A 245,023-nucleotide genomic window follows, 5' to 3' on the forward strand; every position below is an offset into this window, starting at 1 on the left:
TACACACATACAATGACACACACACTGACAAAGCCTACACACTGACAAAACATACACACATACAATGACACACATACTGGCAAAGCCTACACACATACAATGACACACACACACTGACAAAGCATACACACTGACAAAACATACACATACAATGACACACACACTGACAAAGCATACACACTGACAAAACATACACACATACAATGACACACATATTGACAAAACATACACACATACAATGACACACACACACTGACAAAGCCTACACACATACAATGACACACACACACTGACAAAACGTACACATATACAATGACACAGACTCACACACTGACAAAGCCTACACACACAGATACACACCGAATGCAGCCAGTTAAATAAAGTGCTGGCATCAGTTATTAAAGATCCCCCTCACCGACAAACCCCGCCCCCCGCCGGCACTCCCCACATGTGAACATTACACAGACCTGTGCGGTGCGGCTCTGGGAGAGAGTGCCGGGATTATGGGCACTTTCTTTCACTCAGCAGCAGCACTCAGCCTCCCTACAATGCTGGTGCCCCCAGGGGAACTGCCAGGGAGGAGCTGCGCGCTACCGCTGCAGCTCCCCCTACAGGCAGCCCAGCCAGGAACAGCCTGAGCTCCGGCTCATTTCTCTACAAAAAATATATATATGTTGTTTAGGCACACTGCGCGGCAATGGAGCGGCGGGCAGGGGGGGTTTCTAGGTACTCGGAACCCCCCCCCTGCGTGCGCGTATGGTGGGGGTCCTGATCATTTTATAAAAGACTGTTCTCTGTGCAAATCAAGGAAGGGTGACAAGTTTCAGTGTCACAGCATGAATGCCAATGAACTATCTAGATTATCACCTTCAGTTCCAGTTTCCACTACTAGGAGTGCTAAGGAAGTTGCCCTAAAAGGAACTCCAGTGCAAGTTTGGGGTCCTGTGACAAGAGCACCCTATTCCAGGATTGGAAATCAAAAGAGTGTTCATATCTCCCAAAATCAGTGAGAAGTCTGTTCTTGCAGTCTCAGGAGGAGTATCCGATATTCAAACTCCAGGAGGGGTGTCCGATGTTCAGTCCTCAGCAGGGGTATCTGATGTTTCAGTCCAAACAGTGATATTCGATGTTCCAGCGCCAGCAGGGGTATCCAATACTTCAACTCAAACAAGGATATCCGATGCTCAGACTCTGGAAGGAGTATCCGATGTTCAAACACCAGCAGGGGTGTCCGATGTTCTACCTGTAAGCAAGGTGTCCAATATTCCAACCCCAATGGGGGTATTCAATGTTCCAGCTACATGAGAGGGATTTGATGTTCCAGCCCCAGTAGGGGTATCCGATGTTTCACCTCCAACAAGGGTATCCGATGTTCAAGTACAAGCAGGGGTATCCAATGGTTCAGTTCCAGCAGGGGAATCCTTTGTTTCAGCCTCAAGAGACATATCCAATGTTTCACTCTCAAGAGAGGTGCTTGACTGTTCAACCCCAGGAGCGGTATCCAATGTTCTAGTCTCAGCAGTGGTATCTGATGTGTTAGCCCCAGCAGGGGCAGCCGATGTTTCAGCCTCAAGAGCAGTGACAAAGTGCCAGCCTCAGAAGGGGTATCTGACTTCCCAGCCCCAGTGGGGACATCAGACTTTCCAGCCCCAGAGGGGGCATCCAATTCTCTAGCCCCACAGGGGGCATCTGACTTTGTAACCCCAGAGGGGGCATCTGATTCTACAGCCCTAGTAAGAACATCTGACTTCATAGCCCCAGATAGGGCATCTGATTCTGTAGCCCGAGGAAGGGCATCTGACTTTGTAACCCCAGGAGGGTTGTGTAATTTTACAGCTCCAGGAAGGGCATGTGAGCCTCCAGCTCCAGGAAAAATGTCTGGGTTGCCAACCACAGAGAAGATGTCTGAGTTGCCAACCCCAGAGGAGGTGCCTGAGTTGCCAGCCCCAGAGAGGTCTCCAGTGCCTCAGCCCCAGGAGGGGTGTCCAGTGCCTCAGCCCCAGGAGGGGTGTCCAGTGCTTCAGCCCCAGGAGGGGTCTCCAGTGCCTCAGCCCCAGAAGGGGTCTCCAGTGCCTCAGCCCCAGAAGGGGTCTCCAGTGCCTCAGCCCCAGGGGAGATTTCCAGTGCCAAGATCCCAGGAGGGATTCACAGTGCCATGAATACAGACATGGATCCCTGTTTGCCACTTCACAAGAGCATCACCATGTGGACATCTAGTATGGTCCAGACCCAGAAAGGGTCATCTAAACTTCCTGTTCCATCCAGTTCCAGTGTGTCTGGTCTTAATCCAGTTTTGACCTGTACAATTCCTGCCAGTTTAAGTGTCTCCAATCCCAATCCGGTTCTACCTATTCAGCCAAGTGAGAGCCCTCCCTCTCCTAGTTCTAAAAGGGGCTTAGAGTTCACACAGATCAATTTATTTCCTGCTGCAATGGGTCCTTCAACTGATTCTCTGCTAAGAAGTTCAGTGGGTGATTGACCATCCGTTTACTTTGATGGAGATTTAGATCAGTTTTATGCTTTGGCACGTCAATATCTTTCCGATGTGGATTCCAGATTGTTGCCTTCACTTACTCCTGCCAATGTGGTAAAATATTTCCTTTTGGCCTTTAGGGGTAAATCTTTAGACTGGGTTAATCCACTCATAGAGACCAAGGATCCCATTTTAGAAGATCTTTCAGCTTTCAACGAAGCTGTACTGCAAAGGTTTGCTCCAAAAGCATTAAGATCAGCACAAGGTCCACAGCCTGCGGTACTGCAAAATTTGCTCCAAAAGCCTCAAGATCAGCACAAGGTCCACAGCCTGTGGTATTGAGATTTGGGGACACTTCCTTGGCTCCTCTCTATGAAGACTCCTCTGGGTATCCTGGTCCTTTGGAGTCATCATCCACTTATGGTGCTATTCCAAGGGAAAAAAAATTGATTCTGACTCTAGACTTGGATTCTGATTCTGATCCTATAGCGGACGAAGCACCTTTCCCTGGTGGTCCTATGTTTAGAAAGGAAGTTTTCCTTGAACCAGAGATTCCGTCTCTTCCAGGTGGATCAAGACGTTCCCGAAAGGGCAAGAAGAACCGTGGAAAGCATTAATGGTTACATGTTTTCTGCTTCTCCAATGAAGAGTTGTGTTGGTCTTCAGAGATCTATTCAAGATTTTTTTTCTCAAGTCATAGGGGTGTCCGGAGGCCACCTGTTAGGAGGGGGGTAATGTCACACTCTGCTCAAATTGTGTGACTTACATTACCATTTGCTGCAGGTCAGGATTTCTGCCTGACCTTGTTCAAGAACGATGCACTGACATCACCATCATGCACTATGTTAGCTGCTAGCATTCTTCCAGTGGGAGTGCTCCTCTCTCAGCTGACCTAAGCAGCTTCTCAGGGACTGGCAGCAAAGTCATATCCCCTGTGAGAACTCCCACTGGTGCCAGAGGAAAGAGTTACTTGCTAGTGTTAAGTTCAATCCTGTGGCTCCTTTTTGCAGAAAACCATCACTGCTATCTGGCTCCATATCTATAGTTTCTGTGTCCTGATTTGTGTGCTGCTGTATTGCAGTTTAGGAATCACAAGCTGTTCCAGTGAACTTACTCAGCAAACATCAGTTGCAGTCTAGTATCCAGCTCAGTGGAATCACCAGCTGCACTGATTAGAGAATACCTGCAATCAGCATCTGCAAGTCTGTTCCTGACCCTGGCTTTGTTTCTGAGTTGCTTCTATCTAATCCCTGGTACTGCATTTGGTAATCCGGTTTGACCTTGGCTATCCTCTGCGACCTGTACACATCTGCTCCCTGGTACCTTGTTGTACACTGAAAGTCTTCTCCACTCCATCCTGAATTCACCAGCACCTGTATAGGGGAACCTATTCTGAGGGCCACGACCTGTGTGTCGGACGCAGCCAAGCCCATACCCTCTTGCGAGGGCCCTGGTAAACACTGCCGGCACATTAGACTCCGTGCCTCAGAAATAGGTCACGCCAATCCCCAAATATGGGTTGCGTCCATTGCCATCCGAGAGTTGTGACATATTTGCTGATTGTTTCCCTGTATCTCTGAGTATAGGAAGACACATGATGAAGGAAAATCCTACTGAACCTTGCTTCAATTTACATTCTCATGTCCTTTGTAAACCTATGTTCACTCTAGTTGGATGCTTGTCAGCATCTATATATTGTATCACATCCTTTTATGTGTTTTTCCTTTTTCTTTCCCCTGCATTATCTCAATCAGATGTATAGACTCCATAGTAACCTTAAATATATTATTTACCTCATGCTGTACTGTATGTCTTATACCTTTGAAAGTTCCACATAAAAAGATAAAAAAAAAAAATGCTTACCAGTACTTGTTGTCCAATACAGCCTGTAGTACAATAGAATGTCATCCTTTGCGGTTGCAGTAATCCGCTGGGTTGTCAGGGGGAGCAATGATAGGGATGTGAGTCCTGTCGATGGCACCCGTAGACTGGGGATAACCACGCCTCAGGAAGCCTTAGATAGTGTCTTCTAGACGTTCACCTTCAGGCAAGCAGATAAAGCAGTGGTAGAGGTTATCCAGTATTGCCTGCGTGACCTATTACACAATCTTGCACAAACTCCAAACAAGCAGGAGATTGTGCGGTACTCATGGGGGGGGGGGGGGAAGCATTCCACCAGAGAGCCATCACTAGTCTCCTTCTTGGCTCGATGGGCTTTCTGAAATTGGTTGTCTACATGGTGAGTGCTGGGGTGAGTAGGCCCAGTATATACTAAAATGTAGCATGCAACATCCGGAAGTGTGCCATTCACTGCTCATCCTGAAAGCCACATTCTGGGTTATTTCACTGTGCTTATTCTCAGTATGGTTGCCATGATTGATGAAATCAGGGCTCTCCTCCTGCGCAAATACTGATGTTGAGAATTAGCCCTCTCAGTCAGAAATTGTGCTCGTCTCCTCCTTAAATGACACTGCATCAGGCAGCATAGTGTCACAAGCTGAATCATGCTCTCAGTAGCTGTGTAAAACAGCAGAAAGCTGCAAACATAAAGGAAATTTGGGCTACACACGGGTAACTCGTCCATCATTGCTGCAATGAGCAGTCCCCACCCCTCCCGTTAGTTCCCTTTCTGTGACCTCATCTTTGTGAGCCTGAATAAAGGCCAGTTTTAAATTACATCCACAGGTTTTGTGGGGCTTACCCGGGTTCACAGGAAACGGAGATGACCCGGGAGAAACCCAGGACAAGGGTGCAGTGGAAACGGGGTAAAAGTTGAGTATGACCCTGCAAAATTCCGGGTAAAATATCCCGGGACAGACTCAGGATTTTGGAGGAAAAGGGGTATTATTGTTTGATAAAAGTTTTTTATTCTTTAGTGCACCATTTACAGACACTCTTTTTTGCATTTTTTAAATTATTAATTCCTTGTCTTTGGTAGCAGCCCCTACTATGGAATTAATAATTTGATTATGTAACACCCCGCTAGATGATGTCAGAGTGTGTTAGGGTGTTCTTGAACCTTACTGAGTAAGGATGGATTGTTACACTCTTGGTAGGTTCTCTTTATCCTCCTTAATTACCAGGGAGGTACTGTAAGGAGAATTGCTTCAGACACAAATAACTATTTCTGTTGTTACCAAATAACTTAAAATTTATTTGAAAATATGATTCCTAATGCTGGCCATACATGCTACAATTATCGGGGCGATCCGCCTGATATCCGTGGATCGCCCCGATAATTGTAGCATGTGGGGGAGCGACCGAGGGTTAAATATTGCTCGGTCGGGCATGCCGGATTGTCTAGCATGCACGTCCGATGCAATATTTACCGATAAACTGTCGGCTGCATCGGGCAGTGTATGCCAAGCCGCGGCCGACAGACAGACATTTCCTGTGTTCCATCCTACGGAAGGAACAGGGAAATGTCTCCTCCCCTGGGGGTGGAGCGCGGATGTCGGGTTGATACACTGTGAGAGACAGACATTTTATCTGGCCATGTATGCCCAGCATTAGTAAAGTTTGGGTAAAAACAGTTACAACAACTTCTCAAAAATACGTTAAGCAACAGATGTTTATATATTTATAAAACATTCCAACAATAAATAAACCTGTTAATTGGGTTGGAACTCCAGATCTGGAGCTATTTGAATTGGAAGGTTAGTGTTTTACAAATGCAGCAATCCGAATAAAATTCCTTTTCCTCTACTGCAACATATGACATAAATACATTGTTACATTATAATCTTATCTCTCATTACACTTTCTTGAAATAATTCAGTTTTCCGCGACCAATCTCAATGCACATAAATCAGTACGCTACACCACTTTACTTAAGTACCTTTTAGGCCCTCATTCAGAGCCGTTCGCTATTTGCGGTCGTTCGTTCAAAAACAATGGGTGGCTATTCAAATGATCCGTTCGCACATTGCAGTCTGTTCACACTTCTAAGTCTGAACGAGCGAGCAAAACATACGCTCGTTTATTTCAGAAAAACGCCCCCTGGCCGCTCGCACCATACGTCATGTCTGCTATTTATTAGATTAGTCGAGTACATCGTACAGCGTATGAACTGCTCGCTATTCTTGTGGTTGGTTTTTTCAACCGCTATTTTGCGAGCAGTTCTGAGTTTAAAAAAACCAAGTGACGTGGTCAATGACGCTGCTGGATTAATTATGCACTCCCTTAAAACGCCCGTTTTGACCTTTAAGCACGCCTGCGTTCGAATTCCACTCCCCCGTTTTCAAGCACCTTCCCCTGTTACCACCCACATACGCCTCATTCTGTCACTCAAAATAGCAGGCACTCGCTATATAGCGTACAAACGATTTTCGGCCGCACTGACTGGTTCGCGCATGCGTACTAAAAACCGTACGCATGCGCAGATGTGCGAACATCGCTCGGAACGAGCGTACTGCCGCTAACGAGCGGCTCTGAATGAGGGCCTTAGTCCGGACTAGGGGCTTGATTCAGACCCGCTTGCGAGCGCTATGGTTGATGGCCGAGCAGTGCGCACGCGCGTGAGCCCCGTAGCAAGTGAATTTTCACTCACTGCGGGACTCACTACAAGACGGGGCGTCTGTCAATTGTGATTGACAGCTCGCCCCGTTTTGTAGGCATGCACGGGGGTGTCCTGAACAAACCCGTTTGTGGGCGGCCCTACTGACATCACCCGTGATGTCAGTAGTGAGCCTCATGCTGGGGCTTGCGGTGGACGAAACCCTACCACAAGGGTCTCGTCGCAAGCGCGATGGTCACGTCCATCACCTGGCCGTCCGCTAAAGCTGTGGGTGGTCACCCACAGCTTAGCGAGTGGCCTGGAGGCCGGCCAAAAAAAAAAAAAAACAGGCTGCCCTGATTCAGAGCGAGCACTCACAAATAGCGTCCGGCTCTGAATCAAGGCCTAGGTTTAATCCTCCTAATTGGGTCTACCCTCATTGGCCAAGATGCTTTCGTCGGTGCACATATAATTCACTGACTCCTATCTCTCTTTAAAATAAAAGTAGATAAATAACTTACTATGGGTCAGTTATTAGAGAGATAATTCCGAGCCGGAGTCATTAATGATGATTGCTATACTACAGGCCAAATTCCTATTAGTAGTACGGGAACATTAATTTAAATAACGTGAAGTCAGGTACCCCCATTACTTCCTTTGGAGGGTATTTAGTGCACTGGCTGTAATGCCTTTCTGCGCAATTACCATCAATTTCAGTCTTTACTAGCTAACATTGGGTAGGGCTAACAGGTCTCTGATGATCAACAGTGAACGGATGCCCTCAGTAAAGCTGGGCATACACTATACAATTATCTGTCAGATATCTGTCCAATCTGGCTGGTTAGAATGGAAACCTGGTAATGTATGGGAGCAAATGACAGTCGATCATATGGTTTTAAACACTGAAAAAAGGACAAAAAAAATATTCAAACTGGTTCAATTTGTGTTTTAACCAATTTGTCTGCACAACCATTTTGGCTATTTTCCAGTGTTTGTGAGCAAATGGACGATTGTCATTTGCTCCCATACATTACCAGGTTTTCATTCCAACCAGCCAGATTGGACAGATATTTGACAGATAATTGTATAGTAGATGCCCAGCAGAGCCGGCCCTAGGCATAGGTATTCTAAGCAAATGCCTAGGGCATCTGGAATGCCTAGGGGCATTCCATGGCTCTGCAGCTCCCCCCTCCACTACTGCGATCGGAGTTCAGCTCCGATCGGGCAGCGCAGTAGTCAGCCTATCAGGTGACAGCCAGAGCCAAGTCATAATGAGCTTCTGCATAGAAGCTCATTCTGGCTTCACAACCATGTGACCGGCTGGGGCGGAGTCAATGTGCCAGACCAGTCCCGCTGCAGCGTGAGGAGCATGGAGCTGTGACACTGGCTGCACAGTGAATGCACTGACAGATCAGGTACACGACAGGTTTCCCCGGGGTAGGGTGACTGAGGTGATTAGTTGCTGTGTTGCTGTTGGTGGCGCCGGGTGTCAGTGACTGGAGAGAGTGAGGCGCGCGGTGTGTCAGTGTCTCTATACTATGCAGAGGTCACTCTCTGCCTGCAGTTCCCAGGTCCTTCATCCCTTATTGCTCTCTCTGCTGTTTTGCCAGGGTGTCTCAGTCCTCTCCCTTGCACGCTATCTCCCTGACCTATGGCTGCAGCTTCTTCCCTTAGGTGTCTCTGCCAACTCACTTGCACACTGTGTCCCTGCCTTAGTTTGATTTTTATCACCACTCAAAAGAAATATACCATACCTGTATATGCATTTATGAATATATGCTTGCTTGCATGCGTGTGTGTGTATATAGATATATATATATATATTAGGGGTGAGCGGGTTCGGATTTCTGAAATCCGAACCCCCCCGAGCTCCCCCGATCCGAGGCAGATCCGACACAGGCTCGACTTTTCCCGCCTGACTCGGCTCTGAAATCGAGGCAAAACGTCATCATCCCGCCTTCCGGGTCTCGCGGGTTTTGGATCCTATGTAAGGTACCCGCGTCGGTGCCATTTTCTCACTCGGCTGTGGACAGTGAAGAGGGAGGGTGGGAGTTAGGGCTGGCTGGGCTGTGTAGTGTAGTGTAGTGTAGTGCAGAGTAGTGTTGTGCTGCGCTGTGCTGCTGTTGTCCATAGGGACTGTGTCCACTACTTCAAGTCCATAGGGGCTGGCTGTGTTGTGCTGTGCTGCTGTTGTTAATAGGGGCTGTGTCCACTACTTCAAAGTCCATAGGGGCTGGCTGGACTGTGTTGTGCAGTCAGTTCTCCATAGGGGCTGTGTCCACTCCAAAGTCCTGTGCAGTGTCCCAGTCCTAAAGGGGTGCTGTAGTGTTGTCCAGGGGGTGCTCTGTCCATCAGGGGTGCTCCCCCCAAGTGCTAAAAAAATAATATTTTTTCTGTGTTTGTGAATTGTGTGCGCAGTAGCCGCACGTGCATCAACAAAGTAGTGCCAAGCGTGCGCCTGTGTCATAAGTAAAGGGCCGGCTGGCTTGACCGTTAAAGGGTGCTGTAACCCCCAAAGTACACTCCAAACCAAAAAAAAAAATATTTTCTGTGTTTGTGAATTGTGTGCGCAGTAGCCGCACGTGCATCAACAAAGTAGTGCCAAGCGTGCGCCTGTGTCATAAGTAAAGGGCTGGCTGGCTTGACCGTTAAAGGGTGCTGTAACCCCCAAAGTACACTCCAGTCCAAACCAAAAAAAATATTTTGTGTGTTTGTGAATTGTGTGCGCAGTAGCCGCACGTGCATCAACAAAGTAGTGCCAAGCGTGCGCCTGTGTCATAAGTAAAGGGCCGGCTGGCTTGACCGATAAAGGGTGCTGTAACCCCCAAAGTACATTCCAGTCCAAACCAAAACAAAAATATTTTCTGTTTGTATGAATTGTGTGCGCAGTAGCTGCACGTGCATCAACAAAGTAGTGCCAAGCGTGCGCCTGTGTCATAAGTAAAGGGCCGGCTGGCTTGACCGTTAAAGGGTGCTGTAACCCCCAAAGTACACTCCAGTCCAAACCAAAAAAAATAATATTTTCTGTGTTTGTGAATTGTGTGCGCAGTAGCCGCACGTGCATCAACAAAGTAGTGCCAAGCGTGCGCCTGTGTCATAAGTAAAGGGCCGGCTGGCTTGACCGTTAAAGGGTGCTGTAACCCCCAAAGTACACTCCAAACCAAATAACAAAATATTTTTTCTGTGTTTGTGAATTGTGTGCGCAGTAGCCGCACATGCATCAACAAAGTAGTGCCAAGTGTGCGCCTGTGTCATAAGTAAAGGGCCGGCTGGCTTGACCGTTAAAGGGTGCTGTAACCCCCAAAGTACACTCCAAACCAAATAACAAAATATTTTTTCTGTGTTTGTGAATTGTGTGCGCAGTAGCCGCACGTGCATCAACAAAGTAGTGCCAAGCGTGCGCCTGTGTCATAAGTAAAGGGCCGGCTGGCTTGACCGTTAAAGGGTGCTGTAACCCCCAAAGTACACTCCAAACCAAATAACAAAATATTTTCTGTGTTTGTGAAATGTGTGCGCAGTAGCCACACGTGCATCAACAAAGGAGCAGCGTCAAGCGTGCGCCTGTGTCCCATAAGTAAAGGGCCGGCTGGCTCATTTCTTAAAGGGTGGTGTAACCCACAAAGTGCACTACTCTCCAGCAAAAATAAAAAAATATTTTCTGTGTTTAGCCGCACGTATATATCAAATCGATATAACATAAATGGAGGACCAAACTTTCTCCGATAAAAATAAAATAGAGAAAGATCAAGAACCACTTCCTCCTAGTGCTGAAGCTGCTGCCACTAGTCATGGCATAGACGATAACATGCCATCAACGTCGTCTGCCAAGGCCGATGCCCAATGTCATAATAGAGGGCACATACAATCCCAAATGACAAAGTTCAGGAAAATGAACTTGAAAAAAACATTTAAATCAGCTGAAGAGAAACGTAAACTTGCCAATATGCCATTTACGACACGGAGTGGCAAGGAACGGCTAAGGTCGATCCCTAGTATGTTCATGACTTGTGGTTCAGCTTCACATGACGATGGAAGCCCTCCTCCCACTAAAAAAATCAAAAGAGTTAAGCTGGCAAAAGCACAGCGAAGAACTGTGCTTTCTAAGAAGATATCACAAATCCCCAAGGAGAGTCCAAGTGTGGTGGTGGTTGCGATGCCTGACCTTCCCAGCACTGGACGGGAAGAGGTGGCTCTTTCCACCATTTGCACGCCCCCTGCAAGTGCTGAAAGGAGCACCCACAGTCCACTTGCTGATATGCAAATTGAAGATGTCACTGTTGAAGTACAACAGGATGAGGATACTGGTGTAGCTGGCGCTGAGGAGGAAGTTGGCGAGGAGGATTCTGATGGTGATGTGGTTTGTTTAAATCAGGCTCCGGGGGAGACAGTTGTTGTCCATGGGATGAAAAAGCCCATCACGGTCATGCCTGGGCAGAAGACCAAACATTCCACCTCTTTGGTCTGGCAATATTTCTATCCAAATCCGGACAACAACTGTCTTGCCATATGTACCATATGTAAAGGTGAAATAAGTAGGGGTAGGGACGTCAACCACCTAGGAACATCCTCCCTTATACGGCACCTGCAGCGCGTTCATAAAAAGTTACTGTCAAGTTCAGAAACTTTGGCTAAGACCGTAAGCAGTCCAGGGACACCTAAATCCTGTTGTCCTGTTGTATCCAAGCACCTGCAAACCACACCGTCAACTCCCTCCTCATCAATTTCCTCCTTAGTCAGGATCGGAAGTAGTCCTGCAGGCCATGTCACTGGCATGACTGACTCTCCTATCCGGGATTCCTCCGGTGGATCCTGCATTGCTACGCCTCCTGCTGCCGCTGCTGCTGTTGCTGCTGCTGGGAGTCGTTCATCATCCCAGAGAGGAAGTAGGAACACCACTACTTTTACTAAACAATTGACCCTCCAACAGTCCTTAGCGAGGAGGATGAAGTACGACAGCAGTCATCCTGAAGCAAAACGTATAACTGAGGCCTTGACTGCTATGTTGGTGTTAGACGTGCGTCCGGTATCCGCCATTAGTGCAGTGGGATTTAGACAATTGATGGAGGTAGTGTGTCCCCGGTTCCAAATCCCGTCTAGATTCCACTTCACTAGGCAGGCGATACCGAGACTGTACAGAAACGTCAGAAAAAGTGTCCTCAGTGTCCTAAAAAATGCCGTTGTACCCAATGTCCACTTAACCACGGAGATGTGGACAAGTGGAACAGGGCAGACTAAGGACTATATGACTGTGACAGCCCACTGGGTAGATGTATCACCTTACGCAGCAACAGCAGCAGCGTCACCAGTAGCAGCATCTCAGAAACACCAGCTCGTTCCAAGGCAGGCTACGCTGTGTATCACCGGTTTCAGTAAGAGGCACACCGCCGACAACCTCTTAGAGAAACTGAGGGAAATCATCGCCCAGTGGCTTACCCCACTTAGACTCTCCTGGGGATTTGTGATATCTGACAACGCAACCAATATTGTGCGGGCATTACATCTGGGCAAATTCCAGCACGTCCCATGTTTTGCTCACACAATAAACTTGGTGGTGCAGAATTTTCTGAAAAGCGACAGGGGCGTGCAGGAGACGCTTTGGGTGGCCCGAAAAACTTCTGGCCACTTTCGCCATTCAGCGACTGCGTGCCGAAGACTGGAGCGCCAGCAAACACTCTTGAACCTGCCCCGCCATCACCTGAAGCAAGAGGTTGTGACGCGGTGGAACTCAACCCTCTATATGCTTCAGAGGATGGAGGAGCAGCAAAAGGCCATACAAGCCTATACATCCACCTATGACATAGGCAAAGGAGGGGGTATGCACCTGACTCAAGAGCAGTGGAGAATGATTTCCGTGTTGTGCAAGGTTCTCCAGCCCTTCGAACTTGCCACACGTGAAGTCAGTTCAGACACTGCCAGCTTGAGTCAGGTCATTCCCCTCATCAGGCTTTTGCAGAAGCAGCTGGAGAAAGTGAAGGAGGAGCTAAGACGGAGCGATTCCGCTCGGCATGTGGGACTTGTGGATGAAGCCCTTCATTCGCTTTGCCAGGATTCCAGGGTGGTCAATCTGTTGAAATCAGACCACTACGTTTTGGCCACCGTGCTCGATCCTAGGTTTAAAGCCTATGTGGTGTCTCTCTTTCCAGCCGACACAAGCCTGCAGAGGTGCAAAGACCTGCTGGTGAACACACTGTCAGCTGAAGCGGAGCGTGACACGTCAACAGCTCCTTCTTCATTTTCTCCCGCAACTGGGGCTGCCAGGAAAAAACTTAGGTATCCTAAGCAACCCGCTGGCGGTGATGCAGGGCAGGCAGGACCAAGTTTGGACATCTGGTCCGGACTGAAGGACGTGCCAACAATTTCTGACATGTCTACTGTCACTACATATGATACTGTCACCATTGACAGAATGGTGGAGGATTACATCGGTGACAGCATCCAAGTAGGCACGTCAGACAGTCCATACCTGTACTGGCAGGAAAAAGAGGCAATTTGGAGGCCCCTGTACAAACTGGCTCTATTTTACCTGAGTTGCCCCCCCTCCAGTGTGTACTCCGAAAGAGTGTTTAGTGCAGCTGGGAACCTTGTCAGCGAAAGGCGTAGGAGGTTGCTTCCACAAAATGTGGAGAAGATGATGTTCATCAAAATGAATTATCAACTCTTCCAGGGAGACCAGCCTCCAGAACGTACAGAGGGACCTGTGGTGGTGGATTCCAGTGGGGACGAGTTAATACTCTGTGAGGATGAGGATGTACACAACACTGAAGAGGGTGAGGAATCGGTGGATGAGGAGGATGAGGACATCTTGCCTCCGTAGAGCCAGTTTGTGCAGGGACAGATTAATTGCCAGCTTGCTTTGTGGGGGCCCAAATGAACCAATCATTTCAGCCACAGTCGTGTGGCAGACCCTGGCGCTGAAATGATTGCTTTGTTAAAGTGTTCATGTCCTGTTTATACAACATAAGGGTGGGTGGGAGGGCCCAAGGACAATTCCATCTTGCACCTCTTTTTTTTCTTTGCAGTATGTACAGTTTGGGGCCTAGTTTTTCAAACTGCCATCCTGTCTGCCACTGCAGTGTCACTCCTAGATGGGTCACGTGTTTGTGCCGCCCACTCGTGTCGCTTAGCATAGTCATCCAGCTACCTCGGTGCAGTCTTTTGGACATAAAAACACTATTGTGAGGTGTGAGGTGTTCAGAATAGACTGGAAATGAGTGGAAATTAAGGTTATTGAGGTTAATAATAGCAAAGGAGCAGAAAAACCAACACATTCTGTGATTTTAGCTGTTTTTATGCTTTTTTCAAAAAAATACAGATCCAAAACACAAAACACGAAAAGTGGCCGGTGCACACCCCTAATATATATATATATATATATATATATATATATAATATATATATGATATTACACAAAAATATCCAGCACTCTGTGACCAAATGATGTATAAGCAAGCAAGAAGCGCAAGCTCACACCCAAGCAGGTTATCAACATTTTGGTTCCAATAGTCTGGGCACCGGGCAAGTTGTTATTGGAGAATTGAGTGTCGTTACATTGCTACACAATATATATGTATATATATATATATATATATATATATATATGTTTGCATGTGTGTGTGTGTAATATATATATATATTATATATATATATATATATATATATATATATATATATATATATAAAATTACCCCAATCGGGCGGCACTCAGTAGACTTCCACAGGTTAAATTGTCAAAGCATTTATTCCAAGTTCGACATTTCGGGGTTACCCCCTTTGTCAAGAACAGCAGACATGCAATGTGCATAAAACATGACAAACATACATATATACACACATGAAAGATTGCAACTCACCTCACCTGGAGAACGCTGGCCCGCCAACCGCCGGAGTCGCACACCACTCCCACTGTGCGCGGCTCACATAACGTCAACAAGCTGCGTCTCCAAGTGAGAATGTATCTGCTGCTAGGCAACAAGCCCTGCAGCACGTCACTGTATACAGTGTCTCTAAACTAAATCATTTGCTGAGATACGTCTGAGATACATGATTTGTACCACTCCTGTCATTGACAGGATATTAATACCGCCAGCCATCACTATAGACCGATCGTACACAGAACATTTAACTATGTAATGTAAGATATAAATTAAAAAATATATATATCCCGACATATCACAATAATCGAATCATTTGTTTAACATATGACTAATACCACGTGAAACAACACTACCCACAATTTTTCTGCTTATCCACTAACAAACAGGTAAATACATAATCCCCATGACGATTATAAAAACAGTCAATGCAATCCCGCATTAAATTAATATTACCACAAACATAACGCTCTAAATATCCAGATGTTAATAATCTAATAATGGTCTAAAGAAAACATTGGAGCCCCAAAGTTTCATTTAATCCCCTTGGTACAATGGTGTTCAGAACATGTATCCACTTACTCTCTTTCTGCATCAGAATCTTATTTATGTTGCCACCCCTAACAAGGGGGGGTACATGATCTAGAAGGATAACTCTTAAAGCCACCACGCCATGTTGCTTTTGTGCCCAATGACGGGCCACGGGTTGTTCACTGGTGCCACTTGCTATGGCCTGTCGTATGGCCCTGCGATGTAACGCCATGCGTTCTTTAAATTGTTCTGGAGTTTTACCCACATACGACAGGCCACAGGGACATGTAATCATGTAAATCACATATGTACTGGAACATGTTAAGGCAAATTTAATAATATATTGTCTGCTCGTATGGGGATGACAGAAAGTATTGCCAACTGACAGTGATCTACACGTCACACATCCCAGACAGCGATGACACCCTGTCCTGATACTCAAAAAATTAGTTGGTTTAACTTGCTTGCTCAAACTAGTAATGTCTAATTTAACAACCAAATCCTTAATATTTTTATTTCTAGTAAAGCTAGGTAAAAGACTAAAAGTGTAATATCTCGTAGACCTGGTAAGTCACTATCCATGCTAACAATTGGCCACCATTGTTTAGCACGTTTAACTACTTGGGTACTATTGGTGTTAAAGCAGTTGACCCATGGTATCTGTTTCTTTTTATGATGGACCTTTTGATTATCAATAGGAGATAACAACTTAGATCTAGGAATAAATAATACCTTCTCTTTGATTTTTAATAACTCATGTAGTGGATAACCGCGAATTGCAAATTTATTTATCATTTCATCCAATGTACGGATGGTATGTGTGACATCAGATGTAATTCGTCTTACCCTCAGAAATTGGGAATAAGGTAACCCCTTTCTCAAGGGATATGGATGGAAGCTGTAATTTCTTAAAATCGTATTCCGATCCGTCTCCTTAGTAAATAAAGATGTATTGAATGTCTCACCATTATATTGTATGGCCACATCCAAAAAAATATTTTCTCCTTACTAAATTGGTATGTAAGTTTAGCTGCACTATCGGAAGAGTTATGTCCTTCAGGCAAGTTAACTAAATCATGTTCCAAACCTGCCCAAAATATGAGTAAATCGTCAATACATCTTAAATATAAGACGACCTCTTGGCGCAACACACTATGTGCATAAAACATAGATAACTCTACCGAATACATGAAAGCATTGGCATACGATGGGGCCACAGAGGACCCCATTGCACACTTGGAAATCTGGAGATAATATCTCCCATTGAAGAAAAACAAATTTTTAGTCAATACAAGCCATACCAACTTAATGACAAAGTCAATTGATGGACCTACATATTCAGGGTCCTTCTCTATCAGATGTCTAACAGCCTCCACACCCGCATCATGAGGGATGCAGGTGTAGAGGCTGGTGACAGCTGCCGTACACAATACCAATGAGTCACTAGACACATGTCAATCATGCAAAATTACCAATAAGGAATTTGTATCCTTTAAATAGGATGGTATACATTGGATGCAAGGATTTAAAATTGAATCCAGGTATACTGACACTGGATGAAAAAGGGATGACCTGGCAGAGAGTATAGGTCGTCCGGGGGGGGGGGGGGTGGCCGTAGCATTTTTGTGCAATTTTGGCAGTGTATAAAATAGTGGGGTAATTGGATACTCCACTGCTAATGCTTCCCTTAACTCTACAGACATGATGCCATCTTGTACTGCCTGACTTAAGATAGTATCTAATTCTAATTTATAAACAGGTGTCGGATCGTTAGACAGCAACAAATACGTATCAGAATTATTAAGCTGACGATAGCATTCTTCTCTATAGTCACTCAAATTTTGCACCACCACAGCACCCCCCCTTGTCCGCACTACGGATAACAATGTCCTTTCTTTCAGACAAACTTTTTAAAGCCTGATATTCCTCTTTATTTACATTGTATTGCTGATGAAAATTTGAACTAGAATTCAAACCCTCTTCCTTAAGCATTCGAATGAATGTTTTTATAGATGCATTATGTGACACAGGATCAAATCTAGACCGTGGAGTAATACTTCTTAAAGATGCTGGAATAGCTTCTTTATTCATAGTAGAAGTTCCAAACTCGCGTTTGCCAAAATAATCTCTCATCTGCAAAGAACGGTTGAGTTTGTACATATCTAGTTTCCATTGAAATGTATCCACTTTAGAACTCGGTACAAAGGATAGTCCTCTTGAAAGGACACTTAGTTCCAATTTATTAAACGGAGTATCAGATAAATTAAAGACAAGTTCCTCTACTTCCACGGCGGTCTTCTGTTTCCTCTGCCGCGCGCTTTGTTTGGATCTCCTTATCCTTCTGGTTTTAACCCCTGTCCCTTGGAGCAAGTTTGTGCACTTAAAAGGGAAGGAACCTGTGGAAGTACTGACAACTCCTACAGTTGATGGCTGGCGGTATAAATACCCTGTCAATGACAGGAGTTGTACAAATCATGTATCTCAGACCTATCTCAGCAAATGATTTAGTTTAGAGACACTGAATACAGTGACATGCTGCAGGGCTTGTTGCCTAGCAGCGGATACATTCTCACTTGGAGATGCAGCTTGTTGACGTTATGTGAGCCGCGCACAGTGGGAGTGGTGTGCGACTCCGGCGGCTGGCGGGCCAGCATTCTCCAGGAGAGGTGAGTTGCAATCTTTCATGTGTGTATATATGTATGTTTGTCATGTTTTATTTACATTGCACGTCTGCTGTTCTTGACAAAGGGGGTAACCCTGAAATGTCGAACTTGGAATAAATGCTTTGACAATTTAACCTGTGGAACTCTACCGAGTGCCGCCCGATTGGGGTACTTATATGGAGTGACTTGTTCACTTAGGGAAGGCACCTTAGCAAGTTACAAGGACTGTGTTTTCTGAGTGCCGAGAGGAGTGTGTTTGTATATATATATACATATATATATCTATCTATCTATATATATATAGTGGCTAGTATTAAAAACAAATACGCACATATATATATATCGTTTGGTGTCCACGTCTAAACACTAATGCTGGGTACACACTGGCTGACATATCAGCAATTTTATTAAGTGAACGGCCGATATATTGTGTGCCCGTTGGCCAGTGTGTACACACGGGTTGGGTATGGGATGCCGGCAGTTAGGATCCCAGTGGTCGGAATCCCGACAGGTGGCTAACCCTAACCTCCTCCCCTAGTGCGTGAACCTAACCTTCCCAGCACCCTAAACTTAACCTCTCCTCACAACCCCGCTACTTACCTTCAGTATCCTGGCAGGCAGGATTTCGGCGTCGGGATTCCGGCAGGTAATGTAAGTATCGGCATCCCGATCGCCGAGATACCGAATGTATCCCGTACACACAATATGTCCATGAACAACATCCTTCACAGACATATCGCTTCAGCTGTGCAGCACAGCCATTGGCAGATATATCTGCTCATCGTGCTGTGTGTACGGGCGACCAGCCGACCGCCCTTACACTTGCTGCAAAGGCCATCGGGGAGAGGGTTGCTATGTTATGGTTGTTCAGTGTGTTTGAACAACCATAATCTGCAGATATTCTGTATCTGTCAGGTTTGTATCCACTTTAAGATTGGTGGTGGGATTATCTGATAGGGGGCACCAGCCAGGGCCGGCCCTGATGTCCAGCTTAATGCTGGTGTGTTGAGGTAATGCTGCCAGGTGTAGGTATTACAGTCTAGCTTGCCCTCAGTAATGCTGGTGCAATGAGGTAATGCTCCCTGGTATAGGTATTACAGTCTTTCTTACGACTAGATTAGGCTGGAGTATTCACCGAGACTTGTGTTATTCTACACACAATATGCTAGTCTCTATTACTGTAGTTCACTTAATCAGTTTACTTGAAGTGTAGGCCAGGGTTACAGAGCTGTGCATAGATGCATTTACAGACCTCTCTGGCATAGGCAAAACTAGAGATCTGGTAATTACCAGTTTTAGCACCATGTCAGATATTGCAAAAAAAAACACCAGTGGCGTCCTTCCCCATGGTGTCACCCGGTGTAGGGAGGTATGCTCATCGCCAAAAAAGGGGTATGGCCTCGTGAACAGGGTGCGTGGTCATTTGAGAAGTGGGAATGGCCTCGCTCCCGAACCCCAGTGGTCTGGTGTGTGGCAGTATTAAGGGTGAGCACTGTGCAGTGCCGGCTCCCTCACGCTGTCAGGAGCCAAGTGCTGCATTTAATGCTAGAGTGCAGCACCTGGCTCCTGTCACCTTGGTGTCACCCCTAGGTGGGTTTTTGGGACCCCAGTCAGTTTGAAAGTCTTTTCTTACCTATATGGTGGTTTCTCTGCAACGGGGAACCTCTGAGGAATTTGAGTCTCACTGGGCAGCGTCTTCATCCGGTATTCACTATTCATGTAGGAGATCACATTGTCTGGAAGATGCCTGTTTACGTAGAAATATAACCCATGTCATCATCATAACCAGATAATATATACTGTAGTAACAGAAGCTTTTGTGCAGGGAAAATGGAAATTTGCCTGATCAAACTTCTGTGTCTCTCCAGGCTCCCCCCAATGTCTCCATCCCTAGGCTCCCCTGTGGTTCTCCAGGCTCTCTGTGTCTCTCTATCTCCAGGCCTCCATGTCTCTCCATCTCCAGTCCCCCTTGTCTCTCACCAGGACCCCCTGTACCTCGCCATTCCCAGGACCCCCTGTGTCTCTCAATCCTCAGGCCTACCTGTTGCTCTCCATCCTCATTCCCCAGCCCCAGTGTGCGTCTCTCAGCCCCATTGCCCCGGCCCCAGTGTGCGCCTCTCAGCCCCATTGCCCCGGCCCCAGTGTGCGCCTCTCAGCCCCATTGCCCCAGCCCCAGTGTGCGCCTCTCAGCCCCATTGCCACGGCCCCAGTGTGCGCCTCTCAGCCCCATTGCCCCGGCCCCAGTGTGCGCCTCTCAGCCCCATTGCCCCGGCCCCAGTGTGCGCCTCTCAGCCCCATTGCCCCAGTCACAGTGTGCGTCTCTCAGCCCCATTGCCCCGGCCCCAATGTGTGTCTCTCTGCCCCATTCCCCCGGCTCCAGTGTGCGTCTCTCTGCCACATTCCCCAGCCCCAGTGTGTCTCAGCGTCATTCCCCAACTCTAACTCTAACGCCCAACCAAACATGGATAGGTCTATTAATATTAAGGAGCTCAAATATATATATATATATATATATATATCTACACACACATACATATACATACACACACTTATTACATCAGCCAATAATTAAGGTGTACAAAAATAAGATGTTGCATTTAGTTTACATGAGAGGTAATTATTCAAAATAGAGCCCACCAAAACATGCATAGCACTGCACCCCCTCCCCTGCAAGCTGCTGCCAGTCAATAATAAATAAAAACTAGGGGTGAGCGGGTTCGGATTTCTGAAATCCGAACCCCCCCGAGCCCCCCCGATCCGAGTCCGATCCGAATCAGGCTCGACTTTTCCCGCCTGACTCGGATCTGAAATCGAGGCAAAACGTCATCATCCCGCCTTCCGAGTCTCGCGGGTTTTGGATCCTATATAAGGTACCCACGTCGGCGCCATTTTCTCACTCGGCTGTGGACAGTGAAGAGGGAGGGTGGGAGTTAGGGCTGTGTAGTGTAGTGTAGTGTAGTGCTGCTGTTGTCCACTACTTCAAAGTCCATAGGGGCTGGCTGTGTTGTGCTGTGCTGCTGTTGTTAATAGGGGCTGTGTCCACTACTTCAAAGTCCATAGGGGCTGGCTGGACTGTGTTGTGCAGTCAGTTCTCCATAGGGGCTGTGTCCACTCCAAAGTCCTGTGCAGTGTCCCAGTCCTAAAGAGGTGCTGTAGTGTTGTCCAGGGGGTGCTCTGTCCATCAGGGGTGCTCCCCCCAAGTGCTAAAAAAATAATATATTTTCTGTGTTTGTGAATTGTGTGCGCAGTAGCCGCACGTGCATCAACAAAGTAGTGCCAAGCGTGCGCCTGTGTCATAAGTAAAGGGCCGGCTGGCTTGACCGTTAAAGGGTGCTGTAACCCCCAAAAGTACACTCCAGTCCAAACCAAAAAAAAATTATTTTCTGTGTTTGTGAATTGTGTGCGCAGTAGCCGCACGTGCATCAACAAAGTAGTGCCAAGCGTGCGCCTGTGTCATAAGTAAAGGGCCGGCTGGCTTGACCGTTAAGGGTGCTGTAACCCCCGAAAGTACACTCCAGTCCAAACCAAAAAAAAAATTATTTTCTGTGTTTGTGAATTGTGTGCGCAGTAGCCGCACGTGCATCAACAAAGTAGTGCCAAGCGTGCGCCTGTGTCATAAGTAAAGGGCCGGCTGGCTTGACCGTTAAAGGTGCTGTAACCCCCGAAAGTACACTCCAGTCCAAACCAAAAAAAAAATTATTTTCTGTGTTTGTGAATTGTGTGCGCAGTAGCCGCACGTGCATCAACAAAGTAGTGCCAAGCGTGCGCCTGTGTCATAAGTAAAGGGCCGGCTGGCTTGACCGTTAAGGGTGCTGTAACCCCCGAAAGTACACTCCAGTCCAAACCAAAAAAAACATTATTTTCTGTGTTTGTGAATTGTGTGCGCAGTAGCCGCACGTGCATCAACAAAGTAGTGCCAAGCGTGCGCCTGTGTCATAAGTAAAGGGCCGGCTGGCTTGACCGTTAAAGGGTGCTGTAACCCCCAAAGTACACTCCAGTCCAAACCAAAAAAAAAAATATTTTCTGTGTTTGTGAATTGTGTGCGCAGTAGCCGCACGTGCATCAACAAAGTAGTGCCAAGCGTGCGCCTGTGTCATAAGTAAAGGGCCGGCTGGCTTGACCGTTAAATGGTGCTGTAACCCCCAAAGTACACTCCAGTCCAAACCAAAAAAAAATTTATTTTCTGTGTTTGTGAATTGTGTGCGCAGTAGCCGCACGTGCATCAACAAAGTAGTGCCAAGCGTGCGCCTGTGTCATAAGTAAAGGGCCGGCTGGCTTGACCGTTAAAGGGTGCTGTAACCCCCAAAAGTACACTCCAGTCCAAACCAAAAAAAAAATTATTTTCTGTGTTTGTGAATTGTGTGCGCAGTAGCCGCACGTGCATCAACAAAGTAGTGCCAAGCGTGCGCCTGTGTCATAAGTAAAGGGCCGGCTGGCTTGACCGTTAAGGGTGCTGTAACCCCCGAAAGTACACTCCAGTCCAAACAAAAAAAAAATTATTTTCTGTGTTTGTGAATTGTGTGCGCAGTAGCCGCACGTGCATCAACAAAGTAGTGCCAAGCGTGCGCCTGTGTCATAAGTAAAGGGCCGGCTGGCTTGACCGTTAAAGGGTGCTGTAACCCCCGAAAGTACACTCCAGTCCAAACCAAAAAAAAAATTATTTTCTGTGTTTGTGAATTGTGTGCGCAGTAGCCGCACGTGCATCAACAAAGTAGTGCCAAGCGTGCGCCTGTGTCATAAGTAAAGGGCCGGCTGGCTTGACCGTTAAGGGTGCTGTAACCCCCGAAAGTACACTCCAGTCCAAACCAAAAAAAAAATTATTTTCTGTGTTTGTGAATTGTGTGCGCAGTAGCCGCACGTGCATCAACAAAGTAGTGCCAAGCGTGCGCCTGTGTCATAAGTAAAGGGCCGGCTGGCTTGACCGTTAAGGGTGCTGTAACCCCCGAAAGTACACTCCAGTCCAAACCAAAAAAAAATTATTTTCTGTGTTTGTGAATTGTGTGCGCAGTAGCCGCACGTGCATCAACAAAGTAGTGCCAAGCGTGCGCCTGTGTCATAAGTAAAGGGCCGGCTGGCTTGACCGTTAAAGGGTGCTGTAACCCCCAAAGTACACTCCAGTCCAAACCAAAAAAAAAATTATTTTCTGTGTTTGTGAATTGTGTGCGCAGTAGCCGCATGTGCATCAACAAAGTAGTGCCAAGCGTGCGCCTGTGTCATAAGTAAAGGGCCAGCTGGCTTGACCGTTAAAGGGTGCTGTAACCCCCAAAGTACACTCCAGTCCAAACCAAAAAAAAATTTATTTTCTGTGTTTGTGAATTGTGTGCGCAGTAGCCGCACGTGCATCAACAAAGTAGTGCCAAGCGTGCGCCTGTGTCATAAGTAAAGGGCCGGCTGGCTTGACCGTTAAAGGGTGCTGTAACCCCCGAAAGTACAGTCCAGTCCAAATAAAAAAAAAAAATATTTTCTGTGTTTGTGAATTGTGTGCGCAGTAGCCACACGTGCATCAACAAAGTAGTGCCAAGCGTGCGCCTGTGTCATAAGTAAAGGGCCGGCTGGCTTGACCGTTAAGGGTGCTGTAACCCCCGAAAGTACACTCCAGTCCAAACCAAAAAAAAAATTATTTTCTGTGCTTGTGAATTGTGTGCGCAGTAGCCGCACGTGCATCAACAAAGTAGTGCCAAGCGTGCGCCTGTGTCATAAGTAAAGGGCCGGCTGGCTTGACCGTTAAAGGGTGCTGTAACCCCCAAAGTACACTCCAGTCCAAACCAAAAAAAAAATTATTTTCTGTGTTTGTGAATTGTGTGCGCAGTAGCCGCATGTGCATCAACAAAGTAGTGCCAAGCGTGCGCCTGTGTCATAAGTAAAGGGCCGGCTGGCTTGACCGTTAAAGGGTGATGTAACCCCCAAAGTACACTCCAGTCCAAACCAAAAAAATTTTTATTTTCTGTGTTTGTGAATTGTGTGCGCAGTAGCCGCACGTGCATCAACAAAGTAGTGCCAAGCGTGCGCCTGTGTCATAAGTAAAGGGCCGGCTGGCTTGACCGCTAAAGGGTGCTGTAACCCCCGAAAGTACACTCCAGTCCAAACCAAAAAAAAAATTATTTTCTGTGTTTGTGAATTGTGTGCGCAGTAGCCGCACGTGCATCAACAAAGTAGTGCCAAGCGTGCGCCTGTGTCATAAGTAAAGGGCCGGCTGGCTTGACCGTTAAGGGTGCTGTAACCCCCGAAAGTACACTCCAGTCCAAACCAAAAAAAAAATTATTTTCTGTGTTTGTGAATTGTGTGCGCAGTAGCCGCACGTGCATCAACAAAGTAGTGCCAAGCGTGCGCCTGTGTCATAAGTAAAGGGCCGGCTGGCTTGACCGTTAAAGGGTGCTGTAACCCCCGAAAGTACACTCCAGTCCAAACCAAAAAAAAAATTATTTTCTGTGTTTGTGAATTGTGTGCGCAGTAGCCGCACGTGCATCAACAAAGTAGTGCCAAGCGTGCGCCTGTGTCATAAGTAAAGGGCCGGCTGGCTTGACCGTTAAGGGTGCTGTAACCCCCGAAAGTACACTCCAGTCCAAACCAAAAAAAAAATTATTTTCTGTGTTTGTGAATTGTGTGCGCAGTAGCCGCACGTGCATCAACAAAGTAGTGCCAAGCGTGCGCCTGTGTCATAAGTAAAGGGCCGGCTGGCTTGACCGTTAAGGGTGCTGTAACCCCCGAAAGTACACTCCAGTCCAAACCAAAAAAAAAATTATTTTCTGTGTTTAGCCGCACGTATATATCAAATCGATATAACATAAATGGAGGACCAAACTTTCTCCGATAAAAATAAAATAGAGAAAGATCAAGAACCACTTCCTCCTAGTGCTGAAGCTGCTGCCACTAGTCATGACATAGACGATAACATGCCATCAACGTCGTCTGCCAAGGCCGATGCCCAATGTCATAGTAGAGGGCACATACAATCCCAAATGGCAAAGTTCAGGAAAATGACCTTGAAAAAGACATTTAAATCAGCTGAAGAGAAACGTAAACTTGCCAATATGCCATTTACGACACGGAGTGGCAAGGAACGGCTAAGGTCGATCCCTAGTATGTTCATGACTAGTGGTTCAGCTTCACATGACGATGGAAGCCCTCCTCCCACTAAAAAAATCAAAAGAGTTAAGCTGGCAAAAGCACAGCGAAGAACTGTGCTTTCTAAGAAGATATCACAAATCCCCAAGGAGAGTCCAAGTGTGGTGGTGGTTGCGATGCCTGACCTTCCCAGCACTGGACGGGAAGAGGTGGCTCTTTCCACCATTTGCACGCCCCCTGCAAGTGCTGAAAGGAGCACCCACAGTCCACTTGCTGATATGCAAATTGAAGATGTCACTGTTGAAGTACAACAGGATGAGGATACTGGTGTAGCTGGCGCTGAGGAGGAAGTTGGCGAGGAGGATTCTGATGGTGATGTGGTTTGTTTAAATCAGGCTCCGGGGGAGACAGTTGTTGTCCGTGGGATGAAAAAGCCCATCACGGTCATGCCTGGGCAGAAGACCAAACATTCCACCTCTTTGGTCTGGCAATATTTCTATCCAAATCCGGACAACAACTGTCTTGCCATATGTACCATATGTAAAGGTGAAATAAGTAGGGGTAGGGACGTCAACCACCTAGGAACATCCTCCCTTATACGGCACCTGCAGCGCGTTCATAAAAAGTTACTGTCAAGTTCAGAAACTTTGGCTAAGACCGTAAGCAGTCCAGGGACACCTAAATCCCGTTGTCCTGTTGTATCCAAGCGCCTGCAAACCACACTGTCAACTCCCTCCTCGTCAATTTCCTCCTTAGTCAGGATCGGAAGTAGTCCTGCAGGCCATGTCACTGGCATGACTGACTCTCCTATCCGGGATTCCTCTGGAGGATCCTGCATTGCTACGCCTACTGCTGCCGCTGCTGCTGTTGCTGCTGCTGGGAGTCGTTCATCATCCCAGAGAGGAAGTAGGAACACCACTACTTTTACTAAACAATTGACCCTCCAACAGTCCTTAGCGAGGAGGATGAAGTACGACAGCAGTCATCCTGAAGCAAAACGTATAACTGAGGCCTTGACTGCTATGTTGGTGTTAGACGTGCGTCCGGTATCCGCCATTAGTGCAGTGGGATTTAGACAATTGATGGAGGTAGTGTGTCCCCGGTTCCAAATCCCGTCTAGATTCCACTTCACTAGGCAGGCGATACCGAGACTGTACAGAAACGTCAGAAAAAGTGTCCTCAGTGTCCTGAAAAATGCCATTGTACACAATGTCCACTTAACCACGGACATGTGGACAAGTGGAACAGGGCAGACTAAGGACTATATGACTGTGACAGCCCACTGGGTAGATGTATCACCTTACGCAGCAACAGCAGCAGCGTCACCAGTAGCAGCATCTCAGAAACGCCAGCTCGTTACAAGGCAGGCTACGCTGTGTATCACCGGTTTCAGTAAGAGGCACACCGCCGACAACCTCTTAGAGAAACTGAGGGAAATCATCGCCCAGTGGCTTACCCCACTTAGACTCTCCTGGGGATTTGTGATATCTGACAACGCCACCAATATTGTGCGGGCATTACATCTGGGCAAATTCCAGCACGTCCCATGTTTTGCTCACACAATAAACTTGGTGGTGCAGAATTTTCTGAAAAGCGACAGGGGCGTGCAGGAGACGCTTTGGGTGGCCCGAAAAATTTCTGGCCACTTTCGCCATTCAGCGACTGCGTGCCGAAGACTGGAGCACCAGCAAACACTCTTGAACCTGCCCCGCCATCACCTGAAGCAAGAGGTTGTGACGCGGTGGAACTCAACCCTCTATATGCTTCAGAGGATGGAGGAGCAGCAAAAGGCCATACAAGCCTATACATCCACCTATGACATAGGCAAAGGAGGGGGTATGCACCTGACTCAAGCGCAGTGGAGAATGATTTCCGTGTTGTGCAAGGTTCTCCAGCCCTTCGAACTTGCCACACGTGAAGTCAGTTCAGACACAGCCAGCTTGAGTCAGGTCATTCCCCTCATCAGGCTTTTGCAGAAGCAGCTGGAGAAAGTGAAGGAGGAGCTAAGACGGAGCGATTCCGCTCGGCATGTGGGACTTGTGGATGAAGCCCTTCATTCGCTTTGCCAGGATTCCAGGGTGGTCAATCTGTTGAAATCAGACCACTACATTTTGGCCACCGTGCTTGATCCTAGGTTTAAAGCCTATGTGGTGTCTCTCTTTCCGGCCGACACAAGCCTGCAGAGGTGCAAAGACCTGCTGGTGAACACACTGTCAGCTGAAGCGGAACGTGACACGTCAACGGCTCCTTCTTCATTTTCTCCCGCAACTGGGGCTGCCAGGAAAAAACTTAGGTATCCTAAGCAACCCGCTGGCGGTGATGCAGGGCAGGCAGGACCAAGTTTGGACATCTGGTCCGGACTGAAGGACCTGGCAACAATTTCTGACATGTCTACTGTCACTGCATATGATACTGTCACCATTGACAGAATGGTGGAGGATTACATCGGTGACAGCATCCAAGTAGGCATGTCAGAAAGTCCATACCTGTACTGGCAGGAAAAAGAGGCAATTTGGAGGCCCCTGTACAAGCTGGCTCTATTTTACCTGAGTTGCCCCCCCTCCAGTATGTACTCCGAAAGAGTGTTTAGTGCAGCCGGGAACCTTGTCAGCGAAAGGCGTAGGAGGTTGCTTCCACAGAATGTGGAGAAGATGATGTTCATCAAAATGAATTATCAGCTCTTCCAGGGAGACCAGCCTCCAGAAGGTACAGAGGGACCTGTGGTGGTGGATTCAAGTGGGGACGAGTTAATACTTTGTGAGGATGAGGATGTACACACTGAAGAGGGTGAGGAATCGGGGAATGAGGAGGATGAGGATGACATCTTGCCTCCGTAGAGCCAGTTTGTGCAGGGACACATTAATTGCCAGCTTGTTTTGTGGGGGCCCAAACGAACCAATCATTTCAGCCACAGTTGTGTGGCAGACCCTGGCGCTGAAATGATTGATTTGTTAAAGTGTGCATGTCCTGTTTATACAACATAAGGGTGGGTGGGAGGGCCCAAGGACAATTAAATCTTGCACTTCTTTTTTTTCTTTGCATTATTAACAGTTTGGGGCCTAGTTTTTCTAACTGCCATCCTGTCTGCCACTGCAGTGTCACTCCTAGATGGGTCACGTGTTTGTGCCGCCCACTCGTGTCGCTTAGCATAGTCATCCAGCTACCTCGGTGCAACGTTTTGGAAATAAAAACACTATTGTGAGGTGTGAGGTGTTCAGAATAGACTGGAAATGAGTGGAAATTAAGGTTATCGAGGTTAATAATAGCATAGGAGCAGAGAAACCAACAAATTCTGTGATTTTAGCTGTTTTTATGCTTTTTTAAAAAAAAATACAGATCCAAAACACAAAACCCAGAACCCAAAACACGGAAGGGTGGTTTTGGCAAAACCAATCCAGATCCAAAACACGAAGAAAGATCCAGATCCAAAACCAAAACACAAAACACGAAAAGTGGCCGGTGCACACCCCTAATAAAAACATGCATAGCACTGCACTGCACCCTCCTCCGGCGTGTAGGCAGACACAGCTCCTCAGCTCCTCACTATAACATGAGCGTGCACGGCCTGACGTCACCGCGCGCTCGTGCACAATAACGTTGATTCCCATTGGTGTAAGCACAAAGGAGGTGGGGCTGCACACTTTGAAGGTCCTCCCGGTCAGGTGCGTGATGTACAGCGGCGGACTTAGCAGTGTTAACCCCTTCCTGACTCCCGGCTTTTAATTACAATTAAAAAAAATGGAAAATGGTGCCAGAGGCTAATGGGTGGTCGAGTGCACCCCTGGACCACCCCCCAGTTTCGCCTATGCTCTCTGGTAATTTTCACCAGAGTTCAGTTAGGGGAATCCACTCCCTCTCACTAGCTGCTGCCTCACAGAGCATCTCTTTCCGCCATCCACTGCCCCTTTACTGAGAGCTGCCAGTCTCCTCAGCTTAGGTGGGCTTTTCTGCTGCCTTTCATGCAGAGCTGCTCCTTCTGTCCCCGTCCTCACTTCCCACATGGCCACCACCAGCATGGGCACCGAGAGGGGGGGAGCGGGTACAGTTTACCCGGGCTTGCTAGAGGGGCCCGGCGGGGCCCGGGTCCGGCGTCGCCCCCACCTCCCTCACAGCAGCTCAGCACACAGCTTGTGCTGGGCTGCTGCGTGAGACTGCTCACGGCTGCTGCAGCAGCCGGAGCAGTCTCCTATGGCTGTGGGGGGGAGCGATCACACTGATTGCGCTCCCCCAGCTTAGCACCGGGCTGGGGGGCTCAGAGCGCCCCCCTCCCCGGTGCGCAGCACAGCGTTTCAAGGGGGCGTGGCTGCACCTCTCGCGATTAGGCCACACCCCTCCATTACCCGAGCCCGACCACCAGTAGCACTTCCCTAGTGCAGACCCCTAATCTCTCCTTTACCTCAGGAGAGACTCCTTGTAACAGACTTAACTGTCCCACTCAGCCACCTGCAGCAGGTTCCAGCCGGTTCTATGTCATGTGACGTCCTTCTGGCTAACCTCTCCATTGCTCACTCCTCTATTCTGTGAGGGGAAGGGGGTCAAATATACAGTATGTGAACTAGAAATACATTTAAGATTAACATGCAGACAGACCCAAAGACTATATAATAGACATGTACAGTACACAGTCACATACAGAGCTGGATTAAGGCTTTGGGGGGCCCGCGGCACTAAAGTGTAAAATTAAAATCATTCGTCATCAATCACTAGAGAGAGAATTACGGTACAATTCGGTGGTAAATATTAATATTATATTATTTATATATAGCATATAGGTATCCTGTAGAAAGGAAAAAGCTGCACTCCACAAACTTTTAAAATAGTTCAAATTTGTTTAAATAGTTACCGATATTTCAAGACCTTTGTGAATCTTTTCCTCGGGGTACATATTTACACTAATTTAAAAGTATGTGGAGTGATGCTTCTTTCTTTCTACAGGATACTGTACCTATTTGCGTCTACTAAAGTAGGAGCGCACTCCGTCATACTGTTTCTTTTCCAGAGTGCCAAACTTCACGTTTAAAAAAAACGTGACTTACCGATAACCTACATCTCCAACTCCTTTAGCCAACTGAAGCCATGTCACTTTTGTCGCATCATAGCCATTGTATAACACAACGCGGTTGCTGTGTGCTGAACAGCGATGCGTTCCACCCGCGGCACGCAAACCTCTGCGCATGTGACCAGTCTGTGTTAACCAATGGGCGCTTCAAAAGAGAGTTGCTATACAACATGATAAATATACAATCTCGGTAAAAAGAAGCAGGGATAAGCACTCAAAAAAACCTGTATAATCCAGGCAGATATCTTGTCCAGGGGGTAAAATAATATACGGACTTGGCCATAGGGACACACAACCCCATCTCCAATTATTGTGTTAAAGTACAAGCATATCACTTCTAGCTATACCAGATACATTATATATATATAAATATATATATATATATATATATATATATATATTAGGGGTGTGCACCAGCCACTTTTCGTGTTTTGTGTTTTGGTTTTGGATCTGGATCTTTCTTCGTGTTTTGGATCTGGATTGGTTTTGCCAAAACCACCCTTCCGTGTTTTGGGTTCTGGGTTTTGTGTTTTGGATCTGTATTTTTTTGAAAAAAAGCATAAAAACAGCTTAAATCACAGAATTTGTGGGTTTTTCTGCTCCTATGCAATTATTAACCTCAATAACCTTCATTTCCACTCATTTCCAGTCTATTCTGAACACCTCACACCTCACAATATTGTTTTTATGGCCAAAAGATTGCACCGAGGTAGCTGGATGACTATGCTAAGCGACACGAGTGGGCGGCACAAACACGTGACCCATCTAGGAGTGACACTGCAGTGGCAGACAGGATGGCAGTTTGAAAAACTAGGCCCCAAACAGTACATACTGCAAAGAAAAAAAAGAGGTGCAAGATGGAATTGTCCTTGGGCCCTCCCACCCACCCTTATGTTGTATAAATAGGACATGCACACTTTAACAAACCAATCATTTCAGCGCCAGGGTCTGCCACATGACTGTGGCTGAAATAATTGGTTCGTTTGGGCCCCCACAAAACAAGCTGGCAATTAATGTGTCCCTGCACAAACTGGCTCTACGGAGGCAAGATGTCGTCCTCATCCTCCTCATCCACCGATTCCTTGGATAAAACAGGAAAAAGGGATTTAGGTGTCCCTGGACTCCTTACAGTCTTAGCCAAAGTTTCTGAACTTGACAGTAACTTTTTATGAACGCGCTGCAGGTGCCGTATAAGGGAGGATGTTCCTAGGTGGTTAACGTCCCTACCCCTACTTATTTCACCTTTACATATGATACATATGGCAAGACAGTTGTTGTCCGGATTTGGATAGAAATATTGCCAGACCAAAGAGGTGGAATGTTTGGTCTTCTGCCCAGGCATGACCGTGATGGGCTTTTTCATCCCACGGACAACAACTGTCTCCCCCGGAGCCTGATTTAAACAAACCACATCACCATCAGAATCCTCCTCGCCAACTTCCTCCTCAGTGCCAGCTACACCAGTATCCTCATCCTGTTGTACTTCAACAGTGACATCTTCAATTTGCATATCAGCAAGTGGACTGTGGGTGCTCCTTTCAGCACTTGCAGGGGGCGTGCAAATGGTGGAAAGAGCCACCTCTTCTCGTCCAGTGCTGGGAAGGTCAGGCATCGCAACCGCCACCACACTTGGACTCTCCTTGGGGATTTGTGATCTTCTTAGAACGCACAGTTCTTCGCTGTGCTTTTGCCAGCTTAACTCGTTTGATTTTTTTAGCGGGAGGAGGGCTTCCATCGTCATGTGAAGCTGAACCACTAGTCATGAACATAGGGAAAGACCTTAGCCGTTCCTTGCCACTCCGTGCCGTAAATGGCATATTGGCAAGTTTACGTTTCTCTTCAGATGATTTAAATGTTTTTTTCAAGGTCATTTTCCTGAACTTTGTCATTTGGGATTGTATGTGCCCTCTACTATGACATTGGGCATCGGCCTTGGCAGACGACGTTGATGGCATGTTATCGTCTATGTCATGACTAGTGGCAGCAGCTTCAGCACTATTTATTATTTATTTTTATCGGAGAAAGTTTGGTCCTCCATTTATGTTATATTGATATATACGTGCGGCTAAGGCGCACACAAACACAGAAAATAATTTTTTATTTTTGTTGGAGACTAGTGCACTTTGTGGGTTACACCACCCTTTAAGAAATGAGCCAGCTGGCCCTTTACTTATGGGACACAGGCGCACGCTAGGTGCTGCTCCTTCGTTGATGCACGTGCAGCCACAGTGCACACAATTCACAAACACAGAAAATATTTTTTTATTTTGTTTGGAGTGCCCTTTGGGGGTTACAGCACCCTTTAGCGGTCAATCCAGCCGGCCCTTTATTTATGGGACACAGGCGCACGCTTGGCACTACTTTGTTGATGCACGTGCGGCTACTGCGCACACAATTCACAAACACAGAAAATATTTTTTTATTTTGTTTGGAGTGTACTTTGGGGGTTACAGCACCCTTTAACGGTCAAGCCAGCCGGCCCTTTACTTATGATACAGGCGCATGCTTGGCACTACTTTGTTGATGCACGTGCGGCTACTGCGCACACAATTCACAAACACAGAAAATATTTTTTAATTTGGTTTGGAGTGTACCTTGGGGGTTACAGCACCCTTTAACGGTCAAGCCAGCCGGCCCTTTACTTATGACACAGGCGCACGCTTGGCACTACTTTGTTGATGCACGTGCGGCTACTGCGCACACAATTCACAAACACAGAAAATATTTTTTAATTTGGTTTGGAGTGTACTTTGGGGGTTACAGCACCCTTTAACGGTCAAGCCAGCCGGCCCTTTACTTATGACACAGGCGCACGCTTGGCACTACTTTGTTGATGCACGTGCGACTATTGCGCACACAATTCACAAACACAGAAAATATTTTTTTATTTGGTTTGGAGTGTACTTTTGGGGTTACAGCACCCTTTAACAGTCAAGCCAGCCGGCCCTTTACTTATGACACAGGCGCACGCTTGGCACTACTTTGTTGATGCACGTGCTGCTACTGCGCACACAATTCACAAACACAGAAAAAATATATTTTTTTTAGCACTTGGGGGGAGCACCCCTGACAGAGAGCACCCCCTGGACAATACTACAGCACCCCTTTAGGACTGGGACACTGCACAGTACTTTGGAGTGGACACAGCCCCTCTGGACAACTGACTGCACAACACAGTCCAGCCAGCCCCTATGGACTTTGAAGTAGTGGACACAGCCCCTATGGACAACAGCAGCACAGCACAACACAGCCAGCCCCTATGGACTTTGAAGTAGTGGACACAGCCCCTATGGACAACAGCAGCACAGCGCAGCACAGCACAGCACAACACTACTCTGCACTACACTACACAGCCCAGCCAGCCCTAACTCCCACCCTCCCTCTTCACTGTCCACAGCCGAGTGAGAAAATGGCGCCGACGCGGGTACCTTATATAGGATCCAAAACCCGCGAGACCCGGAAGGCGGGATGATGACGTTTTGCCTCGATTTCAGATCCGAGTCAGGCGGGAAAAGTCGAGCCTGACTCGGATCGGCCTCGGATCGGGGGGGCTCGGGGGGGTTCGGATTTCAGAAATCCGAACCCGCTCACCCCTCATATATATATATATTATTTATTTATTTATTTATTAACAGTTTCTTATATAGCGCAGCATATTCCGTTGCGCTTTACAATTGGAAACATTGATAGAACAAAACAGGGTAATAACAGACAGACATAGAGGTAAGAGGGCCCTGCTTGCAAGCTTACAATCTATATATATTATATATATATATACACACACACACACACACGTACATATACTGTATATATATATATATTATATATATATATATATAAATATATATATACACACACACACAGATGTACATATACTGTGTATATATATATATATACACATACATACACACACACGTACATATACTGTATGTATATATATATATATTAGGGGTGAGCGGGTTCGGATTTCTGAAATCCGAACCCCCCTGAGCCCCCCCGATCCGAGGCAGATCCGAGTCAGGCTCGACTTTTCCCGCCTGACTCGGATCTGAAATCGAGGCAAAACGTCATCATCCCGCCTTCCGAGTCTCGCGGGTTTTGGATCTTATATAAGGTACCCGCGTCGGCGCCATTTTCTCACTCGGCTGTGGACAGTGAAGAGGGAGGGTGGGAGTTAGGGCTGGCTGGGCTGTGTAGTGTAGTGTAGTGTAGTGTAGTGCAGAGTAGTGTTGTGCTGTGCTGTGCTGTGCTGCGCTGTGCTGCTGTTGTCCACTACTTCAAAGTCCATAGGGGCTGGCTGTGTTGTGCTGTGCTGCTGTTGTTAATAGGGGCTGTGTCCACTACTTCAAAGTCCATAGGGACTGGCTGGACTGTGTTGTGCAGTCAGTTCTCCATAGGGGCTGTGTCCACTCCAAAGTCCTGTGCAGTGTCCCAGTCCTAAAGGGGTGCTGTAGTGTTGTCCAGGGGGTGTTCTGTCCATCAGGAGTGCTCCCCCCAAGTGCTAAAAAAATAATATTTTTTGTGTGTTTGTGAATTGAGTGCGCAGTAGCCGCACGTGCATCAACAAAGTAGTGCCAAGCGTGCGCCTGCCTCATAAGTAAAGGCTGGCTTGACTGTTAAAGGGTGCTGTAACCCCCAAAGTACACTCCAGTCCAAACCAAAAAAAAAATTATTTTCTGTGTTTGTGAATTGAGTGCGCAGTAGCCGCACGTGCATCAACAAAGTAGTGCCAAGCGTGCGCCTGTGTCATAAGTAAAGGGCCAGCTGGCTTGACCATTAAAGGGTGCTTTAACCCCCAAGGTACACTCTAAACCAAAAAAAAAATATTTTCTGTGTTTGTGCATTGTGTGCGCAGTAGCCGCACGTGCATCAACAAAGTAGTGCCAAGCGTGCGCCTGTGTCATAAGTAAAGGGCCGGCTGGCTTGACCGTTAAAGGGTGCTGTAACCCCCAAAGTACACTCCAGTCCAAACCAAAAAAAAAATTATTTTCTGTGTTTGTGAATTGTGTGCGCAGTAGCCGCACGTGCATCAACAAAGTAGTGCCAAGCGTGCGCCTGTGTCATAAGTAAAGGGCCGGCTGGCTTGACCGTTAAAGGGTGCTGTAACCCCCAAAGTACACTCCAGTCCAAACCAAAAAAAAAAATATTTTCTGTGTGTGTGAATTGTGTGCGCAGTAGCCGCACGTGCATCAACAAAGTAGTGCCAAGCGTGCGCCTGTGTCATAAGTAAAGGGCCGGCTGGCTTGACCGGTAAAGGGTGCTGTAATCTCCAAAGTACACTACAAACCAAAAAAAAAATATTTTCTGTGTTTGTGAATTGTGTGCGCAGTAGCCGCACGTGCATCAACAAAGTAGTGCCAGGCGTGCGCCTGTGTCATAAGTAAAGGGCCGGCTGGCTTCACCGTTAAAGGGTGCTGTAACCCCCAAAGTACACTCCAGTCCAAACCAAAAAAAAAATTATTTTCTGTGTTTGTGAATTGTGTGCGCAGTAGCAGCAGGTGCATCAACAAAGTAGTGCCAAGCGTGCGCCTGTGTCATAAGTAAAGGGCCGGCTGGCTTGACCGTTAAAGGGTGCTGTAACCCCCAAAGTACACTCTAAACCAAAAAAAAAATATTTTCTGTGTTTGTGAATTGTGTGCGCAGTAGCCGCACGTGCATCAACAAAGTAGTGCCAAGCGTGCGCCTGTGTCATAAGTAAAGGGCCGGCTGGCTTGACCGTTAAAGGGTGCTGTAACCCCCAAAGTACACTCCAAACCAAATAACAAAATATTTTCTGTGTTTGTAAAATGTGTGCGCAGTAGCCGCACGTGCATCAACAAAGGAGCAGCGCCAAGCGTGCGCCTGTGTCCCATAAGTAAAGAGCCGGCTGGCTCATTTCTTAAAGGCTGGTGTAACCCACAAAGTGCACTACTCTCCAGCAAAAATAAAAAAATATTTTCTGTGTTTAGCCGCGCGTATATATCAAATCGATATAACATAAATGGAGGACCAAACTTTCTCCGATAAAAATAAAATAGAGAAAGATCAAGAACCACTTCCTCCTAGTGCTGAAGCTGCTGCCACTAGTCATGACATAGACGATAACATGCCATCAACGTCGTCTGCCAAGGCCGATGCCCAATGTCATAATAGAGGGTACATACAATCCCAAATGACAAAGTTCAGGAAAATGACCTTGAAAAAAACATTTAAATCAGCTGAAGAGAAACGTAAACTTGCCAATATGCCATTTACGACACGGAGTGGCAAGGAACGGCTAAGGTCGATCCCTAGTATGTTCATGACTAGTGGTTCAGCTTCACATGACGATGGAAGCCCTCCTCCCACTAAAAAAATCAAAAGAGTTAAGCTGGCAAAAGCACAGCGAAGAACTGTGCTTTCTAAGAAGATATCACAAATCCCCAAGGAGAGTCCAAGTGTGGTGGTGGTTGCGATGCCTGACCTTCCCAGCACTGGACGGGAAGAGGTGGCTCTTTCCACCATTTGCACGCCCCCTGCAAGTGCTGAAAGGAGCACCCACAGTCCACTTGCTGATATGCAAATTGAAGATGTCACTGTTGAAGTACAACAGGATGAGGATACTGGTGTAGCTGGCGCTGAGGAGGAAGTTGGCGAGGAGGATTCTGATGGTGATGTGGTTTGTTTAAATCAGGCTCCGGGGGAGACAGTTGTTGTCCGTGGGATGAAAAAGCCCATCACGGTCATGCCTGGGCAGAAGACCAAACATTCCACCTCTTTGGTCTGGCAATATTTCTATCCAAATCCGGACAACAACTGTCTTGCCATATGTACCTTATGTTAAGGTGGAATAAGTAGGGGTAGGGACGTTAACCACCTAGCAACATCCTCCCTTATACGGCACCTGCAGCGCGTTCATAATAAGTTACTGTCAAGTTCAGAAACTTTGGCTAAGACCGTAAGCAGTCCAGGGACACCTAAATCCCGTTGTCCTGTTGTATCCAAGCGCCTGCAAACCACACCGTCAACTCCCTCCTCGTCAATTTCCTCCTTAGTCAGGATCGGAAGTAGTCCTGCAGGTCATGTCACTGGCATGACTGACTCTCCTATCTGGGATTCCTCCGGAGGATCCTGCATTGCTACGCCTCCTGCAGCCGCTGCTGCTGTTGCTGCTGCTGCTGGGAGTCGTTCATCATCCCAGAGAGGAAGTAGGAACACCACTACTTTTACTAAACAATTGACCCTCCAACAGTCCTTAGCGAGGAGGATGAAGTACGACAGCAGTCATCCTGAAGCAAAACGTATAACTGAGGCCTTGACTGCTATGTTGGTGTTAGACGTGCGTCCGGTATCCGCCATTAGTGCAGTGGGATTTAGACAATTGATGGAGGTAGTGTGTCCCCGGTTCCAAATCCCGTCTAGATTCCACTTCACTAGGCAGGCGATACCGAGACTGTACAGAAACGTCAGAAAAAGTGTCCTCAGTGTCCTGAAAAATGCCGTTGTACCCAATGTCCACTTAACCACGGACATGTGGACAAGTGGAACAGGGCAGACTAAGGACTATATGACTGTGACAGCCCACTGGGTAGATGTATCACCATATGCAGCAACAGCAGCAGCGTCACCAGTCGCAGCATCTCAGAAACGCCAGCTCGTTCCAAGGCAGGCTACGCTGTGTATCACCGGTTTCAGTAAGAGGCACACCGCCGACAACCTCTTAGAGAAACTGAGGGAAATCATCGCCCAGTGGCTTACCCCACTTAGACTCTCCTGGGGATTTGTGATATCTGACAACGCCACCAATATTGTGCGGGCATTACATCTGGGCAAATTCCAGCACGTCCCATGTTTTGCTCACACAATAAACTTGGTGGTGCAGAATTTTCTGAAAAGCGACAGGGGCGTGCAGGAGACGCTTTGTGTGGCCCGAAAAATTTCTGGCCACTTTCGCCATTCAGCGACTGCGTGCCAAAGACTGGAGCGCCAGCAAACACTCTTGAACCTGCCCCGCCATCACCTGAAGCAAGAGGTTGTGACGCGGTGGAACTCAACCCTCTATATGCTTCAGAGGATGGAGGAGCAGCAAAAGGCCATTCAAGCCTATACATCCACCTATGACATAGGCAAAGGAGGGGGTATGCACCTGACTCAAGCACAGTGGAGAATGATTTCCGTGTTGTGCAAGGTTCTCCAGCCCTTCGAACTTGCCACACGTGAAGTCAGTTCAGACACTGCCAGCTTGAGTCAGGTCATTCCCCTCATCAGGCTTTTGCAGAAGCAGCTGGAGAAAGTGAAGGAGGAGCTAAGATGGAGCGATTCCGCTCGGCATGTGGGACTTGTGGATGAAGCCCTTCATTCGCTTTGCCAGGATTCCAGGGTGGTCAATCTGTTGAAATCAGACCACTACATTTTGGCCACCGTGCTCGATCCTAGGTTTAAAGCCTATGTGGTGTCTCTCTTTCCGGCCAACACAAGCCTGCAGAGGTGCAAAGACCTGCTGGTGAACACACTGTCAGCTGAAGCGGAACGTGACAAGTCAACAGCTCCTTCTTCATTTTCTCCCGCAACTGGGGCTGCCAGGAAAAAACTTAGGTATCCTAAGCAACCCGCTGGCGGTGATGCAGGGCAGGCAGGACCAAGTTTGGACATCTGGTCCGGACTGAAGGACCTGGCAACAATTTCTGACATGTCTACTGTCACTACATATGATACTGTCACCATTGACAGAATGGTGGAGGATTACATCGGTGACAGCAGGCATGTCAGACAGTCCATACCTGTACTGGCAGGAAAAAGAGGCAATTTGGAGGCCCCTGTACAAACTGGCTCTATTTTACCTGAGTTGCCCCCCCTCCAGTGTGTACTCCGAAAGAGTGTTTAGTGCAGCCGGGAACCTTGTCAGCGAAAGGCGTAGGAGGTTGCTTCCACAGAATGTGGAGAAGATGATGTTCATCAAAATGAATTATCAGCTCTTCCAGGGAGACCAGCCTCCAGAACGTACAGAGGGACCTGTGGTGGTGGATTCAAATGGGGACGAGTTAATACTTTGTGAGGATGAGGATGTACACACTGAAGAGGGGTGAGGAATCGGTGGATGAGGAGGATGAGGATGACATCTTGCCTCCGTAGAGCCAGTTTGTGCAGGGACAGATTAATTGCCAGCTTGTTTTGTGGGGGCCCAAACGAACCAATCATTTCAGCCACAGTTGTGTGGCAGACCCTGGCGCTGAAATGATTGGTTTGTTAAAGTGTGCATGTCCTGTTTATACAACATAAGGGTGGGTGGGAGGGCCCAAGGACAATTCCATCTTGCACCTCTTTTTTTTCTTTGCATTGTGTACAGTTTGGAGCCTAGTTTTTCAAACTGCCATCCTGTCTGCCACTGCAGTGTCACTCCTAGATGGGTCACGTGTTTGTGCCGCCCACTCGTGTCGCTTAGCATAGTCATCCAGCTACCTTGGTGCAGCCTTTTGGACATAAAAACACTATTGTGAGGTGTGAGGTGTTCAGAATAGACTGGAAATGAGTGGAAATTAAGGTTATTGAGGTTAATAATAGCATAGGAGCAGAAAAACCTACAAATTCTGTGATTTTAGCTGTTTTTATGCTTTTTTTCAAAAAAATACAGATCCAAAACACAAAACCCAGAACCCAAAACACGGAAGGGTGGTTTTGGCAAAACCAATCCAGATCCAAAACACGAAGAAAGATCCAGATCCAAAACCAAAACACAAAACACGAAAAGTGGCCGGTGCACACCCCTAATATATATATATATATATATATATATATATATATATATATATATATATATATATATACACATACACACACACACACACACACATGTATATATATATAGGTCTATATTTATATATAGTTGTGTGTATATATATATATATATTTATTTATATATATATATATATATATACACACACACGCATCTATATATATATATATATATATATATATATATAGAGAGAGAGAGAGAGAGAGAGAGAGATCTATATATAGATTTATATGTATATGATATAGATCTATATATATATATATCATATACATATAAATCTATATATAGATCTCTCTCTCTCTATATATATATAGATCTATATATATAGATCTATACATATAAATATATATATATATATATATATACACATAGATATATATATATATATACATAGATATATATATATAAAACTATATAAGAAAAATTGAGCTGCCTTAACGAATAAGGTCTGTCACTGACTTACCCTAACACTGGGACAGACAGTGCACAGGCCAGGATGGTGCAGCCTAGACCAACAGGTGGAGGTTGCCGGGTGGTGGGTGGGCGGCGGCGGTGGGTGTCGTCGGTGACTAATTGGCTCCCTGCTGTCGTTGTTGAGCCCAGCGCCCGCTCCTCAGTGGTGAATAAGAAAGGAGGCCAGGGTGGAGGACCGGCGCAGGCAGTCGCGCAGCGTCATGAGATGGGAATGAGTTCATGACGCTGACGCGGCGCCGTGCATAACGAATGCGCAGTGCAAGCATCTGACCTCCGCCAGCGACGCCCACAGCCCGTTCAAGTAAGAAAGACGGGGGCCAGGGCCGGCGATGCAGAGTCTCCGCTTGGAGCCTGGCCTGGGGGGTGTTTACACAATCTGCGGAACCGCGGCAGAAAGGTGCTTGGTGCCCTGAGCACTCGGGACCCCTCTGAACTTCGGGGCCCGGCACAGGTGTGCCCCTAGTCCCCCCGTCGCCGGGGTGGTGGCAGGGGGCCCTCTCCGAGAGGGGGGCCCGGGGGTACATGCCCCCAGTGCCCCCCCTTAATCCGGCCCTGGTCACATATATTTTGCATAAGTACCAGCATGGGTAGGGACATCCAGGGTCTGGGGTACCACAATTGTATATATCTACAATGTTTAAGAGTTAACAAGTAAACATCTGTATGGAAATTTCGGGATGTAGTGAATATACCTATACCCGGCATCCCGGCTGATGAAATCCCAACAGCGGAATGCCACTACCCAGCCAGAAGACCAGCGCCGGAATCCTGACAGTAGTTGACATGCTGACACCGGAGTCCTGACAGCTGGGATGCCAAACGTAAGTATAGTGGGCTTGTTAGGTCTTAGTCACAGGGAGAAGGGGAGGGTTAGGTTTAGGCATCACAGAGTGGGGGAGGGGGTTAGGCTAGGGAAGGGGGAGGTTAGGGTTAGCTACTATCAGGGGTGGGTTAGGGTTAGGCACTACTGAGGGAGAGTTAAGCTGGCCACACACTAGACCAACTTACATCCAACCATCCAACTAGTTGATTGGTTGGAATGAAAACCTGGTAAGGTATGAAAGCAAATGACAATCAGCAATTTGCTCCCAAAAGCCGGAAAATGGACAAAAACTGTTGTTTGAACAAATTGTTTATATCAAACATTTAACAAACTTTTTTGATCGACCATTTTCATCTGTTTTCTGGCATTTAGGAGCAAATTGCTGATCATCAGTTACTCCCATACGATACCAGATTTTCATTCCAACCAATCAACTAGTTGGATGGTTGGATGAAAGTTGGTCTAGTGTGTGGCCAGCTTTAGGTTCAGGCATCAAGGGGGGAGGGTTAGAGTGTGTTAGGGTTAGTGTTAGGATGTAGGAACAGAGGGTTAGGGTTGCTTTGCTTACCGGACCCTTGTCGGGATCCTGAGTATCGAGATGCCACTGTCGGTATATCGACAGTACATATCCCGACTGCTGGGACTTCATACCCAATCCGGAAATTTCCTAGTGCGATAAGCGTCCCTCTCTTTTCCCTTACAAAATATTCATGTTTGTTATGCAATATGCTCTTGATTTATAATACTTTGTAATGTGTTTACATCTTTTGAGTCTCTCCACATTAAAATCATTTGTATTGTTTGCTAGGTCTGTGCAGAACCTAAGAACATTGAGTACACATACAGATTGCATTATCAAATCTGAAAAACAACACACTAGAACATTATTTCTTAAAATCAACCATAAAGTTTGAACAATAGGACATGTTTTTAGCCTCTCTGTCTGAAGAAAGAGATGTTATAATTATTGAAGCAGTAAAATACCTAAATTCACCTGTGCATATTTAGAAAGCACAAAACAACAACAGGTGGTTGTACTTGTAGATTGGATTAGTGATTCACTGCACTATAAAGCATGATTGAGGAGTTTTACATTTATTATTATACTGACAGAAAAATAGTTGTTAATGAGTGTACTGTACTCCTGTCTTCCCCCCTCTGTGCTGTGCAACAAGCCAGATGGCACCAAGAACCCTGCAGGCTCACTATCTACTATCACATCTAAGGGGGCAGGGTGTTGTAATGCCAGATTGTGAAGTAGACAGCAGCAAACCACAATAGTCAAGACCTTAAGATTGTTTTCTAAATTCTGGATTCTTGGAGGGTTAAAATCAGTTTGACCATTAGTAGATCTGTGGATCACATAAGAACTAGAAAACTAACAAAATCCCAAACTGATTATATAGAAAAGATTTATTTATAAATTATATATAAAATATATAGCTATATATCTATATTAATATATGTAGATACATATATAGATGCAGAGGTGCCACATTCTGGACTTTACAAATGACACTAAACAGCGTATTTGGGCATTATGTTTATGAGGTGCTACTGTGGGCGTTGTGTATATTGGGTACCACTATGTGTCGTAACATGAATAAGGGACACTACTATATGGAGTAATGTCAATGTGAATAAGATTGCGCTACTGTGTGGCAGAATTTGAATTGGGGGTACTATTGCATGACCATGCCCCTTTCTTGTGAGACTACGTACATTTTTGTGGTGTCCCTTTATAGAAAACTGTGAGGGAGGGCGCAAATTTATAATTTGCAGGGGGGCTCCAAACACCCTAGCAGCGGCCTTGCCCGCACCAACCAGGGTTTAAAGTGGGCCGGACGGGAGACGGAACCAGTTCCTCCTCCTCCGGCCCACCTAACCCTAGGACCGCAGGGAGGCTCCACTTGCATGGCCAGCAGCAGCCGGAGGCTGGAGCTCACACCTGAGCTCGGGCTTCGGCTCCTGCAGTGTGCAGTGAACTATGGAAGAGACGTCATGATGTCTTCCCATAGTTCCGAAGAGCGGCAGCTGGATGGACGTGGACGTGGTGTTTTATTTTCACTACAGGGGGCATTGCTACAGGGGGCACTACTACAGGGGGAATTACTACAGGGTGCACAGCTACAGGAGGCACTGCTACAAGGGGGCACTGCTACAGAGGGCATTACTACTGGGGACACTACTTCTGGGGGCATTACTACAGGGAGCATTGCTACAGGGGCATTACTACAGGGTGCACAGCTACAGGAGGCACTGCTACAAGGGGCATTGCTACAAGGGGGCACTGCTACAGAGGGCATTACTACTGGGGACACTACTTCTGGGGGCATTACTACTGGGGGCATTACTACAGGGAGCATTGCTACAGGGGCATTACTACAGGGTGCACAGCTACAGGAGGCACTGCTACAAGGGGTATTGCTAGAGAGGGCATTGCTACAGGGGACAGGGGCAGAACTATGGGAGACAATGGAGGCAACTGCCGCCGGGCTCCAGCTCTGAAGGGGCACCTCCTCCATTGTCCACAACATATTCACCGCACTTAGGGCTGTAACTATGAACCCTGAGTGTACTGTCACGGCCGACCAATACATGCACCGCTTCCTGGCACCTGAGAAGCCATCATACACTAGTGGAGAGCTCCATGTCAGACCATCAGCTGTCTGCAAGTGAATTGCTACATTACAGTGCCAGTGGCTGTGATGGGGGGGCACCAAATTATAAATTGCCTCCGGGCGTCTGGGATGAAGTTACGCCACTGACAGGGGACACTGCTACAGGGGACACTGTTACAGGGGCACTACTACAGGGGCACTGCTTCACTATAGGGGCCACTACTTCTGGGAACACTACTACTGGGGGCATTACTATATGGGGCACTACTACTGGAGGCACTAATACAGGGAGCATTACTATTGGGGGCGCTACTACAGGGGGCATGACTACTGGGGACACTGCATAAGGGGCATCACTACTGGGGGCATTGCATAAGGGGCACTGCTACTGTGGGCATTGTATTAGGGGCACTACTACTGTGGGCATCATGTGTATTAGGGGCACTACTACTGTGGGCATTGTGTATAAGGGGCACTACTGTGGCATTGTGTGAAAGGGGCACTGCTGTGTGTCATAACATGAATAAGGGACACTACTATGTGGTGTAATGTGAATCAGGGGCACTATGTGCAGTGTAATGCGGATAAGTTTGCGCAACTGGTGAGTAATATTTCATGTGGGTGCCTATATGTGTTTTTTTTCCTGTGGGTGTATATTGTGTGTTTTTTTTGTTTGTGTGCCTGTTTTTTTTTCATGTGGAGCCTATGGCTCCCATTTAACAATGAGACATAACCCCTTTAGCACTCACTAAAGGGGTTATGTGCTCCTTTCAGTATTTAACAAACAGTGCTAAACTTAGCTTATCGCTGTTTGTCAATGTACAGCTTATGAGCGATACGATCCCCATTGCGTATACTTCCTTAATCCAGCCCTGGTGGGAGGAATAGGATTAACTACAGTAGGTGCAGGGAGTGTGGCTGTTATGTGGGCTGGGCTTGCCTCCAGAGCCCGGCCCTCCCTCTGCACCCAGTAACGCTTCTCCTTTCTTAGCAGTGTGCTGTTGCAGGCACTTCTGCTGTCCTGGCCAGTTTCATCTCTAATAACTGATGCTGGGAGGAGGCGTGGCCGTGCTGAGCCTACTTGGACATCCCCAGACCATGTCCACACCACCTCCTCCCTCCTCTTCAGTGAGGAAAAATGGAGAAGCTGCCCACAGGGTGCCCATCCCACAATGAGTAGTACATGGCAGGGGAAGCATGTAAAAATGTTGTTTTGGAGCCCTCATAATAAAATTTACCATACTACTTCAGTCTCACTGTGTGTAAATTTGCCATACTACTTCAGTCTCACTGTGTGTAAATTTGCCATAATACTTCAGACCCACTCTGTGTAAATTTGCCGTACTACTTCAGTCTCACTGTGTCTAAATTTGCCATACTACTTCAGTCTCACTGTGTGTAAATTTGCCATAATACTTCAGACTAACTGTGTGTAAATTTGCCATACTACTTCAGACTCACTCTGTGTAAATTACCATACTACTTCAGTCTCACTGTGTGTAAATTTGCCATACTACTTCAGTCTCACTGTGTAAATTTGCCATACTACTTCAGTCTCACTGTGTGTAAATTTGCCATACTACTTCAGATTCACTCTGTGTAAATTTGCCAAACTACTTCAGCCTCACGCTGTGTAAATTTGCCATACTACTTCAGTCTCACTGTGTGTAAATTTGCCATACTACTTCAGTCTCGCTGTGTGTAAATTTGCCATCCTACTTCAGTCTCACTCTGTATAAATTTGCCATACTACTTCAGTCTCACTCTGTATACATTTGCCATACTACTTCAGTCTCACTGTGTGTAAATTTGCCGTACTACTTCATTCTCACAGTATGTAAATTTGCCATCCTACTTCAGTCTCGCTCTGTATAAATTTGCCATACTACTTCAGTCTCACTCTGTATACATTTGCCATACTACTTCAGTCTCACTCTGTGTAAATTTGCCATACTACCTCAGTCTCACTGTGTGTAAATTTGCCATACTACTTCAGTCTCACTGTGTGTAAATTTGCCATACTACTTCAGTCTCACTGTGTGTAAATTTACCATACTACTTCAGACTCACTCTGTGTAAATTTGCCATACTACTTCAATCTCGCTGTGTGTAAATTTGCCATGCTACTTTAGTCTAACTCTGTGTAAATGTGCCATACTACTTCAATCTCGCTGTGTGTAAATTTGCCATACTACTTCAGTCTCGCTGTGTGTAAATTTGCCATCCTACTTCAGTCTCACTCTGTATAAATTTGCCATACTACTTCAGTCTCACTCTGTATACATTTGCCATACTACTTCAGTCTCACTCTGTGTAAATTTGCCATACTACTTCAGTCTCACTGTGTGTAAATTTGCCATACTACCTCAGTCTCACTGTGTGTAAATTTGCCATACTACTTCAGTCTCACTGTGTGTAAATTTGCCATACTACTTCAGTCTCACTGTGTGTAAATTTGCCATACTACTTCAGACTCACTCTGTGTAAATTTGCCATACTACTTCAATCTCGCTGTGTGTAAATTTGCCATACTACTTTTGTCTAGCTCTGTGTAAATTTGCCATACTACTTCAATCTCGCTGTGTGCAAATTTGCCACACTACTTCAGTCTCGCTGTGTGTAAATTTGCCATCCTACTTCAGTCTCGCTGTGTATAAATTTGCCATACTACTTCAGTCTCACTCTGTAAAAATTTGCCATACTACTTCAGTCTCACTCTGAGTAAATTTGACATACTACTTCAGACTCATTCTGTGTAAATTTGACATACTACTTCAGTCTCACTCTGTATAAATTTGCCACACTACTTCAGTCTCACTCTGTATAAATTTGCCATACTACTTCAGTCTCACTGTGTAAATTTGCCATACTACTTCAGACTCACTGTGTGTAAATTTGCCATACTACTTCAGTCTCACTGTGTGTAAATTTGCCATACTACTTCAGTCTCACTGTGTGTAAATTTGCCATACTACTTCAGTCTCACTGTGTATAAATTTGCCATACTACTTCAGTCTCACTCTGTATAAATTTGCCATACTACTTCAGTCTCACTCTGTGTAAATTTGCCATACTACCTCAGTCTCACTGTGTGTAAATTTGCCATACTACTTCAGTCTCACTGTGTGTAAATTTGCCATACTACTTCAGTCTCACTGTGTGTAAATTTACCATACTACTTCAGACTCACTCTGTGTAAATTTGCCATACTACTTCAATCTCGCTGTGTGTAAATTTGCCATACTACTTTAGTCTAACTCTGTGTAAATTTGCCATACTACTTCAATCTCGCTGTGTGTAAATTTGCCATACTACTTCAGTCTCGCTGTGTGTAAATTTGCCATCCTACTTCAGTCTCACTCTGTATAAATTTGCCATACTACTTCAGTCTCACTCTGTATACATTTGCCATACTACTTCAGTCTCACTCTGTGTAAATTTGCCATACTACTTCAGTCTCACTCTGTGTAAATTTGCCATACTACCTCAGTCTCACTGTGTGTAAATTTGCCATACTACTTCAGTCTCACTGTGTGTAAATTTGCCATACTACTTCAGACTCACTCTGTGTAAATTTGCCATACTACTTCAATCTCGCTGTGTGTAAATTTGCCATACTACTTTAGTCTAACTCTGTGTAAATGTGCCATACTACTTCAATCTCGCTGTGTGTAAATTTGCCATCCTACTTCAGTCTCGCTGTGTGTAAATTTGCCATCCTACTTCAGTCTCACTCTGTATAAATTTGCCATACTACTTCAGTCTCACTCTGTATACATTTGCCATACTACTTCAGTCTCACTCTGTGTAAATTTGCCATACTACTTCAGTCTCACTGTGTGTAAATTTGCCATACTACCTCAGTCTCACTGTGTGTAAATTTGCCATACTACTTCAGTCTCACTGTGTGTAAATTTGCCATACTACTTCAGTCTCACTGTGTGTAAATTTGCCATACTACTTCAGACTCACTCTGTGTAAATTTGCCATACTACTTCAATCTCGCTGTGTGTAAATTTGCCATACTACTTTAGTCTAGCTCTGTGTAAATTTGCCATACTACTTCAATCTCGCTGTGTGCAAATTTGCCATACTACTTCAGTCTCGCTGTGTGTAAATTTGCCATCCTACTTTAGTCTCGCTGTGTATAAATTTGCCATACTACTTCAGTCTCACTCTGTAAAAATTTGCCATACTACTTCAGTCTCACTCTGAGTACATTTGACATACTACTTCAGACTCATTCTGTGTAAATTTGACATACTACTTCAGTCTCACTCTGTATAAATTTGCCACACTACTTCAGTCTCACTCTGTATAAATTTGCCATACTACTTCAGTCTCACTGTGTGTAAATTTGCCATACTACTTCAGACTCACTGTGTGTAAATTTGCCATACTACTTCAGTCTCACTGTGTGTAAATTTGCCATACTACTTCAGTCTCACTGTGTGTAAATTTGCCATACTACTTCAGTCTCGCTGTGTGTAAATTTGCCATACTACTTCAGACTCACGCTGTGTAAATTTGCCATACTACTTCAGTCTCGCTGTGTGTAAATTTGCCATACTACTTCAATCTCGCTGTGTGTAATTTTGCCATACTACTTCAGTCTCGCTGTGTGTAAATTTGCCATACTACTTCATTCTCGCTGTGTGTAAATTTGCCATCCTACTTCAGTCTCACTGTGTGTAAATTTGCCATACTACTTCAGTGTCACTGTGTGTAAATTTGCCATACCACTTCATTCTCACTGTATGTAAATTTGCCATACTACTTTAGTCTCACTGTGTGTAAATTTGCCATACTACTTAAGATTCACTCTATGTAAATTTGCCATACTACGTCAGACTCACGCTGTGTAAATTTGCCATACAACTTCAGTCTCACTGTGTGTAAATTTGCCATAATACTTCATTCTCACTGTGTGTAAATTTTCCATACTACTTCAGTCTCACTGTGTGTAAATTTGCCATACTACTTCAGTCTCGCTGTGTGTAAATTTGCCATACTACTTCATTCTCGCTGTGTGTAAATTTGCCATCCTACTTCAGTCTCACTGTGTGTAAATTTGCCATACTACTTCAGTCTCACTGTGTGTAAATTTGCCATAATACTTCAGTCTCACTGTGTGTAAATTTGCCATACTACTTCATTCTCACTGTGTGTAAATATGCCATACTACTTAAGTCTCACTCTGTGTAAATTTGCCATACTACTTCAGTCTCACTGTGTGTAAATTTGCCATACTACTTCAGTCTCACTGTGTGTAAATTTGTCATACTACTTCAGACTCACTGTGTGTAAATTTGCCGTAATACTTAATTCTCACTGTATGTAAATTTACCATACTACTTCAGTCTCACTCTGTGTAAATTTGCCATACTACTTTAGTCTCACTGTGTGTAAATTTGCCATACTACTTCAGATTCTCTCTGTGTAAATTTTCCATACTACGTCAGACTCACGCTGTGTAAATTTGCCATACTACTTCAGTCTCACTGTGTGTAAATTTGCCATACTACTTCATTCTCACTCTGTGTAAATTTGCCATACTACTTCAGTCTCACTGTGTGTAAATTTACCATACTACTTCAGTCTCACTGTGTGTACATTTGCCATAATACTTGATTCTCACTGTATTTAAATTTACCATACTACTTCAGTCTCATTGTGTGTAAATTTGCCATACTACTTCAGTCTCACTGTGTGTAAATTTGTCATACTACTTCAGACTCACGCTGTGTAACTTTGCCATACTACTTCAATCTCACTGTGTGTAAATTTGCCATACTACTTTAGTCTAACTCTGTATAAATTTGCCATACTACTTCAGTCTCACTCTGTGTAAATTTGCCATACTACTTCAGACTCACGCTGTGTAAATTTGCCATACTACTTCAGTCTCACTGTGTGTAAATTTGCCATACTACTTCATTCTCACTGTGTGTAAATTTGTCATACTACTTCAGTCTCACTCTGTATAAATTTGACATACTACTTCAGTCTCACTCTGTAAAAATTTGACATACTACTTCAGTCTCACTGTGTGTACATTTTCCATACTACTTCAGTCTCAGTCGGTGTAAATTTGCCATACTACATCATTCTCACTGTGTGTAAATTTGCCATACTACTTCAGTCTCACTGTGTGTAAATTTGCCATACTACTTCAGACTCACTGTGTGTAATTTTGCCATACTACTTCAGTCTCGCTGTGTGTAAATTTGCCATACTACTTGACCCTCGCTGTCTGTAAATTTGCCATACTACTTCAGTCTCACTGTGTGTAAATTTGTCATACTACTTCAGTCTCACTGTGTGTAAATTTGTCATACTACTTCAGACTCACGCTGTGTAACTTTGCCATACTACTTCAATCTCACTGTGTATAAATTTGCCATACTACTTTAGTCTAACTCTGTATAAATTTGCCATACTACTTCAGTCTCACTCTGTGTAAATTTGCCATACTACTTCAGACTCACGCTGTGTAAATTTGCCATACTACTTCAGTCTCACTGTGTGTAAATTTGCCATACTACTTCATTCTCACTGTGTGTAAATTTGTCATACTACTTCAGTCTCACTCTGTATAAATTTGACATACTACTTCAGTCTCACTCTGTAAAAATTTGACATACTACTTCAGTCTCACTGTGTGTACATTTTCCATACTACTTCAGTCTCAGTCGGTGTAAATTTGCCATACTACATCATTCTCACTGTGTGTAAATTTGCCATACTACTTCAGTCTCACTGTGTGTAAATTTGCCATACTACTTCAGACTCACTGTGTGTAATTTTGCCATACTACTTCAGTCTCGCTGTGTGTAAATTTGCCATACTACTTGACCCTCGCTGTCTGTAAATTTGCCATACTACTTCAGTCTCACTGTGTGTACATTTTCCATACTGCTTCAGTCTCACTCTGTGTAAATTTGCCATACTACTTCAGTCTCACTGTGTGTACATTTTCCATACTACTTCAGTCTCACTCTGTATAAATTTGCCATACTACTTCAGTCTCACTCTGTATAAATTTGCCATACTACTTCAGTCTCACTCTGTATATATTTGCCATACTACTTCAGTCTCACTATGTGTAAATTTTCCATACTACTTCAGTCTCACTCTGTGTAAATTGTCCATACTACTTCAATCTCACTTTGTGTAAATGTACCATACTACTTTAGTCTCACTCTTTTACCATATTACTTACTATTTCAGTCTCACTGTGTGTAAATTTGCCATACTACTTCAGTCTCACTGTGTATAAATTTGCCATACTACTTCATTCTCACTGTATGTAAATTTGCCATACTACTTCAGTCTCACTGTGTGTAAATTTGCCATACTACTTCAGTCTCACTGTGTGTAAATCTGCCATACTACTTCAGACTCACTCTGTGTAAATTTGCCATACAACTTCAGACTCACTCTGTGCAAATTTTCTATACTACTTCAGTCTCACTGTGTGTACATTTTCCATACTACTTCAGTCTCACTCTGTATAAATTTGCCATACTACTTCAGTCTCACTCTGTATAAATTTGCCATACTACTTCAGTCTCACTCTGTATAAATTTGCCATACTACTTCAGTCTCACTGTGTACATTTTCCATACTACTTCAGTCTCACTCTGTATAAATTTGCCATACTACTTCAGTCTCACTCTGTATAAATTTGCCATACTACTTCAGTCTCACTCTGTATAAATTTGCCATACTACTTCAGTCTCACTCTGTATAAATTTGTCATACTACTTCAGTCTCACTGTGTAAATTTGCCATACTACTTCAGTCTCACTGCATGTGAATTTGCCAAATTTCTTCAGTCTCACTGTAAATTTGTCATACTACTTCAGACTCACTATGTGTAAATTTGCCATACTACTTTAGTCTCACTGTGTGTAAATTTGCTTTGCTACTTCAGTCTCACTGTGTGTAAATTTGCCTTGCTAATTTAGTCTCACCATGTGCAGACTGCTGCCTGTAAATTCGACCTGCTATTAGGATCTCCCTTAAACTGGAATTTACAGCTGGCCGCATGGCTGATGGTTCAAATCCCAACAGCAGAAGCCCGGCACAGGTGAAGATCCCAACTTCTAATTTAGGTAAGTATCGCTATCCTAAACCCCCTAACCCTATCCCTCCCTTAGGGGTGCCTAACCCTAACCTCCCCCCCAAGTGCCTAACCCTAACCCCCCTCTAAGTGCCTAAACCTAACCCCTCCTTCCCCGCAGCCTAAACCTAAGTCTCCTGAGGTAGTGCCTAACCCTAACCTCCCCCCGGGGGTGCCTAACCCTAACCCCCCTACCCCTAGCCTAACCCTCCCGGGGGACTGCCTAACCCTAAGTCCCCCCCGGGAGCCCTTAAACTAACCCTCCTCCCCACAGCTGTCCACGCCCAGCACCTGGCTTACCTTAGATCGGAATGCCAGGCGTAAGGCTCCCGGCATAGGTAAAATGACAGGTGTCTGGATTTCGATGCCTATCATTAGCCCCTTGCTGGGAATAGACAGTCGGGATGCCAATGGTTGGCATTTAGACTGTTGGCATCCCGACTGTACACCCTTAAACTATGCCTTGTTTACTTCAGTTTCACTGTTTGCTGACCTCAGTCTGTATATTTTTTGTCAGGTCTGGATTATTTGTTGAACCCAGTGTGGATACAGGATAAAAAACTGGAATGGGTTTGCAGTATTGAAATGCAGCAGGTTTAATAGGAGTATTATAATTCATGAAATGGTAATCTACTATATAAAAGCGACAATTTGTCCTTCTGCCTTTCTATACAAATCCAGTTTACAAGCCATGATTGTGAAATTTTACATACGAGTGTATTAAAACATGGCGGAGGCAACTAAAAAAATTTGAAATAGAAATTAATTATTGTTAATTTTTAATTACTGAAAAATCACAATTTTTCCATAGCATTCGCCCTCTACAGGTCACGTATGGAATTTCAAATGGATTTATTTTATCTACTATTTTTTCTTTTCTATCTTCTATACTAAATCAAAATTAATTACTGTTACTTTTTAATTAATGAAAAAACAAAATTTTTGCATAGCATTCACCCTCTACAGGTCAGGTATGGAATTACAAAAGGATTTAGCTTATCTACTATTTTTTCTTTTCTATCTTCTCTACTATATCATAGCAAAAATTTGTCCTGTACTTCTGTCTTTCTATATAATTCCACAGTTTACAATCTAAGATCATGACATTTTACATATGAGTGTATTAAAACACGGAGGAGGCAACTATAAAGATGTTAAATCAAAATTAATTACTGTTAATTTTTAATTAATTTAAAACCACAATTTTTGCTGGACGCTGAATCTGGGGTCTCACAGCATATGGGTAGGGCTTCGGAGCAAGCATTTTGTGTTGTCATGTTTTGTCATGATCTTAATGTTTATTATCGAAGAGAGCTTTAGTAGACTTTGCCAGCATTCTCAGCTCTCTGACTATACCAAATTATGCAACAACATTTACTTCTTTCTTCCCACTGTGTCAAAATGATGACTTTGCAAGGACCCTGCTATACTGTGAGCTGCCAAAATATTACGCAAACAGGGAGTCGCTGTAGACAGTCATCCTGGTATCAGAGCAATAGAGGCTCTTGGCCGTGTTTACACTGTACATCCTACAAATTTTGAATGCTTCTATTTCCGAAGTTTGCTTTACACCATTACAGGTCCAACTTCCTTCGAAGACCTTAGGACTGTTGATGGGGAAGTTTGTCACACTTTTCGTGAGGCCTGCTTAAGGAGAGGTTGGTTGGGGGATGATGTGTAAACAAACATTCTTAACATCCCGGGCAATGCCGGGTACTCCAGCTAGTAAGCATATAAACTGGCAGAAAATAAATAAATTCAAATGACTTGAGGCTGAAAACAAATGTCTGGCAGAAAAACAAAGACCAATTAATGAGGCTGGAAACAGGTGTCTGGCAGAGAAATAAAGTCCAAGTAATGAGGCTGGGAACAGGTGTGTCAGGCAGAGAAATAAAGTCCAATTGGAGGTGAGACTGAGGAACAGAGATCTGAAGTACTGGAGTGGGCTCTGAGTCCGGAGAGCTGGGGGAGTCACAACTGTGAGGTGAGTAACAGGGTATAGCAGGGTAGATACGGGTATCTGGGAAGAGCCTGAGGTGGAGACAGAGCAGGAAACGGAGCACTGAAAATAATCCCACTGAGCTAAGGAGCACAGAGAACTCTCACACAGCTTGTGCTGTGTACACGTTGCACTGGCAACTAGAGGGTGTGCTGAACACCTTTAAGTACCATGGGAAAGTGCATGATAGGCTGCTGAGAGTCACATGCCAGAAGCTCCAACCTGATTGGTCCATTCAGGTCACATGCCCAAAACCAAGATGGCGGCACCCAGCAGTTCCCGGTGTGGCAGCGCTACCAGTCTCACCTTTCACCAGATGGCCTGTACCCTTGGAACAACCACGTGCACCTCGCACCAACCTCCAGACACCAGAACCCCCACCGGTAGAACCGCGCCAAAGCACCCGCACAGGCAGAGACCGTGAACCGCCAGGTACAACAACTCTCGTCGTGACATATTTGACCCACTATTGGATTCTGCTTCTACAGTGCCTCACTACTATACAGCCTTATTGTGTTCTGGCTTGCCTGTTTTCAGAACAAATTCCAGAGTTTCCTTTGAACTGTATTCTGCTACTCTTCAGCATCCCTTGTGCTGCCTCTACACATATTGGTTTGAATACTGAGTCAGTTCATAATTTTCTGCTCCACAGTTCTTAAAGTGTCACCTACTGCCAGTCTTCAGAATATTTTCCAATATCAAAGGACGAAGGTACATTTAACTTTGCTTGTGACAGAATTGTGACACAAACAGACTTATTCGCCTGAATGACAGTCAGGGAAATTTGGTTAGAACACAGGGGACATGTGATGGTTTTACTGTTCTAAACTCCTTTTGTGGGAAGTAATTAATTGCAGAGAGGCTATATCAGTTTCTGGAGAAGATTCCTGGCCTAGGAAGTAGTCAGGGCAGCTTTGAATAACTTGCACAAGTTATAACAGTAGAAAAAGTCATGAGGGCAATAGACTTTTTGTCTGTGAAGTCTCCAGGCCCAGATGGGTTTACAAAACCTTTAGTTACCCCTTTGGACTTCCTTCTTGTTAAGGTTTTTGGGAGTTGAGAGTTTACTATTTTCTTTCATGAGATCATCTGCTTTTTTACATCTGTGAATGTACGTGCTTCTCCATTGGCAGGGTGCCCACTGACATTTTGTTACCAGTGAGCCCCGGAGCTCTGCCTTCCAGGTCTGGCAGTGGGTGTAGGGAGAGACCCCCACACTGCTGAGCACGAGGAGCTGTCAGACGGAGGCGGGTGCAGGAGCAGGGATTCAAATAAGTACAGTGTTGTGTGTTTGTGTGCCTTTACGTGTAAGGGCACTACTACTGTGGGCATTGTATAAGGGGCACTACTACTGTGGGCATTGTATAGGGACACTAATACTGTGGGCATTGTATAAGGGGTTCTACTACACTGGGCATTGTATAGGTGTCACTATTACTGTGGGCCACCTATACATAGACACCCAAGTATTTAAAAACTATAGAATGTGTATATATCAGTTGTGACACAGTCAGATTAGGGGTTCCCTCTCCTGGGTAGAAGGACTCCTTTCTTACACAAACCCACAGCAGCAGGGAAGCAGCACACCAGTCTGGATGCAAGTACAAGCTGGTCGGCACCAGTCTTTATTGTACAGTGTCAGAAACAACATAAAGAAAACATAAACATGAATCCTAGCCCTGTCGGGGCACTAACTTCACAGGTAGTTCCCTCACTACCAGAACCTGGCAGGGCCTAAGCCCTCACCAGCAACCAAGGCACAGCACAACACTTACAGATAGGTTTTCAAGTGTCTCTGAGCAAACTCCCTGCCTGCTCTCCCAGGTGAGACAATCAGCCCTCAACACACTAGGCTTATATTGGCCACCCTCAGGTGGGAACCCAATCAAGCCTGTTACCAGGCTGCGAGAACCAAAACCTGGAGTGGCCATGGGTGGAGCCCTCCCTCTCCTCTCACCCACAACCCCCAGGTCCCAAACCGGCTTTTCAAAAAGCCGAGACTCAAGCCTGCTACACTGCAGACTTTCTCCTGGGGATTTTAAACACATAGGACAGGAATCTGGGATAAATGTCCCTGCCACAGACCACTTTACCAGTGATCCTATCACATATCCCCCCCCTTTGTTTCGACCTATGGGGCGGAACAACTGAAGCCCCCAAACAATGAACGCGTGACAACGCGTCTGCTTTAAACAACAGGCCCCCTGGCCTGTGTTCCACCGAAAATTTAAAAGTTTGTAACGCCAAGAACCATCTCGTATTACTGTCCTTATTTTCGGACATCCACTTTATGGCCAACGCCTCCTTCTCACCTGTGGCATCGGGTAGGCATCGAATTTTGAAACACTGCTCAACTTTCGGAAGTCATTGCAGAAACGCACACTCCCGTCGGGCTTTGGAATCAACCCAATGGGACTTGACCATTCACTATGTGATTCTTCAATAACCCCTAACTCTAGCATATTTTTAATTTCTTTCGACACCGATTCTCTTTGTGCTACTGGTAACCTATAGGGCTTTAGATTTACTGGAGGGGCTCGGTCGGCCGACAGTACTGTTCTATCTTTCCAGGGCTTTAACAGATTTATATGGTATATCTGTTCCGGCTTTCTTTTCCCCGGCTGGTAAACTTTGTAATTGACCTGTCCCACTCTTTCTAAGATTTCAAAGGGCCCTTGCCATTTAGCCAAAAGTTTATTTTCCACAGTGGGAACCAACACTAACACTCTGTCCCCAGGAGCAAAGCTGCGTAACCGAGCATTGTGGTTGTATACCCTCTGCTGTGCCTGTTGAGCCTGTTCCAGTTGCTCTCTCACTATCGGCACCTCTATAATAGGCAATGGAACTAGTGGACCCTTAAAATGTGGTCTGGGAGCATGATACTGACACTCAGGGCAGGATGCACAGAAGTCAGATACCTCTTTATGAAGCCTGGGCCAGAAAAACCTCTGCATTATTCGCTCAGTGGTTTTCTCTACCCCTAGATGGCCTGCCGTTATATGACCATGGGCCAGATCCAACACTGTTCTTCTGTAGGCTTTGGGAACTATTAGTTGTTCCACAATATCTTCCCCCTTCTTAGTCACCTGATATAACAAATCCTGACACATTGCCATGTGGGGATAGGACAAAGGACTATCAGGATCTACGGGTTTACCATCAACTACTTTTACATTCTCCCTGGCTTTTACCAAAGTAGGGTCATTCAACTGCTCCACGGCAAAGACCTGTCTTCTGACCTCTAAATCAGGCAGACGATCCATTGGCCCAACAACACTTCCCACCTCAATGGGAGGCACATCAGTTGGCGGGCCACCGTCACGCCCCGCATTCTCTAGTTCGCCAACCATAGTAGGAAAAGGGAATAACTCTGACTCAGAAGAAACTCCCTCCTCCACTATATCGACAACCTTCTCAAGTGGACCGGGGTTGTTCACAAAACGGCTTTCCCACAATTTCCAGAAGTGAGCAAAGTCTCTCCCCAATATTGCATCGTACATCAGACCAGGCACCAAACCCACAGAAACTATAGCAGAGCCACATGGTGTCTCGATGTTCACCTCGGCAGTAACATAATATCGATTATCCCCATGTATGCAGGTCACACCAACAGTTTTCCCCTTATGCCTCAAGGGGTTCACCAGCTCAGCTTTTATAAGTGTCACCAAGCTACCAGAGTCTAACAGTGCCTCTACTCGGTTGCCATCTACAGTGAGTACACACATGTGCTTATCAGTCTCAGCCTGCCGGTCAGCCGTACAGGCTGTCTGTGCAAAGAAAGACCCCCTGCGGTAGACATGAGCAGTATCACATTGCATAGGTTCAGTTGTAAGTGAACAATTAGCGGAAATATGGCCGAAGTCACCACACCGGAAACACTGAATCATATTAATGTCTAGTCGTTTACGGGGCAAAAACCTTCCTGGACTGGCAGGCCTGTCTCCAGGTTCTACACCCTCAGTCTTAGGTACATCCCACCATCCAGCACCCTTCTCCCCTGGAACAGTCTTACCAGTGTCGGTGGGAGTTCGCCGGGGCGCCAACGGGGCTTGGTGGGGCATACTCCTCAGCCGCCACGCACCTCTCCACTAGCTCGACCAACTGGTCCGCGGTCTTAGGGTCTGCATGGCTCACCCACTTGCGCAGAGTCGCGGGTAATGATCGCAGGTACCGGTCCATCACGACCCTTTCCACGATCTGTGGTCCCATCAGCGTCTCGAGCTGTAGCCATTTTGAGGACAGATGGACGAGGTCATGCATCTGTGAACGTGGAGGCTTGTCCATATGGAACTCCCAGCGGTGGACCCGTTGGGCACGAACAAAGGTGGTGACTCCCAAGCGAGTTAGGATCTCCTGTTTTAGTTTTTTATAGTCCTTGGCATCAGCCAGGCATAAGTCGAAATATGCTTTTTGTGGCTCCCCAGACAAAAAAGGTGCCACCAGACTTGCCCACTGCTCCTGGGGCCAACTCTCCCTTTCAGCCGTTCTTTCAAATGCGGCGAGATAGGCCTCCACATCATCGCCCGAAGTCATCTTTTGGAGGAAGTGACTGGCTCGTACGGAGTGAGTGGTGGTGGGAGGACCAGTATTAACATCTCTGGGCCGGGCAACCAGGTGCTGTACCACCTCTCTTATGGCCTGGCTGTTTTCCGCTAAGGCCTGGCGGGTTTCCTCAATGGCGACCTGTTGAAGTCTGTTAGTCTCCTGCTGAAGTTTGTTTGTCTCCTGCTGAGCTGCTGTAGCTTGAAGCAAGGCCTTAATAATGTCCTCCATTTTGTCCTGGGGTGTAGGTTGGAAGCTGAACCTTGCCTCTCTGAGCATTGGCTGACGCCTCCTCTATGGGACTCCAAGGACACAGTGTTGTTTCCACACTCACAAATTGGGTGTCTGTCCCTTTAATTTTTAAACGCAAAGTTTTCCTCTCGCTGCAACTTTAGTGTGTGTGGGTGCCCGCATTCTCCACCATATTGTGACACAGTCAGATTAGGGGTTCCCTCTCCTGGGTAGAAGGACTCCTTTCTTACACAAACCCACAGCAGCAGGGAAGCAGCACACCAGTCTGGATGCAAGTACAAGCTGGTCGGCGCCAGTCTTTATTGTACAGTGTCAGAAACAACATAAAGAAAACATAAACATGAATCCTAGCCCTGTCGGGGCACTAACTTCACAGGTAGTTCCCTCACTACCAGAACCTGGCAGGGCCTAATGCCCTCACCAGCAACCAAGGCACAGCACAACACTTACAGATAGGTTTTCAAGTGTCTCTGAGCAAACTCCCTGCCTGCTCTCCCAGGTGAGACAATCAGCCCTCAACACACTAGGCTTATATTGGCCACCCTCAGGTGGGAACCCAATCAAGCCTGTTACCAGGCTGCGAGAACCAAAACCTGGAGTGGCCGTGGGTGGAGCCCTCCCTCTCCTCTCACCCACAACCCCCAGGTCCCAAACCGGCTTTTCAAAAAGCCGAGACTCAAGCCTGCTACACTGCAGACTTTCTCCTGGGGATTTTAAACACATAGGATAGGAATCTGGGATAAATGTCCCTGCCACAGACCACTTTACCAGTGATCCTATCACACAGTTTACCAGCTTTTTATATATTTTATACTTTTTGAATATGGCATGTTATTAGGTTAACCACTTTAATTGTTTATCACATTGTGACTGACATTTAATATTGTTTCACATTAAACTATATACCATATAATTTTGTAGATAGGGAATTTTATTTACGTCTGGTAAATTACACTTTTGCATTCACTTCTCCTGCCTACTCGAAACTTCTCTCACTGGTCACTTTGAGTTTCATCTTCAGCCATGAGTCATGACTCGGCTGGCAACACACACTGCGCTGCTCCTCAGCTCCTTTCAGACTGCATGCCAGGGAAACCAATTATATTTATGTTAACAAGGACTTTATAAAAACAGGGGTGTTTGAGAGAGAAGGGGGCCTGTGTGCCCCCTCCTCTTTGGAGTGCAGCACTCATTGTGCATGCACAGGTCTCAGTTAAAATGGCCACCGTAATATTTTACTAGTGATTTCTACTACAGCACCCACACTGGAATGCGGAGGGGCGAGTATAATTATATAGGTGCATGGTGTACAATGTAGACCCCCTGGACCCAGAGGCCCGTGTGTACTGCATAACGTGCACCCATTAGAGATATGCCAATTCTTGTCAGTTTGTTTCTCTCTGGGTCTCATTCAGACCCGCTCGCGAGCGCAGGACGCTCGTGAGCTCAGGACGCTCGCAAGTGGGTCGATGGTACCCAAATGCGCATGCGCATGACGGAGGGAGCTCCATCGTGCGCATGCGCGAGACCCGCATAGCGACAGCCAAGCTGTCGCTCCGGGTCTCGCACCAAAGGAGGCGTGCTGTCGATGGTGACAGCATGCCCCCTTTGGTGGGCGTGCTGGGGGCGTGGCTGCCAGACGGAGGCGTTTCCACTGATGCCACTCCCACTGATGTCAGTGGGAGTGATTTTGGCTCTGATAGAGCCCAAATCACTCCAGGGCTTGCGGCAGCAAGACCCTACCGCAGGGTCTTCATCGCAAGCCTGATGAATTGGGGAGTAGTGGGGCACAGAGTGCTAGTGAACCTGGGGCCGGCCCTAAAGGGGCACTATTGTGTGTCGCAATGTGAATAAGGGACACTATGTGGTGTAATGTGAATAAGATTGTGCTACTGTGTGGCATAATTTGCATCGGGAGTACTATTGTGAGACCACAACCCTTTTTTTTGGCGTGTGCCGTCCCTTTATAAAAAAACTGGAGGGAGGGCACACATTTACTGCTTGAAGGAGGGGGCGCTGAATACCCTAGCCGACCCTGTACGTGCTTTATAGTTAATATAAAATTGTATTAAAAGTGACCTAAATGTATTGCACTATGGTTGACATTTTATTTTGTATTATTCCTTAATTCATATCTGCATTTAAGACTATAAGTAAAGCAATAGGCAAAACTAGCATACAGTATATGACATTTATTATGTGCAACAAAAACATTAGCTATTAGCTTTAAAAAAAAAACCCTCTCTAATGCAGCAGGAACAACACCCAGGGCCTGATTCAGAGGTGGGCGCTAATACTGGTGTGACTGCGACTTTTTGTGTAGCGCTCCTACGGCTTTATGCAAATTCTGCAGCCAATGGAATTCATACAGGGACCCGCCTGCTGCGGCGCTAATCTGCCGCTTTGCATAAAAAGTCACAGTATCATTCACACCATCAGACATTGCACCAGCCCTATGGGGGCACTGAATCTCCATCTGAACATGGTTGCCGAAATCAGTGCGACTGTTGAAACAGTCACAGTCGCTAACCGCAACACACCCATGTCAGGCTAGCCATTCCCCTGTTACCTCCCAGGCAGGGGCATTGCTAGAGAGGAGGGGGCCCGTGTGCAGTCTCCGACACGGGCCCCCTCCTCTCCGTCCGGCGGCCGGCAGTGCACTGAGCGGTGCACAGCCAGCGCCGCACTTATAGAGTGTGCCCAGAGTCTATAGCGCATGCACAGGTCACCGGGAAAATGGCCCCCTGTACTGCACAAGTGCAAATTACCGGAAAATGGGCGTGGTTGTTTTTAAAGTGCAGCTCCCAGGAAAGCTCACTGAAAATGCCTCTCTCTGCCACTACATTTGTTCTGCATTCCCCGGCAGTAACCATCGGGACGCATGCGCAGTGCAACTCGGACTCATGCGCAGACTGAAAACATCCTATACCACAACAGTGTCCTCCTATGAATCAGGCCCCCAGTCTCACATACAAAAGCAGAATATATGCATGAGTAAAGAAGAAAGCACCAGTCAGTATCTGCTGGGTATTCACAAACAACCAATCACATGCAGTATGCTAGTGACAGCGAACGTCATGCAGCTTTTCATAGGTATATATATGTATGTGTCCCAAATTGCACGTATTTACAATTATGTAAACATGCCATTACTGAACTCGGCCTGCATTAGAACGGGATGCCGGCCTTCGGAATCCCGAACCGGGACTAAAGATGGGCGTCGAAATGCTAAAGCCTATCTTTAGCCCCATGCAGAAATCCCGACACCGGCATCCCGACCGAGGTAAGCCGGGGAGAGTTAGCTTGTAGCCGCGGAGGGGGGAGGGTTAGGTTTAGACACCCCCGGGGGAACTTAGGGTTAGGTACCGCCCATTGAGGGTTAGAAACCCCCGGGGTGGGGGGGGGTTAGGCACCCATTTGTCTGTCCAGCAACAGGTTCCATTGACCACAGCTATTCAGCCATACTCAGCCCTTGGTGGCTACCCTCCGGCAGGTGCTTCCATTCACCCTCACCAGCAACAGGACCTGCTGACGCCAGCCACTTAGCCGCACACAGCTCACTGAGAGGCTATCCCTGGTGGTCAGTGTTACCTAGCGAAACGTCGCTTGTCCAGGAGCGGCTCACACACCTCCCAGCCGCTCCACATTCAGAGCTTCACTGCCACTACTGCCACATACCGCTCTGCTTCTACTCCTCATCCCGGCCGGGATCCACGATCACTATTCACGGTCCATCTGCTACTGTGCACCCGTATCATATCTTCTTTCCAACGGGTAAGACATTGAAATCATTTTCCACAAACGATTCATGGCTTTCACTCACCTCTGCCAAGAGACATTGGAACTTTTTGAGAACATTCCCATTTTAAACAGCTTTCAGTCTCCTTACCTCTGAGGATGGAATGCCTCACCAAAGTATAAAACTCAATTCTCTGTGTCATTTCCCATATTTCACCAGGGGCAACTACAACTGAGACATTCCTATTATACCATTATCAGAGTAAATTTTACTTATATTTACAACTTAAATTCCATCATTGTCTACCATTGCATTTGTTATGTTTTCTAATGTTTATATTTTACTTGCTGATTCCTAACAGATTACCTCTCTGTTTCATACAATTGATTTTATGATTCTGTGATATTAAATGTGAGTTCATTTTATTATTTGTACGTTTGTTCGCTTAACAAATCATTAGCGCTCCCACATCTGTGTTTTTTTCGTTCTTTATATGCTGACTGTTGCTTCTGATGGGCCAGAGAAATGTGAAAGTGGATGGGTGTGTAACACAGGGCAGAATGTGATTGCTTCTGAATCTTAACAAAATAAGGCCTATTAGAACCAAGTAAATAGCCTCTTATGCAGCAGCAGCACCATTATAAACATATCCTGCTGTCTATTCTATATGTGTGATATTTAGACTATTAAAGGCTATTATGAGCAAGAACATATTCAGCTACCATTTTATTAATGGACACAAGTAACCGACATTGGATGGGGAAAACGTATTTTTGAGTAAGAACAGCTATTTTAACACTCAATTACAGGTAAAATATTCCAGCCTGAAATCCTCTAGAGCAGCATGTAAAACTGTTTTTTACAATTAGTTCCAGTTGAAAACTTGATCCCGCTGGCACGTCCCATCAACGCCCACTTAAGCTGCCCACACACTCCCTGCTGCACCAACCTGCAGCCTCCTCCCTAAGGGGGCTGCCAGAATGTCGGTAAGTATGTTCTACATTTTAAAAATGCTTTCTCCTAATTTACTATGTACCTGTACTCTATTAATTGATGTTTTGAAAATGAATTCTTAATATTATTTAATTTACTCTAATAAAGGTGAATTCACAAATAAATTAAGTGGTAAGTTTGAGAGCACAGTACATTGTACCAGGTGCGAGCTATCATATCTGAGGCTCTGATATTAGAATTGTTGACCTTTTATTTCTAAAGCACCAAGAACTGCAGCATTGTAATTTAGATAATGGTATGTTAAACACTGACTGCGTTTCACACCTACGAAGCCCCCCGCACCCCCGGAAGAGTATCTGGATCTCCTGCATCCCGCCCACAGCAGCTGTATATGCTCAGTATGCTGTCTGGTTTTATTGAGACGCCCACCAGCAGCTTCACAAATCTAATCGATTGCATGCAAAGATGTAGCATGGGTCACAGGAGCTCATTCAGACCCACTCGCTAAGATGCATACTCTGGCTGCTGGCGATGGTATGCAGTGTGTATGCATTGTGCGCATGCATCGCAGTGCACGTGCACATACCTTAGCGAAAGTCCACAATGTATTTGCTTGCTGCGCATAGACAGCCCAGCAGAGTGAGTGACAGGAGAAGCCATTTGTAGGTGGTAACAATGGCTGGCCAATAAAAACGGGGGAGGTGCAAACACAGGCGTGCCTGAGCATCTCAACAGCGTTTTAGAGGTGTGCATAATTAAAAGACAGCGTCATAGTACACGTCACCTGGCTTGTTTTTACACTGATGTGCTCGCAGTGCTTGCGGCAGGGTGTGGTCAGCCTCAAGCGCTGTGATAACATCCGATGTACCGATGGTTGATAAACACTTCCTGGGTGCACAAGTGGGCGTCTTAAAACAGGCTGGTGTGTGTCTGCATAACCTATGTGATCGCTGTCTAAGCAATACTGGGCGTGCTAATGCATTGCTGTGCGATAGCGCTGCCTGCGCAATTTGCATACACATCGTGCGAGCAATCGCATCTAGCGAGCGGCTCTGGATCAGGCCCACAGATCACTCAGTTATCAGACTTCTGAGTAACTCTATGTTTGAACAAAATGGCAGCGGAAAGTGATACCCTGTAGCTATTTTTTACTGTGAACAGGATCATAGACTGAGACACTCACCATAAACGTACTGACACACCTGTGTTTGAGTCACCACCTCCCTGTTGACCCCCACAAATGGTCCCTGTCTGTCAAACACTTTGCGAATAAATCCTCACTGCGAGCAACAATGAAAATGATACTTGAAGCATGTGCGGTGCGAGTCAGATGCATGCGCAGACCACCGATAATCACTCAACTGCGCAAACATTGTGTCCATCTCTGAATCAGGTCTATTGTCACCATTTACTTGTGTCCTTTAAAGGATTTCAGCTGGGTCATCTTTTGGTATTTGTCCATTTGTACCAAAGGACCTGATTCAGAGATGTGTAGAAACCTGATGGCTTCTGTACATCTCCGATGTTTGTTGAACTGTGTATGCGCAGGACCCATATTGCACATGTGCAGATCAGGTCCTGCATCGTTGGATGCTGTGCGGCTGTAGACGCAAGGTGAGTGACAGTCTGCAGCTGTTTGGGGTGGGGAGGGGACGGCAACAGCGAGCGTTTTACAAAATGGGAGTGTGTCCAACCCCTTTCTTTTAGGCGTGTTGAAGCCCCAGCAGCGTGAAAACACCAGATATCCTGAGTAACCTGTGGGTTATTTAGATGACCAATGATCACGTAGAGGATACGATGCTGCATCTTCGTATGGATCACAAGAGCCTGCGGTGGGAGTCTTTCTACTACAGACACCATCTGTAGCTTTTTCATATTATAGCACAGCTGCTGCATACAAAGATGCAGCGGCTATGCAGTACCGTCCATCTCTGAATCAGGCCCATAGTCTCTTATTCTGAGATTTATGCTAATGCAATCACAACTGCAATCTCATACGTATTGCAGTTGCTAGTATATGCTAATGATTTCCAAAGCTTACCCGAGCATAAGGATGCCCACCAGTAGCGGATCCAGGGGGGGGGGGGGGTGATCAGGGCGGTTGCCACCTATACACAAAGCCCCAATTCCCAATAGCCCCGCACACTTATTTACAGAGACACAGGCTCAGCCTGGCAGCAGCAGTGCAGGCGTGTAGGTTACCGTGGCGCAGCACCAGAGACTCTGGCAGACAGAGTCTGTCACCTGTAGATCGTGCTGGTGCTTGGTCATCTCCACCTTTCTCCCCCGTGACCATTACAGTCTTTGGTTAAGCAGGATATGCTGGGCTCTGCTCCACGTCAAGGCAGTCCAGTCGGGTGATGTGCAGTGTCCTACTGGTTGCTGCTGCAGATGATCACCAGGGGATGGGATGTCCTCAGTGTCCAGGATATTTTACATATGTGTGTATATATATATATATAGCTGTATATGTATGTGGGTCAGGTGCACATGTGGGGCTGGGGGGAGCCTGCTTGTGGACAGTGGAGCATACAGTTAATTGGGGGGGTCTGGTGTATATGTGCGTAGGCAAGTTATAATTTTGTGCCACCCCCCGTCACAGATGCTGACACTGTAATGTAGCATTTCACAGGCAGATACACCCGCAGTTGCACACAGAATATAGGCATGCCATGCAGGAGTAATACACAGAGTTATGGGTGAGGGGGGCCCTGGATGTGTCACACTGACAAAAGAAGCTGCTGAGGAGCTGCAACACTAATGAGTAGGGACAGGCTATTAACAGACGGAGGCGACAGCTGATGGTCTGACATGGAGCTCTCCAATAGTGTATAGTGGCTTCTCAGGTGCCAGGAAGAGGTGCCATGTATTGTGCGACTGTGACAGTACACTCCAGGTATATTGTTACAGCCCTAAGTGTGGTGAATATATTGTGGGCAATGGAGGAGGTGCCCCTTCAGTGCTGGAGCCCGGTGGCAGACACTTCCATTGTCTCTCATAGTTCTGCCCCTTGTGGTGCATATTACTAATGTGGGGGGTCTGGGGGGGGGGGTCTGACGCACATGTGGGGCTGGGGGGAGCCTTCTTGTGGACCATATTATTATTGTGGGGGATTCCGGGGGGGAGTTAGTATTATTCTTAAACCGCCCCCCCTAAAAGTAAAGTCTATGGCCCTGATTCAGAGGTGCTCGCTCTGAATCAGGGTGTCCCTATTTTTTTTTTTATCGACCTGCAGGCCGCTCGCACAGCTGTGGGTGACCACCCACAGCGTGTGCATGCGGCCTGGCGATGGTCATGATTATCGCGACTATCAGGCATGCGAGGAGACCCTGCAGGCATTCCTTCGGGAACGCCTCCGTTTGTGCAGCCACACCCCCTCCCCGCTGCAGCTCTCATGACACACAGGAGATATAGTGTTTAATGGTCATACATGCCTGCATTTTTCTAGCCACCCCCATTACCTCCCTCTTAGGCAGCCAACCTGTCACTCACATTACAAGTGGATCCTCTGTATGAGCATAATTGCAACGAAATTGCTGTGTGTGCACAGTGCGGTGTTCGCGCATGTGCAGCGGCAAACAATCGCTCAATCTGTGTAAATATCAGCATTGCGTAAATATCGGTATCTCTGACCAAAGGCTGCAACTTACTTATCAACCACTCTGGATAATGTGAATGGGGGTGGGGCTGCAGTAGCCCAAAAACACAGGGAGAAGTGTGCGGACGGGATTCGCAGGGACAGAGCTTTATCGCAAGCTCTGTCCCTGCAAGGGATGTTTGATGAACTCATGTGATATTTTCTAAATTCTCAATGCATATTTAGTCGAACATATCACACTACAACCGCATTTTAAATGAGGATTGTAGTATATAGGGCCTTTAAGTGTGTCAGAGAATACTATGTGTGAGCAAGTTGTTAGCTGAAACAGCACATGACAGAGTGACGTCTACTCCAGTTTCTCCAGCAACTGTGGCTGCCAGGAAAAAACTCAGCTTTCCTAAGAGACCCACTGATGATGCAGATGAGTCAACACAACATTTTGATATTTGGTCGGGTCTAAAAGAATCCATCTAATACGGTCACCATTCAAAGAATGGTTGAGGATTATTTTAATGACAGCATCCAAATAGATATATCAGAAAGTCTGTTTCAGTACTAGCAGGGAAAAAAAGGCAATTTGGAGGCCCTTGCACAAACTAGCTTTGCTTTACTTAAGCTGCCCACCCTTCAGCACAGCTGGGAACCTTGTCAGCTACTGCATCGGCGTACAAGGCTACTTCCTCAAAATAATGATGTTCATCAAAATGAACTACAAATTCCACCAGGACGACCTTTACTGGCAATTACTGTACGTCAAAGTCAGAGGCACCTGTAATGGTGGATTCCAGCGGGGACTCATTCATATTGTGTGAAGATGATGTACACACTGATGGGGGTGAGAATTATAATGGTGATAACATCTTACCTCTGTTGAGCCAGTCTGTAGAGCTCATTGCCAGCAATGTCAGCTTCACATTGGTAACTTGTTTTGTGGGGGCCCAAACAAACCAATCACTTTTTATTATGGGCTTTGCCAACATTGTGTGTGTTTGACAGGCAGTGTACTATATATTACTATACTTTACTGGGGCGTTCATGTTCTTGTATCTTGCAATGCCATCCTTCACCAGCTTCTCTACCAGGCATACAGGCCTGAATTCCTGCAGCTTCTCAGCAGATGCAGATCACATTCAAAACCTGTGAAATCCAACATCGGAATGATGACATTTTGTCCCAATTTGGAATTTGAGCCTGGCAGGAAAATCTCGAGCTGGCTTGGACCCCGTCAGATTCTCCTCCTCCCTCATAAATTTGATTCAGAATAAAAAAATAAAATTTACAAATGAATTAATCCTTCCTTCCTTTCCATGCCTTCAACTACATACATACTCCATCTCCCTCGGGTCTCTGATTTCGTTTTTGATTAATTAAAACATTCTTGGTTTCTAATATGGGGTCATACAGTTTATTAAACTGCCATCTTGTCTGTCACTGCAGTGCCACTCTATATCCTAGATATGCCATGTTGGAAGTTGAACTGCAATGTGTTTGCGCTTTTTCTACTAGTGTGCGATTTGCTTGTTCACTAACATCGTTTTATTCAGGACTATGGCCCTGATTCAGAGCCGGACGCTCGCTCTGAATCAGGGCTCACCTCCATTAATATGGAGCGTCCTCCTGGATGCTCGTATAGCTGTGGGTCACCACCCACAGCATATACGAGCGTGCAGGATGATGGTCGCGATGGTCTTGACCATCGTGACCATCGAAACTGCGAGCAAAAGCCTGCGGTTGGGTTTTTCAACCGCAAGGCCAGGACTGATTTTGGCTCTATCAGAGCCAAAATCACTCCCACTGACTAGTGATGTCAGTGGGGCCGGCTTCAGACGGTAGGTGTTCCCTTGGGAACGCCTACGTCTGGCAGGCATGCCCCCGGCACGCCCACCAAAGGGGGCGTGCTGTCAGTCACCATCAACAGCACGCCCCCTTTGATGAGACACTCCGAGCGAAGGAAAGTCCTTCGCACGTCGGGTCTCGCGCATGCGCACGACGGAGCTCCCTCCATCGTGCTCATGCGCAGTGGGGACCATCGACCCACTTGCGAGCGGACAGCCGCTCGCGAGTGGGTCTGAATGAGGGCCTATAAGCGATGGTCAACTGATGCTCTATTCCATATTTCCTCAAGAATTGTTCCACCTCCTTGTTAAGATATTCACTGCCATTATCAGATCTCAGAACTGAGTCTGCAACCTGTTTGGTTTTCTACAAGTCTTATGTAGTCTGCAATTTTCTTTGCAACTTCAGATTTTTTTTACTGAAATATACGTGTGTCATTCTCATGAAGTCATCTATAAATGTTACAAAGTATCTGTATTCACTGACAGACTTTACCTCCATTGGTCCATACACCTCTAAATGCACTACTTCAAGTGGTGCTGTAGCTCTAGTTGTTGATCTCGGAAATGGTTGATTACTTTTTTTCCAAATATGCAGGTCTCACAAATGGATTTCTTTATGTAAGCAACTGATATTCCTGCGACCATTCTGTTTTGTAGCTTTTGGTCACTATCATTTCCAAGATGAACAAATTGTCTATGCCAAAGTTCCAATGACTGTGACTCACTAGTCATCATTGCGCAGCAGTGCTGTGTGTCAAGACATACAATTTGTCTTGGGACTGTAGTGATAATTGTCCCATTTGTATTTCTCACAATGCACTTTCCTTTGGCAAATTGAACTCTGTGACCTCTCTGCTCTAGGACACTGATGGCAATAAATATTTGTTTCCATCTCTGGTACATAAAACACATATCGGATATATGTAAATTTTATTCTCGGTTCAATCTACAAGTGAGCTTTAATTGTCCCAACTTCTTTGGCTGTCAACATTTGATTGCCAATTCCCTTGATTGTGATAGGATCACAATCACTTAGTGAACCATTCCTTGTTGCAGCTTAAATGTCTTGTTGCACCTGAATTGATATACCAAGAGTCTCTTCTTTGGTTATTTGTAGCACTTAGTGCTGACTGATCTCTGTCATCACATTTCTGGTTCTGCACACATGTTACTCCACACACAAGCCTATGGTACCCATGGCTCTTTCACTTTCATCTGTGCTTGGACTGTCACCAGAATCTAGTGTTACTTTCTGCAGTCTTTCCTGCTTAAATTGCATTGCCATGGAAATTGTCCATGTAGTGTAATTCTCTGCACCTTTAAGTTTTGTGAACCCCATTATAGGTGAAATTGCTGTATGTGTGCTCCTCACAAAATATATTTGCTGTGACACTGTCATGCTTGAAACACACTCTATTTCACTGTGCACTGCTGCAGCCTGTGTCTATATGCACTCTTTGTGCTGTGAACACTGCTTGTACTGTATATACTTGTGTGACATTTAAAAACTGCTTGCATATAATTGTGTGACACTGGATGTCTTTTCTGCAGTAGTATTCTCTGGCTGTCTCTTATGTCGTTGCGTGCCCTAGGCCCATAACCTGTTGGAAATATGTATACAACTTGGTGTTATGGCAGAGTTGTGTACACACCAGTGATTTACACAAGGAAGCCAAGTAGCCAGTCCAGTGCAACTTAACCAGTATTGTGTGTTTATTGGTGTACAGCAATACTCACTGTTACACTGGTCACATCCTTACATAGAGCGCAGTCTGTAGCGGAGCAGGAGTTGGCAGTCCATCAGCCAGTAACCTGATTCATATATTGAGTAATGATGCAGGCACTAAAACAGTGGTAAATAGCGGTTACTGGTTACATGTCTAATGAGCTATGGGGAGAATAGCCTCTGCTTTGCCTCTGTATTGCACAAACACAGTAAAGCAACATGATGGCGTACAGGTAGGGCAGAGCCAGATTTAGACATCATGGGGCCCTAGGTAAAATAGCGGTTTGGGGCCCACCCTCCCTCAAACAATTCATGTACTTTGTTAGGCTCTGTGGAAACCTTGTGGAAATGAAGGATAAAATATAAATTTCACAATATGCCCAACGGTGGTGGGTGACAGGGGGAGGTAGAGGGTGATGGGGGAGGCATAGAGTGACAGGGAGAGGGTGATGGGGAGAGAGAAAGGGTAACAGAGAGGCAGAGGGTGACGGAGAGAGGGGGACAGGGAGAGGCAGAGGGTGACGTGGAAATGGTGACAAGCAGAGGGCGATAGGGAGAAGCAGTGGTTGACAGAGAGAGTAAGGGTGACTGATAGTAGGTGAAATAAAGAGGGTGATGGGCGAGGTTGACAAGGAAAAGCAGTGGGTAACAGGGAGAAGGTGACAGGTAGAGGCAGAGGTTGACAGGGAGAGGGTGATAGGGAGAAGCAGTTGGTGGCAGAGAGGGTAACGGACAATGGCATAACTAGGGCAGGGCAAGCGGGGCACGTGCCCTGGGCACCATGACAAGCCCTGCAGAGGGGGGCACCGCCGGCCAGGGCATTGTACACGCACACCCTCCCCCCCACCACCATTGTGTCTTGAGTCTGCTTTTTAAAGAGCAGGCAAGTATGCCTGCTAGCCTGCTGCTGGCTTGGCTGCCTGGAGGGGGATCTGCAGAGGAGGCTCGCAGCCCCTCCTAGGCAGACTTCATACCAAGCTCTATCCTCAACCTGACTAGAGCTGCCATCTGTGCTGGGTGAGGAATGATTCTTCCCTCCCCGGCGCTCTCCATCACCGCTGCCCTCTCACCACAGGTAAGTTCTTGGGGAGGGATATATTGGATGGCTAAACTGCAGCGGGGGGGTGGATGGCTAAACTCAGTTGCCACAGGGGGGGGATTGAATGGCTAGACTGCTGCAGGAAGGGGGTTCATTTTTTTATGTGGGGGGCTGTTGGCTGCATTTGTGTGTGTGTAAATGTGTGTCTCTCTATAGGCTTTCAGTGTGTGTATAAGGGTGTCTGTATAGGCTTTGTGTGTGTGTAAGTGTCTGTATAGGCTTTCAGTGTGTGTATAAATTTGTGTCTGTATAGACTGTGTGTGTGTCTGTATAGGCTTTCAGCGTGTGTATAAGTGTGTGTCTGTATAGGCTTTGTGTGTGTGTCTGTATAGACTTTCAGTGTGTGTCTGTATAGGCTTTGTGTGTGTGTAAGTGTCTGTCTGTATAGGCTTTGTGTGTGTAAGTGTGTATCTCTCTATAGGCTTTCAGTGTGTGTAAGGCTGTCTGTATAAGCTTTGTGTGTGTAATTGTCTGTCTGTATAGGCTTTTAGTGTGTGTGTATGAGTGTGTGTCTGTATAGGCTTTGTGTGTGTGTGTCTGTATAGGCTTTCAGTGTGTGAATAAGTGTGTATCTGTATAAGCTTTGTGTCTGTGTCTGTATAGGCTTTGTGTGTGTGCAAGTGTCTGTCTGTATAGGCTTTGTGTGTAAGTGTTTGTATAGGCTTTGTTTGTGTGTGTCTGTATAGGCTTTGTGTGTTTGTATGTATGTATAGGCTTTCAGTGTGTACCTGTATAGGCTTTGTGTGTGTGTAAGTGTATCTGTATAGCCTTTCAGTGTGTGTGTGTGTGTGTCTGTATAGGCTTTCTGTGTGTGTCTATCTGTATAGGCTTTGTGTGTCTGTATAGGCTTTCAGTGTGTGTGTAAGTGTGTGTCTGTATAGGCTTTCAGTGTGTGTGTATAAGTGTGTGTCTGTATAGGCTTTGTGTGTGTGTGTGTCTGTATAGGCTTTCAGTGTTCCTAAAAGTGTGTCTGTATAGACTTTGTGTGTGTGTCTGTATAGGCTTTGTGTGTGTGTAAGTGTCTGTCTGTATAGGCTCTGCGTGTGTGCTAGTGTCTGTCAGTATAGGCTTTGTTTGTGAGTAAGCGCATCTGTATAGGCTTTCAGTGTGTGTGTAAGTGTGTGTCTGTATAGGCTTTGTGTGTGTGCAAGTGTCTGTATAGGCTTTGTGTGTTTGTAAGTGTGTATGTATAGGCTTTCAGTGTGTGTGTGTGTCTGTATAGGCTTTTTGTGTATGTCTATCTGTAAACAATTTGTGTGTCTGTATAGGCTTTGTGTGTGTGTCTGTATAGACTTTCAGTGTGTGTGTAAGTGTGTGTCTGTATAGGCTTTGTGTGTGTGTAAGTGTGTGTCTGTATAGGCTTTGTGTGTGTAAGTGTCTGTCTGTATAGGTTTTCAGTGTGTGTATAAGTGTGTATCTGTATAGGCTTTGTGTGTGTGTCTGTATAGGCTTTCAGTGTGTATAAATGTGTGTCTGTATAAGCTTTGTGTGTGTGTGTGTCTGTACAGGCTTTGTGTGTGTGTAAGTGTCTGTCTGTATAGTCTTTGTGTGTGTGCAAGTGTCTGTCTGTATAGGCTTTGTGTGTGTGTGTAAGCGCATCTGTATACACTTTCAGTGTGTGTGTGTAAGTGTGTGTCTGTATAGGCTTTGTGTGTAAGTGTATGTTAAGGCTTTGTGTGTGTCTGTATAGGCTTTGTGTGTGTGTCTGTATAGGCTTTGTGTGTGTGTCTATCTGTATAGGCTTTGTGTGTCTGTATAGGCTTTCAGTGTGTATATAAGTGTGTGTCTGTATAGGCTTTCAGTGTGTGTGTGTAAGTGTGTGTCTGTATAGGCTTTCAGTGTGTGTGTGTCTGTATAGGCTTTGTGTGTGTGTCTATCTGTATAGGCTTTGTGTGTCTGTATAGGCTTTCAGTGTGTGTATAAGTGTGTGTCTGTATAGGCTTTCAGTGTGTGTATAAGTGTGTGTCTGTATAGGCTTTGTGTGTGCGTCTGTACAGGCTTTGTATGTGTGTAAGTGTCTGTCTGTATAGGCTCTGTGTGTGTAAGCGCGTCTGTATAGGCTTTCAGTGTGTGTGTGTCTGTATAGGCTTTGTGTGTGTAAGTGCATCTGTATAGGCTTTCAGTATGTGTAAGTCTGTATAGGCTTTGTGTGTGTGTGCAAGTGTCTGTATAGGCTTTGTGTGTTTGTAAGTGTGTCTGTATAGGCTTTCAGTGTGTGTGTGTGTGTCTGTATAGGCTTTGTGTGTGTAAGTGTATCTGTATAGGCTTTCAGTGTGTGTGTGTCTGTATTGGCTTTGTGTGTGTGTCTATCTGTATAGGCTTTCAGTGTGTGTAAGTGTGTGTCTGTATAGGCTTTGCGTGTCTGTATCGGCTTTATGTGTGTGTAAGTGTATGTCTGTATAGGTTTTCAGTGTGTGTATAAGTGTCTGTATAAGCTTTATGTGTTTGTGTGTCTGTATAGGCTTTATGTGTGTGTGTCTGTATAGGCTTTTTGTGTCTGTCTGTATAGGCTTTGTGTGTGTGTAAGTGTGTGTCTGTATAGGCTTTCAGTGTGGTACATAAGTGTGTGTCTGTATAGGCTTTGGTGTGTGTAAGTGTGTGTCTGTATAGGCTTTCAGTGTGTGTGTGTAAGTGTGTGTCTGTATAGGCTTTCAGTGTGTGTGTGTAAGTGTGTGTCTGTATAGGCTTTCAGTGTGTCTGTATAAGTGTGTGTCTGTATAGGCTTTGTGTGTATGTGTGTCTGTATAGGCTTTCAGTGTGTGTATAAGTGTGTGTCTGTATAGGTTTTGTGTGTGTCTGTATAAGCTCTGTGTGTGTGCAAGTGTCTGTCTGTATAGGCTTTGTGTGTGTAAGCGCGTCTGTATAGGCTCTCAGTGTGTGTGTGCCAGTGTGTGTCTGTATAGGCTTTGTGTGTGTAAGTGTCTGTATAGGCTTTGTGTGTGTGCAAGTGTCTGTATAGGCTTTGTGTGTTTGTAAGTGTTTCTGTATAGGCTTTCAGTGTGTGTAAGTGTGTGTCTGTATAGGCTTTGTGTGTGTAAGTGTATCTGTATAGGCTTTCAGTGTGTGTGTAAGTGTGTGTCTGTATAGGCTTTCAGTGTGTGTGTTTGTATAGGCTTTGTGTATGTGTAAGTGTGTGTCTGTATAGGCTTTGTGTGTATATAAGTGTGTGTCTGTATAGGCTTTATGTGTGTGTGTGTGTTTCTGTATAGGCTTTGTGTGTGTAAGTATAAGCTTTATGTGTGTTTGTGTTTGTATAGGCTTTTTATGTCTATCTGTATAGGCTTTGTGTGTGTGTAAGTGTGTGTCTGTATAGGCTTTGTGTGTGTCTGTCTGTATAGGCTTTATGTGTGTAAGTGTGTCTGTATAGGCTTTGTGTGTGTCTGTATAGGCTTTATATGTGTGTGTGTGTGTGTGTCTGTATAGGCTTTATATGTGTGTGTGTCTGTATAGCTTTCAGTGTGTGTGTAAGTATGTCTGTATAGACTTTCAGTGTGTGTGTGTGTGTGTCTGTATAGGTGTTGTATGTGTGTAAGTGTGTCTGTATAAGCTTTCAGTGTGTGTATAAGTAGTGATCACTCTAGGTCCGGCAGCAGGCAGGGCACCGGACCTAGAGCTAGGGCATGTCTGCGCGTGCCCGAATAGGGGACATGGCCAAAGAAAAGGGGACGTGTGTCTATGACGTGTCCCCTGTTCATCACTCCTGGGGGCATGCCCAGCACTTACGGACATGCTGGGCAGCCCCCAAGCACAGTGGTCACAGTGATGATGGAGAAGATGATCCAGTGAGATGATGGTGTGGCTGAGAGACACAGGGGGAAGGAGTTTGGTTGAACCGCTATCGTATGATGATGACCTTGTTAGTATTCCTACACAAACAGGCATCTTCCGGACAATGTGACCTACATGAATATTGAACACCGACTGAAGACGCCGTCATCCCAGGGAGGATGTATTTCTTCAGAGGTTCCACATTGTGAAAAACCACCGTATAGGTAAGGTGTATATGGAATAGAAAGGAATGTTCCCAGACTGACAAGAAATTGGTGGCGTGTCATGTTGGCCCGCCCCATTTTCAGTAGCCATGACTCTTTCATTGTTTGACCACACCCATTTTTTGCCTATGTGGGGGGGGTCTCCAATCTTAAATTTGCTCTGGGCTCCGAAGACCCTAGTTACGCCACTGGTAATGGAGACAAAGAGAGTAACAGACAGTGGGTGAAAGGGAGAGGGTAACGGAGACAAAGAGAGTGACGGACAGTGGGTGAAAGGGAGAGGGTGACAGGAAGAGGGTTACAAGGAGAAGCAGTGAGTGATAGGCAAAGGGCAAGAGCAAATGGTACAGTATGTTAGGTTTCTGAAGGAAGGAGTAAATTGAGCTGAAAGGGTTCGCGGGAATATGAAGGAAAAGTATCTGTGAGGAAGGTGAGAGAGAAAGAGAGAGAGCTGTGAGTGAAGAAATTACCTTTCATGCAGTCTGACTGTAGTGTATTTGATGTAGCGCTCCTCTCCTCTGGTTTTGCTGGTGGGACCGGTCACTAGATTGTGACGTCAGACCCTTGGGTGGAATGGGCGGCGGCGGAGAAGGAATGGGCACCGGAAACGAAGCTCACCGCTCAGGAGCTGCCTAAGCCCACTCAGACACTGGCCTCTAAAGCCCCCACCCCTCAGACACCGGTCACCTCACCGCACAGAGAAGATGGGGTAAGAGGAGGGGAGGAGAGGAGCCGATAGGGGAGGAGAAGAGGTGTGCCGGGCCGCCTCCTCCTATGTTTTGGCCAGCCGCAGTGTAATGAGTCAATGTGACTCATTATTATCACTACTGTCATTGCAGCGGGCATGTCCACAACTGAGCTTCCCAGATGATCATATGTCTGCAACTGAGCTTCCCAGATGATCAGGGCCGGATTTCAGGGGGCCCCTCCATGGGCCTCATGGAACCAGCCGGGCCCTAGGCGGGCGCCTAGGTTGCCTGGTGGTAAATCCGGCCCTGAGGTAGGGTAACGGCAGCCAACATGGTTAGTGAACAAAAGTGTCCCTTGAGCAGCCATGCTGCTGGAGACTGTGCAGTAGCGCACTCCACTGCTAGCAAAAGACAGTCATGGCTGCATTAGTGGACACCTTTGAATTAGTCCCTATATGCAAACTAAGGGCCGGATTCAATTACAGGCGATTTTTCGTCGATATCGCACTTGCGATAATTTATCGCCAATTTTTCATTGAAAAATGGAGAAAAATGTTCTCCATTTTGAGAAATGGGGGAAAGATATGCAAAATCCCTATTTTTGGGTAAAAGTGTGGGGATTTATTTCAGAACCCTTTGGACAGCCCCCCTTATGATACGAAAAACGACCGCTGAAATTTCTGTCAATACTGTTTTATTTTTCATGACAAATGCTTTTAATGTATTGGGTCTGGTATTTCGGAGGGCCATAAGGATAAGTCAAATGTTTTAAACATCGCTCCTGACTGGCGCAGGTGATTTTTAAAAAAACTACCTGCGCCAGCCACGTGTGATGAATAAAACACAAAATACCAGACCCAATACGTTAAATGCATTTTTCACAAAAAAAATAAAAATTCTGACCGAAATTTCAGGCGTCATTTTACGCAAGTACGCAACTTACGGAAAAATGTTTGCTAAAGTATCATTAGGGGGGCTGTCCAAAGGGTTCTGAAAGAAATCCCCACATTTTTACCCCAAAATAGGGGTTTTTATATTTTTTTTAGCCTGCTCTAAACAGGAGAAAAGTTTTCTCCACATTTTAGGCGAAAATAGGCCGTTTTTTCGCTGTCGTTGGCAAAATCGTGTGTGGTCTATGTAAAAAGGCAAAATACATGTCTAATATGAGTGACCTGGGCCACGTATCATTATGCTTTATCTTTATGCTTTTGCATAAAAAAAAACCGAATCCTAAGTAATCGCAGCTGTCATGTCTCACGAATCGCAATTGCGAAACTATGCCAGTGACTCACTTGTTGTCCAGGGCTTAAAGATGCCTACAGCAAGCATCTCACATCCGCCACTCACACACAAAACCAGAAACATTGAATGCAGATCCGGCGATCATCAGCCTTCTCAGTAAATCTAAGGTGCCGTGGACACAGTCTCCAGACACATATAGGGTCTTCCTGCTGCAAGCAAGAACAGTGGCGTAACTAGGGGGATCGGGCAGGGTGCGTGTCCTGGGCGCCGTGGGACCGGCGGCGCGGGGGGGCGCCACCGGCCACGGTCCGGCCCGCCCTAGTTAGCCACAAGTGTAGCGCCGACCGCAGTGATTGCGGTCGGCGCTACACATTTACACAGGACCGGCACTAGGCTTCCAGCGCCGGTCCTGTGCTGCACACCTGAGCCCGTTCCCTCCCCCTGAGCGCTTGCCCAATAGCGCCAGGAGGCGGGCTCAGGCTGTGCATAACACACACATCGCCGCCAGCGCTGGCGGCGATGCATGTGTTAAACAGCAGCCAATGAGAGTCAGATAGACTCTCATTGACTGCAGCAGCACCCACTGCAAGAGCCGGACTTCCGTCCGGCTCCTGCAGTGGGTAATGGGACTGACGTCATGACGTCTGTCCCATAATGCTGAGCGCGCCAGCCCGGGAGGACTGGCGGGCGGCGGCGGGAGCGGCGGCGCGGACCGGAGCAGCAGGTAAGTATGTTTTTATATATATATATACATATATATATTTTTTTTACCTATCTGCAGAACGGGGGAGGGGGGGTGGCTACTACTGGGAGGACCTCTACTGGGGGTGGGGGCACCATTATTGGGAGGACCTCTACTGGGGGGGGGGCTACTACGGGGGCACTTAATCGGGAGGGGGAACCTCTACTGGGGACTACTACTTGGAGGGGTACTACCACTGGGGGCATTATAAAAGGGGCCTACTAGTAGAGGCACTGCACTCGGGGGACCACTACTGGGGCAATAATAGGAAGGGCCACTACAGGGGGCACTGGATAGGGGAGATCACTACTGGGTGCCTGCATAAGGGGACCACTACCGGGAAAACTGCATGGGGGGACTACTGCTGGGGGCACTATATAAAGGGCACTGCATGGGGGGGGACTACTACTGGGGGCACCATACAAAGGGCATTGCATAAGGGGGGACTGCTACTGGGGGCACTGCATAAGGGGGAACACTACATGGGGCACTGCATTTGGGGGGACCACTACTGGGGATACTGTATAAGGGGCACTACTATGGGCCTGCATAAGAGGGACCACAACTCCATACTGGGGGTACTGTATAACGGGTACTACTGGGGTTAAGGTGCATATGGATAGGAATGTTCAGTGTGAAAATAAAGGGGTGTGTCATGTTGACACGCCCCATTTTTAAGTGACCACGCCCATTTTTTCGCCACGCGCGCACATGGGGGGGGGGGGGCTCCCTTTTCAAATTTGCCCTGGGCTCCAAATACCCTAGTTACGCCACTGAGCAAGAATGCAGAGTCTAATTTATGTACGCCCAGAAAATAGTGTTTAAATGGTCCAACATGTACATTTTTCAAACCACTCCGTTACTTTTCCCAAATGCTGACTACATGTCACAAAGCTTGCAAGTAAATACTCTGTCTGAGCGTAGTATACTGTAGCTTCAAAAATTACTGGAGTTTCAGAAATCACTGCAGAACAGAGGGGGGTGATTCAGCTGTGGACGGATATGCTATTGCAGCTGCAATAGCATATACTACCAGACGCAGTATAGCGATGGATGACAGCTTTGAGTGAACCAGACGCTGTATAACGATGTGAATCACAGAGGTTACAACTTGATAGAGAACACCAGGAAATAGTGTTGAGCCTAGGACACAGAGAAGCGAAGTTGCACAGGCAACTTCCTGTTCCAAGAGTCAGACTAAAATACCCCTAGGTAGCTGGTCATCGGTCGAAATGATTCAGCTGACCGACCACAGGCTACCATTGGAGGATACAAGTCCACGCCAGTGGTAACGAAGACATGCACATGAGGATTCTAGCGGAAACTGGGGAGAATACTCAGCCACTACCGGTTCCTAGGCCTGATAGCCTCGGAGCATGCAGACGCCGATGTAGGGGTGAGTAGCGGCCGAACCCAGGCCACATCCTGATGTGCCCAGACCTGCATAAGTTGTAATTTGACATCTTGTGAGTCAGTTTGAACACCGGCTTGTCTGCTCATGGCAAGGAGACGTGAATTATCAGAGTTCATTCATGATGTTGTGTGCCCAATGGACATGACATTCCATTTCTGAAGTTGTGGGAACAATAAATTTTCCTCAATCTATGGTGTCACATGTGTACCAGAAATACCGCATGGAAGGCATTACCACCCACCATGGACAGTGCAGTGGCTGACTACGGGTGCTTAATGATCAAGACCAGTGGCGTCTGGCCAGAATTGTCCGTGTTAACAGACAAGCAACACTGGATCAAATCACATCCACATTCAATGCAGGAGGTACCTGACACATATCCAGCAGGCAGGGCCGCAACTAGGGGGGGGCTGGAGGTGCACGTGCCCCTGCATCTGACAGTGCCACTGCAACCGGCGCTGCAGGTAGGCTCCATTTACTGGACGCCCGCTGAGATTTTATTGTCAGCGGGTGCCCCGGAGGCTGGAGTTCTCTCCTGAACAGGGCCGGATTAAGGGGGGGCGACAGGGGCAGAGGGGCCCCCACACAGGGTCAGTGTGACCCTGCTGAGAACAGGTGTCTAGTGACACCTGTTCCCGGATTGAGGCTCATTGCCGCGATTCGCTATTTATGTATGCAGCGGCACAGTCAGTGCCGCTGCATACAGCGCAGAGCGGCTCCTGAGTCTTCTCACCGGCGCCACGTGACACATTACGCCCGCGACGCCGATGAGAGGACTAGGGAGCAGCTCTGCCGGGAGGAGGTCACGCCGGCTCTAAGATAAGTCAGCGGCGGAGGCTTTGGGTGTGGGAGGGCAGAAGCCTTAGGGGGAGGGGGGGAGCTCCATGTGGCTGGAAGGGGCCCCCGCAATTTAGTTGCCCTGGGGCCCCACAAGACTTAATCCGGCCCTGCTCCTGAACTACAGCTTCTGGCTTCCCCCACGGGCACTATGGGAGAGATGTCATGACGTCTCTCCCATAGTTCAGAGGAGCAGCCGGGTGGACCAGATGGTGGCGGACGCAGGAGCGGTGTTTGACTTAAGTATTGTTTTTCTTTTCCTGTGTAAGCGGCACTACAGGGACCATTACTATGGGAGCATTACTATAGGGGCACTGCTGAAGGGGGCATTACTATAGGGGCATTGCTGCAGGGGGTATTACTATGGGAGCATTACTATAGGGGCACTGCTGAAGGGGGCATTACTATAGGGGCACTGCTGCAGGGGGCATTACTGTGGGGGCATTACCTCAGTGGGCATTACTATAGTGGCACTGCTGAAGGGGGCATTACTATAGGGGTACTGCTGAAGGGGGCATTACTATAGAGGTACTGCTGCAGGGGGCATTACTACAGGGGACACTGCTGCAGGGGGGGCATTATGTGTAAATGGCATTATTTGTAAAAGGCAATACAACACGTGGCATTATGTGTAAAGGGCATTTTGAATATGTGCCATTATGTGTAATATATTTGTTCTGTCGATATTTGTAATTTTTCTAAAATAATATGGACATTTGATGGTTTTATTTAAGAAACCTTAACTAATATTTTTAAGGGATGAATATTACATTTATGGGCCTGATTCAGACCCACTCGCGAGCGGCTGTCCGCTCGCAAGTGGGTCGATGTTATGCACTGAGCATGCGCACGACGGAGGGAGCTCCGTCGTGCGCATGCGCCAGACGCGACGAGCGAAGGAAAGTCCTTCGCTCGTTGTGTCCGATCAAAGGGGGCGTGCTGTCAATGTTGATTGACAGCACGCCCCCTTTGGTGGGCGTGCCGGGGGCGTGCCTCCCTGACGGGGGCGTTCCCACGGGAACGCCTCCCGTCAGAAGCCGGCCCACTGACATCACTAGTGATGTCAGTGGGAGTGATTTTGGCTCTGATAGAGCCAAAATCACTCCGGAGCTTGCGGTTGAAAACCTCAACCGCAGGCTCCGGCTCGCAATTTCGATGGTCGCGATGGTCTCGACCATCGCGGCCATCACAAAGCACGCTCGTATAGCCTGTGGGTGGTGACCCACAGCTATACAAGCGTCCAGGAGGACGCTCCATGAAAATGGAGCCCGGCCCTCATTCAGAGCGTGCGCTCTGCTCAGAGCGTACGGCTCTGAATGAGGGCCTATGTCAGAAAAGGGCATCTAATAATGGACGGGGGGCGCCAAATTACTGTGTTGCCCCGGGTGACAAAAATCCTACTTTCGGCCCTGCAGCAGGTCAGTGCAGCGTTCTTTAGCTTTCATGGGATATATGAACAGAAGACCCACCAGAATGCCCCTATTAACACTACGACACTGGAAACAGCACCTCACCTGGGCTTGTGACATTGCTAATTGGACCCTGGAAGACTGGCAACAAATCGAGTGGTCCGATGAGTTATGGTTCCAGTTGTTTTGTCATACAGTATGTATGACAAAACAGAAATAAAGTCATAAAACACTACCATTATACTGTAAATCAATTTTAATACCATATAAAAATCTGTAAAAATATATAGTAAACATTTTTCAATGTTTCTAATATGTAACCGATGTCAAATAACAATTAGAGATGCTCTTCCTTTTGCAATAAAAATGATCAAGCCCTTTTAATAAGCATTGAGTATTATTTACTATATTTTGCATGTCAAAGGAAAAAATCAGGCTGAAAAATAGCGCTCCCTATGTGACTTTTGAGTGTAGGAGCGCTGCAGCCAATATAGAAGAATGTGCAAATACTTCAAAAATGTTTAAAACAATATTTGACTGTGCGTTCAACAATACTTACAGTTCCACAGAATAATATAAAAAAAATAATTTTAATATAAAGTATACATTCATGGCTTGTCCGTTAAAGGGTGCTGTAACCCCCAAAGTGCACTCCAAAAAAAATAAAAAACATTTTTTTTGTGTTTGTAAATTATGTGCGCAGTAGCCGCACATGCATCAACAAAGTAGCGCCAAGCGTGCGCCTGTGTCATAAGTAAAGGGCCGGCTGGCTTGTCCATTAAAGGGTGCTGTAACCCCCAAAGTGCGCTCCACAAAAAATAAAAAAATAAAAATTTTCTGTCTTTGTGAATTGTGTGGGCTGTAGCCGCACCTGCATCCTCAAAGCAGCAGCGCCAAGCGTGCGTCTGTCTGTTAAAGGGTGGTGTAACCCCCAAAGTGCACTCCAACAAAAATAAAACATTTTCTTCTGTGTTTGTGAATTGTGTGCACTGTATGCATCAACAAAGGAGCAGCGCCAAGCGTGCGCCTGTGTCCCATAAGTCTGTTAAAGGGTGGTGTAACCCGCAAAATGCGCTCCACAAAAAATAAACAATTCTTTTTTTTCTGTGTTTGTGTGCAAAATGTATGCGCAGTAGCCGCACGTGCATCAACACAGCAGCAGCGCCAAGCGTGCGCCTGTGTCATAAGTCAAGGGCCGGTTTGGACATCTGGTCCGCACTGAAGGACGTGCCAACAATTTCTGACATGTCTACTGTCACTGCATATGATACTGTCACCACTGACAGAATGGTGGAGGATTACATTGGTGACAGCATCAAAGTAGGGATGTCAGACAGTCCGTACCTGTACTGGCAGGAAAAAGAGGCAATTTGGAGGCCCCTGTACAAACTGGCTCTATTTTACCTGAGTTGCCCCCCCTCCAGTGTGTACTCCAAAAGAGTGTTTAGTGCAGCTGGGAACCTTGTCAGCGAAAGGCGTAGGAGGTTGCTTCCACAAAATGTGGAGAAGATGACGTTCATAAAAATTAATTATCAACTCTTCCAGAACGTACAGAGGGACCTGTGGTGGTGGATTCCAGTGGGGACGAATTAATACTCTGTGAGGATGAGGATGTACACAACACTGAAGAGGGTGAAGAATCGGTGGATGAGGAGGATGAGGACGACATTTTGCCTCCGTAGAGCCAGTTTGTGCAGGGACAAATTAATTGCCAGCTTGTTTTGTGGGGGCCCAAATGAACCAATCATTTCAGCCACAGTCGTGTGGCCGACCCTGGCGCTGAAATGATTGGTTTGTTAAAGTGTGCATGTCCTGTTTATACAACATAAGGGTGGGTGGGAGGGCCCAAGGATAATTCCATCTTGCACCTCTTTTTTTCTTTGCATTATGTAGTGTTTGGGGCCTAGTTTTTCAAACTGCCATCCTTTCTGCCACTGCAGTGTCACTCCTAGATGGGCCACGTGTTTGTGCCGCCCATTCGTATAGCTTAGCATAGTCATCCAGCTACCTCGGTGCCACCTTTTGGACATAAAAACACTATTGTGAGGTGTGAGGTGTTCAGAATAGACTGGAAATTAGTGGAAATTAATGTTATTGAGGTTAATAATAGCATAGGAACAGAAAAACCCACAAATTCTGTGATTTTAGCTGTTTTTATGCTTTTTTTCAAAAAAATACAGATCCAAAACACAAAACCCAGAACCCAAAACACGGAAGGGTGGTTTTGGCAAAACCAGTCCAGATCCAAAACACGAAGAAAGATCCAGATCCAAAACACGAAAAAGTGGCCGGTGCACACCCCTAATGTATATATATATATATATATATATATATATATAATGTGTGTGTATGTATTATGTATATGTACGTTTTCCACTGCCGTTTGTGGGTGGTGATGGAGGAGGGGAGGATGGTCATCGAAACGCAGACGTGCAAGTGCATTTCAACGCCATTGCAGGGGCATGCATAAATTATCCACTGCAATGCCCTACGCAGTCTGAGTCTGAGGCCTCATAGCGTGCGCTGAAGTTAGCAATTCCTGAGTAAGGTCAGAGCTTGTGCAAGTGTGTGTGAGGCTGTGACTGTACCGATGGTTTCATAGTCTTGCTAAACGTTACGAATGTGTGCAAGGTATGGTGGGCGTCCTTATATAGTGCTGCGACGGCATAGCGATTGCAATGGATTAGTATACTAATGCAGTTGAACTGTGTGTAATCGCAGCTGCGATCGCAATAGCGTTCTGTAATGAGTCAGGCCCTTAGTGTGAACAAAAGTCTCTACACCTAATTGAAGATCTTATTCTGATGAAAAGGTACACTTTTATGCAATTCCAATGTAAAGGAGTTGGCTAGAATGTGTTTAAAAAATATACTGGACTAGCTTGCAACATCTGTAGTGTCTCTATAAGCTTGAAAAAATAGCAATACAATGGCTTTAAAAAGTGTTGAATTCTGTATTCATATTTAAATTAAACAATGTCTCTATTTTTTCTACTCCAGAGTAGTTTATGTAACAGATATACATATATTTTGAATAGATTATATATATATATATATATATATATATATAGTGCTTATATAGGGATAGGTACTAGTTTAATTCAGATAAAGGGGATATTGATAAGTATGTAAATGCTTTTCTATGTACACTTTTATAACTGGACTCAGCAATGGTGATCTTGATGGTCAGGGTTGGAGGAGAGGTGAAAAAAGGGGAGAGTGAGAAGACAGTTGGAGGACCGCTAAACTCCCTTTACAGGAGATGGGAAGCAGAGCAGCGAGGCTGAGGAGTGCTGGGGATTGTTGGCTGAGATGTGCAATTGTGAGTGGCTCTGGAAGGAGAGACAGCGGGGGTGATGGCGTCCCGGACAGCAGCCTTGGAAAGGAAATTGGCTGCTGTCAGTACAGGGGGTGAATATGGAGTGGCAGCTCTGCGGTTATGTGGAGTGGAGAGAGAGGAAAAGCTGTCAGGGATGTAAGTGACCTACCAAGCCTTTCCCAGGAGGCGGGATGGACTAGGCAGAGCATCAGGGTAAGCCAGCCCTGACAGGCGTCTGACAGTACCCTAATCCCATTACAGCTGAAAGGAGAAGGAAAAATAGTAAGAGGCAGAGACAGAAAGACCCCCTGCCCAGGTACTAAATTACAGGCAGCCAGAGAATTTTCATAGGACAAACATAACTGAACATTACTTCATATTCTGTGTTACAGTTTCTAAAAGAAGAGAGGGAGGCCAAGCTACAGTTTCCCGTTTTTCTGAATGTGGTTATAAATAAGTATTAAAAAGAATCTCCCTGAGAGTGACTATCAATGTGAAAAGTGAAAAAATTATCAAGTGCTCTAAACATTATTTGCTTTAATATAGTAAGAATATCTAAGCCCCCCATGAGAATATTATACACATGAAATTGGACTGATACGTTCACACTGCCTTAAGGGGCCTATCCATTAGGCAACCTGAAAAATTGAACGTCTAGCATTCAGTCCTTCAGGTCGCCGGGTACGGTTCCCGAACTGAACGGCATTCACTGAACGTCATTCAGTGCAGGAGACTGATCTCCTATCTGTGAACATGTGGAACCTGACGCTCGTCGTCAGGTTGACCAGCATGTTCGGCAGATAGTCGAGGTCGGCAAGGACCCAGCATGCACGTGCATTACTGGTCCTTACCAGCTATCCACCAGACGACTTTATGAACGTTCGGACCAAAATCTCCTGGTCTAATGGATAGGCCCCTTTAGCAGTCTACAACTGCATTGTGATAACCTACTGGATCACACACAATTGTGTTGAAGTGTGTACCAGATGTTTAACTGGATCCTATAACAGATTGTTGAAAAGTATGAGCGAATTACACAGGGTTTACTGGTTATTGTAGAATGATACTGCAGGCAGACATACAATATTTGTACCTATACAGAGAGAGGGCTGAATAAGTCAACTGATTTGACCTTTTGTGTATAACAGATGATTCACTGCTGAGAACAGCAGAATTAATGGAATTGGAGATTGATCCCAGTTGCACAAAGATCAGCATCTTTGTAACAGAAAAAATAATTACTATGTGTAGTTACATGACATTTTCATTCTAGTAACCAGCAGGATTCAGAAAATGTAAGAGCCACTAGCGGATAGTAGTGAATGTTCAGGTATAGAGGGTTTGGAGAGTTATCCACCAATTAATTGAGGTTGATAATTGACCTGGATAATAATACACCTCCAATACCAAAAGCTGCATTCTAGCTCAAGGCCCACATTCCAAGGACTGGGGTGAATACCATATATTTGAGGTGTCCATTTTTTAACTGACAATATAAACTACATACATGTTACAAGTACATATCACTTCATATTTTGTTTTTATAATTCGCTTTTAATTTATGTAATAAAGGTAAAATTTTAGGAAATACTGCTTTTTGAGTGCCCCACTTTAGAATACAGTTGCAGTTTCCAGCATATCTATAAAATGATACAGTCATCCACACAGTAATAAGTGACTGTAAGCAGCAGAGACCAAATGAACATTGAGTTTCTATAGGACGCAGTCTGTTAAGATCTGTGTTTGTTGTGGACCCGGGGTGGTAACAGGAGCAGACACCGGAACAGGTTTAAACTGAAAAGTTGTTTTTTTAATGGGTGAACTTGAAGACATGTACACAGATAATATGAAGTCCAGAATATAGATGGGGAGGTGATGACTTGAAAACTGAAGTGAAGCAAGAGTGGGTAATGTCCAGGTAGTGACAGAAATAATAAAAAGTATTTGTAATCCAAATGGTTACTACGAGGCTGCTGGCAGGATATCAGGTTACAATTAGATACTGGTGTTATGAAATCCAGAGAGCTTATGGAGTAGTGGGTTAACTGATGAGTAGCACTGAGATGGCTCAGTGTAGAAACTGGATAGCTGCAGAAAGCTAGGTAAATGGAGGCAGTGTAGGAACAGGGTTAACTGCACACTCAGGTTTTAAGGCAGGGAGAGGGTTAATGGAAGGTGCAGGATGGTCCCAGCAGGAGACTGGGAGGCAGGCAGAGCGATGCAGGCTACTTGGAAGCAGTGGTGTCACAAGGTGGGTGCGGGGGGTGCGGCCCGCCCCCGGGTGTCACCCGCCGAGGGGTGACACCAAGGTGCATGCTCCCCCATAGTGACAGGAGCCGGGTGCTGCACTATAGCATTAAGTGCAGACCTCGGCTCCTGTCAGTGAGGGAGCCGGCACTGCCCATGTCCGCACCTCCTGCACCCCCTACCGGCACCACCCAATTGATACATAATGTATCATACATTTTGCTTACCACGGCCACGGGCCAGGTTCGTGCCGCGAGGCCACGCCCCTCCCGAAGGTCCGACCTGTGAGGCCACGCCCCGACACACCCCCTCCTGAAGGCCACCGCGGGGAGGGACGCCACTGCTTGGAAGCTGGGATCCAGCAAGAGCACAGAAAAGACAGATCTCAGAAGCACAGGAACACTCTCACACAGCATGTGCTGTGAAACACGTTGCACTAGCAACTATGGGGAGCTCTGAACTCCCTTAAGTACTCAGTGCAGGATCGTGAATGGTCGGAGAGAGCATGTGACACACCAGGATTATAGCAACTAAGTCACTTGACCAGAAGCAAGATGGCAGCGCCCATACCAGAGTGGAATGGAAACACCACCAGGCCTACCCCGGCCAGAATGACACAGTGCCCGCGGAACACCTCGCACAACCAATGCCCGTCGCCAGACACCAGCCCCTCCACCGGAAGTACCACGCCACAGCACCCATACAGGTAATACCTGTCGTCCCCTATGCCGGAAATCCCTGGTCGTGACACAGTCATCACAGTTGGGCTAATTAAACTGCTTTTTTCCAGTTTTTGCTCAAAGACTATTACATTGTATAAAGGCTGGGAAGGTAGCTGTAACACTGGAACAGTAACTTTATATCAATTTAGCCGCTGTCAAAACTGAGTTGAACTACGCTTCAATCTTAGTACTGAGCTCTTTGGCAACCAGAACCCTATTAAATATTATGGACTATTAATTTTGAAAAATGTAACATTATACAGAGCCGCTCTCTTCCACACTGTCACCTGTTCTTTACTCTAAGACTATGGCAAAGCTTATTATTGGAATACAAAAAACAAAAGACATCTGTCAGCCCAGGCCTGAGTAACTAACTAGAGTCCACTCTTATACCAAATTTAATGTTTTAGGCAATAGTAGCACTTTTGTCAAGCAGTAAAGGACTTAAATGTTTATTTATAGTATTAGGCATATGATAGTGTTAAGTATATTATAGTAGGTGTTGGAGTATTCACATATATATTATTTTAAACTATATATGTTGTATATTATATAGAGTTTGTACTGATAATTTATTGGAATATATTCTTATGTGATTATTACACCTAATAAAGCGTATATTGTAGACAGTAAATCATTTCTTGCTTCTTGGACATAGGAATCTGAATTGTTCCAGATCAATAAAATTGAAATTTGCTGTCAATATTATTTTATTTATTGTGTGTATTTTGAGTTTAAATTGGACCTATCACATCACTTATACTAAGAAGGGGTTTCCAGAGTCAACCCCCTCTACTCACTGGCATAGTGGAGTTTATCGACTCCAGTGGAGGTACACCAAGGTGAGATAGTAACCCAACTATTGCTTGACAAGCTGTACTATATAGTAGTGAAGTAGCAGGGATTACAATTATAACTGGAGCAACTCCCAAAAATTAATGAATGATCCCAGGGTAGTTTATCCGCACAGTGCCTTCTTATTTGACCACAATATATATGCAGCAGCTTATGTTTGAAATACCGGTATCATTTTCACTGATATAGAAAAAATAGCCACAGAGGTTGGCTGTTTTGCTCACCCCGCTTAATCGCCGTAGGTGCCTCCGCGTCTGGGCTGTACTCAATTCTGAAGGGATCCCTTGATGGTGGGTGGATGAATTGGTATCCAGTCAGACTCCTGGCGCTGGAGCACAAAACCGCTCAATTGCTAATAGGTTGCTAGCCCGCTTAATCACCATAGTTGCCTCCGCGTCTGGGCTGTACTCGGTTCAGAAAGGGATCCTTTTATAGTGAGCGGGTGAATTAATAGTCAGTCACACTTCTGGTGCTTGGGTGCTTGCAAGCTCAATTGCTGGTGGGTGGATGAATTGGTATCCAGTCAGACTCCTGGCGCTGGAGCACAAAACCGCTCAATTGCTAATAGGTTGCTAGCCCGCTTAATCACCATAGTTGCCTCCGCGTCTGGGCTGTACTCGGTTCAGAAAGGGATCCTTTTATAGTGAGCGGGTGAATTAATAGTCAGTCACACTTCTGGTGCTTGGGTGCTTGCAAGCTCAATTGCTGGCGGGCTGTACGCTGCAGCAAAAAGGAAGGAAAGGTCCTGTGTCACTGACAGCTGGGCAGATGGATATAATGGCTCAATGCTGTAGTTAGATCATGTCCCCCTGGTTTGGGCGTTTCTGTGTATTCAAACACCTTCGTCAGGAGCAATTGAGTCAGTGTTGATTTCAAGACACTGTAATCTGTCCAAAAATTAATCTGCTCTCAGTGGCATTCCGACACAGATTTTTGTAAGCATTATAGCCCTTACCCAAACTCACCCCTAATCCACCCCTCCCGCAGTCTAATCCTAAACCTCCTGTCCCGCAGCTTAACCCTAACCCTCCCATCCTGCAGGCAAACCCTAACCCTCCCCTCCAGCAGACTAACCATAACTATCCCCCTTGCGCCTAATCCTAACCCTCCTCCTAACCCTAACTCTCCCCCTGACCCTAATACTTACCTCCACTCTCTGTTCGGATTCTGACAGTCAGGATTCTTCTGTCGGTACTGTGACCATCGGTATCCTGACTGTTGGGATGCTAACTACATCCCGTGTATTGAATAGGAATTTAAAAAAACAGTGTGTTTTACAGTGGCAGCTACTGTGTGTGGTGGTATTCCCCCATCAGCTGCACCCCAAAAATTATTAGTGGAAGAAATATAATTTGTTGCTGGTGTCAAAGAAAATCTCCAATCTTTTAATAAAACTGCATGATAAAGGTAACATTTCCTCCTTTCCCTATCTCATTGTACATTCACTTGGTGTGCTGGCAGTTAATTTGAACAACAGCTTTAATCCTGTCCTGGTATAAAAAAAATAAATTAAACATGGATCAATCAAAAGAAGAGCATGAGCAACCCAGTACTATTGCTCCTGCCAGTCATAGTACTCCAACTACAGGTGGTCAAGTGGAAAGAAGGTTTTAGAAAGGGCACATGAAAAGTAAACAGTATTTCACAGTCTTAAAGAAAACATCTCCTGTAACTATAAAGGGAAAATTTACTGCCAAAAATGTAAAATTGCCAACATGCCATAAACACACAAAGTGCCAAGAAAAGGTACAGACCATGGCTTTCTATGTGAGTGGTGGTCCTGCTATTGCTGTTTCATGCTCTAGAATGCCTACTATGGAAGCCGGGCCCAAACATAGTCAGGCATCTTCTATAACCTTGCATGCAACCACTTCTCGCTCTGAGTCTAGAGGTGGCACCTTTAAAACAGGCAAATCAGTGCACAAACAAGAACACTAAGGCTGAAGAATAAACTGTGTGTTCACAAACTTCACAGATCCCTGAGGAGAGGCTAGGGGTGGCCACGAGTGCCACAGCATGTGTGAGTCTCAAATTACTGACACTGTAATCCTAGAGAAGCCTCCTTTCAACATTTCTGCACACTCTGCAAATGAGGATGAGTATTATTAAAAGTAATAAATATAACATAGAAATTGAGGATGCTGCTGTGGAAGAGGGAGATATTTGTGTATCTGATGCTAATGAAGATGTTGATGTTGATGATGATGATGAATGTGTTGGCCAAGAACAAGTTGATAAATTCAGGGATGTTGTTTGTGCCAGTGGCAGCAGGCCTTACTAGTGATAATAAGAACATTGTCATGCCTGGGCCTAAAACCAAAAAAGCCACCTCTTTTGTGTGGAATAATTTTTTCCCAAATCCTGATAACATTTGTCAAGGCATCTGTACCACTTGTGAGATCAAAGTAAGCATAGGTAGGGATGTTAACAATCTAGATACCTTGTTCCTGTTATGTTATTGCAGTTAGCATTCAGCAAACACATGTAGAAGATTGTTGCCATTTGCCATGCCACTAACTGGAGATACAGGTAGTAACCTGGTGTTATTCCACCCTTTATATGCTTCAGTAACTGGAGGAACAGCAACAAGTCATCCAAATGTACACAACAAGCCATGTGATAGGGACTGGGAAAGGGGGGATTGTACCTTAGTCCACCACAGTGGAGAATACTCTCCATTTTATGCAAGATACTGAAACCATTTGAAATTATAACCAATGAAGTGAGTAGAGACACTGATAGCCTGAGCCATGTGATTCCCTTAATCACAACAAGGGAAGTTGAACTGCCACATGTTTGTGCCCCCCACTGCTGTCGCTTAGCTTAGTCAACCAGCTAGCTTGGTGCAACCTTTGGCCTAAACTGGATTAAAACAATATTGTTAGGTGGTCAAAATTTACTGAAAATAAGTGGAAATTAATGTTATTGAGGTTAATAATACTCTAGGAACAAAAAAGGCTCACATTATGTGTTTTTAGCTTTTTTTGAAAACTTTTGGAAAAAAATCCAAAACCAAAGCCAGTCATAGTGGTTTGGCAAAACCAAAACTAAAACCGGTCGAAGAATGAAATTCAAAACCAGCAAAAATAAATATATATATATGGCACCAAAGGGCCCTGCAGCGCCTTACAGAGTACGCAGACAGAAACAGTATGAACAAAACAGCAGAAGTGCAACCATGCCGGCTACAAGACGTGGTAAGTGCATCGGTGGCAACCCACACTCCGACGTGCCACAGAGCTGGCCAAATATAGACTAAACACCACATGAACAGTGAATCAAATATACCAACAGCAAAAGGAATGTGAATATTTACACGGAACCTCATTCTGTGAGGTGAAGAAATGTGAACCCATCTATACCCCCCTACCCATTTTTTCCCTACACACCATACAGCACTGTTGTGTCAGATGTACATCGCTTCCATTCACACACTCCCATCCTTTCGTGTTACTTATATGTTGTTCTGTGGTTGTCAATATTAATCCGGCTGACTAATAGACATGCTGTACTTCCTGTACTGTCACACCAAAATACAATTGTATCCATATGAGCGAGATATATAATCTTATTATACCAACATACCACTGTATCTATATGAATGGGAGATATATACTTTTAATTTAAAATAAAAACACTGGTAATTTTACAAATTTGCAGTTTTGTTGTACATCATTTACAAAGGTATAGCGCTGGGTAATCAAATTTAAAAGTTAATATTTACATTTGCGGGTGGTTACCTCTTATACCTGAAGCTGCTTCCGACACATGGGCGTTTTAAGCGCAAGGACGCATCCATACCTATCCACTACTTTATGACAGTTTGTAATTTAGAAGGATGGATCAGCTTCTAGGTTCTGCATAAAAAAAATTACATAAGCATGAACAGTTTACTTAATGCTTCATTGTTTTATTAGTTTATTGTGTTTGTTGTTATTATTATGCATTACATATATATAAATTGTACTTATCTAATTTGCTATTATTGCTGTAAGTGTGTGTTTTTTTTGCTTTATTCTGAAAACAAACATTTGGAAACACCTCTAGAAATCCTGAATTGCCCTGAGGATATCCTGCTTAGACCACTGGATACATCAGTGGACCTCCTGCATCGCCAGATGTATCAAGCACACATACTGTATGTAAAACTTTTATCTAAGGTTGTCTAATTCCATGCAAAGCTACACTTGTACACTCATAGGAGCAGAGCAGACAGCATTTAAAAAACCACAGCACTGTCACAACACTCCAAATTCAAGTAACATTGTAAGTGCACATGAGGTTACAGGGAAATTGTGTCTTCATTTTCAGCCTGTTTTGATTCCAGTTGGCAGGAGTCATGGTGTTTCCAAAGGCATGTATAAAGGTACATGGTAAGCTCCAATGCTCTGTGCAATATAATCCACAATAACCTTTATTTTTAAGTCTCTTTCTTTGTATCATTTAGAGAAATGCTGCGGGAAATTTTACGTACACTGAATTTCCCGTGGACCGGCAATTGTACAGAGGTGCGAAAATACAAATAACAAAGTCTGCTTTTCTTAGCCATGTCCCAAGTGTTTTCTAATGCTGGGCATACACGGCAAGACAAAATGTCTGTCAGACCGACAGACATTTTATCTGGCCAGCTGCCAGCCGCAGATGTCCGCGGCATACACTGTGAGAGAAATCTCACAGTGTATAGCCTGACATCTGCGAGAAATCTCACAGTGTATAGCCTGACATCTGCGCTCCGCCACCGGGGGAGGAGACATTTCCCTGTTCCTTCCGTAGGAAGGAACACAGGAAATGTCTGTCTGTCGGCCGAGCTGGGCATACACTGCCCGATGCGGCCGACAGTTACCGGGTAAATATCGCATCGGACGGGCATGCTGGACAATCCAGCATGCCCGACCGAGCAATACAGTATTTAACCCTCGGTCGCCCCCCCCCCCACGCTACAATTATCGCGTCGATCCGCCGATATCGGGCGGATCGTCCCGATAATTGCAGCGTGTATGGCCAGCATTAGAATGTCCCTTTGTATTAATTTGTTACATTCTATGGTCTAGAAATTCTGCTTCACAATATGTAATGAGCTACAGAAAATGTTACATAAAATAGGTTGGAAAATTGCACTCATCTCTACTGTAATAGTTTTTATTTTAATTGTACTTTAGATAAACAGCACTTTTGAATGTCTCAAACACACTGTTCATTCGAAATATTCCTGCTAAATGCATTCCTCGTAATTATCACTAAGAGCATTATTTACCTATTCTTTTGAACCTAATTTGACAGATGGATTCATTTTCTGTATCATTAACCCATTAGCTAACCTTTTATTTCTATATATTTATAAAACGGTCTGTTTGTTCGGGCTAAACTCTTGAACCACTATACAGATTTTGATGAGGTTTTCACTATTCTATACAGCATTGGTTGAGGAAGGATTAGGTTCACCTGTGACAAAAGGGAGCTGAACATTGATAATTTTAGTGAAGCAAGCCACGCAAACAAATCTTGCACCAAGCTGCTGTATAGGAGCTGGACAGGGTGCTGAAACAGCAAGAGATCATCTGAAACTGAGGCTTGGAATGAAGCAAGTCACATAAAAAACTTGATGCAGACACAGTAGCCAGATAGGAGTCAGGGGAGGCATAGCAATCAGGAATAAAAACCAAAAAAACAACCATTGGAACACCATCAAATGATTTCCATTAGATAGTGACAAACATCAGACCACCACCAGCAAATGGTAAAAACACTACTATAGGAACAAAAATACTATTATAGTGTATTAGAGAGATACAGCACTGTGTGACTGATGTACAGTACAGTATAAGGGTGGGCAGGGGGTTTTGCATGGCAGTATGGGGGATAACAGTACACAGATGCAATGACAGAGTCAAGAGGCTGGAGATCAGCACCCAGCACAGCAGCACCATCAACCAGCCACATTATGATCCATGTCCATGCGTCAAACCAGCATGTCATTCTCTTCCTGGGCTGCATCAGGCGCAGGACACAGCAGAGAGCACACCGACGCGAGAGGAAGCAGATGGACATTACACTCCCACTCACTTTGTCTCAGAATGGTGATTACCTCAGACACCGGATCCTTCTCATGGGGGCAGGGAAAGGCTGTGGTGCATAGGGGCTCCTCACTCAGTATCTGCTTGCACGCTGGTACATGGCAATGCAGCATGACTCTCAGTCACGCTGATGCTGCATGCAGCATCACGCATAGGCTGAAAGAGCTTGTCACTCTGCACTCAGAGGCGGAGCTCATAGTCACTGCTGGGTGCAGATGGCAGTGCCACTGACACTCCCAGTACAGACACACCCTTATCCATATATCACCACTAACACTCCATATCTAGTAAACTTATAGAGGTCTGTATTTAAAGATGAAGGAACCTATTTTAATTTGCAGGGATGAATGTTAGCAGACAGGAGAACTGGTAAAAATGCAGTGGTCTGTGGTTGTAGATGAGAGTAACTGTTTTCACTTGCAGAGATGAATGCTAGCTGACAGGAGATCCGGTAAACATACAGTGGTCTGTGGCTTTAGATGAGTGTAATGGTTTTAACTTGCAGAGATGAATGTTACCAGACAGGAGATCTGGTAAATATGCAGTGGTGTGTGAATAACTAAGGCCAATGTATTCCAAATGACAAACAAGAGTACAAGAGCAGACTGAAGATTAGGACAAGAAAAAGTCTGACAAGCAAAGTCAGACTATTACCAGCCCTGAGGAGTCAGTCAGACCAGGCTATAAAGGGGCTTGATTGACTCACCTGGCTCACTCCCATGACTCACGCAATCAGCTGCACAAAATTACATGCAATTTACAGGTCTGTGGGACGTAACATCGCTGCCCCATAGCCCTTGCTTCTGTCTAGCAGGGTGCCTGGAATAGCACCCTGCAGCCAGTATCACTGCTACAACACCGCTGGAGCATCCTTTGGATTTGTAGTCTACAAATAAAAGCCCTACATTAGAGTTTTTCTTATTCTCCAGGTGAGCGAGAATATTATGGAGTACTTCTAGAACAGCGTCTTCCGTGGACCTGCTTTATAAGCAAACTGATGGGATTGGGAATCAAAGTCCGGGATACTCAGCAATAGACATTTACAACAGAGTTAGGGTTTTCAAGCCATGATAAATACTCCTGAGTTAAATAACAAAGCAAAAGTACAGTGTTCTCTGAGCCCCAGAAAAGAGGACCATAGAGTATATGCTGCAGAGTGTGCAAGTACTGAGCTGAGAACAGGAATGTTATTAATTGCCACAAATCAATCAATACTTACAGCATGTTGTAGACAAACTATAACCAGAGCCAGTGCTCCAAAGAGGTATTTAATTAATTGTTTTCATACTTGCAGTTCATATTATTTTGCCAATGCACCTGAATAACTATTTTTAGGTTCCAGAACTAGGATGCCTTGGCATAGAGTCTGCATAGAGCACTTACACACTTCTGTTCTATAAGCCACATATTGTACTTTTACTTTCCAGCCATGCCATGGAACAGGCACTACTGTGCAACATTTTATGCATGGGGGTAATCAGGAAATCAACCTTGCTAATCAATGCTATTTATTGGTGTGTGCATTTTAGTTTATATAATGTACATATTGCAAAGAAAAATAAGAACATGACAATATAATTGTTATTAAATATATACAATGATCCTTTCCCTAAACAGTATACAATGTACATGGCAAAAATATCTATAGAGAAATTATGAATAAGGATAGGACAAGATAAGTAGGAATATAATATAGCTGTGAGTCTGCCATAAGTACAAAAGAGCTTCATTTTTAAGCAACAGTTACAATAACTGTTTATTGAGAGCACAGGAATCAATTCCTGTCATACCATCCTATCAGTCTGTACTACTGATAAGATGGCAGCCTTTAAATTAATTGGTGAAACTGTGTATGTCTTTATATTTTAAATATCAATTTCAAAGTTATTTCAGACAACACAATCTCCCTATTTAAGTCAACATCTGTACTGCAGATCTTCAGTTACTGTATATTTGTATATTGGAGCATATACAATGTTGGCAATAATAACTCTGTCTATGCAAGAAATTACATTTTGTATCGCATGTCACTAGTGCAGTTAAGCGATTATTGAAAATAAGTCTTTGTTATACAGTTACTTGTCAAAGCGCTCTTCTACAACAGCAAGTGTACAATTGCTTTTCTTTATTGTACCCGCAACAGGGTGAGCCTTGTAAAGAGCTTACAAAGACTACCCCCACAGTTCACTGTTACAGTATGTATATATACAGTCAGGTCCATAAATATTGGGACATTGACAGAATTTTCATATTTTGGCCTCTATTCACCACCACAATGGCTTTGAAATGAAACAAACAAGATGTGATTTAACTGCAGACTTTCAGATTTAATTTGAGGGTAATTACATCCAAATCAGGTGAACGGTGTAGGAATTACAACGGTTTCTATATGTGCATCCCACTTTTTAAGGAGCCAAAAGTAATGGGACAAACTAAACAATCCTAAATCTAACTTTCACTTTTTAATACTTTGTTGCAAATCCTTTGCAGGCAATTACAGCCTGAAGTCTGGAACGCATAGACATCACCAGACGCTGGGTTTCATTCCTGGTGATGCTCTGCCAGGCCTCTACTGCAAATGTCTTCAGTTCCTGCTTGTTCTTGGGGCATTTTCCCTTCAGTTTTGTCTTCATCAAGTGAAATGCATGCTCAATCGGATTCAGGTCAGGGGATTGACTTGGCCATTGCATAACATTCCACTTTTTAGCCTTAAAAGACTCTTTGGTTGCTTTTGCAGTATGCTTCGGGTCATTGTCCATCTGCACTGTGAAGCGCTGTCCAATGAGTTCTGAAGCATTTGACTGAATATGAGCATATAATATTGAACAAAACACTTCAGAATTCATTCTACTGCTTTGGTCAGCAGTCACATCATCAATAAATACAAGGGAACCAGTTCCATTGGCAGCCATACATGCCCACGCCACGACACTACCACCATCATGCTTCGCTGATGAGGTGGTATGTTTTGGATCATGAGCAGTTCCTTACCTTCTCTTCTCTTCCCATCACTCTGGTACAAGTTGATCTTTGTCTCATCTGTCAATAGGATGTTGTTCCAGAACTGTAATGGCTTTTTTAGATGTTGTTTTGCAAACTATAATCTGGTCTTCCTGTTTTTGTGGCTCACCAATGTTTTGCATCTTGTGATGAACCCTCTATATTCACTCTTGTGAAGTCTTCTCTTGATTGTTGACTTTGACACATATACATCTACCTCCTGGAGAGTGTTCTTGATTTGGCCAACTGTTGTGAAGGGGTTTTTCTTCACCAGGGAAATAATTCTTTTGTCATCCACCACAGTTGTTTTCCGTGGTCTTCCGGGTCTTTTGGTGTTGCTGAGCTCTCCGGTGCGTTCTTTCTTTTTAAGAATGTTCCAAACAGTTGATTTGGCCACACCTAATGTTTTTGCTATCTCTCTGATGGGTTTGTTTTGATTTTTCAGCCTAATGATGGCTTGCTTCACTGATAGTGACAGCTCTTTGGATCTCATATTGAGAGTTGACAGCAACTGATTCCAAATGCAAATGTCACACCTAGAATCAACTCCAGACCTTTTACCTGCTTAATTGATAATGAAATAACGAGGGAATAGCCCACACCTGTCCATGAAATAGCTTTTGAGTTGATAGTCCTATTACTTTTGGCCCCTTAAAAAGTGGGAGGCACATATAGAAACCGTTGTAATTCCTACACCGTTCACCTGATTTGGATGTAATTACCCTCAAATTAAATCTGAAAGTCTGCAGTTAAAGCACATCTTGTATGTTTCATTTCAAAGCCATTGTGGTGAATAGAGGCCAAAATATGAAAATTCTGTCAATGTCCCAATATTTATGCACCTGACTGTATATATAGATACATTGCTTAAAAATTTCATGACAGTACAATACGTCTTTAAAAATATTCCATATATGACATGTCTTCAAGCATGCATATAAATAGCACAATTAATAAAGCAAGTAAGGAGTCTTAAGGGCCCCATATACGGTGCGATGATAAATTGGTAAGATGTGCACAGGGACGTAGGGAGGGCGGTTCCAGTGGAGCGCGAGCTCCAGCCGCCAAAGGTGTATGGAGGCGCCGCGTGCTGTACCTGCTGGCTGGCCGAAGGCTCTATCCGGAAGCTGACAGCATTGCGCTGGTGCTGCGCCACAGCCACCTGCACGGCTGCACTTGACAGAATTAAGGAGGGACGCATGGGGCGAGTACCCCCAGGGCCCACTCTCTCACCTCCTCTGATGGTTGGGCGGGGTGACGAAACGAATCGGTGCTGCGTCTGCATACAGACACTTGGGGGTGAGACGTCATGACGTCTCATGCCTGAGGTGAGAACGAGGAGCGAGACTCTGGTACTGGCGGACAGCTACAGTAGGAGGCTAGGACTGAGCTGAACGCAGTCCACCCCAGGCAGCAAAAGTAAGGTAGGCTGTATTTCCCCTTCGTGCGAGGGACCTGGAAGTGACGTGAGTGAGGGCGGAAGTGCAGTTCCTGCCCATGACTGCCAGCTAAAGAAGTACTTTGTCCTCACTTACACAAGTTTGTTGTCCCCTCGCGGGCTCGCTGTGCTCGCCACACTTCGGGCACGGTGGCTCGCTACATGGTTATATTCCCCCTCTATGCCCCCTTGGATGGCAGGGAATGACGCTGGACACTGGTTGATGACTTCAGGGTCCTCTCCGTGAAGGGGATTTAGACATTACCGCAAAGGTAAATGAGAAAAAGGGCAACATATGGCTTGGGGTGAGGGAGGATAATTAAATATATAAGGGTTGGGGGTTAGGGGGGATAATTAATTATATAATGGCTGGGGGTGAGGGGGTTTCATTAAATATATAATGGCTGGGGGTGAGGGGGGATAATTGTATTATGGCTGTGGGGGGATTCAATAAATATATAATTACTGTGGGTGAGGGGTGATTCATTAAATATATAATGGCTGGGGGTGAGGGGGGATTCATTAAATATGTAATGGCTGGGGGGTGACGGGGGATTCATTAAATATATAATGGCTGGGGGTGAGGGGGGATAATTATATAATGGCTGGGGGTGAGGAGGGATCATTAATTATATAATGGCTGGGGGGTGAGGGGAATAATTAAATTATCTAATGGCTGGGGAGTGAGGGGGATCATTAATTATATAATGGCTGGGGGTGAGGGGGGATCATTAATTATATAATGGCTGGGGGATGAGGGGGACCATTAAATATATAAGGGTGAGAAGGAACCATAAATATATTATATAGGAGTGGGAGTGATGAGTTGTTGGGAAGTGGAAAGAGACAAAATCATACAATATATATATATATAGATATATATATAGATATATATATATATATATACAGGGACGAAGTAGTGGACGACGCCATTTACTACACAATAGAATGGTTTATGTGTGGGTTTATATATATATATATATATATATATATATAGGTATCTATATATATATATAATATATAATTAGTTAACAGCCTCATGGAGTTATGGGGGGAGGAGGTGTACACACAGTGGGCACAGACAGGAGAGGTGGTGCTGACAAGAGGGATAAGAACCCCTCTCTTAAGTGCCCCGGGCCCCCAAAGGCTTAGTCTGGCCCTGTTAGGTGGGCAGGGTTTTTAGGAATCAGGACTATGTGTACGGGAACCAGCTTCAGGGGCGCTTCCGTCTTTATGCGTTGTGCGTGTGACGTCATGACTTCACATGCACGGACAGAGGAGCCGGGACGTGCCCCCCCAAAAATGAAAAGAGCGAGGTGCATGGTGCCTGTTTGTTGCACAGTGCTGCCTTTTATATTTACAAATATAACTTTTAGGGCCCTGCGTGAGGGAGGTGAGGGAGGGGAAGTCAGTGGCTGAGGGGATTTATAGTGCATGAGCTGGCCTGCTACAATCAGTGTCGGGGGTGGGGGGAGTTGGTCAACACTGATATATAATGGGGGCTGACATATAAGGGGACTGGAGTGGCAGTTGGCTGATGGCGGGAGTGGCAAGGGGCTGATGGCTGGAGTGGCAGGGGGCTGACAGCTGGAGTGACTGGGAAAGAGGCTGGAGAGACGGGGAAGAAGGCTTTAGGGGACACTGGACATGAATCATGCATTAGCTCCTAAGGTCAAACTTGAGTATGTGACATTTACCTATTAAATCCTATGTCCAGCTAAAATATCTAGCATCTATTTTTTTAACACATACCAGTACTAAATCCAATGCTATTCAGCTCAGCACATGATCTCATATTAATCCCATATGTATCCTTAAACTACAAATGATTTCATTCAACAATTATATTTATTATTATGCCACAAATATACTTTATCACTTGATAAAAAGTATTTAAAGTGGATATTAACCGCTGGAATGAGGTGAAGACCTGTAGGTGCAGCTATGTATAGAGGAATGAGGTGTGAGCACATCTAGGATTTAATCGGTCCTAGAGTAATGGTGCGTACACACGTAGCGATCAGACAGCGATGCGATATTGCTGGCTGATTGTCCTGCCCCCTCCCTGGTGTGCTGGATGATCGATATCGATCATCCAGCACACCACCAACTCACCGACGACTATCGCTATAGTAACCTGCTCGATATCGAGCAAGATAGCCTGCATGCATGGCTGATGGACTATATCGCTATCATCCATGCGTGGCCGTGCATTGCTGGTCATCGGTGAGTTGGTAGGGACCTAAAAGTGAAACTATTTGAATGATAACGTTATCATTCAATCGTTCGTTTTTATCGCTATATGTGTACGCACCATTAGTTCCTGTGTGATTTGTAGTCCTCTCGGTGTGTGTGAGGGGGGCCAGCTCCCTCGACGAGAACATAAACGGTACTGGAGTGTTGATTAGGAAAACTACTTTTGTTATGGGAAAACAGTCCACAGACAGACGCAAATCTTATTTGAGTGATGTAAATTACCAGGTTCTGCCTGTACAGGGAAGATGGAGTCCCTAAAGTGGCAGCATTAGGTATTCTGGTAGCTGTCAGCAAGCTGGGTATACCGTTTACTACAAGTCCATACAATGGATGGTGGAAAACCATGTTCCAAAAATGAAGTTCAAGGGGTGGTAGACAGAATAGCCTAACTTGTTTTGTTGAAATTTTTTCAGCATCTTCTGAAGCACAATCTCATTTTCCTGTCCCATTAACCAGTCCAAGGACATGTTTCAGCTACACTAATACATGTGCTACAAAAGTTAGCTTATTGCAGTACATTTTCATGTTTGTTTTATTTATTTTTATGGGAAATATATGTTGTTTACAGTAAACATATTGTTTTTTATAATGTTCCTACCTTTACATAATCATACACGCACATCTGCACTGTCACCCGTTTATTTTACTTATTTAAGATCTGTGGGGCCCCAGGGCATCTAATTTGTGGGCGCTCGTTTCAATAAAATTGTCAATAAGATATTCTGGGGATGTAATTAAAAATTATACTGTGCAAATACTCCCAACACCACAAATGTGATATACACTCTGCACAGTGGCGTCCCTACCTGTCTTTGCACCCGGTGTAGTGAGCTTGTACTGTGCCGGCAACTACTAAGTGGGCGTGGCCTCACGGATGAGGGCATGGCCTCGTGGGTGGGGGCGTGGCCAAGCGGCCCAAACACCTATTTTTTATCACACCGTGAGTGCGAGAGGTGCAAGCTGTCCCCAGGGGCCAGGATGTGTGAAGTGCCAGCTCCCTCACTGTGCTAGGTGCCGAGTGCTGCATGTAATGCAGCACCCGGCTCCTGTCACTGAGGGGGAGCAAGTACTTTGGTGTCACCCCTCGGCTGGTGACACCCGGGTGCGGCCAGCACCCCCTTGTAACAAGGCCAGTGACAAGGCACTGTAGTGGGCCCAGGTCACATTATGCTACACACAAACCCTAGTTCACACTGGTGATGTAGCTATGTGTGGGGGTACTGGGGAAACTGATGTTTGTTAAGCTGGCTCTGCTTATTTATGCCCATATGCTGACTTGGAGGCATCTCCAAGATAGGTCCAGTAGCTTACGTACAAAGTTTATCAGCCCTATTTATCATTCCTCTTATTTACTAAAATACACATTCTTTTAGTTTCACTTAAATGTATTAAAGGTCTTTTGGAGCAGTTTTTGTAAAAAACTACTGCAAGACCTTCAATTTGTACATTTTTAGTAAGCAAATCACAGCAATCAAACCACATGCGCAGTCACACTGTCAGGGTATTTTTTGCAAAAAATACTCTGAAAAGTGTGCAGAGAGGATATGCAGGGATGGAACCAGGGGCATATTAAGAGAGGAGGGGGCCCGTGTTCACTCCCCGTCCGGGGCCCCCTCCTCTCTCCCCAGCTGCCGTCAGTGAACATTGATAGTATTGCATGGACTGTTGATAGTAGAGTGCACTACTGCCCAGACTCCATGCTTAAAGTGTCTCCAGGGAGGCCTCTTTCCACAGGTGTTTCTAGAGAGGAGGGGGCCGGTGTGCAGTCTCCATCACAGGCCCCCTCCTCTTCATCCGGCAGCGCACTGAGCGGTACGTGGCCAGCACGGCACTTATAGACTCTGGGCACTAGAGTGTGCCCAGAGTCTATAGCGCATGCGTAGGTCACCGGGAAAATGGCCACGGCGTCCAGTTTCCCTGTACTGCGCATGTGCAAACGATCGGAAAATGGCCCCCCGTGGCCATTTTCCAGCCGTTTTTTTTTCAGTGCAGACACCGTCCCCAGCGTGGGACTCCGTAGAGGTAAGTATAATATGGGTGCAGGGTGTGCGGTGCGGACCCACACCCTGCACCCATTATAAATATGCCCCTGCTTTATTCCCTGATCCAAGATGGCCGCTGAGGTCAGTACTGTGCATGCACAGTGCCATCTTGTTACTGTGTAAGAGTGACACAGTAGGAGACAGACGTCTCCCACTTAGCTCCATCAGAGTCCTGCAATACTGCCCAGTATTACCACTGTTCCAGCACCCTGCACCACTACCTGCATCCAATATATACTAACAAGCTTATTACGTTGATATGGGCCAGTACAGCATACCATTAAAAAATGAGTAGCCAGTACGACGTACCACCTTACCGCAACCATTAGTTGCACACCTGTGCCGCACAGAGCTCAGCAGCGACATGGACCCTGGTGCACAGGCTGGGCCGTGAGTGACCAGGTGACTCACGCCGATGGACGGCCGTGTGGCCAGGGGCAGAGCAGCAGCTCCCGGGGCACTGGGCATGCCTCCTAGTGCTGGAAATTGGGGGGGGTTTTGGTGTCGTGCATACAAGCCCCCATGCCACATGGCTACACCACCTCTTGATACGTTGTCGAGCAAACAGAGTACTGGTAAAGAATTTATATTACTTGCACCACTTTTTCTTGATAAAATGTGTATCGGGACTCTTTGTGGGGGATAATGGGTACATTTGGTCAAAGGGGTGTAATCAATGCCACTGAGGATAATGGGTACATTTGGACAAAGGGGTTTAATCAATGCCACTGGGGAATATATTGCCACTGGGGGGGTGGTAATATTACAATGGGGACTTATTGACATCTGGTGGGGGAGTGCACTCCAAGGAATATTTTTTCCACTAAAATATTTATATATATCTAAAAAAAAGTGTTTTTTTTTTTTTTAAATAAAACAAACAGTAAGAATAAATTCACCTCACAGGTGCTCATGCAAGCACACCAATACTGTGTCAGAAATACCTGTCATCGACTGCTGGAAGGTAATCTTTCGGCAGCCGCCACGCTCTGCACACTCAATCGGCCCCTCTGTTGGTGTGGAAACCTCCCCAATTCCCTTCCTCCTGGCCAGGACACAGAAGGGCAATCCTCCACCCGCAGCTGCAGGAAGATATCTCCCTGCTCCTGCAGCCCAATCTCAGGAAGCTCGGCCAGCCTGCACACTGCGATCGACAATAACAATAGAATAGTTTATATATGTACAGTAGAATTCTTTTTTAACTGTATAAAACTACTGTATTTTAAAAAAAAATACCCCAAAATTGTTGATTTAAAATGAACAAATAATGTAAACTATAACTATTTAATCTAGAGATGTGCGCGTTCGGTTTTACTCGGATTTGTTTGGATCTCAAAAACAGCAACTTATTGGCTATCGGTTATCACGTGTTTTGTATCGCCAATAAAATAAATCAGAACTAATCCGAATTTGGGATCATTTTGGCAAAAAGAACCAAATAAAACCGAACTCACTCATCTCTAATTTAAACCCGGTTCAGTATAATTTTAGTAACAAATCTGCATATACTGAATCATGTTTAAATAGTTAATATTTATGTAATGTCGGATCTGAGTTTGGACATACCCCTCCCAAATCTCTCTGCACATTTTAAATCTGCCACAACTGCAGTGCAACATTGTTTTACCAAGGAACAAATTTACCTGCTCTTTTTGCTTTGCACCCCACTCAGAATTAGCTCCTAAACATGAAATGGCGGAAACGCCTGTGATGTCAGAGGCAAAGGAGGAAAAATAATATTCTGCAACTAACTGCCAGAGAGCAGAGCCGTTACGGCCCTGACTGCTCTGAACTGGCCCCACCCCCTTTGCACATGATGTCATGATGCCACACACGGGAGAATGGCTGCAGGCACCTGAAACCATGGCCTTGGTGAGCTTTGACGGGCTGGGGTAAAATCAGAGGCCTGGCCTAATGTAAGTAGGTGTGGTCACTTATCGGTCAAATGTATTACAGAGCACTTGCAGGGACAGAGACTCTGAAAGAAGCCTGTCCCTGTGATGTGCTTGGAGACAAGTGACCGTATTAGAGGCCTCTTCACTCCTCTGCCAGACTCCAGCACATGCATGGTCTATCGATCACGCATGTTCTGTGGCCATTGCCTCCAGAACCCCTCTCCCAGTAATTGTTGCGATCTGTAGCCCATAGGCTACAGCAGCCCAAAGCTGTGGGGGCCAAACTCCAGAGTAAATCCCATAGAAGCGCATCCCCTATAGCAGGGCCGGATTGACTATCTGGCACTTCCGATGGTCTCAGGGTTTGTTTGAGGAGGACAGAAGTGCCCCCACTCCAGGCTGCCAGATACATGCTTTTAGCTCCAGGGGAGAGAAGGGGTGGCTGCAGTGGGCTTAGAAGGAGGGTGTTGCCGCCAGGCCAGGCCCCCATGACTCATGGCGCATCCCCCTTGAAATTAAACAATGTCCCCTTTGCAAGCGTGCCCTCCAGCACAGGGCGGACTGCCAGGGCTGATGCACAGCCCCAGTCCGTCCCTGCCCCATAGAAATGTATGGGGGGTTGTGGCAACTTTTGGAAATGGAGGGACTGCAGCAGATATTGGAGATATCTGCTGCCGTCCCTCCATAATAAATCTGGGGCATACTAATTATTTGCGGTTATCCCCCCCCATGGCTTAGTACATATTCCCTTGAGAACGATCTGGCTGCTGGGTGCCCTACACCCCTGTTGGATAGAGCCCATGTTACTCCACTGCACCTAAGGGGGTGTGTGGTGCATACATAACTCGGTAATGTCTAAATCCTCTTCTTGGAGAGGACCCTTACGTCATCAGCCAGTGTCCAGCGTCATTCTCTACCATCCAAGTGAGCATAGAGGGGGAATACAACCTTGTGGCGAGCCCTCTGCATGAGCATCAATGTACGTCATAACGGAACTATCCTCATATTGCAGATTCTTACAATTTTAATCACAGTAAAGAAAATGTCATTTTGACCCTATATTACCTCTGAATTACCTCTATTTGCAGCAATATTAATAAGTAAAGTTAGAGCACTGGCAGGTGCTCCCGAGCCTCATAAGCTTCATGTGGTAACATACTTGCTATATTTTTAATCGGCTTTATACTTCATATTCCTTGCTATAAAATTCGCAGATCTACAATAGTTAGCGCCCCCAACAGTTCAAGAGAGCAGCGGTCACGGCGTATTAGGATCTTGTAACTATTGGCAAGCTTGCTAGCCGCAACATGTAGCACTGCGCATGCGTGTTTCCCCCGGTACACAGTGCTGGTGCTATGAGACCCGTGTCTGCGAGTGAGACATGCAAGATCATCCTATTCCCAGCAGAGCTGCACCGGGCTGTGAGTACAGTGTTATACATTCCCTATCAGAATAGCAACCACATTTTTTTCTGCATTCTTCGTTTAACAAAGCAAGAGGGCATAATATTCCTAGGTGTCATTTTAACAGGTTACTACAGCCTCTTCCAGTACTTGATATAGAACTAACTATTCTTTTTTACTGATAATATCAGATACTACGATACTCTGAATGCAGCAGCAGAAAGTTCGGATTATTGTAGATTGCACATGTTTGCTTAGCAATAGTTTTAATGTCCTTTTATATAGAGTTAAGAGCATTCTTAACCTCATATTTGTGACATCTTCATTGGAAACGTGAATTGTGTGTGTGTGTGTTACAAATCATTAGATGATGGGACTTTGAGGTTTTGTGACATATATGTACAGGTAACAAGCGATGTTTTGCAGACCCTCCAACATGACCCGTTCCACCAGGTACATAATGCTCTGCTCCTGGACTTCCCACCTTATGTATGATTGCAGCCACCTGGGTTGAATCAACATTTTTATGAATTCCCTAATTCAACACATGTGACTGCAATCATAAATCAGGTGGGAAGTCCAGGAGCAGAGCATTGTGTACCTGGTGGAACGGTCATGTTGAAGGGTAGGTGTTTGTTCCAAGCTGATACAATCTTTATGCATACAGACCCTCCATGGAACATGACCCTTTCCATCAGGTAGAAAATGCTCTGGTCCTGGACTTCCCACTTAATTTATGATTACTCTCACCTGTGTTTAAACAGAATTCTCATCAATTAACTGGGTTAACATAGGTGACTGCAATCATATATTAAATGGGAAATCCAGGAGCAGCGCATTTTGTACCTGATGGAACAGGTCATGTTGGAGGGGCTGTGCATATACAATTATTACCAGAGGTAATCCAGCTGTGAAGCTCAGTACATACTCTGCCTGACCAGAGAGGGGTTTATGGAAATGGACAAACAACACTGAAGCTGCATACACACACAACAATTTTGTTACCAACGATTTTCTGTCAGATTTTTTAAAGTGTAATGAACTATTTTTTTTTTGAACTACTGGTGCATACACACGGTCAGATTTTTCCTTCAGATCTGAACAATAATGATTTAAAAATCGTTCAGTCGTTCATATCTGAAGGAAAATCTGACATATCTGACATGCCTGGACGATGAACGATGCGCGTTCCCGTTTGTCAGATAACGATATCTGACATCTGATGTGTTTGCAGACAGACTTGGACGATTCCATTCATTTTAATGCAGTCAAAAATCGTTCAAATCGTTCAAAACTTTGGTAAAATCATTCAAATCGTTCATCTGACAAATCTGACCGTGTGTTTGCTCCATACAAATGATTTTTGCATATTCCCTTAATGAAAGTCGTTGAGTTGACAAGTCTGACTGAACTACAAACGTGAACGCGCATGAACGATTATCGTTCATCGTTTGACTCAGAAAGTGAACGATTTTTTTCAAACGATTATTGTTAAATGATATTGTTTAACGATAATTGTTCAAAAAATCGTTGTGTGTGTAGGCAGCTTGAGACTTAACATGATTGTTTTTGGCTTCCTCGTGCCTGCCCACATCTTACCTAGTAAAGAAGAAGGGAGAGGAGACACATACCCATTTATTGTGCTTACTGATCACTCCTTTACCGTTCATCAGGGATTCAATGTCCTGAATTCTAAGCATATACTGTACTTTGACATCAGGCACAGCTCACTGTCATGTATATTTCACTAGAAATATTGTAGATGTGCAACTGGAGAACACAGCAATAAACAGTAAATGATTGATTAGCTATAGTTTGCTATGAATTTAAATTACATGATTAAAGTATGTTTTTTATATGACTATTTAAGTGGCAACATGTGGCCAAGTGTGTGAGGTATCCTAAAGATATCGCTAATGTTCTTGATTGAGAGAAATTAGATCTGTCAGTGGAAAGGAGTACGGTAAATATGTATAGAAAATCATGGCTATATTGTCAGTGCAGTCATGCCAGCTTTTTTTATGAATAAATCATGAACACTACTTGAATTGCAATATATTAATTTATTCATTAGCTATTTAGTGCAATGTATAAATATACTCCAACATTATACAAAGGGACAACTGTATGAAAATGTAATGTTGTGCAATATAATATGCGCAGTGTAAAGTAGTAACGGTTGTGATTGTATTGGTCACGTCAGGAGATGTGACATATAATGTACATTAAACTTGGACACCTGGGGGTAAATTTACTACGAATAGTGTCTGAACGAGTTTTGTTTTTTTCAAACTCTATTTGCATCGCAGGAGCTCGGGTGATTTAAGGGTTCTGAAACTTTACCAAGAAGCGTGTTTAGCTAAGATCTAGTTTTCCAATGGTCTATTAGATCGAGATTTCTCGAGTGTCTGACTGCAGCCAAACTCTCCCGAACAAGCAGTAATCAGTGTTGCCTTCTTTGTGAAAAGGTCCCACCTCCTAGATGATAGGATATATATTTTTTTTTTTACCTCAAAGCATAAAAAAGACACCCACTGTTTGGAAAATGATAAGCGCCAGGCACAGTAATGACACAGTAACAGTAATGACACAGTAACAGCAGGATTCCAATAACTAATGGAAGAAACACTTTAACACCAGTCCTACTATTCTTGGATATGTTCTGTTCTAATGGAAAACAAAAAGTTTTTATTTTGAGTGGTGAATAAATATATGGGGGGGGGGAGCAGGTACTAATTGCCGGGGCTTGATGGAGGGGCCCTGGTCCACCACCTGCCCCCTCCTCCCTTACCTGTCAGCGGCAGCAGCCTGTGTGCTTGGCTGCGGTGGGACCAGGGAGGTTGCTGTTGAGGGGGGTGGGGGTTAGGGTTAGGCACTAAGGAGGGAGGGTTAGGTTTAGACACCAAGGGGGAGGGTTAGGTTTAGGCACTAACTAGGAGGGTTAGGGATAGGTTGCGGGTGGAGGGAGAGTAAGGATGCAGGAAAGGAGGGTTAGGGGGAGAAGGGGGGAGGGTTAGGATACTTACCGAGCCCCTGTCAGGATTCTGAGTATCGGAATGTTGCTGATGGTCTTTTGACCACTGGCATCCCGGCTGCCGGTCTCCCGTATGTTTCCTAAATGGGTACTGATGGAGGGGGGGGGGGGGGGCTGAGCGAGAGAGGGAATCAGAGGAGTTTATTCCACACAATAGCTACTGTTAGATCTCTGTTTTAAATATAATTTATTGAAAGGTTAATAAAGTCAATAAAGCATAATCCTTTGAGCTATCAAGCTTTTTTTTTTTTTTGTTGCAAGTGTATCTTATTGGTTTTGTCAAAACATATAATAAAAATACATATAGCAAATCACAAAGAGTGTACAAAGAAACTACATATTCATGTAGAACAAAATACCATTAGTAGTAAAGGTTCAGTAAAGACCGGCAGTAGAACCCTTAAATCTGTCTTGAGTAGATCAGATTTGAATAACCAGCAAATATTGTCATAAGCTTGCCAAATTTAGGATGAACAACCAGAGAGATATAGGGCCTGATTCAGCACGGATAACAACTGCGATTGCAGCTGCGTAATTGCATGCAGTGCATCTGCAAAAATATGCTAATGCCTGCCACCTCTCAGCCAGCATAGAGAGCCCACTACTGCCTTCTCACATCCATAATACATCGCAGTCCTGCGTATACATCAGTATCATTGGAGAACATTGGCTCCACAATTACAGCAGGTCTGACCTGTCTAAGAATTTGCAAGTCTCGGCGCACACAGTGAGTACTCAAGCCGCATAGGCAATCACAATGGCTAATTTATGCATGACCCCAGCAATGGCGTTTCAATGGACAGACACTCCTGTGTTTCTGCAACCACTCCCCCGTCACCACCCCCAAACATGCTTGCGCGGGATTGCAACCACTCCCCCGTCACCACCCCCAAACATACTTGCGCAGGATTGCATTCCGCGGGAGCCTATCGAATTAAGATGGGAGCTCCCGCTACCCAGCAAAGTATATGCAATCCCCCGATTTCCCCACTGCCCTCGCGGAAAATCCTGACTGCGCATGCACAATGGGGGCGGGGCTTGGGCTTGAATACATGAACACACAGGGGCAGGGAGTCCGTTGCCATGGAGCCCGAAGATGCCTCCCAGGTCCACCTACTCCCTGCACAGAGTTGAAACACGGGCTGATAACAGACTGCTGGGAAAGACTGATGCTCCCAGCATTCCCTGGCCAGCCCAGCCATAACTGAGGACAGATGGAGGAGGAGCCAATGCCGAACTCACTGAGGAGCAGTGTGAGTGTTTCTGAGCTCACTGTGGCTTCAGACAGATCTATTGATGTCAGTGCCAGAGGAGAGGTGAGGGGATCTATTAATTAGATTGTGGGGCTGATGTATTATGGTCTGGGAAGTGATAAAGTGGAGAGTGATAAATGACCAGCCATTCAGCTCTTAACTGTCATGTTACACATACCTCCTAACATTTGTCCCAGCTGAATCGGGACTGCGTCCGAAATGGGGGCATGGCCTGTTAGTAAAGGGGGCATGCCCCGATGTCACGCCCCCATTTACATCACTAAGGTACGTGCCCAGCATATCCGAGATGCTGGGCTTGCCCCGGGCTTCCCCCCCCCGCACTGTGCATAGATGTTATACGCATGGCATCTATTCTTGCTCGGCATACCCGCTGCTCTGCTATGCTTCCACCAACTCTCGCCCCCCCACCGTGATTCACTGCGGCACGCTAGTGGGACCTCCCAACTGTCCCTGAATGCGGGACATTTGGGAGGTATGATGTTACAGGCTGTGTTTGAAAAATTACAGTTAGGTGCTGGTTGTTTATCACACTCCACTTTATCATTTCCCAGATCTTAATACAATTGTGTGTGTTGGGGGATCTATTAATGTAAATGTGTGTTGGGGGGTTCTATTAATGTGAATGGGGGGATATGTTAATGTGAATGTGGCAGGGGGAGATCTAGTATTAATGTCAGTGTGGCAGGGCAGATATAATAATGTCAGTGGGGGAGGCTAGGGTGTCAGTGTATAGTAAGATGTGTTGTTACTGTATATGATCATTTGTGCCAGTGATCACAACAAATGTAATCTGAAATGTTGTGTGGTCATCTATAAATTACAAGATCCCCTTATGCCCCTGTCTCCATGTAGAAATGTACTGACACCAATTTGCCTCCATGTCAGCAATACAGAATATTTTGCAGGCTATAGAGGTGTGAAATAAATCCCAGCTTGGAAAAGGCTATTGCAGACTAGAGAAAATTCTGTACATCTTATGGCAACATGGCATGAAAAGTCTTAAGAAAAAGAAGTCTTACTTATCAAAATGATAAACTCATTTTTTTTTTTTAAGACCAGGATGTTTGTGATAGGCCTCCATAATTTGTTATATTTTGTCGATATTCAGCATGTCAACACTGCACTGTCTAGATGATTAGAACCCTGACAAAACATCCCTAGTATGGCAGATCCTGTGGCTCCAGGCAGGATGACTTGCGGCAGATCCTGGGTGTCTTTCTGCATTAAATATGACTAATCCTGACTCTAACCCACCCCCTAGTGTCTAACAGAAACCTCCCCATATAGCCTAACCCTCCCCTGTGGCTTAACTCATACCCTCCACTGCTGGACCATGTAGAATGTCAACATTTTATATGTTGTCATTGTGAACATGTGGACTTTCTGCACATACTGACATGTTCAATGTGGACATTTCAACAATGTGGACATCATAACTCTCAACATTGTGATGTCAACATTCTGAATGTCGAAATTATGACTACATCCCCTGCATAATTTGGGATTTGCATAATAACAGGCCAAGGTATATGCTGCTTGGTTTGGCAATCCGTTCCCACCCGATTAACCTGCTTCATCACCAGAGGTTCCATGAAAGGGGAACAGCCGAGCTCCATGGGAAGCCAGTGGTAGACAAACAGTGTGATAGATGTAGTCAGTGCAGCCGGGTCAAAATCCCATGTGCATCATGCCCAAGATTTCCAGGAATCCAGATCAGCATTATTACCTTGTTAGTATGTTCTGCCCCTGCTCACTGGATGACATTTCTGAAGCCTTCATTTATACATTTGTGAAGTGGTGGTGGCTTTCTAAAAATCTGCTTTAGAAAGCCAATACCACTTCATTATATAGATATAGTTGACTGATTGTATGCAGTCATACAATGAGCAGGGGCAGAACTGACTGGGAAGTACTACATACACTAAACTCTATATCATCACCTCCAGGTTCATTAAATTTTTACCATTTGAAGTCTATTAATAAATACTATCATTACAGTTCTGTCATTCGATGAATTGCTAGCTCTGGTGGTGAGTGTTGCAGATTCCTCTAATCTCTTTCCCTCTCCATCTGACTTTTAACGTCTTTGGCTGTCCCATCACTCCTTTTACATGTCTCTCTCTCTCATTACCCATGTTCTCCCAGCCCTCTCTCCCCCTCTTGCCCTGATCTTTACTTTTCTCTCTTTCTCTTAAACTTCCCCATTCTCTCCCCCTCTTTTCTCTCTTCCCTATCCTTTTTTTCCTATTTAAATTAAATGCAATCATGCACATAAATTAGCAAGCCACCCAGTTTCTAGGGACTGCATCCGGCTGCCACACCTAGAAGTCAGCTGGAGCTGTCATGCTAGCAAGGGATTGGCTTCCCACGTTAAGCACTCTCTGCTATTGCGGACGTCTGTCAATCATGTGGTTAGCAGGGAGCATATCCAATGAGAAGTCACTGATAGGCAGTTCCTGCGGGTGGCGTATTTCACTGGGGAGGAAGGGAGGGGCACTGCAGATCTACAGCCCTTCTGTAAAATGCATATGTAGAGGTAAGTCTGGATTCACACTTCTATAGGCCTCCAGGGGCTCCTCTTAGGGACTAGCTCATAATTGCCAACATTTTAATGGTCTCATCTAGGAAATTCTGGAGGTCTAGGTGTAAGTTGTGGGACTACCTCCTAATTAGACTGTTCTCTCACATTACAATACACTACCCCTTCCACGCTTTATTTGATTAATGGTGAGTACACACTTATGTGAGCTGCAATCATGCCGTGGTCCAAGGACACCCTGGACATCGCATGATTGCCGGGACACACTACAGCAACTAATGAGGGATTGTACGAACACTTGTTTCATCCTTCAATAACATGAATGGGGCTGCATGCGAAAATGGCAGGTTTGATGTGCAGCACCCAGTGTGCACCCGGTATTAGTTTGGGGTCACTCTCCTCTCATATCTATTACTACCTGACCTTCTTGGGCTAGCTGAGAGAACACCCTCCTTAATAAAATTTAGTGTTGTCAGCGGGATAGTCCTGCTTTTTGGGCAAAGTCCCACCTGTGCGAGGTTGGGGGGAGCACTATGTCTCCATTGCCCTGCACAGCAAAGCAGTGGTGAATGGAAGACGTGAGCTGAATGTGTGACACCCCGCAAATCTAATAAGACCTGGTGTGGTGTAGTGATGTTCTGTCTTATCAGGGTCTTGGTCCTTCTGTATGTTTTTAGAGAGGTAAGGACGTAGATGCAGACAAAGGTTGTAAACAGAATTGCTTCAAATGTTAATTATGAATTTATTGGAAGTAACTTTCCATCAATGAAATAGGTTCTTCTATCAGTACATCAGAATATAATACATTTTCCAATTTAAAGCTAATGAAACACACTTTAACTGGACAAGATATTTTAATATTCAGGATCACTGGAACAGTTGTAGACCCTCGATAAGCTATGAATAAATTGGTTATATGAATGAACACAGTTGTCTAATTGTAAACTGTATTATGAAATTTAACTAATTTCACCCAGGCGTTGGAATTCAGCAAATGTAAGTACATCATCAATATTTTACAACTACATTAATCCATTTACCACACTGAGGTAAAACTGAATTTGCTTTTTATGAATTCCCCAAGTTTCTAGCTGCATGCATGTAAATGACCGTTTTACAACGTCCAGTTGTGCTCTCTAAAGGTGGTGCACTTGCGGTAGTTATATTCCTATTTCCAATCTGGAATTGCAGTTATTAACTGTTTCTAAATAATACTTCTCAATCCTTGCTCGGGATAATAGTGGAAATTGCAGCTTCAGGAACACTAGCTCCTTGTCCATTAAAGCTTGCTATGTCTGTTTAACAGGTTGTGTAACTCTTTTTCACTTGGTTACCTAAACGAGCACTGTAGTTGGCAACAAAATGACTCTTGAAACACTACTTAAGAGTTCTTTTGTTAGCCGCAGCTATGCTTTCTTTCCCTTGCAATTATTTAGATACAGATGCGCCTTAAGTACTGTGGAAAATTTCCCTTTTTCGGAGGAGATTGTGCTGCAGTTTTGATACACTGAGCGACTGTGCTTTGCTGTCTGCAGTGATGAGAGCCGTGCCTGATAGCCATTGTACACTTCAGATAGGCAGAGATTATTACCTGAAATAGGCTTTCCTGAGGGAACTACCGGTATAGTCTTTAGATGCTTAACTAATGAGGTGGCTTCTAGTCACTTATACAATATTTTTTTTAATATAATTATTCCATTAAGCTGAGGTGTGTGAGGGCAGAATGTGGGACTGTGCCCCAAGTGAACTATGAACATCTCCTGATGTTTGCACAGAGTAATCTCCTACAGGGGCTGGTTGTGTCACTAGCTCTCCCACCTTGTAACCACTTCCCTGACACAAACCTGCCTCTCTGGTCACCACCAGGGCCGCAACTAGGATTTTTGTCACCCGGGGCAAGGCAGTAATATGGCGCCCCCAAAGGGTGTGTCTGCCGTGTATCCGCGACCCCACATTTTGGGGGTGGGGCTGTGATATATATATTTATTACACTCACACACTTTGTGTGTATGTATGTGTGTGTGTGTGTGTGTGTGTGTGTATATATATATGTCAGAAACCCACTGCACTCGCCAGTCCCAGATTTGGGGTGCAGACCTGCACTCGCCACTCCCAGGACTGGGGTGCAAGTGGCCTGTGACCACATTGCCTAAATAAATAAAATCAGAAAACCCAGCACTCACCATGTCCAAACACTCACAATGATGTCTAAATAAATAAATAATGGGGATTTGGTTCATGGATTTATTTATTTATTTAGACATCATTGTGAGTGTTTGGACATGGTGAGTGCTGGGTTTTCTGTTATAAATAATATTCTAAGGAATATCTATGTAAAGATGGTGATTATGCTGTAATGCTGGAGTCTTGACAAAGGTAAGAATACAATTGTATCACCCGGTTCCCAGTCCTCAAACTGCGGTCTGTAAGACCTCTCGGGTGCCACTGCCTCTGGAACAAGCAGGAGACGTCACAACATCTCACATTAGATGGCCACGGGTGATACAATTGTATTCTAACCTCGATGCACGTGAGCTTTGTTTATAGTAAATTTACCTTGATATTATTCTCACGACTGCGCTCTCCATTTATTTTGTGTATATAATATATATATATATATATATATATATATATATATATATATATATATATATAACCTTGAAAAAAGGGGTGCACTCACCAGTCTTCTTAAAAAGTCTTTTATTCCAATTTATTGGAATAAAAGACTTTTTAAGAAGACTGGTGAGTGCACCCCTTTTTCCAAGGTTATACACAGGACCTGAAGGTCTTTTTTGGGCAGCTACCCCAGCGACTTTCTATCACAAAACGAGTGTGGACATATTTTGATAATATATATATATATATATATATATATATATATATGTGTGTGTATATATATATATTTAGACACAAAAATACTTAATTTACTATAAGCTGGAGCAGGCAGCGCTGGTTTGGGACGGGGCTTTGATCTGCAGGGCTGGGCTGGGAGCCAGGGAGGCTCTTCACCCCTGGCTACCATCCTTTTCATGCCGGGGACTTCAAACTCCCATCGGCACCATGGCAACAACAGGAAGTGAGGTCAGACCACCTCAGAAGAGGCGCGGGGGTGGGACCTCCTCTGACCGGACCGCCTTCTAGCTTGTCCTGTGGCATCCACCAGTGTGCTATAATGAGTCAGCCTGACTCATTAGAGTACATGGCTTGCCTGCTGTTACTGCCGCTGGCTGCGGGCCCCTTCATTGCAGTGGGCCAAAGTGCATTGTACAGCTGCTAATTCCACCTCTGGAGCTGGCACTGCCTTTATATAGGGGTAGGTGTTCTCTTTCTTGGTGCAGAGAATAAACATATGTTTCTTCACAATATTGGGGTAAACTATATACAAATGCTTACATAAGGGCACTCCCCACATGGTGCTAAATATCATACAGGAGAAACAAGTATGGCAAATATAACAGACAGGCAATGTTTCCATACATTGTGTGTGTGTGTGTGTTAAAAAGGTACATAAGCAAATTATACACACACACAAGTATGGAAACATTGCCTGTCGAAAAGGAAAAATTGAGAAGGAGTGGAAAAAACAGAAGAAGCAAATAGTTGCAGAAAAAAAGCTATATGCTGACATTAACTGAAGCAGAGACTTTAGAGTTCCCATCTTGGGACATTCTCGGTACGGAATAACAAAGATCTCTGCTGATACGCTTTCCAATAGCGTCATTACTGTACGCATAATTTATTCTGAGTGTGCTACGGTGATTGTTAAATTACTACACTATCAGGCGCTCGCTTTCTCTCTCATTAGATATATATATATATATATATATATATATATATATATATCTATATCCTGTGAGGGAGCACTTGAGAATACTATAAAAACATTCACATAAATAACCTAGTAGTTTTTGTGGACAAAAAGCTGTTGATACCCTTATAAAAACATAATACAATTTATTACAATAAAAAACATTTTGTACAGTACCAATACAATTTTAGACGGTGCTGATTAGGTTTACAGGGTTCCACATTTGAACATGGATGATTCACCCTTAGGTTTAAAACATGTATTCGTAGTGATGTAGTCACCAAATTGGGATCTAAAATAGTTACCCTACGCATTTTGTCTCCTTGGAGACTTATTCAGGGATTAATCTCTGTGCCTTCACATAAAATAATACATATTATATACATATTGTAAGTTCAGAATGGTCTCAGAAATACTGGAATTATGGATATTCATAGGAAACACTTGGTTCTCAGCAAAAGGTGGCAGATTTCGTACATAAGTTATTAAAAAAATTATGAAAATTCAGTAAAGCATCTGGAGACCATTCATGCGTGGGGTTGCTTCTCAGCCAAGGGAGTGGGATCACTCATAATTTTGCCTAAGAACACATCCATGAATAAAGAATGGTACCAAAATATCCTCTAAGAGCAACTTCTCCCAACCATCCAAGAACAGTTTTTGGTGATGAACGATGCCTTTTCCAGCATGATGGAGCAGCTTGCCATAAGGTAAAAGTGATAACTAAGTGGCTCGCGGAACAAAACATCAAAATTTTTAGTCCATGGCCAGAAAATTCCCCAGACCTTAAATCCCATTGAAAACTTGTGGTCAATTCTCAAGAGGCGGGTGGACAAAGAAAAACCCACAAATTCTGACAAACTCCAAGCATTGATTAGGCAAGAATGGGCGGCCATCAGTCAAAATGTGGCCCAGAAGTTGATTGACAGCATGCCAGGGCGAATTGCAGAGGTCTTGAAAAAGAAGGTTCAACACTGCAAATATTGACTCTTTACATAATGTAATTGTCAATAAAAACCTTTGACACTTATGAAATGTTTGTAATTTTACTTCAGTATACCATAGGGAATCTGTATGAAATCCCGCCGGCCGCATGGCCTGCGGTTCGATTTTTGGGCAGCGCCTGGCCGACAGATGAGCAGAGCCCGGTAGCGGAATTCCGACAGTGCTGGAAATCCCGATCGTCCCTAAGGTAAGTATAAACTAACCTTCCCCGCAAGTGCCTAACCCTAATCCCTCCTTAGAGGTGCCTAACCCTAACCTCCCCCGCAAGTGCCTAACCCTAATCCCCCCCCCCCCTTCCCCGCTGCCTAAACCTAAGTCCCCCGGGGAGGTGCCTAACCCTCCCTCCCCCTAGCCTAACCCTCCCGGGGGGGGTGCCTAACTCTAAGTCCCCCACGGGTGCCCTAAACCTACACCCCTGTGGCTGTCCGCTCGCGGCACCCGGCATCCCTTCGATCGGGATGCCAGGCGCCGGTCTCCCGGCGTCGGGGAAATGTCAGGCGTCTACATCTAGACGCCCAGCATTTCACCCTCGCCGGGATATGACAGTCGGGAAGCCTGGCTGCCGGTATTAAGGCAGCCGGTTTTCCAATTGTATACCTACCATAGTAACATCTGACAAAATGGTCTAAAAACACTGAAGCAGCAAACTTTGTACTGAAAATTAGCAGGGTGAAATCAACAATTTAGTAATTTAGCAGTAGAGTATCAAGGTACCATTAGAGTGAGAGAAGTCCATGACATTTCATACAAAGCGAGGTTCATGATTTTGGTTATAGTATTCGATTTCTGCTTTTACTTCTCAATTCCACACTGTATTTGAAAATGTAGTAGTATTATTTGTGGAATGTTTAGTGCTCAGATGACAGTAAATCCATTCTGTTGTGTGGTGTAGTTGGAGTGGGACTGGAAACACTTATGGCCTGATGCCGTGGGACAAAACATGCAAAATACCATGACTAAATGTGGGAAGAAGTGAATATTTTGTAGAGATGAGTGGTTCGGTTTTGGTCCAGAGCTTTCCAACAAATTTGGATCTCAGCACGAGGCAAAACATTTTCTTTTACGTATATAACGTCATCTTTTACAGACATCTGTGCCGAGGTGTCAAAAGATGATGTTTTGTCTTGTTCTGAGATCCGAACTTGGTGGAAGATCCTTGCCAAAAGCGAACCGCTCATCTCTAATATTTTTTGGAACTGTTTGGCAAACTGAATTCATACTAGTATCCATTCATTCATCAGCTGCAATTTAACAAAATGTGGCTTATGGAGCACAACTATGTGTAACATAATAAATAGGAGTTGGCACCATTTTAGCTATAAAATATGCCAGGTGGTAAGTACTTTTGCAAATAAAAGGGGAGATTTGATGAAACCTTGGAGAGAAATAAAGTGGAGAAAGAGATAAGGTACCAACCAATCAGCTCCTAACTGTCATTTTTCAAACACAGCCTGTAAAATGATAGGGGCTGATTGGTTGGTACTTTATCTCTCTCCAAGGTTTGATACATCTCCCCCTTGACAGCATAAGTAAGTTAAATGTTTTAACTCTGTTGGGAACTGAAATAAGAGGGACCTGATTCAAAGATGGATGGAATTGCAGAGCTGCACACAAGCAGCTGTGCGATTCCATCCATCTCTGATGCATATGGAGAAGAAGTTGACGGACACCTCCTTGCTGCATCTGCCTGATCCCAGCGCTGCTATCGAGGTCGCGGCCTGGAATCCCCATCCGAATTGTTGTCCCTTTGGCCAGGTGTGGGAGTTGAAGCTTACCGCAGCCTGACCGGGTCCTGGCGATTTGTGAGGCCAGTAAGTCTGCTTCCATTGACACACCCCTGTTTCCGGGAAAAATGGCCTGGGGGAAATCCGTGCGGTATCGCAAGGAATGACCCCAAGAACGAGCGCAGAACGGCTCCTGCAGAGTAGGAAGCATCGGAGATATGCGCTAGCCTTCGGGTTAGTGTACATCTCTGAATCAGTTCCTGATACAGTTAGTATGTGAATTTATCTGAAATTCTTAGCAAACAATTTAAATATTAAAATGTAATAATCTAATGTAAAATTCAACCTTTATAAAAAGCTCTACCTTTCATTGTGTATTTAAATGAAAGTAGTTTTTATTTATTATTATTATTATTATTATTAATATACAAACAAAATTAACTATTTTTTTTAAATGCTTTTTGGTATAATTGTTTAGAACTCCATTAGATAATCCATAACTCAGTAAAAAGTCTTCTATAAATACTTCCCCTCAACTAAAGTGGAATTAAATTAGTTTTCTGAAATGTTATATGTATAAATGTAAGAATGTCCTATGAGGTAAATTTACTAAAGGTCGATTCAATCGATCACATAACATTTACTAACCCTTATAAAAAAACAAATAAAAATAGTATGTTTAGTAAATGTGTGATTTAGCCCCAGAAACACACCATCGATTTCGATTGATTTGAATTTGCTTAAAATCTATTGAAATCTGCCTTTAGTAAATTTACCCCAGGAGTAAAATGAGAGCATTAAGATGGCCATACACTTTAAGATTATCTTGCAACTAGTTGGCTGATTGGAATGAAAATCGGCTAATGTCTGGGAGCAAATGACAATCAGCCTTTTGCTCCCAAATGCCAAAAAATGGTAATTCATACAAATTGGTTAAATCAAACGGATTTAACCAAGTTGTCTGAACGACCATTTTTGTCCCAGTGTTTCAATTCAAACAACTGATCGTAATTTGCCCCCATACATTGCTAGATTTCCATTCCAAATGGTTGGTTGGAGAGATAACCTTTAGGTGTGTTGACAGCATTTCTTATGTTGTTCAGAGTGAGTGACATGTTCACATGCTCCTGCTCTGTGAACAGATTAATTGAGTATTTCCCTTTCATACCCTTTGCCAGAGCTCCTTCTTATAACCTTTACGTGCGACACACATAATTATACTGCATTTATTTCATATGCTTGCAGGATAAAAAAAAAACCAGTCCAGTCCAGTAACCCCTGATATTTACATGGCCAGTCAATTAACCCTAGGGGGTAACTTTACTAAAGTGAGAGTTTTTAGAAGTGAGTTTTAAAAGTGATGTTGCCCATAGCAACCAATCAGATTCTACTTAACATTTAACTAGCACCTTCTAGAAGATAATAGCTAGAATCTGATTGGTTGCTATAGGCAACATCACTTTTAAAACTCACTTCTAAAAACTGTCACTTTAGTAAATTTACCCCTAGGACTGTTGGATTTTATTACTTTGATAATCCGTATCTCAGTAGTTGAGAAATAAAGTAGCAGATTTTCCTGTAATCCTACCTATAATCATAGTTGTGCCTGTACTAGCTAGGGACATTGCACAGTAATATTTATAAAATATTGTTTGTTTGTTTTTAACTGAATTTTGTTTTTCATTTTACATAAATTCTCAATTTTATGTTTATACTAATACCTGGTGTTAATATAGCACCTGTCTCATTCTTGAAGGCTTGTTCAAAAGAGCATATGAGATGAGCAAATATAGAAACTTTTTTATTTGTAGCTTGTATTTTATTAGATGTTTGTATATGCAAGGAAATATATTTAAACCAAGGAGGGGTATAAAGAGGCCTAAAGTGGGGGAAACGAGGAAGAGGGAGGGTCGCAGTAGTAAAAGGGGGGAGGGTGCACAGTCCCGTCCCCCAAGTTTAAACATAAGAGGTGCTACCATGCTGAGAATGCTTCGTCTGCAAGGCAGACACCTCCTCTCCTGGTCAGCTCCATCTCTCCTCACTGACTGATGCTGGCCACGCCACCTCCCAGTATCAGTCAATGAGAAGAGCCAGTGGTGGAGTCGACCAGGAGGGCAGATTTGCCTTGCGCAGCACTCTGCAGGCTGGCCTAGCACCATAGGTGCAGGGGGAGGGTCAGCCACACCCCCTGCACCTATGGTAGTTATGCCAGTGGGGAGTAGTATGGCCAGCAGGTCAGTTTCTCTTATTTATTTTAGTATATGATAGGAATTAGCAGCTCTGCAGTGCAACTATGAGGTTTCTTGGCTACTGATAATGTCATCTTTTATGGCCTTAAGTTTTTTAAAAATGTAATAGGGAGGGGTGTTACAGATTTGGTGGGGGGTAGTATGGCCATCAAGTCAGTCTCCTCTTTTTAGTATATGATAGACTGACGTGGAGTTAGGTGCTCTGCAGTGCAACTATTAAGATTCTTGGCTTCTCTTACAACTATTTTGAGGAATCCTTGGCTACTGACAATGTAATCCTTTATGGCCCTCTTGAGGTACTACAGGGGTGTGTTGCCTAATGGGGGTGGGGGGGGGGTGAGTATGGCCAGCAGGTCAGTCTCCTTTTTACGTTAGGCTGATTTGGAGGTAGCTGCTCTGCAGTGCAACTATTAAGATTCTTTGGTTTTTCTTCTTTTGAGGAATCCTTGGCTACTGACAATGTAATCTTTTATGACCTTTTAAATTAAATTTTCTTAATCAATTAACTTATCAATCAATTAATGCACCACTTTGCATTTTGGGTGCTAGTTATTTAATGGCATTTTCCACTTCTCTGCTTTGTTTTGTTTTTTATAGCAGATAATAATGATATTAATATAAGAAATAATGATAAATCAATCAATTATTCCTCCACTACATACTCCACTTCAATTTCCTTGTACTGCTCTCGGACCTCTGCTTAATGAAAATATTCTATAGCATCACATAGTTTATATTAAACTGCCATTCTAGCTGCCACTGCAGTGCCACTCTGTTTCCTAGATATGCCATGCTGTAAGTTGCATTGCCACGTGTTTGTGCCACCCACTGCTGTCGCTTAGCTTTGTCAGCCAGCTAGCTCGGTGCAACCTTTTGGCCTAGACTGGATGAAAACAATATTGTGAGCTATGAGGTGGTCAAAATTGACTGTAAATGACTAGATATTTGTTTTTGAGGTTAATAATACTGTAGGAACACAAACAGGCCCAAATTACGTGATTTTAGTAGTTTTTATAATTTTTTAAAAAAAATACAGACCCAAAACCAAAATCCGTGAGGTTGGTTTTGCCAAAACTAAAACACGAAGTTAAAACAGAACCAATACCAAAACACATGGGTTGGCGCACATCTCTAATTCTTAGCGTTCAGAGTGTGCACCTACATTTCCTGTGGGGTCATGTTAGTGCAAATACTGTTCATAGATACATTATATACTGTACAGTATAACATGTTTCTAAACAGTCAGCTATGATACAATAGGCATGGCAATCTTCAGTAGTGGCACATAGAATTTAGTCGTATAGGGCCGGATTTCTAAGTTGGATGCATATTTGGAGGCTTTTTAGTATGGCAATGGCAGCCTACTTATAGAATACTAATGTGGGTATCCGCCTGTGCAGAGTTGTAACTAGGGTGGTGTGACATGTGCCATAACACAGGGCACCGAAGGGAAGAGGGTGCTGTTCGGGCCTGTTAATTATCTTTTGTTTAATACACACATTTCAAAATACTGTCATGCATGGCAGTCAGAAACCTTACACCTTACACATGGAGCTATCTGCCCCACAATTTCTGATGGCAGTACTAAACTCAGCCGCTGATTCCTGACCCAAATGTTACGAGCACACCTCCAGTACCCTTGCCGGAGAGTTCAGCTGCCGGCGCATGGTACATATACAGATCTCCATGCTGCTGATATTTGCTGCATATACACTACAACTAGCCCTCTTTCCGCGGGTCACATGCACGTGGCTCAGTGACACGTTCACATGCTGGTTGTGTGTGTGCGCGCTTATAAGCTCAGTGGCCCTGCGACCCTGCCTAAGATTTTACCTCTGCGCTGACAGAGGTGGAGGACACTGGGCCTGATTCATACCCGCTCGCGAGGGCAGGACGCTCGCAAGTGGGTCCATGGTGCCCTACTGCGCATGACGGAGGGAGCTCCGTCGTGCACATGCGCGAGACCCGCCTAGTGACGGGGTAGCCGTCGCTCCGGGTCTCGCACCAAAGGGGGTGTGCTGTCGATGTTGATTGACAGCATGCCCCCTTGGTGGGCGTGCCAAGGGTGTGACTGCCAGACGGAGGCGTTCCCATGGGAACGCCTACCGTCTGAAGCCGGCCCCACTGACATCACTACTAGTGATGTCAGTGGGAGTGATTTTGGCTCTGATAGAGCCAAAATCACTCCAGGGCTTGCGGCATCGCGACCATCATCATGGTTACCCACAGCTATGCGAGCGTCCAAGAGGCCGCTCCATTTTCATGTAGGAGGGCCCTGATTCAGAGCGAGCGCTCTGGTCAGAGCGTCCAGCTCTGAATCAGGCCCACTGTGTCAGTGTCTGCTACAGACACATTGGCTGTGTCGCCCTCTCTCAGAAAGAGGAGTTACAGGCAGCTCTCTAAGCAGGGCTTGTCTGAAGCGATAAATAGCTCCTCCTCAGATGAGGAAATTCTGTTTAAAAGTTATTTAACCCTGTCAGGTCTGAAGACAGCAGGGAGAGCGTTCAGAGGAAGGCGAGCTCACTCAGGTTGCGTACTCCCCTTCCACACGAGCATATTCCCATAAAGTGGTGAGAAAACACACTGTAAAAAAAGAAACCTGTCACCAAAGTTCCTTCTAGAGATGCATGTTCAGGAAAAATATCTCTCAGGTATTGTCCATAGATGGAATACTTCAATGGTCCGCAGCAGAATTCTTCATGTCCGGCACCATATGCAACACCTATGAAACAAAGTATATACTGTATATTGTGTATAAAACTTCTACCTACTGTACATTATTTAATCAAAAACATACTAAACCAGTCTTTGCTATTGGTAACTTGTTTTAAGATTGTAAAGCAGCATGAATAACATTCTTTATATGCTACAGTAGCTACACAAGAACAAATCAACATAAAGAAAGTGTTATTATATACTTTATTTTACACTTTAGTAACGCAACAAATGCAATATGTGTTAGTTAGACCATCAGTGCTGCAAAACAAAAACACAAACATTTTGAAACTGTCCTGTCCTGCTAAAGGATTGTTTTGTTATTACGACACAATCACCGGAAACCATTTTTAATTATTAACCTAAAAAATTGGAATAACCAGTTTTTGAAAAATGATGTACATTACTATTGTATTATAACCTTTGCAGTACAATAATCGCCTAAATGTACATTTGACAAAAAATAAAATGAACTCTGCATGCAAATGCTGTTATAATGCTGCAAAATGTTAGACAAGTATACATTACCTAAGTAATATGAACCAAACAGGCAGCAGTTTACATTTGCTAAAACATTCCATGTTTTACATAGATAAAAATAGGTCACACACACAAAATAAAAAATTACCAGTCCGCCTGGGGGCATCCATGTCCCTGACATGCAGTCGCTTAATAACTTTGACTGGAATGAGGCCCTTCATCAGTATGGGGAGTCAGACCCAGTTTGCCTTGCCGCCTTGGCCTCATCTGCCATCTTTGCCTTGACGTGGCAAAGAAAAACATTTTTTTTTACAAATATCCACAGTCCTCCAAATAGGAGCCTCAGCATTGACTGCAGACAACACTGACTCCCAGATTTGGTTCTTTCTCCTAGCAGAAGTGCATGCAGCCTGAGGTCCAATTAGCTGTTGGTGATGCTTCATAACCTCTTGCACTAGGGACATATTTTCAGCAAAGGTAACTTTAACGTTACGGCCTATTTTAGTTTTGCACTTCTGTCTGGCCATGTTATCGCTAACACCATCACTGACATCAGGATTCGGCCCTGTCACCTCCTCCATCTCACTCTCCAACCCACCTGCTTTTGCAACCGACATGCTCCTCTCTACGTAACAAAACACAGAGGAAAAAAACACAAACAGAAAACTACTCCACACTCACACACAAATATACACTGACAAGACTAAACAAAAAAATGGCAGACCGATAACTTAGACACACAAATAAAAAACAAGACTACAAAGTACACAATACTACTTACAGTCAAGTATAAACACTCAGAAAATGTCAAATACAACCGAAAACAGCCACCAACACCTACACTGAACCTCTCTCCACTAACTATACCCACAAGGTGCAGACGGGGCTGTTTGGGGCGTATTTTTATGCCTTTAGGCATTTATGTCGCTGTTACATGTCACAGCTTCTACTAATGAAATCACGTCTGGAAATGGCTTCTGTAATTGCCATTATTTTGCAAACCCGGAGTGGTGCAAAAACCTATAGTTACAGGTGTGTTTGGCCACTGTCGGAGGAAACACGGGGGCAACATCACGATCTCATACACCATTGGATAACCCGATGTAGCAAAACACGATTCTTGGTATATGTTGAGTGTTTCAGCTGACAAGTCACCTGTGTTCCCGCGATGCTCTGCGTGTTTAAACTTGGGCAATCTTGGGCCAGACACAATTCTTAGTAAATTTACCCCCCCGGAGTCTGGGATTTCTAGTGAGCAAAAAAAACACTTTGTTTACATGTGGATTTTTGGAGCTTAATTTATCAATGCGTATGCAGTCAAATCAACATCGGCCCCAGTCTATAATGATTCCTACAAACTCTGCTGATGTACCTGTCTCATGATGGGCTTGTATTATAATCATAGGTGGGAACCCTGGACATGGCATGAGGGAGAGAATGAACTGTAAGCACCTCAATAACAGGTAGATCATTATTGTCACAAACCAAACTCCTTGTTCCCCAACTGCAGGGATTGCTGATGGGCGCCACTATCTTGCTTTCACTTCCATGTGCAACTGACCAAATCCCATTCCTGGATGTCCGGACAGCTGTGCGGTATCAACCAATCCTGGCCAGGCATCTTAAATGCGGCCTATTTAAATAGCTCCTGTACACACACTCATTGCCTGAACTTCATCTAGCCTGCATGGTCAGTAGAACTATGGCTATTAGATATCCTTTTGCTCCAGTATTTCTGCCTTATCATTGTGGAATCCTCCTGGAAACATTCACAGCAGTATTCTATCCCTTCACATGTGTTTCAAGATTCATTTGTATCTCCTCAACATCTCCTTGTGAATCTTCAAGTGTCTGCTCCAGCTAGGCTTCCTGTCACCCAGTGCAAAGACTATTTTTGAACACAGCGCTATAAGTCTGCTACATAAAGATTTGGCAATACATGTGTTCCTCCACATTAATGAAGATTCCATGTACCAACAAGATTATTATATCTTAATATAGAAGATTCTTGGAAACCCTAATGGAGCATACACACGGTCAGATTTGTCAGATGAACAATTTTACCAAAGATTTGAACGATTGAATGACTTTTGACTGCATTAAAATTAATGGAATCGTCCAAGTCTGACTGCAAACACATCAGATGTCAGATATCGTTATCTGACCATCGGGAATGCGCATCGTTCATCGTTCAGGCATGTCAGATATGTCAGATTTTCCTTCAGATATGAACGATTGAATGATTTTTTAAATCGTTATTGTTCAGATCTGAAGAAAAATCTGACCGTGTGTATGCACCATTACACTACACTACAGCAATAAATTTTATTTATTTATTAACAGTTTGTTATATAGCGCAGCATATTCCGTTGGGCATATTGGACATACATGTGGACATAATATCTAACACCTATATACAGCAAGAATATAAAAAAGCATAAATCAAATAAACATCTAATTTTGTGGAAGTAATTAATATGGGTATATAGTATTAAACACTTGATATAGCTATACACAGATAGAAGGGAACACAGCTTCTTAATGTGTATATGAATAGGTGACACGTGTGTGTATATGTATGTATAAATATATTTATAATATATGTACACATGAGGCAGCACTCAGAGTCTTAGTAGCAAGTGAAAGACGTGTAGATTTATTCAATCATACATATAGTACATCGACGTTTCGGGGCCTCTCGCCCCTTCATCAGGATAACAAGAATACATATCAAGTGTGAAAAACAAACTTAAATACCTTACCCCACCGGGCGTCTTCTCCCATCCTACGCGCCGGCCCGGAAGTCCAGTACTGACACGTACAGGCGAACACCATGTGACTGGCGCATCCGTGACACAGGCGCACAGGATGACAGAACAGGGACATGCCAGACAACGCGTTGTCATGGTAACCCTGTAACCAATAAGTGGAAACACAATGAAAAACATTACAACATTAATGACACAAACACTGGAGATAAAAATACTAGTGCAGCATATATTCCAACTATGTTGATACCCAAATGGATTTTCTTATTAAAATACAATTCTAAAAATATGCCGACCATATGTACTATAACAGTGATCTAAAGGTGTGAAGAAAATTTTTTTATATTACATCAATGTGATGTGTATGAAAGCATACTGTAAACAATTACAATATGTGCTAATTAGTGTGTGGCAACAAATATTTACCAATGTGGTGTAATGCCAACCCTTAACCACAAGATGGCATTTATATATATGGAAAATATATATAATATCAAAAAGTGTCAGTGTAAGTAAATAAGAGTGATAGGACAAAAAAAATGTGAAAAAAACAAAACAAATGAATCTGAATGAAAAGGTGAAAGTGAAAAACTAGAAATAAATATGGTGGACATCTATAATGTGAAAATATAATGAAAAAATAATATATGAAATCTATACTCTTAAAAAACCAACAAATTGTGGACATATGCTGCACATTGACTTACAAAAACAAAAATATTTATAACAATACGCAAACCATATAAAGCTGCCCAGCAAGATCTATTAACATGTACATCACTATTTATAAAAAATCAACTGTGCAGAATACCTGCCGATTAATATATTGTCATCAATGATATCAATTATATTAAGAGTAGATACATGCTTTCATCATTTAAGATATAGTAACATAATGTCAACTAATAATGTGATACTGTATCTACCTCATAGGCGCATGCCAAATGCTGCCTAATGGTATGATCATATTGAATATAAAAATGTCAAACAAGCTAATGTAAGTCCACTATTAAACCAATGTTACTACAAATGGCATTGAAGGCCCAACGACTCATTTAAGCCACGAGGGGCTAAGATATCTAATCTAAAGATCTATGATGTTTCTAGCTGTAATAATTGTGGCTAATATATATATATATATATATATATATATATATATATATAAATTAGCCACAGTATATATTTATTTATTCACACATTTTGTTAGAAAACAACATCAACAATATTGACAATACCAACCCATATTTTTCTGAAGATGAAGTTATGGCAGGTTAGCCTTTGGCTGGTGCCCTATCTTATAAGTGCCCGATTTAAAAGTGGCAATTAAATTTTAAATCGATTAGTGGCGTTATATCAGCGTTACTAATATATCTACAGCTGCTACTGCTTGTGAACTGCCGCATCCTTCTCTCTCACCTGCAGGTATTTGACTACTGCACCCAGCATATTCTTGCTGCAATCGTAATTGTATGTCCCTGCCTCAGCTGTACTAGGTATTTGACTACTGCTCTGAACAATTAACTTAGAAGTAATGTTAAATTAAGTAGTTTATCAATGCATAGTATCTGTAGATGATGGTTCGGAATATAGTTTTTTATGTTTTTGTGTCCTTTGTTAGCTTTTAGATATATAGACCCAGATGCTAGCTTAATGGTATGTGCTATTTGTTTGTTTAAGGTAATTTATTGCTGGCAATACTAGTGGGAGTGTTTTGGGGGTAGTTAGTAATCATTGGCCTCACATGCCAGATCTCCTATGTAAGGTTCATAGTAAGGCTGGTTAGCCTTTGGCTGGTGCCCTATCTTATAAGTGCCCGCCAATTAAATTTTAAATCGATTATTGGCGTTATATCAGCGTGAAACAGAGGGAAACCCACCGATCTACAATCAAACAGCAACCCAAACATTAATTGGACAAAGTGGAATGAACAATTGTGAATTTACATTCTCCATACTAACTCCTGTGGACTACATAAGCAGGACTTTCATTACTGAACTCCCTGTCTGGTGGCTGCATAAACCTGGTGCTTCCCTTGCTACTATTGCTGCTTGCTCTGTGCTTTACATATAATCCTAATGCACACTTATCTGTGTTAATGTCAGTTTACCTCTATGATAATGTACTTTTACCTTAGCTCTGTTTCTAAGTCTTATATAATCTAGCTCCAACCACTGTATATTTTATTATTTAAATTCTGCTCCCACCAAATCTCCACTTTTATTATACTCAATAATAAACTTTTGTTTTACATACACACTTTTCCCACACTGTACTCTTACTTGTATTTCTGGAAATCTGCACTCTTACATTCTTTCTTCATTCCTACTTTCAACTTTTTCTTCCCCTATTCACATCATCCTTACTATTACCATGTTTTCTTCAACTCCCACCTTCACTCAGTGTCTACCTAATCATTTGTTCTGCCCCTTGCTTCCACCTTTATGCTTTCCCCCTTGTCTCCTCCACTTCCTCTTCCCCTTATCTCCTCTCCTCTGTTTACCTTCCTCCACATCTTCTCCCATTACTCCACTTTCATTCTCTTATACTCCAGCGGGGTCCTTCTACCTCACTGCTAATCCCTCCTCCCACACCCCTCTCCATGTCCCTTCACCCCACATCCATCCATATATCATTAAGCTCCCTTCCTGCCCACCTTCGGCTGGCTCCCCTTCTAGCACTGGAGACCACACCATCGCTACACTCTATTCTTCTCGGTCCCCCAAACTAATCTCACCTCCACGCTACAGCAACCCTGATAATCTCATCCAAATCTCTACAGCAAACTCTGTCCCTCTATCCTGTGCCCTCTGGAATGCCAGGTCAGTCTGTAATAAACTGGTCCCAACCCATGACCTTTTCATCTCCAACTCCCTGAATCTCATAGCCATTACTGAAACCTGGATTTTACCCTCTGACACCACTTCTCCTGCAGCTCTCTCCTCTGGGGGCCTCACCTTTTCCCACACCCCACGACCTGGGGGTCGCCATGGTGGTGGTGTTGGGGTCCTCCTATCCCCTGGTTGCTCATATCAACCCATTCCCTCTGAACCATCCCTTACATTCTCTACATTTGAAGTCCATGCTTTACGCCTCTTCTACCCAGTACACCTCAGAGTAGCTGTCATTTACCGTCCCCCTGGCCCTCCCTCCAAGTTCCTTGACAACTTTGCTTCCTGGCTCCCTCGCTATCTCTCCTCAGACTTCCCTCCATTATCCTAGGTGACTTCAATATTCCAATTGATATCCCCACAGAATCCTCTGCCTCCAAACTCCTCACCCTCACATCTTCACTTGATCTCTCCCAATGGACCTACTCACCCTCCCATGTGAGTGGCCATTTGCTCGATCTGGTCTTCACTCACCGATGTGAAATTTCTGATCACTCCAATTCCCCTTTCCCACTTTCTGATCATCACCTTCTCTCTTTTAACCTGTCCCTCTCTCCTTCCACTTCTTTACCTCCAAAAGCCACCATCACTAAGCATAACATTGACCCTATCGACACAGTTTCCTTTTCTTCCCTGCTTGACTCGCTTCTCTCCCCTATTCTCTCTCTCTCTCCTGCCCTGACCAAGCCACTTCCCTATACAACGCCTCCCTTACTTCTGCTATGGACTGTTTCTCCGGCGATCACTACTCACACTCGCAGATCTACTCCTCAACCCTGGCATTCCAAATGCACCAGATACCTGCAAAAGTGTTCACGAACCGCCGAGCGACAGTGGAGAAGTTCACGCTCTAAGGCAGATTTTCTCCATTTCAAATTTATGCTCTCATCCTATAGTGCTGCTCTCTCCCTCTCCTAAACAGTCATATTTCAAGATCCTCATCTCCTCTCAGTCCTCTAATCCCCAGCGTCTCTTCACCACTTTCAACTCCCTCCTTCGCCCACCCCCTCCTCGTCTCCCCTCCTTGCTCTCTGCCCTTGACTTTGCTACCTACTTTACATCCAAAATTAATTGCATACGTCAGGACATCATATCCAACCAGTCCCCCAGCTCTCCACTTCCTCCTTTCCCAGATCACCCCTCCCAATCAACTTTACAAACTCTACCATCCTTCTCCCCTGTATCTGGAGAGGAAATCATGGCCCTCACCCGGTCCTCCCCCTCTTCCACCTCCCCCCTTGATCCTATCCGCTCCCGCCTCCTCCGCTTCCTCTTTCTTTCTGCCTGCTCCCATCTTGCCCATTTCATTAACCTCTCCCTCTCATCAGGCACTATTCCTTCTGCATTCAAACATGCCATTGTCTCCCCCATTCTTAAAAAACCTACCCTTGATCCTAACCTTCTTTCTAACTACCGACCCATCTCTCTCCTCCCTTTTGCCTCCAAACTCCTTGAGCAGATTGTCTACAAATGCCTTACCACTTTTCTTTCCTCCCTCTCCCTCCTTGACCCTTTTCAGTACGGCTTCCGTTCTCTCCACTCCACTGAAACCACTGAATCTGCCTTCACGAAAGTCAGTAACGACCTCCTTGCTGCCAAATCCAAGGGCCATTACTCTCTTCTCATTCTCCTTGATCTCTCTGCTGCTTTTGACACTGTGGACCACCCTCTCCTGCTGTATATCCTTCACTCTCTTGGTCTACGTGACACTGCCCTCTCCTGGCTGTCATCCTACCTCTCTGACCGATCTTTCTCAGTTTCCTCTCATGACTCCTCTTCCCCTCCACAGCCACAGTAGGTGTTCTGAAGGTTCTGTTCTTGGACCTCTTCTATTCTCCCTCTATACTTCCTCTCTAGGTGAACTCATCAGCTCTTATGACCTCCATTATCATCTCTATGCTGATGATACTCAAATCTACATTTCCTCCCCTGATGTCTCCCCCTCTCTTCTGACTCGTATCTCCAACTGTCTCTCTGCCATCTCTTCCTGGATGTCCCAGCGATTTCTTAAACTTAATATGTCTAAGACAGAGCTGATCATCTTCCCGCCCTCCCACATAACCTCACTTCTGACAATTTCTTTATCAATTGATGGTATAACTATCTCATCTAGCCCCAAAGTGCGCTGTCTTGGAGTATCCTGGACTCATCCCTCTCCTTCAAACCACATATCCAGAACCTTTCACAGTCCTGTCGTTTCCATCTCAAAAATATTTCTAAGATCAGACCCTATCTCACCCAGGATGCTACAAAAACCTTCATACTCTCACTGGTCATCTCCAGATTGGACTACTGTAACCTCCTCCTATCTGGCCTCCCCAAATCCCATCTCTCTCCTCTCCAGTCTATCCTTAATGCTGCTGTACGGCTTAGCTTCCTCTCCAAACGCTCTACATCTGCCTCCCCTCTCCACCAAGCCCTCCACTGGCTCCCCTTCCCTTTTAGAACCCAATTTAAGGTTCTCACGCTCACTTACAAAGCCCTCACCCAATCTTCCCCATATACATCTCTGATCTCATCTTCCTTCACTCTCCTCTCCGCTCTCTTCGTTCAACTAATGCATGCCGCCTCTCATGCCAGCTGATTACTTCCTCCCACTCCCGCCTCCAAGATTTTGCCCGCACTGCTCCCCACCTCTGGAACTCTCTCCCACTCCCCATCAGACTCTCCACCTCTTTGCAATCCTTCAAACGGGCTCTCAAGACTCATTATTTCATCAAAGCCTTTCAGCTGTCATTCTAACTCCTTGATACATACACCTTCCTCCCCATCTTTCACCCCTGTTTGTCTTCCCCTCCCCTTTTAGAATGTAAGCTCTTATGAGCAGGGCCCTCTAACCTCTTGTACTTCTCCCTACTTTAGTTTCATCTACTTCTTACTCACCACTAGGGCACCTAACACTTGGCTGCTTATGGTCTGTTGCTTATCTGGGTGTTATGGTCACTAATGTAGCAATATATATTATCCATGTCCTGGTCCTGTATTGTATTGTTCTGTAAGTTGCTTGTCTACAACTTGTTTATGTGCTTTGTAAGGCGCTGCGGAACATTTGTGGCGCCATATAAATAAATGATAATAATAAATGAAGAATAGACTCACTATATAGGTATACAGGATATGCCTGTTGTATTATATAGACAACGAGAGCAGCATATCTAAACGCAAATACAATACAGGCAATCCAGTATAGTGAGATCTACTATACTATTGTTGGATCCTTTACATATAATAAGAATAATAACCACACATAAAGAATATGATGTTCAATTAATTTTTGTCCTAAGCCACACCAATACCTAATGTGTATAGCTATCATTTGAGAACAAAGTGGATATCCCTTTTATATATTTATACAATTATGGGCCTGATTCAGAGCCGAACGCTCTGACCAGAGCGCTCGCTCTGAATCAGTGCCCTCCTCCATGAAAATGGAGCGGCCTCCTGGTCACCCACAGCATATGCGAGCGTCCATGATGATGGTCTTGACCATCGCGACCATCGGGCTTGCGACGGAGACCCTGCGGTAGGGTCTCGCTGCCGCAAGCCCAGGAGTGATTTTGGCTCTATCAGAGCCAAAATCACTCCCACTGACATCACTAGTGATGTCAGTGGGGCCGGCTTCAGACGGTAGGCGTTCCCATGGGAATGCCTCCGTCTGGCAGGCATGCCCACCAAAGGGGGCGTGCTGTCAATCAACATCGACAGCACGCCCACTTTGGTGCGAGACCCGGAGCGATGGAGAGCCCGTCGCTTGCCGGGTCTTGCGCATGCGCACGACGGAGCTACCTCCCCCACTGCGCATGCGCACGACGGAACATCGACCCGCTTGCGAGCGTCCTGCGCTCGCGAGCAGGTCTGAATGACCCCCTATATCTGTATGTATTAGCGCATCAATAAGAGACCTACTACTCCCTGTAAAAATCCACAGATTTATATAAATGAGGTTTAAGATCTGATACTATAAATAGAGGAGAAGATATATGTAACCTCTCAGCAAACTTATCTGAATGACTATAAACTCAGAGGGGGCGATTCAAATGTTTTATTGGTCTTGATAAGTAATGAGCGCCCAGCTTGCAATTCAATTGTTCTGGGCGCTCATTAATTATCGCCGTCTATGCCGACTAAGAGACGAGGTTTAGCCGTGTAAAACGGCTAAACTCGTCATAATTTGTGGTTAGGGCGCGCTATCTGCAGTTAGCGTGCCCTAACCAGGGTGTTTCCAACACATTTCTGTTCACGCACTCCTGAGTGCGTGCAGAAATGCTGGTGCCGGCGGCTATCACGCCCTGACAGAGCAACAATTGAATTGCTCTGTCCGGCATCTAAAAAAAAAAAAGCCGCCGGCAGAACATTTGAATCGCCCCCAGAGTGTGTTGTTTAACAATAATAACTCATCAGTAATTCTGATATAGTAACCGGTTATGGAATGTTACCTCTGAAATGTATAAACAGAGATTGTTACTATTCTGTTGAATCTTTATGGAGGAACGCCCTACAACCCACCCACAAACGACACCTGTCAATTACTCTGCCATGGGTCTGCGTAATCACTGCAATCACGGTCGCAGCACCTGGCTTGCGCACTGTGATGCATGTGCAGTGTGAATTAATTGTCCGATTGCCGATTAATAAGCAACTCGCAATGCCGATGGTCGCGATAATCACAACCATCGCCAGGCCGCTTGCACAAGCTGTGGGTGGTTACCCACAGCTGTGCGATTGGCCTGGAGGCCGGAATAAAAAAAAAAAAAAAAATAGGGACGCCCTGATTCAGAGCGAGCGCACGCAAATAGCGCGCGCCTCTGATTCAGGCCCTCAGTCATTTAGGGTACATTATAACAGCAGCCTAGTGAGGAGACTAAGGGCTCGATTCAAACCCGCTCGCTAGGCTGCGTTCGAGTTTTGCAATCTGTGCATGTGTACGCATCACAGTGCGCATGCACGAACTAGTCCATGCAATTGGGAAGCGCTCGCTGCACATAGCTTTGCTAGTTAGTGACAGGACAAGCCGTTTGTGGGTGATGACAGGGGATGGTCCATGAGAACGGGGGAGTGGTGGTGCGAACGCAGGCGTGCCTGAGCATCTCAACGCCCTTTCAGAGGCGTGCATAATTAAGATGCAGCGTCATAGTACACATTACTTGGCTGAATTTTACACTGAAGCACTCGCAGTGCTTGCGATAGGGTATAGTCTGCCACAACTGCTGCGATCGCTTCCAATGGTAACGATGGTTGCATACACTTCCTGGACATGACGTGGGAAAGTGTGCGTCTTAAGACAGGCTGGTGGGCATCTGCATACACAGAGCGATCGCACACTAAGACCTAGTGAGCGTGCTAATGCCTTGCCGTGCGATCGCCTGCCTTTGCCAGATTTGCATACGCTGGGTGCGTGCGAACGCATCTAGCGAGCAGGTCTGAATCGGGCCCTAAGTATTTTAAAAGGTACAAAGTGCAACTAGAAAATCTACAAATACTAATAGACAGTAGGGGGCAGTGTTGCCTCAGTGAAAAGCATAAAGAAGAATATAATTTACAATTATTTACATGGATTAGCACCCAGGGTTAGTCAATAACCCTGGATTATTTATAAAACAAGAGCGGTCCATAAGCGCTGCTAAAATTCAATATGGATGTCTTGATTAAGGCGTCCTATATATTCAAGAAATGAAGAACAACAAGGGGATTGTATTATCCAACAGTGTTTATTATTTCTTCACTGTTAAGGAAGAAAACTCTGGACACACCCCAACTCGGTGAGATGCGTTCACATAAAGCTTTCTTGTTCTTCTTTCCAGCGAGAAACAGTTCTCATACTCAATAAGAATCACACTCACCTGGAATATAAGCTCCTATATGCACAGAAAGTTTTCTTTATCCCTAGGTTGGAAGCTATACCTTTGAGAAACCTGGGGATAAATCAGACACATTTGAAGATAAAAAGTTTCATGAAAAGATACTCAGCGCTACCGAGTCACTAGGCTCTCATGCGTTATGTAGATGTATGTGAACACATTTGTAGCAACTCTACAACCATTTCCACCACCTAAACCCAAAATGAATTTACCTGACCGATTTAATGGTAATATACTCTCTTATAATAACTTTACACACAGTTGCAAATTATATTTCTGGTTCAGCAACACAGCGCGTCAGTTTTTTTCATCTCTCTGCTTCAAGGTGATACTCATTCCTAGGCGTTTTCTTTGTCTTTGACTGATTCTGCATTATAGTTAGTAGATGCTTTCTTTTCTGCATTGTCTATTTTGTACAATGAGCCAGACAAAAGAGAATACGACTGCTAAAGAAGAGCAGTTGACTTGTCAAGGAGTAGTCTTTTGAATTTCGGAATTAGGCACATGATTCCATTCCAGCTCTATCCAGTCCGTTTTGGATAAGATTAACTGACTATATCAAGGATGCCTTGTTACAATATCCACCAGCAGAGACTCTGGATTTCTTCATGAATCGCACAATTAAAATTGACTGACGCCATCGGGAGAGGTTTTTGGAGAAGGGCTTGTCTGTTCTCATACCTGTAGCAATTCATCCAGAGACCATGTATCCCAGAGCCGGCCCTAGACATAAGCAAATGCCTAGGGGCGACTCAGAATGCTAGGGGCATTCCAGGGCTCCGCCTGTCTGCCCCCCCCCCCCTCCACCGCTGCTTCCACCTACCGCTATGTCAGTCAAAACCACGGAGCCGGCACTGCTACCCACTCTCTCCCTCAGCGTGCTGTCGCAATCGGAGCTCTCTGACTGGGCAGCGCAGCGGATGGCCAGGTCGGTCATATGACCGGGATCCGCATCCGCCCGGTCCTTAGTCAGAATGAGCTTCTGCATAGAAGCTCATTCTGTCTACAGGAGGAGCCAAGATGGCTCATCTGCCACATCTCCAGGGCCAGACTGGCCATCTGGAGGTCCGCCCGGCAGCAGGGCCAGCCCATAGTGGCTGTGTGCGGTCGCCACTGTCTGGACTGGAACCATAGGCGGAGGAGGGGCACCTATTGCAGCTGCACGGCCGCACCAGGATGCGGCTGCTTGTGTCAGCCATCCCCAGGCCGTGCAGGTACTACAAGTGATTTGCGGTGTGCGCCCGCCGATGCATGCAATAAAGTTAATAAATAAAAAACCCGGCGCGCGTGACGTCGCACCGCGGCGCTTGATCGAGGAGCAGCTTCGTGTGAGCAGCAACAAGGTAAGTGTGGGGGCTGCAGCTGGGTACAATGAGTAGGGGGCTGCTGGATACATAGGAGTGGGGGCTACTGGGTACACAGGAGGGGGGCTGTTGGTACATAGGAGGGGAGGGCTAATGTGCACACAGAGAGGGGCTGCTGGGTACAAAGGGGGAGACTGCTGGATACATAGGAGGGGGGCAGCTGGGTACATGGGAGGGGGGCTGCTGGGCACACAGAGGGGGCTAATTGGCACACAGAGGGGATGCTGGGTACATGGGGGCAGTTGGGTACATTGGAGGGGGGCTGCTTGGTACATAGGAGGGCAGCTTCTGGACACACAGAGCGGGGCTGCTGGGTACATAGGAGAGGGGGGTTGCTGGGCACACCGGGGCTGCTTGGTACATAGGGGGGCTACTGGGTACATAGGAAGGGGTCTCCTGGGCACACAGAGGGGCTGCTGGGTACATAGGAGGGGGGCTGCTGGACACAGGGGCTGCTGGGTACACAGAGAGGGGCTGTTGGGCACACGGGATGAATACATAGAAGAGGGACTACTGGGGCTGAGTACATAAAAAAAGGGGGTCTGCTGAGGACACACGGGCTGGCGGGGCTGAGTACATAAAAGTGGGGCTGAGCACATAGAATGGGGGCTGCTGGGGCTGAGTACATAGAAGTAGGGCTGCTGGGGCTGAGCACATAGAAGTAGGGCTGCTGGGGCTGAGCACATACAATGGGGGCTGCTGGGGCTGAGTACATAGAATAGGAGGGACACAGAAGGGCTGCTAGGGCTGAATACTTAGAAGGGGGGCTGCTAGGGCTGAGTACATAGAAAACAGGGGCTGCTGGGGCTGAGGGCCTGATTCAGACCCGCTCACGAGCGCTGAGCGCTCGCAAGCGGGTCGATGGTGCCCTAGTGCGCATGCGCACGACGGAGGGAGCTCCGTCGTGCGCATGCGCGAGACCCGGGGAGTGACAGGGAAGCCGTCGCTCCAGGTCTCGCACCAAAGGGGGCGTGCTGTCAATGTTGATTGACAGCACGCCCCTTTTGGTGGGTGTTCCAGGGGCGTGGCTGCCAGACGGAGGCGTTCCCATGGGAACGCCTACCGCCTGGGTCCGGCCCCACTGACATCACTAGTGATGTCAGTGGGAGTGATTTTGGCTCTGATAGAGCCAAAATCACTCCAGGGCTTGCGGTCACCGAGCCCCAACCGCAGGGTCTCGTCGCAAGCCCGATGGTGAGACCATCGCGACCATCATCATGGGCGCTCGCATAAGCTGTGGGTGGTAACCCACAGCTATGCGAGCGTCCAAGAGGCCGCTCCAAGTTTAGGTAGGAGGGCCCTGATTCAGAGTGAGCGCTCTGGTCAGAGCGTCCGGCTCTGAATCAGGCCCTGAGTCCATAGAAGTAGGGCTGCTGGGGCTGAGTACATAGAATAGGAGGGACACAGAAGGGCTGCTAGGGCTGAATACTTAAAAGGGGGGCTGCTAGGGCTGAGTACATAGAAAACAGGGGCTGCTGGGGCTGAGTCCATAGAAGTAGGGCTGCTGGAGCTTAGTACATAGAAAAGAGGAGCTGCTGGGGCTGAGTACATAGAAAAGAGGAGCTGCTGAGGCTGGGTACATAGAAGGGGGGGGGGGGTTGATGCTAGATCCAAATTGGCAGAAGAACCTCTGTTGTCACAACCATGTTACCACTACTACAGGGCTGGTCAGCTACAAGGTAATATACACGTGGGAATAGAGGGGAAATAAAAACCTGTGAATATTGAAGGAAGGTGGGGGGCAGGGGCGGATTGGGAATTTAAAGTGTCCCCACATGCCCGAAAAAGTGGGCGTGGCCTTGCTGCAAGGGGTGTGGTCTAATGTGAAATGCCATGCCCGCAATCGACAACCCCATTTCGTCATGCTGGGGGCATGCCCACAGTCCCCCTCTCCAGTGAATAAGCACATAAAGCATGTGAATGAGTATTTTCTTACCTATATGATTTCTCTGCAACGAGGGAACCTCTGAAGAAATTGATCCTTCCTGGACAGGCAGTGTCTTGAGTCTGTATTCATTATTCATGTAGAAAATCACATGGCCTGGAAGCCGCCTGTTTGTGTAGCAGTAAAGCCAATGTCACTATCATGTAACAGAGGTTCAACCAGATAATACATAGTAACAGAAGTTTGGGGGAGGACAAAATGTGAGTTTCCCATATGAAACAATTTTATATTAATAAAATAAATTTGATCATATGGTACCATTTGCATCAGTAATATGGTTTCATTAGAATTGTTGTCTTACTGAAGATTACTGTCCTCCAGTCTTTTCTTCCAACAGAACCAGTGGTCCTACTGTCCTATTTGTGTGTCTCCAGTACTATCGCCTTGGTGTGTTTCCAGCCCTCCTGCGTCTCTCCAGGACCATCCTGCTGGCCTAGCACATAATATCCCCCTCCCCAGATAGATCATCTCCCCTTAGCACTAAATAACCTCCCTCCCCCTCAGACAGATCATCTCCCCCTAGAACAGAATAACTCCCCCTCAGGCAGATCATCTCACCATAGATCAGAATAACCCCCCCTCCCCCTCAGGTAGATCATCAGACCCAAGATCAGAATAACTCCCCCATCCCCTTCAGACAGATCATATTCCCCTAGATCAGAATAACCCCCCCTCTCCCCCTCAGGCAGATCATCTCCCCCTAGATCACAATAACCCCCCCTTCCCCTCAGGCAGATCATCTCCTAGATCAGAATAATCCCCCCTCCCCCTCAGACAGATCATCTCCCCCTAGATCAGAATAACCCCCCCTCCCCCTCAGGCAGATCATCTCCCCATAGCTCAGAATAACCCCCCCTCCCCCTCAGGCAGATCATCAGACCCAAGATCAGAATAACCCCCCCTCCCCTTCAGACAGATCATCTCCCCCTAGAACAAAATAACCCCCCCATCCCTCAAACAGATAACCCCCCTCCCCCTAAGACAGATCATCTCACAAAATAAACCCCCTCCCCCTCAGACAGATCATCTCTCCTTAGAACAGAATAACCCCCTCCCCTTCCCCTCAAACAGATCATCTCCCCCTAGAACAGAATACCCCTCTCCACACTGACAGATAGTTTTGTCCCCCTAGTACAACTCAGCCCCTCCAGACAGAAATCAATCTCCCATTAACAACCAGTGACTCAGCTCTGCGGGCAGCCTGTCAGTCTTTAAAAAAACTGTCCTGCAAGCTGCCAGAGTGGCTGCAGCAGGTGCCGATGCCAGTGCTGTCATGCAAATTTCAATCAGAGTCACTCAGTGACTCTTGTCCTGTCTCCCGGCCAGCCCCGACTTTCTCCAACCCTGTCCCTTCCATGTCTACAGTCTGGCTAGCGGGGGCAGCTGGCGGCCTGGGAAGTGTAGTGCCTTCCTCCCCCATGTGGATGTGCCCCCAGAATTAAGAAGATGTGACCTTACCTTTTGATGTCGGTCCCGGACGCTGACCCACTCTGCCTCCGAGTTACGCGACGTCATCGTCCGGCGTTTGTGGTGCGCGTAGCTCTGTGTTAGCTGGGCAGGACTTGGAGCCTCTTCTCTTCCCACGATACCAGCCGCGGACTGCTCTATTAGCTGTGACAGGCAGCCGGCGGGCACACACCAATCGGCCCACCAGGAATCTTCCCGCTGTAAGTAATGGCCAATCCGCCCCTGGGTGGGGGTGTTGTGATATGATGAAGGGGGGGGAGAGTGCAATGAAGTGGGGGAGTTCTGTGAGAGAAGGACATTGAAGGGAGGAAGGGGTGCTGTGCCTAGACCAGCCTACAGACTCTCATCCTGTCACATCTGCCTCACAGACACTCATCCTGTCAACTACCAACCCACTCCACGCATACTCTCCCTGTTGCCTACCATCATCCACCAGACCTGTACACAAAGACTTTCTGGTCCTGCCAATCACCAGACCTGTGCTGCCCACAGCTTCTGCTACTGACAGGTTAGTCTTCTGTGAGGGGGCTGGAGCATATTATCTTTTTTCCTGTGGGGTGTAATATTATGTGGTATATAGTGTGTGTGGTGTGTCTCGGTGTCTCAAACGCTGAGATGCCGAAAATATCCCATACACACAATATGACCGTGGACAACATTGTTCACAAACATATTGCGTCAGCTGTGCAGCACAGCCGTTTCTGTGTGTACGGGCGGTCAGATGATCGCCCTTACACTTGCTACAGTGGCTGGCAGGGAGGGGTTCGCTATGTGTTGCCTGGCTAGTGGGGCCGCAGATGATGGTTGCTCAATGTGTATGAACAACCATAATCTGCAGATATATCCGTCAACTGTGTACCCACTTTAAGATTCGTGGTGGATTACCTTATAGGGGCACCAACCAAAATCTTGCCTGGGGCACCAAATTGGCTAGGGCCGGTCCTGATATATCCTCACAAACCAATGCAATGTAAGTTCTCTTATTTAATGTCTAGAAAGAAGTCCTGTGTCATCTGTATTTGTTCATGGGACCCTTGGGTCTAGTTGAAGCATGAATGAAGCTAAAGCTAGGGCTTTGCTAAGACCTCTGCTCATTTAAGAAATACAGGAGCCTTAGTAGCCCTGGCAGGAGGGACAGAATCTAAGACCAGGAACTGTACCACACCACAGAACTGGAATCGTGGAGAACTCAACCCCAAAACTTGAACTCTGGAACACACTATTGGAAACTCAGAGGGATACAGCAAGCAGAGGCACAGAACCAAAAAGTTAAAACAGGAATCAACACCTCAGAACTTAAACCAGAAATGAGGAAGTCAGGCCTGCAAGCTGACTACAGGCACACAGACCTGGAACCTACACGCTGATACACAGAGCTGGAAATGGAACCTGAGACTCAGCGTTACAAAACATAGCAGAAAATGTACTATAAGTTTTATAAAAATTTCTGTATCAGCAGTCATAAAACCCAAATAAGCAATGCTGGACCCAAAGGTTTGGTGCCATTGTTGCCAGTGGGGATGAGATAATGGTATAAGTGAGGGAAGGTAGTGCCGGATTAAGGGCAACATGGGCCTGGTACTGCAACTGTTCAAGGGCCTACTGTCTACTAAGAAATGGAAGTATGAAAGATAGTCTGAGGAAGCAAATAGAAGTCTGGGAATTGCAGTGCTTTGAGCTGAGGAGTAATCCCTCCTCTCCAGAGGGAGGGGGAATTTCTCGTGTATATTGATCTCTAGATCAATGGGAGTACAAAAGATTATTATATACAGACTGACATGACAATGACCACTTTATATTTGCTATCACTGATGGACAAAGTGTGTATATCTCTATTACAAGGTGAGTAGATTTACCTGCAGAATAACAGTATCATTGCCATATTTTATACAGTGTATACTTTTTGTTTCTATTTTTGGTATCCAAACCAGATTTTACTCACTGAGGATATTGATAGAAATCATGAGACTGTAACTTTGACAATCTATATTGCCAGAAGTTCACCCCCTTTCTATGAAATATAATGACACATCCTCTTTACCACATATCTACATAATTTTACACTGTTCCTCATCTATTTATTACATCACACAATGCATGTTAAACACGTTTTATTTATTGTTTCCTTTTTTTACATTGAAATGAACTATAGTACTCAGAGTGTAGGATGTCACTGTGATGCCTCTTCCTGCTCTGTTTATCAGACTGGTTTGCTTTAATTTTTACATAAAAATCCTTGCTGGCATCAGGGCAGCTGAGAGCTCTGGAGGGCCCAGTTGATGGTGGGTTTTGCAGTTTGAAGGAGCTGTGCGTTGCACTGGTGCTCCCTTGGTATGGGGGCACGATTGCCCTATCATGTGGTGTGTGAATACACCTTCCCAGCAATCCAATGCCCTTAGAAGAGGCCAGGGCTCTGGTACTACATACCTGCATCAACCTCCTCTTCATGTGTCTGGATGGCATTACAGGGGTCTGTAAGACAATGCCTTTTTTTTCTGGTATCCCCTCTATGATGTGGCTGTAGTTTTCCGGGAAGTGTTTTTTAAGCATTACTTTTTGAATTGCAAGTTGTCTGGTTACGTATACAGATGTGCCCATCTCACGCCATACAGTAGCCTTGAGTCGTGCCACACAGAATGTTTCGTAACGTAGCGTAGCACTGGAAAAAAGTCATATAGTGTAATACAACTTTTTGTCCACCAGGTGTCACTTTTCCTAAACTACACAGCGCATGCATCAGATTTCCAATGCATTTTCTGTATGCGTCAGATTTCCAATGATTGACTGACAGAAGCTGTGATCCAGTACACTATAGTACAGCATTTTGGTCATGGGATCAGTGTTGTAGAAGAACGTGTAATAAAGTATTAAATAATAACAGTACAGTATGTGTGTAAGTCCTGTACTGTTAAAAATATATAATATATTTTTGTCTCATGGGCTCAGACAGGGGTCACAGGCACGCACAGCTTTCACTGAGACGTGATGAATGTGTTTACATGTACTGTACTAATAAATCATGACTCGGTACCACGAGCGTCTGTTATGCGACTTTTTACCTTCAAATGCGTCTGAATAACAGCGATGCAAATTAATAGCACATCGGCGACTATAACACTGCCCGCTATTGACATTGTACACATTTCCTGATTTAAGTCGTACACTTCACATCACATACACGACATGTGTAGCTCTCAACATGGCTAGTGTGTGTGGGCTAGTGGTTAAAGTCTGCACATTGCATCTTGGGTTTCCCGGGTTCGAATCATGGAAGGGGAGGTTTGTTTTTCTTTAGTTTTTAAATCTTCACTATTGGATTAAAAATAAATCACTTGGTGGTGTGTGAATTCTGTTATTTATACAAATACATATACAGATGGGTCCTCATACATCCAGCCTCCTTGCACGTTAAACAGGCCTTCTAGTCGTGCCATGCCATGGCGTGACTCATTAGCGCGATGTCTTTTATGCAACGTTTTACCTCCAAATACATCTGAATCATACAGCGAATCGAATTGATAGCACAAGCAGCTTCTGCTGATTAAAATGATATGCAGCATGGATTTGTGGTATCTTGCGCTCTCAATATTTGTGTGAGCAGCGGTCTATTAGTTAAATCAGAAAAACTTACTAAAATATTTGGTAAATGCAATTTGATAGACGCGCTAGTATTTAAATAAAATCTATATGGTGCTTAGCTGACCAATGCATCTAAGATGAAGATCATGTACAATAAATATCTATAGATATGGGTATGGAAATGTCAGAACTGAAATCAAAAGAAATAATAAATACACATAAATAAATACAATGAAAACAATTAAAAATTATTACTAAAAATGTGTCTACAACCGGCAATGTCTGAATATACAGTGGACTCAATATATAACATGAAATAAGGGTGTTTATAGCTCTTTTTGTGAAAAATATACGTGCTAGTCCAGGTCTCCCGTAACTGCCATGGGGCTGTGTCCGGAGCACCGGCTGATTAACTCACCCTACCTTTCCCTGCTGGTGGTATGTGCTGATGGTTGCTGGAGTCTTGCAGCAGTCGGAACGGGCTCAGTTTGCTGTGTAAATGGCCCGTCTGACTTCCGCTTTCACTCGTCCAGACTGTGTCCTCTCCCAGGCTCTAAGCAGAGAGCCGCTGTTTAAGGTCCTTTTTACACCATCCCTATGTTCTGTGAGCGAGTGCGGGTGTATCTGAACGCAAAACACTACGTTACAGTATCAGTGACTGTAGCACTGTAACATAGTGATTGCTTGCAGATACACCCGCACTCGCTCACAGAACATAGGCATGCTGCATATAATTTTAATCAGCAGAAGCTACGTGTGCTAATAAGACGCATTTTAGGGTAAAAAGACTCATAAAAGATGTTCGGCGCTACCGAGTCACACAGCACTCCTGTGACCTTGGATTCAAAACATTTCTCTCGACATCCCACCACTTGGCTCCTGTTATGTATACAATACAATGTCTACTGTATAGCGGAAATGCCAAGTTTTTCATAAAGAGAGATCATGTCCGGTTCAATACTTTTAAGTACTTTTAAAACTTTTAAGAAATCTACTGAACTCAAAGTATTTCTCTCAACATCCCACCGCAGTACAAATGTTATCAGTGGAGCACTCGCCATCCAGAGGTTAAGCAGTGTATTACATGCCATGGCTTTCGTTGTAGAATACCACGGCACGCCACAGTACAGCCATCGCTTAACATTCCATGGCGCGACACAGGAGGCCTGAATGGCGCGCTATGAGCAACAAAATAGCTGGTCCCATCTGTATGTCCATGGTGTGTGAACAGGTCCTCATGTTGTCCTCTACCTGTAACACTCTTCCCCCTAGCCTCTGCATCTCAGAAGTGCTTGCTGCAAAGTCCCTCTCCTTGACATGAAATAGAGTAATGTGCATCATGTAGTTTTGCTCTTCATATGCTTTCCTATAAAGCCAGTAGCCCTGCTCCGCAGTAAGTCCTTGATGCTCCTCTTTAACTGGTTGGCTGGAGACATTTACAGGTTTTTGAGTTTTTGGAGTATTCGGAGTTCTGGATATCTGCATCTGTTGTAGCACTAACTTCAGGCAATAAATGAGATGATTTCAGGCATCTAGTAATTGTGTCCTCACTCTGCTGAGGAACTATGGACAAAATAAATATTTTATTAGATACTGCAGCTATTGGTTATTTATAGTTTTAGATATTCTGTAATATTATTCAGATTCATATTTCTAGCAGTATTTAGGGGCGTATTCAATTAGCAGCAAAACCGGACGATTTTCACCCAAAAACAGGCGAGAAATTTTCTGCATCTCAGACCAGGAGAAAAAAAAATGCAAAATCCCTATTTTTGCCTAAAATTGTGGGGATATCTTTCAGAACCCTTTGGAAACCCCCCTAATGATAAATTACCGCAATTTTTTTTGTAATTTGCATACTTTGGTGAAAAATGACCGTGCAAATTTTGGGTGAAAAAAACCCCCCAAATTTTGAAAATAGTTTTATCGTATTGGGCCTGATTTTTCAGGGGGCGATATGGATGCGTCAAGTTTTTTAAACATCGCAGCAGGCGGTTTTTAATGTTGCATTTTTACGACCCGAACATATACTTGCACCCATTTTAACGCACCCCCAAATTACATGGAACAGTAATTTCCTGGAAAAATGCTTTCTATCATTTTTAACAATTTTTTTTTTTTCACCCAAAATTTGCGCGGTAATTTTTTGACAAAGTACGCAACTTACGAAAATTTTTGGCAGAGCTGTTAGTGAAAGCTGAGCCAGAAAACCAGCCGGCAGGGCTGCAGTGAAGGAGCCTGGCGCACTGCTGCTGATATATGAACCACCAGAGGGCAGCCCAGCAAATAGAAATTGCGGTGGGCGGCCGGTTCCGCACCAGGGCATATTGTGCTCTGTGCTGCGGCACCAGCCGGACCACCCTAGTTACGGCCCTGGTAGTTGCACACCAATTTCCAGATTTGCCTGCTAAGCAATTGTGTCCAACCTGTTGCCCAGCCTGAATGGGGTGATTGTTCTATTTTCAGTGAGAGTTGTGTGTAGTGGATGTTACAATGGTATGTTATATAATCTGAAATGTAATGTGGCATAATATTAACTAGGGACACTGTAATTCTGCATAATATGAAACTGGAGCACTGTAATGTGGCATCATTTGAAATGAATGAGACAGTAATGTGATATAATATGAACTGGGGACACTGTATGTCATGTCAAATTGGGGGTACTGTGTGGCATAATGTGTACTGAGAGCCCTACATTGTGGCATAATGTAAACTAGGACACTACCATGGTTCATAAATTGATAAAATAAACTAGGTACTAATATGGAGCATAACATTAACTAGGGCACAACTATGGTTCAGAAAATGAACCATAGTTGATCTTTATTTGGCTCAAAATTTACAACTGCTGTGGAGAAACAATAGGGCATAGGCCCCTTCAAAATTTTGCTATGGGGCCCACAAAGTTCTGGCTACAGTATGTTCCTGTCAAGGGCCTATACTGAGTTATACCACCAGTTAACTAAGTGAGAGAGAAACATAAATTATAATCCTAATGTTTCCAGGGTTCCTGTGGGGGCCACACTTTATGGGTGATAGTAAGTGCTCCTGTAACTGCTACTCGGCCTAAATAGTACAACTAAAACTAATACAAGTGCTTTTGTTGCCAGGCAACATATAATGTACTTCCCAAAATTTCTGTCTGCCCCCAGTGTGGTTGGCACAGCATGAGGTGTGTGGGGGGCATGGCTTGGCATAGTTGGACAAAATGGGTGTGTGATGGCGTCATCGTGGCCCTGCCCCTCCTATACAATACAGAGATTACCTGCATTGTACAGTGGCGGGCGTGGCTATGATGGTACGATTGAGTGAGTATTGCATCGTAGGGTGCCTGGACTGCCCACTTTATTCAGGGAGTACAGAAGCGGGAGACTTGAATACGCTTTCAGATGGCCGGGAGCAGCACCCGACTGTCTGAAGCCTCACGGCCGTTCCGGGAAAGTAGGTGAGTATGATACAGCATAGATCTCATAGATTGTGATTTTTTTTGTTGTGAGAGTATTAAGAATTCACTAATGATTGGATAACATATATTAAAGAGAAAATGATTATGTTCATGTTGGGTGATGCTTATAGTACTCATCAGTCAATCAAATAATTAGTGGCCGGCTCAATAATATTTTTTTTGGCCGATAAACATTCAGCCAGTGAATGTCTTGTATAAACTGTATTTATATGCTTTCAGGCATTATATTGTACATAATATGTTTTTCCTTGTCTTTATAGGTTAGATATGTCTGAACAAAGTGTAAATATTAGTAGAACATCACATAAACTATCCAAATCTGACTACACATGGGAATATGAGTACTATGAATATGCACCTGTTTCTTTTGAAGGATTAAAGGCTCACAAGTGTAAGTATATGCATTTATCTGTTAAGTATATATCACATAAAAGCAAACATTAAACCAAGACGGTGATGAAGCTATGACACAATTAGTGTCACTACAATCTTACAGTGAGTAACATGGCAACCACAGTCACATGGCACATGTTGTAGTAAGCACTGACCACTTTCTGCTCTTCGTACTTTAAGATCTTTACCCCCCTTTTCCCACCCCTCTGTATTCACATGACATGCTAAGAGACTGAATCTGTGTTTCTGCGATGTCACTCGCAGTGCTCCAAAAGCCGCAGCATGATTGCTGGCAATTGGGGGTGGTGATGTGCAGCGTTCCAGAAAACTGGGTGTCAGCCCCATATTTTGTGTGTGCCAAAGCCAATGGCTGCGTCATTGGGTGCAGCTTCACTGGCCCTGGTACCATAATTTCATCAGACATCCTGAGTAATCTGACGGTTACTCGTATGTCCAATGGTTGCAGTTGATCTAATGCTGCGTTCTTAGATGTAGCAGAGGATCACAGAAGCCTGTAGTGGGTGTCTTCTTTTACTAACAATGCCTCTGGATTTTTCATAATTTTGCACAGCTGCTGCTTAGAAAGACACAGTGGCTGTTCCTTTAACGTCCATCTCTGAATCAGCCCCATAGTATGAACTTGTAATTAGCAGTGTACACAATTGGTTATGTACAACTTTGGAGTTGGGAGGAATTTGAACATGGGGCTTGGCCACACCCCCAGGGTCTGCCTAGCACGTCTAAAGAATTAGGCTGCAGCTTACCCTTCTCCAATTCCCTTTTTAACAACCATTTACTGGCATGGGTACCATTGGAAGGTGCGTGCAGCACCCGGTCAACACTGCATTGCTATACAGAGCAGTGGAGAACAGGAGATACACATAACTTTCTGACCTGCAGGACAAAGCTCTTCAGATTGTGAGGGCTGGACAGCTCCCTCAAATCAGGACTGTCCCACCTAAATCAAGAAATTTGGGAAGTATCTGTACAGTAATTGACAATTTCAATGTTTAATGATTTAAAACGGACAATTGCATTGGTCAGGTAAACATTTTTTTCAGGTCACATTGATATTCAAAACGCCAATATTAAATTGTAGATCTCGTTTGTTTCATGATTATATTAATATTTGGTTGGGAGCCAAATTATATTTTTCTGATATCATTCATCTCTCTTTAATGTACTACATGACAATTTGATTTACAGAGATGAGCACAAGGGGTAAATTTACTAAAGTGAGAGTTTTTAGAAGTGAGTTTTAAAAGTGATGTTGCCCATAGCAACCAACCAGATTCTAGCTATTATCTTCTAGAAGCTGCTAGTTAAATGTTATGTGGAATCTGATTGGTTGCTATGCAGGCTTGCCTACCCTCCCGATTTGGCCGGGAGCCTCCCAATATTCGGGTGCCGCTCCCGGCCCCCCGGAAAGGCAGGCAAGCCTCCCGGAAGTCTCTGACCCTCCCTACCTCCCCCCTGAAACAACTAGAAACCCCCGCAGCGGGGGGGGGGCGGGGGCGCGATTTGCGCTGAATCGCGTCATCGTGGCCCCGCCCCCTGCTTCACAACACCGAAAATAACGGCATTGTGAAGAGGGGGCGGAGCCACGATGACGTGAAGGTGCGGTCCCGCCCCCGACTCCACCCCAATGAGAAACAACCTGACCGGCTCCGCCCCAATGGCCTGCCCCGCCCCCCGCTGCTAGCCGACAATCAGCTCCCTCCCGGAAGGCTGGAGCTGATTGTCGGCAAGTATGTTGCTATGGGCAACATCACTTTTAAAACTCACTTCTAAAAACTGTCACTTTAGTAAATTTACCCCCCAGTGTCATATTTTCCAATGTTTATTGATCAAAGAGAAGCAGCAAAGCTCCATTCTGTTTGTTTAATGACAGCAAAGGAAAGTACGAGTCTGTTTTGTGCATCATGTTGTGATTCATCAAATATTCACTTACATGTTCACATATCACCAATTGTTTTTACTCCTATGAAAGATCTATCCATCACACATATTTCCATTAGCACACACACTTCCACAAGGACACATAAATGAGACCAGGAGCAGAGGCGTCAGTATCATAACTTGTGCTTATAATAGGTAATCTTGATGCCGAGGTCTCAGAAAAGAAACCTATGTTTTGAAGGGTTTTATTGTTGATTGAGCAAGTATTATGCTGAAACAGGAATATAGACACATCTTCCAGGGTATATCTTTAATTCTGTGTGGGTATCGAGAAGTTTATGAACAGTTACATTACATTAAGGGGTATTCAATTTTGCATTCGATTTTATGTTCGATTTACCTCACATCAAATCGAATGTAGAAATTCCTGTCAAAATCACACATTTACTAAAATTCGATTTTAGAAGCCTTTTCTAAATCGAATTCGTCTGGTTCGATTTTGAACAGTGATTTCTGGTTCGATTTTGAATGCCCATGTATAAATCAAACACCACATCCTACTCAAAAATGAACTTCAAATCCCCAACTTAATAGATCTGTTTCATGCTTGCTATTTTAGCATGAGCAGCTATGAATGACACAGATGCATGCACAGATCAGTGAGATCTGTGCATGCATCTCTGTGTAAAAATCTTGTTCAGTGTTAAAATTTAAAAAATGACATGGTCTCCCCTAAAAGCTCAACCAGCCCTGGACTTTTCAGAGCCAGTCCTGGTTGTGCAAATATGGTGGAAAAAAGACGTAGGGGTTCCGTGTATTTTAGCACAACCAGCACAGGGCTCAGTGAGCCGGTCCTGGTTTTGTAAATACAGGGTACAAAATGAGTAGGGGTCCTTTTGTATTTTCATATCCAGCACTGGACTATTTCTAGCGGGGGTTTAATGCCACAGCCAAGGGAACCCCGGCCAAAGCATTACACCGGACCGCTAGTCGGCCCAGGCGGGGATCCCTGGGGGAGGTGGAGACCCCCCAAGAAAGGCGTCCCCCTCTCCAGGGCACCCCAGGCCTGAGCTTATCCCCAGCACCCCTGGGCCGGTGGGTCCCGGGTTGATTTGTGTATAGTGTAGTGTAAAAGATAGATGTACTAATATTGACTTTTACTGGAGAACGTGAGGTCCAAGCAAGCCTCCCCCACTGGTACTTGCAAAGCCACAAGTACCAGCATGCGGGGCATTAAGGGCCCGCTCGTACCTCCTAGTTCCCCTGTAAAGGAAATTATATATATATATATATATATATATATAATATATTTTACGGAGAGAGGTCTGTTTTACACCGTACTCATTGTGAAGCAGTTTTTCATCACACGTCTGCATAGGACTATAATAATATGAGAAGTTTTATCTCTTTAACATGTGAAAGCTGTAACTGAATAACTATTTTTGTATCTTCTGTAGTACCAGTTTACCAGTTTTTTTTTTTTTATAGTTTTTTTTATATTTATTTGGTACTTTTATGCGACCTTGGATATTTGAAGTAGTTCAAATAATTTTTTTGGACTGATGCTGCTATTAGAGATTGTTTGTACACTATATTGAGCTTGTAACATTGGAAAGACCCATTTCTGTGATAAACACGTTGCATTATATTTATGAATTTTGAACTATGTATCTCTGCTGCTATTGATATGCACATGCGCACATTTGAAAACATCAGATTTTGACTACTCATGTTTGCTACCAGCATTTTTGTTTTCGGGCCATCAGCGCCACCCCCTTTTTTCTTATCCTATAGTACAAAATGTTGATTCCACTGAGTGAGGAGGGAGATGGTCTTATTTCATTACCTATCGGTGAAATGCTAACTTTTTGTGATTCAGATGCTGAAGCAGTACTCTTTAAAAACACATTTATGGAAGAAGGTGCTGAAGAAATGTACCATCGTCTACTCAATCATAAATTAAAAGAGATCGATTTCTTTCTATATGGAACCATTCTTTCTGATTACTATCGGGACAAAAAGATCCCAAGGGGATTCGGGATTAACAACATCCCTACGATAGGATGCAATAACAGTGCTTTTTGTCGCCAATGGGTGGCTGTACTTAAGAAGTGCTCCATGAATTTAATCCTTTTAGTTATAGAGGAAGCCTCCCGGAAACTTTCCATTGTCCGTCAGAAAATTCTGGAACTGGAAGATCTGTCTAAACCGTTGCTCCTTAATGATTCCACTACAAATTGGCATGAAAAACTAAACACTAACATCGATGCCTATCGGAAGGTACTGATTAAGTATAAGAAAAATAAACTATCCACTGTTGAAAAGAATTATGCAGAGCATAATGTGTATCCTTGGGCAATGGGTAAAACATGACAGAGAAAAAGACAGGAGAATTTCTGCTGTAGGGCCCCCAGAAAGAACTTTTTGGACACTGAACCCTCATCTGGTGAGGCCTCCACCCAAAGCGAGGGAGAACTTACATCTGGAATTCCCAGTCAAAAACCTCCTTTAGGGGTAACTACCCGTGCCAGGGGTGCGGATGGATATGTACCAAAACCCGTCATGGTGGGCAAGGAGAGAGGCAGAAGAATATATAACAGGAGGACTTAATATGACCTCACTCCAGTTAAGACAATCCTTTGTTGAATAGAGATCTTTTATGTGCCCTCTGACAAATTTGAGCCTTTGATAGGTCCGTCGACCTTTGGAAGCATCAAAGTAAGTTGAAATTGAAAGAATACTTCAATAATAGACCAATAAAACCCCAACTGACCCTCACCAACCATCCTTTTAATAAAAAAATCTTGTTTTGAGGCTCAGTCTCACAATGCTTCGATTAGAAGCTATATACGCATGCTGGTTCAAGCTGCTACAGAGTCAGTGAGAACAAATAACAATACTCCAAAAAATCTTACAAGGGAGGAATTTGAAGCCCTTATAAAATTGGGAGACTGTAAGTCAATTGTAATTAGACCGGCCGACAAAGGCGTTGCTATCGTCCTGCAAGACCGTGCAGCCTATGTAGAGGAAATCAACAAACAGTTGAATGACACTTCTGTGTATAAGAAGTTGGATAATGTTCCTACAATTATTTTCAAAAGAGGGATTGATGACATTTTGGCACAAGCTTATGAAGATAACATTATTCATAAAACTACGCTTGAAGCCCTCACTTGTGATATCCCTAAGAGCCCGGTACTATACACCCTCCCTAAGGTGCATAAACACCCGACAGTCCCCCTGGCCACCCGATAATTGTGGCAAGGGGATCTCTGATGCAAAATATAGCCAAGTATTTAGACATTTTTATGCAACCTGTCATACAAAATCAAAAATCCTTTTTAAAGAACACTACGGATTTACTACTGAAAATACAGAGATTAGAGAATCTTCCTGATGTGTGTTGTAAACGTGGTTAGTCTGTATACTAACATACCACATGTACAAGGCTTGAATATATATTTGCTTAGTCCTTTGTCTGGAACGCTCTTTGAATTTGAATATCTGGAAGACTAAGATATTATTATGATTCTTTTGCAATGGATTTCAATCAGCAATAAATTACAAACTTTGGAATAAAACTGTATAAAATTTGATGAAAATAAAATTAACAAAAACCATAACAAATGCTTTGGTATAACTAACTTGACATTTGTCAAGAAAGCTACCAGAACACAGAGCTGGCACAGTGACCCAGGGGAAGCGGGATGGGGGTGACAGCCGCTGGCTGCTGTTCTCATGCACTACTGTTGGTCTGTGCTCTCACATGGACCCAGTGCCCTAGCCATGTGTGGACACTGTTTACGTTCTGCCCAGTTCAGCTCCTGATTGGCTACGTGACGTAGCTATTACATAATAAGGGAAGGCTTGCGGGCGTCACAACTCGTGAGGCTGCTACTTTCTCCAACACGTCGTTTCCAGGCTCGCAACTCCCAGCCAACCAGCCCTGGGTTTGCGCCTCGAAACCAATGCCTCTTTGCTTTCCACGACAGCTGCCGGCAGCCGCTGATTGGCGGAAGGCTGTGAGATGGTGAGGCGGAGTAACAGTGCATTGTCATTTGCATCTATACGGGCTCAGCTTGCAATACCTCCTGGAAACTGTCCATTTTGCTTCAGAGTCCATGGCCAAATATATTATCGCACTTACAAATTGGCAAAATGTTACAATAAAATAATCCCCCAAAAACATAAAAGGGCGTGGCTTAGCCAGTTATGTTTCACACACACCTTTTATTACCCGATTCAGTCGTATTAACACATGATCTAGCCATTATCTAGCAAAGCATTTTATGTACGTATGTTCTGGGTTTAAATTGGTGAAATGTTCACCACAGGCATACTAGTATTAAAATAAACACAAGACACACACCGTGAAAGTATAACTTTATTACACACACACACTCACCTACAATCCCTGGAAACATCCTCTTCTCCATGTAGGCATCCAAAGTCTTCTTAAAACAGAAAAACGATAGGTCCCGACCCACGAACATACGTACCATCCTCTAAGGATTGTACTTCCCGAATGACCGTTCAGCTGCGCCATTTCTCTTAGAAATGCCTGGGCTAAGTGTTCATTGGCTGTGAGAGGTAAGCCTCCACCTCTCTCAGCCAATGAACGGTTCACCATTGACTTCAATGGTGAAAACCGCTAGGCACCAAGCTACTGTATGACTTCAAACATATATTTGAGTCATATAAATAAACAAATTGTTTACATGATAATTTCATTTCCTTGAAAAACTTCATGACAGTTCTTATGTGCAATTAATAAATGATCAAAATTTGTTTAATACAACACCTCAGCGCATCAAAAGTAAAGCTGCCAACAGTGGAGACACTAGGGTACCTTAAACCCCTAATCAAAAATAAGTGACAATAGTAATAACATGTGTGACCACCGTGTGGCGCTAAACTAAGCCAATCAATACGAAAAATGAATAGGCTACTTTCCTATCCTGTTCTCTCTTGGGACGATGTACCAGGGAGTTCCCAATATATAAAAAGAGAGATAAGCACAATAGTGTAATATTGAAAAGATCAGGTGAATTTATTAAAACACACAAACATATAAATCAATCTTAAAAAGGCTAAATAAAGCCAAACAAATGCCTATTGGGCATGGTATAATAATGTCTTTAAAAAGAGGGGCCCATAAGCCCTGCGTACCAGATCCAAGATGTATAACTGCGTTGTGGGTGCAATGCTGACCGTCCGGACCAAGTCAAGCAGTGACTAACCAACGATAACTGGTACTGGGGGTCCAGGGTGCTTCTCCTCAATAAATTGACTCTGCCGTCCTTAACGCGTTTCGAGCCCTCCTGGCTCTTCTTCAGAAGGATGCAGAGTCTCTGTCCATACCTCTCTTATATACCCCTAACCCAGGAAGTAAATTAGTTCCTCCTGGATCCAAAAATGACGAAACCGGAAGTGACGCATCCCGTGACTTCCGTTTCACGGCTCCCATCTAAAGTGCACAAAATTTTTTTTTATTTTTTTTCCCTTTCTTTTTTCTTCTTTCCTTCTTTCTATATATCTCATTCCTTTTCACTTCCCCTTGTTCTCCTACTAGGTCCCCCTCTGTGGGATGCCTCCGATCTTTCTCTCCTTTACATAGTCTCCTCCATATTACTCATGGGGCTGTCTTTATGTAAACATGTTTTTTCTCCTCCAAACCGGAAGTTGTCATTCTTGTTGCCATAGTGAGAGGTGTTGCTGTTAAAATTCCCCGGAAACCTTCACCATCATTCATATGGTCCACATAAATAAATAAATAGATAAAGAACAAGGATTATAGATTTATAAAATACATTCTTAAGTAGAAATGGGGGCACAAAATAAGGTGCGAATATGAACATTCCTTTATGCAAACATATAAAATATATATATTAAAAACGTTAATAAAAAATTAATGGATTAATTAAAACGAAAAAATTAGTTAAAAAGCTGCCTATTAAATGAACAACTTCAACTCAAAATCTTTGTTCAATCCATCAGGAACTAATGTTTTCAAATTAAAAATCCATCTCATTTCATTCTTCGCAAGGTTAGTCTCAACATCCCTATCTTTCCATGTTGATTTAATGTGTTGTATCCCCATGAAATTCACAATATTCCTTGGAGAGCAGTTATGCAACTTCTTAAAATGCTCCGATAGGGAATGTGTTTCTATTCCTTTTTTAATATTGCGTACATGTTCCCCCATGCGTGTTTTTAAGGCCCTTGAAGTGCGTCCAACATAATGTAATCCACATACACATTCCACCAAATAAATAACGTTGGTGGTATAGCACGTGATAAAATCCGTAATTTTAAAAGTTTTGCCTTTAACAGTGAACTCTGTAATTTTTGAGCAAGATTTCGGGACATTAATACACATACTACAGGTACCACAGTGATGAAACCCCTTGGTGCGTACTGGGTTATTGGTTGAAAAATCAAGTGCACTTCGGACCAATTTACTCTTTAAATTGTCCGCTCTACGGTAAATAAAACATGGTTTCTCTGGAAGTTCATCTTTTAAAATCGGGTCTTTTTTCAAAATGTGCCAATGGCGTTTAAAAACTCGTTCCATTTCTTTGTAATGACTTCCATATGTCGTAATGAACGACCATTCACTATTTTTATTTCGGTGTACGTCCATCTTTGGTTTTAAAAAAAGGTTTCTATCCATATTTTTCACCACCTGTTTTGTCTGTTCGATTTGACCTTTTTCATATCCTCTTGCTAAAAAATTATTCTCCATCTCATCCATTTGTTCCTCACACACAACAAGAATGACAACTTCCGGTTTGGAGGAGAAAAAACATGTTTACATAAAGACAGCCCCATGAGTAATATGGAGGAGACTATGTAAAGGAGAGAAAGATCGGAGGCATCCCACAGAGGGGGACCTAGTAGGAGAACAAGGGGAAGTGAAAAGGAATGAGATATATAGAAAGAAGGAAAGAATTAATGATCCGAGCTGCGTCCTTGGATGCAGCATCGGGTCATCTACGTGATATTCGGCTGGCAGAGTGACAATGGGGTCATGCAAGCCGGCTGTCACAAATAAGAGAAAGAGGCCAGGAAATCTTTGTCAGTCGATGGAGATCCTGACCTCTTCAATCCCTTCCAGCAGTGACATGCCTCCATTTTGGGAAACTGAGGCCGTCTCGTCCCCCTCCCCGCCCCAGAAATGCCAGCAGACTGGCAATCGCTGCCAATCTGCTGCCTGTATGTGCGATCACGCAGATGCAGACCGTACTGCACATACGTAGTACGGGTCCTGCATCTGTGCAGATTCCTGACTATTCGGTATCTGCAGTCAGCAGTGCATACTGAATCAAGCCCAAAGTATACAGTCTGTCAAAAGGCAAATAACAGGTCCAATACGAGTTTTACATACAAGTACTGCTTTTACAATGCTGTGGATGATCTCTTTTACTCCATGATGTAGAATTATCGTGGGCAAAAGAGGAAATAGTGCAATAACATATATATACACCTAATCGCTCTCTCTCGCGCTCTCTCTCTCTCTCTCTCTCTCTCTCTCTCTCTCTCTCTCTCTCTCTCTCTCTCTCTCTCTCTCTCTCTCTCTCTCTCTCTCTCTCTCTCTCTCTCTCTCTCTCTATATATATATATATATATATATATATATATATATATATATATATATATATATATATATATATATATATATAATTTATGTAATAAAGTCCCTGGTTTAGAGGTCTGTCTGTTCATTTGGGCTAATCTCTTGAACCACTTGATGGATTTTTATGGGGTTTTCACTATTCTATACAGCATTGGTCAAGGAAGGTTTAGGTGTATGAACCAAACATTTGCTGAGCAGTGACCATTTTAGTGAGGCAAGTGAGAAAAAAAAATCTTGCACCAAGCTGCTGTATAGGAGCTGGCCAGGGTGCCGAAACAGCAAGAAAGCATCTGAAACTGAGGCTTGGAATGAAGCAAGTCACAGAAAACACTGTTGTACTGTGTGAATGACTGACTGCTGCCTGGCAGAGGGCTGCAGACAGTGAGAGCCAATCCACAAGAACTCTGAATGTGTCCTATGGAATTCAAAATAAAAAACAACCATCCGATCACCATCTAATGATTTCCATTCAATGGTGGCAAACATTAGACTGGTAATAATCAAATGGTAATAATGCCATCAGAACAAAAACAGCAATGGTTAGTAACCATCGGATTCCGGAGTCAATCCCTACGTTGTACCTGCAGATGGACTCCGGCCACCATTTCTCCACTGTGAACTGCTCCCTCTCCAATGTGATTTTCCGCTTAGCCACACACCCTTGGGGAACAGGAGGCACCTCCAATGGAAGTCAGCACTGTTGTAGGACCATGGCGAGGAAGCTCAACCGGAGGTCCAGGAAATACAAGGTACATTGTGCAAAGAGGACATTGCTCATCGCCATGTTCGGCCGCTGGGGAGGGGAGCGCATGGAGGCTGAAAAAATATTCACAGGTGCCCTGACGGTATTTAGTTAGAAAGCCCGCTTCCTGACTGTGAAATCCTGGCATGGGACTAAATACTGACGCCTATCATCAGCCGGGCGTCGGGACCTGTTAGCCATGGGGGGGGGGAAGAGTTTAAGGACTCCAGGGGGGACTTAAGGTTAGGCACCCCCTCATGAGGGTTAGGATTAGGCTAGGGGTAGGGGAAATTAGTGTTAGGCACCCCCCCAGAAGGGCTAAGTTTAGGGAGCGGGGAGGGGATGGTTAGGTTTAGGCACCCCTGGAGGAAGGTTAGGGTTAGGCACTACGGGGGGAGGTTAGGGTTAGGCACCCCTAAGGGAGGGTTAGAGGGGGGGAGGGGAGGGTTTGGATACTTACCAGGCGTCGTCAGGATCTTCATCTGCTGGACTTCCGGTGTCGGTATTTCATCCGCCGGGCTTAGGTCTGGCTGTATGTCATACCGATTCCGCCCCAGCACATGGTGCTGATAATGCTTACAGTAGTATCCATGATCCTCCTGCCCTTCCCAGCACACTCAGTGGCCGGGCCCCAGCCAGCTGCAGCGCAGCAGCAAGGGGGGCTGTGGTGACAAGCAGGGGGTTGTTGTGAGATGCAGGGGACTATGGTGACTTGGTGTAGGTTGCATTGTGAGATGCAGGGGACTGTGGTGACTTGGTGTAGGTTGCATTGTGATGCAGGGGACTGTGCAGCGATTAAATTGCTCCCCTGCTAAGCTGGGATGGGTAGCTAGTACTGTATATGTTGAAGTGAAAAACATTTGTGTCCAGTTACAATAGATAATATGCTGTTCCATCACCAATAGATTTCTTCTCAATACATTGCAGATGGCATAAAAAATGCACGTGAGGAATAAATACAATTACATTAAATATGTTTTGTGAGCCTTTAGATATCAATCATAGTGCTACCTTTAATGTGGTGTTCTGCATTATATATATATATATATATATATATATATATATATATATATATATATACTCTCACTCACACACACACACACACACGTTGAGTTCCGAAAAATATTCCGACATACGGAATATTTTTGGCATGACTCAGATAATGAAACCTTTGATTTTTGATGGTTCGATGTACACAAACTTTGTCAAAGGCACGAATTATTAAAAATATTGTATAAAATTACCTTCAGGCTGTGTGTATAAGGTGTATTTGAAACATAAGTGAATTTAATTTCTGTACACAAACTTTGTTTGAGCCACAAAATGATTGAAAATATTGTATAAAATTACCTGCAGGCTGTCTGTATAAGGTGTATATAACACATAAATGCATTATGTGTGTATATTTGGGTCCTATTCCCAAGACATTTCATTATGATATGCAATTATTCCAAAATACGGAATATTCCGTTATCCAAAATACCCCTCCTGGTCCCAAGCATTTTGGATATGGGAGACTCAACCTGTAATATAATTTTTTTTTATTTTATATCTATTTCTCCCAGGCAGCATGGATGAAAGAAAATAAAATATCTAGTTATGTTTAATTTACAGTGTAGTGATTTGCACTTTTAAAAACATGTACAATTACAGTATAAAACAAATAATGACAATCCTGAAAATCCTATGAATGGATCGCCTGTCCGATTCCTATGAAAAAAGGCACATCAAACACAACTTGCACCCTTCCCAGGCTGTCAACAGTCAATGTGTAGTGTCGCTTTTGATGAAAGGTGATGATATTAGTTTGTTTTGGTATAAATACCTTTTTCAAAATCCATTGTCTGATACGAGAGACCTTCACTATGCTTTGTTTGTGACCTTTATATCAATTCTATTGCATCAAAAATAATTCTAAATACCAGTAAACTATATGAGTACTAAGATGCAAAATGGAAGAAAAAGTAGCAAAATTGAGGACAAAGTGTGCAGTTTGGAATTTGCTCCCTGTTGGTTGTGCTAGTCATCCTGTAGCACATGGAACACAAAGGATAGCTGTATGAGGACACATCTTTGTGTGATTGCTCTCACGTCTGTGTCTAAGTGACTTCCCAAGCTGCCTAATAAATAAAAGTAGAAACATGGGAGGTATTACTGGGGCTGTCACGGAGCTCTTCCAAGAAATGATTACATGAATATAATTTTGCTTATTTATTTCTCAGGGTACATAAGAGCTGTTATGTCAGTACTGGATTAAGACCCCATGAGCCCTACTAAGGGTACTTGATTAGGTTCCCTCCCCTCTATGTGTGTACACAGATGTTTCCTCATATATCTAGCCTCAATATGCCACGCAGCTCGACTTTCCTGGCATGAGTAAGGTGCCAGGTCCTGTGCTACTCTGCAAGTCGGGCGTCTTTTTTTAATGGAAATGCGTGTCGCATATGAAATTAATCAGCACAGTCTACTGGTGCATTCTAATAACATTGCATTGCAAATTAGATGTGTTTTCAGCAAAAAAGATGCCCAGTGCCAGCAGAGTCTCACGACACCTGGTACGCTGGTAAGGGCTTAATAGCGTGACTGCAGCAAAGATATATAAGGACACATCTGTATACACCCATTAGCAATATCATTAAAACCACCTGTCTAATATTGTGTAAGTTCCCCTCATGTCACCAAAACAGCTCTGACCTTTTTATGCATGGACTCCCCAAGACCTCTGAATGTGTCCTGTGGTATCTGGCACCAAGATAGTAGCAGTAGATTCTTTAAGCCCTGTAAGATGCAAAGTGGGACCTCCATGGAATTTAGAGGCCAAGTCAACACCTTGAACTCTTTGTAATGTTACTCAAACCATTCCTAAACAATTTTTGCAGTGTGGCAGAATGCATTATCCTGCTGAACAAGCATGCACCCGGCCATCCACATGATATAAAACAAAACGTAATTAATCAGACCAGGCCATCCTCTTTCATTACTCCAGGGTCCAGTTCTGACACTCGCATGCCCATTGTAGACATTTTTTGGCGGTGGACAGGAGTCAGGTTGGACACTCTTAACTGGCCTGCTGTTACAAATCCCCATATGCTGAGGGGTGACACCAAAGTGATGACTGCTCAGTGACAAGAGTCCCGGGTTGCAAAGACAAATCCATTTGGATACCTCTGCCACTACCCGGTTCCTTCCACCAGAGCTTAGTGCGCCTGCATGAACACAAATTCACACAGAGACATTAGCACTGTCGAGTCAGACTCTGCAGTGCTAAGTTTCACTGCTACAGAAGTAACAATGGAGAGGGAAGGCGGCCTGCTGTGCCACACTCAGTAACTGGTACCCCTAGGCAGGTGTCTCATGTGCCTAGTGGGAAATTCGCCACTACCCACATGCCCTAGGTGGCCAACTTAATTGCCTTGTCCATAGTCTGGCCTTGACTTATGCCTCATCATCTGTGAAGCCAAAACAGAAGTACTGCTCTTACTTTTGCTACTTCTGTTTTTGTCTTCTTTAGGGTTCTTGCAATTCGAGGAATAGGAGGGACGACATATGTCAGTTTACATCTCCCAAGGCTTTAGTAAGGCATCTATTTCCTCTGCTGTGGAGTCTCTATGATAGATGTAGAATTTTTCCAACTTGGAATCTTGACTTGTCACTATCAGATCTATCTGTGGGATTCCAAATTTTTTTTTTTTAAACACTTCCTTGATCAACGCCCATCCCCATGGATGGTTTAGATGTTGACGGAGGTAATCTGACACCTTCTTGCCCTTTCCGGTATATTCTGGTTTTGAATGAGTACTTCTCCTAGTGTTAAGTTTTACCAGCAGTCTAGAGACTTTTTGCCGTTCTGTGTCAATCAAAGAAGTTGATATAGAGTTTCTGGATTCCGATTAGTTGATTCGAGTACTAGTTGCTGAATCCTATTATGCCAAATTGCTAATGGGACAATACCTGTGATAGAGGAAAACATTACTAAGATCTGGAGGCATTATCTCAATGACAATCTCTAAGAGACTGGACAGTAATGGGATATTTTAGATTATTTATTTTGACAGGTTTTGATCTGTATTCCCAAACCACTACGTGGTGCATATAATCCATTAATTTTCCTTTTAAAAAGATATCACTTCTTGTTTTGGGAACAGTTTACTGATTTTCATTTTACTAGAATATTGTCCAGATAAGGCCAACAGTTTAATGACAGCCATAATTAGGACTACCAGAACCTTTGTAAAGGTCATGCAAGATTTTTAAAGTCCAAACGCTAGGCATGTAAACTGGAACTTAAGTCCAAGGAGTATATTTACTAAGATTTGTGTCTGTCCATGTTTAAACACGCTGAGCATCGCAGAGACTCGTATGAGTTTTTTTTTTTTTTATAGATTTACAAAGAATCATGTTTGCCTGTCTATTTTGTTCAACATGTTACTAATCGTGTTGTATCATGTGCGAGTTCAGTCATTTTGGCCCCCTCTCAATAGAGAGGGGGCTGAGCACTGCACAGATCAGTGTGAACTGTGCCGTGCTTCTGTGTGTTATAGGTGAAATAAAAAGTACAAAATAAATACAATGACGTGAGGTTCCCTCCCCCCAAAACATAACGAGCTCTGGACCTCTGAGCCTGTTCTGGTACAGGAAACTTGGGCAGAAAACCAGGGTGGGGTTCCTACTATTTTACTATAACCAGCATCGGGCTAAAAGCACAATGCTCTTCCCCCACATCCCTGGTAGCAGTGGGTGAGAGTGTAATTGGTTAAAGATTGCAATAATATTGTTCTTTACAGTGGGACTAAATGTCCTAGCAAGCCTGCCCTGCAGCACTTGTAGAACCACAAGTACCAGCAAGCTGCTGGCAGCTGTACCACCACTGTAAAAAAAAAAAAAAAAATCTAGGGACTTCCGGTCTGCGGGCCTCTTGAGGAGGACGCGTTTTAGATGGGCTCCCTGAGTGCTCATGGATCCAGCTGCGACACTGAGCAGCCTACACTGGCAAGGCCGCAGCTACAGAGATAAGGAGCAGGCAAGTGGGCTGCTCTCTCCAGGCCCCCTGCAAGATGCCCTGAAGTCGGACCCGCGTGGACGGGTCAGGAGAATTCTGACACAACAGCCTTCGTGCCAGGGCCTCATACAGGCGGCTTCCCCATCCGACCTCCTATTACCATCTGGTGGGCAGAATGAAGTAGCTGGCCTGGGAGGAGCCCCGGCGAGGATAGCCGATGCAGCGACCTGTGTCTCGTGACAGCGTATAACGAGGACCTTCAAAGCAGAAAACTGATCCGGAGAAGAGTTGGTCCCATAAAGGTGCTGGTAGCGTGGACTGGAGCCATGTGCAAAGACACAGAGCTGACACCGGGTCCACAGTGACTACATCTGGTGTGCAGGCAGAGGAGAAGCGAGGGAGACAAACAGTGGCAGAGCTCTAACAAGTGATGTAGTGCAAGACATATGCAGAAGCACCTTGCTATGTAACTTTTCTATGAAAAGACTAAAATTCTAAACTGCCTATGGGTTTATAGCTGAATTTTAAGGAACATTATTTGGATAGCAACGCTGGATCTTATAGAGAAGGTTATCTGCTATATAAGGGGCTCTCCCTGACCTGCTATGCTGCATGTACAGGTGAAGGCCAAATAATGAGAAGCCATGGATGAAAAATACTAGGCTCGGTAGGTGAATAGGGAAGGACATCACCTGTGACTGTTTTATAACCCTGCTGATACCCTTCTGGGTAATACTCTGGCTGAAAAGACCCAGAAAGTGTAACTGGGGAAATTTAAAATATTGAGCTGTCTATGTGGTTTTTGCTGAACTACAAGGAACATTTGAATAGTAAAGCTGTGACTTAAAGAGAATGTTATTTGCCAAACAAGTGACCCCTTCTGACTGGGTTTTGCGGTACGTAAAGGTGAATGCCAGATAATAAATAGCCATGGTTGAAAAGCACTGAGCTTGGCGGCCGATTAGAGGAGAAAATCACCTGTGACTGTCATATATTTCTGCCGGTATGCTTTTAAGTAATACTTCTGTTCAAAATCTGGAATTACTGAGTTATTTTTGTTAACTCAAGCACACAACAGATGGACTACAGTAAGAATACATTTTATAGATTGGGGGGGGGGAGCTGGCAAGATACTAGGCTATATGATGAAAAATGTATGGAAAAAACATAGAATAGCAGCAGTTATGGACCCAGATTCAAGAACGGTTCACAATGAAACATCAAAGATTACTTCATTTTTTTATAATTATTATAGATCACTTTATAAAGAAGCACCTGAACACGAGCAATTACACAATAGGTTTTTGTATGAGACACAACTGTCAAAACTCTCTAAGACGCAAAGAGCATTTCTTAAAGCAGATATTATGGAGAATGACATAAGAGAATAATACTATCACTTAAGAATAATAAATCCCCAGGCCCCGATGGGCACGGTGCTGAATTTTATAAAATATTGAAATCACAATTAACACCATATCTCACTAAATTCTTTCACAGATTACACACAGAAAATATTCAGTACCCACAGTTTAATGAAGCACACACAATCCTTATTTTAAAACAAGGTAAACCAATTGAAGAAGTGTCTTCCTATCGGCTAATTACATTAAATCAAGATGTCTAAATATTAGCAAAAGTAATAGCCAATAGACTTAAAAAAAATACTACCCTCTTTGATAACTACACATCAATTGGGTTTTATACAGAATCGATTTGCAGTAAAAAGGGGTTAGGATGGCAGTAGTGTCAATTATAGCATCAAAAAAGGGACAGGTCTAAGAATACCAAATGTACTAGATGCGCTAAGAGTTTGGAATTTAGCAAATTTATTGACACCGTACCAAAAACTTTTTTTTTATTATTGACACAATTCGTCCACCTTTGATAACAAATAGAGGCAAAAGGCAAGGATGTCCCTTATCACCTTTATTATTTCATTTAGCACTAGACCCACTGCTTTGTACCCTTTACTAGAATAATAAGTTTGAAGGAATTAAAATAAGGGACACACGAGGTCAAAATCACGGCGTTGAGCGATGATCTTTTATTATTTATATCAAACCCATCACAATCTATACCACACATATTTGAAATAATTTCACAATTTGGTGATATTTTGGGATATTCGGTGAACTGGGAGAAATCGAACGCGCTACAATTGCATAGAGATAAAAACCCAAAATGGAAGGGGGGTCCGACACTAAATTGGATGAGCTCCTCATTAAAATATCTTGGCATCCAGATTCCAAAGGATATTGATAGAATCTATGACATTAATATGGAACCACTATTTAAGGCAAGTAGGATGGACTTAGAGATGGCAGAAATGACCCCTTACATACATGGGTAGGGTGAAATTGATGAAGATGACTACATTTCCCAGAATACTATATCCCCTACAGACAGGGCCGCCAAATAGGCAGGGCCCCCCAGCCCCCATTATACAGAGCCTCACCTCACAGCAACCCCCCCCAATAATCTCCTTCTACCCCCCACTCCTCAAAATGAGGGGCCAACCCATCCACTACTTCACCCCTACCAAATTTACAGTCACTGACGGGCTCGGCCGGGAGTCCACCTCTACCAGTGCGCGGCCACCTGTGCCCACTACTATATCCCCTCCCTACCTCTCCAACCACCCGCCATTGCTGCCGTTTTTATGGCTGCCTGTGGGAAGCAGGCAGAGAGGATGATCCCGGCTGCTCGTTTGTATTATAGGATAGCAGCACAGAGCAGGCTGGGAGCATCCACTCTTCCTGCCTCCCACAGCCAGCCATATACACTGCAGCAGCGGCGGGCGGTTGGAGAGATAGGGAGAGGACATAGTATTGGGTGCTGGCGGCAGCAGATCCCCGGCCGAGCCGGTCAGTGAACGTAAATGTAGCAGGGGGGAAGTAGTGGACAGGCGGTAGGAAGAGCGGACAGGCCCAGGACTCCAGGCCCGGCCGCCCCCCCCCCCCCCCGATGGCAGCCCTGCCTACAGACTTTGATTTCAAGAAGAGACGAAAACATTTTAGAGGGAGAATTTAGAAAATTTATCTGGAATAATAAGCAGCCTATAATAGCTTTAATTAAGATGCAACAAAAGACATCTGAAGGAGGAATTAATATGCCTAATATATGAAGATATAATCTAACCAGTATAATGAGATTTGTCGGAGATTGAATACATGATAGAGATAACTATGCTAATAGTACATTAGAACAAACTTTCTAAGAAAAATGAATCATTAATATAATTTCTTCATGCCCTAAGATCAGACTTAACAGTGGAAATTCCGAACAACCCACTGTTGATGACGTGCTGGGAGGCATGGAGAAACATAAGGAAATTACAAGGGTTAAATAGCAGGTACACATTGTTTCTTCCATTTATTAAAAATAAAGCATTTCAGAGAGGAGAAGCAGCTAATACTTATAATAGATCAATGGTGGGTGCGCCTTCCAAATGGTCAATATATCTTTCAAACTAGCTTCCTCAATAAGTAGGAACTGCAGGTCCTACTAAAAAAGTGCACAATAGAGAAATTAATTGAGGTGCTTGGTTTGAAATAAATACAATATTCATATAACAAAAATTAGAAATGCATTTATTCATATAATATATTCAGTGCTATAAAAACTGTATGGTGTCTCTCAATCCAGATATATATTATTCAAAGGAACATTCCAGTATGCATCTTAATTGGCGTATTCCTCAATCAGAATTGAATTATTCCAGGAAGCATGTGAAAATATATATGATAACAATTGCAATATTCCACTAGTATTCTACCTAGTGGTGTTCACTCTCCTGTGGATGTGGTATAATATACTTTAGTAAAGCCCACAAAGCAAGTAAAAAATCTTAGATATAAGTCCAGACAAATGGATAATTAAATGGTCTCTGTATTATTAAGAATATGTCCCGTATTCAGAAACTTCCATGCGGGTAATATGATATCACCGCAGAATAATGTTACTCACAAGTGGTGGTTAATTCAGTGTTTCCTCTGTGCCTCCGTATGTGGGGTACTTACACCGCTCGTCAGCGGGAGTTTAACGGCTTGAGCAACAACCCGTCCCCCAATGGGATTGGGTATGTCGTGAGCTCTCCCTGTTAGCTGCACAGCCCAATAAGTCAGTTGGCCTGTAATGCGGGTGTCACGACCAGGGTTTCTCAGCATGGTGGTCGACGGGTAATACCTGTGAGGTCGCTGTGGCGGGGGGCGTCTGGCGGTGGCGCTGGTATTTGGCGAGGGGCATTGGCTGTGCGTGGTTCCCTGCAGGCACATTGTCACTCTGGGCTGGTGAGGCCTGGTGGTGTTTCCGTTCCATCCGGCCTGGGCGCCGCTATCTTGCCTTCGGCCAGGTGATTCAGTTGTCCAATCCTGGTGGGTCACATGCTTTCTCCAGCCAGTCACGGTGCGGCACTTGGTATTTAGGAAGGTCCAGAGCCTTCATTCATTGCCGGTGCAACGTGTTTCTCAGCGACTGCTGAGAGAGAGTTCCTGAGCTCATTACCTGCCTCCTTGGAAACGCTACTTAGCCTGCTTACTTTGCCTGCTCCAACCACTGGACTTCCCTGCACCCTCCATTTACCTTCCTCCTGCCTGAGTACCTGAGTCTGCTGTCACCCTGCACCTTGCCTCCACTTATACTCTGCTGGATCACATCTCCTCTACCTGCATATCATTTCAGCTCACCCTACCTGCATACTGGACTGTTTCCTTCCTGTCACTATCTGGACATTCTCCCATTTGCTTCACTACAGTTCCCAATTGCACTTTAGTGCTTTGCCTGGACTTTTACTTTTGCCATATTCATGTCTACTAAGCCACTCATTAAAAGTTCCACATTTTCATTTAAATCTGTCACCTATCACCACCCCGGGTCCACAACAAAACCAGAACCTCACAGTTTGCACTGGCCCCATGGATCCAGCTACGGAACAGGAGTCTGGAGTGGATTTATTCCGGTGTATTGCAGCCGTTTGGAAAACCTGGAAGCTATGCAGCACCAAATGGCCCAGTTTCTACAGGAGATGTCTAAACGACAAGATAATCTGCAAACCTCGCCAAGCAAATTTGACTGCAACCCTAAGCTCTGTCGTGGGTTCCTGAATCAGTGTAATATACACTTCACCTTACAGCCTGATAACTTTCCCACTGCAAGAACTAAAGTGGCATACATCGTGTCTCTGTTGTCCGGCCCGGCCTTGGATTGGGCTTCCCCACTCTGGGAGCATTCAGCTTCGTTGCTGGATAACTATGCAGGCTTTGTATCATCATTCAGGAGGATTTTCAACAAACCTGGACGCACTGTATCAGCATCGTCCAGTACCACGATCCTGAGACAAGGAATCCGTCCTGTCAGCCAATATGCCATACAGTTTAAAATTTTGGCATCGGAGCTCATGTGGAATGAGGAAGCCCTTACCTCAGTCTTTTGGCATGGACTTTCAGACCGACTAAAGGATGATCTGGTCACCCGTGAGCTTCCCACCAACTTAAACTAGATGATTTCACTCTACAACAAGATTGACCTACGCTTCAGAGAACGTCAGGCTGAGAAGCATAGAACTGACCGGCAAAGGTAATCTACTCCTCCCTTGCCTACCTGTTCATCCCCTTCCCCTATGGATGAAGAGCCTATGCAGGTGAACCATACCCATCTCTCCAAAGAGGAACATCAGAGAAGGATACTAAAATAACCTCTGCCTATACTGTGGAGATTCGGGTCACCTGGTAGCCTCCTGCTCCCATAAATCGGGAAACGCCTGTTCCTAACTTACCCTGGGGACATCGTTAGGAGTTATGAGCCCGTCCCCAAATACTAAAGATTTCATAATTATCTTAGCTGTAGATCACAAGCCTAAACCTGTCTTTGTTACTGCTCTACTAGATTCTGGAGCAGCCGAAAATTTCATGACTTCCAGCTTAGTTGACAAACTACAGATTTCTTGTACATCTCTCAATCACGCGATTTCCCTGACTGCTGTAGATGGACGTCCTCTAGCTAATGGAGTGGTCACCAAAGAAACTTAACCACTACTAGTCCGTATTGGAGCACTCCATTCCGAGTCTTTAAAGATCTTTGTGATACCTGAGGCTTCCCAAGAAATCATTTTAGTACTACCCTGGTTATGCCAGCATAATCCCAGGATAGATTGGTGTTCAATGCAAATTCTTTCATGGGAGACTGACTGCCGGAAATCCTGTCTTCCCAAGATACGACCTGTAAGGAAAAGAGTTTCATTAATATCTCCAGCAATTCCTAAGGAGTACCAGATGTTCACTGCTGTTTTTTCCGAACAATGGGGAATGTTTTACCTCCTCACAGAGAATGGGATTGTCCAATCGATTTGTTGCCTGACAAGATGCCACCTCATGGTCGCACCTATCCTCTATCCTTGCCAGACCAAAGCTATGTCCGAATACATCCAGTAGAACCTAGCGAAAGGATTTATTCATCCCTCCGCCTCTCCTGCCGTAGCTGGGTTCTGTTTCGTTGGCAAGAAGGACGATGGCTTAAGACCTTGTATAGACTACCAGGGCCTTAATGATATAACGGTGAAGAATCGATATCCACTTCCATTGATCACAGAGTTGTTCGACAGGGTTAAGGGGTCCATCATATTCTCAAAGTTAGATCGGAGAGGGGACTATAATCTCATCCGTATTCGCGCAGGTGATGAATGGAAGACCGTCTTTAATACCAGAGATGGACATTTTGACTACCTTGTGATGCCCTTTGGTTTGTGCAATGCCCCTGCTGTCTTACAGGGCTTTGTTAATTTTCTGGGACTTGTTATATATCTCAGTTGTTGTCTACCTGGATGACATACTGATTTTTTCATCTTCTTTAGTGGAACAACATAAACATGTGAAGGAAGTATTATCTCATCTAAGAAGAACCACCTCTATTGCAAATTGGAGAAATGTGTCTTTAGTGTACCCAGTGTGCCATTCCTTGGTTACGTCATCTCTGGCTCCAGTCTAGAAATGGATTCCAAGAAGGTGCAGGCGATTTTGGATTGGTTCTGACCTCAAACATTGAACGCCATCCAGAGACTGCTTGGGTTCGCCAACTACTATAGACACTTTATCGAGGGATAGTCGTCATTATTGGCTCCCATTACAGCCCTGACCCGTAAAGGTGCTAATCCTGCCCTATGGTCACCTGAGGCAGAAACAGCCTTCCAGCTTTTAAAACAAGCCTTTATTTCTGCTCCAGTGCTACGACAACCAGACCTGGATAGGCCTTTTTTATTGGAAGTGGATGCGTCATCTGAAGCTGTGGGAGCAATCCTATCCCAGAGTTATGAAGACAATAGTGTTCATCCCTGTGGGTTTTTCTCCAAAAAATGTTCTCCTGCCGAAAGGAATTATGCTATAGGTGAACAAGAACTCTTGGCAGTGAAGTTGGCATTAAAAGAGTGGAGATACCTGCTGGAAGGGGCTAAATTTCCCTTCACTCTCTTCACTGACCATAGGAACCTCCTTTTCCTCAAGAATATCCAGTGTGTGAGCCCTCGTCTGGCCCAATGGGCAATATTCTTTGCTCATTTTCAGTTCACGCTAACCTTCCAGTCTGGAGACCTTATTCAGAAAGCTGATGCTCTGTCTAGATCCCTCCCTTGTGATGACAATTCGGAGACCCAACGTAATGCCCCTGTCTTGGAGTCAGGAGTGTTCGCCACCATACAGTTACAGCCTCCTACTGGGTTACACTACTGTCTGGGTCGTAGTTGACCGATTTTCGAAAATGGTCCATTATGTACCTCTAAAGAAATTGCCTACTGCTCCTGACTTGGCTCATCTGTTCGTCCAACACATATTCTTTCTCCATGGTCTTCCTACTGATAGTTTCTGATCATGGTGCTCAGTTTGTAGCAAGATTTTGGAGAGCCCTATGCTCTGTTCTACAAGTAAAACTAAACTTCTCCACAGCTTATCATCCTCAAAGCAATGGATCCACAGAGCGGGTTAATCAAGACCTTGAGACCTTCCTGAGGTCATCTTCTCAAGACAATTGGTCTGTATTGCTACCATGGGCTGAATTTGCACATAATGCCTCCTGTCATTCTTCTGCAAACCAAACTCCGTTCCAAGTTGTCTATGGCCTTCATCCTTGGGTCCCTGCATGCAAGTTGGAGACCAAGTCTGGTTGTCCACCCGGAACCTGCGGCTCAGAGTACCATCAATGAAGTTTGCTCCACGTTTCATCGGACCCTTCTCCATCATAGAAATAATTTAACCCTGTGGCTTATCGCCTTCAGTTACCCTCTTATCTGAAAGTCCCCAATTCTTTTCACATTTCCCTACTTAAACCCCTGGTACTGAACAAGTTCCGTAGAGTTCTCCCTGTTTCCCCTCGTATCCAGACTGAAAGAGGCGTGGAGTTTGAGGTCTCCCAGGTCCTGGATTCTCGTGTACGCAGAGGGTGATTGCAATATTTGTTGGACTGGAGGGGTTATGGCCCAGAGGAGCGCTGTTGGACTGATGCCCGAGACATCCATGCACCTGCACTCATCAAGAAGTTCCATGCTGCACATCCTGAGAAGCCTGGTGAGTGTCCTGAGGCAACCCAAAAGGGGGGGGTACTGTCCCGACCAGGGTTTCTTGGCATGATGGTCGATGGGTAATACCTGTGAGTTTGTTGTGGCGGGGGGTGTCTGGCAGTGGCGCTGGTATTTGGCGAGGGGCATTGGCTATGCGTGGTTCTCTGTGGGCACATTGTCATTCTGGGCTGGTGAGGCCTGGTGGTGGTTCTGTTCCATCTGGCATGGGCGCCGCCATCTTGCCTCCGGCCAGGTGATTCAGTTGTCCATTCCTGGTGGGTCACGTGTTCTCTCCGGCCAGTCACGGTGCGGCACTTGGTATTTAGGAAGGTCCAGAGCCTTCCTTCATTGCCAGTGCAACATGTTTCTCAGCGACAGCTGAGAGAGAGTTCCTGAGCTCATTACCTGCCTCCTTGGAAACGCTACCTAGCCTGTTTACCTTCCCTGCTTCAACCGCTGGACTTCCCTGCACCCTCCATTTGCCTTCCTCCTGCCTGAGTACCTGAATCTGCTGTCACCCTGCACCTTGCCTCCACTTACACTCAGCTGAATTATATATCCTCTGCCTGCATATAATTTCAGCTCACCCTACTTGCATACTGGACTGTTTCCTGCCTGTCACTATCTGGATATTCTCCCATTTGCTTCACTACAGTTCCCAAGTGCACTTTAGTGCTTTGCCTGGACTTTTACTTTTGCCATTTCCATGTCTACTAAACCACTCATTAAAAGTTCCACATTTTAATTTAAATCTGCTTCTGTGTCTGCTCCTATCACCACCCCGGGTCCACAACAAAACCAGAACCTCACAGCGGGCAAGGTTGTCTGTCTGGTGTTCTCATCGGAGACTTGGTTTACTCACATTTCCAGCATTTCCACTGGTTGGTGCCGGGATATCCACTCACTCCGGTGGTCGAGCGACACATACATTCTCCCATCACTGCCCGCATTACAGGCCAACTGACTTATCGAGCTGTGCAGCTAACAGGGAGAGCTCACCACATACCCAATCCCATTGGGGGAAGGGCTGTTGCCCAAGCCGTTAAACTCCCGCTGACGAGCGGTGTAAGTACCCCACATACGGAGGCACAGAGGACCGGCGGAAACACTGAATTAACCACCACTTGTGAGTAACATTATTCTGCGGTGATATCATATTACCCGCATGGAACTTTCTGAATACGGGACATATTCTTAATAATACAGAGACCATTTAATTATCCATTTGTCTTGACTTTTATCTAAAATTTTTTACTTGCTTTATGGTCTTTACTAAATGATATTATACCACATCCACAGGAGAGTGAACACCACTAGGTAGAATACTAGTGGAATATTGCAATTGTTATCATATATATTTTCACATGCTCCCTGGAATAATTCAATTCTGATTGAGGAATACGCCAATTAAGATGCATACTGGAATGTTCCTTTGAATAATATATACTGTCACTGGATTGAGAGACACCATACAGTTTTTATAGCACTGAATATATTATATGAATAAATGTATTTCAAATTTTTGTTACATGAATATTGTATTTATTTCAAACCAAGCGCCTCAATTCATTTCTCCCTTATAATAGATGGAAGAAACAAGGTTTAGTTTCATTTAATATAGGAAAACTGGTTGATGGTAAAACGGACAGGATTATGAAGAGTATCAAAATTGCTGAGATATATAAACTGCCAGCATCAGATAAATTTGCGATACATCAAGCAGTACATTACGCACAACAGGTACTACAGGAGTTATCGCAAATGGACTTGAATAATAATTTAGATAAATACTAAACCAACCTCTAGTGGATAACCATGCTATTACAAAATACTGTAACATACTGAGAGAACTATTAGACAAATCTATAAGAAACGGATTAGAAAAGTGGCACGATTTCTTTCCTTAGACTCCAATAGAGACACTTTTTAAGACATTTGAATATACAAGTAAGATTATGCAGGCTACATCGTAGAAAGAAATAATTTTAAATGTGTAACACAGAGGTTATATATCCCCGCAAAGGAGATTTCAGATGGGACTTGGTGAGTCAGATGAATGTATAAAATGTAAGTGGAGAAATGCTACTACCTTCCACTGCCTTTGGGAATGCCCTGTAATAAAGAATTTTTGGGATCAGGTTAAAGATTTCTCATACACACATTTAATAGAATATGTCCCTATGACAGCAGAATGGGAAATACTGGGGATCCTAGACCATAAATTAAAATTTACGAAAGGGAGTAGGAAAATATTGACCATTGTGTCAGTAGTGGCAAAAAAAATGCATATTGCAAAGATGGATTGAAACCAACCCTCCTACACTATCATTATTTCTGAACAAGCTGTTTTTTGCATTTCGTATGGAGTAGATAGAATATTCCCTGAATATAGAGAAAAAAGTGGAGGATTTTTTTTGAGGTGTGGGGGGTTTTATTGACTCTTTGCCTAAAGGGGCCTATCCATTAGCAGATCTTTCTCTACGATGAAAGACAAAAGATTTATCCCTTGAAAATTCCTGGGGCTGCAGGAGATTTGCATGCAGGGGAACTAGAGGAGGCAACAAGCTGTTAGAGGCTGTTCTGTGTCCATTTGAATCAACCTGTTAAATATCCTGTAACAAACGCACCACGATGGGGAACCAATGGGATCAGCAACAAACCTCTCTATTGTGTTGTCTGTTTCTGTAAGGGTATAAAGGTGTGTGTTGTGACCCCAGTCTGGAGTCTTCTTGCTGATTGCTGATTGACTGAGGTTTCTTGCTGATGCCGGTATCTGGTCCAGAGCGCATGCGTATGTATAACTGTATCTTGGGTCTGTATAATTCTTCGCGCTAAATTGTACTTAGATCACAGCATGTAACTGACTGTATTACTTGAATAATACTTTGTGCTTTGGAAACACATGCTCAAGGTCTAAAGTCTTTATTTTACTGTATGACTGTGTACGCAAATACCGTCAATTTTAGAGGTTTATAGGCAGTGTTTAGAAGGTATAGGTAGGTGCGTATAGAGGTTGAAATCCAGTATCCTTAGATGGGGGCTCATAGTGTGAGGTCACTTACCTATTCACACGATAAAATACGGTTATCGATATCTCACCAAAGGGTGGATAGTGGCCACACGCAGTTTTGCCCTGCAACCACTCTATGCTGAGAGATCGCTATCCGTTATCGTGTGAGTCAAGGTACGCTGACTAGAATCCAGGGACAAGAAAGGAAAAAGTTTGTTTTCCTTTGTTGATAGTATTTTACGCTAAAAAGGGTAACGTAGTATTGCGCACGCGGCTGAGTCGCATTTTTGCGCTTAATAGAGATGCACTTTTGCGTACACAGCTAAGGGTAAGAGTCATACGGTTGTGTGATAGTCGCATTATTGTGTATGTGACTAGTCGCACAATAGCATATACGTACTTCCGGTAGTGCTGCCACATGTTTAAACAAAGCCGTTGAGTTTACATTATCAATTGTTGCCAATAACTGGGTTAACGTGTATTTTTCTGCGCAGGAAAAAAGTGTGTAACTGTGAGTACTTGTTTAGGGTGTAACACGGGACCTAAATGTTAAGGGTAACGTAGGACCCTTACGTGCTAGGCGCAGGAGTTGGCCTAGTGACTCGGTAGCAGCTTACCGTTTACTTTACACAAAGCAGGTGTATGGGTTGTTATTTTTGTTAGGGTTCGGCTCCCAGTGTGATTATAGTGTTCAGTAATCAATGTGTGTGATCTGTTAGGCTTATTTGAACATTATAATTGAACCGCATAATTTTGGTTAGATTATGATTGTGAGCTGGTGAGACGGTGGATGAAATCAACTGGAAAATAAAGCGTACTTTGCTACCCCCTAGCAGTTGAAACGTAGTCAAAAAGGGATTTTCTGTGTGGGAGCAGCTTTTCTCCCATAGGTGAGTGGAGACATCTAGAAGTCCTCCATAGGGTTCGTGGATACACCCTTTTTCAAAGGCGTCCGCAGGTAAGTGAAAGTATCTTGATTGTCTTTCACCAGTTTAAATTTTTATTGAAAAATGTAGTAGTTGTCCCAAGATGGGATCCACGCAAACAATAGAAATGTTAGACAATTATGTGCTGTTAATGGAAGCGCCGTTTGGTTCGGCCTGTCGTATTATGCATACTAAATATGGTACTTATGAAATAAGGTATTGTGACGTATGGTTTCAAATAACGATGAAGAGTGTTAGACCGTTTCCCAGAATTGGTAGTTTTGATAAAGATGTATTAGATAATGTCCGGGATCACATCAGTCTGATGCGCTCTCGAGAGAAAAAGGTAAAATATTATGAATGTTTAAAGTTGTGGCAGCATGAAGGGGATGCGTGGCTTAAAAATGTGTAAGCGACGCAAACTAGCGTTGCGAGCGCATTGCCAGAAAATACACCCGCGGCGCTAAATTGCAATGCGTGCAAGCCGCAAAATGGCACGCACATGCGGCAAGGTAGCGTTTCGGAAGGTATTGCCAGTAGTTCACGCGCACCACCACCGCCTTATGTGGATGGGGGTGCAGGTACAGTTATTGAAAAAAACTCATAAAAATTTAACAAGCAACTTGTACCCTCTCTTAAGTAACCATAAAGAAAATGTTTATGATGTGGATGATGAGCCTATTGTCATGTCTGCCATTTTCCATGCTGTACACATGTTAGATGCGGCACCACGACAAGTCCAAGTGGTGCCACCATCTCCATCAGTAACAGCATGGGAAGTGTTAAACTCCTCTGCGCCTGTGGAGGAAGTTGTTAATACTATATGTTGCAGCAACAGACTAAACCCCCAGCCGGGTAATAAGGTCAAAGGTAGCAATGCGGCTGGTCTGCATTCCATCCGGACAATAACTGTTCCGAATGGGAATGCGGATGCGAACGGAGTTGTACCTACGAGGGATGTGGTAATGCATTGTCCTTGGACAAGAGCAGAGCTAAATGCCATCATAAATGATTTCCCCGATCCCAAGAAGGAATTAGCCAAATGTCAAAGATTTTTGAGAAATTTGGGTAGTTCTCCCGAGCCAACTAACAAAGATTGGCGTGTGGTGTTAAAGGCCTGTCTACCACGCAATATCGACGTGACAAAATTTATCATGGATTGTGTATTGGATGGTGACGTTCCCTTAACAGATGAAGTGAACCAAGGTAACATTTCCCGTATTATAACTCAATTGAGTGTATGTTTTCCAGTAGTAGTTAACTGGAACAAAATTTTCACTATAAAACAAAAAGAGAGTGAATCTGCAGAAGACTATTGCGACCGGGCTCTGTAGGCTATCACCCAGTATACTGGGTTAGAAGATATTAAAGATAGCACTCACCACAGGGGAATGATTGTCACTATACTAATGGATTGCCTTAAAGAAGACCTTAAGACCCGGGTTCAGACCTCACAGCCTGGCTGGAGGGGAGTCACAATAGATACCCTCATAGAATCCGCCATAGAACATGACAAAAATATCTCAAAGAGAGAGATCCAGAGCGAGAAACTAATGGCTGTTAGTATTCAAGCTCTAGAAGGAATGACTGTAACATCACAGCCAGCAGACACACCTGCATCTGAACAGTTACACGTCCTCACCAATCCCACACCACTGCACACACAGCCCTACCCCACTTATCACACACAGCCACAAGTCCCATACTAACCACAAACTCCATATATTGTGGGGGACAATATCCTTTCCCTCAATATCCTTACCCATACCCACCACCTTTCCCTCTTGCTCAACTCCCACAACAATCCTTTCATCCACCCCACTCACAAAAATGTTTTAACTGCAACCAAGTGGGACACCTAAGTAAGTACTGCAAAGTGAAGAATGTAGGACTCCCAAACCAGATAGTAACAGGAAACCTCCAACAGGCACCAGCTCCAATTGTGGCCGTTAATGCTTTATTGGAGAGTGGGAGCCAACGCTAGGAGTCGGGTCATACTTGTGGTCTGCAGATAGATGGATTGATGGGAAGTACTAGGGAAAAACTGGTAATGGTAATTGATGTAACTGATACCCAATCTCTGTTCTGCTTTCTTCCCTCTGCCCTAACACCCTGACTGTCAGTATTTTTCTTTTCCCGCCTAGGGGGAGGTGTACACTACACATGGACACGAGTGTCCCATGGGTTCATAGACAACCCCAGTATCTTCTCCCAGGCCTTATATGACTGTTTACAATCTTTTCAACCTGCCAATGGATCTGTTCTAATGTAAAATGTGGATGATTATTTGTTGTATTTAGGTCATGTTTAAATGATATTAAACTGTTGTGCTTTATCTCTCTCACAAACGGCAGCCATGCCAGGCTAAGGTCAAATACTGGGAATACTGTCCAACCCAGGGGCCCAGGCAATATTTAGAGCAGTAGATATTGATAACAGAATTTAAATTGCAGGAATTTGTGTACAAATACAGTATCCCTAGAATAATTGAATATAGGAGGGATACTCATTTCACAAGTAATGTCTTTTATAACCTGTGTAAGGTGATGGGTATTAATATCAAGATCATCTCAGACCATCTGTCTACCTGTCCACTTTTGAGATACTGTTTAACAGGGAGCCTCATGTGAAAATATGATAATGATGTTACTGTGCAGTGTCTCACGAAGATGAGTAAGAACAACAGTAATTGAAAGTGTTATTAACTAACATGACTGAAGCAAACTCTCATGATGTTAAACCTGGAGAATCCGTTCTGATCCAATAATTTCTTATGTTCAAGTTGCCTGACTGATCGGTGGAAAGGTCCGTATCTGATGTTGTTGACAAAGTACCACATCCTCAAAGGGTGGCCGGGGAAGATACGTGGGTCCATTCCACTCACTATAGGGAGGTTAACCAACCGGTGGAGATACAAGGCCGATAACGTGGACCAGTCGATCACGAGCTTGTGCTGGGAGGATTAAAAAGGTGACAGTGAGAAACCTGAGCTAAAAGAAAACTGTAGATCAGTGTCGCAGCAAGGGATTGTTCTGCTGTGTTCATTTTTGTATTCTTCTTCCAGAGTTTCCATCATCTAGGTTTGTTTGGGGATTTCCGGTTCCTGTGACGGAGGATAGATAGAGGAGATGGGAGCTGATGCTGCTTTTAATGGAGTGGAACTGAGAGGAGGAGTGTTATACCAAATCAGGGGAGTGTCTGACCAATTTTAGTACAGTAAATTGTTGTGAGATCTGGATACCAATAATAAGGAAGAACTGTATTACAATCCTGAGTTCTAATGTAATGTATGACAATGTAATCTGAATTTGAATAGTTGTGCATAAATATATCGTTTAGGTTATTTTAAGTCATTTTAGGTAACGCAATCCCAATCTCCTTTCCAAACTTCCTTTATAGGCTTGAGTTTCCACATCCTGCTAATGATCCCTTGAGGATCCGCAGATGGCGTATTAGGGTTGTTTTACCCTTCTTGGAGACGCATTATCTAAATGGTTCAAATGACCAAACTGTGTCATACCATAGTAACATTAAACGGTATATTCTCATGCATGGCTAAACAGATTCAAAATAGTTTGTGATAGCGTCTGATTGGCTATCAAAGGGTGGAACTGGCAAAGCCGGATAATCAGCTGAGACAGAATCTGTTTACAATCGGAATCTGCGCGACGCCATCTCACGAATGGCGACAAGACTCCATCTTAGAAATAGATCACACAACGCCATTTTGTCAAAACCACAGAGTTAACAATCTTTCCCAAACACATACCGACAGTGTTTAACATACATAAAAAATTACTTATTAGCATTAGAACACTTTTTAGTAATCCTTCCAGAAATCATGCCCTGATGTATACAAAGCCCATTCTGGGGACAACCTTGATACCATTACAAACACAGTATACTAGGAAAACAACTAACAATACACCAGAATACTGTGAGCATTTTACATCTAGAGTGTATGAGCTGTGGCAATTGTAAAATAACCCAGACATTGATCTACACAATTGAATTTGTCTGAATCCTAAACAGGTTTTAGTCTCACTATCAGACAGAATGGCCCCAACTTCACAGCTGGGGGTCTCCACCCTATTTGAGAGTGAAGCTCACTGCCCATAACATATTTGCATTGCAGTTTGAAAATGTTAGTAAGAAATTATATATATATATATATATATATATATATATTAAATCCATCATAAATAGAATCTCATGCATAAACACCGCACATTCACAGCTGGGGGTCTCCACCCTGTTTGAGAGTGAAGCTCACTGCAAATAACACATTTGCATTGCAGTTTGAAAATGTTAGTAAGAAATGATTTTATATATATATATATATATATATATATATATATATATAATCCATCATAAATAGAATCTCATGCATAAACACCGCACATTACACACAGTTACGCTGCTAACATGACGCACATTAGCAAATGCACAATATCCTGCATGCGAACGCTGTTTATTAGCTGCATGCATGCACATCTGCCCCAAATCAGATAAACCTAACTAGCGTCTTTTCCCAAACCCCTATGTGCACACTCACATAAAAGGTTCCATAGCTTTAAAGTATAAGATCCAAGTTTTATTCATTTATTACAAATGCTGTGAAATAAAGACTATTTTGGTATCCAAGGTTTAATACGTGATAAGTAAGCCGTGTTTGGTATTATACTGATCTGCACTTTCTCAACAGCTTCCCGGTATCATCGGTGTGAAGATCACAACATGCATTCTCAACTTATGGACCATAGAGATATAAAGCACCAAAATGTATTTTGTGAAACCAACAGCCTAGATTTGCATGCAAGGGGGATAGAGGAGGCAACAAGCTGTTAGAGGCTGTTCTGTGTCCATTTTAATCAACCTGTTAAATATCCTGTAACAAACGCACCACAATGGGGAACCAATGGGATCAGCAACAAACCTCTCTATTGTGTTGTCTGTTTCTGTAAGGGTATATAAAGGTGTGTGTTGTGACCCCAGTCTGGAGTCTTCTTTCTGATTGACGGAGGTTTCTTGCTGATGCCGGTATCTGGTCCAGAGCGCGTGCGTATGTATAACTGTATCTTGGGTCTGTATAATTCTTTGCGCTAAATTGTACTTAGATCACAGCATGTAATTGACTGTACTTTACCTGAATAATACTTTGTGCTTTGGAAACACATGCTCAAGGTCTAAAGTCTTTATTTTACTATATGACTGTGTACGCAAATAGCATAAATTTTAGAGGTTTATAGGCAGGGTTTAGAAGGTATAGGTAGGTGCGTATAGAGGTTGAAATCCAGTATCCTTAATATATATATATATATATATATATATATATATATATATATATATTGGTCGTTGTCCGGCACTCGCAATCTGGTGTACGTTTATTGCTGGGGTGCTTTCCAGGGTAGCTCAGCTTCCCATATATATAATTATGTTGTTGCAATATTAATCAGTTTTATTAGGCATACCAAATTAATTTGCCGACGTTTCGGTTCTTGCTGAACCTTTATCACGGCATCAGTATTCTTAACATCAGAATTGTTAAACTAAATTGTGGGTAGATACAATAGCGTCAGCTTATGGTCTAGCTGGTCCTCTTATATGGACCCAATACAAGTTAATTACATCAACACATAGCTTATATGGACACTTTAACGTATATAAAACATAAATTTAAACATCTGTATGCACTGAATTTATGGTGTACTGTTGCATCAACTTTTTCTTAAATGGGCTCATTGTGATGTGTATATATATATATATGTATATATGGGTGCAACACGGTTAATAGGTTTAACTTATAAACATCTATTCTCTTTATGGTGTGAGCATTCATATTAGATCTGTTAGTAGTTATCCTATATGGTTTGCCAGCTTGGCTGTTATATTAGAATGATATATAAGGGATACTGTGTTATAACCTTATACATGAGGGGAACCATGCTGTGTACATCTATGTTTACACAGATCACCACAATGCTTAGTTGACTCCTAGTCTGTAGTACGTATATAGGAGGTTATGTGACACTGTGACATATACTTTAGTTACTAGGTGCTGTGTCTTACCTGTTTCCAGCTGGTCTAGAATTAAGGCATGCCGTCCTGTGGTAGTTTGACCCCCCCTCCACCAATGCTAGTATAAAAACGTACTTACGGCTTATTACCCAAGAAGTCACTGAAAAGAAACCACCTAAATACTATAACAATATGAGCAACAGTGAGCTACAAGCATTGAACAGTTTGCGAAGGAACGAGCATGTGGTCATAAGGCCTACAGATAAAGGGGGAGCAGTAGTGGTCCAGAATTGGAAGGACTATGACGAAGAAATAATGAAACAACTTAGCGACGCACATACCTACCGATGGATCGGATATAACCCAATGGCAGAGATACAATCAAAAGTTGAGGTTACATTAAAACAAGCATTAGCAGCCAGATGGATTGATGAAGATACATACGCCTATCTAATACCAAGTAATCCCAGATGCCCTATCATCTATACAACCCCCAAGATACATAAAACTCTTGAAAAACCACCTGGTAGACCCATTATATCGGCGCAAGAATCAATACTACAGCCCCTGGCGGTCTATGTAGACTTTCATCTACAACCACTAGTTCAACAAATGGCTAGTTATATCAAGGACACGGGAGATCTAATAACAAAACTAGATAGTATTAAAATTGAAGGTGAAGTGCTATTAGCAACAATGGATGTTTGCTCTCTTTATACTATTATTCCACACACAGAAGGGCTAGCAGCTATGGAACAAGCACTACAAGCAACCAAAACTCATCAGGTTCCAACCAAGTTTTTAATTGACATGGCAGAACTTGTCCTCCGTAAAATCATTTTAAATATAAAGAGGAGTACTACCTCCAACACTCAGGCACGGCAATGGGGTCCAACCTTGCACCTGCCTACGCAAACTTATACATGGCTAAGTATGAAAATGAAGAGATAATGGCCAAGTATGGTGAACAAATAGTATTATTTTTTAGATTTATAGACGACATCTTCCTGCTTTGGAGGGGGTCAGAAACGGCCTTTACTAGTATGGTCACACAACTCAATGAACGTGATCACCCTGTAAAATTTACATATCACATAGATACCAACAAAGTCGACTTCCTGGATGTATCAATATATCGTGAGGGGGATAAATTAGGCACTACCCTCTTTCGCAAACCTACTGATAGAAACCTGTTTCTAATGTCCTCAAGTCATCACCCACCTGCGCTGAAAAATAGTTTACCAATTTCCCAGTATCTAAGAGTACTACGCAACAATTCAGACATGAGGAACACAAATATACAACTTAGAGAGATGACATCTAGGCTCCAGGAAAGAGGATACCCCAAGTCCCTCCTGGACAGATGCCTAGATAAAGCAAAGCACAAAATCTCCAATCCTGTAAACAAGCAGACAAATGAAGGGCGACTTCTCTATGTGACCGAATATGACAATACAACTCCGCAGATTGAAAAGGCAGTCAAACACCATTGGCCTATCATCAAAACAGACCAAACACTACCATTTAGGGACACACAAGCTCCGATGATGGCTTACAAGAGAGGACCTAACCTCAAGCAGCTCCTACTACGGCCTACACTTAACCCAGAAGTGGGTGAATCCACTATTAAGTTAATGCAAAGAAAGCCAGGGAGCTATCGATGTGGGGGTTGTACCACCTGCAGCTCCATGATCACTGGCCCTACCGTGGCTCACCCACATACAGGGAAAGCAGTAAAAATAAGATGGAAATTACACTGCAGGATGGACCACCTAATCTATGTACTAATATGCCCCTGTGGCTTATACTATGTTGGACTTACCTCTAGAGGCTTTAGAGAAAGGATGGCCAACCATAGAGCATCAATCAGAGCAGCACTAACATCTGGCCAATCCGATAAACCAGTAGCACGCCACTTCCTACACAGGGGACACCAGGTATCATGCCTCAAGTGTAAATTAATAGACTGGATACCTCCACTTGAATATGGAGGAGACAGAGCATCCAACCTCAGAAAAAGGGAGAGTTACTGGATCCATAAATTGGACACTGTCGCTCCACGTGGACTTAATGAATATTGCCCATTAAATGTATTTCTTTAAATGTATGCATACCTCTGCTAACCTACTAAGCCAGGTATACATGTGATGTCATTATATAGTGTAATACATAACCATCTGTGAGGTTAAACCCTAGTGCATATAATGGCTAGTGGTCCTCTTTTTTATCATTATTAAATTCTTGTAATTTCAATATTAGAGATGTCATACAATATAGACACATATACGTATATGTAAACAATGTGTTTACAATAGTTTCGACAATTATGCAATAATGTAATGTATAAACACTATGCTATGGAATTATATGTACTACTGCGAAAATATATTTATATATGTAGTTGTATGAACATAGGTGTGCACATACACCACTATTTACTAGACCAGAACACATAATCAGTAATTACTTTAACTAAAAGACTGTAAGACACTGGTTATCTATCCATATGTACCTTCCTAGCAATCTAGCCATGCCACACTTCCTGTGGACATACTAGCATGCCCCACTTCCGGTGCCCACAATAACATGCCCCACTTCCGGTAACAGCGATCGTATGCCCCACTTCCGGTGCCTACATAGAGCAATTATGTTCACAGGGGACAATACATAGCGATCCAGTAGCTTTAGAATTATCCCCCCGCATAGCCATCATCCCTGCTAAAGCCAACACTGGAACTGAGAACCATACAGGGAGTGCGCGCGAGCACTTCCGGTTTCGGGCAGCCGCGAATGACGCACTTCCGGGTGAGAGGTATAAATACCTCTAACGGAAGACTTAGCACTGTTACTACCACAGGACGGCATGCCTTAATTCTAGACCAGCTGGAAACAGGTAAGACACAGCACCTAGTAACTAAAGTATATGTCACAGTGTCACATAACCTCCTATATACGTACTACAGACTAGGAGTCAACTAAGCATTGTGGTGATCTGTGTAAACATAGATGTACACAGCATGGTTCCCCTCATGTATAAGGTTATAACACAGTATCCCTTATATATCATTCTAATATAACAGCCAAGCTGGCAAACCATATAGGATAACTACTAACAGATCTAATATGAATGATCACACCATAAAGAGAATAGATGTTTATAAGTTAAACCTATTAACCGTGTTGCACCCATATATACATATATATATATATATACACATCACAATGAGCCCATTTAAGAAAAAGTTGATGCAACAGTACACCATAAATTCAGTGCATACAGATGTTTAAATTTATGTTTTATATACGTTAAAGTGTCCATATAAGCTATGTGTTGATGTAATTAACTTGTATTGGGTCCATATAAGAGGACCAGCTAGACCATAAGCTGACGCTATTGTATCTACCCACAATTTAGTTTAACAATTCTGATGTTAAGAATACTGATGCCGTGATAAAGGTTCAGCAAGAACCGAAACGTCGGCAAATTAATTTGGTATGCCTAATAAAACTGATTAATATTGCAACTACTAAACCAAGTCTGGAGAGTGTTTCCGTTTCGTCGTGAGATGACAACATAATTATATATATATATATATATATATATATATATTTCTACTTCAGGGTCCATAGGGTATCCACAGGATACCTTGGGGTATAGGTGTGACGTCAGTCGCAGGGCACCAAAGAGTTAAGCTTTCAGCCTCCCAGGATGCACTAGGTCCCCCTCCTATACCCCGCCCCCGAGCCAAGGCACCTCAGTTTAGTTTGGTGCCCGGCCGGAGTCGGGTGCACCTGTTGGAGTGGGGGCTAGAAGAGCCCCTGAAGCTTATTCTTCATGCAGCTGTGGCTGCACAACTGGATGAACAGCATGGACAGTCAGTCCTGACGTCCATGCTGTCTTCCCTACACCCCGCCGGTACCAGAACGCCGGTACTGATCCGGGGATGCTGGTGGGCGTCTGGGGTCACAGCTAGCGGTGACCCCAGATGCTCCGGACCATGGCCGGATTCAAGGGGGACAGAGGTAAGCAGCGGGGTCCCGCGGTGGGTCCCCGCTGATCACATGGTCCTAAGTCCCCAGGCAGGGGGCTCCCTGGGGACTGGCTGCAGCGTGGAGCCAGGCGACCAACCTGCGCTTCCACTACCCCCTGGGACAGCGGACCGCAGCAGAGCGGTAGCGCTGCGGCGTCCCAGGGGTTAAATGCATGCCAGGGGAGCGCGCCTTCCCTGTCTCACAGCCGGCGCCTCCCCCGCTGCACACAGCCCTCTCTGCATGCTGCCGACTGGTCCTGTGGCAGCGCTCCTCCCCCAGGCCAGCCTCCTCTCTGCTCCTCGGCGGCCATCTTCTCCAGAACGCATGGTGAACGCTGCTGGAAGCGCTGGAAGGAAGCATCGTGGTCTGGGTCCCCCCGCATACCTCTCCTCCGCTGTGGTCAGGTCTGTGTATGCAGCGCTGTGTCCTACCAGGCCCTGTGTCTGTGTAGTTGAGTGATCAGCGCTGTTAGTGCAGGAATTGTTATTTTTCTGCATTGTATGTGACTGTGCTAGCGCTGCTGCCTGTAATCTTTTCTTCTAAACTGTCAGCTTTATTACTGTCCCTGTTCTTTCTGCTAAAGCCCTTGCGGTGCGGTGCTGCAGGGTGGTCTCTCGCCTATTTAATACTTAATTGGTGAGAGAGGTCACATACGTGGTGCCATCATGTCTGAAAGTGATTTTCCCCTCCGGCTACAGTGTACCACGTGCAAAGTACCGTTAGCGGAGGGGGAGGGTAGCGCGGAGGGCCTTTGCCGGCAGTGTTTGTCCATGGCGCGGCCTATTACGGTTACAGCACCGGTACAGGAGCCGCCCTGGGCTTGTTTCGCTCAGGCGTTAACAGCTTTAGTGGGCCAGTTAGCTCCGCAGCCCGCGTTTACTCCGATGGGTTTGTCCCAGCAGTCTGTGGTGTCGTCACCCATGCAGGGGTTCCCACGACAATTGGTGGTACCCCACAGTCTCCCTATTTCCCCGCTCCCGGGTTCTCAGGAGCCAGCGTGGGTTAACTCTCTGACGAGTTCTGTACAGCACTTGTCGGATGTGTTGCAAGGGGAGTCTGTGATGCGGTCTCATAAAAGGCCGGTGGCGTCTCTGTCCGCTCCTTATGAGGATGACGAAGGGACGTCTGATGATGGGGAGATTCTAGATCCTTACGATCAGGAACCTCTCCATACTAAGGACGTTGATGCTAAGTCCAAAGTATATATTCCTGGACTTATTCGGGCGGTCCGCACAGCCTTGGTGATTGAGGACGAAGTTCCCCCAGCGGCTAAATCTAAGTATGCCTTTTTCAAAGATGTGAAGGGCGATGCCACAGTCTTTCCTCTTTCGGGTCAGTTGGTGGACCATTTAGAGGAGGCGTGGAAACAACCTGGCAAAAGATACCAGCCGCAGAGACGCCTGGCGGTGGCTTATCCGTTCGCGGATAATTATTTTGCGAAGTGGGAATCCCCTCCACAGGTGGATTCTCACGTGACCCGTCTTGTCCGTAGTGCCACATTGCCGATGCCATCCATGTCCTCCCTTAAGGATGCTACGGACCGCAAGGTAGAAATCTGCCTGAAGTCCGCTTATTCCCTTGCAGGGGGGGCAGCACGGCCGGCTATGGCCATTTGCTGGGTTGCCAGAGCGATGGAGCGCTGGGCAGATTCATTAGAGGCTTCTTTTGAATCCGACTGTCCGGCCGATCAGGCGGAGTTGATTGGCAATCTCCGTGATTCGGCCACCTACATCAACGAGGCGGCTCTAAACATTAGTACTCTGGTGTCTAGAATTTCTTCAGCAGCGGTAGCTGCTCGTCGCACCTTGTGGCTGCGATCCTGGAAGGCGGACGCAGATTCCAAGAAAGGTCTGGAAGCGTTGCCGTTTACCGGAGAAGTTCTCTTCGGTCCGGATCTGGATAAGATTGTGGCCACGCTGGCGGCAGCCAAATCTGCCTGTCTCCCGTCGGCCGCTGCTCCTTCTGGTTCGGGACCATCGTCCTTTCGGTCATCTAGGGCCCAGGGCAGGCCCAAACCACAGTCGTTTCCTCGACAGGCTGGCCCTAAGAAATCGGTCAAGCCCCGGAAGCAGGCATGGAGTACCAGACGTCCGGCCCCCAAGCCAGATGACAAGCCTGCGGCCTGACGGTCCGGGCCTCCCTTTGGGGGATCCCAGGGTGGGAGGCCGCCTGCTACAGTTCGCCCAGTGTTGGTCGACCACTACGACAGACACTTGGGTTCTGGAGGTGGTTTCCCACGGATACGCCCTCTCCTTCCGGCACAGACCCCCGGCTCGCTTCTTCACCACGGGTCTCCCATCAGACCGGAACAAGGCTACGGAGCTGCGGAAGGTATTGCACACTATGCTCCAGGCTGGAGTTATAGTGGCGGTTCCATTCTCCCAGAGGGGCCAGGGTTTCTATTCAAATCTATTTTTGGTACAGAAACCCAATGGGTCATATCGTCCGATTCTCAACCTCAAAGCACTCAACAAGTCTTTGCGGGTCCCGAAGTTTCGGATGGAGACCCTACGGTCCATCATTCTGGCGCTGGAACCTGGGGACTACTTGGTGTCATTGGACATACAGGACGCTTACCTGCATGTCCCTATTCTTTGGCGCCATCAACAGTTCCTCAGGTTTGCAATCAGCAGCGACCACTTCCAGTTTCGGGCGTTACCTTTTGGCCTGGCAACAGCACCACGTGTTTTCACCAAGGTGATGGCGGTCATGGCGGCTTCTCTGCGGCTGCAGGGAGTCCGCATGTTGCCGTATTTGGACGACCTGTTATTGGTGGCAGGATCTCCAGAGCTCCTGTTACGCCACTTGGACCTGACCATTGCACTGCTGCAACGGCACGGCTGGCTAATCAACTGGCAGAAGTCCACTCTAATCCCGTCTCGGAGGATTCTGCATCTTGGAGCCTTATTGGACTCGGGACAGCAAAGGATCTTCGTGACGGAGGACAAGATCTCTGCTTTACAGTCAAGGGTGCGCAGTTGTCTGCACAGCCGCCGGGTGTCCTTACACTCGGCGATGAGGTTACTGGGCTCCATGGTGTCGGTGTTCGACATGGTGGAATACGCCCAGTTTCACTCCAGACCTCTGCAGCACCTGATCCTGTCCAAGTGGAACGGGCTGACTCAGTCTCTGAAGTCCCAGACGATTGTGCTCACCCAGGAGGTTCGCCTGTCCCTTACGTGGTGGTTACAGACGACCCACCTCAACAAGGGACGTCCGTTCTGGGTTCCAAATTGGGTCCTGTTGACAATGGACGCCAGTCTTCGGGGCTGGGGAGCAGTTTCGGGTCCACACTTGTTCCAGGGCAGGTGGACGCCGACAGAAGCGGAGCTTCCAATAAATATCTTGGAACTCCGTGCGGTCTTCAATGCTCTCCAGCAGGCACAGCGGTTTCTCCAGGGTCGCCCGGTGCAGGTCCAGTCGGACAACGCTACCACCGTGGCCTACATAAACAGGCAAGGAGGAACTCGCAGTCGGGCGGCTCTCGTAGAGGTCTCTCGGATCCTGGTTTGGGCGGAGCGCAATCTTCCGGCCATATCAGCGGTCTTCATCCCGGGAGTGCTCAATTGGGAGGCGGACTTTCTAAGTCGCCAGGACGTTCATCCGGGGGAATGGTCCCTGCACCCGGACGTTTTTCAACTACTGGTGGACAGGTGGGGTCTTCCAGAAATCGACCTCATGGCGTCCCGGCACAACAACAAGTTGCCGGTGTACGGGTCTCGCACAAGAGACGAAGGGGCGTCTCTGGTGGATGCTCTGTCCGTCCGGTGGACGTTCCGGTTCGCATACCTGTTCCCTCCGGTCTCCCTTCCACGGGTAATCCGGAAATTCAAACAGGAAGGAGGGACGCTCCTGTTGATAGCTCCCGCGTGGCCCAGACGGCACTGGTTCTCAGACCTTCAGGGTCTGTCCGTGGACATTCCTCTGCGGTTGCCGCTACGACCGGACCTTCTGTCTCAGGGTCCTTGCCTTCACCCGGACCTGACTCGGCTGTCTTTGACGGCGTGGCTGTTGAGACGGCCATGCTGAGGTCCCGGGGGTTTTCCAGCTCTGTGGTGCGGACCATGTTACGAGCTCGGAAACCGTCTTCCGCGAGGATATACCATCGCGTGTGGCATACGTTCTTCCAGTGGTGTCGACCGAGAGGTTATGCACCGTGGGAGTTTCGTCTGTCTCGGATTCTCGCCTTCCTGCAAGCGGGACTAGATCATGGGCTTCGCCTTGCTTCTTTGAAGGTACAGGTTTCGGCCCTATCTGTCTGGTTTCACCGTAGGATTGCTACAATCCCGGATGTGCGCACCTTTATGCAGGGTGTTCTCCGCATTCAGCCGCCCTTTGTTCCACCTGTGGCGCCTTGGGATTTGGCTGTGGTCCTGAGGGCTCTCCAAGGACCGCCGTTTGAACCACTGGGCTCAGTGGATCTTAAATGGCTAACAGCTAAGACTGTTTTCCTTCTGGCCATTGCTTCGGCCAGACGTGTTTCTGAGTTAGGGGCTCTTTCTTGTAGACCCCCTTTCTTGGTTTTTTTATGGGAACAGGGCAGTGCTCCGCACTCGGCCCGAGTTTCTTCCCAAAGTTGTTTCCCAGTTTCATGTTAACGAGGAAATCGTTGTTCCGGCCTTTAACTCACCGGGTCTTTCCGTGGGTGAGGCCTCTTTGGATGTTGTGCGGGCCTTACGGACTTATGTTGACCGCACTTCTTCGATTAGGAAGTCGGACGCTTTGTTTGTCCTCTATGGCTTCCGTAAAAAGGGTTGGCCTGCTTCAAAGCAAACTTTGGCAGCCTGGATCCGTATGGCTATTTCTGAAGCTTATCTTCATGAAGGCCTACCGGTCCCTCCTTCTCTGAAGGCTCATTCCACTAGGTCTGTGGGTCCTTCGTGGGCAGCTCGACGTGGTGCCTCGGCAGTTCAGATCTGCAAGGCTGCTACGTGGTCTTCTGTCCATACCTTCGTGAGGTACTACAGGTTTGACACCTTCGCCTCTCAGGATGCTTCCTTCGGGCGGCGGATTCTCCTTTCTGCACAGGAGCGTCCCCACCCTTAAAGGATACTGCTTTGGGACATCCCCAAGGTATCCTGTGGATACCCTATGGACCCTGAAGTAGAAAATATGAGATATGGTAAGAACTTACCCTTGTTATCTCTATTTCTACGAAGTCCATAGGGTTCCACAGGACTCCCGCCCTGTCGCACCTGTGCTGCAGATGGGATTTGCTCTGGTCACCGGTTTTCCGTCTCCCTCTGGTGAGAATGTGATTCTTGTATGTGTCCAGATCTTTGTTCTCTCTCTTCCTTCTCCTCCTCCGGCCTATGGCTTGGTAACTAACTGAGGTGCCTTGGCTCGGGGGCGGGGTATAGGAGGGGGACCTAGTGCATCCTGGGAGGCTGAAAGCTTAACTCTTTGGTGCCCTGCGACTGACGTCACACCTATACCCCAAGGTATCCTGTGGAACCCTATGGACTTCGTAGAAATAGAGATAACAAGGGTAAGTTCTTACCATATCTCATATTATATATATATATATATATATATATATATAATGAGAATAGGAAAATATTGGTAATAGAAATAGTAGGGGTAAGAAAGGTACAATGTATAGGCGGAGGGAAATGAATGTGCTTATATTATCATCACTTTCATGTGATGTAATCTTCATATCGGCTATGAATGGATGTAAATGCAAAGGAGGGACGCACCAATATTTAAACTTGAAAAGTCTAACTATATAAGTATTTAGAATATTTCTGATTAATGTACAGGAGATCCATGTAGGAATATAATGGGTCAATAAGAAGAGCGCAGAGACTCCTATTCCTATAAACGAAAAGGTATAAAACCATGCTTATGTGTGTAAAACCCTGACCTTGTAACATTTGTAAGCAACTACGATGAAATGTATACTTCCTCTAGTCTTCTTTCTATATCTTGTTTCCTTTTCCTATATACATATATATATATAGTCATGTGACCTTGTAATCAAATGTATATTTTAATTATGCAACCCATTTTAATGAAAGTTAATAAAGAGAGAAAAAATACAGTACACACATAATGAGGGTTTTATGCCTTTATTACACATTCATGCACACTAAAGGTGCCCACACACATGGTGATCTGCACACGATCAGCCAATGTGTACGATTTGTGTACAATTTCCCTTGAAACTCTCCCCGGCAGCTCTGCACAGGATCTACAAACAATTTGGTGTCCAAACTTCAAACGATCTCTCCTGCATCCAGACTTTCACAGTGCATTGTGTCCTAGATTGTCAGATCTGCCTTACTGCACGGCAGATCTGAAGATGCGATGTGCGACCAGCGGGGACGCGCATCGCATTGTGATCGTGAGTGGGGACTCACAATTTACTCAGGATTTGGCCATATTTTACACGATCTGTCGTTCCAATGTGTCGGAATTGGCCAGATCAGGTAAAATATCGCTATGTGTGTGGCCAGCTTCAGTCTCACACTACTTACCTTCTCCCTGGAGGACATCGGTCCCCTTCTCCAGGTAGAATCCCAGATCTTCTGAAAAAAATAACCTAATACCCGATCCCCACGTACCCGCTGTACTGCAATCCACATGGGGTCCAGCACTATTGCCATGATTAGCTAAGAGTTAGCCAATCAGCGCTAGCTGTCACATGATTTGGCCACATCCTTAGTACCCGGACCCATCACTCATCTTGACGGCCCTGGATATGGACATTAAAAGTGCACATTTTTTGTAAGAGAACTAGAACCCTCAAGGGAGTCAATTTACAAAGTGGCGGATTTGCTGGGGTGTTTGAAACCCTTGCACATTGCCGGCAAATTGAAGCAACAACCTATTGAATTTACTATTTAGTGGTTTTGATGGGGTTTTGTATGATGCTGTCAATAATGTCCATCTGTTTTACAGCAGTTTTATTTTTTTTTTTATTGCATTTTCACCAGAATGATATAAACAACTGTAAAAACACTGCAGCCACTGTCCAATCAGAAGGAGATGAATCACAATACATTAATAAGGAGGCAGATACTGTGACATTGATTATATTATCTGCATTCTTTCTTTTCAAGAATGTTCCATACAGTTGATTTGGCCACATAATGTTTTTGCTATCTCTCTGATGGGTTTGTTTTGATTTTTCAGCCTAATGATGGCTTGCTTCACTGATAGTGACAGCTCTTTTTTATCTCATATTGAGAGTCGACAGCAACTGATTCCAAATGCAAATGTCACACCTAGAATCAACTCCAGACCTTTTACCTGCGTAATTGATAATGAAATAACGAGGGAATAGCCCACACCTGTCCATGAAATAGCTTTTGAGTTGATAGTCCCATTACTTTTGGACCCTTAAAAAGTGGGACGCACATATAGAAGCCATTGTAATTCCTACACCGTTCACCTGATTTGGATGTAATTACCCTCAAATTAAATCTGTAAGTCTGCAGTTAAAGCACATCTTGTTTGTTTCATTTCAAAGCCATTGTGGTGGTGAATAGAGGCCAAAATATGAAAATTCTGTCAATGTCCCAATATTTATGCACCTGACTGTATATTAATATACTAGCCCTGCCCCCACACACACAAGTACAGCCAACCAGCTGTATAGCTTATCACAAGACCAGCCCAGTTTAACAGTCTTACCATTACACCCATAACAGTAACTAACCAACCTTGGATAAGAGTAACCCAATTCAGCAAAATGGTGTACAACTGACATTGCATCAGAGCTTTGTAGGGTGAAGGGGCTCTAAACTTTAAGGAACCTGGAACATTTTTTTAATTAATTTAGCCTGTATAGTATTTGGATTTACATGAGTATTCATTGTCTTTAGGGTATAAAAATATATAGTTGATTAAGAATGGTAATTAGCACTATTAATAGTTTTGAAATTACAATAATGATAAGCATGTAAGGTACTAGACATCAATAAACTTTGTGGTATATACTGATATTCTTTAAAAATACATATCTTTATTAATTCATTTAACTGTTAGAATTGGCTTTTATTGTTGCTGGTGTAATGTGGTTACAAGAATTAGTTAATTATATATTGATAACTGTGATACTGCTCCATTCCAACAACACTCGTTCCTATCCTACCTTTATATCCTGTAAATCTGTAACAAAATCACCCCTTTAAATTGTCTAGTTATGGATCTCTGTGTTGGGGGTTAGTGACACTCTTTTGTGATGAATAGAGGTGCTCATCATGTAACATAGGTCCTGATTCAGAAATGTGCGTAAACCCAATGGTTTACATACATTTCCGATGGTGGAGTACCTGCGCATACACAGGACCTGTTCTGTGCATGTGCAAAATGGGTCCTGGTGATCAAACTCAATGCCCTCAAGCCGCAGCATAATTTATCTGCTGCGGTTGATTGGGGGCGGAGAGGGGGTGCTGCCGGCCTGTGTTCCCAGAAATGGGGACGTGACACCCCCATTACCTGGGTGTGCTGAGACCAGGGTCTGCATCAGTGGATGAAGATTTCCTGGCCTCGCAGGCAGGCCCGCTGAGAGCTGCGGCGGGCCCGGGTAATAGGGGGCGTGGCCTAATCGCGGGAGGCGTGGGCAAGCCCTCTTCCCGACAAAAAAAAAAAAGATTTGCAGCGCCGCCTCTTGCTCCCCCCCACAGGCATAGGAGATTGCTGTGGCTGCTGCTCAGCAGCCACGAACAGTCTCCACTGCAGCTCAGCACACGCTGTGCGCTGGGCTGCTGTGAGGGAGGGGGAGCGGCGCCGGACCTGGGCCCCCATCGGTCCCCTCAGGAAGCCCGGGCCCCGGTAATCTGTACCCGCTCCCCCCCCCTCTTGGCGCCCCTGCTCGCAGGCAGAGAAGAGGCGGCCTGTCTGAGCAAGCAACAGCTTACTCAGATTGCCGATGTCTGAAGTAGCATTATTGATCAGATGCTGCGTCTTCGGACGCAGCACTCAGATCTGCAATGTCGGCTGCAATGTCTTTTTTCCTCAGATACCTTCTTCAGGCATTAGCATATTACTTGTACAGTATTGCACAGCTGCTTCCCTGTGGCTGTGCAATGCCGTACATATCTGAATCAAACCCATAGTACCATCTTATTATATAATGATGATTTATTGGTGAGTAAAACATTTTGTTCCTGATTCTGAAGAAGGAGCAAAGCAAAAAGAGTAAGTTACCGGTGCACCTTGGTTAAACCATGCTGCATTGCAGATGTAAATTGTGCAGAGAGATTCAGATGTGAGAGGGGCCCAAACTCAAATCTAAATTGCAGTGTAAAAATAAAGCTGTCCAGCAAATGTGAGCTACAGGCAGAAGTAGCCAGTATATACCCCACATGCAAAAACAATAAATGTATTTTCACCACTTGCATTGCAACAAGGTTTGTTCTAGATACAAAATCACTTGCTGTTTTCTTGCATTGTTTCCACCTTAGAATCAGGCCCTACTGTATATCCTCGAAAATATTAAAAAAATATTGTGTTAACTTTAATGAAATTATCAGAATATTATTCCTGATTATATTCTCGGTTGCTCCTTTAATTGTAGAGCAACACTGATTTTAAATTAATTGTAATCATTCTCAATACACATCAATCAAAAATATATATATATTCCAAATAAATCCACACTCTTGTCTTCAATAATAAAATGCTGTGGTGGCAGACCCATACGGGATCACATCAATCCTCTTCATACAAAAATAGAAAGAAGGAGGATAGCACTCACCAGTCTTCTGAAAGCATACCTTTATTGCATCACAGTAAAAATGTCACAACATATGAAAGTCCAAACTTTCCAATGTTGTGACACTTTTACTGAGATGCAATAAAGGTATGCTTTCAGAAGACTGGTGAGTGCTATCCTCCTTCTTTCTATTTTTATATATAACACACACACACACACACACACACACACACACACACACACACACACACACACACACACACACACACACACACACACACACACACACACTCCCACACACACTCCCACACACACACACACACACACACACTCCCACACACACACACACACACACTCCCACCATAATCAGTGTACCTTACTACAATTTATTTCTGTTACAGATTCTATTGTGATTGGATTCTGGGTTGGACTGGCGGTCTTTGTTGTTTTTATGTTTTTTGTTTTGACTTTGTTGACCAAGACAGGAGCTCCTCACCAAGAGTAAGTCTTTTACAGCATTCAGTTATGTGACTGTTTATTGCCTTCCTTTAAAAAAAATTTTTTTAAATCTATACGTATGTGCAGTGTGCTTGTGAATTTGAGAAACAACATACAAACAAAAGATTTCGGCTAAGGCTTACTCAGATGGCTGATGGCTGCGACCATTGGACGCAGCACTCAAATCTACGTTGACGGCAGGAGGTGTCTTTTTCCCTATAATAGTGTGTGTTGCTTTTTACACCATGTTGAATTTAGTAACGGTTTATGCATATCTTTCACCTCTTATGAATGCAATTGCATTGAAACTTAGCATCAGCATCTGTGGTGTTTGTCAAAGTGCTTGATAAATAGTAGTCTGAATATCACTCATCTGCCTTCAGTTGAGGATTTCCTTGGTGGCATCATGATGTGTAGCATACCGTGTTTCCCCGATAATAAGACCTACCCCGAAAATAAGCCCTACCCTTACTTTAGAAACCCGGTCCAAAATAAGCCCTATCCCGAAATTAAGACCTACCAAATTCCCCATTTTGAGCTGGGAACGCTTCAGAGGCCAGCGTTCCCAGTCATGCAGTGCGCGGGTGATGTCATGACGTCACCTGCGCGCTGAGGATCCTGTGTGACCGCGCCTGCTGGATCATGTAAGATCCAGTCAGCGCGCAAGTGAGAGGGACATCCCGGATGGCGACGAGTCAGGTAAGTACTGTACTGGTGGGTGGGGGATCAATTTCAGGGGGGCTTGCACAGCAATAAGAGAGGCCGCATAAGGGACACTGCTACAGGGGGGGCTGCATAAGCGGCACTGCTACCGTACAAGGGAGGCTGCATAAGGGACACTGCTACAGGGGGGCTGCATAAGGGCCACTGCTGTCAATGTTTAATAGAAGACCTACCCCGAAAATAAGCCCTATGGTGTTTTTTTGACCAAAAAAAAAAATAAGACCGTGTCTTATTATCGGGGAAACACCGTATGTATGAATTTTAAATACAGCATTCATATTAGAAATGTGTTACAGCAAACTGTTGCTGTCTCTTTTGCTGGATCGTGGCTATTTTTGACTGCCTAGGTACAGAAATGACTTGCAAACTGTATCCATATCAACAGCAGCTCCTGGAGAGTGATAGTTACTCAGGAATTTTCTATATTTGCATTAGAAGCTAACAATGCTTTATAAAAAAGTAGAGATTAGCATTTTGGTTTTACTCAGGTATGTTCAGATCTCAAAAATGGCATCATATTGGCTATCCGATTCTCACGTGCTTTGGATAGCCAATAAGACAAATCAGAACTTGAGCTAATTTGGCAAAAAGAACTGAGTCAAAACCTAAGTGCTCATCTCTAAAAAAAAAAAAAGTAGTGTTAACATTTTTTCTACATCCTTTACATAAATAGGCTTCTCAAATGAGAACACATTTTGCAGAGGAGGCTGAAACAGAGCTCCCATCACTTCACACACCACTTATAAAGATCATCTTTTAATCAGAATAATTTTTCCATATTGTATCTGTTCAACAACCATAACTCAGTACTTGCAGTTTTATTAAGTGGTCAAAATGTCTTTCCTACTTATGCTACTACCTTTCCAGCAATATATTCAGATTTCTCTGCTTGATACTGCATGCTGTTAGTTAGTTCATATTTACATTCCAGTGCTGCTTTTCTTTGTTTTAATTTGTACAAGTTTATATAGTAGGCTTATGTTACAATTGTTTTTTATAATTGATTATTAAACTGTGGCTTTAATGATTCACAGGCATAGTGTTTTTTTTTATATTGTGATCAGTGACCTATAGCACTGATTTTATTCCTATTTTCCTTTACTCCCTCTACTTCAGTTTGCTGCTAGTGCAATATAATAAGAATGTCTCAGCACAGTGTTTGTTGGTAATGTAATCATATGAGTGGGCAGAATGGTTCAACTCCACAATTCAATTCACCTGTGAATTCTAATTTAATTATCTGCGCTAAATGAAATAAAGAAAGAAACTATGGCTGAAAATAAATATATAATTACCAAAATAATTTAGTATTAAACAGACACTGACATAATATATCAATTTGACCGGTCAAAAATAAAAAATAAAAATACATAGACAATAAAAAATAAAAAAACTTCAAGTTATCATGTATATTATAAAAATTGTAGAAAATCACAGAAGTATTCCTCAATATATCTAATGGAGGTGGATCCTAAAAAATCTGGTAAATACCAGTGCTAAAAGATACTCGTATTTTGTAGTCCACACCTGCAGTATGACAAGTCACGTTCAGATTCAACGTTAGTCGATAGTATATCACTGTATACCATATATATTTGTAGAATGGATAAGTTTCCAAGAAGAATCACATGTAATCATACATAAGGGAGAGGCAAAGGAGAGATGTAATGCACTAATCACTTCTCCGGTGTGGAGATATCAGGCAACAGTTCTCTATGTTGCAAGTGGTAACCGCTCAAGCTGGACGTGAATGCAGTAGAGGGAGGCAAATTCTCCCAACAGGAGTAGCAGGAGCTGAGACTACTAGAACTAGTGAGGATAGAACCTGGGACCCTTTGGATTTCAGTCCGTTACTCTACCTCTACTCTAACTGAGTTACTATGAAAGATCTCAATAATTGTCTATAGATATAATGTTAAACAGTAAACAAAAACATAGATTTCACCATCTGATCTATTACATCAGACTTAATTCAACATTTAGTATTACATACATTTAAATAATATTTAAAAAAATGATAATATCAAATATTAGAAGATCACAGTCCGATGACTTACCCACACTCTAGCCAGACTCTTAGGTCATTTTAGTTGTTCAAATATAAGCTATCAAAATTTAATATTAAATTCTCTAGTAAAACCTCTTTACAATACGGATATCAACGACCTACATAAATTTAACAGAATGCACATTATCACCAGTGCAATCAAATATATCTCCAATATAGAACAGAAAAAAATAAAAAAAATTAGAAAAATGATTTATTGGATAGTTTAAACAATATGATTGGTAATGCAGGGCAATTTCTAAAATAGCTCAGTAAAAGACATTGGTGCATAAACACCTATCCACCCCACTAAAATTAAGGCTATCACCGAGAGAGATTAGACTATATCTAGCAAAAAACTAGATATAGATAAGTAAATAGGGGCAACTGGAAAGTGTATACCTAAACTAACGTCACTAATGTTTTAGTGCGCAAATGACTCAAACTCAATATTGTCATTTAATCCTGAAGGGAATAATGTTGTAAGTTTGAAAATCCAAAGTGCTTCAGCAGCACAAAGATTCCTAAATCTATCCCCTCCTCTAATGTTTTTTGCAACATGATGCACCCCAATCAGGGACAAACCCCCTGGGTTGCAATTGTGTTTCATAAAAATTTTTTGAGAAACACTATGTCAGGAGTATCCTTTCAAGATGTTAAGTCTGTGCTCCCTAAATCTATTCTTAAGATGACGAATGGTTCTTCCCACTTACTGCAAGCCACAAGGGCATTGCAGAACGTAAACACAATAAAAAGTATCACAATTAATAAATTCCTGTATAGGATTTTTTTCTTTATTAGAGATGTATCCACAGGTTAAACATCTTGTTTTCCCACATTTATGACATCCTACACTTGGACTTGGTAACCACATGTGAATCTTACCATTATTAGAATCAGTTTTTACTTTCCTCAACATGCTGGGAGCTAATATATTTTTGAAATTCTTATTTTTCTTAAAGGTTACTTTTAGTTGTGGTGCAAGGGTAGAATGTAAGATTGGATCATGTTGCAGAATCTTAAAGTTCTCCTTCAATATGTTTTTAATATTGATAGATTGACTATTAAATTTTGAAATTAATTGCATTTGAGTAGAATTTGATTCTTTTGTAATTTTTATTATTTTCTGAGTCTTTTGGTTTTATTTTGATCAATTCAGATCTGTCGCTCTTCTCCACTCTGTCATAAGCTGCCTGTAGTAGGGATTGAGGGTAACCTCTTTGTGCAAAATCTTGAAACATGGTGATTTGCTTGCATCTTAAAGTCTTCCAAAGAGGAACAGTTCCATCGCAGCCTCCCAAATTGGCTGAAAGGGACATTTTTAAGCCAGGGTCTATAATGACTACTTGTGTAGTGCAAAATATTATTTGTGTTTTCTGTTCTTTTTAACAAAAAATTTGTAACAATATTGTGCCCTAGATTGGAGATTGTCAGATCCAGAAAGTTGACCAATACATGATCAAATGTATATGTAATTTTTAAATTATAATTATTACTATTAAGGTGTGAAACAAAATCAAGTGCTGTGTGCTCCTCACCATCCCAAATAATAAATAAATCATCAATATAACGGCCATAGTACACTAGGTTTGCGCCAAATGGTCCCTCCCATATAAACTCTTGTTCAAACCATCCAATATATAGCAAAGCTGGGCACAAACATAGTGCCCACGGCTGTACCCAACACCTGAAGAAAAAAATTGCCCTCAAAACTAAAATAATTGTGCTCTAATATAAACAAAATAGGTGAAAGACGAAAGTGCTTAAAATCCCCAAAAATCCCAACATCTTTATTTAGATACCATTCTATAGCTTTAGTTCCTCTATCATGAGGAATATGTGTATTTCAGGGGTCAGGGAACTTTTTTACCTTTTACCCCAAAATATATTTAGATACACCGACGTTACCCCCTTGATTTGAAGGGAAGAAAATCATATAGTAGTGCCCCCATATAATGCCCCTGTAGTAGTGCCCCCATAGTTATGCCCCCATATAATGCCCCTGTAGTAGTGCCCCCATAGTTATGCCCCTGTAGTAGTGCCCCCGTATAAGGCCCCTGTAGTAGTGCCCCCGTATAAGCCCCCTGTAGTAGTGCCCCCATATAGGGCCCCTGTAGTAGTGCCCCCATATAGGGCCCCTGTAGTAGTGCCCTCATATAGGGCCCCTGTAGCAGTGCCCCCATATAATGCCCCTGTAGCAGTGCCCCCATATAGTGCCCCTGTAGTAGAGCCCCCATATAGTGCCCCTGTAGTGCTGCTTGTACAAAGAAAATAAAAACACTTACCTTAATCCCCTCTCCTGCATCCGCCGCCATCCTGCCCACCCGGCTGCTCCTCGGAACTATGGGAGAAACGTCATGACATCTCTCCCATAGTGCGCATGGGAGAGTCGGAAGCTGGAGTTCAGAAGAGAACTCCAGCCTCCGGCTAACGCGGCGCTGCTTTGTAGGCGGTGGGCGCCCGCTGGTAATAACATCTCAGTGGGCGTCCGGCTTAGAGCCTCCCTGCGGTGCTGGGCTGGAGGACACTGGCACTGGACCCGGCGCCAATGACCTCCATTCCTGGGGGTAATGGACAGACAGCCGGGGATGCAATGATTAATATGCATGCCCGGCTGTTCGTCCATTACCTCCAGGAATTTAATTTTTACCCCATTTGGGGTAATTTACCCCTGTTCCCCGACCAGTGGTGTATATAATTCTTGTACGTCTAATGACAGAAAAGCATAATTTGATCTCACCTGTGAACTAAACCATTATGGGACTGATGATTAGGTAGACTTATGCCAGTTTACACATCTAGATTTGCATGAATAGAACACTACAGCTTGCAACTGAAGAGACCGGATGCCGGGTGCAGTAAAAGAGCGTGTGCATAATTGAGTATGCAGATTGGCACAGGAAGCATAGATGCCAGTAACAGCCATGAGATTTGTGGGGTGCTTGAGGGAAGGTGCAGAAACATGCTGCTTATAATGGAGAGTTATACCTACTGTTTTCAAGACATTTTGTTTATTATTTACACCTAACAACAAATGCATATTCCGACAATCAAATGTTTTAAAACATGGCCAAAAGTGTAGCCTTACATAAGCCAGACACATAGTCATGTTGTGACTTCTGTGAGGTTGCATAAGCACATGGTGCCGTTTTTTTAACTGAACTTTTTTTGCCAGTGATGCATCTGCATTCAAATGCATCAGGCCCAAATATATATATATAAATTAAATATGTATATTTTGTATATGTATATTTGGTTATTGTATATTATATAACTAGCTGATGTACCCGGTTTCACCTGGGTAAACCTTAAATTTTTTCTATTTCCATTTACTTCATCCCATTTTAACTTAACGTATATGCTTAGTTAATTTTATGCCTCTGGGGTAAAGGAATGTGGTACTGTAGTATCCATTTTATAAATTGAGGGTTTTTTTTACTTTTTTTTTAATATGAATGTATTGTTGGTGGGTTATAAGATGTATGTAAACTTTTTTTTTTATTCTCTACTTAAGGATTTATAAACCACATTGGTGGTTTTCTCATCAGGTGCGAGGACCACCAGGCTGCTGGGTGAGCTCACTCTGAGCAGGTCATATAGAACTGCTCATGTGAGAAGCAGTCCTCCCTCAATTCAATCCTTGCCAGCGTCAATGACTGCCCCTGGGACTTGTTGATGATCATTGTAAAGCAGACCTTGAGGGGGAACTGCAGCTTCTTGAAGTTGAAGGGGTACTCTGGTGGTATGAGCGGTATGAACAGCAACTCTCCCCGAGCACAGCTGGTGAACACTGGTCTTGATGACGTTCTTGCGGAGGGTCTTTACTTGCAGCCTCGTGCCATTGCAGAGTTTGGGTGGGTTTAGATTCTGCAGCAACATCACTGGAACCCCCACTTTTAGGAGAATCTTGGGGCTAGGAGGGTTAAGGGTGTTGAGGAACTCCACGGGGTAGTGTCAGGATCCACCCTGTCCTTATCTATCAGCATAGTCCGCAGACACAGGATCAGGAACCTCTGACAGTTGCTGGAGTAACTCTAAGGTAAGGCTAGACACTAGGCTGCTAGCAGTGCCTGACTGGAACCGGACTTGGACCAGATTGGAACTAACTGGAGATTGGACTGGAGTTGAAGACTTGAACTGAACTGGAACCAGACTTGGACCAGAGTGTAAAAGCACACTTGAAGTGGACTGGAATCAGACTTGGATGATACTCCACTGGTGTGCACTAGTTACTGAGGGTAGCTCAGAGGAGTGCAGGACTGAACATGACAAGGTGCAACACTGTACTGACTGGATGTAGCTGTGCTTGAACAGGATCAAATGGTCACTGGATGTTGGAGGAAAGAGACTGTACTGAGTGGTGCAATGTCTGGAAGTGAAGGTATAGTATACACTGAACCAGGGTAACTCACAGAAGATACATGGGTTAATCACATGGCCGAGTTCAGGATCACTGCAGCGGATTAGGGAAAGCACTGCACCCATACTTGTTAGGAGGGCCGTGGTAACCACTATAAAAGAAGCAGGCTGGAGGCACAGGTGGAATCTCAGACCGAACTTGGCCTGTAGTGAAGCTTAGCAGTCAGAAACACAGGTACTGTATTTGCTGGAGAGTAAAAACTAGTGAGCTTATAGGTTTACTGAAAGTAGAGGTAAATGGCTGCAATGTGTCATATTTTACACATTTTTACACTAACATAACAAGTAGTGGACCAGGTCATCCATTTGCACTGCCAAGTCCATAAACCTGTACTCCATTTCTGCCCCTTCAAATGTCTGAAGTAGGGTGTCATTAATGACGGTAGCAGTGTTGTTCTTGGGGGTTAGAATAGCATGCTCACACAGTCCATGGACTTATGGACTTTTTTTGGAATATCTGCAATATCATGGTATATTCAGTGGGGTCTGCCAGAGTCTTCACTATTGTGCCTATGCCTGCAGGAATGATCACGTTTTCCTCAGATTTGGGATACTCTGTTCCCTATTTTGAGTTGGAGTTTGGAGACATCGCCCCTCAAGTGGACCCTTATGTTCTTGCTGAGAGATTGTTTCCAGATGTGGGGCCACAGATATGATGCCTTGATACCCACCTTAACTTCATCAGCTCGAATTCCCCTCAGTAATATTCTGTCTGCAGGAATTCTCCAGCTAACAGCAAAGTGACACCCCACATCACTCCATCATTGCCCAGGATATCTTTGAGGGTACTACTCCGTCCCTCAAAACCCCCCTTGTGCGCCATTGTACTCTCATCCCAGATATAGAGCTTACAATCCTTGTTAAGTCCTTAGCAGTGGCGGCTCCAGAGGTGTGGCTGAAGCGCAGTGCAATATTCAAATAGGGAAGCCACACCAATTGTCACCCCAAATGCTGCCAAACATCACTGGCCCTTGGCGTGGCTCCCCTATTTGAATATTGGACTGTGCTTCAGCCACACCACTGGAGCGGCTACTCGTCCAAGACGATGAGCTTACAGTCTAGGAGCACTTGGGCCTTGCTTTATCACCCAATCACCTCAGTCAAGAGGAAACATATTACCTCTTTTCATCCCCTTAGGAGTTGAATTATAAAAAATCCCTGATTAGCGGGTACTTAGGTTATGGAAAGAATATACTACCCAAATCCGTGCTCGAAGTGGGGTGGTATCAGTCTGACATACCGTCACTTCATTTTTGCTTTGTGTGGAAAAGTGTCCTGCTTAGGACATGGCGGTGCCGGGTCCAAGTTATGGGATTCCAATGCCATGGAAAAGCAGCAACAGAGGCGGTATATTGTGGAGACTTGTCCCCAGTTTAGCAGCCCTGGAATGGAGCATTGGGTTCTGGCACCAGGGCTGATGCGACAAAAGTTTAAACTTGGCATCGACCGTAAGTAAATCCCATCTCATGGAGCAGCGGCCAATCAAAAGAAGTGGTGGCATTTTTAATTTGCAGTCGGCCACAAGCCAATCATGGCTCGTGCATGAACAGCCAATTTGAAGCAACAGTGGTGTTTGATTCAAATTTCCATACCCCCACTTCTAAATTCCCACTTTAAGCACTGCCCAAATTTTATGTTTCTAGGTCCAGGGGTTTGGGCTGGGCATTGATGAGTCAGTGAATCAGGACAATTATGTTTATATACTAAGATATAGACTGTTGTCTTTTGTAGGTATCCATTGGGCCTAGCCTTAATTATTGAGTCTTTTCAAGTGTACAGTTTTCCACTGAGATTTGCAGAGAATTGTTGATGTCTGCGGATGCACCAATTGCGCGCAACCAGCCTGTAGCCCCATCCACCAATAATGGCTATGAATAGATCTGCTCTGGGTGGAAAATTCAGTTAGCTCAGACTTTGGAGAAAGATCCAGATGTGCGCCAGAAGAGGAGAGTGCCGACCCTTGTGTGTGTCCCCCACAGACTGGAGTAGCAGTAAAAGCCACAGCCAGTGACCCCCACAAGTAGGAGAAAGTGAATAGGGGTCTGGACTGCCTGGGAAGGAGAGAAGTCAATCTGAAAAGGATGCAGTGGTGACCTAAAGGAGAATCCTGCACCCGAGACAGTCAGAAGAGCCTGTGGAGACCAGATAAGTGATCTGTGTTAGTATGTCAACCTCCAGGCCCATAGTCACAGGCTCCAACCCCCAGAGCCACAAGCACCAATGCTTAAAGTGAGAGGCTCCAGAATGCCTTTGCACCCAGATCCTGTAGCAGGGCACCACCCCTAGGTCCTTAAGCAGGCCTCCACCTCCAGGCCCTGTAGTAGGCCGCAGCCCTGGGCCTCAGTATTTTTTGGGATGCAGTCAGGAAGTCGACGGTCGATTATAAAGACCGCTGGCTTCCCGACTCAAATCCCGGCAGGCTCCTACTGACAGGCATCGAAATCCCTATGCCTGACATTATACTTACGCCGGGAGCCCAACACTCGGCATACCGAACGAAGGCAAGCCGAGCGGAGGACTCGGACAGCCATGGGGGGGGGGTAGGGTTAGGTTAGGGGCTCCCCGGGGGTTCTAGGGATAGGCACCCCCCCGGGGATAGGCACCCCCCCGGGAGGGGTTAAGCTAGGGTAAGGGGTTAGGCACCCCCCGGGAGACTTAGGTTTAGGCTGCGGGGATGGGGGGGTTAGGTTTAGGCACTTAGGGGGGGTTAGGCACCCCTAAGGGAGAGTTAGGGTTAGGGGGAGTAGAGTTAGTTATACTTGCCTAAATCCCCTGTCAGGATTTTCACTGCTGTCGGTCTGCCGGCGTCGGGATCCCATAGGGCCGGCAGTCATTCATACTGACTCCGTATTTTTCATATTGGGTATCATGCGTAGTGGTAGGCGCTTAATGTAGGAAGTTTAGGTAGCCTGCCTAGGCAAGTGCACCACACCTAGTTTAGGGCTAGGACATGCACCATAGAGGTTGGTTGCGCATGTGGCAGAAAACTAGAGTGGGAGGCATACTATAACTGATTTGAAGAGATTTAGGAATTTGTTTACATAGAAGCATAGTTCTGGTACGCATCTAGATGAAATAAAAGTGTTTGAAGCACTTGTGCCAGTGATTATATTACACACAACCTGGTAGTGAGGTCTCTCTGTAGTTGGGTTTTCCCTGTTATTGTTTGAGAAGGGCAACCAAAACTAATTTAGTTAGTTTCTTTATGAACATGACAACTTGCTTCCAGGACTGAGGTACAGGCTTCTGCAAGTGAGAGCGGATGGCAAAGGTTGGTTATCAGGTCCCTTACCCCTTCCTTGCACCCTTAATTTAAAGTTGGCCAAGATTATAAGAGGTACAGTATACCTGGGTAAGGGAAATGTGTAGAGATAAAAAGCCAGGGGGCATAACTGTCAGTGGATTTGGAGGCTGCCCTGGGAAATTATGTCTTTGCAGAAGTTTACAAAAATGTACAGCCATTTTACTTAATTTTTAAAGAATGTTGCCTGTAATCTGAGAGCAAGAGCTCAATGGCAACAGGGAATCTATGGAATATGTTGGTAGAGAGAAAACAGTTGTCATTATTTTAGCGGCTGCAGTATTTTGTTTTGAAACATACTTAGTGGGAAGGGCTACAAGACTCCAATAGCATAATAACAATATGGGATATGAAATTGAGGTCCAGCTAAATTATTTTCCTATAAATTGTACATTGCATACATAATTTCTTAAATGGAGGCAATTTACATTTTTAAACACATCTTTCATATGCTGCTATACTTGTACTGTGATTAAAAATGGTCAATGAAAGCTGCTGATTTTATTTGTGGCTACTATTTAATTAGCCAAATTTACTGTCTTTTCTACCTTCAGAAGGACATTTCCTACACACATTGTTCACCAGAGGACAGTATGAAAGAATACTTCACTGCATACTGAATTATACAGTCAACCAGCAGATTGTTGTGAATTTGTTTTATTTATATATATATATATATATATATATATATATATATATATATAGGATAAATAAGACGTCACTCAGAGACTCAATACCAATAAGAACTTTAGTGTGAAATCAACATTTGATTTCACACTAAAGTTCTTATTGGTATTGAGTCTCTGAGTGACGCCTTATTTATCCTGCATATTTGGAGCTGATTGGCACCTTAAAGGGAGGCACCAGAGCAAGTTACCCCTAAGGGGTGCCGGGATTGTTTGATTATATATATACATATATATATATATATATATATATATATATATATATATATATATATAGTAGGGGTGAGCGGGTTCGGATTTCTGAAATCCGAACCCCCCCGAGCCGAGTCAGGCTCGACTTTTCCCGCCTGACTCGGATCTGAAATCGAGGCAAAACGTCATCATCCCGCCTTCCGAGTCTCGCGGGTTTTGGATCCTATGTAAGGTACCCGCGTCGGTGCCATTTTCTCACTCGGCTGTGGACAGTGAAGAGGGAGGGTGGGAGTTAGGGCTGGCTGAGCTGTGTAGTGTAGTGCAGAGTAGTGTTGTGCTGTGCTGCTGTTGTCCACTACTTCAAAGTCCATAGGGGCTGGCTGTGTTGTGCTGTGCTGCTGTTGTTAATAGGGGCTGTGCCCACTACTTCAAAGTCCATAGGGGCTGGCTGGACTGTGTTGTGCAGTCAGTTCTCCATAGGGGCTGTGTCCACTCCAAAGTCCTTTGCAGTGTCCCAGTCCTAAAGGGGTGCTGTAGTTTTGTCCAGGGGGTGCTCTGTCCATCAGGGGTGCTCCCCCCAAGTGCTAAAAAAATAATATTTTTTGTGTGTTTGTGAATTGTGTGCGCAGTAGCCGCACGTGCATCAACAAAGTAGTGCCAAGCGTGCGCCTGTGTCATAAGTAAAGGGCCGGCTGGCTTGACCGTTAAAGGGTGCTGTATCCCCCAAAGTACGCTCCAGTCCAAACCAAAAAAAAAATTATTTTCTGTTTGTGAATTGTGTGCGCAGTAGCCGCACGTGCATCAACAAAGTAGTGCCAAGCGTGCGCCTGTGTCATAAGTAAAGGGCCGGCTGGCTTGACCGTTAAAGGGTGCTGTAACCCCCAAAGTACACTCCAGTCCAAACCAAAAAAAAAAATTATTTTCTGTGTTTGTGAATTGTGTGCACTGTGGCTGCACGTGCATCAACAAAGGAGCAGCGCCAAGCGTGCGCCTGTGTCCCATAAGTAAAGAGCCGGCTGGCTCATTTCTTAAAGGGTAGTGTAACCCACAAAGTGCACTACTCTCCAGCAAAAATAAAAAAATATTTTCTGTGTTTGTGTGCGCTTTAGCCGCACGTATATATCAATATAACATAAATGGAGGACCAAACTTTCTCCGATAAAAATAAAATAGGGAAAGATCAAGTACCACTTCCTCCTAGTGCTGTTGCTGCTGCTGGGAGTTGTTCATCATCCCAGAGAGGAAGTAGGAACACTACTACTTTTACTAAACAATTGACCCTCCAACAGTCCCTAGCGATGAGGATGAAATACGACAGCAGTCATCCTGAAGCAAAACGTATAACTGAGGCCTTGACTGCTATGTTGGTGTTAGACGTGCGTCCGGTATCCGCCATTAGTGCAGTGGGATTTAGACAATTGATGGAGGTAGTGTGTCCCCGGTTCCAAATCCCGTCTAGATTCCACCTGCATCCTCAAAGCAGCAGCGACAAGCGTGCATCTGTCTGTTAAAGGGTGGTGACACCCTCAAAGTGTGCTACACAAACAATAAAAATATTCTTCTTTTTTTTTCTGTCTTTGTGAATTGTGTGGGCTGTAGCTGCACTTGCATCCTCAAAGCAGCAGCGACAAGCGTGCATCTGTCTGTTAAAAGGTGGTGACACCCTCAAAGTGTGCTACACAAACAATAAAAATCTTGTTCTTTTTTTTTCTGTCTTTGTGAATTGTGTGGGCTGTAGCCACACTTGCATCCTCAAAGCAGCAGCGACAAGCGTGCGTCTGTCTGTTAAAGGGTGGTGACACCCTCAAAGTGTGCTACACAAACAATAAAAATATTGTTCTTTTTTTTTCTGTCTTTTTGAATTGTGTGGGCTGTAGCCGCACTTGCATCCTCAAAGCAGCAGCGACAAGCGTGCGTCTGTCTGTTAAAGGGTGGTGACACCCTCAAAGTGTGCTACACAAACAATAAAAATATTGTTCTTTTTTTTTTCTGTCTTTGTGAATTGTGTGGGCTGTAGCCGCACATGCATCCTCAAAGCAGCAGCGACAAGCGTGCGTCTGTCTGTTAAAGGGTGGTGACACCCTCAAAGTGTGCTACACAAACAATAAAAATATTGTTCTTTTTTTTTTCTGTCTTTGTGAATTGTGTGGGCTGTAGCCGCACTTGCATCCTCAAAGCAGCAGCGACAAGCGTGCGTCTGTCTGTTAAAGGGTGGTGACACCCTCAAAGTGTGCTACACAAACAATAAAAATATTGTTCTTTTTTTTTCTGTCTTTGTGAATTGTGTGGGCTGTAGCCGCACTTGCATCCTCAAAGCAGCAGCGACAAGCGTGCGTCTGTCTGTTAAAGGGTGGTGTAACTCTCAAAGTGCTCCAAAAAAGAAAAAACTATTTTTTTAATGTGTTTGTGACTTGTGTGCGATGTAGCCGCACTTGCATCCTCAAAGCAGCAGCGACAAGCGTGCGTCTGTCTGTTAAAGGGTGGTGACACCCTCAAAGTGTGCTACACAAACAATAAAAATCTTCTCCTTTTTTCTGTCTTTGTGAATTGTGTGGGCTGTAGCTGCACTTGCATCCTCAAAGCAGCAGCGACAAGCGTGCGTCTGTCTGTTAAAGGATTACATCGGTGACAGCATCCAAGTAGGCATGTCAGACAGTCCGTACCTGTACTGGCAGGAAAAAGAAGCAATTTGGAGGTCCCTGTACAAACTGGCTCTATTTTACCTGAGTTGCCCCCCCTCCAGTGTGTACTCCGAAAGAGTGTTTAGTGCAGCCGGGAACCTTGTCAGCGAAAGGCGTAGGAGGTTGCTTCCACAAAATGTGGAGAAGATGATGTTCATAAAATGAATTATCAACTCTTCCAGGGAGACCAGCCTCCAGAACGTACAGAGGGACCTGTGGTTGTGGATTCCAGCGGGGATGAATTAATACTCTGTGAGGATGAGGATGTACACAACACTGAAGAGGGTGAGGAATCGGTGGATGAGGACGACATCTTGCCTCCGTAGAGCCAGTTTGTGCAGGGACAGATTAATTGCCAGCTTGTTTTGTGGGGGCCCAAACGAACCAATAATTTCAGCCACAGTCGTGTGGCAGACCCTGGCGCTGAAATGTTTGGTTTGTTAAAGTGTGCATGTCCTGTTTATACAACATAAGGGTGGGTGGGAGGGCCCAAGGACAATTCCATCTTGCACCTCTTTTTTTTCTTTGCATTATGTATAGTTTGGGGCCTAGTTTTTCAAACTGCCATCCTGTCTGCCACTGCAGTGCCACTCCTAGATGGACCACGTGTTTGTGCCGCCCACTCGTATCTCTTAGCATAGTCATCCAGCTACCTCGATGCAACCTTTTGGACATAAAAACACTATTGTGAGGTGTGAGGTGTTCAGAATAGACTGGAAATGAGTGGAAATTAAGGTTATTGAGGTTAATAATAGCATAGGAGCAGAAAAACCCACAAATTCTGTGATTTTAGCTGTTTTTATGCTTTTTTTCAAAAAAATACAGATCCAAAACACAAAACCCAGAACCCAAAACACGGAAGGGTGGTTTTGGCAAAACCAATCCAGATCCAAAACACGAAGATAGATCCAGATCCAAAACCAAAACATAAAACACGAAAAGTGGCCGGTGCACACCCCTAATATATATATGATATTAGGCAACATGTAACCCTTTGTTTGTTACCTGCATTTCTTTTAATTACCAGCATGGTGACCTGTGATTTAACCTTTGTGTATGTCCAGCTGCTGGGGTAATTATTTGCCTGAGAAGATGCCATGTAAGGGGGAGGCTGGCAGTTTTATGTATAGCCCATTAGGACTGCCAGCAAATGATCCATAAGACAGTTTTTGGTAAAATTATAGTTCTATAGTTCAGGCTTGTCCCTCTCAATATGAGGTTGGCATGGGGAGTGTCACACCCCCTCCAAGGAATGTACAATATACCACATGCCAAATGTTGTACAATTCTTTTGAGCCAATTTGACATTGGGAATTGCTGCATTTTCCTGCTTCTTCTAGCAAACATTTCATGTGAGAATGTTCTGTTAATTTATTACATTTTGTTATAAGAATATTAGCCTAAGACTATCTTTGTATGCCATTCTTATTAATTGTTTTTGTATATACTTTAAGAATTGTGAGTATACCTCATATATTTAATTTCATTTAATAATTTTGCCTTTGGATGTAATCTAATCCATGCTACAGATCTATGATATAGGTTATTATTAGGGTAATGATATCTGTGACCTAATTGTGAAACTTCCTACTTGACATGTGTGTTGCTCCTGAAACAATATTTGTGGTGGCAGAACATGGGAATTAATAGAGTGGGAGAGAGAGTGGGGAGTATAATAATTTCTATGGACAGACCAGGTAGTTATTTTTTTTATTAGCTATGTGTCATACCAACATCACACAAGCACAAGTGAGTGCTTATCTTGACAAAGTTGCAGACACTGGTTAGATATTGGAGTATCTTGAAACCAGGTCTGTGACATATTGGTGTCAGCAGTGGTGATTTATAATATTTTTCAGAACTTAATTGAATTGGGTGTGTGATTCCTAAGAGAAAAATAGCAGCCTAATTTACCAACTCAATGCTTAAAATATTTTAAAGTCATACAGTGCAAATGGGTTTTCTCCCCTCCCTTTCAATTGCTTTTTCTTTCTATGATTTGGCAAAAAGTGAGGATCAAGATGGTAGCTGTGTACAAACAGCTAACAAAGAACCTGCTTATTGCACATTGAGTGGATGAAGGAATTGACAGCTACGTGACTACCAAGAATCAACTAATCCAAGCACTCATGGGGGAAAATCAGAGACCAGATGCAGTAGAGAGCCAGTCTGACTCATCTCTGTTCCTGAGAATTGTCAGGATTGGACATTAATACAAACAATTATCGCCGTTTGGAAGCCTTGAATAGTTCCAGTGAGGATTCTGCCTTGGACATGTATTTACAAACTACCCTCAAACATGTGGGGTATGCAGGCAATGTGACAAAGATGCAAATTATACAGCTGTTTCAAGCCAAATGCCAAGCAGAACATAAGGCTGCGGAACACCAAGCAGCCACAGAAAGAGAGGCTGCAGAACGAGCGGCTGAACACAGGTACCAGTTAAAGAAGGCTAAAATCAACAGCCAGTTCTTAGCCAGAAACCAGAGTATTTGCCTGTCATGGAGAAATATGGAGATTTTGATACTTTTCTCAGAGGATTTGAAAATAACCCTCTGAGGGATATATCAGAAGATTTTTGTGCGTGATTTAAAAGAATTGAGACAAACGAGGAGGGTGCCTAGCTAAATCCCTGTTAGTTATAGACCAATACATTATTTGACATTAGGGATTATGACATTTTCACTACCATATTTGCATTCAAGCAGTTACCATGTGACTGACACATTTTGTGATTAATTTTAAACCATAGAGTGTAACCCTTTACCACTCTTTTTATGAAAGGGTTTTCTATTAAAAGTTAAGTTCTATGTTTCTTTATTGTCATTATTATAGACACATTAATTGAAGAGCGCTCCAAAATGAGTTTTGTTTGTTCTTTTGCCTCTTGGCAAAATTATACCTTTCCTGCAGACACTGCATACACATTCCCCCTCCCTCCAGACCCTGTCCAGCATATTAGAAGTCAGACTATCCAGCTTACACAACAGAAAAAAATGCTCTTTAGCATCCCTTAGAGGGTGGGCAGACCAGCTTACCACTGTCTGATTAAGAGAGAATATTTTCTGAAGACTATATAGAGAGAAAGCAATCAAAGATATGTAAGTTGGAGTAGCTGAGAGAGACCCCTTGTTGGATGTAGTAGCTGCTGCAAAGAGCGGGGGATCCCTAGCAAACACTTGCTCTAGGGAGTAGCTGTCCACAGTGCAGTTGGGCCAGCTAGGTGTGGCTTTAAAGCCCTGTCAGCCCAGTTTCACAGGGAAGCCAGGAAAAACACACCCAGTTACATATTATGTGGACATCGCTGGTAACCAGACCTGCCTTAGACAACCGGCATATTGTGTTTCCTTGGAAGTGCTGAAAAATCTGAAGAGGAAATACTGTTAGGGGTAATTGACCACACCTCCTTGCATGCTGGGGAGGGGATGCTGTGAGTCCCTCAACCCGGTGCAAATCCAGGGGGGGGGGGCATGAGCAGTGTGATCATTCCTCCCTACAGACACAGGAGACTGAGCAGTCTATAACTGTAGTCCAGCACATAGCAGTGTGTGCTGGGATGCTGATAGGTAAGGGCGGGCGGTGTTGGACCCGGGCCCCTCCAACAATCCCAGGCTTGGGTAATTAGTACCCGCTCCCTCCTCTCTGTGCCTTTGCACTCATCCCCTAATGATAAGATTTCAGTGGCAGAGACTCCACCCTCAGTGTCAATGGGCCTTCCACTGTATTGGTACCCCTACCCCTCCTCATGTCTCACTTTATACAGGTGCAGGTGTATATTTTTATTATATTTCCCCCTGGACCAAAAATCTTTTTTGTGGGACACTACCCACCCTTCTACCCCCAATGCCAAAAGATGCCCCATTACCCCCTCACCCTGAGTCATAGCCCTGCCCCTCCCCTTATTGCAGGATGCATCAGTCTTCTCTGCTGCAGCTGATCTACACACATACAAAGATCAGCATAGTTGACCGCCAGGAGGAACTATGTTCCTTCCTGGCACTTTTGGTTTATGGCAAGTGCCTCAGAGTGCCATTTGGATGGCATTCTGGAGTGCAATTTCAGTAATGTCAGGGGACTGGAGCAGGAGGAGATCCTTATTGCACATGTGCATAATGCATTTCCTTGACAACAGACTGGGATGTAACGGGATGGCTTGATCGCATGGGATGCGACCATGTCAACTAAAGCTCAGATGGCTGTTGTCATATCCCATGTGACCATGCCAGGTAAGTGGCTAAAAGGCAGTGTAGGATGTGTGTGAGAGGGAGGGCCAATCACAAGCTGCAGTCTCTGATATGTGACACTTGCAACTGTCTCTAAATCTGTATACAAAGTTCTACAATGTAGCGGCCGCAGCTTTTTTCATTCCAAGTTCTGTTGTGCCTCATATACAGACTCAGGTGTACACAGATATACAGGTGTCACATATAACAAATTAATCAGCAGTGTCTGGTGGTGCGTCCTAGTCGCATCACAAAGTGATTCAGTGATATAAACGGTGCGTGAAAAGCAAAATGGCCACAGAGGCTAAACACTAGAGGCAGACCGGTGCTGGATCCCCCTTCTAGCAGAAGTGGCTTCAGTATGAAGAGCCATTGCACTCCATCATCCCGCCAGAGGTGGTTCAGGCTATGCATGTCCATGACACAGATGCCCCGTCCAAGGAGAGTGAGTAATATCCTAATCATTACCTTTGTCATGTCATCTTAATGTGTTTTATGGTGACGTTTTTGTTCTTAGCAATAAGATTTAAACCCAATTAACATAGTACTTGGCAAACAATGTCCATTGGTTTGTGCATACCTGGATATGTAAATTATTGATGTTAATTAATATATGTGACCATACAGCCATTTTATTTTGCTTGCATATGTATGTTGTTTGGTAAAAAAAAAAGCTCAAAACATGAACTTTAGAAGTCACAAAACAAGAGGCAGTTTTGTTAGTGCCATTTATAAATTCAATACAAGTGTGTTGACGTGCAAAAGGTCAAACATTAGGCCAATACATAGTATAGTGCTTGTCTGCTCTAATGTTTTGTACAAGGGTTTTATTTTATTGCTTGGTACAAATGTCCTTGTACATGTTTTCTTTTATATAACAAAAACTGTTTTTACATCAATGCAATTTTCATATCACAATATTACATTACAAGCAAAAGTGGTAGTGGAAAGAAGAAAAGTGTCAGACCACCCATAAGGCAGGATGATGAAAGGCCAGGTAAATACATTTTTCATATTGTGCCTTGGTAAATGTATAAACAAATGTATTTACACGTGCTTCATTTCTTTAAGGTCCATCTTCAGCAGGACAATTTGCCAGACAGCCACTGTAGGCAGACCCAACACACCCAAAGTCCATCCTGCCGCAGACTCCTCCCTGTGTGCAGCCATTTGGTGAGTATCTGTAATGACCAAAGCCATGTATTATCATTTTGAATTTTAAACTCAGGGTTACAGGTCTTGAATTTGCTCTAAAAAATGGCAAAGCACCACAGTGGAGAAGTTTAACGTAAGAAAATGTCTGCATGTACTGCAAAAAATACAAAGGCTTCATGAGAAATGCTTGTGTACAGCTATATGTCTGCTATGCTGTACGCCACAAAAGATCATATGTTCGACTTTTTAAAAAGCATCATACATCTTCTCCTTTCAGCACCTAAATGAAACCTCTGCATATTGGAATGGCAAGCTGATGATTTCTTTTTCTTTTTTTTAGGGTGCCCCTGCCAGTTTGGAAATTTTTTTTATTTTTTGAGCCAGAGTCCACAATTGGTTATTCTGTTGTGTGTTGACTTGTTTTTCATGTATGCACTCACATATTATTTTCCTTTAGATACACACACTCAAGTTCCTCAGTCACCAACAATACAGCCACTTGGTTATCCTGAGGAAACACAAGAAGAAATGGTGACATTACACATGTTTTCAGTGACACCACAATGGCCCCAAGCACCAAGCCCATCCAGCCCTGACTTACAAGAGCCAGCAACAAATACGGCTGGTGATGCTACCTCTGCATTCCATGACCATCATATGGCCCTAGTGGACACTCAAATGGGACATTTGTCACAAATTACAAGACATTTGTGTAAGCATGACAGCAGGCTTTCTGCTGTAAATGCAACTTTGTTGAGCCTAAATGAAAATGTGAGTAGGCATCATAACAATTTAACTGGGATTTTAGAATTGTTGACCAGAATACTTGAGACACAAACTAGTAATAACACTAGTTTTAATGAGTTTTTTTTTCAGAATGTTTCAAACTGAAACCAATGTGCTTAGAGACATTTTTAGCTCCGTCTTTATGAGTCTGTTCCCTGAGGCTACAAGTAGCAGTTTAAACCCCTCACCTGTACAAACACCACCTAGGCATGGGGCCTGCACCAGGGGTGGAGCTGCAGGTCCAAGGCACTCATCACCCTCCCCTAGTCAGCCACCTAAAAGGAAACGTTCACAATAATGAGGATTAATATGTTTGCCAATTTTATTTGTATACTGAAAAAATACAAATATGTTGCACTTCAATTTCTATGCTACAAAAAAGTATGTTATATTTGTATATTTTTTTTTTTTTAAATATAGAGGTCTTTATATTTGTTTGTTCCCTTTTGGAGGTGTTTTTTTTTTTTTTCAAACAAGACGACTGACAAAAAGCCTGTAACGTGCATTTGTTGATACAACTTGATAATCAAAAGTTCATTGTTTTATTACTTTTCTATTAGATTATAATACATGTTATCATGTACTAATTTGTATTTTGTATCGAACATACCTTAAAATAATGGCTAAATGATTAGGAATACTTTTTATGACAAAAATCTGTAAACACACTGACATCTTATTTAAAAAGTGTGTGTGGCAAATAGAATCACATACTTCACCGCAAAGTGATGTTATGACCAATTTCACTAATTAACATGCCAGTTCTATGCTGGAGAAACAAAGGCACCCTAAAAGTGCGTACACACTGGGCAATCAAGAAAGATAGTACGATTACGACATCGTAAATCATACCGTTGTTCCTGATCCTCTGTAGTGTCTGCACTGAACGATCAGTTGTTCAGTGCAGGCACTTTCCATCATTCCTGAACATGCCAGCGGGAGCCAGCATCGCTGGTCGTTTCTGACATAAAAGTGCACGATTACCGAGCGATTGCACGATTACGATGTCAGTAATATCGCCCAGTGTGTACGCACCTTAACAGCTTGTTCTTCAGAGATGTATTCTATCAAATACATTGTATGCTGATGTTTTATTGAAATTTAAAGTGACATACTGTATGGTAGTAATGTTTTATTTATGAAGGGACTTTGACCTTAACAGGCAACAGGACACATTATAGGAGTTGGTCCAAGATTTGCATGTTTACTTACAAAATTCATGTAGCAAGACATCACCTGAGTTAAAAACCCTGGATAAGTAGTTGACTACAGGTGAGGTAATACATTCATGTAGAGGGAAAACAAAGACACACATATATAATTTAGAATTTGCTGCAATGGTTAAATTGTGGTTTATTAACATTATTTTTTGTCAAATTTGGTATTGAAGGTAAAAATAACAATGTTGTGTAATATACCAAAGGTGCATACACACGCAAAGATTTTCTGTTCAACCATCCAACTAGTTGATTGGTTGGAATGAAAATCTGGTAAGGTATGAAAGCAAATGATAATCAGCAATTTGCTCCCAAATGCCGGAAAACGGGCAAAAACTGTTGTTTGAACAAATTGTTTAGATCAAACATTTAACAAACTTGTCTGACGACCATTTTCATCTGTTTTCTGGCATTTAGGAGCAAATTGCTGATCATCATTTACTCCCATACGTTACAAGATTTTCAATCCAACCAATCAACTAGTTGGATGGTTGGACAGAAAATCTTTACGTGTGTACCCAGCCGTACATTCAAATAGTTGGCAATCATTGAAGCCCTAACCTGCGTCCCACTTTTTACCAGATGAAACCAGTAGCCCTGTCTGCTGACTGTGCTTTTCATAATGTGGCAGGGGAGGTTAATTTAGGCCAATGACATAAGTTTATCCCAGACACCCGGAGGCAAGTTATAATTTGGTGCTTTCCCATCACAGCCGCTGACGTAATGTAGTATTTTGCATGCAGATACACCTGCAGTCGCGCACAGAATATAGGCATGCTCCATATTTTAATCAGCAGAAGCTGCTTGTGCATCCTATTCGCATTGCAAATAAGACGCATTTCAATGGAGATGTTTGCACGAAAAGATGCTCAGTGCTACCGAGTCACACTGTGCTCACACGTTATGTGTAACGCGACTTGTAGTGCACGGAGGATAGATGTACGGAGTGAGACGGGGAGTTGAGGGTGAGGGGCTGCACCGGGACTGCTGCACAGGTTTGAGGCTAGGGCTGCAGTAGGGACAGGCATAGATAGAGGGAGGCAGCAGCTGATGGTCTGATACGGAGCTCTCCACTTTTGTGTGGTAGCTTCTCAGGTGCCGGGAAGAGGTGCAATGCATTGGGCGGCCGTGACGGAACACTCCAGGTACATAGTTGCAGCCCCAAGTGGGGTGAACATACTGTGGGCAAATGAGGAGGTGCCCCTTCAGTGCTGTCGCCCAGTGCCTCCATTGTCTCCCATACTTCTGCTCCTAATTTAGGCACAGATTATGCAACATAGAGCAGCAGAGCATAACGTGAGAGATCTTATTAACCAAATACAAATAGTCCCTCCAGACTTATCAAGAGTGCGGAACCTAGATATTAATAGCCCAAATGTACGTTCTATCATAGATATAGTAAACTTATGTGCTTCATTATACTTGCGCTCAGCCGGATTATCAGGAAGCGACAATGAATTGAGAATCCAGGAAAAACATCTGTACCCTGAATCCTTTGTGAAGCAAATAAAGGTATTTGAAGGTTAACATGCCAACATTTATAGGTGTGTAGTGAGTAAGTAGCCAAAGGAATGTGTACTTGCCAATCAACTATCCCTCCAGCATTTGGGCCACCTCAAAATTTGCACACAGGGATGACTGACTGACTGACGATAAAGGAATCATGGCATGAGCCAGGATAGCCAACAACAATACTCTTGATTCTCTAGTTTGCAGTACAAACCACCTAGATATTGGTGGAATGGCTGTGGTGCCTGTTTAAATATACATGGGCAAGCACCCTAGGTGGTCTCAGCTCAATGTGTGTGCAGGCTAGAGCACCCAGGACATTGGGCATGTCTGCAATCATATAAAAAGCTAACCTGACATCATGCCACTATGACTCCTGGCTAGGAAAGCAGATATAGGTGTAGGAGAGGGTCTTGAGTGCAGCAAGGACTTGGCCCAGGTAGTGGGAGAAGGTGGCTTGCGATATGCCTACCATCCTTCCCTTCACTGACTGAAAGTTCCCAGTAGCAAAGGCATGCAGAACAGCCAGCAGTTCTTGTAGGCCTAAAAAGGCTCATAACAGTGCAGTGTTTGGTTCAAGCTGAGATTTGACAAGATCATACAGGTTCATTAATTTGTACAGGTGGAACATCTGTATGACATAGTCATCAGACACTGCAGTGAGGTTCAACCGCCCACGTTAGAACCTAGGCCTACGGAGGCTCTGTGCCACCCCCCCACCTGCTGGTTCCTGTTCTGCTTCTTGCTCCTGGGCCCTTTTAGTCAGCTGGTGCAGACCACATGAAACAAGCACCTATGCAGAGTCAATTGAGTATCTTGTGTCAGCCATGCTTGTGAGCAGAAAGAGTGCTGCAGCTGACAATGGGGTAAATTCAATTCAGCGCGATGATGAATAGCCGCGGGAGGGAGCTTCCGCAGCTATTCAATTCAATGCGTTGTGTGCCTTGTCGAGAAGCAGGTAAGTAGAGAATGCCGGTTCTTGCAAGTTAACCTGGGCGTTAAGACGCGGTAACCGGCATTCTCCAAGTAAAGTGCCGGGCGCGCGGCTGTTAGCACTGCACTAAGCCGGCAAACAGCTTCGTGCTTGGCACTTTTGTCGGATCTCTCGTCGCATCCCCAGGGTGGTGCGAGAGGAAATCCTTTAGCCGCCTAAACAGCACATTGTTTTGAATAGCTGCAGGAGCTCCCTACCGCGGCTATTCTACATAGCACTGAATTGAAGTCCCCCCTTTGTGGGCTTTTATAAGCATCTTGATTGAGTTGGGGCTAATTAAAATCATTTTCACTTGTCAATACAATTTTTAAAATGAGTGCATTGATTTTGTGCATTAAGGTGCGATTTGGGTGTAAGTCGTGTTGATTTGGTAATTATGATTCTTTGTCAAAATAACATTGGTCCCAATTCAAATCATGAATTTACTATGTTTGTTTCAAGGGTGATTTAATGAGATTTAGTTTGTGAAGTTGTGTGTGACATACAATATCCTAGAGACTTGACGATTAGTAAATTTCCTATTTGCAAAATTGCACGTTTATCACGGATTTTGGCCAAATCGACCAAACGCGATTCTTAGGGGCATATCCAATTAGCCGCGGGGTTTATCGCGCAGGTTGGGATTCAATTAGCTGGGATTTCATGCGCGGGTGTCCCCGCTGACGGACTTTACCTCGCACCTCATGTAGGTACGAGGTAAAATCTGCGTGAGGCCGCCCTATTCGGCCTCACGCGAGCAGGTATAACACTCTGATTCCGCAGTTCTCGCGGAATCAGTGTGTTCTCATGCAGGAGTCCCGTTCTAATGATGCGGGGAAATAGCAATTTAATTGAGTAGCTAATCCTCGCGTCGCGGGACTTTTGCCTGACAATTAGCCACGGGTGAAACCCCGCGGATAATTGGATATGCCCCAATTTCCCCTTAGATGTATGAGGACACATCTGTAGTGTGTTTATATCATAAAAAGTAATTTTTTAACCAGTGGTTCTGAAAAGTATTCATCTTATTTTTCACATTTTATCATTTTTAAGTTGAATTAAAAAAAAGATCTGGGAATTTTATCACTGACCACCACAAAATAATCTGGCAAATTGGAGTGTCTTAAATACAAAAAAAAAAAAAATACAGACCTTGAGTCAACTAGTCAAAGTCCAGACAAAATCCACTCAAAAATTAGAAAATAGTTGATCACCAACTTCCTGGACCTCAAGTTCAACAGAAAAGAGAGTGAAGATCACAGCGTCCAGAGCTAAAAGAGACTTACCAAAATATATCTGCAGCTGTAATTGTAGCGATACAGTTGTAACAAGTACTGAAACAAAGGGAATGGTGTGTGAATCCTTATGCAATTAAATATTGTCAGAATTATTTGACAAAGTATTGGTGATTATTTGTAAAAATTTCCTCACAAATTCACTTTTATTCTGGAATGTGACCATGCCAAAAGGGGTGAATTGTCTTTATAGCTAAAGTATAAAATTAAAAGCACAGTGGGCTGGTGCAAGGTCTCTGGGCGCCTTAGGCAAATTTTCACCTTCCTGCCCTGCTCTTCCAAATACACTCTTCCCAGCTATATACAGTACATAAAACATCATCCACATGCTTTTCACCAAGCCTTGAGAACAATATTTAAGTGTGCACTGGTGCTCAGCACAGATTTCCTTGTGTCCTTATTTGCCTCCCGACACTAATTTAGTTGTAGTTTTTTAATTGGGGCTAATTAAAGGACAACTACTAAACACTTAGCAGGAGACTCAGCACAGGTAGAGTGGGAGGGGGGGGAGGAGGAGAGTTGCCTTCAAAGGAAGGCCTAGATTATAGAGCTGCGGTGATTTTGCAGTACCCCAATTCATAGTATACCACACAATAGTGCCCCAATTTTGAATATGCCACCCAGCAGTTCCCCAATTCATAATATGCCATGCAGTAGCACCCTCTATTTATAATATGATACATAGCAGTGATCTAAATCCATACTATGGCCCTGATTCAGAGCCAGACGCTCTGACAGAGCACTCACTCTGAATCAGGGCCGTCCTTCTTAATTTTAGAGCGGCCTCCTGGCTGCTCGTATAGCTGTGGGTGACCACCCACAGCTATAGCGAGCGGCCAGGAAGATGGTCGCGATGGTCAAGACCATCAGACTTGCGACGAGACCCTTGTGGTAGGGTCTCATTGCTGCAAGTCCCAGTGGACTTCTTGCTCTTATAGAGCAAGAAGTCCACCCACTGACATCACTTGTGGGAACGCCTCCGTCTGGGCAGCCACGCCCCTGGCCCGCCCACCGAAGGGGGCGTGCTGTCACTCAACATCAACAGCACGCCCCCTTTGTAGCGAGACCCGGAGCGACGGCTTGCCCATCGCTATCCCGGTCTCGCACATGCGCACGACTGAGCCGCCTCCGTCGTGCGCATGCAGACTGGGCCAACATCGACCCGCTTGCCAGCGGGTCTGAATCAGGCCCAATGTCTCTTCGCTTTGTCCACAATACATAATATGCCACACATCAGTGCCCCAACACATAATGCCACACATCAGTGCCCCAATACATAATTATGCCACACATTAGTGCTCCCAATACATCTATCAGTGTCTCCAATTTATTAAGTATACCATAGCTCATGTAAATTTGTTTACCTCAGACCAGGGTGATGCAAAGGCAGACAAAGGAGGCGGATTCAGTGGTATCTCAGCGGTAGGTGTGCCATCCAAGCCCAAGTACCCAGTCTCTCAATACAGGAGATGGCATGGCTCAAACCTCCAATTCGAAAGGGCTCAGCATGACGCTCCAAAAGGGGGCAGGGTGATTTATTTGGTTTACTAAAACATCTTTGTGTGAACACTGCTCATCCTATCTACAGTAAATCTATTTAATACTTTTGTATAAAACACCTAATATGCCCATACACCTTCACCCACATTTACCCCAGCAACCCAGTCATCCATCCTGACAGGACTTATTAACTACTTAACTGGCTTGATGCGACTGGAGCCAGAAGTGCTTCATCTGGCAAGGTCGCATCACATGCGACCACACCAGCGCTCACTGTCTCCCGGCTTCTGCAGAATGGGTCTCATCTGACTCCATGGACATGATGCTGTGGTCTGTGGCCACCGATATTACTGCCGGAATCCCTTTGGACATCTGAGCTTTGAACTAAATGATCTTGAGATAAAATTGTAAGAAAACAATGGTAAAAAAATAGGATTTGTTCTAAGAACTACCTCATTTTAAAAAATGCTAAGAAATAGCTACTCTTCCCATTGGGTTTGGAGTTCTTGCGTGAAGATCAACTTCAAAAGCAAGTAATAGGAGACCGATTTCTTGTAAGAGCTCAAAGGGAGGTTATGTGAGGAAATCTGATACTAGATTGAAGTCTCATGATGGCAAAGGCTAATGGAATATTGGTCATATCTTTGCTGCCTGTATAAACCTCATTAATAAACTAACCCATGGCCAACATCTACTTGTGATAATGCTCCTCTTGCACAAGTCTGCGGTTTGCTGTCCGGATTCAGCTTGGTTCGCAAAATTGCGAACGTACGCACTATGCATTCGCGAACATGCAGATGACTGCCACCGCAATATGATCACAGTGAAAATAAAGACGCCAAGCAGTAAATGAAGCCGCCCTCCTCTCTTTGTTATATAATATAGTGATCGAAATAACAGGCACGAGCGCACGCAGTCAATCACCGATTCTTTATTGATAAATGGCAGATAAAGCAGTTTCCACAGCAATTGATGTTCTGATAGTAATGATTGCTTGTTCTACACACACAATGAATGCTAATTGTATTTCTGTTTATGGATAATTTACTAATTTCTAGTATATTGCGCCGTTGCTCTAAATCGAAAGGTTTTTTTACCCCAATAATCTGCAAACAAAATATTTTATATATATATATATATAAATAGATATTAATTCTAAACTATAATAAACTAATGTATAATAATTACACAACATATTGTATATGTAAAGCAAAAATAACTTATTTTTAAACTTAAACGTTAATGAATAAAAATAAAAAAAACTATACCACATTAAAGATACGGTCCAGAGACCCTAGAATTGAGTGAATGCAATTTTTTATTTGGATAACTTCCTCTAGAATCGCCTCATCCCTCTCGCACCTCTGACGATCTGCATCTGAAATTTAAATAAAAAAAAAAGACATCTGCATATTTGCACTCTGTTTATACCAATGCAAACAATCACATAAATTAACCATTCATCTGCATCAGCCAGTGTGTACCAGCTATGCAGTGGATGATGTGCCCTCCCACACATTGGCCCTTGAGCCCGCATGCATGAAACTTTGTGATTTGCATAAATGTTGCATATGACAAAAAAAAAGTTGCTAGCTGATTAACTGGAGCACCAATCACATACACAAATATCATCATTTGTTGAGAATGTTTGGTACTATATGATAAATGTGGACCTTACAATTAAATGACAAAATACTAAGGCCTCAATTCTGAGATGTTCATCTGAGGATGTTATATACGTTAATTGCATGTGCAGAATGGGTCCTGCATTCTCCCTTCCAGACCACCTAAACTGCGGCGTGAGTGACTAGCTTCCTTGTAGTGGTCTGTTTGGAACACATTCAAGGAATTGCCAATTTAACAATGTAAATATTGCAAATACTAATATTACTTCCACATCTAAGGTCAATTATGCTGTTTTATCATATACTTTGCTCAACATGCGAAATCTCCCCGCCAGGTTCCAATACGCCACTTTGCTCCGAGGCTGAGGATGTGGCATAGCAGGACTCCCCCGATGAAGAAGATTCGGCAGGGGAATGTGGTTGGACAGGGGAGAGGGACTGGCTAGGGGAATGGGGTTGGACAAGGGAGGAAGAGTGTGGAGGGGATGGCGATATTGCCCCTGCCACTCTCTGGCATCTTCTTCGAAGCGCTCGCTGTTTTCCTATGAAATAAATATGTTCGAATTTTAAAATTACACAGCATTGGGCATGATTATAATGTTAATACAAATATTTGTAAAAACACACACTATATATATATATATATATACATATACATACATACACTCCCCAACCAATCAGAATGCACAACAAACTACACAAAATGGCTGCACCAAACAGATGTTCACATGTCTAACAAACATACACATGTAAACAGTTGCAAGCCATATGATTTTTGATTAAACATGAAAATATGCATACACAACCGTACACTTACATGCATACACATATTTAAGCATACTTACTCTGCGCGTTGAAAGTCCGCAACTGGGCCAGGACATTAGGCTGCCAGCATCTCAGGTCCAACCACCAGCGCTCTAATTGCACAACTGTGCGCCTGCATCCAAAGTGCCTATGCACCTCGCGGTACACCTGCACCTTTGTGCGGTTAGACACATACGGTGCAGCATGCCCCAGCCTGCATCCATGACGTCAGTGAGAACTCAAAGTTCTTGTTGGCTGAAGCATGCGGCTCTCATGATGGCACTGGCTGTATTTTCATATTACATACTGTAGATACACCATGGTGCTTTGTGATTGGCTGACTACACAAAAACGACTGCGTCTGAGACGGTGTTAGTTTTGATTGTAAGCAGAATCCAGCACAATCTTTATATGTATTTCTGATCACCACACATTTCTTACCAGGTGGCTGAGCAGTCATTCGCATGTGCAGTATCTCTGCCATTTCAATGAAAGGGTGGACCTGCCCTCGGGATGTTCTTTTATAGGCGATTGTTAATTATGTTCTTATGCAATTGCTCCGCCTCGCATACGCATCCCACTATAAAAAGCCTCAGATGGATTCTGCACACTCTGTGAGTGTTGTTTTTTGGTAAAAATGGAGGAAGACCCTGGTTTTGACCTTCTCGAAATTACTGGAAGGATTTGGAAAGGACTTGTATACTGACCTTGCTGCAATGTATACACTTGCAGATGTGGATGTTGAGCCTGTTGCTGGTCCATCAACAAATGTCCCTCCTACACAAACATCACCTCTAACTGTGTCCGTAACAACTGAAGGAGACCCGACAATCTCTAATGAAGACAAGATACAAGTACTAGTACTTAGTAAGAGGGAGATTGATCTGCTGATACAAGAGGCATTATGCAGGTTTCATAGTGGGACCAAAGTTCTTGGAAAAGAATATGGAAAGATATGGATGGAAATATCCCAAAAATACAATCAGTGAGCTCCAATTTCCATACTACTAGTTATCTGCGTAAACGGTAAGATTAAATTAAGATTCATTTCTTGAAGTTTAAAAAAAAAACTATCTATGGCAATGTGTCTGTGAGTAAAGAATACACCTGTATGAGTGGGTGATGTTATAATAATTATTTTGGTCAGGTCCATAGGCTCAGTTTGTGAACCACTATGTTTATTAATTTATTATTATTAATTTTAAAACCTGTGCAGTATGTGTCTTTTTTTTTCTTTCTTCTTTTTTCCCTGGCTTTCTTTAAAAAATGTCTAATCAATTCTAAAAAAAATCAATTTTTTTTGTCATATTTTAATTAGATGGAGTGAGCTTCGATGCAGACTCGGGAGCACAATTAAAATCCGGGTCCAGCACGCAAAAGGGCCAGGAGGTCCACTCCCTGAGATCATACATTTGACCCCCCCCCCCCCCCCCTGATAAGTAAAAATTTTGCCCGCCCTAGAATGGAGTTTTTTGGCAGAAGCCCAATTGGAACACCGGTTTGGGCATGCCCCAGATGCTCCTCATGCTGAGTATGGTACCTGTCTGTCTGTCTGCCTTCCTGCTCCATAAATTAATTTTTTTGCTTTTATTTCATCTTTAGGGGAACAAGACACTCAAAGGCTGCAGTCAGATGGGGGGAGGCACAACCTCCATCATCTGTGTCACTCCCTGCCACCACTGCCACCCTGGTCGATGTCATCAATGGCCTTAGGGTGACAGTGGAAAACCAGACTGCAGCCATTGAGTTGATGAGCACATCAATCCAGAGCAGCATGCAAGAGCAAAAGTCCATTTTGGCAGAAATCCATCAATATCTCAGGGATATTAAAAATCAACTTCCTGAAGGTCGACAGGGTCTGAAGGTTGACAGGGTCAGAAGGTCAACACACTAAAGGTCGACTGGTCCACTAGGTTGACAGGTATTAAGGTCGACAGGCAGTAGGTAGACAGGGACTGAAGGTCGACAGGGTCAGAAGGTCAACACACTAAAGGTCAACTGGTAACAAGGTCGACACTCACAGTCAAATGGTCGACATTTTTTTAGGGTTAGGCACTTACTCCGACAGTTATGGCTAGGCACTTACTCTGACGGGTCGACTAGTAAGAAGGTCGACAGGCAGTAGGTCGACACTCAGTCAAATGGTTGACACTTTCTTTTTATGGTTAGTGTCAGGGTTAGGCACTTACTCCGACGGGTCGACTAGTAACAAGGTTGACAGGTATGAAGGTTGACAGGCAGTAGGTCGACACTCGTATAGTCAATTGGTCGACACTTTTATTTTTTGTTAGTGTCAGGGTTAATCACTTACCCTGACTGTTAGGCACTTACCCCGACGGCTAGGGTTAGGCACCACGAGGGAGGGTTAGGTTAAAGAGGGCTAAAAAAACAAACCATTGTCGATCATTTGCATGTCGACCATATGAGCGTTGATCTAATGACCATGTCGACCTTGTTACCAGTCGACCTTTAGTGTGTCGATCTACTGCCTGTCGACCTTGTTACCAGTTGACCTTTAGTGTCACCCTTCTGACTGTCAACCTTGTTACCAGTCAACCTTTAGTGTTGACCTTCAGTACCTGTCGACCTTGTTACTAGTCGACCTTTAGTGTGTCTACCTTCAGTCCCTGTCTATTGCCTGTCTATTTTCCATAGTCTACCCAAACATTGTCTATCTAGACAATGTAGACCTAATGACCGGATACCGGTAAAGACACATTTGGAGTTTATTATTATTTTGGAGGAAGTGTTGTTTGGACATATTTTGCAGCAACAGTCACATTATTAGCGACATAACACATCTGCAAGTGTGTCCCCCTTCCAAATCCTTCCAGAAATTCAAGAATGTTAAAAAGCATTGTTTGTATTTTTCATGTTTTTTTTTTGTTATTTGCCCGAAATATGGCTATTGTCATTTTATGTTTGACTTATATTTTATGTTCTGTTTAAAGAATAAAAAAATAAAAACCTGTTTGCAATTTTAAGCCGTAAAAAATGTATACATAACAGATACAAATTAGCAATAATATTTATGCATGAAGTTTAATATAGACAAGCTCACAATTGATTTTAAGAAGGTTACTTTGGTATACATGCCTGTGGCACTACATTATAAAAAAGAGAAATAAACTGTTGCACAGGAAAATATGAATCAATAATATGAAAAGTGATACCCCTAATAACAATGATTATCAATCCTGATTACAATTGGGGGTGCTACCACAGATCCAAAGTGTACATGAATCAAGGGAAAGGGGATCTGTATTAAGTGCACATTTTATTAAAATCAATCTTTATTAGTATCAAAATGACTCTCATAACATGAAAAAGCAATGCAAAAAATATTAAAAGTATAGAGAGTAATGTGTATAAAGTAAAGAAATAATGTGATTTAAAATAAAAGAATAAATATTCTTTTAAACAGCCGAGTGTCTGATTCTTATAATAAAGAGTTTATACTCTGATATTGTTGTCTGATTTATTGTATTAGTAACTTGGCTCTTATCCCATAAACTGATATAATTATGCAAAGCTTTCAACTGCCTTATCCACACACTGTATCAATTGGAAAGATAATATACTGCTGATGATATTGAGCTGAAGCAGTGATAATCGATACAATTGTAACTTAATTGCAGAGGATAATATTACCTCCAGCAAAGAAATTTCAGCTTTTATATATCTCACTGCATCAGCTACCAGTAGTATTGTGTTTCATAATGTGATAGACTCATTTAACAAACATTAGTATAAGTAATAATATAGCATATATACATGGGGGCAGTTGACATGTTATTATAGATTTATTATCCAATAATTGGTCCAGTAGGGATTATATGCATGTTCCACTTAATTGCAAAGGAGCATAGTAGATAGACTCACATTGAATCTATGTAACATATGTATGTCAGTGATATTAATATCATAGAGCCTATCATAGTAACAATCTCCTGAGGTATGGGTCACCGTACTGCAGGTTCAATGCCTGTTACGGATAGATCCTTGGTGTGTGTTGCCGCTACAATCGCGGCTTCTTGACACTATACACTAGCTGGTATATAGCATATATTGGAGAGTAAAGTCTCCCGGTACTAGTCTATTTCAATAGTCAGTTTATAGTTAAAGAAAAAAATTAATCTCTTATTAGTGTATATCAAGCACGAGCTCAAAGCATTCTATGCGAAACGTACGTTGGTAGTAACAGCCGAGTGTCCCTCATGTTGCTATTAAAAGAAATGAATCTGAATGTATTGTAACTTATGTGGGTAGAACTTTATTTGTCTCTGAACTTAACAGACACGGGAGACTGAGCTCCACGTGCGCGATATACACTAATAAGAGATTCATATTTTTCTTTGAAAGGCTCTATGATATTAATATCACTGACATACATATGTTACATAGATTCAATGTGAGTCTATCTACTATGCTCCTTTGCAATTAAGTGGAACATGCATATATTGCCTACTGGACCAATTATTGGATAATAAATCTATAACAACATGTCAACTGCCCCCACGTATATATGCTATATGATTACTTATACTAATGTATGTTAAATGAGTCTATCACATTATGAAGCACAATACTACTGGTACTGTAGCTGTTGCAGTGAGATATATAAAAGCTGAAATTTCTTTGCTGGAGGTAATATTATCCTCTGCAATTAAGTTACAATTGTATCGATTATTACTGCTTCAGCTCAATAATATCAGCAATATATTATCTTTCCAATTGATACAGTGTGTGGATAAGGCAGTTGAAAGCTTTGCATAAATATATCAGTTTATGGGATAAGAGCCAAGTAACTAATACAATAAATCAGACAACAATATTAGAGTATAAACTTTTTATTATAAGAATCAGACACTCGGCTGTTTAAAAGAATATTCTTTTATTTTAAATCACATTATTTCTTTACTTTATACACATTACTCTCTATACTTTTAATATTTTTCGCCTTGCTTTTTCATGTTATGCGAGTCATTTTGATATTAATAAAGATTGATTTTAATAAAATGTGAACTTAATACAGATCACCTTTCCCTTGATGCACTACATTATAACACAGAATTATGGCGCACTAGAGTATCAGCATTTTTTTTAATGGCACCCGTAAGTTTATTGATAAACTGAGAAAAAAATGTAGTACAGTAAAGTAAATTGTGCTTCCCTGTCATTCTTCAATCCACTTATGTGGTGATGGACACGTTTGACATTCTGTTTGTCCACATATTTACATTACATTGAAAATTATTTTATTTATTTGGTGCCGGACTACCAACCTGAGGAACCCCTGCAAGTGTCCCATGGCACCCCAGGGTGCCATGGTGCAAGGCTTGGCCACCACTGCACTACACTATAAACACATAAAATTCAAACATATTTAAATAAAAAAAAACAATAAAGGAATACATGTAAAGCAAGTAATTTAAACATTTTAAATTCAAAACAAATGGATCACTACTTAACAAAAAAAAAAAATTCTAAGCATACAAAAGCAGAGTGGCTTTGCAATGGAACATATGCATTACAACTTTCCTACTACTTTTACTTATAAAAATCTTTCCCTTTTTCAATCGATTGCAGAATTGCCACAATCGATTGAAAAAGGGAAAGAATTTGATACACAATCGATTGCAAATTGCATGATTGCTGCAATCAATCTCTGATGTATGGGGGCCTTAACCCAGCCAGACAATCACTATGTGATGTCTGTCACCTGCTAATGTTCTCAACGCAGGTTTTGATGCTAATGGCACTTCCAGCAGAGCATACACATCAGTAACATCGAAAAGATTCAGATACATTTGCATACTAGTTATTGACCTGAGCTTACTGAGGAATTGCCAACTTCCCTGCATGCTTTGAGAACTCGCACTGCGTATGTGAGTTCAGTGTCTAATTTATGTACGCACCTGCAACGCCGTCCAAACGCACTAGTACGCATGTGTTCAACCGACCACTCCTCGTCACCACCCACAAACTGCACTTCCTGTCAATCACTCTGCTCTGTGCCTGCATAGCCTCTGCAACCGCAGTTCCTATTGCAATTGCTAGTTCATGCATACGCACTGCGAATTAATCGACCGATTGTGTGCGTATAAGCAACTGCATTCTTTGCTGAATCAGGCAGAGTGTGTTAACTGCTAAGCTCTTGTCTAGTCTTGATGGAGGACAAAAATATGACTAATGAGGGATCAGTTGGTGTTATAGTTCTTAAAACACACAAAGTGTCCCAAACACTGTAATACATCTTGGATGTAATCTGTTTTCTATACTTTACTAAGATTTAATGGATAATCTTTGGTTTCTCTCTGGTGTTAGGAACATCTTGTAATGTACTGTGTTTAGAAATATATCTAGAAATGATTTACTTTGGACTGGACAGCCATGCACTCCTAGGGGTTTATATACTAAACATTGGGTTCTCAAACCCGGCGCTTCTGAGCAGGTCTATGCCCGAAATGTATTGGTTGTGTGGGGGGACTGGAGTTAAGAAACACTGACCCGTGACTTCAACAGAATCATGTCTGGATTTTGTATATATCAATAGGTCATCTACATAAGATCATAGTGATATTCCTTCTTTTCTTAGTTTAACCATGACTACTATTAAGACCTTTGTAAATTAACAGATCAAAATGGAGGCACTTGAACTAAACAACATCGTCTGAGGAAACCTGAGGGAACAGACGTTGGTTCTGTACAATGCAAGCTGGTATTATTTTTATTTTATTTCTTTAGTTTTATATTTTATTTTTGTAGTCTAATTTGCAATTAAAAGATTTATATATAAATAAATATATTTATCAAAATCCATTGGTGTTGAATTATTAGACAAGTCCTTTATAATTATTGGACCCCATTATCACATATACTGATAGACATTGGGTTTTCAAATAAATGTACTGTACAAGACGTATATCATATAGCATTAACAGAGCACAATTGCTTGGGTATACTGCTCTGCACCATGTTGGCATTTCACTTTACTTCCCCTGGGAATAGGAGATGAGACACCCAGTGTTTGGCAATACCCACTCAACCACGTTTGTGCAACCCTGATATCCATTAATCAAGGGTGAGTTTATATGTATTCCCTTTGAACATTAGATTACCAGTACAATACGTACACTATATATTGCCCTTAACATATTCTGGGACAGTTATTTAGAGAAAAAATATTAATTGAAGAAGTTATCCAAACAACCCATTACTTAGGGATCAAAGATAACGCTGTAACCACCTTCTTTACCTGAAAGTTTACTTTTGAGGAGTCCTGTTCAAAGGCTCCTGCTGTTCCTGGTTGCATATCTTCCCTTCAGTTGCTCCCCAAGAAGTACCTGGCGACAATCACCTACACCTTTCTCCTATTTGCACTAAACATTCAATCTGAAGTTTGTAAAGTTTTGAAATGTCTGAGGCAACAGCTTTAGTATATCTTAGATTCATAGCTTCACATCTCAATAAAAGGGCAAAAACACCCATCTACCATTACAAGGAAGATAAATCAATACTTCTTCCATCTTGAACTTCCTTGTACGAGGGTTGATTGAAAAGTAATGAGACTGCCGCTGTTTTTCTGTTCCATAGGTAGACGTGGCTATGCTGGTTATTGTGAAGCTCATACATCGATGTGTCTGTACCTGCAGTTGGACTACCGTAGTCTTCTTTGTTTGGTCACAGCGATTGGAAGATCTTTGTAAGTTTCATCATGGCGGATGAGGAAGACGTGTCGGTGAGATTACGTCAGAGATGTGTGATTGAATTTTGTGTTAAACTTGGAAAAAGCAGAAATGTTCCCATACTCTGGACTGTTGTTTGGATTCCGGATCATCCTTCGATGTCAGATAATCGGGTATCCTCTCCGACATTTGAATAGTGTTCTTGCATGATTCAACACATTGTCGCATCTGCTCTTCTGTGAGATTTCTGTGTACCCACCTGGCACACACGCGATGCATTTTCAGTTCCTTTGTCACAAACCTGTTTGCCAAGTGAAGCCCAAAGTTTTCATAAAAGTTAACCTTCTGATATGTTGCAACATCTCCGCAGCTTTGGCAATGTTGGCATCTGTAACCGCGGTGGATGGTCTCCCAGAGCATGCTTGGTCAGTCACTCGCATATTACCCCCTTTGAAGTGCTTCCACCACCGAAATATTGCAGCACAGCTCATTTTTTCTCCACCATATGCTTGCTGTAACATTTCATGAGTTTCATTTCTGCTTTTTCCAAGTTTAACACAAACTTCAATCACACATCTGATGTAATTTCACAGACACGTTTTCTTCATCCACCATGACTAAACATATGAAGATCTTCCACACGCTGTGACCAAACAAAGATACTACGATAGTCCAACCGCAGGTTCGGACACATCTATGTAGGAGCTTCACAATAACCACTATAGCATTGCCACATCTACCTATGGGACAAAAATCAGAGACAGTCTCATTACTTTTCAATCAACCTTCGTATCTGTGTATTTTTTGGAGATTCTTATGTCTAGAAGTGCATGGTAACTGTTGTTCTTCTATACATAAAAATGTTTGTATGAAACCATTTTTTATTTTATTTTGGCATACTGAAATTCTGCAGCTAATGTTCTGATTTTAGCTGCATCTTTTACATTTCCCTCATATACACCCTAATTTCCTGGGTTCTTAAGCATGGAGATTTCTGAGAAGTATTCCTTAGCAGATGGTTCACAAATTCTAATATGTAATCTTGATCACCTTCCACAACTGCCAGTACATATGAATCTTTCATTGTTGAGTTCCAGAAAACTTAAGCCTGCTTCTACTTTTGGGTCCTCAAAAGAATGAACACCACCTGGGATCATTGAGAAAAAAACCTGGATGAACCCCTAAATAATTTTTCTGCTGATGAAAAAGTTGTGAGGTACTAGTTTGAAACTGCCTTCTATTTCTTTTACCAGGTCTATATAAGTTTGCTTCTTATCTCTATGTGGCTGACTCTTCTCAGATGTCCCAAGTATAACCTTGTACTAGATTGTCTTGAGGTAATCAGACTGATAATGCATGTGATATCTTTGAAATTCTATCTATAGGAACAACCACAAGCTTTGTCAGCCACAAATACCTCACATTTAAATTGTGTAACTCCATGCATGTCTTGTACAATTTTTAAGTTCACTCCATTTTAAATGGAAGTTATCGTCATAGTGCTTGCTGGTTTTAATGATGCTCCTGTGATTTTCTATCGATAACATCTCTAAAATAATGTACATCTTCTAAAGAGATCATAGTCTTCTTGGATAGTCTGATAATAACATCGATCATGAAAGATGGTTTTGTTTACAGAAAAAGGATACATATGATTTTTCTGTTCTTTGTAAATGGCATCTATTAGTATGTTCCCATTATTCAACAGTAATAGTCTCATTTATTTTAAAGGTAGCAGTAGGGGGTCCATTTCTTAGAATCTGAAACAAGTTCTGTAATGGCTATTTCCTTTCTCTTTCCATAATATTTTAAATTGGTTTTCTTAGACTGTCAATAGGTGCTGGATTAACCTCTTATGGGATGAATTTTTAAATGTTAGAGATACATATTTTTTTTGTTTTTAATACCCATTATTGAACAGATCATAAATAACAAGTTAACAAAATTTTTGTATAAGCGGTGAAAAGCCGGAAAAATTAACTGGCCACATAAGTGTACATTGGTCTTTGGTGGTGGTTAAGTATGAAATGATTCCATACAGTACATTCTGGAAAGATACTGAATCTTTGCATTTTCCACAAATGTAGCAAGTGCTTCTTGTACAGTTTTTGTCGTAGCATCGTGGAGGATTTTTAAGATCCATTTTTTTTGGATAATGTCCAACTCCATCCAATCTTATTTCAGGTACAACCTTCTGCTTTTTGCTGATGTACCCACATTAGAGTTAGAAGACCTTCCCCTTTTTTGGTGTTTTCACCCATTTGAAATAATGTTGCTGCAATTCACACTTTGAATTCTAGTAAACTCATGTTTGATGTCTCACCATATTTGAATACAATCCTTTGGTATAATTTTAGATTTTTGATTGAATGAGGGTAGTGAGGAATAATCCTATTGCACATATCTACTCCTCCCATAACTTGTTGTTTTGGCTGGCAGCAAATGGCCTTGTTACTTGGACATACTCTTTATTTTCTGTCCCATTTAGAGATGATGTGTTGTGGTTCTATTACTGCATATGTAGAGATCATCCCACAGTCGACCATGCTGCAAGTGTATTGCACATGCTCAAACAGTGTTTTTCAGGTATGCGCAAATCATATGAATACTTTTTTCCATCAAACTCTTTTAATGCGATGGGTAGTTACCATTGCATCAAAAGTTTCAATGGTGAAAGCCCAGCAATCATTTCATGGTGGGCTTCCAATGTTCATTCCTAGCAAGAATCTGGGAGAAGCAGAGACACGCGTCACGGAACAGGAGTCCACCCTTATTTAAGAAAAAAAATTCATACGGATGTTTATCTTTTAAACCTATTGGGAGTTTAACATTGATGTACATACATTTATATACATACTTTAAAATCAGTTTATTAAAAAGTCAATGCACAAGATAGTCAGTTTCTTTTTTTCCATTTTTGCGCCATCTAGGATACCATATGGGCTTACATTTGATTTCTACACACTTATCTTGATAGTCTTTCTAATGAGTATAATACAGTCCTGTAGGAAGTAATACAAATACTATTACTTTTGTGGGACTTTTTTATCATGATATGCTTGAAGAATTTTGTTTTATTAGCATATTTGGTTTATGAAATAAAATGGGATTGATTTTAAATGTCATTATGCAAGGTCTTGTGGTTTTCTTTTTCTGCATGTTAACCATCTTTAAAAGACAAAATAAAGTATCCTTCCTAGAAGCTATATGTGAAGGTAGATTACTGATATTACAGAATGCCTGTGTGCTATTAATCAAGTGGCTGAAACACCAAAGGGTGCCTATAGTTGACCGATTCATCTCTATTTCCAATACAGGAGAAAGGCTTCTAATTCTCCAACATCTCGTTGGAGGATTATATACGCACACATCTAGAGTGTTGAGATTTAAATTACTACAATGTGGTTTTTATTTTTTTCTGTACATGTGATTCAGATCCATTAACAGTTCAATTTTAATATATTTAGAAAATCTGTAAAGTTCTTATTTGGGGATCTGTGTCCTATTGATTATATGATTATTGACAGCGCCAAGTGATATACAACATGTTTTTTTTATTTTTTTTACAATTTTTGATTTTTCTTAATGAGAACAGAGTATACATCAGGCATTTGTCTGTAACAACAGTTAGGTGTAAAAAAAAAAAAAAAGTTATCTTTTGGGATGTACTGACCTGATTTACAGTGATAGAGGTAAGACACATATTAACAAGTTACTTATACTGTACTTGTGTCTTTTTCTATTAGAAATGTGGATCCCTCTGAAAAGAGATTCCAATTGAACAATTTTGCAGCAGACTTTGGTAGACCACTAGAGGCTGATAGAATCTTCTCTCATCAAGGAATAGAAGAATCTAGGTCACTCTTTCATTGCTACATAAATGAGGTTGATCAGTTGGACAAGACAAAGTTGACTAATAGAACAATGGACAATGGTATTCTCATTCATCAAACTATTAGAAATTGCAAAATTGAGGAGGATCTTGCAAAATTCAACATACCAAACTTTGTGTGTACCGACCAGAATTCCTCTTCAGCTGATGAGGATCTTCTTATTTCTGATCCACCAATTATTTTAGAAAATAAGCCAACCTGTTCCAACCAGCATCACTTTATCAACTGATCAAAGCATTAGAAAGCATTGGAAAGGCAACTATCTATAATATTGCTTAAATTGTACTCACTAATAAATTAAAGTACTAAATATTGTTAAAAATAAATGCACAGAAGTCCACAGACCGATATAGTAGAAGAAGCAGGTTCCCCCAACAGCTCTCACACATGAAAATTGTGATGTCAAATAGAGCTACATGTGAAGGTTCATACATCCTACTTATTAAAATGTAGGTAATGATACAGTAAACTACACCTCAAGGAAATTAAAGGTGGCACAGTAGGAGCCTTTATCTGCTCTCCTGTCAAAAAAGCACTGCATGACCATAAAGGATGCCAAATGAAGTGGACGTGCTTCCTAGCAGCTCCCAGCCCGAACCTCTCTAGACCCAGCTGCTACAACCTCTGACCATCTCCCCTGGTCTGCCCTGTGTAGCCGACCACCTTGAGACCCCGCTGACCTCTATTCTGGGAGCACTTTTATGGCCATTGCCGCATTGCGGCCTACATTACCTCCGGAAGCCGCGGCCTCAATTTTCAGTGCTGCAGCCGCGGCGTGGATCTGCACTATCGCGGTTACTGCCATACACTGCGATGTGATTCCTGCTCCCTGTGACCTTCTGCCTAGCTGGGGGCATAAGTGGAGCACCACTTAACTCCTGGAGACCCTTGAAAGTGGCCGCGACCGGAGCTGCGAATCGCCGGAGGCACCATTTTGGTTTCTCATATTTACAGCACTCTCCCTGATGCTGTGCTGCTATCCAAGTGGAGGCTGTCTACTGTTATTTGGGTGCTTTGTCTGCTTATCACGCTCTACTTGCTCGTCACTGCCTCTCTAGCTGCACTATCAGGACAGACGCCAACCCTTGGTGGCTTCTTTCTTATGCTGGGAAAGTTCTTGCTACAGATAGAAGACTCCTACAGCTGCATCACCCTGGCTTGGTTGCTGAGCTGGATGAGTGGCTGTATTAAAAAAACCTGTGGGTGCTGGGAGCTAGAATATATGTTCTAACAGCTACTGCCATGAGATAACTACACAGTGGTGAGGGGAATGTGAATTATGACACCCATCCTATGCAATGCCTAGCGGTCTAGTTACTGTTTTCTGCGTAGATCTTCTCTAATATGTTCCTTCATGGGTAGACAGAGCACAGTCAAACGACCCGCTGCCACCTCAGCTAAGTCTTCATCTAATACTGCTTTTCTTACTCTATTTGGTATTTCTAAGTCTGCCATTGGTATCTCTTCGGGACCTACCTCTCCACATATGGCATCTGGGGGTTCAGATGGAGGTTCTACCCCAGAGCCTTGCTCGCCACATCTCATACCGCCTATCCCTCTGATATGGTGAGATATTGCAACATTTAAAGTCCTTACCGACTAGATCAACAATTACTGGAAAAAAGGATACAGGAAACGGTCCAGATTCATATCTCCTCCATTCGGTTGGACCTTACCCAGGTGGTGAAGAGGGTGGTCTCTTTGGAAGAGCATGTGGAGGTTGTAGATACCCAGCTTTGGGATTTCAACTAGTTGCTTTCACGTCACTCCCGTATGATGCTAGAGATGCAACAACACCTGGGCGATGTCGACAATAGGGGCCAACAAAATAACCTGCGGGTATGTGGGATTCCTGAAGATATCAAACAGTCTGGAATTGAAGATGGCCTCACTAAGATATTTAATGAACTCCTGCATGCTGATCCAGATGCTAGGATCCAATTTGATCGGGCTCATAGAGCCTTGCATCCTAAAGGTATGTCCTCTGAAAGACCCAGAGACATTAGCTGCCGATTACACTATTCTACTGTGAAAGAGTAGATTTTGCGAAAAGCTAGACAAGTGAAGGAGATTGAATTTAACGGATGTCCTGTGCAGATTCCAAGACCTTTCCTGGAACACACTCCAACAGAGGCGCCTGTTCCGTCCGCTCACAGAGGAACTTCACAAGCAAGACATTAAGTTTCGTTGGGGGTTTCCACTCAGCATTCAAGTTATGCATAAGGGGAAGCTTCATATACTCCAGGAACCAGACGACATGCCTCAGTTTGCTCCTCCCTCGGTTTGTCTGGTGTTTCGGTCCCTAATTGGTTGGTCCCTTTTAATACGCACGTCACTCAACCGCCCTTCGCAAGGAGATTTGGCAGCGAGTCCGAGGTTCCAGACGTAATTCGTGGTCTCTAATGCTGTTTCAAATATCCTTTTCATGCTCGCAAATTTTAAGTGTAGTATTCGTTAATCTTATGTTATTTGCTACTTTATTTTAGTTGTGAAAGGATACTATACTCATTTGCGATTGCTATTTGTTTACATGTGTTTCACTAGGTTTTGAGCAGTTATCTGTTTTGGTGTAGGAGTCCTTTTGGTTTCCATGACGACCCCAGCTTTATGTCTGTCTATTAATAATATTTAGCTGACTTAGGCAAACACTGTTTATATTATATTAGATAAGTCCCAATTATTTGTGGATCTATTTAGATGTCATGTTCATTATTTCCCTCTCATTCCTCCTAACTCCATTGTATATACAATGTCCATGGACCCTTTAGGGGTTTCCATGGCCTTTTCTACGGTTTTGCAATTTTGTTATTTCCATTTCTAATTGGAAGTATAATCTGATGTTAATATATACTTTGTTAGGCATGGTTTGTTCCGTGTCTGTTTTTCTTTCTTTCTTTCTTTCTTTTTTCTCACTACCATCCAGCTCCCCCTCCCCCCCTTTTCTACCTGCAGACAGACACTACCCGCATTCAGGTAACTGACCACTGCATCCAACGATACAGGTATCTTTTCCTTTTTTTTATTTTGAATATGGCTAAATTGTCTATTTTTCTAACAAAGTAAAGGGACTTAATATACCTGAGAAAAGATCCCGTCTTCTACATACGCTGCATATGGACACGTTGGATATAGCTTTTCTTCAGGAGATACTTTAAGGAGGGTGTGGCCCCGTCCCTACAATCTCGACACTTCCCAGTGGGATATTTCAGTAATTTCTCTGAAGCCAAGAATAGAGGAGTAGCCATTTTGTTGTCTAAACATCTGAGGCTTTCCAATATTTCTGTCGTTCCTATTGAAAATGGTAGGGGATTGTTGGTCAAGGTTACCATAGCTAGTCAATTTATATGTACCTAATCAAGGTCAGTCTAACTTTCTGCGTAAGTCATTAGAATTAATAGAGGATCAATTGTAGGGTATCAGAGTGATTTGTGATTTCAATTGGGCCTTGGAGGCTTCTCTTGATACTTACTCTGGGACACCACGCACCTCTATTAAAAGGGACTAGGACATTTAGACTGGCCTTATACGACTTTCAATTAGTAGATACTTGGAGACTCTTACACCCAGCAGAGAAGGGACTACACCTTCTATTCTTCTCCCCATAGTTCTTATTCCCGCATAGACTATTTTACTATTGGGCAGATTACTAGCTCTGACCATGCCAACAGTAAAGCATCCTGAGAACATTCATGTGTGGGGTTGCTTCTCAGCCAATGGAGTGGGCTCACTCACAATTTTGCCTAAGAATACAGCCATGAATAAAGATTGGTACCAAAACATCCTTCAAGAGCAGCTTCTCCCAACCATCCAAGAACAGTTTGGTGACGAACAATGCTTTTTCCAGCATGATAGTTATCACATTTGCCTTATGCCAAAGTGCTCCAAGTGGCTTGGGGAACAAAACATTGACATTTTGAGTCCATGGCCAGGAAACTTCCCAGACCCTAATCCCATTGAGAACTTGTGGTCAATCCTCAAGAGGTGGGTGGACTAACAAAAACCCACAAATTCTGACAAACTGCAAGCATTGATTAGGCAAGAATGGGCGGCCATCAGTCAATATGTGGCCCAGAAGTTGATTGACAGCATGCCAGGACGCATTGCAGAAGTCTTGAAAAAGAAGGGTCAACACTGCAAATATTGACTCTTTGCATAAACTTAATGTAATGGTCAATAAAAGCCTTCGACACTTATGGAATTCTTGTAATTTTACTTCAGTATACAACAGTCATATCTGACAAAAAAGTCTAAAAACACTGAAGCAGCAAACTTTGTGAAAACCTATACGTGTGTCATTCTCAAAACTTTTGGCCACGGCTGTAGAGATGCATTATTATCTAGAATTCATGTGTTAGAACTTACTCATAAAAGTAATCTAGCCTCTGATGTTTTGGTGGAACTACAAACGGCTAGATCCGACCTTAATCTTTTGAATGAGGGTTGCGGAGATGCTGCCATAGACATTACCGTTGGGGGAATAAACCAGGTAAAATGCTGGCAAGGGTGCTTAGAGCTCAGAGATCTTTGACTTATCTTCAAAGTATCAAAGACCATAAGGGTGATCTCTGTCATACAGACAAAGATAATGCAGCGGTTTTTCAGGCTTTCTTTTCTGGGCTGTAAAATTTAGGTCCGACCTGCTCAGGCCTGGATCCGACAGACTGAGAATTGGAGATCCAGGATTATCTAGAAGAAATAGCTTTCCCTATTCTCCCTGAAACGGTGACACACTCTCTCGACTCCCCATTTACAGAAGCAGAACTATCTGCTGCTATTAAAACCTCCCCATCTGGCAAAACTTCTGGTCCTGATGGGTTTACAGCATGGGTCTTCAACCTTTGGCCCTCCAGCTGCTGTGGGACTACAGATCCCAGGATACCCTGCCACAGTTTTAGCATACTGTTATATCAAAACGGTGGCAGGGCATGCTGGGATGTGCAGTTCCACAGCAGCTGGAGGGCCAAAGGTTGAAGACCCCTGGTTTATGGTGTCCTACTTCAAAGCAGATCAAGAAACCCTTTTGCCATTTTTATTACGGACGTGTAATGTTGTTTCAGCGCATGCCCCTTTTTCTGATCAGTCGCTCGGAGCACACATCACAATAATTCCCAAGAAGGGCAAGGATCAGTCCTTGCCAGCGAGTTATTGCCCGATCTCTCTTCTGAATGTGGATGTTAAGCTATATGCCAAACTTATAGCTAATAGTCTCAAGTCATTGCTCCTGTCATTCACTCTGACCAGGTGGGCTTTGTCCCAGGTAAAGAGGCTAATACCACCAAAGTCATTGATTTGATACACCATGCGATTTCCTTAGATGTCCCCATGATGCTCCTTCTCCACTGATGGTGAAAAAGCTATTGATCGGGTGGATTGGGGTTTCATGACGGCAGTACTGAGGCGGTAGGGGTTAGGCGCTAATTTTCTATAAAATTTTGGCCCTTTATAGAGCCCCTTCGGCCCCAATACGTGGAAATGGGATTTTATTGGATCCAGTCCATTTAGCCAGTGGTACTCGCCAGGGCTGTCCTCGCTCTCCATTCCATGGTTTTCTAAAATTGCTCGCTCCTCACACCCAACAGTAGGCCTTACTTTGGAAACGATTGTGTACTAAACCTGGGATATCTTCTATGATATTTCCCCTTACCCCTACCCTCCACAATCCCCTTTTCCCTCCAGGGACTTCAGGATGGTTTATATCAAATTGGTTGGTGACTGGGATTGTTAGAATGAGTCACCTGATGGCCGATTTATGTCATTCCTGAACTTATGTGCTAATACCTCCCTTACAGATGACTGCTTTGGGCCTACATTCAGGTCCGATATTTTGCTTCATCCCTTGAGGGTCCTTCGGTATTTGCTAGAGACATGACACCCTTTGAATCTATGTGTTCCGATCGTGTTCCTCCCAGACATATAATCTCAGGTATTTCTAAGATTTTGCTACACGACATGTTTATGTCTGACCCTCTTTTTGTTGAGGCCTGGAACAGGGATTTTACACACAGGGGTATAAAAATTAATTGGGATAAAGTTTTTCAAATCTCCAAAGCATGCTCTAATAGTCTGGAGGTTCAGGAAACACAATACAAAGTGTTGACAAGATGGTATCGCTGTCCTGTCATCCTCCATAGATACCTCCCCCTCAGTGTCCCCTCTCTGCTGGAGATGTCTCAAGGAAACCGGTACAATGATACATATTTGGTGTGATTGTACATTAAGCACCAGTCCGCTGGTGCTCTGATTCCCCCCTCAGTGTGGGAATGGTGTCAACGTCTTGACTTCTACATGACCATGGATATCATCTTTATTCGGTCCCTGAAAAACATTCTGAGTTTATGACTCTATTGTTTAATTGGATTGAATTCAAATCCTCTGCTTCTTATGCAGCCCTCATTTCCATGACCCTAGTTTATCTATTGATTACTGATGCTAGGTCCCTGAGTTTGTATGCTAAGGGGCATATTCAATTCGCCTCCCGGACTTTCCGTCTACATCGCGTGTT

General features: G+C 44.1%; 1 protein-coding gene and 1 pseudogene across 2 annotated transcripts; one reads left to right on the plus strand and one right to left on the minus strand.

The window, feature by feature from the left end:
* The first annotated feature begins 107,189 nt into the window (after nt 1–107,189).
* MRAP2 (melanocortin 2 receptor accessory protein 2) lies at nt 107,190–239,590 on the plus strand. 2 transcript variants are annotated; one of them, XM_088470571.1, is made up of 4 exons: nt 107,190–107,294; nt 149,703–149,833; nt 197,708–197,807; nt 238,375–239,590. In XM_088470571.1, the coding sequence occupies exons 2-4, from the start codon at nt 149,710–149,712 to the stop codon at nt 238,748–238,750; spliced, it is 600 nt and encodes a 199-aa protein (XP_088326697.1). In that variant the 5' UTR covers nt 107,190–107,294; nt 149,703–149,709; the 3' UTR covers nt 238,751–239,590. The 2 variants fall into 2 exon arrangements, with proteins under 2 accessions (XP_088326697.1, XP_088326707.1); XM_088470581.1 differs by lacking the exon at nt 107,190–107,294 and adding an exon at nt 108,148–108,175.
* Nucleotides 144,510–148,014, minus strand: LOC148542148 (uncharacterized; annotated as a pseudogene).
* Nucleotides 239,591–245,023: the final 5,433 nt, after the last annotated feature.

The sequence above is a fragment of the Taudactylus pleione genome, unplaced genomic scaffold (genome assembly GCF_031769625.1).
Source record: "Taudactylus pleione unplaced genomic scaffold, aTauple2 ptg000015l, whole genome shotgun sequence".
Lineage (NCBI taxonomy): Eukaryota > Metazoa > Chordata > Amphibia > Anura > Myobatrachidae > Taudactylus > Taudactylus pleione.

Bases quoted from the DNA above. Each gene is read 5' to 3' on its own strand.
- MRAP2 (XM_088470571.1), top strand. From the start codon at position 149,710: ATGTCTGAACAAAGTGTAAATATTAGTAGAACATCACATAAACTATCC. The intron at 149,834-197,707 runs GTAAGTATATGC...TTTCTGTTACAG, and splicing joins AGGATTAAAGGCTCACAAGT to ATTCTATTGTGATTGGATTC. The intron at 197,808-238,374 runs GTAAGTCTTTTA...TTTTTCTATTAG, and splicing joins ACAGGAGCTCCTCACCAAGA to AAATGTGGATCCCTCTGAAA.